At 43.0% G+C, this 288,358-nt stretch overlaps 1 protein-coding gene across 1 annotated transcript; it reads left to right on the top strand.

Moving 5' to 3' along the window:
• Positions 1 to 52,616: 52,616 nt before the first annotated feature.
• On the top strand, positions 52,617 to 281,576 carry LOC144821290 (dynein axonemal heavy chain 12-like). The gene is made up of 9 exons (XM_078678155.1): positions 52,617 to 52,740; positions 134,741 to 134,802; positions 137,233 to 137,364; positions 137,453 to 137,611; positions 183,072 to 183,317; positions 186,603 to 186,774; positions 203,772 to 204,315; positions 234,254 to 234,407; positions 278,430 to 281,576. The coding sequence occupies exons 1-9, from the start codon at positions 52,622 to 52,624 to the stop codon at positions 278,606 to 278,608; spliced, it is 1,767 nt and encodes a 588-aa protein (XP_078534281.1). The 5' UTR covers positions 52,617 to 52,621; the 3' UTR covers positions 278,609 to 281,576.
• Positions 281,577 to 288,358: the final 6,782 nt, after the last annotated feature.

Here is a 288,358-nt window from a genome sequence, read left to right as displayed (position 1 = left end):
ACAAAGAGAGACTTTACAAAAAACAGTCTTGAAAAAGATGGCAAGAAAATGAAATAAGCCATCGAAACGCGTCAACGCTATATAACCTGCACAATTGAGTAACCGTGCCAATTCTGAACAGTACAAAAAATATATGTGCCCAAGATTGGTAGTCTGAGATTTAGATACTTGATGTGCTTTATTGCCAATGACAAAACTGTATTGTCTTTAAGTGTCTCTCTGTTGTGTTTTAGTATAATCTGACCAGTCATGTGGTACTGTTAATTTGTTTTTTTTTTAAACTGCCATTTTTTATTGATACATTTTGTCGTGCTTGATTCTATACTGCAAAGGAAAAAGGTTTCCCCTTTTCCCCCCTTTTTTATTACTTGTGATATGGTATTGCCATATGTTTTAATATGTGATTTCTCTTTGTTTTTAACAGAACAATAAATTTGAAACTAGTTTTTTATATATTGACTTGTTGGTTTATCTTGTTTGATGTCGAATGTTCATAATTAACATGTGGGCTTAATTAATGAATTTTGCCAAGGGATAACTCTACTTCACTGTTGATAAGTACCCTATTCCCCTGGTTCTAAGGGGTCTCTCTCTTTCGAACTGAGTATTTAAGCACGGTTCTTTTGAGCCGGAGAGGTTTTTCGAAAAATAGCCCCAGTAATTGATACAATCTGAGTGAGCTACGTATTACCAACCACCAAACATCTGTCTTTGGGGTTAAGAAATGGATAAATTTATTACATTTGGGTATACTGAAGACCAGTTAAGTAAAATGTTGAATCATAATCCTCAAATTAGAAGTACTATAATTAATAGTAAAGATGGACATGAAGAACTACAAAAAAAATTTTATCTAAGAAAAAAACTAATAAGAACCGAACTGCACGCAGAGTTTCTTACAGGATATTTAAGAGCCGGGGTCATACCCCTAGGGCTACGAATCAGGAACGAACCAGGTCTTTTCACTGATAATGAAAAATTCTTAGAAGTGTGGACCCACATTGCCAATCGATGCAGCCGTGATTGGCTGATTCTCATTATAGAGACAGCCCCAGGCGTTATGATCCTTGAAAGAAAAGAACTAGAGGATTTAGAAACAGCTTTCAAACAAAACTCATTAATTGAGGATATAAAAAAGAAACTAGATGAACTAATGCAGGAAACAGAAAGCTACCAAGAATACTTAACAAACAAAAAATCAATTAAGCTTAGGAAAGATATAGAAAAGTTTAGTGCTGAATTGGTATATCCATTTTTAAACAAAGACTACTATACAAACAGGAATGATCAAAGATGGGAAAAGCCTCAGTATTCCAAACAAATCTATTCTCGAGGGGGCAACAAAAGAATCACATTCTCAGAGACATCTGGGTCGAGTGATGAAGATGACCATACTAATGATCATACAGGGAGAACGGTCTCCAATTACCAACAGGAGCCCAATTCCTCTTTTTTAGGACATCGCCCATTCAGGCCAAGAGGCTATCGGAACTTCCCCAGGGAAGAACCGATGAGGAACCATGCACCTCAAAATCAGAATACTCCCAATTTTCTGAAAACAAGAAATGCGAAATACTGGAGGTAAATCAGTTTCCCATCATAAATCTCTCAGATAGAGTGCTGTCTAAAGATGAAAAGGAGGTCCTAAAATTTGGTTTTAGTTTTGCCCCAACTGCTCCACCAAATAAATTTGAATTAGAGAAGGACATCAAATGTTTCTTTAGAAAAATTAGGCTAAACAGGTTCTTTGCAGACAAGGTATATGAACCTAGTTATAACAGAACAGGCCTTAAACCCAAATCTAATTTTACCCCCAATCTGAATCAAGTGGATAAAAATGTGGAACTATTTGAAAGAGTAGTAGAAATAGAGATCAAAAATAGTTATGACAACATTCAGTCACAGTCCAATAATCTATCCAAAACACATAGAATTGCTTTGAAAAACCTACAAGACTCCGAACATGTAACAATAAAACCTGCTGACAAGGGTGGTGGTGTTGTGGTCTTCAATACTGTTGATTATGACAACAAAATGAAGGCATTGCTAAATGTCAAAGAACACTATACCCCCGCATCATTTAGAGTGCTGGAGGGATTAAAACGTGAGGTAGCCACCTTCCTAAAAGAGGGCAAAGATAATGACTGGATTTGTGAAGACGAATATAAATTTCTTTTAAACAGCAACCCTATCACCCCGGCAATCTACGGGTTGCCTAAAATTCATAAAAACACGCTAGAGCCGCCCATGCGGCCAATAGTCAGCAGTTTGGGGTCCCTATTGGAGCCCTTGAGCAAGTATGCGGACTTCTTCCTACGGCCCTTAGTCCAGCAACAACGGTCCTACTTGAAAGACACAGCACATACCATTTCAATTTTGGAAGGAATGAGCTTTGATAAGGTGACCCAATTATTGGTCACCTTAGATATCGAAGCGTTGTATACCAACATCCCCCAAGACCACACCATTCAAGTGCTGTCATCTATCCTTGAGGGTGAGGATCTTGGTGGTGGAAATAAAGACTTCATTCTGGGCTGTGTAGAATTGGTATTAAAAAACAACCTTTTTCTCTTCAAAGATGAGTTATTCAAACAGGTCAAGGGGACCAGCATGGGGGCCACATGTGCCCCGAGTCTGGCATGCCTATATGTTGGACACTTTGAAAAACAACATATTTACAACGAAATGGCACCTTTTTTACGAGAATGTGTCCCACTGGCACCGGTTCATAGATGACATTATCTTTGTCTGGAACGGTGCCAGTGAGGATCTACTGACCTTTTTGGAGTGGCTTAACCTGGGTGACAGTAATTTAAAATTTACCGCACACTACAGTGCCCAAAGTGTGGAATTCCTAGACATAAAAATAAAAGAGGTAGAGGGGTTCTTGGAAGTTGAACTGTACACAAAGCCGACAGACAAAAACACCCTCTTGCAATATCAGAGTAACCATCCCAAATCCCAAAAGGACAATATTCCCTTTGGAGAATTTTTGAGGCTACGCCGTAATTGCACGAGCCTGACTGATTTTTACCACCATGCTGAAATTATGAGTCACAAATTAGGCGAAAGGGGTTACCCCAAGAAGCTAATAAAACAATCTATGAAGAGGGCCAGATTCTATAACAGAGACAACTTACTAGAGGTTGATAGGGTCAGGAAAAACAAGGCTGAAAACAGAATTGTGTTTGTAAGTCAATATTCTGGCCTGAGTAACAAAATAAAAAATATAGTTAATCGTAATTGGAAGATCATCAATACAGGCCTGCCCGCACCAATACCGAAACCATTGTTTTCGTTTAGGCGGAACAAAACAATCAAGAACGCCCTAGTGAAAACATATAAAAACACGCCCAATTCTGTACAAACCACCCTGGTTGATAACAACAAAGCAACAGGCAACCACAAATGTGGGTCGTGCTCAATATGCCCCAATTGCATGGTAACAAAAAAATTGATATTCAATGGAAAAACTTTGATCCCCAAAAGTCTGAACAATTGCAGAAGCAAAAATGTAGTATACCTGCTTGTCTGCCCTTGTGGTTTAGGCTATGTGGGGGAGACAGGCAGGGAGCTCCGGATAAGATTATTGGAGCATAGATCTTCAATAAAAAATAAAAAAGAAAATGCTCCCCTATCGTACCATTATCAGAAGGAAAACCATGGCTGCAACGAGTTCACATGGTTCATTTTAGAAAGAATAACTGTCAGTAGAAGAGGAGGGAATGTAGATGCCCTAAGAAAAACACGAGAACAATGGTACATGTGTTTTTTAGATACTGTAGACAAAGGGTTGAATTCAAAAGAAGATTGGATGAAAATAGTAGCCAATAACTAAGCAAATCCAAGAGGTCAACTTTTAAAGCAGTGGACGGTATATAAATCTATATCTGCGAGATACCGGCTATAGGGTACTACTGAAATGGTTACCTAGAACTGAGAATAAATATGCGGTCAGCTCTCACATGCGTAAAGAAATAAATATTTACCCGGCATGTAGCCTTAAAAAAATCGACCGTACATTTTAATAGTACATCGACGATAATATTGCAAGATTGTCATGGTTACAGAAATAATACAGCATGTCTCCTTAATGCAAAACATAAAGAGATGAGACGGTAATCTAAAACGAGGCTAATTCATGTAAACAATAGCGGGCATTGGAGAGGAGTGGCCCCGTGACTAACACGATAACGAGGCATGGAACGCAGATGATAGATAGGAAGCGGAAACGGAATGATGATAACACCCGCCCGCTAGCGAGGTAGACCAGCTGTAAAAAATTATACTAATTGAAGGGATATAAAAACAGAAGGGAAAAAGAGCGGGCAATTTGAAATCTCGCCGGACAGTTGGAGTAATCGGAGAAAAACGCTGGTCGGGGTGGAGAAGCTGTGGCGGTAACACGCGCAAGGTAAGAGGTGGGAGATCGATGTAGCCCCCGGGGTGCGACTAACAATATTATCCAACACAGAAGGTTTGCAAGTATGCAAACTAACTTTAGCCCCTATATATTCTTTAACCCCATAGATACGACAAAACAAGACTCGAGGCAGCACAGTATCCATCCCACTAAGACGCTGTAATCCAAGGAGGAAGGTGGGTGTTGCAATAGACGCTATAGAAAAAATACAAAATTTAGCTAGAAAGACCAGCCTTTGTAACTATACAATGCTTGTCATTTGCTTTCAGAAACAAGCAAAGACATAAAACAGCGGGGGCTTTAAACCAAGCAATCGTGACTAGCTCGTGATTTTAAGCAGATACACTATAAGGAAACATCAATAAAAAACAGGTAAACCCGGGCATGGAATCAGTAAGACATATTGTGCAAATTAAATATAATGTTAGAAAAGCTCATATGATACGAGTTATCAAGATGTAGATGCATGATAAAAATACAAATACTAAATCTAATTATAGATATCCCGTGTGTATCCTGGATGTAAAAGCTCACCACCTTGGGACAAGAAAAAACAATAAGAAACCCCACTGCAGGAACGAAGGTAATAAATAGGGCTAAAATTAGTAGCCGTAATAAACAGGCATCGGTCTGCTTAAAGAGCAAAGTGTAAAGATAATTTATTGTCTTTCAGAATAGCCCCGTATTTCACCATGCTGAGGCGGGATATCCAGAAAAGTCCTTTGTTAAATATGAAATAAAAGGTAACAACTGCTATGGTTATATCGCACCTTTTTGGTTACAAGTTGTTAGAAAAAGGGTGACTATGCTAAACTCCCGGTTGTCTACCAACAAGTGAAAGCCCATGGGTAATGACCAGGCCCGAGGGGAGGGAGCATACCTAAGATGAAAAGCATAAGCACACATGATAATATTGGACAAATGTAGGTGCTAAGACGACTGGACATGATAAGATTAATGTCGGCGCTATAGAATTGCATTTGTTTTCTAAGAATAACGATCACGACTGTGGAGTTATTACTACAGACCTCGAAATGGGCACAAATAAAATGTGTAACATTTGAAATGGATAAAATTCAGTGATGTTATGAGGTTGTCTTGTAACTAATGTCTAAATCAAAAACATAGAAAATAATTACTGACAGTGATATGTTTGCTCGCAGGACCTTTCAAAGTTTAAGGCAACCATCCAGTGCCGCTGACAAAGAGAGACTTTACAAAAAACAGTCTTGAAAAAGATGGCAAGAAAATGAAATAAGCCATCGAAACGCGTCGACGCTATATAACCTGCACAATTGAGTAACCGTGCCAATTCTGAACAGTACAAAAAATATATGTGCCCAAGATTGGTAGTCTGAGATTTAGATACTTGATGTGCTTTATTGCCAATGACAAAACTGTATTGTATTTATGTGTCTCTCTGTTGTGTTTTAGTATAATCTGACCAGTCATGTGGTACTGTTAATTTGTTTTTTTTTTAAACTGCCATTTTTTATTGATACATTTTGTCGTGCTTGATTCTATACTGCAAAGGAAAAAGGTTTCCCCTTTTCCCCCCTTTTTTTATTACTTGTGATATGGTATTGCCATATGTTTTAATATGTGATTTCTCTTTGTTTTTAACAGAACAATAAATTTGAAACTAGTTTTTTATATATTGACTTGTTGGTTTATCTTGTTTGATGTCGAATGTTCATAATTAACATGTGGGCTTAATTAATGAATTTTGCCAAGGGATAACTCTACTTCACTGTTGATAAGTACCCTATTCCCCTGGTTCTAAGGGGTCTCTCTCTTTCGAACTGAGTCATAGTATTTGCGCCATTGTCGTTCCAGATTTTTACATCTAGTTTTTTCCCGCTTTAAAGTCTCAGAAAACCAAGGAGCCGGTGGAAAACAATGAGTGCGCTTATTTTTGACCGGGGGGAGACAGGCATCAGCAGAAGAACTAAGCCAATGATGGATGGTTGCAGCATCCTTTAGAGAGGTGATAGTAGATACTGGTCTAGTATTGTCAAGGCAGGAGTTTAACTTATTAACATCCAAAATTTTCCAATTTTTTCTGTTTTTAGTCTCTGAAGTAGCAGAAAAGTTAGCTGAGGAATACCCCGATTTAATTTGAAATTCAACCAAATAGTGATCCGACCAGAGAACAGGGACCGCTGGTTTACATGATAGCACACTTAAATTAGAAAAAATTGGGTCCAACAAATTGCCAGCTGTGTGAGTAGGCCCAGAGTTCTGCAGAATGATGTTAAGTGCTGCTAAGTCTGAAATGAGAATCCCTGTTGTAGCTGATGAGGTGTCATTCAGATGAATATTAAGATCTCCTACAATCAGAAAATTAGGAGCCTGAAGTAACAGCTGGGCAATATGGTCAGAAAAAGAAGCAGCCCACAAGCTTACTGGTCCAGGAGGCCGATAAACAAGAGTCCCCGAGAGGGTAAAATTAGGAGAGAGCAATAGTTTAAAAAGGCCCGCCTCACAGCCAGGGAGGACAAGATCATCCCATTTACAGGTGTATATGTTCTTAAAAATAATTGCTATCCCTCCTCCTTCTTTACCAATACGGTTTCTACCCAAAAATGAGTAATTAAGGGGGAGAGCCATAGCAATGTCCGGACCAGAACTATCACTTAGCCAAGTCTCCGTAAGGAAGATAGCATCAGGCTGGGCTCCTTCGAGTAGGTCGAAGATATCTCTTTTATGTTTTTGAATTGACCTACAGTTAAGACTAAAAAATTTGAAAACAGGATCAATAAACCGAGATTGTACAGATCCTCCTATGGTAATTTTAGCTATCTGACCGGGGGGAGGAGATGGAAAGCCACACTCAGGACAGCAAAAAGGACTCTGATCACATATAATAGGGAGCTCTATGCCTGAGGCTCAGGTGGCCCTCCGAGCCCCTGGGACGCAGAGCCCCCAAGCCCTCCAAGGGAAGGCAGCCCTTCAAGGGAGGTCTTTCAGTAAGGTGCAAGGTGGGCAGATTGCCCTCCTTCATGCACAGCCATCTGTTCGCACCCAGCCTCTCGGCCATCTAGTCATGCCAATACGTTCCAATGGCACTACCAGATGGCCAGGCTGCCCTGGAAGTCTCGATGAGGGCTTGTCCCCTACTGCAGGCCCAACCAGGGCTTTAGGAGGGCTGGGAGCATGGGTGCCTTGGATCCCCTGTGTCACTTGGTGCGCATGGATTACCAGAAAGGTGGTAGACTTTTCCAGATTACTAGTGACAGGGTACAATGGATCTCCTGGTGCCCCGGCGGTTCTCGGCCAGTGACCAGATGGGCCAGCACAGGGCAACCGCCCTGTCCGCGGCTCCATCCTACAGCTTGTTGCATGGCAAAGTGCCCGGGACCGGGTCCATCAGGCCCGGGCAGGCCTCCCCTGCGTGTCCAGGCCCGAAAGCTCTGGCCGGGCCCAAGGACCACAGGGTGGGTGCTCCCGCCCTGGGCTCTGTCCCTCAGCCTGCAGCTCCACCATGGGCCCAGAACAGGGGTCCATTGGGCCTAGGCAGGCCTTCCACAGCTTGGCTGGGATGAGGAGCCCTGGCCGGGGCTCCGGATGCCCCTGGGGAGGCCCCCTTCACATCTAGGGCTCCGTACGCAGGCCTGCAATGTGGCAGAGCCCCTGGGACAGGGTCCCGTGGGCCTTGGTTGGTCCCCTTGCGCATCTGGTCCAGGAAGCTTTGGCCAGGTCCAGGGCAGATACTCCACACACTGAGTAGTGGCTGCGACCCCAGATGGGCCTGGGAAGTCCCAGGCGCCCTCCCCATCCTGGGCTCCTTCCTCAGGCCTGCCACGGGCCCAGGGTGGCCTCCCTTGTGTCTCCAGGCCCAGGAGCTCTGGCAGGGTCCAGGGGCCCAGATGTGGGTGTTCTACTCCCTGGGCATTTGCTCTGCCACAGGCCCAGGGTGGGGTCCTACAGGCTTGGGCAGGCCTGGAGTCACATTGCCAACAACAATGGAGAGTGCAGAACAGTTTTCAGGGCCTAACACTGCTGTTTTGAAGGTAGAATGTGATCCAGTCGAGAGCATTCTCCGCTATGCTGGCTTTGTAGAATATTTGTATTAGAGTGCCATGGTCAACTGTATCAAAGGCAGCTAAGAGGTCCAAAAGAAGTAGTACAGCAAACCTGTTCCAGTCAATTGTGTTTTAAAGTCATCCCAGATAGCAATGAGGGCAGATTATGTGCCTTTTCTTGGACGGAATCCTGTTTGGAAGTCTGAAAGTATTGACTTGTCTATCAGTTTTCCCAGTAAAGACCCATTTGTAATCGTTCTGTACTTGTCGGGGTTAAGCGGGTCCAGGGTTTTTTTGGAAAAGGGTTGGCTCTATTGTTTTTTCTTTGTTTTAAATAGGAGTTCAACTTGTCTGCTTTGGTCGTGTAATGATTTGCCAGTTTGTCTGTGAAATCTTAAGTAATTGGAGGAGCTCCTTCTAGGCAATTTGGTTTACCAAATTTGCTGAGAATTTTATTGAATTCTTTATTTGCACATTTAGCATTCGAATTCTGTCTGAATATTATTTTTTTAATTGCTGACTTGTATAATCTGTTACATTTCTCTAGGTGAAGTTTGTCTTGATCGATGTTTGTTTTGAGCCAGGTGTGTTGCAGCTTTCTAATTTGCTTTTTTTATCTCTTTTAGCTCTGTATTTCTCCAAGGTGCCTTGTTTCTTTTGTTCTGTTCTGTTGTTCTTAGTGATATTAGGATATCAAAAGCTTCTTGAAGCCACTCATATAGTTTTTTAACATAATTCATTGTGCCTAGATCTGTACTGGATGTTAACTGTGTTTCAAAAGCGCACATGCATGAAATTTTCATTTTGCGATTACCAAATAGCGAGTTTTTATGTATCGCAATTTGGGAATTGCAAAATGCAATGCAACAAAACAGAGAGCAAATAGTGATTCTTTAATTGCAATTCCTCTAAGAATCGCAAACTCAATTAGGGAATCGCTATTTGCAATTGCGACTCCGTTCTTTCCTATGGGCCTCAAGGCCCATAGGTGAGAATGATCTTGCATTACCTAATTTGCGATTACCTAATTGGTAATCACAAATTAGGTAATGCAAAGGCAAGGGTGACCAGGGCCCTAAGGCCCCCCTAAGGAGCCCCTAAAAAAAGGTGCTCATGTAAGGCACACATATGCCTGAGGGGCAAGTGTAGCCCACGTGGAACTTTGAAAAATGCTGTTTTGTGCATTTTTCAAAGTATTCACATGGATAACATCAACTTGAAGTTGGCGTTAATTAGCGTTTCCTAAATGCCCTTTTCACATTTAGGATAGGCTTCTTGCATGTGCATTAGGGAATCGCAAATTACGATTCCCTATCTGCATTTGCAATTTAGGGAATCTCAAAAAAATGCAATTACCTAAATTGCGCATAAAAAACGTTCATGCATTAGGACAGGCTATTTTGCGATCGCAAATGCCCTATTTTTGCAAATCGCTCTGTTTGCGATCACAAAATAGCTTGATGCATGTTCCCCTTAGTGTTCAAAATTGAGTTTGTTCCACGGTTGATAGGTGGATGCATTTAAGGTGATTTTAGGTGTGTTGTTTTATGTTGGAAAGCAAGCAAAGGCTGGTCTGACCATGTGACTGCAGTCTTTGTTTAAAAGGTAACTAGTTCTGAATTTACAAAAATGACATCTAGGATGTGTTCAGTGATGTGTGTGGATTTTTGGACAATCTGATGTAGGTTCCGTGTATCTAGGCCAGTAATTATGGTTTTTGGATAGGACATATTGAGTTTGTCAAACCAAATGTTTAAGTCACTAAGAATGCATAGGTTGGAGGGTAGTGTTATAAGTTTTGAAACTGCGTCTAGAAGTGTGTCTGGGAATGTTGCATGGCTAGGTGGCGGTCTGTAAATGAGTAGGAAGTTACAGTTGGAAGATGGTGTAAGGTTGCATCTGGTGAAGATGGCCTCATGAATACGAAATAATTTTCAGTGGGTATTTGTACCGAATAATCATCCCACTCCAACTTAATCAATCTGCAACCCCCCAGAGTCATTATTAAACAAGAGCTTTACAGTTCTTTTTTTTTTTTTTTGTCCTCATATATGCCACCAGATTTTATATGCTCTAGATGGGTCTCGCTGTCGCCTTCTGTACTGACATTCCTGAAACCGCCCCGGGGTCAGTATATAGCTAACAGGGATGTCCCAGAGGTGGGTTGTTTCCTTATCCAACTCCCCTGTCTTACGATGGAATACTTCAGGCTAGGGGAGGACAGGACCGACACAACCTCTGGCATAATCATCGGACTATTTACTTATTCAACCAGGCCTCCAGTTTTGACCAAACATTCTCAGAGCTTCCATCTCGACCAACCTGTCCATCTTACAAACTTCCATTATACTTTTTAAACAGTCTGCAAATCTGGGAGGGGCAGCTGACTTCCATTCTTTACATATCTCCCTCCTGGCAATAACCACCACGTAAAAAATAAACTGTGAAAGTAAGTTGTTGATATTATACTCACAGGGTAATCCAAAAAATACTAGCCTAGGAGTGCAGAGAATAGTTGTAGATAAAACCTCACCCACGAAGCCAACTATCGCTCTCCAGTATTCCTGAATCTCGGGGCATTCCAAAAATACATGCAATTCATCTGCTGCTGTAAGTTTACAACGGGGGCAGTAGTAGTTATTCTGCGTTATCTTTTGCAATTTAGCCGGGGTCCAATACACACGATAAGCCGTGAACAGATGGTTCCGCCTTAAATTAGCTGGTTTAATTAATCTCTGGGATAAAGAGAAGGAATCTGACCAGATTTTACTGAGCTCTTCGGGGTAATCAACTATTGTATTCCCCCAGAGGCTCGTTAGTTCAAGATCTAAATTATTCTTTTCATCTGTAGGCAGTTTATACCAGAATGATACTTCTCTGGTCCAGCCCCCCCCTGCGAATTGCATCCAAAAGTCCAGTATCTTTTTCCCGCTGTAATGTCTGACTTGACCACCATGCAGTTGGTAAAATTTAAATCTTGTCAGTAACCCGTTTGTGAGTAACGTCAGGGAGTTCCAGTCCATAAGACCTGAATCCACCCATTAATCTCCCCATTTCAGTACTCCAGCTATTCTCAGGGGCAGAGAAAGCTGGTCCTGGAGACATGCAGGGGTGCCCGGGGAATCCCAAATTGGAGTGTAAGTATGATAATAAGGAATTCCCCATACCTTCCGAATAAACCCCCAATTCTTAAGTGCAGTCTTCAGGATCTTAAGACGAACTTTCTTAAAGAATTTCTGGTCGCCAAACTTAAATAAAAAAAACTCTTGGCCATTTGGTAAGTCGTGTAATAAAGCCTGGAATAAACGGCCCTGTGAAGATGCGTCTAGTATGTTAGCAAGTAGCCTGAAGTTTTTAAAATGAAAGGCATGGCAGTAGAGTAATAAGTCAGGTAAAGCCAAACCCGCGATTTTTAAACCCCTCCTCAATTTTTTCCAAGCTATCCTCGGAGATTTACAGGCCCAGATAAAAGAGCCGATCTTACCCTGAAGGTTCGTGATTTCTTTCAGCGGGAAAGATAGAGGGATGGAATTATATAGGAAAGTCAGTTTGGGGAGTATAGACATTTTAATGAGATTAACTCGTCCATATATATTTAGTGGTAGACTACCCCATCTTGTTAATGTTTTAGTAATGTCTTTTACAACAGTCTGCCAACAGATTTTCGGTATATTCTTTAATTCTTGAGTTAAGTAAATTCCTAAATATCGCATTTTTTGTTTCACCCCCTGTATAGGAGTATTGTTATTCCACCCCATTATCTCTGTCTTCTCCTTGTTAATCTGGTAACCCGACAGCTTTCCAAATTCCTCTGCTAGATCAAATAGCCTAGGTATAGCTTCTATATGGTTAGAGGTGTATAAAAGGAGGTCGTCAGCATATAGGGCAGTTTTTAGCTCCAAGTTAGCTATCCTAAAAGGTTGAATAACATTATCATCTCTTATACCACAAACAAAAGGCTCCATATAAATGTCAAACAAAAGGGGAGACAGGGGGCAACCCTGCCGAGTACCTCAAGATATATCAAACCAGTCAAATAATGCCCCGTTAACCAAAACTCTTGCCATTGGGTTATGATACAATGATTTGGTACCCTCTATAAAAACTGGGGGGAACCCAAACGCGACCATTGTGGCCCAGAGATATTTCCAATTGACCTGATCGAAAGCCTTGGCCGCGTCTATCGTGACCAAGGCTAACGGGAGGCCTTTATCTTCAGCATAGTCTATAGCTCCTATCACCTGAAAGGTTAATTCATTTAATTGTCTCCCTGGGATGAAGCCCCTTTTATCAGGGTAGATTATAGATTTTATTATCTTTGCAAGTCTGGTCGCTAAAATCCCAGAATATAACTTCATATCTGTATTCAGAAGGGAGATTGGCCTGTAGGATTCTATTTTCTTAAGGTCTTTATTTGGTTTTGCAATAAGCGTTATTGTGGCTTCAGCCCATGTAGGGGGGATACTGTGACCCTGGGATAATAAGCCATTGAAAAGTGTAGTAAGGACGGGCAACAATTGTTCTGTATAGTCTAAATAGACCTCAGCCGGGAGCCCGTCTGAGCCTGCCGCTTTGCCCCGCTTCATTTTCTTTAATTGATTTAATACTTCTCCCTCCGTGATCTCACTTACTAAATACCTCTTATCTAGATCGGAAATTTGGGGTAGATTATTCTGGGACAGCCAGGTCTCTATCTCTTCTGACTTTGGGTCTTTGTCTTCAGTGTAGAGACTTTCCATAAACCTCCTGGCTTCTTCTCTGATATCTCCATCTTCCACTATCAAGTCCCCTGTCCCTCTCTGGGTTAAAATTTTAATGTTGTTCCTAGTTCTTTCCTCTCTAGATTTCCAAGCTAAAAGGGCCCCACATTTTTCACCATATTCAAAGTTTTTTAGTTTGCTGGACTCCCATTTTTCTTTTATAATTTTATCCTCACAAATTTTAAGTTGAAGTTGTAAATCTAAAATCTCCTTCTCTAATGCCTGGACCCTCTCGGAGTTTGCTAAGATGGCACTTTGTAGCTCAGAATCTTTGCTAGTTATTGCAGCTAAATCTTCTCTCCTTTTAGCTTTTATAGCTTTTCTTTTATGGGCCTTTTGGGAGCTCAAGACCCCTCTCAAGAAGGCCTTATAGGTTTCCCAAACAACCTGAGGGGTAGAGGAGCCTATATTGGTTACAAAAAATTCAATAGTTTTTTCTCTAACTTCTCTTTTCACCTGATCACTAAGTAGCACTGTCCTCTCCAAGGTCCATCTGGTGTTTAAGGGACTCAAGTTTAGTAAGAAAGCCAGTTCCAAAACTGCGTGGTCTGATATTCCAACAGGTATAAACGAAAGAGAAGTAATGTCTGAGAGAAGGTGCTGATCAACTAAAAAATGGTCAATCCTTGAATAGTGTTTGTACTTTTTGCTATAAAATGGGAATCCCCTAGTAGAGCTGTATTTCTTCCTCCATACATCTGAGAGACTGAAGTCTTTCATCATGCCGCCTAAGGTAGAGAGTGATTTGGTGGGAGCATGATATTTGGCTTTGGAGGTTCTGTCTAATATCTGATCGAAAACCAGGTTAAAATCACCTCCCAAGATTACTGGGCCCGTTGTCCCTAATAAAGCTGTCGCTAACTTGAGTAGCGGGCCAGGATTATCATCATTAGGGCCATAATATACTGCAAGCGTGTAGGGGATATTATGAATAGATATGGCTGCCATCAACCATCTTCCTGTCTGGTCTGTTTCATATTTTTTCAGACATATTCCGCTGTTTGCACGAATTATTATTGTGACCCCCCTGGTTGTTCCAATCTGCCTAGAGCATAAAATTTCCTGCACCCACCTCAATTTCCCAAACAGTGTGCTGCAAGCATTTGCCTCTAAATGAGTTTCCTGAAGCATTATAAGATGTGTTTCTGAGTTCCTTAAAAACTCACAGATACGGGACTGCTTCCTTTTTTCCCCCAACCCATTCACGTTCCAAGAGAGGGCTTTGAGCTTATGTAACTTACTCATGACCCGGCTATAATTTCCCATCCATCCAGAACCTTGTGTAAATGAACTTTTTCCATATATGAGGATTTTTTAACTTTTTCCCCCCCTCGCCCTCCACCCTGTCCTCCAACCCCCCCTCCCCCCAGAGGAACCCCCACCAACATACCAGACGATGACATCGCCTTTGGAGCTCCAGGAAGAATCCTCTGGCTGGATTCAAAACTAATCTTTGACAGCGAGTAAATTGCAGTGCCTTACTATACCCTTTCCCCTTTAATTTCACCCTTAATTCCTATCAATACATTGTGTCGCACCATATTTTAAATCAACTTCTATATATTATGCTCACCCTATTTCAGCCCCCCATTATTTCACCTTATAGCCCCTTTTTTTTTTTTTTTTTATATACACCCAGCTCAAATATAGGCACCTCAACTTTCTCTTTCTTCACTTAATTTTCTTGGTTTTCTCTCATCCAATCTAAAAGATTATCTACCTCTTCAGGCTGGGAAAAACTATATGTCTTGTTTTTCCACATGATTCTCAATAGAGCAGGGAACCTCATCTGCACGTGGGCTCCCAGTGATCTCAACTCTGGCATTCTAGTACCTAGCTCCCATTGTCGCTGTGCTGTTCTGGCTCCCAAGTCTGACCTGATGAGATAGGGGTTTGCCCGATAGTGAAGATCTGGTTTTAATAGGCATCTCCCCAAAATAAGCTCCTTGACACTGAAAGTTTGAAAATTTACCAGTATCTTTCTAGGGGCTTTCCTAAATGCTGTTTTGTGCATTTTTCAAAGTATTCACATGGTTAACATCAACTTGAAGTTGGTGTTAATTAGCGTTTCCTAAATGCCCTTTTCACATTTAGGATAGGCTTCTTGCATGTGCATTAGGGAATCGCAAATTGCGATTCCCTATCTGCATTTGCAATTTAGGGAATCTCCAAAAAATGCAATTACCTAAATTGCGCATAAAAAACGTTCATGCATTAGGACAGGCTATTTTGCGATCGCAAATGCCCTATTTTTGCGAATCGCACTGTTTGCGATCACAAAATAGCTTGATGCATGTTCCCATTAGTGTTCAAAATTGAGTTTGTTCCACGGTTGATAGGTGGATGCATTTAAGGTGATTTTAGGTGTGTTGTTTTATGTTGGAAAGCAAGCAAATGCTGGTCTGACCATGTGACTGCAGTCTTTGTTTAAAAGGTAACTAGTTCTGAATTAGCAAAAATGACATCTAGGATGTGTTCAGTGATGTGTGTGGAGAGGTGTGGCGCCGCTTCCAGGGCGACTGATGCTGGAATCTGGGGATCAGGGTTCGATCCCCGGCTCCGGCGGCAGGTTAGCCCAGCACCATGTGACTCTGGGCAATAGCTCGCTTAATCTTCCCGACGGCCCCCAGCGCCTAGAGACCCTTACGGGTGATTGTGCGCTTTACAAATGTGGATTATTATTATTATTATTATTGGACAATCTGATGTAGGTTCCGTGTATCTAGGCCAGTAATTATGGTTTTTGGATAGGATATATTGAGTTTGTCAAACCAAATGTTTAAGTCACTAAGAATGCATAGGTTGGAGGGTAGTGTTATAAGTTTTGAAACTGCGTCTAGAAGTGTGTCTGGGAATGTTGCATGGCTAGGTGGCAGTCTGTAAATGAGTAGGAGTAGGAAGTTACAGTTGGAAGATGGTGTAAGGTTGCATCTGGTGAAGATGGCCTCATGAATACGAAATAATTTTCAGTGGGTATTTGTACCGAATAATCATCCCACTCCAACTTAATCAATCTGCAACCCCCCAGAGTCATTATTAAACAAGAGCTTCACAGTTCTTAGAATAACAGTGATTGGTAACCAACTTCAGTTCTTAGTCATGAATAGGTGGCTGGTTGTACGAGTACTTTCTCAGGTCTTGTGCATTAATGTGAATAGATTTTGTCAATTTTGTTTGTATTTATGACTTAATTTTTGTACAATTTGTTATAGTTCATCATGTTATATGTTATGTATGTTGAGCACTGGTCGATTCAGCAAAGTTCCCTGTTATATGGTTGTGTATATATACAAAAATATAAAGTTGCCCCTCCATAACATGTTGTATGTTTTGCTACATACTAAAATGATTTTTTTTTAAATGTGAATAAATACACCGACCTAGCCATTTAATTTACTAGACCCTAGCTTGAAATAAATTTTTGTCTTAATCGACAACTAGATCGATTTCTAGCATACTCTTTTGTTAATTTGATCTTTATTTCGGCCCTTCATGGCCATAAAAGATTTGCATAGCAAACACATTTCATTTACAAAATGCATATCAAAAACCATTTTTGGAACAACTAACAATTGTTGCTGATAAAATCAAAACAGTTTAAAAGAGACAAAAATAAAAACGTGGTGGAATACCTGGCTAGAGATACGTTTGGACAAGAAACTGGAAAGTGAACCATAAAAATACATACTATCAAACCACTGAACAAATAAAACCAAATGGGCAAGTTGTATACAACATTGACCTTATAGCTTTAGGCCTTTTTTCCTGCGCACAAAGTGGATGGAAATCAAGAATCTACTGACACTAAATACTATTGTTCGGGTTGTGTCAGATTTGATCATTCTTAGTGCCGTCTTACATGACCTTATTCCCAAAAGATTGCATAAAGGTTTAATCCACTTTCTTCTTGCCAACGCATAGGCTGGGCAGAAGAGAAGGATATGCTGGTCATCTTCCTTGAGATTGCCCTCGCACATAGTACAGGTTTCGCTGGTCGTTGTATCATCAACATTACCCCTTCTAGGCCAGCGTGCCAGGGTTGAGTTGGTCAAAAGGTTACCATATCTTAGTTTCATGAATAGGGTTTTGGCTAGCGGGGGCTCAACTTCATCAAGGAAATTCTCAAAAAGAGGCTCATCCTTGAAGTTTAAAAGTTGTTTACTTAAGTCCCGCCACTATTTCCATCAGTTATTTGGTTGTTAATAAAACCCCAAAAAGCCGTTTTCACCATTTTTTTCTAATTGTACGGTAACCTTTCCGGATTCTCCCAAAATTGAGATAAACCTATTTTGTTACACCATAATCTAACATGTTTTAGCCATATATTAGTATTCAATACATCCAAACACATTACCTCTTTTAACCCATTCCTGTAGTCAAGCAGTTCTGGTGTTTGCCAGAGTCTCACCCAAAACATTAGGGGCCGAACAATAGTGTGGTGGTCGGTTCTTTTAACGTTTAGGTCCAACTGAAGTGGTACTAAAGGAGTGCCTTTTGGGGCCCTTACAAGGCTTCTCATGAATTTAATCTACAAACCTGTGAAAACATCCTTTGACATGGGCACCATAGAGAGCTGCCGATTGGACTTTAAATTTAAATAGCTCTAATGCTGGTGACACAGCTTTGCTAGTGCTTGCACCCTGCTTTCTTAGGATGGGTATAGTGTTTTGAGTAAATAATAACTAACTTTTCTCAATCTGGGGCCTCCACGTGAAATTGGAATCAAGGGAAACCCCCAAATACGAAAAGTTTTGGACCAATTCCAATTTTTGGCCGTTTAATGTTAGGCAACCTTTTTGTGGTTTGATAGGGTTTAAGGCTATGCATTTAGTTTTTTTACATTAATTTCCAGACCTTTCCTGTTGTAATAGTCACTAAATGAATGAAGTAGTTCCTAAAGACCTTTTTTAGTTTGAGAGATTAGTATGGTATCATCCGCGAATAGTAACGCGGGTACTCTTTCCCCATTTAGTTTTGGGGAGTCATTTTTACAACCCTCTAAGTGTGCAGGGAGATCATTCACAAAAAGTGAGAATAAAGTGTGGGCCAGGACACAGCCCTGGCGAACGCCACGCTCAATAGGTATATTCTGGGTTAGTTCCCCATTAGGGCCCCATCTCACTTTGGCAACATTCTTAACATGCAGCCCAACTATCTGAAACAACAGGCAGCTGGGTAACCCTGCCATATGGAGGGACCTCCATAGAAGATCTTGTGGCACTAAGTCAAATGCTGCTCTAAGGTCTACAAAAGCAACGTATAGATGACCCTTTTCAATGTGAACATATTTCCAGTAAAGACAGCAAAGTCTAAAGACTTGGTCGACGGTGCTCACTTTGTTCCTAAACCCAGCTTGAAGCTTCGTGAGGACCGAATTATCTTCCAACCACAAATTTACACGGGATAAAATATGCCTGGAATAGATTTTTTGGAGAATGTCCATTAGGCTAATTGGTCGGTAATTTGAGGGTTCGGACCGATCACCCTTTTTAAAAATTAAAACAATCTCAGCTCCCCGCCAACTTTCTGGGAAATCTACACTAGAAGCTAGTGTGTTGCACAAATAATTTATATAAGGTACCCATACCTTTAAATCATGCTTGTAGAGATCCCCGGGAATTTTAAATAAGCCGGGTGCTTTGCCATTTTTCACTGCATTTATGGCCGCTTCAGTCTCCTCTAATGTGAATTCTAGATTTACATTGGAAGGTATGAGCCATGGAACTTCTTCACTGGTATCGTTAGTGACTTCATCATATTTTTTATATAAAGTGGTGAAGTGGTTAACCCACACGAGCTCGTCAAGGTAAACATCCTTGACAACTCTCCCTTCGTGGTTCCCGTTAGCAACTAACCTCCAGAAGCCTACGTTGTCTTTTGCCTTTGCAGCTACCAGCATATCCGCCAACCTATCTTCCTCCCAAGCTTTCCTTGAGACAGCCTGCACCTGCTTATAAACTTTTCGTGCCAGCCTAATATCATCCGAAGATTTAGTTTTAATCGCTAGCAGGAGGCTTTCCTTAGACTGCCTACATGTCTTATCATACCATGGTCTTACTATGGGCCAGGTTTAGCAGTTTCTGATGTGTCTTTTTTGGCATTTTTGTCACTAGACTTTTCTGGGTTTTGAAAAACTCATTATGGAGTGCAATAAAGCATCCAGAATTGTCGACCTAAGGTGGGGAACCTATGAAAGCTGAGAATGACCTTGCAAATTGTGAATAGATTTCCGCAAGGATGTCTCCATGCTCCAGTATGTGAGACCACTTTAGGGTTCGTCTGTTGTTGCTAACCAAAATCTCGTCGCAGGAACCGCTATGGGCATCAGTTGTCTTAGTACTCCCGACCCCCTTAACCAAGCATACTTCTAGCAGTAAATCCAAAGGACGATGATCACTCTCTAGCCTGTCCTTTACCTCAAGGTCGATCATGTACTGCCAGATACTCAAGGAAACGATTACAAAGTCTAAATTGCTTTTGCAATTGTTCCTAAAGAATTTTGGCTTTTTGGAAGTGTCCGACGGGAGACGTCCATTACAAGCCCTGAGACCGTGTTCCGCGGACAGCTTCACTAATTGACTGCCAGAACTGAGCAATGTACAGGGTCATTATTATCCAACAAGGGAATATTATTTGCCTGGTCTTCTTCGTCAAAAACATCGCCCAGCCCTGGAATTGGTTCATAGTTGCAGTTTAGGTCACCAGCTATAATAACAGCTTCTTTATCGACTATTCTATTTAGGAAGGAGTCCAGTTTTACCAAAGTCAATGATTCTTTAGATACTGGAGCAGGTCTATTATAGACATTAATTAGATAAGAGTATTTTCCCTTCGCAAGTTGTAATTTTTAATGCCAGTATGTCCAACGAGCTTGTGTCTATAACTTCTACCTGGATCCTTAGAGTTACTTTGACCCAGGTGATTAAACTGCCTGATGGCCTTCCCCTTACAGAGGGGATGGCACCAATTCCAAAAGACTTGTAGCCTACCCTATGTGGCGTATCGAGTGCCCATGATTCTTGAAGAAGGCAAAAATCACCGACTCAATGTACTTTGCACAATCAGGGTCCCTCAGGTTTTTTGTTATGCCAGCTATGTTCCATGATATTAATTTCAAAACCTTATCATTGCTGCTGCTCGTGGGTAGTTGCTCTAGAGTTAGAGACCTGGTATTTAAACTAGTAACTCCCGTGGATAACTTTCCCAGAGAGTTCTGTCCTTCCAGTGGTTTGGTTCACTCTCCCTGTATGGTGACAATATTTGCACACACTGGGATTTGCATTGATGGATTCTGTGGGCCTTTCCCCTGGGGACAAGCGGCAACTACTGTTCCTTCGCTGCAAGTGATACTCGGGACTCCCAGGTCCACAGATTGAGCATGGTCACTAAGGCCGATTTCAATTTCTTCACCCACAATCACTTCTGTGAGTCCTTTCCTGTGGTCATGATTGAGGATAGGACTCAACATACATAGTCTCCCCTTGGTGCTGGTTATACAACCCACAGTTGGCTTCAGTCAGTCTACTGCGTCTAGGCAGCTAAATCTATTGAAAGTTGGTGCCCCTACCCATTGGTTTGAATTGCCCAGGCCCCTGTCACTGGGCCCACCCCATGCATAATAGTTGACCCTAGTCCAACTTCCGCCACCTTCAGGTCGCGTCCTGGGTGGATAGAAAAATGAGAGTGGTCTAGTTTCAATTACAGAGTTCCCTCCTGAAGAGTTCCATGAACATATATGGTACACAGTTCGTGGGTCTTCAAAGTTTACTATCACACAATCACCAGTGGTTGATTTTCTTGTGGAGCCTATCCATGGGACCCTTCGAACCATTACAATTTTACTCTTTAAGTGAGTAGGTAAGGGCCTGTTTTCATTTAGCCATTGTGATACTTTATTTTTAAGTGACCAAAAGGATTCTTGGTGTCGGTTGCCTAGCTCAGGGACCCCTGTCAGGACAATTGCGTAGGGACTAACATCTGGTGATAGATTGATATAACCTCCCCTTGATTTCCTCCCTGTTTGATACCCTTTCTGGTCCTGTTGGTTGGGCTTAATAACATTAGTGCCTTGTGCTGGGGTTTCTTTAGCTATTGCAACGGTACTTGCTAGGTTCACCATAGTTGCATTTTTAGTATTCTTACTCGTCCCCTGGGTCGATGGCTGAGATTTGTTCACATCTGGTGCCGGTGCTGTTAGGGCAGTACCCGAGGTTGGTTTAGGTGGTATTCCAACTATACTGAGACTTGCCAGTGTTATAATACTTTTTTCAACCTCAAGTAACTGATTTTCTATTCGTGTTAATATGGTTTCCAGTGGGGTTAGGAGCTTTATTAAAATTTCCCCCATGTTCTTTAGCAGGGTTGAAGTCCCATTGTCAGCCACCCCTAGCTACTATCTCCCACCTCATCTCTAATTGGAGAATCCTGTGATTCATCTGGTATGTCTAGATTAACAATACTTTGAACATCGTCCTGCCCACCCTGCACTACCTCTGGAACAAGCCCTATTTCCTCCCCCTCTTTATTCATTGTGTCCCTATTCTCCTGTACTTTTGTAATTTTTACTTTTTTTCTGGCGTGTGCAGAAACGGTCGGGTGTTTCCGTTTCGATATAGCACCCTCCCACCTCCCACGTAGTTGTCTTGTATTAGTCTCACCTTCCTGTGCCTCTGCCTCTATAGTTTCGTTTATAGTGTTGTCCACTACAACTGACCCTGTAAGGGCTATGGTGTCATTAAGCAATTGCGTTGGCACTTGTGTAAGAATAGGTGCCTGAAGATATGAGCTTGGGATGAGGTGAACGTCTGCTAGCGTCTCAATAAGAGTGAGACCTTCAGGGTGTTCTGGCGTTCTAGCAGATGCTATGTGGCCCAAGGACGATCTTTTGGCCATTACAGGGTCCTGTGACAATCTTCTGGCCACTGCTAAGTCCTGTGACACTCTTCGCTCCATTAAACTTATGCCCTGGTCTATTACCGAGTTAGCTCTAATAATAAAGTTGTCAAGGGTACCTATTAGCTGTCCTCCCCCCTTTGCAGCCCTGCTCCTACTTTCACGAGCGGCCATCCTGAAAGACACTTGATCTATAATGGTATACAGGCACTCGTAATCAATAATTTAATATAGAGTACATACAGTTTTTAGTCCCACGAGGATTTGAACACGGGGGTGGCCCGGTCCGGTCTTAGTCGGTCTGTATCGGGCTAGAACGGGCCCGCCCTTGGCCCGGGCTTCGCCCGGCGTGTGCCCGCGCGCGTCCCGCATGCGCGATTGGGGAGGAGTCTAAGTAGCGGACGGTGGGGGCGGGAAGAGGACCAGCTGCGGCTAATCACCAGCCGCTCTGCATGCTGGACCTCGCAGTCCCGCGCTTTGGTGAATGTGACTCCAACTCCAGCACTCACTGTCCCAGTTCAACAGGTGGACACTCCCAGTTCTCCATAACGCGACGCGAGGAGTGAGGTCTTTGGGCGAGGTTAGCAAGTGGTCTCCACAGTCATCTAGCTCTCCCTCTGGTAGTACGACAGCACCAGGTAGGCGGCGACTGGCAAGGACATTATCCAGGCGGACGGTGGGGGCGGGAAGAGGACTAGCTGCGGCTAATCACCAGCCGCTCTGCATGCTGGACCTCGCAGTCCTGCGCTTTGGTGAATGCGCCTCCAACTCCAGCACTCACTGTCCCAGTTCAACAGGTGGACACACCCAGTTCTCCATAACGCGAGCGGCTCCCGCGGAGCGGGGGCCGCGAGGAGTGAGGTCTTTGGGCGAGGTTAGCAAGCGGTCACCACAGTCATCTAGCTCTCCCTCTGATAGTACGACAGCACCAGGTAGGCGGCAACTGGCAAGGACCTTATCCAGGCGGACGGTGGGGGCGGGAAGAGGACCAGCTGCAGCTAATCACCAGCCGCTCTGCATGCTGGACCTCGCAGTCCCGCGCTTTGGTGAATGCGACTCCAAATCCAGCACTCACTGTCCCAGTTCAACAGGTGGACACTCCCAGTTCTCCACAACGCGAGCGGCTCCCGCGGAGCGGGGGCCGCGAGGAGTGAGGTCTTTGGGCGAGGTTAGCAAGCGGTCACCACAGTCATCTAGCTCTCCCTCTGGTAGTACGACAGCACCCATACTCTTTTAGAAACTTGCCATTACTTTGTTCAAACCATGTGGTGTCTGACGCTTCTAAACTGGATCACATGACTAGATGTAGCTCACAGTTAGTCATTGTGTATTGCTCACAGACAGTGAAACAAGGTATAATAGTAGCTGGCAAGATGGGCCATCTCTGACTTGATAAGGAGGGGGAGCTGTCACATACCACACTTGACATCGCAAAGAATTTTTGACACTAGTCTTTTGTGAACCCAGACAAGCTGGGGCCAGGATAAGGAGGCAGGAAATTCAAATACCTCTGGGGGTGAAATCCTCCAGAACTTTTTCTTCTTCAAAGTGGGCACAGAGTGTAAACAATGTATCCTCAGATCCAACTCTTCAGTACACCTCTGGACCTGTGCATACTACAGTAGGACTGCTGTGCTGCTTTACTGCCAGAAGGACTACTACATTGTTGTCCTGCTAGTCTGTTGCCCTGCTGCCCTACCTGCTGAGAAGGAAGACTGCACCTGCACCCTTTGTTCCAGGCTGAAGTGATTCCAAGGCTCAGCTGACTGACATAAGCTACAGATTCATAACAAGCTTCAGAGGCTTTGTGCAACTGGCCAGCTTATAAGCTGCCTGGACCTACCATAGCCCTGCTGGCTTCTGCTAGATTGAAGTCCTGACCCCCAAGCAGTGGCCTAACACAGGCCCCTGCAGCCCCCAAGGTGCAGGGGCCCCCAAGCTTCAAGGGGCCCCCTCGGCACAGACTTCTGGCCGGTGAACGCCTGATTTAGTCCGGAGGGAGCCCTTCCACATCCTTTGGAGGAGGGCCCCCTCAAGTTTCGGTACACCAGTGCCCCCAAGAGGGCATCAGTTGAGCTCTGCTCCTAAGAAAAAGAGAAATCCTGAAGCTTTGGGCTCTTCACAACCATGAACGGGTCAGTTTGTGCCCAGATCTTGCTGCCCATGCCACCAGTCAACGCAAAGCTCCTGCAAACCTGACTCTTCGTGCCACAGCGACCGCCAGCAATGCCTGGTAACGCGAGATCTGTAAATCGTACTACAGCATGGACAGCCAGCAGTGACCACCAGTGCGAAGCTCCAGTAACAACACTGGGCCTGCTCTACGTGCTACATCAACGACCATCAGTGACGCTCCCCCTCATGACCCCCTCTCCACTGTGACTGGAACTCTTTGCACTGGGCTTTGAAGGTAACTCTTTCAGTTGGACTGACAAACCTCATGCATGCATCTGGACCATGGTCCATCGTGGTTGGCCTGAACTTGTGACTTACACAGTCTTGCACTACCAGATACCAGCGAGTGACGCTTTGTGCTTTTAGGCGGTTTACTTACCTTAAATCTTTAAAATTGTATATGTCAAGTTCTACTGGTTGGATTTTTGTCGTTTTAAGGACAAATGTTTATTAAATGTTGCTCTATTTTTCTAAATTGGTGTGGGATTTTTCTATGTGTTGTGTTTTAACTTCATTACTGTTTGAAGTGTTGCAAAAGTAATTCACAAATTGCCTCAAAATTAAGCCTGACTGCTTTTGTGCCAAGCTAAACACGAGTTAATTTGGGGTTGCTTGTGATCTCACCCTAACATAAATTGTGGCTGCTGCTTAAATAGTGTTTCATCCCCGTCAACGAGTAACCCAATTTCCAACAAAAGACTTGCCTATCTTTTTAGGGCTCGGCCTACGTCACCACGAAGTGGGGCGGAGCTCCGAGCTCCTATTGTTAAAGAAAAAAAAAAAAGTTTCTTTAGGGCTCGGGAAAGAAACATTCCTTAGTGCGCGAGCTTTTTTTTATTATCTGAATGGTGATTGGTCGTCGCGGTGCTGTTTTTGTAGTAGTCTTGATGCCATAGGGCATATGTAATGTTAGGCGGCCATGTTGGCATATTCTGTGCGGTTACGCGCACGGCAGACTATTAATCTTAATTAGGAGCTGTCAGAGTGCCCGTGTAATGCAATCCAGATGGTCTGAGCGGTGAGCGCGTTCAATGTAAAATGACGAGAGGAGAGGCAGCAGGCGAGGCTCACAGAAGATGACTCATACATGCTCGTCCACACTGTAGTTCTTGTGTTTCCTGAATACTCTCATTTCCAAAGGGCGCCATTTCCTTCTTTTCCTCGCACGCTGCGCTGCACTATTTTTGTCTGTGGTTTAAAAAACGGGGTTTAAAGGCGTTTTATTATAAAACATTTGGATTCTGGTTCTGTAAGCTTTGTTTTCCGAATTTTAATAAGTGCTGACATGCAGACTGCTGGTTGAATAAATGATGAGGGTTAAAATTGACCTTCGTGACACGAGCTGTCGAGCCTGACTCGCAGAGTTAACATGCAGTCATCATTATTGTAAAGTTTGTGGAAAAAACGTGAATACGCAATAATCATGGAAAGCAGAGCCTTCCCGCGGTTACAATGGGAATTCACAAATGTCTTGTGTGTCTCACGTAATACCAATGGCTATTTCATTCGGAAAAATTAGACTCATTGATACATGCACCACCACCAGCAGTACTACCAGTACTACAGCCACGAGTACTACCACTACCACCACCACCAGTACTAACAGTACCACGACCACCAGTACTACCACTAACACCACCACCAGTACTACCAGTACCACCACCACCAGTACTACCACTACCAGTACTACCACTACCAGTACTACCATTACCATTACCACTACCACCACCACCAGTACCACCACCAGCAGTACTACCACCACCAGTACTACCAGTACCACCACCAGCACCAATACTACCACCACCACCAGTACTACCACTACCAGTATCACCAACACCACCAGTACTACCAGTACTACAGCCACCAGTACTACAACTACCACCACCACCAGTACTAACAGTACCACGACCACCAGTACTACCACTACCAGTACTACCAATACCAGTACCACTACCACCACCAGTACTACCACCACCAGTACCACCACCACCAGTACTACCACTACCAGTACTACGGGCAGCAGTACCACCACCACTAGCACTACCACTACCGGTACCACCACCAGTACTACCACTACCAGTACCACCACCACCAGTACTACCACTACCAGTACCACCACTACCAGTACTACCACCACCAGTACTACCACCACCAGTACTACCACTACCAGTACCACCACCTCCAGTACTACCACTACTACCACTACCAGTACCACCACCACCACCAGTACTACCAGTAACACCACCACCAGTACTACCACTACCAGTACCACCACCACCACCAGTACTTCCAGTACTACCACCATCAGTACTACCAGTTCTACCACCACCAGTACTACCACTACTACAGCCACCAGTACTACCACTACTACAGCCACCAGTACTACCACTACCACCACCACCAGTACTACCACTACCAGTACCACCACTACCACCAGTAATACCAGTACTACCACCATCAATACTACCAGTACTACCACCACCAGTACTACCACTACTACAGCCACCAGTACTACCACCACCACCAGTACTACCAGTACCACCAGTACTACCACTACCAGTACTACCACTACCAGTACTAGCAGTACCACAACCACCACCACTACTACCAGTACTACCACCATCAGTACTACCAGTACTAACACCACCAGAGTAGTGAGTAGTGAGTAGAGTAGTGAGTAGTGAGTAGAGTAGTGAGTAGAGTAGTGAGTAGTGAGTAGAGTAGTGAGTAGAGTAGTGAGTAGAGTAGTGAGTAGTGAGTGCAGAGTAGTGAGTAGAGTAGTGAGTAGTGAGTGCAGAGTAGTGACTAGTGAGTGCAGAGTGAGTGTGCAGAGTAGTGAGTGCAGAGTAAGTGTGCAGAGTAGTGAGTAGTGAGTGCAGAGTAGTGAGTGCAGAGTAGTGAGTAGTGAGTGCAGAGTAGTGAGTGCAGAGTAGTGAGTAGTGAGTGCAGAGTAGTGAGTAGAGTAGTGAGTAGTGAGTGCAGAGTAGTGAGTAGTGAGTAGAGTAGTGAGTAGAGTAGTGAGTAGAGTAGTGAGTGCAGATTAGTGAGTAGTGAGTACAGAGTAGTGAGTAATGAGTAGAGTAGTGAGTAGAGCAGTGAGTAGTGAGTGCAGAGTAGTGAGTAGTGAGTAGTGAGTGCAGAGTAGTGAGTAGAGTAGTGAGTAGTGAGTAGTGAGTAGTGAGTAGAGTAGTGAGTAGTGAGTAGTGAGTAGAGTTGTGAGTAGTGAGTAGAGTAGTGAGTAGAAAGTAGTGAGTAGAGTAGTGAGTAGTGAGTAGAGTAGTGAGTGGAGAGTAGTGAGTAGTGAGTAGAGTAGTGAGTAGTGAGCAGAGTAGTGAGTAGTGAGTGTAGAGTAGTGAGTAGTGAGTAGATAGTAGAGTAGTGAGTAGTGAGTAGAGTAGTGAGTAGTGAGTAGTGAGTAGTGAGTAGAGTAGTGAGTAGTGAGTAGAGTAGTGAGTAGAGTAGTGAGTAGAGTAGTGAGTAGTGAGTAGAGTAGTGAGTAGAGTAGTGCAGAGTAGTGAGTAGAGTAGTGAGTAGAGTAGTGAGTAGAGTAGAGTAGTGAGTAGAGTAGTGAGTAGTGAGTGCAGAGTAGTGAGTAGTGAGTAGAGTAGTGAGTAGAGTAGTGAGTGCAGATTAGTGAGTAGTGAGTGCAGAGTAGTGAGTAGAGTAGTGAGTAGAGTAGTGAGTAGAGTAGTGAGTGCAGAGTAGTGAGTAGTGAGTGCAGAGTAGTGAGTAGAGTAGTGAGTAGTGAGTAGTGAGTAGAGTAGTGAGTAGAGTAGTGAGTAGAGTAGTGAGTAGAGTAGTGAGTAGTGAGTAGAGTAGTGAGTAGAGTAGTGAGTAGTGAGTGCAGAGTAGTGAGTAGAGTAGTGAGTAGTGAGTGCAGAGTAGTGAGTAGTGAGTGCAGAGTGAGTGTGCAGAGTAGTGAGTAGTGAGTGGAGAGTGAGTGTGCAGAGTAGTGAGTAGTGAGTAGAGTAGTGAGTAGTGAGTAGAGTAGTGAGTAGTGAGTAGAGTAGTGAGTAGAGTAGTGAGTAGTGAGTAGAGTAGTGAGTAGAGTAGTGCAGAGTAGTGAGTAGAGTAGTGAGTAGAGTAGTGAGTAGAGTAGTGAGTAGAGTAGTGAGTAGTGAGTGCAGAGTAGTGAGTAGTGAGTAGAGTAGTGAGTAGAGTAGTGAGTAGAGTAGTGAGTGCAGATTAGTGAGTAGTGAGTGCAGAGTAGTGAGTAGTGAGTAGAGTAGTGAGTAGAGTAGTGAGTAGTGAGTGCAGAGTAGTGAGTAGTGAGTGCAGAGTAGTGAGTAGAGTAGTGAGTAGTGAGTAGTGAGTAGTGAGTAGAGTAGTGAGTAGAGTAGTGAGTGGAGTAGTGAGTAGAGTAGTGAGTAGTGAGTAGAGTAGTGAGTAGAGTAGTGAGTAGTGAGTGCAGAGTAGTGAGTAGAGTAGTGAGTAGTGAGTGCAGAGTAGTGAGTAGTGAGTGCAGAGTGAGTGTGCAGAGTAGTGAGTAGTGAGTAGAGTAGTGAGTAGAGTAGTGAGTAGAGTAGTGAGTAGAGTAGTGAGTAGTGAGTAGAGTAGTGAGTGCAGAGTAGTGAGTAGTGAGTAGAGTAGTGAGTGGTGAGTAGAGTAGTGAGTAGTGAGTAGAGTAGTGAGTAAAGTAGTGAGTAGTGAGTGCAGAGTAGTGAGTAGTGAGTAGAGTAGTGAGTAGAGTAGTGCGTAGTGAGTAGAGTAGTGAGGTGAGTAGTGAGTAGTGAGTGCAGAGTAGTGAGTAGTGAGTAGAGTAGTGAGTAGTGAGTAGAGTAGTGAGTAGAGTAGTGAGGTCAGTAGAGTAGAGTAGTGAGTAAAGTAGTGAGTGCAGAGTAGTGAGTAGAGAAGTGAGTAGTGAGTAGTGAGTAGAGTAGTGAGTAGTGAGTAGAGTAGTGAGTAGAAAGTAGTGAGTAGAGTAGTGAGTAGTGAGTAGAGTAGTGAGTGGAGAGTAGTGAGTAGTGAGTAGAGTAGTGAGTAGTGAGCAGAGTAGTGATTAGTGAGTGCAGAGTAGTGAGTAGTGAGTAGAGTAGTGAGTAGAGTAGTGAGTAGTGAGTAGAGTAGTGAGTAGTGAGTAGAGTAGTGAGTAGAGTAGTGAGTAGTGAGTAGAGTAGTGAGTAGTGAGTAGTGAGTAGAGTAGTGAGTAGTGAGTGCAGAGTAGTGAGTAGTGAGTAGAGTAGTGAGTAGAGTAGTGAGTGCAGAGTAGTGAGTAGAGTAGTGAGTAGAGTAGTGAGTAGAGTAGTGTAGTGAGTAGGACATCACAGGCAGCAGCTGTGCAAGCTTCTTACACTCACAAGGAGACCACAGGCAGCTGAGGTGCAATCTTCTCCCACTCACAAGAACGACATCACAGGCAGCAGCAGTGCAAGCTTCTTACACTCACAAGGAGACCACAGGCAGCAGAGGTGCAAGCTTCTCACACTCACAAGAAGGACATCACATGTAGTAACGGTGCAATATTCTCACACTCACAAGGAGATCACTGGCAGTACACACCACATGAACACACTCCATAACACATAGCAACAATACATTGGCATTTACAATGCCATTAGCTCAAACTCAAATAAATCCGAGCCCGATTGCATTTCTAATGCTTGTTTTATTATGGGTTCATGCATTGTGTGACATATTGTTTAAAGGTTCCAATCGGCAATTGTCTGCATGTCAGAAGTTACGATTTCTAATACGAGAGCTACCACCAAACAATGTATCAGCAGTATGAAAAAATCTAGGTTCTACAATTCACAAAAATGTCTCACTATCAGTTAAGTGAATTGGTGGACCGAATATTTGTTATTCGGTTGTTGACAGGTGAGAAGCCATCGAAATAGTTCCAGGGTATTTTACACTCTTTAGTCACCTCCTGACTCTGCCCCCCGCCCGCACCACTGAACCCGCCACCTACAGTGGGTCTCCATTGCACTTAAAATCACAGTTTTATCTGTTTTACACCGTGGCTAGAGCTTAATTACATGAGAAGGCCCTGTAAACACTTGTAAATTGACTGCATCATTTCTCGAGCAGCGGTCAGTCAGGTCTGCTGATAATCTCTGCTTGTGCTGGCCCTAATCCACCAGGTCGTGTTACCAAACATAGCTAACCGACATGCACCACTCGGGAAAAAGTCCAGGCCGTTTTATGACCCGGTATTTATAGCACGCCGTTGAAGGAAAAGCATGTTTCATGGACATGAGTCTCAGTCAAATTTGGGAAACGGATGCTTTTCACGCTAAGGAGAAATCGATCTGCTTCAAGGCCTAGCCTAGGTGAAACATTGGAGGAGGGGCATAAAGGTGGGAAGAAAAGCTTTTATTGCACCTGTGTGCGTACAGTTTCAGGTATGTGATGACGTTTAGTGTTACAACGCCTGGAACTTAGAGGTTTCTAGTCCCCACACGCACTACGGAACTACTCTCGTAAAGGTATGTGAGGACGTTTAGTGTTAAAACGCCTGGAACTTAGAGGTTTCTAGTCCCCACACGCACTACGGAACTACTCTCGTAAAGGTATGTGAGGACGTTTAGTGTTAAAACGCCTGGAACTTAGAGGTTTCTAGTCCCCACACGCACTACGGAACTACTCTCGTAATATCCCACGACAAAGAAACGACATACATTGCATGCCTTTTTTCTGTGTTTACATACAGTATGACACTGGCTGCCAGTAAAGTATTGCTATGTTAAGTAATGCTATGTTATTCTAGAAAAAAATTTCAGAACACCTAGTACCTCCAGTAAACAGGAATAATAGCATTGGTCTGGGTGTTGTATGTGCAGTACGAATGGAACTTCATAAAATATCTATTGTCTGTGTTCTTCTGGTTTTCATATTATTTCATTTATTTACAATGCTGAGCTGTCAATCATTTTTGATGAATGTTATAGTGACTTTGTTTTGACGGGGAGGGACACGGGCGCTATCTAGAATGGAATTTTCTGACCATGAAGAAAGTTTAAATTTTTATCGAAAAATAGAACACAATGCTAAGGCTCCGCGGGTTAAAAATAACTTTGCAGGACTCTGTAAACAAATACAATGACGAATAATTGTTTTATGTGGCTACATTCACTTTGGGACATTTAAATATAACCACTGACAAACCTGATAGTGCTGAATTTTGTTTTCCAAAAAGAAATCATGAAATGTGAGCATCTGAAAGTGGGCAGGGCAGGACCACGCACGTTTACCGTTGTAACTTTTTTAAATAAAAAACATTAACGTACATTTTAATGTACATTTGAATCAGGGAATTCAAATGTATAATGGATGAAACGTTAGTAATATATTTTGTGGTCGTTTGTTTTGTATTTTGTGTTTTGTTGTACTGGAAGCTCTTGCTGCAGTGCAGTGGTGTACGTAAGGAAGGTTAGTGGGGGCCTCGCACGCAGTTTAGAGCAATCATTAATAACCGTAAACTTCAACTATTTTAAGGGCTTAAGTGGGACATGTTCTGTCTGATAGGAGACCTGGCAATAATTAAAACCTGACTTTGAAACGGGTCGTGACCAGGCCCTATATTTGTGTCCTTAACGCAAAACATGTAGATTTTTTAGCAGTGACCTTTAAAAACCAATAATGCAACACTATTTGCAATGTCAGACTCAGTTTCCATTTCCCATTACTTCATCATACGTACGCTATGAAAATTAGTTTTTTCCAACTGTTGTTCCATGCAACAAATTGACTTGTGTAGTTTACACGGTGGTGAACTGAGTAGCATCCAGGTATCTGGGCAGCGGCTTTACATTAGCCCCCGCAGCACCCATGGAGCTGAGGGGGGGAGGGGCGAGCTCCAGTGGGTCCCCTGATGACACTGTGGAAGGGCAGGAGCCTCTGGTCTGAGAGCTCCTGACTGAATCCGGGGGTAGGGGGTGCCAGTGCCCACTCCATGTACTTTGCAGGACAGGGGATCCCTCACGTTTCGTTACCCCACTGTCTCTGGTTGAGTTCAGGGTGTGGGGTAGGTGTTAATGACGGTGCATTATTGACAGATCTGGAGCTGAGTTTGAAGACAGGGCGAGTTTCTTATAGTGTTTGTCACTGGGTCAGAAAGGTGTTCAGCATCCAATCCTTGGCCTTTCAGCATAGTGCACAGAGCGATGATCACTTATATGCGAAATGCGATGCTATGGGAAAATGTGTGAAAGAGCAACACAGCTGTCAAAATACTGACAGCACAGGAGGAAAAGAAAAGGTGCTTTAATGTGAATGGGTGCGTTGTGCATGTGTGGGGGAGTTGAAGTAGAGGAGATGAAAAGAAGTACGTGCAAAAGGACAGAGTGAAAAGACAAAAAAGAAGGAGGCAATGTGTAAATTATGCAGATAGATGGATTCCGAAACATTTGGGGAGAATAAGGCACAATTCGCTAACAGAGTGAGAGTCTGCAGAGGTAAGTGGTGTGAAGAGAAGAACTGCAGTGACTGAATATTGACACAGGATGCTGCACCGGCCAGCACTTGCCATCGGGGACTCCAGCCCCCATCATCTATTGCACCAGGAGGGGCCGACAAGCTGCCTGCTGGCGTGCTCTTAAGTGCATCAGTGAAATCGTTGATATTTCCAAGGCTAAAGGGGTGACCACTGCCACATATGGGGCCGGTCTTTGGGGTACTAACTCTAGCACTGCCCTGCAAGTTGAGGAAAACAGTTTTTAAAAATGGTTGCCATGTTTCCCTGCTTCTGCTTCAACTGCTCTTCCGGAGGTAGCCTGCAGTATCTAGAGGATATACTTTTGGTAAGACCTTTAATATTTTGGTTTTTGTAATGGGAAAAAGAGGAAACTAGCTTTACCAGATCAATCATTTTAGACTGTTTAACCCTGGATAACGTTTCACATATCCCCTGGTTAGCTTATATTAATTCCTTTTTTAGTACGCTGTTTAAATTGTCCATATGGTCAGATCCTGCACAGGTGATATTACTAACTAACATGACTATAAAAGAAACCTTTTACAGTATAGTTCTGACTGGCTAATGGTTGTTGACAGGATGAAATCGTCAGTTGCCCTCTATGCATCATTTGACTGAGGCAAGGGCGATAAAAGTTATTTATCCTGTGTGACCATTATACAGCATTGCTTTGTCTTGATAATATTGAGATGTGGTATTGTGCATCATTTAGTGGCCTTTCCAAGTATGAAGTCTTGTCCCTCAGATACGACCTCTTGCCCATTTGACATTTGAAGCATGCAAAGCATGTTGCACTTTCTGCTGTTTTGTACTTTTTATCTGAATTTTAGGTGTTTTTATCTTAAACCTATTTTTGCTGCACAGAATATTAGATCTAATAAGTTATATTAGATTGTACTAAATGAACCCTTGGTGCGTTATAATGTTGCCTTTTTAATTCAGAAAGCCATTAATGTGAGAAAAGGAGTTATGTATAAGTGGGTCTTCGATTGTAAATCGTGTAATGGGTTATGGAGATGATGGATTTTTATGTGGTTACCAAAATACTTTATATTGTATTTATCATATGTACTTTTATGGCTGTTCTAAATTAGCCGAATACAGTTTTATGAACCGAGCTGACATATTTTGATGACACCTTCTCCTCCCACAGACCTTGTCAATATTTAATTCACAGACTCATTTATGCAGGATTCAATCGTTCTTAATTGTAATTATACACAATACCATTGTTGTTACTCATATATTTGATAATGCTAACAAGCAATATGTCTGGCTTGTTTTATGCATGTGTCAGTTGTATGAGATGTCTGGAGGCAATAACAGAAAACTCAGTGAGGCTCCCAAAGGATGGTTAGTTCTCCCTCTGTGTCAAGCATGGGAGTCTAGTTGACATGTTTTAAGCCACACCATACCTTAAGGAGGCCAAAACTCTGTGAAAGGATCCCCACTTAGGCTTCTTTGGATGCATCCCTTTTACATATACCTACTTTTTTATACCACTAAAAGCACTGAGAATTTTTACCAGTCCTAACAATAAGTACATAATAGCCTAGCTCCAGGTTTCATTCCACAAGACATTTTAATTTCATCTTTAGAGCACTGTGTAGTAAAATGCCCTTTTCTGAAGGCTCAACCCAAACATTTTGCCTTCCCCCCATCTCTTTTTGCTGTATTCTTTTGTTGGATTTAGGACTCCGAGCACTTTATCACTTCTGACCAGCGCGAAAGTACTTGTGTTTTCTCCTCTACAGATGGTGTGATTGCTTAACACCTATTTGGCATGGTTAATTTACTTATAAGTCCCTTGTAACATGGTATACCATACACCCAGGGCCTGTACATTAAATTCTACTAGTGGGCTTGTAGCACTCATTGTGCCACCCGCACAAGTAGCCCAATAAACATGTCTCAGGCCTGCCACTGCAGAACCTATGTGTGCAGCTTTACTGCCTCCTCGATTTGGAATTTTAAACCATTAACAAATACCTTAAACTCCCATTTTATTATATATGTCACCCCCAAGGTAGGCACTAGGTACCCCATAGGGCAGGGTGCTGTGTATGTAAAATGTAGGATGTATTTTAAGTTTTGCATGTCCTGGTAGTGAAAGAGGCCTACACCTCTCATAGGGTAACATTGGAAATTCCTTAACACATTTTAAAGCTATAATTCTTGATTAGAAAGGAGTGGTTGTGTCATGTTTTATATCTCCGGAATGGTAATGATACTCTTTACTAGTAATGTTAGATTTTACAATACCATTTTAGACATACCACTTTTATAAAGTGGACCTTTTCTTTGTGCATGCAGCCTGTCTCCAATATACATCTGTGGTGGGTGACAGCTACACTTAGTGTATTTCCTCTAGACAGCCAAAACAACGGGAAGGTTAGGTGTGCCTGAGTTCACATTTGCATTCAGATGGCTCTTCCTGGGCAGGAAGGGAGGGAGGGGCTCCTACAAACCCACAGCTTCTTCCAACAAGACTTACAGAACTTGGTGAAGTCAGTTGTAAATGTTCTTCAGCTGAGAATTAAAGTAAGTCCAGTACCACAAGTGGCAAACAACTGGTACTGCAGCACCCTAAGTTAGAACATAATGTAGACAATGACTTAAAATAATACCCCATAAGAAATAGTGTTACATTAATTCATTTTGACATTGTAAATATATATATATATATATAAATGTAATGTTAACCCCTTTAAAGCGTTGTAAATAGACCTCCCCAGTGCTGCGCTGTCCATTGGAACTAGTGCTGAATGGACGTCCAACGGTCGTGCGCAGCACTGGGGAGGTAGTGGCCGTGACGACCGTTGGCCGACGGCAGCAATTAAGGGGTTAAAGAAATGGAAATAAAACATATTTTATTATAAACTATTTTAATAAGCTTTTTTTAATTTAAAAATAACTGTAACATTATTTTTTTAATAATTTAAATTAATTCTATGCTTAACTTTTAGTAATTTTAACTACATATTAAATAACCATAAACGTTTAACTATAAGTGTTCTTTAAATAAAACTGTAAAAATAATTGTAATATAATCTAAATATATTTGATTTAAACATTTAATTCAAAATTAAGTTAACCCCTTCAGTGCTGCGCGAATTTCGCTGCAGTGCTGAAGGGTTTAAAAGCGTATTGGCTCATGACGGAAATGTTCCGTCATCAGCACCGGAGCACCGACGCTGATGACGGAACTGTTCCGTCATGAGCATGGAAGGGGTTAACAGTGTTGCAGCATTTTATTTATATTGTTCTACATTTAAAATAAATATTTCCACTGTAGCAATATAATGTTTCACTCAGCGGAGAGTCGAGTACAATGTAAGTAAATAAAGGTCTAACATTTTCAGTATTCTATTTAACCCAAAGTTCCTAATTTATTTCAGGTCTCTTTTACATATCTTAATAAACTATATTATTCACACTTGGCAATACAATTAAACAACACACAAGAAAATATATAATACGTATATAGTAAATATGTCCATTCTAACATAAAAAAAATCATATCAAGAAAAGAATCACTTATTTACAAAATAAATTCGTAACGACAACTCCATAGCTTTGTCCACAATCCTGTAAAAGTAGTTACAACTGTGTCCATGAATACAATCAAGGTGATACAGCCAAGGAAATGAAACAATTTTTAGAAAGAATTTTGAAAGGGCCAAAAAACTGTCAGCTCTTGTATTTTGCGGTGTCTTCGATCACCACTTCTTCAGGGCTAAATTGTACCGTGTTGGGAGGTATCATATAAAGAACATAGGTCACTTCCTTTGCCGTATGTTAAACCCTCAAGAGTAGGTTACCATGTGAGCCACTATTAATGTAGCTCTTTAAGTGTTCAAAAAGATTAACCCCTATAATATCAAGTTACTCATTATTCTAGAATCCACTTGTTCCAAATCAATAGCAGATGACCTGCTTTCCTGCTGTGTATTAGCAGTTTCAATAAATGGATGGCTCCAAAAGTCTCAGTTCTATTTGCCGCACTCGCCTTGAAAAGGTTGGGGCATTCTATTTAATGAACCTGCTAATACACAGCAGATCGTATGATATTGATTAGGAAAATGCATATTCCAGGACAATTAGACATTTGAGAGTATAGAGATTAATATTCATTGTTAGACTGTCCTCCCTCAAGGAGAAATTAAATGTAATCAGCAGTACAGGAAATTGCCAGTGTTTAGTTCCCAGGGTCAGAAGCAAAGCAACCAGCCAAACCCAACTAATAGTAGAGCAATCCTGCAGTACCTTAAGTGCCAGAGAGCCCAACAAGGTGGGCAGAATCAATTGAACCCTCTCCTCCCACAAACATCTTCCGGAGAAGTGCTCTATCCAAAGGATTCTGTAGGCTCAAAGTGGCCTGAGAATTCAGGCGCGAAACACCCATTGGAATCATAGGGCTTCAGCCCCCCCGTCATGAGTGGCAGCCCGGGGTCAGACAGCTCCCGGGCACGCACACAGCCGCACCGAGCACTTCACAGGTCTTTAAAAGACCATGTGCATGTGGCTTTGTTGTTGTTTTACCCCTTCCAAGAGCCCCTGCCGCTCCACTCAGCCTATTGCTTAAAGTTTCATCCCCCCTCCGAAATTTTTCTTAGCCCCCCCCCCCCGAAATGTCGCTCTAGTTGCGCCTCTGCCTGAGATGTTATTAAAACTTCATTTCGTTGTTTTTAACCTCCAATTCCTTAGATGAAGTTCCTTAGATGGGACAGTTTTTGAAATTACTACCCTCTGCCATGTCTTGCAAGTCCTTCGCCGGGAAGACCACATGGTGTCACTAATGCTTCCAAGAAGCATATCGCCATATACTTGTTACAAACAAGCACAGACATTTGTGGTAGGAGACAAGTATTACCATTTGTGGATTTTCTTTTTGCTTTCTCTACTACACCAATGGTATTCAATAGTGGCTTGACACTACTGTGGTGAGACAAAATGCATTGTGACCACCCCTGTTTGATATACTGTGACCCATAAACCTAAAAGTATAGCTAGCAGCCCATTTAGGCCCTGATTAGGAGTCAGTCAGAGCTAAATTATTAAATGGAATTACACTCCTTTTGATTATTACCAGGCCAGGGTTCCGGCAAATGGTTTCGCAGGTATTCAAACTCTGGACTCAATTTTAGCAGATTGTAATTCCACCTGGAAAATGGCATTAGGCTTTGGCTGCAGCCAAGCCTCTTTCCACTTTTTTCCTTCCCTACCCGGCCCTACTTCCCATACCCCCTCATTCCCCCAACCCACACAGAGGCTGCAGGTTACGTGTACCACTTGCTCAGAGTAGGGGGTAAATATATGCATTAAACCCGATGAAACTGCCAATTCAGTGTGATTTAACAATTGGTAAATCTGGTCCCAGGCAGTTATTTCTTATTCCAAAGCGTTTAAGCCATAATTGCATAGAACTGGCAAGAGGTTGCCTCACGCTAACACACATTTTGTGTGCAGAGCTTGTACTCTGTCAGTATTGTGCAATTTGTAATCAGGGCAAAAGCTGGGAAAACAGACTGGGGTCTTACTGAACCTCAAGGCTGAAATCAATGGTAACCGCTCAGATTCAAAACTGCTTCAAAGACAGCCAGAAACTCGTGATGGGTAATTTATATTCTTAGAAACCACCACTTTGTTTCAGGGGCATATTTATGTAGACATCACGCAGCAAAGCAAGTCACCTTGCTGCGCTGCATGACAGGGAAAGGGCAAGAATGCGCCATATTTAACACAATACAGCGCCTTCCTGCCTTTTCCCAGCACTGATGCACAGTGTGCTGCCTAGCGCCAACACCGGCACTCTTGCACTTTGGTATAATGTGGAAAAGTAAATTTTGCCATGTTCTGTGTCCCTACGTGTTCCCCATCTTATGTTAAGTGTGCATGATTAATATGCATATGTATTCCCCATGTTTGATTAGAGACGCAATTACAGTTGTGTCCATCTCTAGTATGCCAGTTCCCAGTTCTCGTGAAAGCTACGAGTATTAGGCCTATGTAAAACTACGTTGCCACGTTTCTCAGTGTGCACGTTATTTCATTGTAAAGTCCCCGTTTCTAGGCCTCAAAAGGGCCCGGACACCAGATTCAGCTCCTGTCTCCTGAACCCTCGCTGAGGAGCAATACAGCCCCCACCTGTATCCTCGACCCTTCACTTACTTCCTGCCTCACAGTGCCCGGCTCGGCCTGGCTCTGCCTACGAGTCTGCCAAGAGTATGTTATGATTCTAGTTATCAGTCCAGCCCTCCTTCTCTGCATTCCTAAGCTACTGAATCGCATCAATCGTTTCCGTCATTGTCTAGCCTTTACGTCTCCATGTAAGAGAAATACTGTATTAATGGTCATTTAATATTCTTCATCACGCACTACACGTAGAATAATGCATGCACCAGTCTTAGAGTCTGTTAGCCTTTACCCCGATACCTTTTAGTTTATATCAACATGTCCTCTAAACATTAGATACTAGATAGTGTTTAGGTACATGTCGCCCTGACTCTCCAGACTTCAGTCTCTACTCCTAGCGCAGAGTTCATAGCCCCCAGCTTCTCCTAGTAACACGTCATTGTCAGTTTGCGCGCACCATTAGGTTAGAAGTCCCGGCTCCTTAGGTAGCCCCCTCCATGTTTCCGCCCCATTTATGACATATTCTGTTACGTTTACATCACATGTCTATGTATACGCCTCTTGTTACACCCACTTTCACCCTTATCTTTCGCGACTGCTATTGACCACACCCACTGCTCCGCCTATCATATGTATTGTAATGCAACTGTTTTAGTATATATGCTTGTGCATTGTTATTAAAAGTTATCCTTTCCCTTGATCCTGCCCCCGGCAGCGCTGCCATCCTGTTCCCGTGCAGGTTGTCCTGTTCCTGTCCTTTTATGCTGTATTAAACCTGCAAACTCCTACTACCTCGAATCTTGACTCTTATTTATTGAGCTATCTGTTATTGCTATGTCCAGTCAAACCTAGATCCGGTATTATTTATTTATATACCACATAATGGCGCCCGAACAGGGACTTGCCCTTTCCCCACGCGCCGGTGAAGCCACGCCGGCCCCCTGACCCTCTGCAGCCGTGACGGAACCATACCGTGCACGTGCAGATATTTCTGCTTCAAGTATCCCTCAGGCCCACGGAGGAGACGGAGGTGGCGGTCCAGCATCCAGACGAGGCGGTGGAGGAACGCGGCGAGTCCCGACCAGAGCCCAAGCCGAGAGTCCAAGGTCCGAGGTATCCGGAGGCCCACCCGTAACTGAAGTCCGAAGTTCGTCCGTCCGGCGTCGAAGCAGTCCAGTCCAGCCCGAGGCCTTCCGTTCTTGCTGCCCGGTGAGTACCGTTGCTGGGGTAGTATCTAGACAAGGTCAATTTAATTGACTCTGGTCCGTGGGGTTTGGTGGTACACAGATCCCAAAACGAAGTGTCCACTTCGGTGGATGCGGGTCCTGACGTGTCTCTTTATGAGACCGGTAAGTTTCGTACTGTTTTAGCAGTGCATCTAGTTTCTGTTCTAGTCAGTTCTGTTCTCGAGAAGATTCATGTATTCTGTTTTCCGTATTCCAGGTAGTATTCTGTTCGAACTGTTATTTCAAATGTCATTCATGTATTTTTAATGTCGTGGTACGAAAGTGGTGTAATTATCGTGTTCATTGTGTATTGTATTGTGTCTAGATTACAGTTCCGTCATGCCGTTGTTCTCGAAACTACGTCAGTTGAAAACTAGAAAAGGTCTGTTAGAAGCAGCAGTTCCTGTCCCGCCTAGGGACAGTCCAGGTCACTTTATGTATCAGAAGCATGGCATAAGTGCCATATTATATCTAGATTTATGGGTGGAGTACACCAAAGAGTTAGAAGAAAAGTATAGATGGCCTGTATCAGGTACGTGGGATGCCGAGTGCATCATGCGAGTAGAAGAAGTATTATGGAAAAAGAAAGCTAGACAGTCACAGAAAGATGCCATCGAGTTATGGCGCAAAGAATCTCATAAAAGAACCGAAAAAGAAATCAGAAAGTCAGAACTAAGTAGAGAATCCTTAGAACGAGCCCAAGAAAGGGAACTAATCGAGATAGGTGAACGAGTCAAAACCGAACAGTCAGACAGACAGAGGCATGCCCTCATTAAGGGTATGTATCCTCTTCTTGCCGAGGGCTTGCCAAAAGCAACCCCGGAGGCATCCAGTAATTTTCCGCCACCATTAGTCCCGACCAAGCTACGTCACAAACCGACCGCAGCTGATATTTTTATTTCGTCCTATTTGGACGACACAGTCCCAGAATATACAAATCCTGTTCCGCCAGCTCCTGTAAATAATGTAAATCCTGCTCCTCCAGTCACCGGAGTACCTGCCACGGTACCCCCGGTCCAGCCCACATTACAATTTCCCACCGCGCCAGCACGAAGAGTATCAGTCGACGATTCTAGTTTAGGGGCCGCAGGAGGAGGTCCTCCTGGTACCCCGCCACCACACCAACGAGTAACGTTAGTCGAGTTACATGAAAGTGCGTTACAGCGTACGCCCAAATATAAGTCCGTTGCAGATATCCGACGAGCTCTTACTGAATGCCGCTATGATCCAGTTGCAGGTGATGATAGCACAGTTATATATTCGATCCGTGTAAGACGGGTGACCGGGTATTTGGACACCCTACCGAATATGAAAGAAGATCTAGACAGAATATATCGTTTCATCCGTACAGGGGATGATCCAGAAAGTATTGGCGAAGCCATGTCTCAAAGGAAAGCTGAGATCCAGCTCATGTTATTAAAGTTTCTGATTAATTGTTTAATAAGAGAACAAGATTACCCGACCAAAGATCCGGCCGAAATGAGAATCCTGACAAGGTGGAGTGATAATATAGCCGAGGGTAAGCACAGAACCATCAGTAGTATAGAGAGTATGTACAAGAAAATTCGTAAAGAAATAATAAGGTTACACGAACAACGTAAAGCAGCACAAGTAAGCGCGAAAGAAAATGACTCTTCTACTGAAGAGGTAGAGGACGAGAATCCCGCCAGAATAGCGTATGTAGGAAAATCGAGATTTCCAGACCGCCATTTACGCCTAGAACACAAGAAAATCTTTCATCATCCAGCACCAGAACAAGGTTCTCTAGAACAAGTATTTCAAGCTACCGATCATATTCTGAAATCACGAATCGGTTACAGTGAGTTAAGTACTATGCATGAACAAGAACTAGCCCGATCAGCAGTCCGATGGATTACTGATTCTACCACTTTTCCAGATGAAATAGTGGCACAAATGTTTCTGAAACTGCCCCCAGCCGAGCAACGACTGGTGGGTATGTATATGATCCAGCACCTCATCACTCTGTATGAGGGTCAACATTCTGATCCAGGTCCGTTACACGATGTCCTGAACGAGTTACTCCAGTATAGATGGAAAGGTCTAGGTACCGATTTAATTAGTGTCATTCTAGAACAGCGTCATAAATATAGAACGTTCCTGAACCCGCATTTTGTTCATGTTTCACCTCCAGAAAGTAAACCGTTTTACATAGATAGACAGAATCCGTTACGAGAAGTACACCCAGTCAGGACAGCAGATGGTGAAATGCAAAGAGTATTTGTTTACACCCCGATTACAAAGATGGAACTCTTAGAGATGAAGAAATTAATTCCCTGCCATGACAAAGATCCAGCAGGGTTCCACCGAGAATTAAAAGACATGCTCCGTATGGGAGAATACACGTATCCAGATATTATTAAAATGTTAAAAGTCCTGTTGCCTGCGGGCATATACGAAAAACTCAAGGAAAAAGAATGGGAAGTGGGAGAGAAAAAGATCGATTGGGCAGTTCTAGAAGCTGAAGATAAGATACGAGTACCAGGTACCGGTCTTGGAGAGAAATGTAAAGAACTACCAGAATTGTTAATACAAGTTTTGCCAAGATTATTAGCCACTAAAAAGGAAGACTGGGATGCAATCTCAGCCTGTAAACAGAAACAAGACGAAGACACTAGTGATTTTTATTCTAGATTTGAGAAATGCTTTAGTATAAACAGTGGCCTCAAGACAAGTAGCGAGTCATACCCTCATCTTTTTGTTACTAAATTAGTTGAGAATTCAAGTCCACAAGTTAAGAATCGAGTTTTGAAAGTCGAAAGTACCTGGCAAGCTAATACCCCGTCCCAAATGTTACAGATGCTCCAGTATCACCAGAGAAGAGCAAGATCATGAAAGAAAACGTATGAAAGACACGAAAATGAAAGTACTAGTTGCACAATCTGTTCCTCAAGACAGTCAGAAGAGGGGTACGAATCAAGCAAGTCATCCTGCAGCTCCCGTTAAAGGGACATGCAATTATTGTAAACAGCCAGGTCATTTTATAAACGAGTGTGCAGTTCTGAAACACAATATAGCTACTGGTAAGACTAAAGAAAGACCACGTCCGCCTAGACAAGAACAAGTTTCACAGACTTCTCAGCCACAGAATGCACAACAGACAGTTCCAGTACCGCAGCCTATTGCTGCAACACAGCATGTTACACAGCAGATGTACCAGTATGCACAGTCTGAGTATCCAGAGTATCAGCCATATTCATGAAACAGCCTAGAGAGGGAGGTAGGCATGCCTCTCATCGAGATACCTGTAGATCAAGAGGGTCCCTATGTTCATAGTCAAGTATTAGGGAAAGACAGAAAGTTTCTGATTGATACAGGGGCAAGTAGGACCACCATTAGTCACGCCGAAGTTCCAGGGGCTCCGCTCTCAGGCTCTAGAAATGTTTCCCTTGGATTTTCAGGAAAGCCTATTGTAAACGAGATATCTAAGCCAGTTACTCTAGAAGTAGGTCCATTGTCCCGCACTACCGATCTGTTACTTACGAAGTCATGTCCAGAAAATCTGTTAGGCATTAAAACACTGAAAGAATTAGGTGCAGTTATTTGCTGCTCCCCAGAAGGAATACGACTGTTTCTACGTGACTTCAAGGGTCACTATGTATTACGAGATTTTGATCCGAGATTGTCCAATGTTCCACAGCATTTATGGGCGCAAGGTCCAACTGATGTAGGTTATATGCAAATCACACCCCATCGTGTGACTCTCAAACCAGGTGTAGTGTTACCACGAATCAGACAGTACAGATTGCCACCTGAGGCTGTAGCAGCCTTATCCAAAATTATTGACGAACTCATGGCTCAAGGAGTAGTTGTAGAAACTGACTCCAATGTATGTAATTCTCCGATCATTCCAGTCATGAAACGTACTGATCCAAATGCACCCCCAGTATATCGATTAGTGATTGACCTTCGAGAACTCAATAAATGTATTATTCCCCAGTACCCAGTTGTCCCAGATATCTCTTCCCTACTGACAGCCATTGACTCCGAAGCCTCATTTTTTACAGTCATAGACCTCAAGAACGCGTTTTTCAGTGTCCCCATTCATCCAGACAGCCAGTTTCTTTTTGGATTTTGTTTAAATGGAAGGAGCTACCAATTTACACGAGCTCCTCAAGGTTTCACAGAAAGTCCTAGTATTTACAGTCAAGCACTTAAGAGACAACTAGACAATATTCACATGCCAACTGATACTGCCCTGCTCCAGTATGTCGATGATCTACTGATCACAGCCCGTTCTGAACGTGCTTGCGAGCGAGCATCACTTACAGTCTTGTATTTCCTTGCCGAGATGGGGCACAAGGTGTCCCCTTCGAAGCTTCAATTCTGTGTCCAGCAAGTGATCTATTTAGGCCACTTACTGTCCAAGTGGGGTAGGCAGTTGACACCTGACCGTATCCAGTTAATAGCGAGTCTTCCTCAACCCAAGACCCAGAAGGAGGTACGTGCTTTCATCTGCCTCACTTCTTATTGCAGACAATGGATTCCTCAGTATGCATTTCTAGCCAAGCCACTGATACAGTTAACGACACAGGAGGCAGCCGTATCGACTGTCCTCCCTTGGACATCTGAACATACACTTGCTTTTCATGAGTTAAAGAAAGCTTTATGCCAAGCTCCAGTTCTAGCTACACCGAACTACAGTAAGCCTTTTACACTTTTCGTCACTGAACGTGAAGGTACAGCATTATCTGTTCTCACACAAGATCAAGCAGGACAATACAAGCCCTGTGCTTATTTTTCGAGCACACTAGATCCTGTAGCCCAGGCTCTGCCTGCGTGCCTCAAGTCAGTTGCAGCCACAGCACTAGCTATCAGACAAAGTGATTCCATAGTATTAGGACATTCCTTGACAGTACAAGTTCCACACTCCGTGGAAGTTCTTTTAAACCGAACACAGACTCAGCACTTGACAATTGCACGTTTAACAGGTTATGAACTGACACTGTTCCAGCCACACATAGAAATCAGACGCTGCAACGTTCTAAATCCTGCTACACTGTTACCGTCAGTTATTTCGAATCCTGCCACACACAACTGTGTGGAAGTAGTTAATATTATGACAAAGCCAAGACAAGATCTGACAGATATTCCATTACCAGATCCCGACCTGACACTTTATGTGGATGGTTCATGTATGAGAACAAGTACAGGAGAACTAGTAGCCGCGTATGCAGTGACTACTGACACTGAAGTTATAGAAACACACCGTATTGACACCCTGTCTGCTCAAGCAGCAGAGCTAGTTGCTCTGACACAAGCCTGCATACACGCCAAGAACCTGAAAGTTAATGTTTACACAGATTCACGTTACGCATTTGGAGTCGTACACGACTTTGGAGTGCTCTGGCAGGAGAGAGGTTTCATGACTTCTCATGGAACCAAGATTCAGCATGGTCTCCTTATTCAAGCTCTGTTAGATGCCATACACTTACCGACATCTATTGCTATCATGAAATGCAAAGCACATACGAAAGTTACAGACATTGTTTCTCAAGGTAATGATCTAGCAGATCGCACAGCCAAGCTTACAGCACAGACTCCAGACATTCCAGTTAATCCGATACAGACACATACTCTAGAACAGACTACTTGTATGACAGTTAAGGACCCCACTCAAGATGTCATAGATATCCAGTTACATGCTACTCCCGATGAAATCAAGAAATGGTCCGAACAAGGAGGGGTCCAGACAGATCAGGGATGGGTAACGAAGGGAAAAGCCACATGGTTTCTCCCCGACTCTATGGTTCAAGTCATTATCAATACCGCACATAGTCCAGCACATTTAGGAGAAAAAGCTATGTTAGACAGTATCCAGAACATTTGGTTCAACAAGCATTTACGAGCTGCAGCCAAGCAGAAGGTCCGTACCTGTATGATATGTTGCCAGTTTAATCCAGGTAAAAGTGTTCCGGTGGAACAAGGTGGATTCCAGCCCCCTGACCACCCTTTTGAAGTCCTCCAAATGGATTATATTCAGATGGAGCGATGTCGAGGTTTCAAGTATGTCCTTGTAGTTGTATGCGCTTTGTCCAGGTGGACAGAGGCATATCCAGTTCCAGATTACACAGCCACGACCACTGCCAAGCAGTTGGTTCGTGAATTCTTCCCCCGCTACGGACTCCCTAGGGTCGTATATTCTGACAACGGCCAGCCATTCTCATCTGAGCTCATGAAACATGTTTCCCTTTTGTTAGGATACCAGTGGAAGTTCCATTGTGTACGCCATCCTGAAGCAGCCGGTCTCGTAGAGAGACATAATCAGACCCTGAAAATCCGCATCGCCAAAATATGTAAAGAGAAAGGTGTGGACTGGCTAGTAGCTCTGCCAGTCGCTTTGTTTTATATGCGCATGGTCGCACATTCCAGATCAGGTCTGTCCCCGTACGAGGTCGTATTCGGCCGCCCCCCTAATATGTGGGGTACACCTAGACCTCGAAGTATTACCGATGTTTCAAGTAATATGCTGACAGATTACCTAGCTTCCTTGATGTCTGCCCTACACTCTTGTCGTTCACAGGTTGCCGCCGCATTTCCAGACAATACCGAGGTGGCACCGCATGAAATCGTTCCCGGATGCATGGTTCTTGTCCGGAATTTTGATCGTTCAAGTCCGCTGGAGCCTCGCTGGAAGGAGCCAAAACAGGTCCTCCTGGCCACCCGTACTGCCGTCAAGCTGGAAGGCAGGAAGGGCTGGGTCCACCTGTCTCATGTGAAATTTTTTTACGGACTAAAGACTGTTTCAAAGAACATTTCCGAGGATTTTAAGGATTGTCAAAGTACTATTCTCAAGGACTGTCCCGCAAAAGACAATGATACAGATTCCTCCCTGTTAGAGAAAACTCCGCAGCAGGAGTATAAGAAAAAATTAAGGTCTAGTAAAATAAGTCAGCCAGTTTGATTGTCTAAGTCCTCCCCTAGGTGAAACGGTTAGACCGGTTTCTGACATGTATAAAATAGACCCCCATAGTGAGAGAGTTAGTCAAAACTCAATCCGATGTATCGTTTTTCTAAGTTTCATATTGTTTCTCAGCCTTATGACTACCTGCACAAGTTATGCATTTTATTTGTATTTTCCAGTTTCTCATGTAAATAAGTCTTCTAATGTTACAGTAGAGCACACGTTTAGTGATCTGCCTCCTCATGAACTATCATATCGTCTTGCTATGCGTAATAATTCCTTTATCCGCATGTTACATTATTCACACCAGACCAGCAATGTCACTAATTGTTGGGTGTGTGGTCGACTCCCCCCTTTCCAGACACCGAAGGGAGTTCTGCCACTGTTTCCTTATCCATTCTCACATAATGGTTCGTGTGGAGCATGGTCCACGTTAACGTCATCCTCAACAGATATGTCTTTTCTTAACAGTACATGTTTCCCAGACAAGCAAGGTCTTCCCCACAGAACAGGGTTAGATCTAGAAAATGAAGTTTATAATTTGGGTAATTATTCTTCGAATTTCATGGTCCTGAATGTTCAGTCTGGTACTACTCCAGACTTACCTGCTATGTCAGTATTACCAGTCAAAGGTGAATTATGTGTCCGAAAGAATGGTTCCGTACATGTAGGTCATAGTGATTGTACTACTATTGTCAAGTATAGTGACAGTAGGAAATCTATTTTCAAAGCTTCACGTCATTCTTATTTTGTTTGTGGTCAGACCGCATATGTTCGTCTGCCCCTCGATTGGGAGGGAACCTGTTACATTGCCTTCCTACTGCCACCAGTTTTTCTAGCCCCACCTGACTATCATAGGAATTCCCACCTAGTACACACGAGACACAAAAGAGACCTCCCGATTGTCGATTATACTGAAACTGCTCTAGAACAATATATAGATATCAATAAAGGTGTCTTCCCCTATTTAGGTACTGTCGTGAATAGTAAACTGATACGTAGATTAACGAGAACCCTTGAAGCAGTAGTGATTGAGACTACCTCTGCTCTAAGTAACTTAACCGAAGAGCAATCCTTTATGAGAATTGTCGTGCTCCAGAATCGTCTCGTCCTTGACGTCATACTGGCCGATAGGGGCGGGGCATGTAGAGTCATCGGATCTAGTTGCTGCATTTTCATTCCTAATAACGCACCGTCTGTTTATTCAGCTATAACCAGACTCCATAAAATTGCCCATCTGTTACACCAAAATCCAGGCACCTGGACATGGTCCGGTTGGTTCTGGAGTATAATTTCTGCCTGGGGATGGAAAGTATTGTCATTTCTGGGTATTGCAGTAGCGATCATATTCAGTTGCTGCCTCTGTTTACAATGTGGCCCTGCGATTTGTGGCATTTGTGCTACCTCTTGTATTCCTAGTCCTAAGTCCCGTTCTAAATCCCGTTCCAAGAAAATTCGAGACGAGCAAATGATACTGTATGAAATGATAGATGGTATCATGAATATTGATGTTTCCTGATGGAAACGTAGTGACAAGGAGGGAATGTGGAAAAGTAAATTTTGCCATGTTCTGTGTCCCTACGTGTTCCCCATCTTATGTTATGTGTGCATGATTAATATGCATATGTATTCCCCATGTTTGATTAGAGACGCAATTACAGTTGTGTCCATCTCTAGTATGCCAGTTCCCAGTTCTCGTGAAAGCTACGAGTATTAGGCCTATGTAAAACTACGTTGCCACGTTTCTCAGTGTGCACGTTATTTCATTGTAAAGTCCCCGTTTCTAGGCCTCAAAAGGGCCCGGACACCAGATTCAGCTCCTGTCTCCTGAACCCTCGCTGAGGAGCAATACAGCCCCCACCTGTATCCTCGACCCTTCACTTACTTCCTGCCTCACAGTGCCCGGCTCGGCCTGGCTCTGCCTACGAGTCTGCCAAGAGTATGTTATGATTCTAGTTATCAGTCCAGCCCTCCTTCTCTGCATTCCTAAGCTACTGAATCGCATCAATAGTTTCCGTCATTGTCTAGCCTTTACGTCTCCATGTAAGAGAAATACTGTATTAATGGTCATTTAATATTCTTCATCACGCACTACACGTAGAATAATGCATGCACCAGTCTTAGAGTCTGTTAGCCTTTACCCCGATACCTTTTAGTTTATATCAACATGTCCTCTAAACATTAGATACTAGATAGTGTTTAGGTACATGTCGCCCTGACTCTCCAGACTTCAGTCTCTACTCCTAGCGCAGAGTTCATAGCCCCCAGCTTCTCCTAGTAACACGTCATTGTCAGTTTGCGCGCACCATTAGGTTAGAGGTCCCGGCTCCTTAGGTAGCCCCCTCCATGTTTCCGCCCCATTTATGACATATTCTGTTACGTTTACATCACATGTCTATGTATACGCCTCTTGTTACACCCACTTTCACCCTTATCTTTCGCGACTGCTATTGACCACACCCACTGCTCCGCCTATCATATGTATTGTAATGCAACTGTTTTAGTATATATGCTTGTGCATTGTTATTAAAAGTTATCCTTTCCCTTGATCCTGCCCCCGGCAGCGCTGCCATCCTGTTCCCGTGCAGGTTGTCCTGTTCCTGTCCTTTTATGCTGTATTAAACCTGCAAACTCCTACTACCTCGAATCTTGACTCTTATTTATTGAGCTATCTGTTATTGCTATGTCCAGTCAAACCTAGATCCGGTATTATTTATTTATATACCACAATAAGGTTGTCTGCGTTGTGAGCTGGATTGTTTTTGTGCAGGAAGGAACTCCTTCCTGCACAAAAACATTCCTCTGAAGCATTTACTACTTTCTATGTGTGCTGCATTCTGCAATTCTAGAAAGAGAAAAAGACTAGGAGAAATAAAGATATTCTTCCTCCTTATGCCTCCCCTGGGAAGGCACAGCATTTTGGCATATTCCCAGGTCTACCACTAATAATAAATCTGGGAATGCGCCAAATCCATGTTTTTTGCATGAGAACACCCACACTCTACCCAAGGAACGCCTTCCCAGGACAGAGTAACGTAACATAGCAATTTGCACTGTGTTGCATTACCCTGGATTTATCAAGACACTCCACATGGCTTGATAAATCAAATGTTATGGTTGCATTGTGTATACACCGCATTGCATGGTGCAAAAGTTATGCAACCTGTACATAAATATAGCCCTAAGTTACCACACTACTACAGCTGTCAATATATTTAACGCTATAGTATAAAATATTACATGGAACTATGGTAATAATTAGTAAAATGCACAGGCAATTATCAGGAATGTGAACATGAATTGAATTCCTAAAATTTTAATAAAGATGAAAGGGAGCCTATATTATATATTCTTCTGATCACTAAAAGTGCACCTTTGCCCCACACTCAACACCTCTCTTCTTGCTTGCTGAAATGAGGGAACCCTTCATTGAGGCAAATGCCTGGACATGGCACTCTCCAACCCCGGATAATATTGAGTGTGGAGTTCACAATTACTACAATAGTAATAACTGATAAAATAGCTTCCAGATTTAAATCATTGCATCTGAGCATATTGCATGTTTTCTGTGTCTGCTGTTATGGTATCAGAAAATCCTTGATGCTGTAGAAACAGCAGTGATCACAATTTGTGAGATTGCTTTCATTTCTAGGACAACGTATCCAGGGAATACGACTGTTACTTTGCTGTTACTTTTCCTCTGTGTGTTTTACATACCTCTCTCCATGTTTACAGGTATGTCAAGTGCTAGTGAACGTGAGGAGTGTGTAAGTTTCTGATTTGCATGAATGTATGAAATCACCGTACACACCACAACACATTTATAAATCATAAATATTGGTTTATGTGCAATTAGTGTAGGGCATTATCCTCACACTTAGGAAAACAGAGATCTGTTAACTATAAGTCCTGAGGAAAGCCACAAGACCCGTCTCGGGCTTAGGTGGCTGAAACATGTAGACCCCTCTTAATTGAAATGCATGGGACCATTCATTTATTCCCATTGGTATCTTTCTAGTTTTTAACCTTGCCCAAGTAACCCATAGCTCAAATTAATTGCACTCAGATATTTGAGGTAATTTTAGATATAACACAGATACCACTAGCTATACCCCTAGTAAGAGCTACCTCCTTCAGACGGTTGAGCCCACCCAGACACCCTAGATGCTCTAGGTGAGGACTTAATGATGAAGCATGACACTAGATAATTCTAGTGGGTGAAAGTCCTTTTAAAATCCTAAGGGTTTCCCAGTTAGGAAAGGAGAATAGAGGCTTCACTCCCCATTGATTATCCCATTACTTCGTGTGACCAGACGTGGGTTCCGTGACCTTGGTGTGACGCAGATGTGGGTCCTTGGACACTGTGGCACGGGATTCAATATCCAACTGATCAGGCATAACAAAGGCGAAACCGATCTTGGGTTGCTTGTGTTCTGGTTCAGGCAGGACCTGTGTTGGCAGTATGGACAGGACTGTTCCAATTCGAGCAGGGTCAAGATTAATTTGCATTTGGCTGTGTCCAAACTAAGGTGGCGTTGTGTGTAAATTAACAATGAACTGGGGTGTGACCCCAATTAAAGTGCCTGAGATTATTTCAAGCATTCCATCCATCACTTGCTTGTATACTTGTTTAGAATACTGCATTTATGTAAAATCTATGAAAAAAATGACAGATTTACCATCCATACTCCTGGTCGAATACATGTCCTATACGTGTGCACACCCTATTTCCTGCCATTGGAAACTACCCCATCACAACCATCTAACAACCACTGTGTGGCGGTATCACTACTGCAAATAGTGGCAGTTTACCTACAGTAGTAATTTACCACTGTGTCTGCCTGAGCTACCACTGTCATTAAAAGTCAGTACAGTGCTTTTATTGTGCTGGGACACCTCCCAGCATGTTAGCAGGGCTAACTGTGTGAGTCCTAGAACTGTATCCTAACTATGAGGGTTCATTTCCAATTCTACATTTGCGGTCAGAATTTCATCCAGCCGTGACAATAGTGAGCTTTCAACCAGTGTTTCTTCAGAACAGAAGCTACTTCTATGATAAAAGCATCCACTTTTGTGAAATACACATCCACCATCTTGGTGGAAACCCCATATATTTGGTACACTTTCTACTACACGTGTGGTACATGAATGAATTACAGCACATTGAAAGATGAAAATTCCATCACCCTAACTCTTATTTTCTCAAAAAATGCTGTTCCATTGATTAACTGGACCATATTGGCCATCTATGTATCATTTGCTTCTACTTTGATATTTTCAGGAATGCTTGTGAATCGGGGCGTTTTGACGAGCAAATCCCCTAAACGTTCACCAGTGGTGAAGACAACTATTGAAACTGTGCACGCACAACTTGTGCTTGCAACGCTACATTTTTGCAGTATATTGCAATAAAATATTTTAACAAAAAATGGGTGCATTTCACTTGCAAAATAACACTAAGATAATTCTGAATACATGTTCACTTTCACAACAAGTAGCATGAAATCTTATGCGGTAAGCTTGAAATTTGTATTATTCACAGATATGTGTCTAATCTGTTTCTGAAGAATGCCTTACTTTCATATAAATTGCAATTAAATTGCTTTTGTTTGCTGCTTTTTGTCTTTTTTAGTCATAGAAATTTATAATGGAAACTTCTACAAGTGACGACCTTGATGACGATATTGCTGCTCAGTATGTGATTCAACAAAGTCTGTTGGATATTCACAAGAGAGACTCTATCACTAATACACTGGAAGCTAATAGGTAATGCATCATTGTGAGAGGTTCTGAATGTAGGTTACAGGGTTGTAAAACAATATGGTTTTCATTGTACAGGGTCCAAAGTAGACTCGTGAGGTTGGTAATGCTCTAGTACTAAGGATGTGATTGGTCAATTCCCCTGGGTGTGACCATATAGAACAAGTCGGTGAATAAAATTTAATTTATACATCTTAACATGGTGCCTTAAGTTACATTTCTAATAAAATTCTATGGTTCAGTTTGGTGTGTGACGATGTGTTTCATTCATGCTAACCAGCTCCTGAGATGTCTCAACGCTGTGTGATAAAACACTTCAAAAGCTTAGCATTGCATACGTACTAGATGCATTCAAAATCAATCAGTCAAAGCTATCCACGTGACGTTTTAGGTGTTGTCTACAGACAACATATGAAAAAGCATGAGGATATTTTCAATTAGTGAAGATGCAGTCTTTCTCTCTGAAAAATATGATTTAAAACAATCAATTTTCACAGTGATATACGACAAAAACTGCATAATAATTACTCATTGGAACAGTACATAGTACATTGTTTATAGAAATGGACAAGTAGTAACGCACACTGTTGTCCGGGGCAACATACACATTTTGTCACCAAATCAACGATTAGTCAACCTGTAAACGTACCGTTATGCTAAGGTTCATGGCCCCCCCTCCCATATTTTAGAGGTGCTGACTTGCATCAGAAACAGCCCCAGAGTTCTAACCCACCCTGGCAGGCACTATATTCCTGCCCGCTGCTGCGAAAGGGGGGATAAGTCAATTTACAGCAAACAACACTTAAGTGGCCCCCAGATGCCCCGTGGTCTGGACGCCAAAGATTGAGGCATAGCAAATAGTTCACTATTCTTATTACAGTATACCAGACTATTGAGCCTGAAAAATATTATGTAAATGGATATGTAACTTATGGCCGTGTGGGCTTCCTAAATCCCAATATAAAACAAGGTGGGCTTTCTTTAGCAAAACTATTCATTGACCGACTTATTTCAGTTTCCCTAGCTGACACTTATGGTAAACACAGTGTCATTTGGTCCCACCAATCCCCAATTGTGATTCACGCCATGTGGATCTCAAGGGCTGCAGATGGGCATTCAGTGTGAGACAGGGTGGGAAAAAAAGTGTTTCCATATTTTCATGAGAGATGGCATTGGTAATTGGGTAAGAACTCACACAAGTTTGACTCTGTTGCATTTACAAATAGTGTCAAAGCGTCCCCCCACTTGTTGACTTCTAAAATTGGGGAGAGGAGTTGGCCTAGCGGCTAGGGCGGTCAACCTCGAATCTGGGGAACTGGATTTGAGTCTCGGCAATGACGCTGAACATCCTGTGATTTTGGGGAAATCAGTTAATCTCCCCATGACTAACAAAAATTAATGTGTCCTCATGTAATGCAAATGGTGCTATGAAAAGAGCTCTGATACCCGATTCGGGTGAAGTTCATGCTATATAAAACTCTGTTAAAAAAATTAAAAGATCCCCTACAGTAAGTGGCCATAAATTGTGGAGCAAATGTTGGGGTATGCACTACGCCCCTCACATTATTTTCAGTGATGCACAGGAAGAACTTTCTTCACACTGAAAAATGTTTCACTGTGAAGGAAAAGGGGACAACTGCACCAAAGCGCATTTACCCTAATCCTGTGCATGGAGATTAGCCCTGAGAGGCGTTGCATGGTGAATGCCCCGGTTACTTACCGGTAATCTTCATTACTCCGAGTCCATATCTTCCTCGCCACAGTAATTACAAATGAGCCTTCGGCTCCACACAGAACTCCAAGTCTTAAAAAAAACAGCGCTCTAGTCTCCCCTCCCTCCTCCAAGATGGCCCCCAGTGGCTCCAGCCAATCCCATAAAGGGATACATAGACAGCAACACGTCCTGAAAAAACCAAGCCGCAGACATGAAGCCACCATCAGGGCCGGGAGGGAAGGGAAACTATACTGTGGCGAGGAAGACATGGACTCGGAGTAATGAAGATTACCGGTAAGTAACCGGGGCATTACCTCCTCGTCCTGTCTTCTTCGCCACAGTAATTACAAATGAGCCGATACCAAAGCAATCAGCTTCATGTAAGGAAAACAGACCACACCAATAGTGCAGCGAAAGACACATTTAATATACAGAGGCAGAGCAACAAAAAGTACAACCTCTCAAGGAACCCCCGCAGAAAGAACAGAAGAGGCAAAGGAAACAGAACCTCCACCCCCAACCTGAAGGCGGTAATGGGACATGAAGGTATGAGGGGATGACCAAGTAGCAGCCCTGCAAACATCCTCCGTGGACACCCCTTTGAAGGAAGCCCAAGACACCGCCACAGAACGGGTGGAACGACCCTGAACAGGAAGCGAGGGAACCTCAGAAACCGAAGCATACGCCAACAAAATGGCCTCCTTAATCCAACGACTGATCGTGGAAAGGGAGGATTTCAGGCCCTGACGTGACAAACCATAATTCACAAACACGTTGTCCACTTTACAAAAAGAAGAAGTGCGAGACAAATAAATCAGTAAGGCACGACGAACATCCAAGAGGTGCAAAAGGGACTCCTCAGCCGAGGAAGGATCAGGGCAAAGAACAGGAAGGCCCACCTCAGCAGAACGGTGAAAATAAGAATCCACTTTAGGAATAAACGTAGGATGAGGGCGCAAGACCACACGGTCCGACAAAACCAACAAAAATGGGGCAGAACGAAGGAAAGCACCCAATTCACCCATACGCCTGGCAGAAGCAATCGCCACCAGAAACACCACTTTGAGTGTCAAAAACCTCAAGTCCACCGACTCCAAGGGCTCGAAAGGAGCCAACTGCAATGAACGCAAAACCAAAGGAAGGTCCCAAGGAGGAGGACACATGATAGGACGGGGGCGTTGGAAAGAAAGAGACTTAAAAAGTCGAGCAACCAACGGTGAAATAGAAACCAAAGGCAGGACATGAAATGCCCGAATGGCGGCCCATTGAGCCCGAAGAGTCGAAATGGCCAATCCCAACACAAATCCATCATTCAGAAAATCCAGAATGCGAGCAGGATCCAAAGAATCCAACGAAAGCCCACGACCAACACACCAAGAAGCAAAATTATCCCAGTGCTTGGCGTAGGATTTAAGCGTAGAAGGACGCCGGGACTGTTGAATGACCCCAGCCACAGTCACAGAACAACCCTCACGTATCAGAGAACCCCTCTCAAGAGCCAGGCCCGCAGACCCAAGGAACGGAACACAGGCAGAGGAAGAAGAGGACCCATCAGAGGATACGGGACGAATGGCAAGGCCCACCCCGGAGACACAGCCAATTCCAACAGCAGCGAAAACCAAGGGCGACGCTTCCAACAAGGAGCAATCAGAAGCACCAACGACCCCTCCCGCTTGATCTTCTGCAACACGGCCGGAATCAGGGGAACAGGGGGAAACGCATACAACAGACCCTCCGGCCAAAGGAACGAAAGGGCGTCCACCCTCCAGGCATCCCGGCAAGGCATAATCGTGCAAAACAACGGATCTGGACATTGTCCTGGGAGGCAAACAGGTCCACAATCGGACAGCCAAACATCATCTGCAACTTCTTGAACATCCCACGCTTGAGGGACAAGGATCCCATGGAAGGAAACACCCGGCTCAGACAATCCGCCACAGAGTTCTCCGCACCAGGCAGGTAAATGGCAGACAGGGATGCTAGATGCACCTCCGCCCAAGAACAAATCCGCCGGGCCAGGCAACTGAGAGAGCGAACCCTGCACCCCCCTTGATGGTTCACATACGACATCACCACCTGATTGTCCGTCCGGATCTGTACATGGTGACCCCGAACAAGATCCGAGAAATCCAACAGACCCAGAAGGACGGCCTTCAACTCCTTGTAGTTGGAGGAACATGACAATACAGACTGAGGCCAAACCCCCTGAGTCGTCGAATCCCCCAGAGTAGCACCCCACCCCAGCAGGCTGGCATCGGTAGTGACCACGTGGGTGGGAACAACCAGAAAGGGGCGGCCCTTGGAGAGATGATCCTCGACCAGCCACCAACTCAGGGCCACTCGAATCTCTTCCGACATAGGAACCAAAACACTCATATCGAGGGAACAGGGGTCCCAATGCGATAAAATGTGGGACACCACCGGGTACATGAGGAGGCGAGCCCACGGCACCGTCATCAAAGACGCCGACATCAGACCCTGGACCCTCAACCACAGGCTCACTGGATGAGAGAGGCCCAACAACAGGGAACGAACTGCAGACATCAGGGACAGAATCCGGGGAGGGGGCAGGAACACCATCCCCAAATGAGTCTTGAACAGAGCCCCAATGAAAGTCAATTCTTGCGCAGGAACCAGGGAGGACTTCGGTACATTCACAAGGAAACCGTGATGCTCCAGGACATGGCACACTCTCCGGACATGCAACTCCGCCTTAGAAAGAGAAGAAGCAGAAATCAAAATGTCGTCCAGATAAGGAAAAACACAAATGCCCTCCCCATGTAAATGTCCAATAAGAGGAGCCAGAACCTTAGTAAAAATTCTGGGCGAAGAGCAGAGGCCAAAAGGTAATACCTGGAACTGATAATGACGACCCAGGATGCAGAAACGGAGAAACCTCTGAGAATCCGGGTGAACGGGCACATGCAGATAAGCATCCTTCAAGTCTATGGAGGCCAGAAAATCCCCCCGAGATATCAGAGGAAGGATCACCGGAAGGGAGACCATCTTGAAGGACTGGTGAGGCACAAACGTATTCACCCATTGCAGATCCATCACAGGTCGCAGATCCCCCGTGCGTTTCGTCACCAGAAAAAGGATGGAATAGACCCCCAACCCCACCTGATCCGTGGGCACAGGAATCACGGCCCCCTTTTGAATAAGGGACTCCACACCCTCCAAAAGAGCCATGCGTTTTAAAGCGTCTCTGGGACAAGGAGTGGACCTGAAAGAGTCTGGGGGAGTCCGGGAAAACCCAAGACGAACACCTTCCGACACCACTTGCAGCACCCATTGATCTGACACAGTCTCGCGCCAAGAATCCATGAAGTAAGTGAGGCGACCCCCAACCAGCCCGACACCAGGAGCGATCCAGTCAGGACTTGGAAGCGGGAGTGGAGGAGGAAGAGGCACCGGAGAACCGGGATTTATCAAAGGAAGGAGCACCCCGGCCACGCCCCCTTCCACGAAAGGGCTGACCAGCACGACCCCTCCGAGAAGGACCAAAAGCCCTCTGGGAACCAAAGGAACGGAAGCGACCAGGCCGCTCAGGAGCAAGCAGCTTTCGGTCCTCCGCCGTCTTCTTCACCATCTCATCCAAAGGCGCACCAAAAAGCTTAACCCCCGAAAAAGGGATCTTCATCAGGAGACTCTTCTGCACAGCATCCGCCTTCCAGGAGCGAAGCCATAATTGACGCCTGGCAGCCACAGATGACCCAGCCACAGAAGCAGCCGCCCCCAAGGAATCAAAAGACACATCCGAAAGGAGGCGCACCTGCTGCTCCATCATCGCCAGGGTAGAGGAGACATCCTCACCCTGGTCCAACAATTCCGACAGAGATTGAAAATCTTTAAGCAAGGATTGGATCGTGTAAGAAGAGTAGGCAGCCGCCCGAATGGAAAAGTTGGCAGCCGCAAAAGTGCGCTTCACAGCCCCATCAACCTTCCGATCAACAGGGTCAGCAGGAGAGGAATCCTCAGAAACCACAGACCCATGGGACGACATACTGGCCATCAACGAATCCACCTTGACAGAAGAAGGAAACTTGACCATAAAGTCCTGCAGAGGATACCGCTTATTCAGGAAACGAGGAAATGAACCCTTGTCCACATCCTTCCATTCAGTTTCCAACACCTTCATCACAGAAGAATGAATCGGCAAAGAATCAGGCTCAGGACGCTGATATTGCGAAAACAAGTCATCCTCCACAGGAACCACCGATTCAGGGAAAACCAAGTTCCGGCATATGTGACAAAGGACCTCCTTAAGGTCGGCCCCCTGCACAAAACGACCCTTGACATTAACTTCCTCCTCAGCGTCAGAATCAACAGCAGGAGCGTCATCAACACGCGCCCTTTTATCAGGAGGAACAGGAGCCCTGTCATGCAACGCAGCAGCAACAGCAGAATCGATCATTTTTTTGTAATAAAGCCATCGAAGGAACAGACATCCCCGAACCAGAGGCTTCCAAAGAATCAGGAACAGACACATCGGGAGAACCGCCCTCCATCACACCAGTGAAGAGCAAATGAAACAGCATTCGACAAAAACACACCTGAAACCATTAAATAGTCAACAGGTTGCTAAGGAACCACAGTACACACCCCTTGACACGCCCCCACAGGAAGCACAAAAATCCGTGAGAAACGCGAGCCAACCCTAAAGAGGCCCCGCCAACCATGGAGTCCAGAGGAATAACCCACGAGGAACCCAGCCAAGACCCCACGTGAGAGCCAAACGAACACCCGACCGCGAAGAGCCGCAGCCGGCGGACTCACGGACGGGAAGGGCAGAGGCACCGCCAAAGCCGGCCATCGCGCACGCAACATGCGTGCAAAACAAAAACGCCGCACCGGCAAACAAGGCGCCAGAGCAAGCGCCCGTCACAAGTCACAACACCCGACCGCGCGGAGTCCCACAAGCAGGACGCGCGGTCGGGAATGGGAAACACGCACCACACTCGCCCCCCGCTCAGCAGGAAAACCTAGGCACGGCCCATGCAGCGGGAACACAAAACGAACCCGCATGAACAAGCACACAAGTCCGCTCAGCAGGACACGGTGCTGGGCAATAGAAAGGGGGAAATAAACAAATTAAACCAAACAACTAACTTCCCCCCCAACCAAATACCAAGGCAAAAAGGGGCTGCTAAAGCAAGACCCCAGCCACACTCACCTGACCAGCAGGGGATACAGCACTCGGAGAAGTGCAGAAAAAAAGAACAGGACGTGTTGCTGTCTATGTATCCCTTTATGGGATTGGCTGGAGCCACTGGGGGCCATCTTGGAGGAGGGAGGGGAGACTAGAGCGCTGTTTTTTTTTAAGACTTGGAGTTCTGTGTGGAGCCGAAGGCTCATTTGTAATTACTGTGGCGAGGAAGACAGGACGAGGAGGTAATGTTGCTTGAGTATGTCTGAGGGCTCTGTCAATGAGGGAAATTCAGACATCATAGTAAAGCATAAGCCATGTTTACAACTGCTTAGATTTCTGCATGGTAGACATAGCTCCTTATAGAAGGAAAATTAAAATACAAATCTTGATGAAATAATGTGTTGTGTTGCTAGGTAATGTATTTACATGTTCGTGCACTCTCGTGCAGTCTTGTCTTATGGAGTGTATTTTCACGAAGTGTATTCCATGTTCTAGTATGGGTAGAGCAACAGATCTGTGGAGAGTGGACACTGGGATGAGTGTCCGTTCGTGGCTCCTCAGGAATAAAGGATTACACTCTTATTACTGTCTTGCGACTTCATTTCATAATGTTAATGAAATGAGGATGGTAGGTAACTGAAAGCTAGGGTTTGTGAGGGAAGGTAAATGAAACATTACAAGACAACAGCAGTTAAATCAACAATGAACATTATCGGCCACGACGAGTTGATTGTAAAGACTGTGCAAGACACATCAAACTTTGGTACTGTATAGGCACTGAAATGTTTCCAGTGCAAGCAGTTTGTATTGAAGGATTATTTCCTAGGGCGGTGGGAGGAGCCAGATTATTGAGACTAGTGCACCGTTTTTACCATGCGATCAAAGTCTCAAGCAAATTCTAAATATTGGTTTACGCCTAGTTCTCAGAGAAAACTTTTTTCTACGTCTATGTCTTTGCATAGTTTTTCCAATCTGGCTTGCAATAGTTTATCATGTGTGATATTTGGCAATGAAAATGGATGTGCTGTTTTCTCGTGAGTGACCTTTAAAAATGTTTTATTATCAATTTAAAAATCAGTGGGCAGAGAATCGACATGCAAGTTCACGAACTATGGTGAGTAATTTTAACATTCATGAGCAATACAAAAAGTTGCCCCCGGGGAAGGGGGGCTTAGTGCTGGATACGAAAAACTAGGTTTGTAATCAATGAAGGCTACCAGAAATGCAGAATAAGATCTAGTACTAGAAGGCCAAGGGTCAGTTTGAATAGTGAAGTAAGATATGAGGCAGGTGAACGTTGGAAGATTGAACCACGTTTGGGTAACAAATCACGGTCTTGTTCAATAACTTTAAGGCATAATGGGAGACGATGTTGCAGTATCCTTTCTTACTCAGTAGTAAAACATTGATGAGAGTTTGGCAAAGTGAAAGGCGAGGTGCACTTTATAGATTTTGAGTATGTTGTAGCAAGCAAAATTGGTGGCTAAGGTAATGAGGTTGGAAAGTCTTATTTCTCCGTCCATCACCATCCCCTTTTGTACCGCTTTGTTCGCCATAAGTTGGCAGGGTATGCTCAGACGTGAGTCCCTTGCTTCACTTTGCCACTGGATGCAAGCTATCCAGGCTGATGAGGGCTGAAAGCCCGAAACCGGTCCTTGGATGCTTGTTTCCAGTCCAGGGAGGACCTGGCTTGGCAGTTCGGGCTGGACTGTTCCAATGGGGCACAGGGTCAACGCTGATTTGCATATGGCTGGGTTCAAACTGGAAAGGCATGGTGAGCAAAAAAACGATGGATTTAGGCCCAGATCTCTGTACTGGGGTGAATGTATGACATTGTTCTGCATTCTGTCCATCACCTGTTGTTTTTGCATTTGTCAATACAGAGAGTTATGCAAGTATTATAAATAAACCACAGCATAATTAGTAGTGGACTCGGATCACCACCTCATACATATTAAAACTGAACATATAGAATATGGCAGTACAGTGTGGCAGAGTGGCCAAATATTAAGGTGTGGTATATACAAAAAGTGTATACAAAAATCTCTGTAAAAAAATGTAGTCAGACTACCATCATAATGAGGAGTGGCGGAAAGTGCAAGGGCATGTAAAGTGTGGTACCTGACACGTGTGATATAAACAATTCTGTATGACAGGGAGTCTAAAGGTGGTATGTGGAATTGCCAATATTAAAATCGGGTACGATTACCTCTCCCAAAGGATTTCAGTTCAGTTCAATAAGCTTTATTCGGTTAAGAAATATCAACCATAAAAGCAGGTATATATACACAATTGATAAAATCGAATGAAAAAAACATAAAATGCAGTCGCAAAAATTATTGACATTAAAAACAATATATAAATTCGAGCACAAATTGATCTTAGAAAGTTAAGCACAAAAAAATATTGAAGGTTCAATCACATTGTAATATCATTAACCCCTTCCATGCTGCCGTCGGCCATTGGCCGACGGCAGCACTACCTCGCTGGTGCTGCTGTCGGCCAATGGCTGACGCGGCCGCGCCCGTTTTTTAAAACGCCTGCACTGCCGCAAAAAAGCGGAAGCAGTCAACGGGTTAAAACACCATACTTTTCCAGGCGTAAATTGATTTTAAAATGTATGTAGCAGTATAAAAACAGATCTCGGGCTCTCTTAATGCATACAATAGACTCATAGCAGCATTAATACCAACTACATTGTTTTTCTTAAACAGTGGTTTGAGGTACAAATCGCATAAAAGTAAAAAGTGCAATGTGCTCTGTTTAGTGTGCCCATTACAAGGGCACGGGGACGCTGATCTCTGTTTCATAATAGGGAATTGTACTAGGTGATGAACAAGGCCAAGTTTCATCCTTGTTAAAACAAAGCGGTGGGATGGTCTTGTGACTAGTTAAATAGCCTTGAAAACCATCAATCCCAATATGCTGATGGTAAAGCTGGTATATGGGTTGCATCTCTACAGTTCTCAGCCTATTTTCCCTCTTATGGTACAAGAACTTGTTCTTATTCGCCTGTTTAGCCAATCCCACTACAACATTTGGGTTTTCCAAAATTGGCATATTGAATATGTCTCTATATACCATATCTATATATTTGAGCCAAGGGATCTTAAGGCAATTGTTTAATCGGAGGCAATCCTTAATAATAGTTTTTGTTAAGATGGTAGCCTCCTTTGCCCATATTCACTTCCACAATAATAGGGGTCTAAGTGCAATCAGATCCGACAAATATTTGAGCCCTACCTCATAATGAATCAGTTTGGTCGATGCTGTGGCAGGCAAACATAAAAGTTTTATTAAAAAAGAATTCTCCTCTATTTGCATACCTTGGCTAGGCTGATGACCCCAGACTCCTGCACCATATAATGCGATTGATGTGCATCTATCTTTATAGATATCGATCATATCTTTGATGCGGCGAACCCCAACTTAGATGCAAACCTAAAAACCCCATACACGCTTTTTGTCATTTTGGCCCGGACATTTGACATTTCATTCCCCCATTTGCCATTGCCAGAGAAACATAACCCCAAATAACAGAAAGTATCAATGTTCTGGATTTTCTTTCTGTCTATATAAAATTATTTAATATCCCTTGATTTGGGGCCACAGGCCATTGTGTTGGTTTTAGCCTTGTTAATCACGAGCTTTCTTCCATTAACAAAATTTGCAAACCCATCAATTAATCGCTGGAGGCCTCTCGGGGTTTGGGATAAAAGAACCGCGTCGTCTGCGTACAGCAGAATTGTTACTTCCTGACCCGCGACTTGGGGGGCATCCGCCTGAATCGTTTTGAGGACTGTGTCGACTTCATTAATAAATAGAGTAAAAAGCAGGGGTGCTAGGACACAGCCCTGGTGGATGCCACGTTTCACTTTAAAATTAGTTGTACACTCCCCCTTTGGCCGAACCATACTCTGGTCATTAATTTCTCATACAGCCTTGCTAAAAAGTAAATGATGGGCTCTGGGGCTCCTAGATTAAGCAGAACTTGCCAGAGTATATTGTGGTCCACAAGATCGAATGCGCTGCTAAGATCAGCGAAACATAAAAAGAGCCGCCCTTGCTTAGCTTGAGTATATTTACCAATCAAAAGTTCAAAATGTATAGATTGTTCAATCATGCCCAACCCCTTTCTAAAACCATATTGTGCTTGCGTCAGTATCCCATTTTCTGCGACCCACTCTTCCAATCTTACTAAAAGGACCCTACTCATGACCTTAACAGAAGAATCCAAAAGGGAAATCGGCCTGTAATTCTTTGCTTCTGATTTATTCCCCTTTTTAAAAATGGGAATAATAATGGATTCACCCCAAGTAATATGGGCTCCTTTGGTTACGGCTGCATTAAAAACCCTGGTAAGGATTGGGCCCCACAGATCCAACACAGTTTTATATATATCTATGGGTACCCCATCCGAGCCCTGTGCTTTACCCCCTTTGCTACTTCTAATACCCAGATCTACCTCTTCTAGAGTAATGTTTAGTGGAAGTTTGGCCATTTGCTTGAATTTGAGGAGGTCACAGAATTAGTCACATGGATTAAATATGGAAGAGAAATGATCTACCCATTCCTCCCAGCTAACGTGACAGAGTTCCGGGTAGGAATAATTTTTTAGGAATGCTGAATTTACTGTTTCCCAAAACAATCTGTTATTAGAAGTATCAGCGGCAAGTACAAGGTTATCCCACGCCTCTTCCTGGAGTTCCCTCTTCCTCTATTTTAAATTTGCATTATATTCTAATCTTAATTTGTGAATTAGCACCTTGTCCCTAGGTCTTCTAGAAAGTGCTCGTTTCAGCTGGTTCAATGAATTAGTACAAAAATTATTGAACCAGCCCCTGTTCGGCAAACATTTCTTATGTGGAGGTGCGGTAAATATTTTATTAATAGTGTCATTGATTTTACAAAAATCACTTAATATCCTAACAGGTTCAACCTTATTTCCTAAACTATCGTTACTTTCATTGCCACATTCTAAAATAATATGTTCAAGTATTTTAGCTGAGTTTTCACCATTCCACCTCATTCTTGTCCCATTTGGTCTGCATGGGGTGATATTAATAATAACTGTTTGTTCCGTTGATGTTTTACTTCCCGACACAAATAATGGCATGACAATTCAGTTATGATCGCTCAATACCAACTCATCAATCCATAGGGTGGAACATAAGTGCACAATGTTAGCAGAGACTATTGCGTGGTAGATAATACTGGATGCATTTCTTCCTATAAAAGTTGTTATATCTTTCCCACGTCCGTCCTGCGAGCATAACACGACCTCAAGGTCAAATTTAGCCAGGGCGGTGTTTAGGGAATCTCCATAGCTATTATGCGGAAAATAGATGCAAATATCTCCGTCGCTACTACTGAACCCACAAACGTTGGTCTTGGCAAGGGTACAGGTTGGGGTGTTAAAATCTCCGACCCAAATGATAGCAAAAGATGTCAAAAAATTACTACAGTACTAAAGCGTGCAAATCAGCAGTGAGTATTTAAACAGAGACCAACGACTGGCGTGTGACTAAGCCTAGACAACTATATATATGGGATATATGTTTATATTATATTCAAATACTAGTGGTTGTCTCCGTAAAATGAGGTTGTGCAAATGATGCAAAGGAAAATGCTGAAATGGGAAAGCATTTTAAACAATCTAATTTATCTGACAACTGGAGAGATCAATTATATAACTGTAACAAGCAGCATGTTGTTATTTCTGGATGAATCCATTATGTACAGAATGTGCAAATTTAGCCAGAAGTAAAGTGTCATAGTGTAGCAGCAAAGATGTAAACCATATTGGAAATATGATACTGTCTAAAGTAACAAGGATAACACATCAGAAAATTACTATGTAAAAATGTGTATAAAATGCAAAAATCGAAAATACGAATAAAAGGAGGCCAAAATCCCCAGTGCAGAATTTCCAAAATACCAATTAAAACCTAAATCTCTAAAAGCCCATCACTACAGTTAAAACCAAACAATGGTGGCTAAAAACTGTCTAAGATCAGGGATAGAAAACACGGTCATAAATATGGAATAAGAGAAAATTCTCTGGAATAAATACATAAAAAGCTGTGCATGTACATAGTAAATCATCCAACAAGTATCTAGTCGCCACAATATATAAATGAATGAAATATTAAGCTGGCCACTAACAATAAATTAATTATAGATCATACAGGGCATAAACTGGAATCAATCAATCAATCAATCAGGGACATTTATAGAGCGCACTACTTACCCGGAGGGTCTCAAGGCGCTAGGGGGGGGGTGCTGCTACTGCTCGAACAGCCAGGTCTTGAGCTTCTTCCTGAAGGAGAGGTGGTCTTGGGTCAGGCGCAGGTCGGTCGGGAGGGCGTTCCAGGTCTTGGCGGCCAGGTGGGAGAAGGACCTTCCTCCTGTTGTCGTTCTTCGTATGCGGGGGACGGCGGCGAGGGCGTGACTGGCTGATCGGAGGTGGCGTTTGGGAGCGTAGAAGTTGATGCGGTTGTTGAGGTAGCTCGGGCCTTGATCGTGTAGGGCTTTGTGTGCGTGGGTGAGGAGACGGAAGGTGATTCTCTCGTTGACGGGGAGCCAGTGCAGGTCTCTCAGATGTCCGGAGATGTGGCTGCGTCGGGGGATGTCGAGGATGAGTCTGGCTGAGGCGTTCTGGATCCGCTGGAGTCTCTTCTGGAGCTTGGCGGTGGTTCCGGCGTAGAGGGCGTTGCCGTAGTCCAGTCGGCTGGTGACGAGGGCCTGGGTGACCGTCTTCCTGGTCTCGGTGGGGATCCACCGGAAGATCTTCCGTAGCATGCGCAGGATGTTGAAGCATGACGAGGAGACGGCGTTGACTTGTCTGGTCATGGAGAGGGAGGAGTCCAGGATGAAGCCCAGGTTGCGTGCGTGGTCTGTCGGTGTGGGTGCGGTGCCCAGGGCGGGGGGCCACCAGGAGTCGTCCCAGGCGGAGGGCGAGGAGCCCAGGATGAGGACTTCCGTCTTGTCTGAGTTCAGTTTCAGGCGGCTGGTCGTCATCCACTCGGCTACATCTTTCATCCCTTCGTGAAGTTTGGCTCTGGAAGCGGCGGGGTCGTTGGTCAGTGAGAGGATCAGCTGGGTGTCATCGGCATAGGAGATGATGTTCAGGTTGTGTTGGCGTGCGATGGGCGCGAGGGGGCTCATGTAGACGTTGAAGAGGGTGGGGCTCAGCGAGGATCCTTGAGGGACGCCGCAGATGACTTCGGTGGCCTCTGACTTGTACGGTGGTAGACGGACTCTCTGTGTTCTTCCGTCGAGGAAGGAGACGATCCATTCCAGTGCCTTCTCCTGAATTCCGACGTTGCTGAGGCGCTGCACTAGGGTGCGGTGGCAGACAGTGTCGAATGCCGCGGAGAGGTCTAGGAGGATGAGGGCCGCTGTTTCTCCGTTGTCCATCAGGGCTCGGATGTCATCGGTGGCAGCGATGAGGGCGGTCTCGGTGCTGTGGTTGGCTCGGAAGCCAGACTGTGAGGGGTCGAGGGATCCATTCGTCTCGAGGAAGGCGGCCAGCTGTTTGTTGACGGTCTTCTCGATGACTTTGGCTGGAAACGGGAGGAGCGAGATGGGGCGGTAGTTCTTGAGTTCGGTGGGGTCCGCTGTTGGTTTCTTTAGTAGAGCGCTGAGTTCGGTGTGCTTCCAGCTCTCCTGGAAGGTGGCGGTGTCGAAGGAGGTGTTGACGATGTCCCGCAGGTGGGGTGCGATGACAGCGTCGGCCTTGTTGAAGACGTGGTGAGGGCAGGGGTCGGTCGGAGATCCGGAGTGGATGGAGTTCATCATGCAGACGGTGTCATCGGTGCTGATCGGAGTCCAGGCGCGGAGGGTGGTGGTGGGCGGCGTTGCTGCGGTCGTTGTGTGCGATGGTTGAATGCTGAAGCTGTTGTGTATGTCCGCGATCTTGTTGTGGAAGTAGGAGGCGAGGGAGTTGCAGAGGTCTTGCGATGGGGTGATGTCGTTGTTTCCGGCGTTGGGGTTGGAGAGCTCTTTCACGATGTTGAAGAGTTCCTTGCAGTTGTGTGCGTTGTTGTCCAGTCGGTCCTTGAATGCAGTTTTCTTGGTGGCGCGGATCAGTTGGTGGTGCTTCCGGGTGGCAAGCTTGAGGGTGGTCATGTTGTCCGGTGTTGGTTCCCTTCTCCAGACTTTCTCGAGGGCTCTGCAGTTCTTCTTGGAGCTCATGAGTTCGTCGGTGAACCATGGGGATTTCTTGCTGCCGGGTCTGCTGGGCGGGGTCCTCAGAGGGGCGAGTTCGTCCGCGCAGTTGCTGATCCACTTCGTGAGGTTGTCGGCGGCCTGGCTGAGCTGGCGGGAGGGTGCTGACTCAGGGAAGCGGCGAGCTGGTCGGCTGTGATCTTGTTCCAGCTTCTTCGGGCAACCTGTTGCTGGTGGTGGTGGGTCGTCGTTCTTCTGAAGGTGAAGTGGACGCAGCTGTGGTCCGTCCAGTGGAGTCCTGAGGCGTGGCTGAAGGCGATGTCTTTGCTGGATGAGAAGACGGCGTCAAGAGTGTGTCCGGCGAGGTGGGTGGGGGTGGTCACCAGCTGCTTGAGTCCCAGGTTTGCGAGGTTTTCCAGCAGGGTGGTGGTGTTGCGGTCGTCGTTGTTCTCCAGGTGGAAGTTGAGGTCCCCGAGGAGGATGTAGTCGGCTGAGGGGAGGGCGAGCGGGCTGATGAAGTCGGCGATGTCCTCGCTGAATTGTGTGCGTGGTCCCGGGGGTCTGTAGATGAGGGTGCCTCTGAGGGTGGTCTTGGGGTTGACGTGGATCTGGAAGTGCAGGTGTTCGGCGGGTGCGATGGTGTCGTCGGTGTTGGTCGTGATGCGGATGGTGTTCCTGTGAATGATGGCGATGCCTCCTCCTGTCTGGTTGACGCGGTCTCTCCGGATGATCTTGTAGCCGTCCGGGATGGCGATGGCGGTGTCGGGCGCTGAGGAGGCGTTCATCCAGGTTTCCGTGAGGAAGGCGACGTCTGGGGCTGTGGTGTCGAGCAGGTTCCAGAGCTCGACGGCGTGTCTGTGGACGGAGCGGGTGTTGAGCAGGATGCACTTCAGGTGGGTGCTGCTGGAGTTCGGCTTGGTGGGTGCTGGTGCAGTGCAGGTCCGGGTGCAGGAGAACTTGCAGGACTGGCAGATGAAGGGTCCGTGGGTGCGTCTCAGGGTGGCTCGGTAGCATCCAGGGGTTCGGCCGGCGTTGAGTGCGTTGAGGGTGGCGGCGTCGTACGTCCGGCGGGTGGGCTGGGGTCTGCGAGGGCCAGGGGTCCTGGCGCTGGGCGCGGTCCAGGCGCGGACGGGCGCAGACGGGCTTACCTTTGGCGCACCTTCGGCGCTCAATCGGTGCTCCCGCTGTGCGCGTCCGCTGCGCGGTCGCTCTGGGGACGTCATAAGAAGGCAGCCGGTCGGGAGGGTCTGCGGGGAGGCGGGAGCGCGAGCCAATCGGCTGTCGGGGGGGCGGGGCCACGGGCTGGGGCGGCGGGAAAAGCTGGTGTGGGCTCGGCGGCCCTCGGGAGGCTGGTGCGGCGGGAAAAGCTGGTGTGGGCTCGGCGGCCCTCGGGAGGCTGGGGCGGCGGGAAAAGCTGGTGTGGGCTCGGCGGCCCTCGGGAGGCTGGGGCGGCGGGAAAAGCTGGTGTGGGCTCGGCGGCCCTCTAGAGGCTGGGGCTGCGGCAGCGGCAGCAGGCACAGGAGCGTGGGGGTGACCAGGCCGTAGGCGCTGTGGAATGAAGAATACAATTACAAAAAGTTGTGTAAATCTTCACCTGTATTGTAATTGTAATTGTAAAATGCATTTATATAGCGCATAAATCACCCGAAGGTCTCAGAGCGCTAGCAGATCCACAAGACAGAGACAGTGAGCAGGTGACTGAAAGAGACAGGTTTTAAGGTTCTTACGGAATCTCAGGTGGTTGGGTTCAGTCCTGATGTGAAGGGGCAGGGTGTTCCAGGCTTCTGGAGCTGTTTTACTGAAGGCCCTATCGCCGTTTCTGACAGTACGAACCTTGGGAACAGTTAGAAGTAGTTTGCTAGAGGATCTGAGTGTTCTGGCCGAGATATGATATTTAAGCTTTTTTTCCAGATATATCGGTCCTTGTCCGTGGATGGCTTTGTGGACTAGGCAGCATAATTTGAATTTTATATGTTTCTTTATAGGAAGCCAGTGTAGGGTCTTGAGGCAGGGCAGTGATGGGGTGCGGGGGGGGGGGGGGGGGGAGGTTGAGCACCAGCCTGGCTGCGGTGTTTTGTAGTACCTGGAGTCTCGCCAGAAGATTTTCATTAATAGAGGACAACAGGGCATTCCCGTAATCTATACGGCTGACGATGAGACCTTGGACTAAGGGCATGCGTGAGGGGAGGGGAATCCATTTGAAACATTTCTTCAGACTGCGCACTAGTCCAGAGCTGGTGTGCACTACTTTGTTGACATGTTCAGTCATGGACAGCCTGTTGTCAACTATTACCCCTAGGTTCCTATCTGAGGACTTGGGAGAGGGGCAGTGTCCTAGTGTTGGTGGCCACCATTCACTTGTCCAGAGCTTGTCGGCCTTTCCGAAAAGCACAATCTCAGTTTTGCTAGCATTTAGCATTAAAAAGTTGTTGGTCATCCAATCGTGAACTGCAACCATGCACTTTTGGAACCTCAGTTTGGTTTCGTCAGGATCCTGGCCGACAGTGATCAGTAACTGAGTATCGTTGGCGTAGGATACGGTTCCAAAACCGTGAGCTCTGATCACCTTAGCCAAGGGGGATACATATAGGTTAAAAAGCGTGGGGCTCAATATTGACCCCTGGGGTACACCTTTATCGTTTTCCTGGTAGCTAGAGGAGTATGTTCTTACTTGGACTTTTGAGCGCCTCTTGGTCAAATAACTTTTAATCCAAAGTAGCGCGGAACCCTCAACACAAATCTCTGCAAGACGCTCTAAAAGAATGTGATGTGAGATGGTGTCGAAGGCCGCGGACAGGTCAAGCAGGACCAGTATGGCAGTCTGTCCTGTATCGAGGGTCATTCTGACATTATCTACTATATCAAGCAAGGCAGTCTCGGTGCTGTGGAATGCCCTGAATCCCGATTGGGAGGAATCCAGGAGTTTGTTTGTCTCCAAATATGTTACAAGTTATTTATTTATCAAAGATTCCATGACCTTTCCAAATAGGGGCAGGAGAGAAATAGTCCGGCAATTAGAGAGTTGTTTAGAGTCGGCTGAGGGTTTCTTTAAAATTGGTCTGATTGTGGCCTCCTTCCAGTGCTGGGGGACAGAAGCATGAGATAAGGAGAGTCTTGGTTAAATCAGAGATCAGAGCGGGAGCAATTTTTGCTAGAATCTGAGAGGAGGCTGGATCCCCAGGGGATCATGACTTGATTTTGTGCAAGGTGGATTCTACTTCTATTTCTGAAAAAGGAAGGAATTCTTTGAGGACATTGTTTAAGTGTTCGGGATCTCTGTTGATTTTATTGAGCAGGGGTGTGGTCTGAATAGGGGGAGTTGGTTGGGGAAAGAGTATGTGGATATCATTGATTTTTTTCATGGAAGTAAGATGATACAGAGTTGACCCAATCTTGTGATACAGTGAGAGAGTGCTGACAGGCAGGGGGGTTTGTAAATTCTTTGACTATTTTATGTAGCTCTCTCTACGAGTTGGCTGCCTGAGTTATCCTGTTGCCTAGATATAATTTTTTTGCCGTAGCGATTTCTTTCATGTAGAGTCTATTTGTTGTTTTATATTGTTGTCTGTCAATTTGGGCTTTGGTTTGACGCCATTTCATTTCTGCTGTCCTGGCAGAAAGTTTTATCTTTTTCAGGTTCGGAGTGAACCATTGGGGACATTTTAGTGGGAGGTCTAGATTCTTTTAATGGTGCAATTATATCTAAGGTCGAGGAGATTGCAAGTTCAAGATCGACAGCTGCTTTGTTTAGATCGGTGGTCTTAGTGATGAGAGGGGAGGTGAAATGGGTGGTAAAGGAGTCCAGATTGATCTTGTTCCATGGTCTGCTCAATTTTGCTTGGTTACTAATTTGAGGCTTTATAGGGGTGCCTGCAATGTGGAATTTAATAACATAATGGTCAGACCAGAAGACTGGGAGTATTTGACTAATTTCTACCTTAGGGGAACTTGTGCATAATAGATCTAGTGAGTGACCAGCTATGTGGGTAGGGCCTGTGGGTAGTATGCTTAGCCCTAAGGAGTTAATACTGGTGACAAGGTCTGGTATGAGGGTCAAGGATTTGTTCCGCATGATAGTTGAAATCCCCTAGTAGGAGAAAGTTACCAGAGGCCAGGGCATGTGGTGCTATAGCTTCCATGAGTTTATTTACAAAATGGGTTTTTGCCCCAGGCGTCTACAGATAAGGGCAACCTTCCATGACTCCTTATTCCCAGCTGTTATGGTAGTGATGCACATTTCACCCCAATTTTCTAAGAGAGAGTCGATGATATGGAGCTTGCTAGATAATTTATAAATAATTGCGGTGCCCCCTCCTCTTTTACCGGATCGGTCAAGTCTGTGAATCTTATAGTCGTCAGGTAAGGCTATAAAGATGTTCGGGTTGGAAGACTCTTGAAGCCAGGTTTCTGTGACGAAAAGTAAGTCTGGATTTTCAGTGTCGAGTAACGACCAAATTTCTAGGGCGTGTTTGGAGAGGGACCAGGCATTGCAGTACAAGCAGACTAGGTTTGTCTGGGGGTGAGGGCCAGGCTCGCTTTTGTTATGTTTTATGCTACTGGGGGCTTTAACGCTGCCCCGAGTGCAGAAGTTAAGCTGTAGGGGTGTGGGATTTTCCTGTGTGGAGCGAGAGGCTACATTTACGGAGTGAAGCTCCTGGCATTTTTGTGTCTAGTGTCAGGATATATTGAGACTCTAACTGACGTAACCGTTTTTCTCTGTTACCCCCTCTGGGAAGTTTAGGAACCGCATCAATAACATAGTACGTGAGATCTTTAAGATTGTTATTGTGTACTAGGTTAAAATGGGTGGCCACAGGATAGTTGTGATCTGTATTAACAAAGGCGAGCAGATGTTGTAAGATGGGGTTAAACACCTGGAGCTTCGTACTGCCCACATACTTGAGGTGACAAGTGCATTCAAGTATGTAGACCGCACACTCAGTGCGGCAAGTGTAACGACCCTTAATCTGAATGGGTTTAGAATCAAAGGCATTGATATAATTAGTTTTATTTATACCGAACTTGCATTTGAGATGACATCAGTGTTATCATCAGTGATGTCACTGACCATGTCATGAATGATGCAATATGTGACATCATCAGCAGTGCATTGTGGGAGCGTGAGTTATAGTTAGCAGAACTAACTATAACGGAGGAATTTCTATGGTTTTGTACGAGTGAAATGGCCAGCTAACTATAACACCCCTGAAACCTACGTTTTTTTCTGTGAATTTCTAAGGTTTTTTAAATGCTATTTCTAACTATAACGTCTCTGAAACCTGTTTTTTCAATGAATTTCAAAGGTTTTTTAAATGCTAATACTGGATGCATTTCTTCCTATAAAAGTTGTTATATCTTCCCCACGTCCGTCCTGCGCGCATAACATGCCCCGAGTGCAGATGTTAAGCTTTAGGGGTGTGGGATTTTCCTGTGTGGAGCGAGAGGCTACATTTACGGAGTGCAGCTCCTGGCATTTTTGTGTCTAGTGTCAGGATATATTGAGGCTCTAACTGACGTAACCGTTTTTCTCTGTTTCTCCCTCTGGGAAGTTTAGGAACCGCATCAATAACATAGTACGTGAGATCTTTAAGATTGTTATTGTGTACTAGGTTAAAATGGGGGGGCCACAGGATAGTTGTGATCTGTATTAACAAAGGCGAGCAGATGTTGTAAGATGCAGTTAAACACCTGGAGCTTCGTACTGCCCACATACTTGAGGTGACAAGTGCATTCAAGTAGGGAGACCGCATACTTAGTGCGGCAAGTGTAACGACCCTTAATCTGAATGGGTTTAGAATCAAAGGCATTGATATAATTCGTTTTATTTATACCGAACTTGCAAGCCCTGCAGCTGTTGTATTTGTAGAAACCATTTTTAAGGGAAAGCCAGGTGGTGGGTGCCTTGATTACTTCTGGGCTAGTTCTCACCAGACTGTCATGCATAGAAGGAGCCCTTCTAAACGTGATCGAGGGGGAGTCAGGGAGTATCTGTGAAAGAGTCAGGTCTGTTTTGACAATATGCCAATTCTTGAGGATAATTTTCCTCACTTGATATTCCTGGTCACTATAAGTGATTATTAGTCTTATTGTGTTTGATTCTACTGGATTATTATCTGTAGTTTCTGACTCAGGAAGAGTGTTTATAGTCCCTGACCTCTCGTTGGAATTGGCCTTCGTGAGTCCTGCCATTAGATCACTGCTGTTATAGCCACGTTGTAAAAATCTTTCACAGAAAAAAACATAGGATTCAGGGGTGTTATGGTTAGCTGGCCATTTCACTCATACAAAACCATAGAAATTCCTCTGTTATAGTTAGTTCTGCTAACTTTAACTCGCGCGCCCGCAATGCACTGCTGATGATGTCACATATAGCATCATTCATGACATGGTCAGTGTCATCACTGATGAAATCACTGATGACATCTCAAATGACATCACTGATGACATCATCCAGTGAATGTGGTTTAGTTTGAAATTTAAATATGTATTATATATATATAAATACAAATCTGTATTGAATATTAAGTGGATATAAAACTGTCTGAATAGAGGATTTAGTAGCTGTCTGACTGTCAGTTTAAGTGAGTAATTAAAAGTGTCTCACTTAATACATGGATTAGTAACTAAACTATGTGAATGTGTGCATCACTGTCTCTGTTGTTGTATAGCATGCTGCATCAGTTGGTCACTAACTACATGAGTGTGTATATTAGTTATTGATTAGTTGGGTGAGTATTTGTATGGGACACTGAGTTTGTGTGTGGTTGGATGGGGTGTGGGTAACTATGCATAGATGTGTGAATGGTTGACTAGGTGTATAGGTTTAGGAGTGCATGTGGAAACAGTTGTTTGGGTGACTGAGTGTATTTATTTGTGCGTTGGTGAGTTGGTGTCTATAAATAGGTACCTGTGAGAGTAACTATATGAATGAGTGTAAAATTGTAATGGTGATTTTTTTTACATATTTACTATGAGTTACTATGTGTTTGAATAAATGAGGTGTTGTTGGATAATTGTGCAAGTGAGTAAATGTAAGTGTGATTAATTTTTTCCATGAGTGAGTAGGATGACTGCAAAACCGACTATGATGACTGCTGATGTGTCAATGTCTGTATATGTGTATAAGTACATTTTGATAGTGTTCTATTAATTGGTGACTGCATGTATAAATGATTCTGTTGTTGAATGGGTAGTTGTGTGTGTAGACTTAGGAATCAGTGAGTGGGTATGTAGTAACTGGTATTGGTGTGTCAATGGTTTCATAATGGTACTCTGTATTTTACAGTGAGTGATGAAAGGTTATACTAGTGTATGATGAGGTGTATCAGATTGTCACGTGGATGATGTCATCAGTGATGTCATTTGAGATGACATCAGTGATATCATCAGTGATGTCACTGACCATGTCATGATTGATGCAATATGTGACATCATCAGCAGTGCATTGTGGGAGCGTGAGTTATAGTTAGCAGAACTAACTATAACGGAGGAATTTCTATGGTTTTGTACGAGTGAAATGGCCAGCTAACTATAACACCCCTGAAACCTATGTTTTTTTTTGTGAATTTCTAAGGTTTTTTAAATGCTATTTCTAACTATAACGTCTCTGAAACCTGTTTTTTTCAATGAATTTCAAAGGTTTTTTAAATGCTAATTTTTAAGTGTGATAGTAGTTATACCTATTTTTTGTACTAATTTTCTACAGTTTTTAACTGTGAATTTATAAATATTTTATTCATTAAATAACATTATATATTTTTCTGAAAATTGCAAAAAAATAAAAAAAATAAAACTGAAATATTGATTATTTTTTTGTTTTCATTTTTTATTTTAATATATTTATATTATTTTCTTAAAAAAAAATCCCAATTTTTTTTCGCAGTTGGGCACTCAAATCTTACACATCACGGTGGGTGCGCGGATTCTAGCTGCCATTTTAGAAAAGTTGTGGAGGATCCGCGTACGGTATACGATGGCTGCGTGTTTTTCAGGTACATCATACACATTTCATATTATGTGATGTGCGCGATTGGTATGCGACCAGTCAGCGACTCCTGCTCCCACGTATGCGACCAGTCCGCGACTCCTGCTCCCACGCATTCAGGACACATGCGCATTACTGTACAAGACGCTTGCGTGGTGGCGGGTCCCGCATGACGTCATATACATGCTGGGGCACGCTGGGTGCGCGACTCCCGCAAAAAAAATTATGTTCCAAAATGATATGTATGTGTCTTTAATATACATATTAGGGCAAGAGATTATCTAAGATATTCATAAAAATAATATATTTGTACTTATAACTCAATTCAATAGATCTTTATTCGGATTCATATATTGTATCTATAAAAGCACAGGTCAAGAAAGGCAATTATACAAAATACTTTAAAATCTATGAAATACATAGAAATACCATGCACAAAAAAGAAAAAGAGAATGGCTTGTGGAATATGCACATAAATTAATTATTGCAAGTCACTTATAACCATGTTTTGTGAAAACAAGCTAAAATTCAACCATCATTCATCGCCCATGGTAATACGTGCACGAACAGCTGCTTTCAAAAAGGAACTTACTCGAATGACCAAAGCATCTTCTTCCAGTCTAAGAATTTTAGTATAAGCTATTTTATGGTCGGTGATGGCAGTACCCTTAAAAAACTTAATTAAAAACAGTGTTGTGTACATATGATAAAATTTACAAAAGAATAAAAAATTTGCCATGGTTTGTTTACTATGGTTATCACATGGGCACATCATTTGCTCGAGTTTAGTGCTATACCCTACCGGAAAACAAAGCATGTATTTGATAGTGTCTGCTCTTAGGCGAAACGATAATCCTCTTTCCCATCGGTCAATATTTTTCAGGAGCTAACCTGATGACAATTTAGGTGACATATTCTCTATTGACATTTACCTTGCTACTGACGGTTTAGACAACTCTTCATCATGTCTTAACGTATTATACTTTTCATGCAACATCCCCTGAAGAGATTTTTTTGTTACTCTACCCAAATCACTTGGGTTTAGAAAGAGGTGTTCCAGATTTACGCTAGACAGACTTTCTCGTACAGCCGAAAGCCATGGTATGTCCATCCCCTTATCACAGTTGAGGCAATCAAAAATTATACTTCTTGTTAGTATTGCTGCTGGGTTCTGCCATACTTTAAGCCAGAAAATAGCTGGCCGGGCTCTGATAAAATCTTCTATATAGGTCAAATTCAGCTCCCCATGACAGATGTACTTTGATGCAGTGATCGGGGTGCCTAGCAATTTCCTGCAAAATCCATTTTCCTTGGTTTGGATACCCTTGAGGCCTGAATATCCCCAAACCTCTGCTCCGTAATTTGCACCCGGGATACATTGTAATTTGAAAATTTTGGTAATAGATAATACTACCTCGACCTTTTTAGGTTGGGGTAATGACAATGCTGAATTGATAGCTTTAGCGAATTTGCCTCTGATGTGGGACACATGAGTTGTCCACAGACCGTTAGCTGCAAATACCATGCCCAAGTAAGGAAAAGTGCAAGTGCTTTGTAAACGTTCATTTCCTATGGCAAATCTATATCTATACTACTATTATAAAGGAAGAACTTTGAGGCTTTGAGGCGGGTAAACTCGGGAACCACAGCGCCAATCCACACACCCGATACATCGTTGTAATCCTCAGGGTGTGCAGATGGACATAGGCTATATAAATTAAAAATAAATATGTCATTTAAGAAATATAAGTTAAAAAAAAAGTAGTCCCTTCAAAGTAGCACCGGCCGCGACGTGCGTGCTTACATCAGGAGCGGCGTACACGAGCGCGAGGAGCGGCGGAGATCAGCGCGGGTGAGGAGCGGCGGAGATCAGCGCGGGGAGGAGCAGTGACGAGGAGCGGCGGAGATCAGCGCGGGGAGGAGCAGTGACGAGCGGAGGAGCAGTGGACATGAGCGGGGGACAGGCGGTGAGGATCGGCGGGCAGGCAGTGAGGAGCGACGGCGGGGAGGAGCGGTGAGCGGCGGATGATGTAGGGCGCCAAGTAAGCAGTGAGCAAAGCAAACGTGAGGGAGGAGCGGCGGCGGAGAGGAGCGGTGAGCGAGCCACAGGTACCAAACGGAAAAAGAAACGTGTGCAGGTTACAAAAGCGTACAAAGTGGAGCGGTCAGCTGAAAGCTAAAATCACAATCGGGAGAAGGTAGCAAACGGAGCATTACAGGAGGAAAAAGTGACGTGGGCAGGTACCAAACGGGGCATTACAGGAGGAAAAAGAAACGTGTGCAGGTTACAAAAGCGTACAAAGTGGAGCGGTCAGCTTAAAGCTAAAATGACAATCGGGAGAAGGTACCAAACGGGGCATTACAGGAGGAAAAAGTGACGTGGGCAGTGATGTGGGCAGGTTACAAAAGCGTACAAAGTAAACATAGAGGCATAATACTGCACAACGTCAGGGCGGGCGGGGGACCTGAGCCATGATTGCTCCTGGACAACATCGGGACGGGCTGCTAGTGATTTAATAAGGTGCTTCTTTGGACCACAAGCCACTTATAAGAAACTTATATTATTTTTAAATATATTTTTGCGAAGTCGGGTGCCTGCATCGTGAGCGCAGAGAACCAAGTCAGCAAAGCTGCTGTAGAGCCAGAGAAACCAGGTCAGCAGAGCCATTGTAGAACCAGAGAACCAGGTCAGCAGAGCTGCTCTAGAGCCTTAGAAGCAGGTCAGCAGAGCTGTCTAGAACCAGAGACCCAGGTCAGCAGAGCTGCTCTAGAGTGAGAGACCCAGGACAACAGAGCTGCTCTAGAGGCCGAGAACCAGGTCAGCAGAGCTGCTGTAGAGCTTGAGAACCAGGTCAGCAGAGCTGCTCTAGAGCCAGAGAACCAGGTCAACAGAGCTGCTTTAGAGGCAGAGAACCAGGTCAGCAGAGCTTCTTTAGAGCCAGAGAACCAGGTCAGCAGAGCTGCTTTAGAGCCAGAGAACCAGGTCAGCAGAGCTGCTTTAGAGCCAGAGAACAAGGTCAGCAGAGCTGCTCGAAAGCCAGAGAACCAGGTCAGCAGTGCTGCTCTACAGGGAGAGAACCAGGTCAGCAGAACTGCTTTACAGCCACAGAACCAGGTCAGCAGAGCTGCTCTAGAGCCAGAGAACCAGGTCAGCAGAGCTGCTCTAGAGCCAGAGAACCAGGTCAGCAGAGCTGCTTTAGAGACAAAGAACCAGGTCAGTAGAGCTGCTTTAGAGGCAGAGAACCAGGTCAGCAGAACAGCTTTAGAGCCAGAGAACCAGGTCAGCAGAGCTGATTTAGAGCCAGAGAACAAGGGCAGCAGAGCTGTTTAGAGCCAGAGAACAAGGGCAGCAGAGCTGTTTAGAGCCAGAGAACCAGGTCAGCAGAGCTGCTCGAGAGCCAGAGAACCAGGTCAGCAGAGCTGCTCAAGAGCCAGAGAACCAGGTCAGCAGAGCTGCCCGAGAGCCAGAGAACCAGGTCAGCAGAGCTGCTCAATAGCCAGAGAACCAGATCAGCAGAGCTGCTCTAGCGCCAGAGAATCAGGTCAGCAGAGCTGCTTTAGAGCCATAGCACTAGGTCAGCAGAGCTGCTCTAGAGGCAGAGAACCAGGTCAGAGGAGTTGATTTAGAGGGAGAGAACCAGGTCAGCAGAGCCGCTTTAGAGCCAGAGAACCAGGTCAGCAGAGCTGCTTTAGAGCCAGAGAACCAGGTCAGAAGAGCTGCTTTAGATCAAGAGAACCAGGTCAGCAGAGCTGCTCTAGAGCCAGAGAACCAAGACAGCAGAGCTGCTCTAGAGCTGGAGAACCAGGTCAGCAGAGCTGCTTTAGAGCCATAGAACTAGGTCATCAGAGCTGCTCTAGAGGCAGAGAACCAGGTCAGCAGAACTGATTTAGAGGAAGAAAACCAGGTCAGCAGAGCGGCTCTAGAGCCAGAGAACCAAGTCAGCAGAGCTGCTTTCGAGCCATTGAACCAGGTCAGCAAAGCTGCTTTAGAGACAGAGAACCAGGTCAGTAGAGCTTCTCTAGAGCATAAGAACCAGGTCAGCCGTGCCGCTGTAGAGCCAGAGAATCCAGGTCAGTAGAGTTGCTTTAGAGGGAGAGAACTAGGCCAGCAGAGCTGCTCTAGAGGGAGTGCACCAGGTCAGCAAAACTGCTCTAGAGCCAGAGAACCTGTCAGCAGAACTGCTTTAGAGCCATAGAACCGGGTCAACAGAGCTGCTTTAGAGCCATAGAGCCAAGTCAGCAGAGCTGTTGTAGAGCCAGAGAACCAGATCAGCAGAGCTGCTCTGTAGCCTAAGAACTAGGTCAGCAGAGGTGCTCTAGAGCCAGAGAACCAGGTCAGAGGAGCTGATTTAGAGGGAGAGAACCAGGTCAGCAGAGCTGCTTTAGATCCAGAGAACCGGGTCAGCAGAGCGGCTCTAGAGCCAGAGAACCAGGTCAGCAGAGCTGCTTTAGAGCCATAGCACTAGGTCAGCAGAGCTGCTCTAGAGGCAGAGAACCAGGTCAGAAGAGCTGATTTAGAGGGAGAGAACCAGGTCAGCAGAGCTGCTTTAGAGCCAGAGAACCAGGTCAGCAGAGCTGCTTTAGATCCAGAGAACCAGGTCAGCAGAGCGGCTCTAGAGCCAGAGAACAAAGTCAGCAGAGCTGCTTTAGAGCCAGAGAACCAGGTCAGTAGAGCTTCTCTAGAGCATAAGAACCAGGTCAGCAGAGCTGATCTAGAGCCAGAGAACCAGGTCAGCAGTGCTGCTGTAGAGCCAGAGAAACCAGGTCAGTAGAGTTGCTTTAGAGGGAGAGAACCAGGCCAGCAAAACTGTTCTAGAGCCAGAGAACTTGTCAGCAGAACTGCTTTAGAGCCATAGAACAGGGTCAGCAGAGCTGCTTTAGAGCCAGAGAACCAGGTCAGTAGAGCTGTTGTAGAGCCAGAGAACCAGATCAGCAGAGCTGCTCTGTAGCCTAAGAACTAGGTCAGCAGAGGTGCTCTAGAGCCAGAGAACCAGGTCAGAGGAGCTGATTTAGAGGGAGAGAACCAGATCAGCAGAGCTGCTTTAGATCCAGAGAACCAGGTCAGCAGAGCGGCTCTAGAGCCAGGGAACCAAGTCAGCAGAGCTGCTTACTAGCCATTGAACCAGGTCAGCAAAGCTGCTTTAGAGCGAGAGAACAAGGTCAGTAGAGCTGCTCTAGAGCATAAGAACCAGGTCAGCAGAGCTGCTCTAGAGCAAGAGAACCAGGTCAGCAGAGCTGCTGTAGAGCCAGAGAAACCAGGCCAGTAGAGCTGCTTTAGAGAGAGAGACCTAGGTCAGCAGAACTGCTTAAGAGCCAGAGAACCAGGTCAGCAGAGCTGCTTAAGAGCCAGAGAACCAGGTCAGCAGAGCTGCTTTAGAGCCAGAGAACCAGGTCAGCAGAGCTGCTCTAGCTGACACTGATTGACTGACACTGACTGACACTGATTGACTGACAATGACTGACGGACACTGATTGCTACCGACACTGACTGACTGACACTGACTGACATTGATTGACTGACACTGACTGACACTGATTGACTGACACTGATTGACTGACACTGACTAACACTGATTGACTGACACTGACTGGAACTGATTGACTGACTGACACTGACTGACACTGACTGACTGACACTGGCTGATTGACACTGACTGACACTGAATGACTACTCTCTACTACTCACTCTCTACTACTCTCTCTCTCTCTCTATACTATCTACTACTCACTCTACTACTCTCTACTACCCACTCTCAAGTACTCTACTACTCTCTACTACTCACTCTCTACTATTCTCTACTACTCACTCTCTACTACTCATTCTCTACTACTTTCTTCTACTCTCTCTCTACTTCTCACTCTCTACTACTCACTTGCTACTACTCTCTACTTCTCACTCTCTACTACTCACTCTCTACTAATCTCTACTACTCTCTACTACTACTCTCTACTACTCACTCTCTACTCTACTACTACTCTCTACTACTCACTCTCTACTCACTCTCTACTACTCACTCTACTACTCTCTACTACTCTCTACCACTCACTCTCTACTACTCTACTACTAACTCTCTACTACTCTCTACTACTCTCTCTACTACTCACTCTCTACTACTCACTCTACTACTCTCTACTACACACTCTCTACTACACACTCTCTATTACTCTCTCTCTACTATTCACTCTCTACTATTCACTCTCTACTATTCACTCTCTACTATTCTCTCTCTACTACTCACTCTCTACTACTCGCTCTCTACTACCTGCTCTCTACTACTCGCTCTCTACTACTCTCTGCTACTCACTCTGCTACTCACTCTCTACTACTCTCTACTACTTACTCAACTACTCACTCTATACTACTCTCTCCTACTCACTCTCTACTACTCCACTACTCTCTACTACTCACTCTCTACTACTCACTCTCTACTAATCTACTACTCTCTACTACTCTCTCTCTACTAATCACTCACTACTACTATCTACTATTATTCCCTCCCTACTACTCACTCTCTACAACACACTCTCTACTACTCTCTACTACTCTCTTCTACTCACTCTCTACTACTCACTCTACTACTCACTCTCTACTACTCTCTACTACTCACTCTCTACTACTCTCTCTCTACTACTCTCTACTACTCACTCTACTACTCACTCTCTACTACTCTCTACTATTCTCTCTGCTACTCACTCTCTACTACTCACTCACTACTACTCTCTACTACTCTCTACTGCTCACTCTCTACTACTCTCTACCGCTCACTCTACTACTCACTCTCTACTACGTTCTACTACTCACTCTCTACTACTCATTCTCTAATACTCTCTACTACTCATTCTCTAATACTCACTCCCTACTACTCACTCCCTACTACTCACTCTCTACTACTCACTCTACTACTCACTCTCTGCTACTCTCTCTACTACTCTCCACTACACACTTTCTATTCTCTATTACTCACTCTCTACTATCTACCTCTCTCTACCCCTCTCTCTACTACTCTCTACCTCTCTACCACTACCTCTCTACCTCTACCTCTCTACCTCTACACCTCTACCTCTACACCTCTACCTATCTGCACCTCTCTCTACACTCACACATATGCACATATATATATGCATATATATTCATATGCATTTATATATATGTATGTGTATATATATATATATATATATATATATACACATACATATATAAACACATATATAAATGCATATCTATATAAATACAAATATAAATGCATGCATACATATACATATACATATATGAATACATATGCATGTTATGTACATAAAGTTTGAAAAACACTAATACGAGCAAAGCTAAAAAGCCACCTAATTACAAATAGAATTGTTTAAACTTAAACGAGGGCGAGACCTATTGCATTTTCAATGCTTGTTTACTTTGGTTCATCAAAAAGGCATTTAGATGTGTCACACATTTGCCATACATTCTGAATGTTAGCACTCTAGTTGCTCATTAGATCACTGTAGTAAAGCTACTGCTCACCAGGGAAGTCTCCTGCTGGTATTCAAAGTGATTGTTTCAGTCTGCATGTCAGAATTTTTTAATGAAATAGAGGAGGATTTGAGAAGTCAAAATGTGCCCTAATTCTTCTTTCTGCAGCACTAATCATAATTTCTTTGGCAAAATGAACCCCCTCATTTTGTTCCTTTGCAAATTAAATGTTTTAAGTGTTACCACTTTATTCCAATCAAGATGGCTTCAGGTGTGCCATACTTTTGTCATAAGTAAGACTGTGAGCACTCTAGTTGTTCTATAGAACACTCTGGGGCATTCTGTCATTGGTCTATACTGGGCTACATCTGGGTGATATGTGTGCTTCATTTGGCTCTTTTGTCTCTGGTGGCCATCTTGGGAGACTTATTTGTTATGAAGTTTCCTAATTTTCTCATTTCCTACAGTCTCCTCAGTAGGAAATACTTTCAGTTATTTACGTTGATTCCATCAAGAAGGCATTCAGATGTGTCACACATTTGCCATAAATTCAGAATGTTAGCACTCTAGTTGCTTATTAGATCACTGTAGTAAATCTACTGCTCACCAGGGAAGTCTGCTGCTGGTCTTGAAAGTGCATGTTTCAGTCTGCATGTCAGAATTTGTTTATGAAATAGATGAGTATTTGAGAAGTCACTCAAAATGTGCCCTAATTTTTCTTTCTGCAGCACTAATCATACTTTCTATGGCAAAATGACCCCCCTTATTTTGTTCATTTTTAAATTAAATGTTTTAGGAGTTAAACTTTAGTCCAATCAAGATGGCATCAGGTGTGCCATACGTTTGTCATAAGTATGGCTGTTAGCGCTCGAGTTGCTCTTGAGAACACTCTGGGAAGCTCAGTAGAACACAAGGGAATCAACTGTCAGTCTCTGCCCTTGTTGGATGTTCATGTTTTACTGAGAATGTCACATAACTGAGAAAGATAATGTGAATTTACAGAAAATATGCTCTCAGTTTAGCTTATAGATCACCATCTAAACCTCTGTGGAAAAAGCATGAGAAAATAGTTTTCTCTCAAACATGATTCATGAATTCCCAGCAGAAGGCTTTTTCACATGGTAAAATCACCTTAGAACACACTACAATTCCTAAAATGAGAATGGTACCATCAACAAATGATTTATAATGTAACTAAAGTCTTAAAACCTTTGAGTAACTGCAATGCTTTTTAATGAGGTGCTATCATGTATATTGGTCCCAAGATGGCTGCCAACACTTCTTGGAGGAAGTGCTGACAGCCAATCAGATCTCACGATGAGATGTGTGGTTAGGGTCCGCCCAGATATATATGTATTTTTTTCCTTTAATATCTAAAAAACTACTGAACAGATGTACACCATTTAACAAAAAGGCACGACTCTGAACCAAGGTCTACCTTTCTGCCAAATTTAGTGTAATTTCATTCAGAAGTTCGGGCTTTAGCTGCGATTAAATCTTCCTATGGAAAATTGCATGAGGAAAACACATTTTGGGGCCCCCCTTTTTACAGGTCCCCCGCTTGACGAATCACCCTGAGACTTTCCGTATAGGAGTGGACCGGAGCACGCCACCAGTTTTGAAAATTTCACAAACATTCCACAACCGGCGCCAAAGTTATTCCAAATAGAATGTTGCGGTTTTCCTATGGAAACTATAACTACCTACTGGCAACCGCCAGTAGGTAATCTATCTATCTATCTATCTATCTATCTATCTATCTATCTATCTATCTATCTATCTATCTATCTATCTATCTATCTATCTATCTATCTATCTATCTATCTACTCCTGTGATCGGCGTGTTTCCGCTCGACTGCCATACCGCTGGTGGTGCCGTGTATGCAGCGCGTCGCCGCATGCTTCAAAAATCCAAACACAGCATTTCCTGTTCTGTATCAAGAAACCTCAGCACTCCGGTTTCAGTTGAAAAACCGCGTTTATTAGAGCAGCAGATTCACAAACACCAACGTGTTTCGGTGCCTTACAGCACCTTTGTCATGGCCATACATATACATACATACACACACACACACACACATTACCTACTGGCGGTCGCCAGTAGGTATATATAGTTAGGATTTTTTCCATATGGGATTTTTGAAAATTCTATGTCTAATAACTTTGGCGTTTGTGGACGGAATTGGCTGAAATTTTCAGGAAAATGGAAAATTTTGTTTCTGAGCAGCCCCTGAAAATTTGGGGGGGGTTTGTCAAGGGGGGGCCGAGAAAAAAGGGGGGTCCCAAAACGTGTTTTTCCAATGTTAATTTCCATAGGGCGGTTGGCCTCACTTTTAGCCCGAACGGCTGAATGGATTTGCACGAAACTTGGCAAAATTGTAGGGACTGTTAGCCCGATGTGCCTTTGCTAGGTCTCAATATATGTGCTCCAGTGGATTTTGAGAAATTAACGTTCAAAAAAAGATATATATCTGTAAGCGCGCTCTGGGCAGCGCTCCGGTTCGCGTACTTTACGCGTAACGGAACTTCGCGAAGCGAAGCTGATTGGCTCTCCGGTGTCTGTCAACATTCTAAACAGTCCGGAGCGGCCGCCATCTTGTCTCTCGGTAGGATCGAGAGACAAGAGGGGCCAAAACAAAGGGGGAAATGACCATAAGGGGGCATAGTAGATCCTCCCTGACCCCCTAGGTTTGATGTGGAGGCTTTAAAAGGGCCCCGCAGGGCGAAACAAAAAAAAAATTGTTTTTTTTTTTGCGTGGGGAGCGCCCGGATTGCGAACCGGGAAGCGTTCTGGGGAGCGTACTATAAGGAAAAAAGAATGATAGACTTTACAAATACTGTATGTTAATTGATTGTTGGTTTTGTTGATTATTTTTTAATTTCTTTATTTTTTAAGCAATTATTTATTATTGTGATTGTGTTTCAAAATTTAATAACATTTCTAACATTTCACTGTCTGAAATGTCGTCATTTTCATTGAACATAGTTTGTAATCTCTGAGGGTGTAAAATGTCCTCATTTTGAAGGAGATGTACAAATGAAAAGGATCTCGCACAGCTAGTTCGATCAAGGAAGTAGTCTGTTGTAAGGAATTGTAGTGTGCAATAAGGGAAACACTGTCTGGCCAAGCAGTGTAGCAACGTGAACACTAGAGAGTAGCTCTCCCGCCTAGGGAGAGAACGCCCCTATGCACAACTGTGAGAGGACCAATGGGTCTGATTCAATACATCCAGTTTTTCAACAAAACGGTGTCCAAATCGGAGATATTTTCACATTTCCAATTTTATTGGATAAAGCTTTAAAGGATGCAATCGTGTATATGCTGTATATCAAGCATGGTGATCCGAAGCCATATATATAATTCAAGGTGTGTTCATTATCACACAACCCAATGCATTTCGGGCGGAGCCCGTCGTCAGGGGGTTACTCTACAACAAAAACAAAATAACCAGCTGTAGTCATATGGTAGAGAAATAATAACGGTCAAAAACAGGAAACGCGGTGCATGCAGCGTGGTGAATAACGGAAATGAGTGATCATGCGAGAAAAAATTAGGAAGTCACAATATTCAAAGAAATAAACCCAAGTGTCTCCGCGTGGTGAAATAATGTAAACCGCAAAGATTAGTGCCTAAAACAGAAAAAGCCTTTACCCAGTGTCCATCCGGTTATACAAACGAAGTTACACGGTGTCTAACCTCCAGCGGGTTTCCCCACGTGAACGTGCATCTAAAAGATCATAACTCAATTAAAGTGCCCAAAGGCGTGCGTCCCGGGACCGGGTACTTACTTATGTGATAATGTCCAGCAGACTCGCTGGGAGTACAAGTAATGTGTGCTGGAAAGTGAGAAAGGACTAAACGGCCCGAAGGGTCAGAGTGAAAGAAAAACGTGAGCGCCATGATGTAGAGGATAAAGTAACAGACAGGAAACATAAACACATAAGGAGGATCATCAAATATCAAAATAATATTAAGGTAAACCATTATGAAGACAAGAGCATAAGTTCATAAATAACACAAAAATTCAATGCGGTCATTGAGCCCCAAGGGCGCCATCGTGGACAGATAACGAATCCAAAAGTTCTCTCTTTTGAGTAGCAAGTTCTTGTTATTCACGGTGATAGGTACTTGTTCCAGAATCTGATATTTCAGTTGGGCCACTGAGTGTCTATTTTCCAGAAAGTGGGTGGCAACCGTAGATTTTAGATTCCCAGTGCGGATGTTGCTCTTATGTTCTAAGATCCTGATGCGGATCTTGCGTTCAGTGTGTCCCACATAGCATTTGCCACACGGGCATTTCAATACATATATGACATTTTTGCTATTGCATGTAGCATTGACTCTTAATTTTATGGGGTTTCCTTTCATGGGATGGTTGATCTGGTTACCTGTGATACAGTTATTGCAATTACTGCAATTGTGACATGGTTTGAGACCGGTGTATATAACATTCGATTTGGGTCCACTGGTGTTATTCAAAGCCTCTTTAATGTTCTTGCCCCTGGTAAATGCAAAGATGGGTGTTTCATTGAATATGCCTTTGAAATCAGCTTCCATGGTCAAAATGGGCCAATGTTTCCGGATGATTTTTTGGAATTGTGCCGATGCTTTAGAATACTTGGAAACAACCACTAGTCGATCAGATGGTGTCTTTTGTCTAGGGAGGAGCAAGGATGCTCTGGTGCATTTCTCACTTCTTTCCATAGCTAAGTCCAATATTGGTGTGGGGTAACCACGAGCTTTCAACCGTTCCAAGACTGTTTGGATTTGAACTTTGCTCTCAGCGGGTTTAGACACAATTCTTTTGACCCGTAGGATCTGGGCATAAGGTAAGTTGTTTTTTAATCCCATGCGGTGGAAGCTTTGATAGTGGAGGGTTGAATTTCTGTCGGTTGGTTTCCTGAAGATGGACGTGGACCAATCTCCCGGTTCTCTTGAAATTTTCACGTCCAAATAATGGGCGCAGGATGTGCTGTAATCCCATGTGAATTGTATCCGTGGTGTGACCTGATTCCAGGTGTTGAGAAAGGTGACTAAGGTTTCAGCGGTGCCTGCCCATAAAAGAAAAATGTCATCAATGTATCTTAAGTATAACCGGCCGTTTTCCTGCCAGTTTGTGGTGCTTAAGATGTGGGTTTCTTCAAATACTCGCATGAAAATGTTAGCGTAGCAAGGAGCCGCCGAATTTCCCATGGCCGTACCTGTGAGCTGTAAATACCATTGGTCAAAGATAGTAAAATAACTGTGGTATAGTGTGAACAGAGTGAGTTCCATCAGGAATACTTTCAGATCATGATCAATATTCGATTGAGCCAGTGTTTCTTCGATGGCTTCTATCCCTCCATCATGAGGGATCGAAGTGTATAAGGAACTGACGTCCACAGTACACATGATGAGGTTAGCATCTTTGAGATGAGTCATAACAGGTTCCAATTTTAGTAGGAAATCAGTGGTATCTTTGACATATGAGTTAGATGTGGTAACAAATGGTTGGAAATATTTGTCAAGAAATTTCCCTACGTTCTCATGGATGCTAGTTCTAGTCGACACAATGGGTCGAAAAGGAGGATTGGTAGGGTGTTTATGGAGTTTAGGCAACATGTACAATGTCGGAGGTTTGGGATAGGTAGGTGTAAGATACCTCTTCGTTCTCTCATTGATGGTCCCATTATCGAAGGCTTTATTGATGATGGTAATCAAGTCTTTGGTGTATTCCGGGGTAGGGTCACCCGGGAGTATCCCATAAGTGTTGGTGTCTCCAATATGTTCAATGACTTTTTGTTCATAGAAGGAGGTGTCCATAATGACCAGGGCACCCCCTTTGTCAGCGTTATGACAAATGATGTTGGGGTTGTCCGCAATTTTTTGCAGGATGTTTCTCTCCTTGCGAGTCAAGTTACTCCGTGTTGCAGGTTGTAAGAAAGGTAACTTCAATATATCTTGCTTCACCAGGTTCTCGAAGGTATCGATGATTTTATGGCTTTGTGGGGCCAAGAATGTGCTGTGAGGTCGTAGGCCTCTGAGCATATCTTCCTCCTGGATGGTATTCGGACAGATGTTTTGAAAATAATGTTTCAGACGAATGTTACGGATTAATTTAAATGTGCTCACTTCGAGCTCCAGTGTGTTGGTGCCCGTGGTGGGAACAAAGGACTGACCTTTCTGAAGAGTATTGATTTCTTCCTTTGACAAGATTGTAGAGGATATATTGATGACCAGGTTCTCATCAGTGGTCAACGTCTTCCTTTCGGTTTCTTGTTTTTTGCAGGTGGAGTTTTTTCTCGTTCCTCGACGGGTTTTTCCCTTCCGGGATCTTTTTGTAGGCTGGTACCTGGCTCTAAAAAAGGAACCGCAGGGTCATTAGAGGTGCTTGGAGTCTGGACATCAGTGTCTGGTCTGGCCGGTGTAGGCCTTGTTCTTTGATCTTCTTCAGAAGATGAGGTTTCGTTGGCGGAGTAAGGATTATAAGGTTTGTTGGTGCGGCGGCGGGCGTATACCTCGGCCCAGGTGTAAACCTCGCCGAGTTTATAATCGATTGTGTCTCGCTTAAACTTTCTCAATTTTCTCTCCTGTGTTTCCCGTACATGTTTGTCTAATTGTATGTCTATGTCATCTAGCATTTTGTCAAGTTCTTCTTTGGTCAGGGCATCGTTGAGTTCCTTTCTCACGCTAGTGATTTCTTGGGTGAGTTCTTCTAAGGTTTTTGCCAATTCTTCCACTATCAATAAAATCAGATCGAGGGAACATTTGTTCAAGATAGAATACCAACGTTCTACAAACTTGGTGTTGTTTTTGCATAGGAGTGGTTTTAGAGGGACCCGTAGGCCACGGGGGATTCGTTGGACACGATGGTACCGGACGAGGGTACTCGCATGAAGTTTTTGGTTTGATTGTTTTTTGAGTAAGTAGAGTAACTGACGCAGGTTGCTCTCTACACTGCGGGTGTTACCCGTGGAGATGATGTCGTCCTGTATCATGCCATAGATCTTATCCGCGTCATCTGGAGTGTAAGCAAAGGTGCTTGCTTTTTGGTCGGTCATGCCCGAGACCGATTCAAAGTTCATCTTGGGAGCGTGCCGAGGTCCGAGGACAGATAGGAGGAAATGTACAAATGAAAAGGATCTCGCACAGCTAGTTCGATCAAGGAAGTAGTCTGTTGTAAGGAATTGTAGTGTGCAATAAGGGAAACACTGTCTGGCCAAGCAGTGTAGCAACGTGAACACTAGAGAGTAGCTCTCCCGCCTAGGGAGAGAACGCCCCTATGCACAACTGTGAGAGGACCAATGGGTCTGATTCAATACATCCAGTTTTTCAACAAAACGGTGTCCAAATCGGAGATATTTTCACATTTCCAATTTTATTGGATAAAGCTTTAAAGGATGCAATCGTGTATATGCTGTATATCAAGCATGGTGATCCGAAGCCATATATATAATTCAAGGTGTGTTCATTATCACACAACCCAATGCATTTCGGGCGGAGCCCGTCGTCAGGGGGTTACTCTACAACAAAAACAAAATAACCAGCTGTAGTCATATGGTAGAGAAATAATAACGGTCAAAAACAGGAAACGCGGTGCATGCAGCGTGGTGAATAACGGAAATGAGTGATCATGCGAGAAAAAATTAGGAAGTCACAATATTCAAAGAAATAAACCCAAGTGTCTCCGCGTGGTGAAATAATGTAAACCGCAAAGATTAGTGCCTAAAACAGAAAAAGCCTTTACCCAGTGTCCATCCGGTTATACAAACGAAGTTACACGGTGTCTAACCTCCAGCGGGTTTCCCCACGTGAACGTGCATCTAAAAGATCATAACTCAATTAAAGTGCCCAAAGGCGTGCGTCCCGGGACCGGGTACTTACTTATGTGATAATGTCCAGCAGACTCGTAAGAGTTCCGTGAAGGTGATAGCGCGGTGTACTACGCTGGGAGTACAAGTAATGTGTGCTGGAAAGTGAGAAAGGACTAAACGGCCCGAAGGGTCAGAGTGAAAGAAAAACGTGAGCGCCATGATGTAGAGGATAAAGTAACAGACAGGAAACATAAACACATAAGGAGGATCATCAAATATCAAAATAATATTAAGGTAAACCATTATGAAGACAAGAGCATAAGTTCATAAATAACACAAAAATTCAATGCGGTCATTGAGCCCCAAGGGCGCCATCGTGGACAGATAACGAATCCAAAAGTTCTCTCTTTTGAGTAGCAAGTTCTTGTTATTCACGGTGATAGGTACTTGTTCCAGAATCTGATATTTCAGTTGGGCCACTGAGTGTCTATTTTCCAGAAAGTGGGTGGCAACCGTAGATTTTAGATTCCCAGTGCGGATGTTGCTCTTATGTTCTAAGATCCTGATGCGGATCTTGCGTTCAGTGTGTCCCACATAGCATTTGCCACACGGGCATTTCAATACATATATGACATTTTTGCTATTGCATGTAGCATTGACTCTTAATTTTATGGGGTTTCCTTTCATGGGATGGTTGATCTGGTTACCTGTGATACAGTTATTGCAATTACTGCAATTGTGACATGGTTTGAGACCGGTGTATATAACATTCGATTTGGGTCCACTGGTGTTATTCAAAGCCTCTTTAATGTTCTTGCCCCTGGTAAATGCAAAGATGGGTGTTTCATTGAATATGCCTTTGAAATCAGCTTCCATGGTCAAAATGGGCCAATGTTTCCGGATGATTTTTTGGAATTGTGCCGATGCTTTAGAATACTTGGAAACAACCACTAGTCGATCAGATGGTGTCTTTTGTCTAGGGAGGAGCAAGGATGCTCTGGTGCATTTCTCACTTCTTTCCATAGCTAAGTCCAATATTGGTGTGGGGTAACCACGAGCTTTCAACCGTTCCAAGACTGTTTGGATTTGAACTTTGCTCTCAGCGGGTTTAGACACAATTCTTTTGACCCGTAGGATCTGGGCATAAGGTAAGTTGTTTTTTAATCCCATGCGGTGGAAGCTTTGATAGTGGAGGGTTGAATTTCTGTCGGTTGGTTTCCTGAAGATGGACGTGGACCAATCTCCCGGTTCTCTTGAAATTTTCACGTCCAAATAATGGGCGCAGGATGTGCTGTAATCCCATGTGAATTGTATCCGTGGTGTGACCTGATTCCAGGTGTTGAGAAAGGTGACTAAGGTTTCAGCGGTGCCTGCCCATAAAAGAAAAATGTCATCAATGTATCTTAAGTATAACCGGCCGTTTTCCTGCCAGTTTGTGGTGCTTAAGATGTGGGTTTCTTCAAATACTCGCATGAAAATGTCATGACTCATCTCAAAGATGCTAACCTCATCATGTGTACTGTGGACGTCAGTTCCTTATACACTTCGATCCCTCATGATGGAGGGATAGAAGCCATCGAAGAAACACTGGCTCAATCGAATATTGATCATGATCTGAAAGTATTCCTGATGGAACTCACTCTGTTCACACTATACCACAGTTATTTTACTATCTTTGACCAATGGTATTTACAGCTCACAGGTACGGCCATGGGAAATTCGGCGGCTCCTTGCTACGCTAACATTTTCATGCGAGTATTTGAAGAAACCCACATCTTAAGCACCACAAACTGGCAGGAAAACGGCCGGTTATACTTAAGATACATTGATGACATTTTTCTTTTATGGGCAGGCACCGCTGAAACCTTAGTCACCTTTCTCAACACCTGGAATCAGGTCACACCACGGATACAATTCACATGGGATTACAGCACATCCTGCGCCCATTATTTGGACGTGAAAATTTCAAGAGAACCGGGAGATTGGTCCACGTCCATCTTCAGGAAACCAACCGACAGAAATTCAACCCTCCACTATCAAAGCTTCCACCGCATGGGATTAAAAAACAACTTACCTTATGCCCAGATCCTACGGGTCAAAAGAATTGTGTCTAAACCCGCTGAGAGCAAAGTTCAAATCCAAACAGTCTTGGAACGGTTGAAAGCTCGTGGTTACCCCACACCAATATTGGACTTAGCTATGGAAAGAAGTGAGAAATGCACCAGAGCATCCTTGCTCCTCCCTAGACAAAAGACACCATCTGATCGACTAGTGGTTGTTTCCAAGTATTCTAAAGCATCGGCACAATTCCAAAAAATCATCCGGAAACATTGGCCCATTTTGACCATGGAAGCTGATTTCAAAGGCATATTCAATGAAACACCCATCTTTGCATTTACCAGGGGCAAGAACATTAAAGAGGCTTTGAATAACACCAGTGGACCCAAATCGAATGTTATATACACCGGTCTCAAACCATGTCACAATTGCAGTAATTGCAATAACTGTATCACAGGTAACCAGATCAACCATCCCATGAAAGGAAACCCCATAAAATTAAGAGTCAATGCTACATGCAATAGCAAAAATGTCATATATGTATTGAAATGCCCGTGTGGCAAATGCTATGTGGGACACACTGAACGCAAGATCCGCATCAGGATCTTAGAACATAAGAGCAACATCCGCACTGGGAATCTAAAATCTACGGTTGCCACCCACTTTCTGGAAAATAGACACTCAGTGGCCCAACTGAAATATCAGATTCTGGAACAAGTACCTATCACCGTGAATAACAAGAACTTGCTACTCAAAAGAGAGAACTTTTGGATTCGTTATCTGTCCACGATGGCGCCCTTGGGGCTCAATGACCGCATTGAATTTTTGTGTTATTTATGAACTTATGCTCTTGTCTTCATAATGGTTTACCTTAATATTATTTTGATATTTGATGATCCTCCTTATGTGTTTATGTTTCCTGTCTGTTACTTTATCCTCTACATCATGGCGCTCACGTTTTTCTTTCACTCTGACCCTTCGGGCCGTTTAGTCCTTTCTCACTTTCCAGCACACATTACTTGTACTCCCAGCGTAGTACACCGCGCTATCACCTTCACGGAACTCTTACGAGTCTGCTGGACATTATCACATAAGTAAGTACCCGGTCCCGGGACGCACGCCTTTGGGCACTTTAATTGAGTTATGATCTTTTAGATGCACGTTCACGTGGGGAAACCCGCTGGAGGTTAGACACCGTGTAACTTCGTTTGTACAACCGGATGGACACTGGGTAAAGGCTTTTTCTGTTTTAGGCACTAATCTTTGCGGTTTACATTATTTCACCACGCGGAGACACTTGGGTTTATTTCTTTGAATATTGTGACTTCCTAATTTTTTCTCGCATGATCACTCATTTCCGTTATTCACCACGCTGCATGCACCGCGTTTCCTGTTTTTGACCGTTATTATTTCTCTACCATATGACTACAGCTGGTTATTTTGTTTTTGTTGTAGAGTAACCCCCTGACGACGGGCTCCGCCCGAAATGCATTGGGTTGTGTGATAATGAACACACCTTGAATTATATATATGGCTTCGGATCACCATGCTTGATATACAGCATATACACGATTGCATCCTTTAAAGCTTTATCCAATAAAATTGGAAATGTGAAAATATCTCCGATTTGGACACCGTTTTGTTGAAAAACTGGATGTATTGAATCAGACCCATTGGTCCTCTCACAGTTGTGCATAGGGGCGTTCTCTCCCTAGGCGGGAGAGCTACTCTCTAGTGCTCACTTTGAAGGAGGTCATCTACTGCTTGCACACATTGCAGTAGTTCTTGGTCCCAATCAATCAATCAATCAATGACATTTATAGAGCGCGCTACATACCCGTAGGGTCTCAAGGCGCAAGTTTCATCCATAAATTCTATATAATTTGGATCAATTAATTCTTGGCTGCTCTCTTGCAGGACAATTTGAAATGAAACTTTCTGTTCGCCTTCCATGTTGCCTGAAATTTGGATAAAAAAAATATATATTAGTAGAGATAGGGCACTGTTGGGATTAATTTTAGATAGGCAGTTTTTATCAGTGAATTTATCTTTGGGCAGTGTATAGTATCAGAGTGGAAGTAGGAATATAAAAAAGTGTATGTGATTTAACGTAAGTAATTTCATAATTATACAAGAGAAACCTAACTCCATCCATAACTAAAACAGAGAAGTCTATCTAAATCTATAACTACTACAGAGGGATAGTATATAACTATCAGAAAAAGTTTACCATATTAACTTTTGGTGCACAATATACTTCAGTTTTTAAAATAACAACTTACCTTTACAAAGAAGTTGAAGTGATTAGTGAAAATCCAATTGAAATGTACACCAGGAAGTAGTAGTCAAAATGGCTGTGTTTCCTTCTCTTCCTTTATATATATTCAGGTATATAACCAATCAAATGTCAGGTAATAAAAGTAGAAAATGAAAGTAACATTTTCATTGGTTGTCAATTCCAACACTTCAGATGTGTTTTGAGAAGTAATTTACCTCACGGTGTTTAGAGAGGTCTACAGGCTAAATGGCTAAATGGAATTTCAATCAAATTTGTGAAAATGATAGGGATTGGTATGTAGTATGAGCTAATCTATATTTGGTGAGAGTGTCTCCAGTCGTTTTTCTGTAAATTACTTTCCCACCTTTTTTGATGGTGCGCTTCCCGGGGAGCGCCCCGGTACGCGAACTGGCGAGCGCCCCGGTACGCGAACCTGAAGCGTTACGGGAGTCCACCATTTTGTGTTTCGGTCGACTTAAGATACAAGATGGAGGGCAAATAAGGTTCAGAATGGGTAGAAGGGGGCACGGTAGACTTATCTTGACCCCTTAGGTTTTCTGAGGGTGGCTGAGGAGGCTTATATGTGCGAAAAAAAACATTTGTTTTAAAAAAATTCGCGAGGTTAGCTTCCGGTTCGCGTACCGGGTAGCGCCCCGGGGAGCGTACTTTGTTGAAAATTAGTGAAAAAAGTTAGAGAAAAATAATAATTGTGAGTGATCAGATGTAGGGTAGCTCTGAGAAGAGCTTTTGGGTTTATGGTACATTTAGGTACTTATAAGTAGGTACCAATGCACAGTCTTAAATTCAGAATGAAAATTCTGTTGCCCTCATCTGAGAAGTGAACTCCATCTCCTCTGTAGATATCTTGCATGTAGTAACGCAAGTTATTGTTGTACATGGAGCCCATTCCATGGTCTCTCATGTAAGCTGAAACAGATTTGTTTACATGCTTCCTCGACTTCTCAATTTGTGGACAAAATTGGTTTGACCACCTCCATTTCTGTCTTTGGCATATATTTGAATATACCAAGGCAGTTTGAGGAAAAAGTGCCATCAATTGCTCAAAGGTGTCCTTTAAAAGCATTTCCAGACCTACCCCAGTCAAAGTGCCCAAATCATTACCTCCACAGTGCACAATTAACAGGTCAGGTTTTGGCAAATGCATAAAGGTTTTCACCAATGGTATCAATTGGTGACATTTTAATCCTCTGTGGCCAAACCACTTAATTTCCACATCTTGTAAATTGAGGTTAGGTAAATTTCTGTTCTCAGCATACCTCTGAGCCCAATAGATGTAACTATGTCCAACAATCCAGACAGAAAACATGGTGAGAGAAAGTTCTGCTGCAGTCAGATGAAGTGTGGCAATGAAATGGCAGTTTAAAAAATAAGAGTTTAAAATGAAAAAAACTGTGGAGTTTCTGTGTTAATGAAGCAGTAACAGTGATTGGTGGATTTTGATTGCTGAAAACAGAAAGTTAGGGTGCATGGATGAGTTCTTTGAAAGATGTATTTTGAGTGGTCAAGAAAAAATCATTAAATGAAAGAATGCACTGGATATGCAGGTGCACTGAGAGTTCAGAGTTCAATTGAAACATTGTTGTGTGAACTTGCAAACACCAGAGGTCTTCCAAGAGGTGGTTGCTATGCAAAAAAGGCAGAGAGGGCAGAGGGGGGAAGGGTTTTGATTTGAAAAAAGTGAGGGAAGAGTTTTGATTGGGTGACATGAGAGATATGTGTGAAGAATTACAGCATTTCTGTGCTTTTGATAGCTGCAGACTCTGGAGTGCATACCTTTTGCTCTGCTGAAGACAAATTGGTGTGTTTCTGAGACTGTTTTGAAACTCATAAAGTATTTGCTAAGGTGAGAAAAGATTTCTTTAATTTAGATAGAGAATAGTGTGCTTTAAGGAGAAAATTATGAAGAAAGTTGTGTTTTTCAAATGTTGCTTTGTCTCAAGTGTTTTACAAATAGATTGTGTTTCTTTGAGAAATTGTAATTGGAGAAAATGTGAAGTATTAGTACTGACAGGGTTTTTTTGTGCATAGGAGCTGTGGAGTGTTTTCAAATTATGACTTGAAAATCGTTTTTGAGGAAAAGGAATGGTTTTAAAATTTATGACAAGGACATAATGGTGTATGCTTCTTTATAAGGCAATTGAGTGTCTCTGATGTTATTTTTCCCATTTTAATGTAAGACCTTTCCCTGTGGAGCAAATTGCTTGTAAATATGCTCCCACCTGTGCATGGCAAATTTAGATTTTGAATGTTTGCGTTACATAGCCATGTTAAAAGTGACCCAAACATGCTGCAAAGGCAATCAAAAAACGCTTTCATGTGTCTTAAGGACATTTTAAGTCATTTCCCCATGTGGAGTGTTTTCAAATTATGACTTAAAAATCGTTTTTGGGGAAAAGGAATGGTTTTAAAATTTATGACAAGGACATAATGGTGTATGCTTCTTTATAAGGCATTTCAGTGTCTCTGATGTTATTTTTCCCATATTAAATTAAAAGACCTTTCCCCGTGGAGCAAATTCCTTGTAAATATGCTCCCACCTGTGCATGGTAAATTTAGATTTTGACTGTTTGAGTTACATAGCCATGTTAAAAGTGACCCAAAAAAGTTGCAAAGGCTTTAAAAAAACACTTTCATGTGTCTTAAGGACATTTTAAGTCATTTCCCCGTGGGCAGTGTTTTCAAATTATGACTTGAAAATCGTTTTTGAGGTAAAGGAATGTTTTTAAAATTTATGTGCGCCATATGCCCCCAAATTTCTTTTTCAGGGGTGCAGCAGGGTGTTCTTGAGACACCCCTGCACCCTTGGAAAAATTCCTAATTTGCGATGAGCTAATTGCTAATCGCAAATTGCACCTTCATTCCTATGGGCCTCCTGGCCCATGGAAATGAATGGGTAATTTGCAATTAGCAATTAGCAATTTGCTCATCGCAAATTAGGAATGGTAAAGAATCGCTATTTATTCCTTAAAATTCGCTATTTAGGAAATGCAAAATAGTTTGATGATACATATGGCGGTTCATCTCTAACAAGATAAGAAGCTTAGGGATAGATTTATGATGACTGGCGCAATGAAGTGGACATCACTTACTTCATTGGTAGGCCTTTACATGTATTATCTCCTCTGTATTCTTCATCAAGCGTAACTTTGATCTGCAATCCTGAGTAGGCCTCACCTTAAACAAACCTCTGGATAGGCCACACCTTATCGTCATCCTGAATTAATCATTTAAAATGCTAGGGACAGATTTATGATAGGTGTATGCCTCTTTTGCGCCACTGTGCGTCACTTTTGTGATGCAGCGGCGGTGCAAAAGATTTGCTATGAGGCGACAAAATTACAAATTGATGCATTTAGGCAGATGTGTCATGCTGTAAAAGAACCGTGCCACATGAAACCGATGCAGCAGTGATGCAAAAGATGCACCATGTTGCAAGACAGGCCTCACTTGGGGCCATATGTATCAAGCTAATTAGCATTCGCAAAGGCCGAAATTCTGCGAATTTCGGCCTTTGCGAATGCTAATTAGACAAATGGTATGTATCAAACAAGTTTGATGCAAAATAAGGAATAGCAAAATTTGCTATTCCTTATTTTGCGATTGCACTGAAGGATTTGCAAATTTTGCGATTCCTTAAATGCAATGTATCAAACAAAAAATATGCAAAAAATGCCATTAAGGATTTGCAAATTACCACCAACTTCTAGTTGGTGGTAATTTGCGAATTCTTTTCAAAAAGCTTTTTTTTCAAAAAACAAAAGGTGCCATATGACGCCCATACATGCCCTTAGGGCATGTATGTGCGCCATATGCCCCCAAATTTCTTTTTCAGGGGTGCAGCAGGGTGTTCTTGAAACACCCCTGCACCCTTGGAAAAATTCCTAATTTGCGATGAGCTAATTGCTAATCGCAAATTACACCTTCATTCCTATGGGCCTCCTGGCCCATGGAAATGAATAGGTAATTTGCAATTAGCAATTTGCTCATCTCAAATTAGGAATGGTAAAGAATCGCTATTTATTCCTTAAAATTCGCTATTTAGGAAATGCAAAATAGTTTGATGATACATATGGCGGTTCATCTCTAACAAGATAAGAAGCTTAGGGATAGATTTATGATGACTGGCGCAATGAGGTGGACATCACTTACTTCATTGGTAGGCCTTTACATGTATTATCTCCTCTGTATTCTTCAACAAGCGTAACTTTGATCTGCAACCCTGAGTAGGCCTCACCTTAAACAAACCTCTGGATAGGCCACACCTTATCGTCATCCTGAATTAATCATTTAAAATGCTAGGGACAGATTTATGATAGGTGTATGCCTCTTTTGCGCCACTGTGCGTCACTTTTCTGATGCAGCGGCGGTGCAAAAGATTTGCTATGAGGCGACAAAATTACAAATTGATGCATTTAGGCAGATGTGTCATGCTGTAAAAAAACCGTGCCACATGAAACCGATGCAGCAGTGATGCAAAAGATGCACCATGTTGCAAGACAGGCCTCACTTGGGGCCATATGTATCAAGCTAATTAGCATTCGCAAAGGCCGAAATTCTGCGAATTTCGGCCTTTGCGAAAGCTAATTAGACAAATGGTATGTATCAAACAAGTTTGATGCAAAATAAGGAATAGCAAAATTTGCTATTCCTTATTTTGCGATTGCACTTAAGGATTTGCAAATTTTGTGATTCCTTAAATGCAATGTATCAAACAAAAAATATGCAAAAAATGCCATTAAGGATTTGCAAATTACCACCAACTTCTAGTTAGTTGGTGGTAATTTGCTAATTCTTTTCAAAAAGCTTTTTTTCCAAAAAACAAAAGGTGCCATATGACGCCCATACATGCCCTTAGGGCATGTATGTGCGCCATATGCCCCCAAATTTCTTTTTCAGGGGTGCAGCAGGGTGTTCTTGAGACACCCCTGCACCCTTGGAAAAATTCCTAATTTGCGATGAGCTAATTGCTAATCGCAAATTGCACCTTCATTCCTATGGGCCTCCTGGCCCATGGAAATGAATGGGTAATTTGCAATTAGCAATTTGCTCATCGCAAATTAGGAATGGTAAAGAATCGCTATTTATTCCTTAAAATTCGCTATTTAGGAAATGCAAAATAGTTTGATGATACATATGGCGGTTCATCTCTAACAAGATAAGAAGCTTAGGGATAGATTTATGATGACTGGCGCATCACCAGGGATGTGCCAGTCATCCTGCGCCGCTGTTCCGCCACCCATGGTGTGCTGCATTTACAATGCGGCGCACCATGGGGCAAAAACGGCACAGATGCGTGAAGCATCTGTGCCGTAAAGGTGGCGCATTGCTGGAGTTGTATCGCAAGTGCGATGCAGCTCCAGCAAGGCTCAGGGGTGCCCCAGCTCCACAATGCTGCGTCAAGACCTATGCCTGCTTCAAGCAGGCGCAGGGTTTTGACGCAGCTTTGTCCTATCTGATTGTAAATGCGGCACACCATGGGTGGCAGAGCAGCGGTGCACGTTAACTGGTGCATCCCTGGGGATGTGCCAGTTAACATAAATCTGCCCCTTTACATTTAAGTATGTGCAGGGGACACAGAGTCGGTGAGGCTTATCCAAGGTTAAGAAGAGATGAGTCCTGTTCACTGAAAAATTGGACATAGGCTTCACCTCCTCAGCATCGCTGGACATGGCTAAATAATAGCTGCAAAATGTTACTCTTGTTAAACAATTTTACTATTATAATCTCTGAGATTTGTCTCTTACTCTGCAACATCTCATTGTTGTTATCTTTCTTTAAAGATAAAGACAACATCAACATGAGCGACAATCAGCAATCAGTTGATTTCGACCTCATCATTGAACTCGTAATTGAAACATCAGTGGATGTTGATCCCTTGGATGATTTAAATCCTGAGGATGAAGAAGAACGTGATGAGGATGCAGATTTGTCAGAATTGTATGACATAGGATGGGAAGCTGACGTGCTTGAGCCTATGGAACTATAAACATTTATTTTAAAAATTTATAATAAATAAAAAGTAAAAATGTAAACCGTTTAATTTAAAAATAAAGACACCTTCAAAAACAGGTTATGTGTAGTGTCTTCAATAAAATATTAAAATATGCTCATAAAATTAGATCAGATTCACATATAAAACAGCACAGGTAAAATGAATATAAATTCCATTTCTTTTCTGCTATTTCTGTATTCTAAATTTGCCAAGCACTAAAAAATCTTCTATGTAAAAATGTCAAGTAGTGTTTTAAGTTTTTGATTACTGTTATTGATTTACTGTTGGGTAATAGTGTTTAATAACATGTTTTATTATATTTTACCACAGATTCAACTGCAGATCATTTCAAGATTTCAGCATGCCAACCAAAGAAAGACTGAGAAAGGCTGCAAAACGTCAAAGACAGCAGGTCAATGAAAAAAAGCAGCAGTCCTCTAACAAAAAGATTTGTCAAGTCACCAAGAAAGCACCGGGTAAGAGTACAAAAACATTCATAAGAAATATCTGTAGTAAAAAAAATATTACTACAGAAAATGTTTCAGTCCAGAAAAAGAGAAGCAATTCAAACGGAAAGGAAAGGCCAATGAAAAATGTTACTGCTAGAGCAAGAGATAACTCTGTGCATGATAGTAGAAGGAAACAACAGTTTAGGGACATTCGTAAACGAATGTTCCGCAACAGGATAATTGGCAATTTGTTAAAAAATATTAAGAAAGGTCAACAGAAAGTGGTTTTTTATAAGAGAAGAAAAATAGTTGAGAAAGTTATTGATCAGGCATTTGAAATTAAACGTAAGTTATTTATTTTGATAATCAATAGAATTAGGAAGCTAAACAAGGCAATTTATGATTTCAAAAGAAATAGTAGATGGAAGAGAATAGTTAATCGTAGTAATTTTTGTGAAGTTTTTTCTGGAGAATGGATGCATAGTTCAAGCTGTGAGGCATTTTTTAATGAGGAGAGTTATTTCCAGGATAATGATTTGGTGCATGCAGTTGACACCAGTGGTCGAGCTTATGAAGTGAAAGATGGTTGTCCAGTTGAAAAAGAAAAACTTGTGACAACAGAGATAGAAGAGGTGTTAGGTAATGAGGTTTTAGGAAGACGTCCTAAGGGTCCTGTGTACACCTGGAAGTGTAGTAGTATTTGCAGTGTGCGACAGGATTCCATCAATTTGCTTTGTGATTTTGTACGGTCATTTAATAAGAAAAGTTTGAAGCAGAAAATGAAGTTGTTGCAAGAATTAGATCCTTGCAGAGTGAGAGAAGTGACAGGTTTGCATGGTCATTCACTGGCTTGTCTTTCGAGGAGAGTATGCCAGAGTGTTTTTCATCATTTCAGGATGCTAGCAGTGCATCATACAAAAGTGAGGAAATTAGTTAGAATGTTGTATTATGCTAAGAGTCCAGCAATTATGCTTAAACAATGATGCGCTGCTCTTTTGCATGGTTCTGAAATAGATGTGAAGAATATATGTGAAGAAATTGAGTTTTGTTACTTTGGAAGTAAAGAGGAGAATGTTGAAATTGACCAAGAAGAAGCGGGTAATGTGGAAGATAGTGTACAGGTTTCCAGTACAGATAATTTCCAGAGGGAAGTTGCGACGTTTGAGGTGAAATCAAGTGAGAGGCCAAATTTCACTTGTGTGTGTTGTCGACGCACTTATTATAAGAATCAGACTAAGTTAGTGGATTTATATGCAAAAAGTGAAAGGGAAAATAATAGTGAATGGAAGGATTTCACAACATACTTGATGGTAGAAAATTGTTTTGATTTGGGATTGGATCAACGTGTGTGTACTTATTGTTGTAACAAATTAAATCAAAACCAGATGCCTGCTAGAGCAGTTCATAATAATCTGGAATTGGTTGAGATACCTTCTGAATTGAAGGATTTAAATACTTATGAATCTATTTTGATTCAAAGTATCCATCCCTTTCAGGCTATTGTAAGAATGGAGCCAAAGACAGGGAAATTGCCTCCATCAGATTTACAGAGAGGATTAAAGGGAAGAGTTGTTTATTTGCCTCTAGATTTGAAGAAAAACATTAACACAATTGGAGTAGAAAAAGTGGAAGAGGAACCTCTGGTTATCTTAGTTAATGGGGTTCCGACAAAGAATAAGAAAATATGGCAAGATTTAGTGGATGTTAGGAAAGTTAAAAAGGCAACATTGTATTTGAAAAAAAATAATAAATACTATAAGAATGTATATGTTGCAGAAGAGGAAGTAAGTGAGGAAGAGGATAGCGATTTGTGTGCTGGTCAAATTGAGAAAGTAGAACCCTGTACTAGTGAAGAAATATATGAACATTATAGTGTTCATCCTTTGCATTCCAAGGAAGTCATGGGGAATGCTATTGAGTTGTTTCAAATGAAACAAGCCAAAGGGAGTCCCATTAGTGTTTGGGAGGAAAGTTTGGAAGCTCGGTGTTTCCCACAGCTTTTTCCAACAGGTCAGGGAGGAAGATATGATGAGCGACCTCATCAAATTCCTGCTTCTGAATACCGGACTTTGCGATTGTATGCAGGAGATGCTAGGTTTCGACAATGCATTCCCTATTTGTTTCATCTCCTGAATTGAAGTTCCTGTCGAGCAGCCTAGCATCAAATTTATATTTTGCAACAAAGATTGTATTTAACAAATCCGAATAACAATTATGAGTATAAAGTAACAATTCCTCTTCCAATAAGCATTCAAACACCAGAATCAAAAAGTGCTTTGATCCATATTTAAAAAGGAAATTTCAAAGTTCAATCCTTAGTTTTTCTGATTCACAAGTTCTTTATTCACTCGAAGTATTCTCAAAGTTCATTCCAAGTTTTCAAAGTTCATTCCAAGTTTCTCAAATCAAATCACAATTCAAGTTTCACAAATTCAATTAGACATCCGCAGCAGCCAACACGTGTTTCGTTGGGCATTTATCCGTGCCAACCAACTTCCTCAGGGCTGCAGGCCAAAGTAATACAAAATAAACTCATGTAAGAAATATATAATATAGTAATATAAGTAATCCAATTATTTAGGAAAGCTTAAGTTAAATTCCAAAAGGAATCACCACCTAGGTGAAAAGATAAAACAAAGTACCCTCATTACAGTGACAAGCCATAACTATACACGCATTATGTGGATCCCGGTGTAAAGTCATAAGTCACAGAAAAACATTCTGCCATTGCGCCAAATTCGTATCACATAAATGTATTACCTCAATCAAAAAAGACTGTCCATTAGTATCAAGTTATTTCCGGCACATATTTGGCACTGCAATCATCAGTTTCTGGAATGATATAGGGAGGCTCTAAGCTATGTCACCACAGTTAGCACGTTACAGACTAAATAATTATCTAGGACCAATAGCTATCTATATCACATAACATTAGTCCATAAACATCAGTATAAACGTAACTCAATAACATGAATAGGAGATAGTAACATAAATGCACTTCTCCAATTCAGCTCCCACCAATATCTCATGTAGCAATATACGTAGCTCAAAAGACGGTAAATAATATGATGTACCTCTCTCTTTTCACTCCCATCAATATCTCATGTAGCGGCAGAATATTAATTTACAAGTCGATCTGTTAGAAAGAATCGTTAAATTAAATAATATTTGTCTCATTGTTTTGCGACAGACAAAAATAGTAATACTACTACACCACACTCCCCTTACCTAAGTTTCAATTGGTAAGCGTCCAATGCTCTCTTTCCGTGGTGAGAATTACCGTAGTATTCAAATTGCAGGGTCTATAAGAGAAGAGCCACTTTTTAAGGGGTCTTCTGACATTAAATCAATCTATATAGAAACTTTAGCAACAGGAATCATTCTTACCTATATCCCTCTTCAAAGTTGAGGTAAATATCTCCTCGTATATCGGCTATCGGCGTGTTCAGTGGCCGCCATCTTCCTTAAGTAGTACCTCGCACGGTACTTCAGCTCCTGTTAGGTGTAACGTTTTCTGCCGCCATCTTTGAACATGTTAAACCTAAAGTTGTCCGTTGTTGATGTACACAGCGGACACCACCTATCTAAGTGCCTCAACCTTCGGTATTTTAGAACTAGCGGTGACGTGATATTTCACCGCCATCATAAAGCGGTTAATAAATCCATATAAACGGAGCACGTCTCAATTCTCCTTATCAGTTTATAATAACCAGAGCAATTTCGCTTTATTAACAAAGGATTTAGTATTAAAAAAAACTCTATATTGGAAACTATCTTTATTTTTTTATAAAGAGTACTAATAGTATTATTGTTAAACCTGAAGATGTTCATTATCAATGTGCACCATAGGCACATGCACTCTAAATACTAAGGTATTTAAGCTACCAGCGGTGATGGGTTTTACACCGCCATCTTGAGATGGCTAGAGATTCATTAAGAGAGGTACAGGTCTCAATTCTCTGTATTGTAACCGAAGCAGTTACAGCAGTATTAACAGAGAGTTTATTATTAAAAAAACTTACTATCAATGAGAAATATTATGAAAAAGTAATGTTAATATTAGCATCCAAAATTTAAAGGATTGTAGTTACAAACGGTATAAGTACGAGAACGCACCAGTGCAATTTTTACATATTTTACTCCAATCCTGATAAGTACAGGAATTATATAATCACAAGAATTAACATTAGCTTGATTTAATATGTGGTGACAATGCGTTGAGCATCCCGCGTCATTCCTTAATATAACATCAATAAAAAACATATATTAACAAATATAAGGGGTCATGGCATTTGCATTCGAAATACCCAAGTATCATTTTGCAGTAACACTTCCAATATTTGACACAATTTATTGTAGGAAAAGAGCCAGATCTCTCACATTTAAGTTCAAGATTGCTATTACACGCTAAAATATGATTATTCTCCTAGGAAATATTGAAGTTCTGTATCTATATTAAGTCCTTCTTCTACAGCCCGAAGAACCATAATCCAGCGTGCCTCTCTGCGTCTTAATTTCAATGTTCTATCTCCTCCACGTCTATCAAGAACCACCTGTTCAATACCATGAAAAGAGAATTTGTGATTCTCAGTATCATTGCTGTTTTGGATGGAGTGCGAGGCTATGGGGTATCTTGTGTCCCCATTCTTAAGTGCCCGATAGTGTTCCACCATCCTGTCTTTAAGTCTCCTCACAGTACTCCCTACATTAATCTTACCACAAAGGCAGGCAATAACATAAATCACAAAAGTAGAATCACAATTGATAAAGGTATCTATGTGGTGTGTACCTGTATCGTTATATTCAAATGTCAAAACTTTTCTCTTTGCCCACCAGCATGAACTACAATTACCACAGTAGTAGAAACCTTTAGGACGAGCACGTAACCAGTCGCTATGTCCCAAATGTGGAATTGGTTTAGGGTAACTCGGGCTGACAATATTAGCAATCGACATTCCCTTTCTAAAGGTAATACTCGGTTTATCTGTTAAATAAGGTTTAAGATCTTTGTCAGAGTAAAGCATGTGCCAGTATTTCTTCATAATACTGAAGATCTTATTGCTACCCACACCGTAATTCGTGATCATTCTAATAGTCTTATTTTCATTAATAGTATCACTCTTAATTATGGGTTTAAGTGTCACAGATCGTTTCAGTTTGTGTACTCTATTTGCAGCCTCATTGATGACAGTGTTCGAATAGCCTCTATTCTTGAACCTCATCTTCATGTCCTTAATATTTTCATCAAAATCAGCATCTTTAGAGCAGTTTCGTCTTGCTCTAATCATTTCCCCATAGGGGATTGAGTTGATCTGGCTCTTGGGGTGGCAGCTATCCGCTCTTAAAAGTGAGTTACAACTGGTTTCTTTACGAAACATACGGCTATTTAGTTTCTTACCCTCCACAAATAACTCAATATCGAGAAAGGTCAATTTAACTTTATCATAATGTGTCGTGAATGACATATTAAGATCATTAGTGTTAAGAAATTCAAAAAACATCTCCAGTTCATCTGTAGTGCCTCTCCAAAATAGCAAACAGTCGTCAATGAACCTTCCCCAATAGTATATATGATCTATCCATTGACTGCCCCTTGGGCCCCAAATCCACTCCGCCTCCAACCTCCCCATAAAGAGGTTCGCGAAGGACGGAGCAAATTTAGAACCCATCGCAGTCCCAGTCTTTTGCTTATACCAGGAAGATTCAAACAGAAAGTAATTGTTTACCAAAACCATTCTTGTCATTTCTAATAACATAGAAGTATGGTCCAAATATTCCGCTGGTCTTTTGTTCAAGAAACTCTCAATTGCTAGTATACCTTTCTCGTGATCTATATTTGAATATAGGGATACTACATCCAGAGTAGCAAGGATCATATCATCATCCCACACTACATCATTCATAATATTGAGGACATGTTTCGTGTCCTCGATATGTGATGGTAAGTTGTGTACAAAGGGTCTTAAATATGAGTCCACAAATTGAGATAATTTCTCCGTGGGCCCACCAATACCCGAAATTATCGGTCTGCCCGGTGGTTTCTGTCTGTCTTTGTGTACTTTAGGTAAACAGTACATACAAGGGGCCTTAGGTGATTGTATCTTAAGGAACTGAAATTCATCATGATTCAAAAGACCTTTATCATACCAGTCCTTCAGTTTTGTGTTAATTGTACCTTTAATCCTTTCCAATGGGTTCACAACTACCTTCTCATAGTATTTGTCGTTTCCCAGTTGAGACAAGACTTCATTATTGTAATCAATACGATTCAAAACAACAATGTTGCCACCCTTATCAGCACTGCGTATTATCAGGTCAGGGTGATCAGTCAGTTGTCGTAGTGCCTCCCTTTCATCTATTTTCAGATTGTCTCGAAACGGTTTCCTATTTCGGTGTCTTTCTTTTTTAATCAGGTTGTCTATTTCCAAAGTCACAGATTTATAGAAGGCATCAATAACATTGCCAGTAGACAGTTGGGGTGTCCATTTAGATTTATCTTTTAACCCACTTGCAGATACTAAACCAGGATTGATCTCCAGATCTCTAAAAAGAGAATTCATAGTCACAGGGTCACCTTCTGATTCAGTTAAAGATAACAATAGTTTTGTATCATAAAGATCTTGGATAGTAATTGTGATTCTACTTTTGTGATTTATGTTATTGCCTGCCTTTGTGGTAAGATTTATGTAGGGAGTACTGTGAGGAGACTTAAAGACAGGATGGTGGAACACTATCGGGCACTTAAGAATGGGGACACAAGATACCCCATAGCCTCGCACTCCATCCAAAACAGCAATGATACTGAGAATCACAAATTCTCTTTTCATGGTATTGAACAGGTGGTTCTTGATAGACGTGGAGGAGATAGAACATTGAAATTAAGACGCAGAGAGGCACGCTGGATTATGGTTCTTCGGGCTGTAGAAGAAGGACTTAATATAGATACAGAACTTCAATATTTCCTAGGAGAATAATCATATTTTAGCGTGTAATAGCAATCTTGAACTTAAATGTGAGAGATCTGGCTCTTTTCCTACAATAAATTGTGTCAAATATTGGAAGTGTTACTGCAAAATGATACTTGGGTATTTCGAATGCAAATGCCATGACCCCTTATATTTGTTAATATATGTTTTTTATTGATGTTATATTAAGGAATGACGCGGGATGCTCAACGCATTGTCACCACATATTAAATCAAGCTAATGTTAATTCTTGTGATTATATAATTCCTGTACTTATCAGGATTGGAGTAAAATATGTAAAAATTGCACTGGTGCTTTCTCGTACTTATACCGTTTGTAACTACAATCCTTTAAATTTTGGATGCTAATATTAACATTACTTTTTCATAATATTTCTCATTGATAGTAAGTTTTTTTAATAATAAACTCTCTGTTAATACTGCTGTAACTGCTTCGGTTACAATACAGAGAATTGAGACCTGTACCTCTCTTAATGAATCTCTAGCCATCTCAAGATGGCGGTGTAAAACCCATCACCGCTGGTAGCTTAAATACCTTAGTATTTAGAGTGCATGTGCCTACGGTGCACATTGATAATGAACATCTTCAGGTTTAACAATAATACTATTAGTACTCTTTATAAAAAATAAAGATAGTTTCCAATATAGAGTTTTTTTAATACTAAATCCTTTGTTAATAAAGCGAAATTGCTCTGGTTATTATAAACTGATAAGGAGAATTGAGACGTGCTCCGTTTATATGGATTTATTAACCGCTTTATGATGGCGGTGAAATATCACGTCACCGCTACTTCTAAAATACCGAAGGGTGAGGCACTTAGATAGGTGGTGTCCGCTGTGTACATCGACAACAGACAACTTTAGGTTTAACATGTTCAAAGATGGCGGCAGAAAACGTTACACCTAACAGGAGCTGAAGTACCGTACGAGGTACTACTTAAGGAAGATGGCGGCCACTGAACACGCCGATAGCCGATATACGAGGAGATATTTACCTCAACTTTGAAGAGGGATATAGGTAAGAATGATTCCTGTTGCTAAAGTTTCTATATAGATTGATTTAATGTCAGAAGACCCCTTAAAAGTGGCTCTTCTCTTATAGACCCTGCAATTTGAATACTACGGTAATTCTCACCACGGAAAGAGAGCATTGGACGCTTACCAATTGAAACTTAGGTAAGGGGAGTGTGGTGTAGTAGTATTACTATTTTTGTCTGTCGCAAAACAATGAGACAAATATTATTTAATTTAACGATTCTTTCTAACAGATCGACTTGTAAATTAATATTCTGCCGCTACATGAGATATTGATGGGAGTTAAAAGAGAGAGGTACATCATATTATTTACCGTCTTTTGAGCTTCATATATTGCTACATGAGATATTGGTGGGAGCTGAATTGGAGAAGTGCATTTATGTTACTATCTCCTATTCATGTTATTGAGTTACGTTTATACTGATGTTTATGGACTAATGTTATGTGATATAGATAGCTATTGGTCCTAGATAATTATTTAGTCTGTAACGTGCTAACTGTGGTGACATAGCTTAGAGCCTCCCTATATCATTGCAGAAACTGATGATTGCAGTGCCAAATATGTGCCGGAAATAACTTGATACTAATGGACAGTCTTTTTTGATTGAGGTAATACATTTATGTGATACGAATTTGGCGCAATGGCAGAATGTTTTTCTGTGACTTATGACTTTACACCGGGATCCACATAATGCGTGTATAGTTATGGCTTGTCACTGTAATGAGGGTACTTTGTTTTATCTTTTCACCTAGGTGGTGATTCCTTTTGGAATTTAACTAAAGCTTTCCTAAATAATTGGATTACTTATATTACTATATTATATATTTCTTACATGAGTTTATTTTGTATTACTTTGGCCTGCAGCCCTGAGGAAGTTGGTTGGCACGGATAAATGCCCAACGAAACACGTGTTGGCTGCTGCGGATGTCTAATTGAATTTGTGAAACTTGAATTGTGATTTGATTTGAGAAACTTGGAATGAACTTTGAAAACTTGGAATGAACTTTGAGAATACTTCGAGTGAATAAAGAACTTGTGAATCAGAAAAACTAAGGATTGAACTTTGAAATTTCCTTTTTAAATATGGATCAACGCACTTTTTGATTCTGGTGTTTGAATGCTTATTGGAAGAGGAATTGTTACTTTATACTCATAATTGTTATTCGGATTTGTTAAATACAATCTTTGTTGCTTTGAAAAAAATATAAATTTGATGCTAGGCTGCTCGACAGGAACTTCAATTCAGTTTTTCATCTTGGAGTCATCCAAGATTAATCAAGGAAGTTGGGTAACCTTCCTTTCCAGTCTTGTAGCAGTCTCTTTAATAATAATTTTGAAACTACAATAGAGCCATACTTATAGCTGAGCGCCCTCTGTCCATGTTACCTTCCTTCCTTTTTGTTTCATCTCCTGTTTGAAAGCGATCTGTCTGGATTGTCATATGCAGTGAACCACATCTTGAAAAGTGGTATACACATGCAAAACATCTCGGCAAGTGACTTTATGGATAAAGTCAATGTCCAAGACAGTATTTTGGATTCTCGCCTGATTAATCTCATGGCGTGTCAGCGTGGTACTAATGAGTACTGGTACCGTCGTCATGGTGATTTAAAATGTATGCTGAGGAACTTAGGAACTCCCACATGGTTCCTCACTCTGAGCTGTGCCGAGTATGGCTGGGAAGACTTACTTGAATTTCTACAAGAGGCAAATGGAAACATCGAAAACATCGAATTCAAGACACCCGGAGAACTGTGCTCTTTGGATCCAGTCAATGTATGCAGGTACTTCAATCATAGATTTGAAGCTATGATGTCTTTCATCATGAATAAGAAGAATCCACCTCTTGGAGAGGTGTTGGATTTCTTCTGGAGAAAGGAGTACCAAGCAAGAGGTGCTCCTCATATACATATGTTGCTGTGGATCAAGGATGCACCTAAATTTGGAACGGATCCAGAAGACTCAGTGATGAGTTTCATACAACAGTATTCTACGTGTGCTGTTCCAAACGCAAAGGAGAAGAAAAGCCTAAGAGAAAAAGTTCTACGTTTCCAAAGCCATCGATGTGGAAAGTACTGTCGTCGTAAATTCCGAAACAAGGACAAGTTCTACACCAAATGTCGTTTCGGCTTTCCACGACCGGTGATTTCTAAAGGAAGAGTAAACAGTTTGATGTCTTCGCTGCGACATAATGTGATGAAGAAATCACCTAAAAACACATACAATTTGAAGAGGAACGAAGAGTCTAAGTACATCAACGACTACAACCCGGTGATTTTGTCCATGTGGAATGCTAACATGGATATACAGTTTGTGGCTGATAACTGTATGGCTGTGGCTCGGTATGTGACATCTTACATCACCAAAAAAAGAGAAGACAGAATTGAAGGATATGTGGGAGGACATTTCCCATGAAAAGAGCCTCAGCAAGAAGTTGTACAGTTTCAGTCTGAAGATGTTGTCGCATCGAGAAATCGGAGCTTACGAATGTTCTGACCGGTTGTCTTCAGCAAGTCTCTATGCCAAGTCCAGGAGTATCGTTTGGGCGAGTCTTGGTCTTGCTGCAACGCGTAATCGAGTTCTGAAACCTGTGCGGGAAATTGAGTATTTGGCGGAAAAGGAGCCAAACAGTACCGACATTTTGAAGACCAACATGTTGGATACATATTATCCAAATCGAAGCAGTCACCTCGAGAATGTTTGTCTGTATGAGGTTCTTCAAAATTACATATTCAAGAGGAACATCAAAGAAGATACTGAGAAAGGAGTGTATGCTGTAATAGGAAGTGAGGGATGTCTGGTCAAGCAAAGAAAATGCCACTTGGTAAACCATCGAAAATTGAGTGGAGAATCTCCTGAAAAAAAGGAGTTTTTCTATTTAGCACTTTTGCAACTTTTCAAGCCTTGGCATGCAGAAGAGGAACTGCTTGGAGATTTCTCTGTTACGAAGACTCTTTCAATGCTGCCAAGGAGACCATAGAATGTCCTGCTTTTCCCAAATATGTAGAAATGTTGAATGCGGAAATTGAGCAGGAAGCAACGATTGCAGCCGAGATTGCCAGAGACAGTTCTCAGGACAGTCAGAGTTCTGCTTCATTGAGTCAGGATCCACTAGGAGGACCTGTTATCGAAAATGAAGCTGCCACTGCTATGAATGAAGTGGAAAGAGCCATGGCACATGCTCAGGAGGATGCGGTTAACTTAGAAGAGTTGGAAAGACAACTCAACGTTGAGCAGAGGAAAATATATGACGAAGTTACCATGCAAATTGATCATGGATTAAGTCATGACAAGAAAGAGTGCTCATGTACGTCGTTGAAGCCTGTCCGACTGTACGTGAGTGGAGAAGCGGGAACTGGAAAAAGTTTCCTTATTAAAGCAATTTCATGTTATTTGCAGGAAAGGACAGAGTCATCGCTGTCTTGTGTTGTCACCGCTCCAACTGGACTGGCAGCACATAACATTAAAGGGATTACTTTACATCGTTTACTGATGCTGTCAGTGGAGCATGACAACAAATTACAATATCACAAGCTATCTGGAGATGCTTGTTGTGAAGTTTCAAGAATCTTGAGGAAAATGAAACTTCTTATCATTGACGAAGTAAGCATGGTTTCCAATGTCATGCTTGCCTTTGTGCATTTGAGAATGCAAGAAGTTCTCAAAACAGAGTATGATGTGTTATTTGGTGGCAAACACATCATTGTTTTCGGAGATCTTCTGCAGCTGACACCAGTGAAAGGGCAACCTGTGTTCAAAATGCTCACGCATGAAGATACCAGGAAGTGCCTAGGGAGCATTGGCAACGTCAATATATGGTTAAACTTCAATTATGCTGAACTGCATGAAAATATGCGTCAGGCGAAGGATGAAGTTTACAAGACTATTCTACAAGATGTTAGAATTGGAAAAGTGACCGAGCATGGGAAAGAAGCTTTACATGCACGATTACTGTCAAATTTATATCCAGAACAAGATGTTGTGCCTGAGAATATTTTTCAGAAAATTACTGAGAAGAAATCTGGAATATGTTTGATGCCAACTCTTGCAGAATGTGCCAAATTCAACAACAAAATGTTGCATTTAGAAAAGCAAGAGATTGTGAAACTGGAAGCTATTGACAGAGTAGAGCATATGGGATCAACAATTATTTTGTCTGAGAATTTGAAAACAAAATTGGATTCATTAGAGAAGACTATATCTAAAACTGCAGGTTTTGAAAAGACTCTGAATGTGTGCTTGAACTGCCGTATAATTTTAAGAAGGAATTTACATGTTGAAAGAGGTCTGGTAAATGGATCAATGGGTAATGTTGTTGATTTTGTAAAATACAGAAATAGAGATGGAATTGAATTTTTAAAAATTAAATTTGATGGCATTGAGGAAGTACAGCTAATTGGTCTTTGTTCTGCTAGATTTTTGCTTGTAAAAGACTTATATGTTCGCCGTAAGCAGTTTCCTGTTTGCTTGGCATATGCGGTGACAATCCATAAATCGCAAGGTTTAAGTGTAGACAGTGCATTGGTGAATATTGGCAGTTCTGTGTTCAAGGAGGGTATGGCATATGTGGCATTGTCACGAGTTAGAACTTTATCGGGATTGTACTTGATTGAGTGTGATGTCACAAACATTTGTGCGGATCTAGATTGTGTTAAGGAATACAATAGGTTGAGAAGAGAGTATGCGCCACATTTGCCTCAATATCCTTTGTTTGAGAAACGTGTGGTAGGCCGGAAACGAAGAAATGTGACCAATACTGGGGAGGTTGTAGCAAAAAGACGAAAAGTCGATGAACCTGAAATTATAAGCAGAAACAAAAAGGATTCTGTTGAAGATGTTGTTGGTTTTCAATTTGAAAACAGTTCTGGTGTCAACTGCTATGCTAATGTAGTGGTTAATGTTTTGTTTTCTCTAGAAAATGTAAAAGAAGAGATTGTGGTCAATTCTGATCAAAGATTTTGCAGTTTGTTCAATTCTGTGTTAGAGAAATGTAGCACTGATAGAACAAAAATAGAAAGTGTGTCTGAAATTCGAAATCTGTTAGACAGATGTTCAGGCCAAACACAATTCTCTCAAAATATTCAGCAAGATTGTCAGGAGTTTTTAATGTATATGCTTGATGTATTGCATGCTGTAGGTGTAGATGTAGATCACCTGTTTGGGCTTTCTTATCAATGGCAGCATGACTGCGAGAACTGTAGGGTATCAAGTACTACTAGTGTAGACTCAGAAAGATTTATATATTTAACTTTGCCAGACAGTAAATCAGTCTCTTTTAATAAACTAGTAAAAGCAGCTGATCACAACATGTAGTGTAGCCAATGTAAATCTGAAATGATGTCCACATTATTTATACGAACATATGGCCAGTATGTTATTTTAATGTTCCAACGATGTAGGCCTGATGGAACAAAATTGACAACTTTAATTAAAAATTTTGTGGCTTCACAGTTGTCAATATCAGGAAGGACTTTTGTAACTGCAGCAATTATATATCATGACGGTCCTTCAATAACATCAGGACATTACACAGCTTATTTAAAGTCTAGAAATGGCTGGTCATTCTGCAATGATTCTGTTTTAATTTTCAAAAAAAAATTGCCGTATGACCTTAAAAACTCTTACCTGGTGTTTTTAAAACCAAAATTTTAGGGAAAGAATCTCGGGATGTGCTCTGAGGAATTTCAAGAAGTTCTAATGGCTCCTACACGATTTGGCCTTGAGGATAAGTGTAGTACAGAGACATAACTTCTTACCATAACACTGGACGACATGGAGAAATAACTGCACTTTGAATGAATTCAGAAAAACTGTTTCTTTTTATAAGCAAATTGAAGCAGCCAATCAAAACATGGAGTAGAGGGAATGTAAGTCTGCAATGCTGTCTACTGTTTTACATTGCTTTGTGATTAAAAGTGATGTAGAGAATTAAATAATTGTAGTAGTCATAGAGATAGTGTAAGTCTGCTTCATAGTAAGCAGTATCAGTGTCATAGGAAATGTAGAACATGACTGAGCAAGAAGGGGAAGATATTACTAGTCCAGGATTGTGAAAATGATCTTCAACATTTTAATTGTGAAAGTTGCGGAAATACAACATGACGGGATTGGCTTACAAGAATTCTAAGAGTTATAAATGGCTCAGACATGATTTGGCCTTGTGGAAACGTGTGGTAGAGAGCAAGAAGTCATTTATTGTATGTAACATGTTTTTCAAAACGATGGAGGTTTTCTTTCAGAAAGTGGCGGTCTGAAAGTAATAACAGCACAACAGAGTGTAAGCTGTTCATAGGACATCCTTCGACGTCATGGAAATTAAGTTAACTTTAAGGAGTTCTGAATTCTGATTTGTTATGTTGTATGGGTTTTTTAAACACAATCATTTTGATTGTGTTTTTTTTTCCCCGCTGTTATATGATGAATACCTTCAAGTCACTGTTTTTAGTGAAATTTTATACATTCTGAGAACAGCAAAAATAAACCATTTAACATGTATAATTAATTCTGTACTGTTTGCATTTATGATGTACATTTAGAACTGTGTAGGAGGCATGGAGAAGGAGAGGCTTCTGTAAGTGTCAAAGTTGTTGCATACAGTGCTTATATTCTACGTAGTCTTTCATATGATAGACTACATTTCCACAATGAGATACCTAAGCAAAGGAAACACAGGTGATATGATTGTGGAATGAGCAAAATAAATTGCACGTTTTTCAATTATATTACCTGTGTTTCCTAACATTACACATCACATTGTGTAGATGAGGTTTAGGCCTGTTCCTGGAGACAGAGGAGGTCTGACATTTGTTCAAGAGTGCAGTGGACATGACTCACTTCGTTGGTAGGCCTCCACATGTATTATCTCCTCTGTATTCTTCAACAAACCTAAATTCCATCTGCAACCCTGAGTAGGACTTACCTGAAACAAATCTGTGCATAGGTTACACCTTATTGGCATCTTGAAACAATCATTTAAAATGTTAGGGTCAGATTTATGGTGGCCGTGCGCCTCTTTTGCTCCATTGTGGGTCACTTTTGTGTAAAAGATGCACCATGTTGCAAGATAGGTTTCAGTTCATCTCCAGCAAGATACCATCAGTTTAAAATGTATATAATTAGCACTGTGTAGGGGGCATGCAGAAGCTGAAGCTTTTGTAAGTGTCAAAGTTGTTGCATGCAGTGCTGCAGTTCTGGGTACTGTTTAATATGCTGCACTACATCTGCACTATGAGATACCTAAGCCTAGGCAACACAGATGATGTGATTGTGAAATGAGGAAAAGAAACTCCACATTTTTCAATTACATCACCTGTGTTTCCTAAGTTTACGAATGACATTGTGCAGATGAAGTTTAGGTCTGTCCACGGACACCGAAGAGGTCTGGCCTTTGTTCAAGAGTGAAGTGGACATGACTTACTTCATTGGTAGGCCTTCACATGTATTATGTCCTCTGTTCTCTTCAACAACTCGAAATTTCATTTGGAACCCTGAGTAGGCCTCACCTCAAACAAACCTCTGGATAGGACACATCTTATTGGCATCCTGAAACAATCATTTAAAATGTTAGTGTCTTGCGACACTTTTGTGAGACAACAGCAGTGCAAAAGATGCACCATGTTTTAAGATAGGCCTCACTTCATCTGCATCAAGATACTGTTAGTTTAAAATGTATATCTTTAGGACTGTGTAGAGGGCCTGGAGAAGCAGAAGCTTCTGTAAGTGTCAAAGTTGTTGAAAAACTGTTTGTCCTTCAATCTTTTCCCTTGTCTTTTCTAATTTTTAAATACATGTTTTAATATTTTTCAAATGTTTGTTCTCTCTTTCACAGATTGAAAGTATAAAAACAAAAAGTGAGTACGTTAACGACAATTATAAGGTAAATGTTTTGTACTCTTTTCGTTACATTTCTATCACATTCACCTACTAGTAGTTCGACAGCTTCATTTCTTTAACCCTCAGTTTCCTGCCTTTGCTACTTCCCTCATTCCTTTCTCTATTACCTACTTACTCTACTCCTTCCACTCCTTTTCTCAGTCCCTCTCTTCTCATAGTTCCTCACTCTTGTTCACTCACTCCGTCTCTATTACTCTTAGTGTCTTTGACTGATCACTCTTTCACTACTTGTTCATTATGCTTCTTCTGTGTAGTTGAAGCACACTAAGGGGCATATTATGAACACAGCCAATAAAATTATTGCTGTTTTTATTGGCAGAAAACTGTTGCAAAAGTGGTTTTAGCGGCAGTTTTCCGCCGCAAAAGCGGCTTTAGCGACACATTTCTGCCGATAAAAGCTGCAAAACTTTTATTGCCTATGTTGATGATATGACTCTATGTTATTTACATTTCTTTGCTGTTTCAATTAATCTTTTTCTGTTATTTTTTCTTTTCTGTTTTCTGTTTTTTCTCTCTGTTATTCCACATGTTTTAATCTGATTTTGAACATTCACTCACATTCTCCAAGAAACTCTTCTTTGTTATTGTTCTACTCTCTTTTTTTCTTTCACTTCCTTATCTATTTTGTTTTTCACAATTATACCCTCTTCTATCTTTTCTTCGGTAAATAGATCTATTAAACAGTATCTCTGGTTTACTCCCTATAGCTGTCTTTCTTTTAACATTACTCTCTGTTTACTTCCCTTATACTTACTCTTCTTTTTTTTTTTTTTTTTTTTGGTTCGCTCCCGGTTCGCGAACCGGGAAGCGAACGGGGAAGCGAACTAAAAGAAATAGAGCTTGCCAGAGTGCTAAACATTCTAGCAATTTTTTTTTGAAAGGGGAGGTAGTTCTGAAAAGAACTTTTTTTAATGTTTTTGTTGTTTTATATATTTATTTTTTTTTGAAAATTTTTTGGTTTTTTGTATTTTTTGAACAGTTTTATGTTTTTTTTTTGTTTTTGATGGAGGGGAAACAACAAAAAACAGGCATTGAAAAGGGCTCAACAGGAGCAAAAAAAAAATTACTGTCTGGGGCGGTTAGGGCAATTGTGATTTACATAAGCTAGGTTGATTAACGTAATGCTCATGTTACCACATGACAGCAATGCACCGCAATACATACAAGTACATTTCATATGAGCAAAGTTCTCCTGTATGTTTGGCACGGTTTCCCGTGCCTCTGCTCCTGTCAACGATATCAGTGATGTTGACCTGGCCACAGGAGTTGTTGTTGGGTTATCTTGCATGTCACATATCTCCGCCTGGCTGTAGTTCAATGGATGCCACCTGTTCATGTGACGATGCATTGTATAGTTACCGTAACTATACTTTTTATCAGTGCCTCTAGATAACCGGTCTTTACAAATGAGGCAGGTGACATACCTAGCATTTACTTTCTTTTGCCCTCGAGGGAGTGAAAAAAACTGCCAAATAAAGCTGGCTTTCCGACGGGAAACCCGGGGCACCTCTTGTAAGAACTGTGGTCCTTCTGTCTCCTCTTCCTCTAGTTCATCCTCTTCCTCCTCTGTGTTGCTGATGAACTGAGGAGGTGGTCCTCTCTTCCCATGAGGAGGTGGAGGTGGTGGTGGGGGTGCACCAGCTGAAGCAACTAATGAAGCCATTCCTCAACTATCAAAAATGGTCTTCCTCTCACAAAGATGAAAGTCAGAGTGAGGAAAGAAGGAGGGGTTTTCATCATTTGGGAAAAACAATAGTTCTAAACCAATGAAAAGTGTTATTTTTAGGTCACCTGACCTAGCCTTACATCATTATGAAACCAAAAGTGAAATGAACCAATGAAAAGTTTTATTAACAAGTCACATGACCTCTTACGCTTAAGTTACGCGCTGCGGAACGCGCCCCGGATCGCTTCCGGGTCGCTGCGCTTCGCGCCTCGGTTCGCGCTCCGGAGCGCTTCCGGGTGCACTAACGCGGCGCGTCATAAGACGCATTACGCGGCAACGCGATACGTCGCGCTTTCGCGCCGCGCCGCGGATTGCTTCCGGGGAGCTGCGCTTCGCGTCTCAGTTCGCGTACCGGAGCACTTCCGGGTGCGCTAACGCGGCGCGTCATAAGACGCATTAAGCGACAACGTGATACGTCGCGCTTCCGCGACGCGTCACGATGTTGATTTCTAACGCGGCAGTTGCGCTAACGGAACGTTTACCGGTTTGCGGACTGGGTCGCGGCATCAAGATGAGCTAACGGGAAGCTTCCCGGTTCGCGAACCGTGGGAGCGAACAAAAAAAAAGTATTAAAAAAAAAAATTATTAATAAACATATAAAATATATTTTTGGATTTAAAGAAGAATACATTTTACAGCTACAGATATTAGCTTTTAAAAAACCAATGAAATTCACTGAAAAAACCATAGGTTATAGACCATATATAGTTAGGAATTAGCATTTACAAAACCTTGAAAATTCACTGAAAAAACCATAGGTTATAGACCATATATAGTTAGGAATTAGCATTTAAAAAACCTTATTTTACTCACACAAAACCATTGAAATTCCATATATAGTTAGATGTACTAACTATATATCGCGCACCCGCAATCCACTGCTGATGATGTCACATATTACATCATTCATGACATGGTCAGTGACATCACTGATGACATCACTGATGACATCTCAAATGACATCACTGATGACATCACTGATGACATCTCAAATGACATCACTGATGACATCACTGATGACATCTCATTTGACATTACTGATCACATCACTGATGACATCATTCATGTGATAATACGATGAACCTCTTCAGACTCTAATATAACCTTAGATACACTCAGTGTAAACAGACACTCATAGACTGTCACTCATCCATGGAGTTACTCAGACACTTAGTCAGTCATGCAAAGAATCAATCACACCTCCATTTCCTCAACTATACAGTTATACACACCTTACTTATTCAAACATATACTAAAACATATTTACTCACTTATACAATCCTGGATACAAGTTCACAATGATCCATACAGCCACTCACACATTCACTGGCTCTTATGCACAGTTATTTATATATGTCAACTCTCACATGTACTGTATTTTACATATGTACTTACTTTAACATGTAGCACTGATATATCCATTCACTCACCAATACACTCATGCACACAGTCAACTGCCCATACAGCTGTTTCCACATGCACTTTTGAACCCATACATCTAGTCAATCAACTGCTCACACATCTATGCAGAGAGTCATACACCTCCCAGCCACCCACACACACACTCAGTCTCCCATACAAATGCTTGGGCAACCAATCAATAACCCATACAGTTAATCATATAGCTACTGATCAACACATGCAGCAGTTTACAGAACAACAGACATAATGATGCACAAATTAAGACAGTTTAGTCACTAACCCATGCACTCAGTGAGACACATTTAATCAGTCACTCATACAGTCAGTCATGCCCCTACTAAATCCTTCATCAAGACACTTATACATCCACTCATTCTTCAATATGTAAGACATATTTTAACTTTACAGAATTATACAGTCACTGGATGTAGTCATCAGTGATGTCATCAGTGATGTCATTTGAGATGTCATCAGTGATGTCATCAGTGATGTCATTTGAGATGTCATCAGTGATGTCATCAGTGATGTCACTGACCATGTCATGAATGATGTAATATGTGACATCATCAGCAGTGGATTGCGGGTGCGCGATATATAGTTAGTACAACTAACTATATATGGAATTTCAATGGTTTTGTGTGAGTAAAATAAGGTTTTTAAATGCTAATTCCTAACTATATATGGTCTATAACCTATGGTTTTTTCAGTGAATTTTTAAGGTTTTGTAAATGCTAATTCCTAACTATATATGGTCTATAACCTATGGTTTTTTCAGTGAATATATATATACACATATATATGTTTGTATGTATATTACCTACTGGCGGTCGCCAGTAGGTATATATAGTTAGGATTTTTTCTCTATGGGTTTTTTGAAAATTCTATGTCTAATAACTTTGGCGTTTGTGGACGGAATTGGCTGAAATTTTCAGGAAAATGGCACATTTTGTTTCTGAGCAGCCCTTGAAAATTTGGGGGGGGTTCGTCCAGTGGGGGCCGAGAAAAAAGGGGGGTCCCAAAACGTGTTTTTAACATTGAGTTTTCCATAGGGCGGTTGGCCTCACTTTTAGCCCGAACGGCTGAATGGATTTGCACGAAACTTGGCAAAATTGTAGGGACTGGTAGCCCGATGTGCCTTTTGTAGGTCTCAATATATGTGCTCCAGTGGATTTTGAGAAATTAACGTTTAAAAAAAGATATATATCTGTAACAGCGGACCAGTTAGCGCACTGGTTCGCGGACTTTTCGCGCAACGGAGCTTTGTGAAGCGAAGCTGATTGGTTCTCTGGCGTCTGTCAACATTCCAAAAAGTCCGTAGCGGCCGCCATCTTGTCTCTCGGTAGGATCGAGAGACAAGAGGAGGCCAAAGCGAAGGGGCAAATGACCATAAGGGGGAATAGTAGATCCTCGCTGACCCCCTAGGTTTGATGTGGAGGTTTTAAAAGGGCCCCACGGGGCAAAAAAAAAAAATTATAATAATAATCTTACGGCTGAATGGATTTGCACGAAACTTGGCAAAATTGTAGGGACTGGTAGCCCGATGTGCCTTTGCTAGGTCTCAATATATGTGCTTCAGTGGATTTTGAGAAATTAACGTTCAAAAAAAGATATATATCTGTAACAGCGGACCGCTTCGCGTACTTTTCGCGTTACGGAGCTTTGCGAAGCGAAGCTGATTGGCTCTCCGGTGTCTGTAAACATTCCAAACAGTCCGTAGCGGCCGCCATCTTGTCTCTCGGTAGGATCGAGAGACAAGAGGAGGCCAAAGCGAAGGGGCAAATGACCATAAGGGGGCATAGTAGATCCTCGCTGATCCCCTAGGTTTGATGTGGAGGTTTTAAAAGGGCCCCGCGGGGCAAAAAAAATAAATAATAATAATAATCGAACGGCTGAATGGATTTGCACGAAACTTGGTAAAATATTAGGGACTGGTAGCCCGATGTGCCTTTGCTAGGTCTCAATATATGTGCTTCAGTGCATTTTGAGAAATTAACGTTCAAAAACAAGATATATATCTGTAACAGCGCTCCGCTTCGCGGAGATAAAATTATATCTGTATTACGTAGCTGTTGCTAACACCAGTTAGCGACGGCTAGTAGGAGATAGCGACCATCTTGGGCCCCACTTTGCATGTGAGTGATATTTATCACTAATGACATGCAAAGTGGGCATGCCAAGATGTTAGCGACTGGAAACAGTCGCTAACATCGCTATCTCCTATTATCAACTTTTGGAAATATTCGAGATAAGCGCGAATATCTCCAAAAAGTAACAGCTGCCCTGAGCAGTTCTTAGCCATGTTATCCAATGGGAGGTGGATAACATGGCTAAGAGCATTAGCTCGGTAATGCATGAATATCGCGGAGTTTTCAGCGATATTAATGCATTGCGCTCGTTTTTTATCGTATTTGCGATAAACCTTGATAATAGCAAGGTTTATCTGCGATAATTTCTGACGGTAAAAAAATCTTTGCAATGCATCGTTAGGGATAAATATCGCTTAACTTTGGTAATATGCCCCAACGTCTGTTAACGTTCGATTCGAAGGAAATCAGGAATTGTTGAAAAACATTGTGTGCGCCATCTTGTCTTTTTTCAAATGCCACACTTTTGTCGTGCACGGCAGCCATTTTAGATGCCTTGACCAGATCCACTCTGTGCACGCTGTCGATCCTTAGCATGGCTCCCCACCCTCGCAAGCATCTCCCCCAGGCAGTGGTCACCCCCGCTCTCTGTTTTATGCATGGGTAATAAACCTCCCCCCATCTGCGCTGTTCTTCCCTGAGAATCACACCCTGTGCCCGCCCGACACCTCCCTTTCGCCCTATTCACTACCGCACCCTCTGACACTCCTTTTCCTCTGTGTCCGATTGTCCAGGCCGGTCCTAGGCTATCAGCTAGCCCTGCAGATGTAGTTTATAGCCACAGCTGTAAAGAATCACCCGTCTTCAAAGGAGTTATAGTAGATCAAGGCCCACACTCGATGAGATCCGTCACAGCAGAAGCGTTGCTATTATCTGAAAACCATCCTGTATTGTGATTGGGGAGGGGACCGAGCGTGAAGCGGAAGATTCCAGGGATGACTCTTTGTACATCAAAGTTTTTACAAATATGTGTCACATTAAAAATATATAGCACTCCGACAAAGTAGTAAGATTATAAAACTTTAATAATTTATAAATATATACAAGAAAACAAAAATAGTAATAACATATAAACATTTTTAGAGAAAAACAACGAAGTAGCGGTCGGCTGTGCGAATAGTCCCAACGCAGCACAACGTCCAGATTTCCGGCGTGGGGCGTCGCGGGGGGTGGGTGATCAGTAGCAAACTGTTGTGCGAATAGTTCCAAGGCAGCAGAACGCGCCGAAATCTAGATGACACAAAAGTGATGTCTAGTAAGTTGCCACCCAGCAAATAACGGCGTGGGGCGTCGCGGGGGGTGGGTCATCAGTAGCAAACTGTTGTGCGAATAGTTCCAAGGCAGCAGAACGATGGCACCAAGGTGATGTCCAGTAAGTTGCCGCACTGGTTTTGGTATCCTACAATGCTGCTCCGAATAACGGCGTGGAGCGCCCCGGGGGAGGCGGCGTGAACGGGCCTCTCCAGGTGGAGTCTCGTCTGTTGTAGTGGGGCGCCCCTTTACCGTTTCAGTTGCCATTCCGTCCGCTTTTGGTCCACTGTGTCAAAATCCGCCATTCAGCTGAGTTGCGCCCACTCTTGCGGTGCAGCGATAGGCGGCTGTCACAGGACTCTCAAAATGGCGGCAGGCTGTTTCCTTTTTGGGCCTGGTCCACTGAAATGGCCCTGGGACACCTTGGAAATCGGACGCTTGTCTGCTAGGTCTTGGACCCCATTCTCGAAAGCGTCCCCTCCGCCTTGAGAATTCATCAAAAGTTTTGGGGGCCCCGACTCCTGCAGGCTTCTGGTGGGGAGCGGCTGCCATGATTGCTCGCGGAATGACCACGACGGAGCTACGAGATGGTGGTGCTCTCATGGTGACGCCAGCTTCAGTCTGAAACATCCAGAAACAAGGTGGGGCTTTCATCGTTTGGGGGAAAAAAAAAGTTTTCATCCAATGAAAAGTGTTGTTTTTAGGTCATATGATCAAGCCTTCCATCATTAGGAAACCAAAAGTAAAATGAACCAATGAAAAGTTTTATAAACAAGTCACATGACCTGTTATGCGGCATAGGGTATAAAATGCGGAGAAAATACGTTGGCACGTGAGGCGGCGTCAGTAGCGGACCGATGTGCGAATAGGCCGAAGGCAACACAACGCGCCAAGATCCGGATGGCATCGAGGTGGTGTCATAGTTGAGAGTTCTGAGCAGCGGTTGTAACACTGTCTGAAGCTTATTTGCAGCTGCTGCAGCTTCACTACGCGCCAAAGATCCGGATGGCACCGAGGTGGTGTGTAGGAAGTTGCCGCACTGGTGTGGCCATCCTACAATGCTGAAAGTCGGCGTGGGGCGCCCCGTTGGCCTGTGAGTTTGCGTCAGTAGCGGACCGATGTGCGAATAGGCCGAAGGCAGCACAACACGCCAAGATCCGGATGGCACCGAGGTGGTGTCTAGTAAGTTGTCGCACTTCTGTGGCCATCCTACAATGTTGAAAGTCGGCGTGGGGCGCCCCGTTGGCCTGTGAGATGGTGTCAGTAGCGGACTGATGTGTGAATGGGGCCAAAGGCAGCGCAACAATATTTTCTACTATATTTCCGGTGTAGAAGAGACCACAAGGCGCTGAGATGCCAAGATCCGGATGGCACCGAGGTGGTGTGTAGCAAGTTGCCGCACTGGTGTGGCCATCCTACAATGCTGAAAGTCGGCGTGGGGCGCCCCGTTGGCCTGTGAGATGGCGTCAGTAGCGGACCGATGTGCGAATAGGCCGAAGGCAGCACAACAATATTTTCTGACTGACACCACAAGGCGCTGAGATGCCAAGATCCGGATGGCACCGAGGTGATGTCTAAGTTGCGGACTGATGTGCGAATGGGGCCAAAGGCAGCGTAACAATATTTTTTGTATGGAAGATACCACTAGGCGTTGAGATGCCAAGATTCGGATGGCACTGAGGTGATGTCTAGCAAGTTGGTGTGGTCATCCTACAATGCTGAAACTCGGCGTGGGTCACCCCATTAGCCTGTGAGATGGCGTCAGTAGCGGACCGATGTGCGAATAGGCCGAAGGCAGCACAACGCGCCAAGATCCGGATGTCACCGTGGTGGTTTCATAGTTGAGAGGCACTTCATCTGCAGTGGGGCGCCGAGATCCGGATGGCACCGAGGTGATGTCTAGCAAGTTGCTGTACTGGTGTGGTCATCCTACAATGCTGAAACTCGGCGTGGGTCGCCCCATTAGCCTGTGAGATGGCGTCAGTAGCGGACCGATGTGCGAATAGGCCGAAGGCAGCACAACGCGCCAAGATCCGGATGTCACCGTGGTGGTTTCATAGTTGAGAGGCACTTCATCTGCAGTGGGGCGCCGAGATCCGGATGGCACCGAGGTGATGTCTAGCAAGTTGCTGTACTGGTGTGGTCATCCTACAATGCTGAAACTCGGCGTGGGTCGCCCCATTAGCCTGTGAGATGGCGTCAGTAGCGGACCGATGTGCGAATAGGCCGAAGGCAGCACAACGCGCCAAGATCCGGATGTCACCGTGGTGGTTTCATAGTTGAGAGGCACTTCATCTGCAGTGGGGCGCCGAGATCCGGATGGCACCGAGGTGATGTCTAGCAAGTTGCTGTACTTGTGTGGTCATCCTACAATGCTGAAACTCGGCGTGGGTCGCCCCATTAGCCTGTGAGATAGCTGTGCTTTGGATTTGGGCCTGGCTCGTCTGCTGTAGTGGGGCGCCCCTTTACCGTTTCAGTTGCCATTCAGCTGAGTTTCGGCTGCTCTTGATGCTACAGCGACAGGCGGCTGCAACAGGACTCTCAAAATGGCGGCCTGTTCTTTGGATTTGGGCCTGGTCCACTAAAATGGCCCTGGGACACCTTAGAACTCGGACGCTCGATTTTTTTTTCCTTTCCTGTACATGCAAAAAAAGGTAAATGCCCGGTACGTTACACGCTTCATCTGCCACGATGAACTCTCCAGAGGAACCGAAAAAAAATATAGTTGTGGTAACTATACCATGCATCGTCATATGGAGAGGTGGCACCAATTAATTATAGTGCTGCATAAAAGAGAGATTTGGAGGAGAACCCCTGACCTGCTAGTACATTCATCAAAGAAGTGGCACTGAGAGCTTCAGAGGCAAGGGAAACGGTCCCAAATATTTAGAAGAACTTTGGAAAGATTAAAATGACATGTTTAGATTGTGGCAAATTAATTTCATGTGGACAGATGAGTGTTACTCTAATAAATACAGCATATGAACATCATCATAGTCGATGGTTGGTAGAGACATTTTGACTATATCCTGGACCTGCCCGTCCTCGCCCAAAATGGCGCCAGAATAAATGGGACTCGTAACTCCTTGTTGTGTACTGGTTGCAGAACCTTGAAATCACGAGATACGTATGCAGTTTTGAAGCAAATGGCGGGCGGGGACGAGAATTGATTGAATATTTCGACATCCCTATTGATATTAAGTTCTGATGTGTTATTGATTACTGTACTGTTGAAAGTTCGAATTAACGTCACCCATGGTACTTGCCCGCAAATGTATATCTAGATAATTTTATTGTAACTGGCCCTGTCGTATTTTAATTATAAAATGTACGTCCACCGATTCCGTAACTGTTAGACACCTTAGTTCTTGCAACGTAATGGCCCGCCCGTTACGTTCCTCTACAGTGTAAATGTCTATTCATCATATACGATTACAGTTTGCTCCGTGGCCGGCCCACGTGGTTATAGGCTCGTATTTGTATAATGAAATTTTCACAATAAAGGTTTTTAAAAGAAAACATGGTAGTACTATATACATTGGTAAAGTTTTTAATAATAGTCACTGTTTTAGAATCATTAAAAGGCAAGTGAAATAAAGCAGACCAATTACATGAAGGGTAAAAGGTATAATACGAAGGAACGCAGTAAAGATAAATGGTCAAGGGCTGTTGTGTTTTCTATTCCTGCAACATAAAGTGATCGATAAGAATCTCATATTCAGGCGTATCGGCGACTAAGACAGCAGGTCGACCCTCTTTTGCTCAACGGCTCCGTCATGGGACGAAGAAACGCTCTTTTTCTCGAAAAAAGAATATATTTTACTTGCAGGACAGTTGTAAAATTTCCGGGAAAGTACATTAGCCTGGAACATTATAACATATATTTAAGAAAAAATAATGTTCGGAAGTAATGAAAAGCGTAATTTTTAGGTCATATGACCAAGCCTTTCATCATTACAATAAGAAAAGTAAAATGAACCAATGAAAAGTTTTATTAACAAGTCACATGACTTGTTATGCTTACGTTACGCGCTGCGCGCCCCGGATGACTTCCGGATGCGCTAACGCGGCGCGTCATATGACGCATTACGCGACAACGCAGGTACAGAATATAGTCAAAATGTCTCCACCAACCAGCGGTCGGAACACAACCCCTTTCAGCAGGCTAAATAGTTCTGTTAAATGACAACAGAAGGGACAGGCAACAAGAACCATCAGTCAAAGAGGGGAGGGCTAGTTCTTCTCTACCGGGTTACATTGGGGCGCTACCGGAACTGATCGAATTGGTAGTCTACAGTGTTTCTGGATGTTTCAGACTGAAGCTGGGGTTAGCATGAGAGCAGCACCATTTCGTAGCTCCGTCGTGGTCATTCCGCAACCAATCATGGCAGCCGTTCTTTATCGTTATTTTGGGCGGGGTGGGTGGCGGAGCCGAGCTGTTTTGCAGCCATCATTGTGTGGAGTTCAGTTCATCTCACTAGTTTTGTATTTGTCATGAGGGGTTGTTCCTAATGTTTCTATTTTAGCGAGGTCAAAAAGAGATCCCATTAGTGGCCTACTGATTTTGCTCGATTCCTTTTCTTTTTTTTTACACGATTTTTCGTTATCTGCAAAGACTAAACAGAGTATTGCGACTCTGTGTTTGTTTGTAAATAGAGAATGAACCAAAGAGAACTAATTCTAAAACAGTAAATACTTGGATAACAATGAATCAAATGGAGAGAGAAGCAGGCACGACGGATTACAATGGGGGCAAAGACCTGCGTTAACTACCTTTCACTATCTGCAAAGAGAGAGTACTCCTAATAGAAATGAGGGGGGGGGGCACCATTCAAAGCAGATCAGTGTGCATAAACACGAAAATGTTTTCACTTACCACGTACTTGACATTCGACAGCTTATGATATTTGCTATTAAAAAACCATTGAAATTCACTGAAAAAACCATAGGTTATAGACCATATATAGTTAGGAATTAGCATTTACAAAACCTTGAAAATTCACTGAAAAAACCATAGGTTATAGACCATATATAGTTAGGAATTAGCATTTAAAAAACCTTATTTTACTCACACAAAACCATTGAAATTCCATATATAGTTAGTTGCACTAACTATATATCGCGCACCTGCAATCCACTGCTGATGATGTCACATATTACATCATTCATGACATGGTCAGTGACATCACTGATGACATCACTGATGACATCTCAAATGACATCACTGATGACATCACTGATGACAACATCCAGTGACTGTATGTTTCTGTAAAGTTAAAATGTGTCTTACATATTGAAGAATGAGTGGAAGTATAAGTGTCTGGACAAAGGATTTAGTAGGTGCATGACTGAATGCATGAGTGAGTGATTAAATGTGTCTCACTGAGTGCATGGGTTAGTGACTAAAGTGTCTTAATTTGTGCATCATTATGTCTGTTGTTCTGTAAACTGCTGCATGTTTTGATCAGTAGCTATATGATTAACTATATGGGTTACTGATTGATTGTCCAAGTATTTGTATGGGAGACTGAGTGTGTGTGTGGCTGGCTGGGAGGTGTGTGACTCTGTGCAGATCAATGTGTACTTGTATCAATGATTGTATAACAAGGTAAGTATGTGTTAGTATATGTTTGAAAATGTAAGGTGCTCTATGTTTAACTGTATAGACAAGAAAATGGAAGTGTCATTGATTCTTTACAGGACTGACTAGGTGTGTGAGTAACTCCATGGATGAGTGGCAGACTGTGAGTGTCTGTATAGGTGTATGAGTGCATATGATAGTGTTGTAAAGATGAGTGATTGTATGTATGAATGATAGTATGGGTGAATGAGTGAAGGTGTGTGTAGACGTAGGAATCAGTGAGTGCGTATGTAGTAACTAGTATTGGTGTGTCAATGGTTTCAAAAATTATATTCTGTATTTAACACTGGGTGAAACAGAGGTTATATTAAAATGTGAGGAGATGCATTGTATTGTCACATGAATGATATCATCAGTGATGTGGTCATTGATGTCAAATGAGATGTCATCAGTGATGTCATCAGTGATGTCATTTGAGATGTCATCAGTGATGTCATCAGTGATGTCACTGACCATGTCATGAATGATGTAATATGTGACATCATCAGCAGTGGATTGCAGGTGCGCGATATATAGTTAGTGCAACTAACTATATATGGAATTTCAATGGTTTTGTGTGAGTAAAATAAGGTTTTTTAAATGCTAATTCCTAACTATATATGGTCTATAACCTATGGTTTTTTCAGTGAATATATATATAAATAGATTCCATCAGAAATCACACCACATATTCCACAGTGTGAAATCGAGCCCACCAGTCAGTCAGTACAACATCATGTTTTAATTGCAGAGAATCATAGATGCATTACGCATTTCGACCCACCATCGGTCTTAATCATATGCAAATGTGAAGTAGTCAAATGTTCACCCTTTTAAACTTGAGACGCATAAACACTATATAGAGACTTCACTCACAATGGTGTCATATAAGTTTATGTTATTTTGTCATATAAATCCCTGGAATAGTGATCTGTGCAGGTTTCTTTTAAATTCAACAATTATCTTGTCACAATACATAGCAGGGATGTTTTCATGCTTTCATTTTAAACCAGTTGTTGTCACTCCATATTGTATATCAATTACCACGGACCACACTATCCATAATGTACTGCTTCTGTACGACTAATTGATCCATCAGTTCTCTGGTTTTTAACCTCCCACAAAGCCTCGTACCTTTAATCCAGTATTAGCCCACAAAGCCTCATCAGGTAAGTACAGGAAGAAGCAAGAGGAGTGCACAAAGAGGCAAGAGAGGTGCAGAAAGAGGCAAGAAAGAGGCAAGAGAGGTGCTGAAGGAGGCGAGAGAAATGCAGAAAGAGCAAGAATGGTGCATAAAGAAGCAAGAGAGGTGCAGAAAGAAGAGAAAGCGGTGTAGAAATAAGTAAATGCGGTGCAGAAAGAGGAAAGAGAGGTGCAGAAAGAAGCAAGAGAGATGCAAAAAGAAGCAAAAGAGGTAGAGAAAGAGGCAAGAGAAGTGCATAAAAAAGCAAGATAAGTGCAGAAACATGGTGACACTTATAACAGTGACATAGGAAAGGTCACTGTTTTATATTTGGCTAGGCCCAACATTCTGAGCAGTTGGAGAATAGTGAAGCTGCCAGAGAAAAGTGAGATTTAAGACATGTTGGCAGAGGGATTAGGTATTAGGCTTCTTCGTATGAGTCTCTGGAAAGGTACACTTGAAGTAGGCCGTATAAATTTAGATGTCTGCCTGCAATGAGAAGTGCACTCTGTCAAGTTTAAAGGTCTGCATGCTCTCGTGACTCGGGTATGTGTCTACTTGTACATGTATTTTGACACATGCTGTGCATTTGAAGATGCTAGCTGAAAAATCTGGTAGCTTCTCATACAGGTACACAAATCTTCTCAGTTGCATTCCATCATTCGGTCGCAGAGGAAGACATGTCTTACCTATGTAGGTGTCACAGAAACCCTCAAATAGACTGTTGAATACCCACATGCCCTGTATTATGAGCAGAAAGGAATACATGGACCTTCTTCTACACAAACCTAGAGAACATTCAGTCTCAAACACAGGTATTCTACTATTTCTAGGTTTCTTTTTATTTATCATGTCACTAGGAAAAGGCACAGACACACGCATTGAAGCCTTTGGAAACATGGTGAGACTTACAACAGTGACATGGGATGGGTTGCTGTGTTATATTTAGCTACGCCCAACATTCTGAGCAGTCAGTGAATAGTGAAGCTGTCAGAGAAAAGGCTCTACTATTACACTCATCCAATCACTCGGGCACAACTCTTGCACTCAGTAATTCACTTAGGTACTACCCATGCACTCCTCCCATAACTTACACACTATCATTGCACTCATCCATTAACTCAGTCACTATGCATACACTTCTGCATTCTCTCAGGTACTAGTCACCCAGGCACTTCCCTTGCACTCACCCAATCACTCAGGTACTACCCAAACACTCCTCTAATTATTCAGGTGGTACCCATGTTCTTATCCAATCACTCAGGCACTACCCTGGTACTCAACCATTCACTGAGACACTCATCCAATCATCCAGGCACTACGCATGTACTCATGCAGTCACACATGCACTAATCGTGCAGTCATCCAATCACCCAGGCACTACTATTACAGTCAAACATTAAAATATATTAAAAAAATCTTTGTGTATATATATATATATATATATATATATATATATTTTTTTTTAAAACAGGTTTCAGGGAAGTTATGGTTAGCAATTAGCATTTAAATAACCTTAGAAATTCACTGAAAAAAACTACAGGTGTCAGGGACGTTATAGTTAGAAACTAGCATTTAAAAAAATAGGTATTCACTGAAAACATCACAGGTTACAGGAATGTTATAGTTAGGCTGACATTTCACTCATACAAAACCATAGAAATTAAGCTGTTCTAGTTAGCTGAGCTAACTGACTCACACCCCGCAATGCACTGCTGATGACATCACATATTACATCATGTATGAAATGGTCAGTGATATCACTTATGCTGTCACTGATTACATCATCCACATAATATCTGCAGCACCTACTCACACCCCAATATAACCTTTCATGCACCCACTCCAAATTTTAGATTACCAATCTTGAGACCATTGATACACCAATACCAGTACGTACATACCCACTTACTGATTCATAGGTCTATATACACATCCTCTCACTCACCCATAGAGGCATTCATACAGCCAGTCCCTCACTGATATATACACTCATACACCCATATAGCCACTCATACACCATCAGTCACCCATGGAACTGCTCAGACCTACTCACTCACACAAATAATAAATCACACAGCCACTTACTCGCCTATACGGAAACACATACACACTCACTACACATACAGATATTAACAAATACTTACTCTCCTATACAGTGACTGACACAAGCAGACACTCACCCATGCAGCCACTCTCACAATCAGGCACTCACACATACACTCACTTATATACTCCAACACTCACATATACTACCTTTCACATATGCAGGTACTTACTCATACACCACTGAGACATCCATTCACTCACTGACACAGCCATACGCACACTCACTCAACCATACAGTCTATCACACAACCCATACACCTAGGGATTCACCTACTCATACATCCATGCAGGGAGTCACACACAGCCTCACCCACTCACACAGACACTCAGGCACCCATACAGGTAATCAAACAACTAAATAATAACTCATATAGACACCCATGCCCCTACTCACCATCCCATGCAGCCACTTGCACACAAACTGACAGACTGATACACATATTCACACAGATTAGTCACTCACCCATACATTCACTACAACCTGTTTAATCACTCACTTATAAAGTCAGTTTCGCATCCACTAAAAAATCCATACAGAGACTCATACACCCAATCATTTTCCAAATACAACTTAGCATATATATTTATAACATTCTTAAACTTTTTAGAAACACTCAGTCACTGGATGATGTCATGAGTGATATCATGAGTGATGTCATGAGTGATGTCATCAATGATGCCATCAGGGATGTCACTGACCATGTCATGAGTGATGTAATATGTGAGATCATAAGCAGTGCATTGTGGGGTGCGAGTTATAGTTAGCTCAGCTAACTATAACGGCTGAATTTTTCTGGTTTTGTACAAGTGAAAGGTCACACTAACTATAACGTTTCTGTAACCTGTGTTTTTTTCAATAAATACATATATTTATTTATATAGATATGCCATAAAGTGCATATGTACTGCTGCTGAGATATACTATGTACATCTATGAATCACAGATCTGGAGGGAGGTCACATAGTGTTTTATAGGCTATGGCCTTGAGACCTCCTGATGTGTTTATAGACATACATTATAGATCATAAACATGTGGTCCATATTTCAAATATGAAATCCCACAACATCCATTTCTTACAGTTGTAAATGTATATGAATCCCCCCACATTTTGTGGATGGGAATGGAGGTGAGAGCTTCTCCAAAGTTGAAAATATGTTCTCTATGAAAAAAAAAGAAAATACTAAATGTGACAACGCACATTTGTGCCTGACTTCTAGATGCATATTTTCTACGTTAGGAAATAATTAATATCAGAAATCTTGGAAATGTTTGGTTTTGATAGTTTTGCAAGCATACTTCTCAGAATATTTGTAAACCCCCCAAAAATCTGAAATCTATTTCAAATGAAGGAGGAAGAGATAACCTTGAAAGATATGCACCTTTTGCTATTCTTTTTTCCTATGCTTTGAAATCTTCAGTGCCTCATTTACTAAAATGGCTGCATTTCCTTCCTCTGTATTAATAACTGGCTCTTTGATGCAATGCATTATGCTAAAATGAATATCTTTTTATTTTAACTGTATGTCACAAATACAAAATTATTTAATTGTTTTCCTCTCTTTCAGCTTTGTTTCATTACCTCCTGACCACAGTGATCATGGGAAGATAGTTACAGCAATACACGCAGTTAAGTATCAGAAGATGCTCAATCATCAGACACTAAGGACCTGTTTCTGAGTGGCGTTGGAATTTTGAGTGTGTTTGTATTTCATGCATCCGATAATTATAGGATGTGTTAAATACCTCAACCTTCGGTAGATTTCTGGAGGTCAAACCAGCTGAAATGTAGCAGCGGAAAAACATAGGGCATTTACCTGGTGCAGATTTTGGTTAGTTAAACACCAAAATCCACATGGTATCCCCAAAAATTGATAATAGTTGCTATTTATTGCACCCAATAATTTACGATACCCTGGGGTATCGTTATTTTTGATCTGTGATAGATATCACATTCTTTCCCAACTCATTCATTATCAGGCTCTATGTTGGTGCTTTACAGACTTCGTTTTTGACTGTGTATAATTTAATTCAAGCGGTGCAAGCACTTAACACTAATAATCCTTACCCTCAGAGTTGTTCAAATAATGATAGCGGCAGTTAGTATAGTACATACTGCAGGCTGAATTGTCTCTGGGTGCTTGAATAATTAGTGTTGTTGGCCACCTCAATCAATTTTACTATATAGACCTCAAACAGATAAAAGGCTGCTTAGTTTCTGTAGAGATTCCACATGAGAACTGCAGGTCTCTGGGCTCATTCAGCCTGTTTATAGGAGAGCGGAAGAGAGAAATATAAAAGAATGCCAGTCAACAATAGGTTTACCAGTGACATACTTCTTTGGGCTTTCAGTCACCCTGCTTCACCGTTTCTCTCGTTATTGAGTCGTTCACATTTTTCATCTAGCCACTACAGCACACAACAATTGTCAATTGTCAGCCCCATAATTATTAAAGTGTTATATTGGTCTAAATGTAATGTAATAATATTTTAATAGATAATTAATTAATTAAAACAGTTTGTTAAAATAAAATACACTTGTTTTTTTAGATAATTTTGTAAATAGTACATTAAGTTTAATTATTTTAGTAATTATTTAAATCATTTAATTTAATTTAACATTATTTGCTACGGCATCTAATTTTAAATCCCTACTTTTATTATTTTCTATGGAAGTGTGTTGCAGTATCAGTAGTGGCCATATGTGGTATTTGTAAAGGCTATTTCAGGGTGGAGTACACCTGCAAGTTTACACTTTTGAGTGAATTTACACGCAGAGTTTGTGACTAGCCCAAAGTAGTAAAGCTACCAAAATGTGTAAGAGTACATTTACTAGTAGTAAAACCAATGACACCCAACTGTACATGGAAATCTCTTCCCCTGAGGATATCAGGCCCCTCAACACAGCTCTACATAAAACCCAAAACTGGCTGACCGTCAACCACCTCAGACTAAACAATCTCAAAACAGAGTTCCTCCAAATCACCCCACCCAAGCGGTCCCCATTATTGAAGAATATTTGAAACTACTAACTGCTTTTAACTGCGTACCACATATCATAGATTCCATAACATCACTGAGAATAACGCTAGATAAGAATCTCAATATGCAGCAGCACATCAGCACTGCCACAAGAGGAGCAAACTTCCAAGTAAGCATGTTAAGGAAAATGAAACCATTCCTCTCCCCTGATGCCTTCAAGTCTGCTGCTGAAGCTCTAGTAATCTCCAGGTTGAATTATGGAAGTGCAACTCTCTGTGGATTACTTAAATACAGGTTGCCCCCCCCCCGGCCTCTCTTAACTCTGCTGCAAGGCTCATCACAGGATCCAAAAGAAACAATCACATCTCACCAGCCTTGAAACCCCTAGACTGGCTCCCATATAAGGCTAGGATTCAGATAAAAATTGCCTGAATAACCCACAAAGCCCTACACTTCAACACCCCACTGTACCATGCACAGAAAGTTGAGTTATCTGGCAGCTGCATGTCCTCTAGAAGCACCAGCACCTTATTGCTGAAAACCACAGAAATGTCATTAAAAGAAAACATACAACTGTGCCTTCTAGGGCTTTTCCATGAGAAGTTGGAGCTCCCTACCCCTGCAACCAGACTGAATCCCTCAATTCTATCTTTCAAAAAAGAAGTTATGTTTCACTGATGAATACTTTCCTGAACTAGAATCCACAAACTCTACCCTCTGGGCCATGTTATGGAACTTTCTCTTCACTTATGTTTACCACTTCCTATGTATGCTCCTGTTTTGTTATATATCTGATTTGCCCTTCAGTGGGGCTCTCTCCATTCTCCTTAACTGTGTTTTTTATTGTTGGTTTGCTTGTTTTTTCTCCCTGACCATGTGTAAAGTGCTCGGACACACTTGTGGGTCATGTTCGCGCTCTATAAAAGTTTATAAGTAAATAATGAAATACACATGCATGTTTACCTTTGTTAATAGGCCCCACTGTTTAAATATTTGTTTGCAGCTGAAGTAATGCATTGTATGTACAATTAAACGATGTACAGTAAGCCTGACTTTACCCTAATTTAACTTCTTACAGGTGATGAGAAGACATTACAAACTTTGAGCTCCCACTTTCATGCCTTCAAAGAGGCAGATGGAAGAGGATGGATTCCTTTGCATGAAGCTGCAATACAGTCAAATAAGGATATTCTTGCACTAACTCTTAAAGGTTAATTACTCTTTTTAATTCACTTCAATATAACCTAAGACTTTTATTAACCAGTAAACTAATTTCAGTTTTTCACACTCAATTTCAGCTTCATGTTCTAGTGTGTGGGAGAAAACCACTCTAAAGGGGGAGACACCCCTTTTTCTGGCTATAGACTTTTGCCAACTAGAAAATGTTAACTTTCTTCTTAACAATGGCTGTAACCCCAATGCTAAGAATGAAGATGGAGACTCTCCATTAATTGCAGGTAAATCAGTACATTTATAATTTGTTTATGTCAATATTTATAGATGTCCTTATAATATGTGATAGCTATGATTCTGAGATAAACCTTGGGTTATAAATCTTTGCAAATTATTAGGGAAAGATATAGAATTTGCTAAACTACAACTTTCATTATCTTTATTTTTGCCATCAAGATATTGTCTAGGATTGTAAATTGACATTTAAAAGAAAACAAGTAGTCTTTTAACATCTTTCTGTGCCTCCAAGCTGAGTTATATTGTGGCAGGCATGAAGGGATATAACTTAACATCCCAAGCATTTACTATAAATTATTATCTTAAAGGTAAAGAACATGCAAAAATGACAGATGGTCACTTACCACAGGGGTACACACTAGAGTAAAATTATATTTGTAATTTATTTTGCAATTTTTTGGGGAAACATTGTTGTCTGTGCTAAGGAATTCCCTAGACATGAGGTCAATTCTGAGATGTTGCCACTACTGAAAAACCTTCTGGGTTCACATCCTCTGAAGAAAAGTAAATCACTTGCTTGACCCCAGTGTTGCCTCTGATAGGTGTTCTGTGAATATGTGGCTTAGGTTAGTAATAAATGTATTCTGCCTCTTCACATGATTTTGCGTGGCAGCAGCAGGCAAAAATACACCAAGAGAACAAATGCAATAGAAACAACTTCAATAGAACAGCTCTTTACAGTTGGCTTAATGGATAGATTCTAATTATCAACCTATACTCAAGGTATGCAACCAAAGCGACCTTGAATAGACCAAAACAGCAATAAATTAAATAATTGGAGCATGATTAGCAGTAGAAATCTATTACTACAAGCTCAAAGGAGAAGTACAAATCACCAGTGCATGCTTAGTGATGACTTTAAGCATGCAACATGTGTAAGCCCTGGGAATTTCTAGATAATTCCATGCTGTCATCATATAGGCATGCTTTTTCTTGAATCATTTTTTATGATCAATGTCAACCTACTGTTCATGCTCATAGTCTCCTATCAATAATGGGTACTATTGAAAACACTCAACAGCTGGACTTAACCCACTTATCCACCAAAGAAATCCCTGAAGGTTGATAAAGATGAAACACATACAGAGAGTCTAAATACCAACCAATAGGGATATTAAGCACTGCACACAAGCAGCCCCAGAGCATTTCCAGATAACTGATTAAAGGATGACATAGCAAAATATAAGAGGAAAAGAAGATTGCCTTATATACAGAATGATTGAGTGCCATTAAAATTGAAGTGCTTTTTGCTCCTGTCCCTTGCTGTGTCTGTGCCCGATCACCGCCGCACTGCTGTTTCCCCCTGTGTGGGTCACGGACCTCTGCCTAGAGGATTTTGGCCCCGGATCTGTGCCACGGACTCACTCGTCATAGCAACACCCTGGTGGGACTCGCTGTCCCAGGGTGCACCGCTTTGCATTGACTTGCTACAGCTCCTGCTAGGGGAGCTGTGGCCAACGCGCTTTAATGCGCCACCTTGCCCCACGCAACATGGGACGCGCACGAGTGACGTCTTGGCGAAGCCCAGGCCAAGGGCGGGCCCGTCAGGGGCCGTAAGAGGCCAGGCAGGCCCAACCCACTTACACTTTTTTTCCTCTGCATACTCAACTGGTGAGACTTTGACATGCTTCATTTTCTTAAGTATATTAATTTTGTGACTTAAAGCTTGCTAGACATAGTAGATTTGTATCCTTTCATTTGTATATAATTAGAGGTTTTATATTATGACAAAAAGAAAGTCACTCACAGGGAAGGGGGTGGTGGGTACCCTGGATGTTTTTTTGTCCCAGGCTGAGTCAGCACTAATGCACAAAATAGCGCTAACAGAACGAAGGTTGTCTATTGAACCGATGGTAGCAGGATTACATCCTCCTTTGTATGCTCAGGAAGTTAATTTACCTTTTGCAAGTGATCCTATGACATCTACATCTATACCCCCGTCACTGGTAATTCTTCCACATGGGTCCCAGGAAACAATTAAGGAGGTGGCGCGGCCTAAAATTATTACTAGGGCCCAAAAAGATAAAAATACCCAACCATCTCTGATGAAACCTCATGGGAAGAAAAGGAAGACCATGGCCAATATTAGGCATAATAGTAATAAACAATCTATCCTCTTGGAACCCGCGATAAATACTAGGCCACAAACATTGCCTCCTGAGCTCACACCCCCTGTAGAGGTAGTTACTATCGGCCCTACAGGTGCATGTACGAGAGAATTTGGAGGAAACCCTTACAGTTGTTGTGAGCCCCTTAAAAGCCACCCTTAGTAAAATTGAGGACAGATTAGCGAGTCTGGAAAGTCTTATAAAACTCCCTACTGAAACATCACAAGGTCCCAGTCAATACGTCTCTAGGGTGCCACCCAGTCTCCTTGATGCCTCTGTGCGTAAATCTCCCCGTACCGGAGCACTAAATCAGACCTCCTTACCCCCAGGGGCCCCTACTTGTCCCAGTCCGCAACCTAACCTAGATTGTATTGTTTCTGAAGGTGTTTTTCCCCAAACTCTGGCAGGTCACTCGGTCCCTACTCAGCCGAGTCCTGCCAATCTAACATCCATCTGCAATCAACAACCGTCACATAGTGTGACTATGGGACCGCCGTCTTGCACGGACTTAGGACCCCAGAGGGTAGCAGGGGGGAGCTATGGGCCCAAAGGTACTTCACCTTCCACCGGAAGCTACACCACTCACAATAGTTTGGTGAATGTCCCTCCACTCCCACAAGGGGAATTTGAACACTGGTCTACCTTACGCAAAAAATCTTTGCACTACCTAAGTGGGAAAACAGGCTTGACAACCGAACTCTTTTGTGAATTTAACTTATCCAGTTAGAACCCAGGGGGTCAGTATTGTCCAGTTGGGCTTCTTCTACCATCCCCTAAGACCTTTCCAACGCCGTACAGAGGGCTTCTGTGGAGGTTCACTAACTCTTAGTTACCCAATTCCAGTGAGTAACTTTTATGCACCTCTCTATAACTTGGATGACTTGGAGGTAGACTGACTGGTGATTCTCAGGCAATCTGCTAAAACAGCAGAGGGGGGGCCTGGCAACCCTGTGGCTTGTCCTGAAGTTCAGTGCAGTAAGTCACCTAGCCCTAACATTGCCACCAACTCACTTCCCACCATCACCGCGAATAACCATATGGAGTTTACTCGCAGTAATCCCACGTAGATGTTTTGAGAAGTAACGTTAGCGCGCTCCACACCACTGAAGGGTCCTCTCACAGTGCAAGCCACCACCCTTCCACTCTCCCAGTGAGCCTTATTTCTAACAAAGTGGTGATAGAAACTGGTATCATTTCCTGGAACATTGCGGGCTGCGGGCTAAGATTTTAAATCCACTGTGGTGTGGGTTTATAAATAGCACTGATATCTTGTGCTTGCAAGAAACAAGGCGTTGGAGCCAGTCCACATCATTTGCCACATGACTTTCAACACCCCTGCAGTGAAGGGTCGGGGAGGTAGGCCTAAGGGAGGGTTGTGCCTGTATATTTCTAACATGCTATTGGTGGATAAGATTGTTTTTTGTGCTGGGGATTGCTACTACCAGATTATATAATTGTACATAAAGCACTCAAAGAGAGTGCTTTTGGAAACTTTTATAATAATGTTCCTGTGGGAGAGTTGGGGAGTGAGCTTTTAAGGATTGATGAGGCCTTGGATGTTATTTGCAACTCGAGCTCTATGGACACTGTGATTATTCTGTTGAGGGATTTTAATGTGCTTTGTGTAAATCAGCTAATTTGAAAATATGTGGTACCCACACTGCAGAGGGGGTCCTCAACTGTCATTCCTCACACACAAAGGCTGGGTATCTTTTTAATGAATTAATGTCCCAATACGATCTGGGATTTGTGAATAAACTTGTTGCTACCCCAGTGATTATATCCCCGACCTTTACAAGTAGAGGGATTCCTTCCATTATCGACTTCATGCTGGTTTCACATATCCTTGCCCTGAGCCTGCTCTCCTTCATGATAGGGAGCATTTCATTGAGCGATCACTACCAGCTTTGTCTCAAGTTACATTTATCTTCCCAAAGCTCTGTGGGGAAGAACCAAGCAAACCGGGTGATGGGTACCTTATAGCTGAAAAAAACTAATCGGTATGCTCTTCATTGGTCTAAAGTCGACCCAGAGGCATTGACTAAACAACTCATCCTATCCTGAAAAACTGCCTTTGACATCTGTCTGATTGAGCTTTCCACTGCAGATGACATAGTGCACTCCTTCCTTGAGATATCCAAAGAGGTTAGGAGCCTACTGAGTCTTCAATGCCGTAATGGGCTGAAAACCCCTGGTTGGTTTAATAGAGCTGGCACTAAGGCTTACTCGGATCTGAAGGTAGAGCTCCATAGACAACCTAGATCGCGTGAGGGGGTAAGGAGGGCTAAAGCATTGAATAAGAGGGCTATTGTTGAAAGAAAGAGGTCACTGAGGGAGGAAGTCTGGGAGTTGCTTCATGCAGCTGCCCAAAAGAAGGACTTGGTGGCCTTATGGAAAATTTTACCCGCCCATGTGTGGGGTGGAGGCCCTTCCATCGAGATTGCGATCCCAGAAAAAGACTGGGTAAGTCACATTTCTGCATTATATAATGGCCCAGCCTCCGATGAGCAACTATCCCAGGGAGCGCATTCTTTACAACATGGTAACCTTCATGTATAGCTAGACTAAATGGTCTTGGCCCTTGCTCGTAGCAAGGGGGGTAAGGCTCCGGGCCCGACGGGGTGCCAGTTGACTTATTTAAGTCAAACGTCCTGCTATGGGGCCCACTACTAACTCAGCTGGTTAACGCCAGTGATCGTACTACCTTCCCAAAGACCTGGATGGAGTCTATTATTGTCCCAATATTCAAGAAGGGAAATTGTCAAGATCCTGGCTGTTATAGACCAATTTCCCTTCTTGATTCCATTCGAGTCGTCTTGCAGTGATTACAGGACTGGGCAGCAGAAAATCACGTTCTGGCTGACCTTCAGTATGGGTTCTGGGAGGGGTTGGGCACTGTAGAACGGAGTTTAAATCTGGCCATTATCCTAGGGAAATACACAAGAGCCAAAAAGGGGAGACTTTACTTAGTCTTTGTTGAATTAACTGCAGCGTTTGACTCTGTAATCCATGTTATGGGAGATCCTTGCTGACTTAGGGGTGAACCCAAATATCATTGTCTTCGTGCAGCATTTTTATGAGGGAGCTTCAGCCAGCATTAGATATGGGGTGGACGGTCAGTGCACAGAAGGATTTCCTGTTAGAAGAAGGGTCAGGCAGGGTTGTGTCCTGGCCCCCTTCCTTTTTAACCTATATATTAATGGGCTGGTCGAGGCACTTCTGGACAGTTTTAACACTTTTATGCTCGATTTGGGCTTAAGTATTAAGTTTTCCAAGACATTTATAATGAGCTGTGGCACAGGGACCCATAGGGATACGGGTAGGGTCATCTGCCTGGATGGTAGGAAGCTAGCATCAACAAGTACTTTCTCGTATCTCTGTGTCCTTTTTAATCAGAATGATACATGGTCCCGTTCAATTGAGCTGAAAAAACTGGGCTTTAGTAGATCAGCTAGTGCCTGGCGAACTTCTGCATATATATATGGCTGAGTGCATTTCAGTGGCAATATATGGGGCAGGGGCATCGCTAATTCTTTCCCTTTACAACTTGTGGATAATGCCTTCCTCTGGTACATTCTCTCCTTCCCTCATTTGTGTGTCGTGAGGAGTTGGGCCTCCCATATCTAGTGGATCTTATCAAACTGGAGCCAATAGTCCTCTGGCAGAGGATATGGGTTAGTGATCAGACCCAGTTAAATAGAGATATCCGGCATGATGGTACCAGGTTGGACGGGGCGTTGAAGATTCCCTGGCTTAGGTTTGTCTACAGGTTCATGAACGATCTTGGATACCCAGATTTTTATTCAAACCCCAGCTCTATGGCTTGAATCTCGAGAAAAACCCAGAAGAAAGAGGGCCTTGAAATGTTGGGTTCTTTGAAAGCAGCAGATGAAGCCTCCAAACCTACTATTATACAACATCAGCTAAGGATTACGTCTCTGTGTATGGAACCTTATTTATATTTAGTCTCAAGTGGCTATGACAGAATGCTCGTGATAAGATTTAGACTGGGCACGGTACATAGATTAGTGACTACTCCTAAAATGAATGACTGGTCAAGATTGTTATCCTCGTGTTTGTATGATTCCCATTCAGAGCAGTCCACTATCCACCTAGTTTTCTTTTGTAAGTTGTTCTCGGAACTAAGCAAAATTTGGCTAGTACTTATTTTAAGACAGCAGGGCCTCAGGCAATGCCGTACAACGCTTGTTCGTTTACAACTTTTAGAGAATGAGCACGTGGCATGGAGGGTATCCAAATTCTTGAAAAAGGTCCTGTGGCAGAGGAAAAGTATGTCATTTGACCCTTTGGAGGCTCCTTCCTAGGTGGTGCAGTGGGATCTGAAATGCTCTTGGATTTTAAATGATGTACATTTTTTACGTGTGTTTGGTATCTTACCTTTTATTTTTAACTTGTACATTTTTACTATTAACTTTTTATTCTAATATTTATTGAGTGTGATATGTTCTTTTATTACTGCAATTATCATGGTCGAATAAAGCTAAATATTGATAGATTGATTGATTGAATGTGTGATGAATATGTGATGTTCAAGTTTACTTTTTAAATGAAAAATTGGATTACAAGCATTGCGAAGGAAGTACACCGTTGGATGCAGAATGATAAACCAAACAGCCAATAACATAAGGTGAGAGAAATACTCCTCTGGGGTGGAGCCAAAAGCCTGTGGATTGTATAATTTAAAATAATGTTAACAAACAGTCTGGCGGATACTTAACGTTTTCAGTAGCCAGGTCTAAAATTGATATTATAAGGAATTCACTAGAAGTACTGCACCCCAAAGCCTACTGCATATATGACTAAAACATTTCCAAACTTCAGTAGTCATGTTTTGCATTGACCACACCTTGCAGCACCCCTTACACCACTAACATCGTAGTCAACCGAAACATAGCACCCTGATGCCTAGCTACCATGCTTCACATTCATCTCGCGCACATAGATTCCACCCATACTATCTCAAACATCTGGCAAGTAAGTTATTGACAATCACCCTTTTCATTGGTTATAGATGGTTTTGATTTTGACGTTTCAATACATACATTCCACAAATGTCTTGAATGTCTGTGCAAAAAAGAGGGTCAAATACTCCAATTGACTTTTGCAAAGGACTTTCACACATAAAAGTGAGAATTTTGCCAGAGGCTCAGTGTAAATAAATATACTTTTTAAAATTGGAAAAATACTAATCTTACACTCCTACGTCAGTATCATTTACATTTGCAAAACCCTACTTCAGAGGCTGAATGTTTCAGAAGTCTCTCTGCTGAAGTGCCTTTGTAAACATTTTTCATTGAATTGTATAAAAAACACATTATATAGTGCAGGCTAGCCGTACTCTTGAGCAGTGCCTTGAATATACATTATACAATGGTATACCAGTGTAATCAGCTTTTACAAGTAATGGCATTGTTGATGTGGAATTATTACCCATCTTATTACTGTACTCCAAATGTTCCATCCATTGTCCCCATGTTTTATTGTACTTCACAGGGAAACCCTCGCCTGGTGTTCTCATGCTGGGAACAGCAGTCCATTCGGCTGTACCCATTCAAACACAGGTGTTGTCCTTTCTATCTTCGAGTTATTTGAATGTCTTTGTGACTACACGTTTTTGGGTCCTCTATATATAGTGAAGTCTGCTTATATACCAGTAGGATATATCTTCCAGCCATTGATTTCCACAATTATTAGCAACATATTTCTAGTAGTCTGATGCAAATGTTTTAATGCAAATGTGTGCTGCATCCCTGAAGTGGCGAGTTTAATTGCACCCAAGAATCAGTGCAGACACCAGGACTCCTGGAGCTTTCTAGCTATGAAACTTTAGAGGTGCCTTGATTTGCCAAAAAGGACAGCGGGGCTTCCCCCTGCATGCCTGCCAGGTAATGACTGTGGACATTGTTCTATGTTGCTCTCCTGTCTTGAGGTTAAATAGAGGGAGAAAACGAAGGAGGTGGCCTGGAAGAAGGCATAAAATATGACCCCTGTCTATGACAAAAACAATGAGTTTGTTTTTATATGAACAGTGGAGTCAAAGTGCTAGTGTTAGCCCATGAAACATGTGGCATGGACATTGCTACATATTGAGTACTATGGAATGGAGAGTGTGTACAAACTGGTGGTTTGGCAAGCAATAGCATGGGGTGAGGTCATGGACGCATGACTAGCAAGAATGCAGAAGCCGTTAGGAGGTAAAGCTACATGGGTGTTAAAAGTAAAGTAGGCGTGTGTTGAAAGGGCCATAGATGTAGGGCCAGTTAGCTGAACTACAAGACCCCTGTGCAAGTTAGACTCCGTAGACCCTTAAAGAGAATTCACCATAGAAGGCATTTGATTTAATTTCTATTGAGCATGAGCAATGTAGTTGTAGTTGTTTAATGAGGCTGTGCAGAACCCTGGACAGCTCATTGAGTATGTGTACTATACAGATACAAATATAGTTGATGAGTTTCCTGACTAGTCCATAAAAGAGGAAGGGAGTCCCATTACAATACATCATTTAATACGCATGCTGAGTTGCTCCAGTCTTTCAGAGTCCTTTTACATTTGCTTGCTGGAGTCCTTCTATAGAGTTCCTTGGAATATTTTTATTAAAGCTGTTTAAAGGTACTGTTACCAAGCTGCTAGTCCACCATTTACTGCAAGGCAACATGATTCATGACAAGCACTGGAAGATAAGGGATTGTGAGTAGCTGTGGTGTTTTGTCTGGAAGTGGTAGACCTGGGGAAGGTCTTAAAACAGAAGTGGGCAAGGCTTGAAAAAAGTGTTTGTCATTCCTAATCATAAACTATTTAGAAAAATGTTGGGTGAACCTACTAGAAACGATTGAATCAAAAAACCTAAGACAGTTTTGGAAGCTGGTAAAAGCAGGGTCCGTTCACTCTTCAGGAGCACTGAATTGTGTAGTTAGCGAGGCAGCCTGGGTAAAGTATCTGAAGAAACTGTATGGAATTCGAGGTGACCCTGTTGCTGAAGAACCCCAGACCTGGCAAACGCCAACAGAAGAATTTAGATCAGATTTCACTGAACAGAATGTAGAAAATATAATACTGAAACTGAATCTAACACGAGCAGCAGGGCCAGACAATCTCCCGGCAATAATTCTGAAGTCAGAAATAAAGTGGTGGGCGAAATTCTTTTCCCATTTGTTCCAAATAATATTAGCAAAAGGGAGAAGGCCAATGAACTGGAAGGGTGCTGTAATCAGGCCGATCCATAAAAAGGGGAGCATGGAGGCGCCACAAAATTATAGGCTGATTAATCTCCTAGATATAGGAGAAAAAGTTTTTTCAAAGATAGTCCTGAATAGGTTAAATGATTGGGTAGAGGAGTTCTCAATAGTTCCCACTGAACAGGGGGGTTTTAGAGAAGGGCACTCTACGATCGATCACTGTTTTGCCCTATAGGCAATAGCACCGAAGTCTACGGAAGACAATGGTAAGCTTTGCTGCTGCTTCGTATACTTTCGTGCAGCATTTGACTCAGTAGATCGGAATTGCCTTTGGGAAACTCTTGTAAATAATAATATACCTAAAGATCTGCTGGCCATAATAAAAGAACTGCATTGAGACAATTGGGCACAAGTAATTAAGGATACCGAGGGGTCATTGACGCCAAAAATACCTATTGAAAACGGCCTGAGACAAGGCTGCATCTTGGCCCCCAAGGTATTCTCTATATTTCTAGCTGATTTACCGGCCTGCTTAGAAGTTGAAAGAAGCGCAAGCACAAGAATGGATGGTAAAAAAGTGCCCTGCCTATTGTACGCTGATGATTTGGTGATATTAGACCAGACTGAATTGGGCCTCCAAAGAAAGTTGAATTCTTTTAGACAATACTGTGTAAGGAAATTTTTAACAGTAAACCTGGAAAAGATGAAAATTCTATGTTTTGGAAAAAAAGACATTAAGTTTAATTGGTTTTTAGGTGACCTGAAATTGGAATCTGTCAATGAATATCGCTACCTAGGGATGTGGTTTGATAAATCCCTAAAGTGGAATATGCATCTTGAGGCCCAGAAAGTGAAAGCCCTCACATCAATCGCTGGACTGAAGATCATTAACCGGGACTATAGTGACATGTCTCACCGACCCCTATTAAAGGCATTCAGTGCAATTATACCCCCACAGGTACTCTGTGGTACATAAGTCCTTTATTTGGGCAGTAAAGGTGTCTGGGACCTGGAGGAAGGAAAGTGTCTGAAAACCTTGTTGTCCCTGCCACGATCATCAATGATCCAAGCAATAAGATCTGAGCTAGGAATAACAGCTTGGAGGGTTCAATCCCAAATAGCTTTGCTTAGATTGTGGAAACGGCTGGACAAAGAGAAAGGCCAGAAAGTATCTCTATGATGCAGAAGTGAGATCCAATTCAGTAATCTAAGGTGGGCAAAAGCGAATAGGAAGAAAATTGAGTAGGCATGTGAGTGTATAAAGGTTGAGATCTGCCAAGAATCCCTACGAGTAGAATGCACTAAAAGTGACTTGAAGTATCATGGGAAAGAAGTGTCAAGTAGAACAGATATGGAATACCTAGCCAAGAAAAAATCTGTACAGTTCATGATGGAATCCTGGTCTAATGAAAATTGGTTCCCCTACCTGGATATTGTACAGAACCATTGGTATAGGCAGGAGATTCTAAGATTGCAAATTGGTATGAACCCGTGGTTGGTAAACGAAGAATTAAAAACAAAAATGTTGGACCACAAAGGGTGTTGTAAGTGCAGGCTAGGTACAAAAGGTGATATGATGCACATCCTGTTAGACTGCACATTAATTCTAAAGCAGCGCAAACTATGTCTTCGCCCAATATTTTTAAAATATGATACACGGATGCGAACTCAGGCGATCAACTTACTTACAGAAATGCCCACTATTGAAGTTGCAATCACACTAAGGAACTATATAAAGGTAATACAAAGATTTTTTAAAACATTCAAGCGATAATTTTCTAGAAATGTTTGATAAATAGGTGAATTATAGAGTTTTTATGAGAGACAACGTTTGTTTTAAGTGTATATATTCTTTTAAAGGACTGGCCCGCCCAAAGAAACTCTGCTGCTATTGTTACCCATTTGAAGCAATATTTTTAACCTGTGAATTTTATATAAATGGCTTTGTAGAATGTTTTTAATTGCAAATATTTTGATCACTGTTTACAGACTATGGTCTAAATAAACATAATCTTGACTGACTGACTACTTAGATGACTGAATCTTTTCAGTGGTTCCTCCATTTTTAACTGGAGTTACGGTCATTTTTGGATTCTGGACTTTGGAAAGCTGATACATACCTCATAGGTCTCTGAACCCCAAACTGAGCAGCATCTCATGCTCCTGTCATTAACTGACTCAACTCTGGCAGTGCCTTGGTAGCTGCTGAAAGCCGTCTTTGATTCAACAAGACTGATCCCATCCAGAAATAAATGGAACCATAAGTCACCTATCCTGAAATACCCACATTGGCTAGACTTGGCAGCAATATTAAAATTTTAAATATAAAAACTAAATATCCTCCTTATTTGTCAAATCAGGTGGCAACAGAGGCAGAGGGTAAAGACGTTATTCATGCAATTGTAGTGTAGTTCCTATTATCCCAATAGGCTCTGCGCATTGGAATAATATCTTCAATAGTATAGACCTAGGGCAGAGGTTAACTAGGTCTTCTACCGACGATATTAGACTTAAAGTTTTGTGTTTGCCAGCTAGCTCAGAGTTCACTAGAAACTTTCTCGAATAGGCAAGGAGGATTTTAACCTCCCTGGATAGACAAGAAGGGATTTAGTTTCTGACAACCATAGAACATGACAACTTTGCTCTCCCCTAATCAAGAGTGTATCTCTAGAGTCGTGTGAAAACAATAGACAACTTATTTTACTCAGTCAGTTCAGTGCATTCTTAGTTTCACCAGATTGTAGAGAAAAGGAAGAGAAGGGCGTGTTCAATAAAAGATGCTATTTATTGATCAGTCTCCTTTCTCATACAAGAGAAATGAATCGCTACTATTGTAATACTTATAGTTAAGTAAAGTGCATACAGTAAAGACAGAATTATAAAATAATACTGTAAAAGCATTGATATGGTTTCTAAGCCATATGATACTTTAAAATGGATAAAATAGATACATACATATATACATTTGACTAATCATACTCAACTGGTGCTTCTAACCACGCCTACCCCAGTGTACCTGACCTAAGCCTAATACGCGGGCGGGAGTAGATAAGTAGCAGTTTAAGTTAAGTTTGTTTGCCAAGGGACTGATTCGAGAATTCTCTGCAAGGGGTTATTCAGTTCTGTACCTGAGATCTAGAATGATGGAGGGCTGGTATCTCTTATCCCAGGTCTTGATATTCCAGCTGCCTGCGAGGGCTGCTTGGAAGCGCCGGAGCTGGATTTCTCAGCAGGAGAAAGGCAGCGTCTCGTTCTCAGCGCGTCAGGAAGGCGGGGCAGCGCCTGTGGGCTTCGCTCTCTGCTGGGCTCCTCGGCACGTCTCTCTGCTCCGATCTCGTCACCACTGCATGTGTTTGCTTAAGGCAATGTCGGTAATATTTATACCTGAAAGGTGCCGAGATTGACGTAAGGATGGACATATATACGTCAATAAGGATGTCATATGAACGGGCTCGTTCGCACATTCTTTTGCTGAAGTTCTCCGTGAAATCAAAACAATGGCTATGGGAATTTCCCAGGTCGCTGTAGGTTTGATTTGTTTTGAGAACTTCGTATGCCTTATCAGGGGCTGGAGGAATATCGCTTGTCTAATTAGATGGCATGCGTTATGACCTAATCAGATAACGCGCTTCTTTGCCGTGGTGTGGCTTAATCAGATAACGGTTTTTGCACCGTTAGATGGCTGCTAGTTAATTATTAACCAGACCAGGGTCAGGAATAGGGGAATCGATACAGTACCTATAGGAATACATCACACCCACTCCACGTAGACTATGTCCATATTTACAAATCTAGGCATAGTGAAACCAGTAGCGTTTGTGTATATCGTACCACCCCAAAACACATTCATATGTATTCTGAAAATTTTGAAACATAATCACATGTACTATCACGTGTACTATATGCACAAGCAGTCTAATAATGCTAAACATATAACGCATATTTCTAAATTCAGCATGAATAAATGCGAAAACCACACATGAAATGGCTCTTAATACAGAAAAAAAAGTGCGAGACCATTTCATCACAATCATAAAGTTATGTATAATAGTGCTAGAGGATAGCGAATGTCTCGTGACTACCTAAAATAGAAATTTAGTTCTCTAAGAATAATGTCTACTTTAAGCAGAAGATAAGTGTCCCAAAAATCGTAAATATTTTTGAATTGGGAAAAAAGGTTCTTGCAGTCAGAAAAACTGATGAGAAAATTTTTTCATATCGCTTTTTAAATGTTGAAGGCCAAATTCAGGATGTAGGGAACTCCGAGTGCTAGTTTGCTCAAAGTTATTCCTGCTGCTCTGGTGAAAACATCATATCATTTAGACTGTTGAAAAAACTGTCAACAGCTTCTTGCGTAAGTTCCACTAATTTGGAAAAGGTTGTTACCATGCATTCATGAGCCTGAGCATGATTGCCTCCAATGATGTTTTGATCAGCATAGCTGACTGAAGGTCGTACCTGATCGATGTTGCTTTCATCTTGTGCTTCACTACCCCTCAATCGTAGTGGTGAAGTCTCCACGAATGCCGTCATCAGGATTGGTAGCCGCTGGGGACAGCACAATGCATGAGCCGTTACCGGACCCAACAAGGTATCTGCGTCCATTGGCATATTCGATTGTAGTGCCAGACAGGTGTCCAACACGCATTCTTCGCCGCATAGCAAGCATCTTAATACAGGCATAACAAAACTTTGCCACATTGGTCTAAATGAAAGAGACCAAGTCATGTTCAGGTCTCTAAGCCGGGATAGTCCAAGGATTTTAGTTACCCGGTCCCGGTAGCCAATGGCTAGGATAATTTCTTCGCTTGTCGCAGGTGTTTTGTCTGTGACATGGTTTGCCATAGCGAAATAACAGGATCAAAAATAGAATACCCGCTACTAGTCCCAAAAGGAGTGGAAGTCCGCCAAAAATGGAATGGACAAAGTCTGGAAAAATACCCAGGATGGCTTTGAATGGAGTTAAAGCACCCGAAAACACTGCTTTAATGTATGGGGGAATTAGTTGATAATAATGAATGAATCTCTTCTGTTGTCCTTGCAACTTGGAGATCATACGTTTCTTTTGATGACGTGAGCCTGGTCGGCGTCTGTAGGAGCACAGTCTTCATTCTGCTTAAAGTATCTATTGGAATAGAAGCAATTTTCAAATCGGGCCATAACCTTGCCTCCCTGTCTGGAGAATCGTTCGGGAACAATACTCGTTCACAGCACATGACCTTCCTAGTCACGGTTATGAGATAAGGTTTTCCGGGCAGCAAACTACAACATCTGCGATTCACTATTAGAATGTAACTCCCGTTCGAGAGTCTCCTAAAGAATGGTTCTATTTGTGTTGCAGGTGTGCCTAGCTGGTAACATGAAAGGTTATTTGAAGTCCCTTCACAGGCTCCATGCAAGCTAATACCCTGACACAGAAGTGTACCACTTAGTGATCTTGCACAATTATTGCCACTGAGAAACACTTTCTGGCCTTTATTACTGACACATTCGTGTGTATAGGGCAAGTTCCATATTGACTTAATGTACCCTTTACCCAACCTTTCATACTGGCCTGCCTGTATATATTTTTGGCAGAATTGAAACTGGAAAGTAGTTATCGGAATATTTATTATTCCATGTATTATCCATTCAATGACAGGTCGTTCTGACATTGTCAATGGTAATCTCTCAAGTTTTTCAATGCTCAGAATTGTATAGTCAGCACCCTTCTGTGCCAAACTGATTTGTTTATCAGTAAGGTTAAAGATATTAAATAATGACGTTGTGTTGATTAAACGCCAAGGCACATAGCCAGAACGCAAATTTTGTAACGTCCAGCCAAGCTGTACAATAGAACGCAATTGGGACTGACCGTGTTGTAACATCAGTAAGTCTTGCGATATTATATCGATTGCTGAAGACACAATGCTGTCCAGAGAATATCAGAGAATATATTCTGGAGGACAGAGTCATTAACCCATTGTCCACCACAGAAAGTGATTTTTCCAAATTAATACGGTCAATTTCCCGTATTTTTTCTGCTGTCTCAATTTGAGTTACTTTCCACACTTCGTTATAAGCTGCATATATAGAGGCCGCTATGAAACGTTTTTGACGCTGTTTGCGTGGTCCCAATATGAAATCACGCAAGTCAGCACCTTCTGTAAGTAAAGTCAGGTGTTGCTTAATTTCAGCCAGTGTGGACGTTTGTAGCCATTGAAGGCAGAGCTTGCCCACGCTGTAGGTGGTTACTATCCCTGGATGTTGTCTTTGGGAATATCTAGGGTCTGGCCTAGTCAATGTGAACCCCTGTTTTTTGTTCAGGAATCTGTCTTGACAGTTATTTGTATCTGTGGGCCAGATCAACCATTTTTTCCATTCAGGATGTGTTCTGTTTTGGTTTAATATATGGTTTACGTCTATCTCATCATCTATAGAGCTATTACTGTTCATTGTTGGCTTTGGAATAGACGGTTTGTTCAAATCTTTGATTTTGGCTACGCCAAGACAGGTAGTTTGTTGAATAGTATCATTCAAGAATATAATTTGTTCTGGGATCATGCAGGCTCTAAACAATGATTCTATACCTTGTACTTGCCAATCTCTTGTACCCCAAACAGTTTTTGCTTCAATATTATTGTTCCAGAAATCAAACCCAAATGTATTCATTTGTTCAAAGAATGAATCGGAATATATCAATTTGGTGTTTGTAAGCATGGTCTTCATACCTGTCTTATTTGACAATTTGAAATAAAATGTTTCTGCATTACTTGTGTTAAACCCTGAAAAGTATGAATATTTATCATAAAATGTTTTTGAGCTGTCTTTTGGAGGAGTAGCACAATGTTCCCATTGGTTATAATTTAAAACATTTCTAGGTTGAGCAGATTTATGTAGATAATGGTTACCATAGTGGTTGTAGCAGAACATCTGATCATAATTAGACGAACCCTGCAAATAATCATGTTCTGTAAATTTAGCAGACATCACAAGATCAGACATCATATCATTAATACTTTCAAAGTCCCAATCATCAGCAAAGGAGCTCGGTTTTACAAAGTCACTCAATGAGATCTTGAATTGGTGTGGATACTTCAGGATTTCAACCGGACCATAGATTTCATAATCAGTTTTGTCCCATGCTACACCGCCTGGTATAGGATTGGCTGTGAAGTTCACTGAAGAAAGTTCTCTTTTCTCGATGTGTGAAGATGTGTGTGGTTTAAGGACCAAGTTGATTTTCTGGCTTGCTGTGTCCATTTTAGCATATTTTCCTTCAATGAAATGTCCCAAGCATAGTACCATGATGAGCCAAAGAATGAGGATAAATGCACCGAAGGCCACCCAAAACTCAATCCATGGAGAAATCAGATAGGTTTCTTTCAGCTGTTGAAAAAGTTCCTTAGCTTTGTCTTTAAAAGTTTTTGTTGATGGCTGTTTCTTTGCTTCACTCAGGTCTTCAGATGAATCATCGAAGTTGATGAAGTAGCCGGATGCTGTTCTGTCAATTGTTCCAATTGTTTTTGGATTTTGCTTTGTTTCATTAGCAAAGTCTGCAGTTACATCATCATAGGTTGTTGTTTCTTGATGAAAAGTTTTAAATTGGGTTTTAAGAGGTTCAAGTTCCATTGCTTTGTTGCATAGTCCTTGTTGATTCACTGTAGTTTTTCCAAATGTGATCAGTCTTCCAGTTTGAGCCTCTGTATTCGTAGCAAACATTGGTGTTCTGCTACTTCTTGGGAGTCCACTTGGCCTACTGTTTGTTATCGGCCACATGATTGTGGTTTAACCAGGTCGATGGATACAACTCGGTTCTCCTTTTTACCAGCAAGGGGCGGTAGTACTACTGATCTTGTCCCGTTGACAGACAAGACAGGAACTGCTTTTCTGTAAGAAGGCCCAAATTCCTTCTTTACCGCGATCTTCTCTCTGACTAGATCCCCGACTTTTGGAATCCAGACAGGCCTTGCTGGGACAGGTGGTTTCTCTTCAGTGGTTGTTGGCTGTTGTTTCAACTTTATGTTGCTCAGGTCTTTTCTTGTTTCATTTAACTCCTGTAAAATAGCCAAACGATCTTTGATATCAAAGCTTTTGTCTTTAACCACTGAAGTCTGACTATCAAGATCTTGGATCATCATTCTAGTCCCGAACAATAGTTCGTACGGACTGAACCCTTTCAGAGAATTCCTTGGCAGGTTATTTAGACTACGTTGGACACTTATTAAATGTTTGACCCACCCAGCACCCGAACCTAATACCTTTGCTGTTATAGATTGCTTTATGTCACGGTTTTTTCTTTCTACGATTCCGTTTCCCTTGGGATGAAATGGACAAGAGTAGCGCAATGCAATGCCCATGCTGGTCATGGCCTCCTTATAAGCCCGGGAGCTAAAAGCAGGACCCTGGTCAGAATGTAGCATGCCAATTGCGTATGTGCCGATAAAGACTCGCTAATCTTTTATAACAGTTCGGGCGTCAGCCGATCGCTGGGGCCACATCCATATGAATCTCGTGCATGAATCCACTGCGACCAAGATATATTTATAGTTACCATCCCTTTGTAAGGGACCACAGTGGTCCAGGTAAACACAGGCTAATGGTTTATCTGAGATTAGAAGGGGCGTCTGTGCTGGTCGTTTCACTGTTGATACTTTCATTCTTTGACATGTTTCACATTCTAGAACATAGTTCCTTGTTTGTCTTCTCATTTGTGGCCACCAGTATCTCTGTTTTAATAATGATACTGTGGCTGAAACGCCAGCATGTACAGAAGCAAGCCCTTCGTGTGCCGCTATGATGAGTCCTAACCTATGTTCCATGTTTGGAATTGCCCTATCCCCCACTCCAGGGATTCGAGCAAACGGAACATTATTTGCATCAGTTATGAATGAGTACTTTACTGGAAAGCCTTTCGGGAGTGTTTCTATCGCATCTTTTACTGTAGCGCTGACAGCCTGTAATATTTCGCTGTCTATTTTTGTTTTTGACCGGGTGATAACAGCTATGGAAGCCGTTTGCACTGCTGCCTTCGCTGCTTCGTCAGCCAATGAATTCCCTGCAACGTGAACGCCATCACGTTGATGACTCAGTGTATGTATCACGTGAGTCTTTTGTAGTTCCTTTTGCAAAAGAACTACTTGTTCCCAAAGCATTTTATGTTTGATTGTGCCACCTTTTGCATATTTAAAACCATTCTGAACCCAGATCTGCAAGTATTCATTGTAAGATTGGACGCAGTAATACGAATCGCACACAATAAGTGTGGGGAATTCTCGATCGGTATTTTCAAGCGCCATCTTGAATGCCAGTAGTTCTGCTCTTTGAGCTGTACAGTCTCCTAGAGATTGCGTTTTAGTGACCACAGGTTTAAATTTTCCTTCGTTCCAGCGACCTTTAACAATCGCGCACGCAGCACTGTAAGCTTGCTTACCCCCCACTGCGGGTTGTGCTGATCCGTCTGTATATATTATACAGCCGTAGTGTTCTAGAGGCAGAATTTCGGTCGGCGGAGGACATTAGAATTCATATTGGAGAAATTCTTGTGTTTTTAAATTGGGATCAAATTCGTATACCACGTCTGTTGCAGCGAGAGAGTTAGCCCACTGTATCCACCTCGGATGGAGTGCTTTAGCATTCGGAATGCTCGCCTTTGTTACCGCCTCTAGGGCTGGTATAGGTGTCACGATTATTATTCGTTTACTCTGTGCTAAGGCCCGCTCCTTTGCTACAGCAGTCTGTACCGCGGTCAGAATTTTTTCCGTTGGGCTAAATTTCATTTCAGCTTTTGTGTACAAATGTGATTTGTATGCTATTGGTACCTTCTCTCCCTCATTAGAGGTCAGGTATGTGAATCCGCATCTTCCTGGGATGACTCGAATCACAAGGTTGCGTGTGTTGTCACGTGTTTGTAGTTTTGTTTTAACTAACATATCTGTTTGTAAGGATCTCAAAATTTCTGTGTGTTTTTGAGTCCAATTGATTCTTTTAAAATCTGGTTTTATTAGATCATAGAGAGGTTTAATTCTCTCTGCATAATTTGTAATGTATGTTCTTCCGAAATTTAGGAAGCCTAGAATTGATTGTAAGTTTTTCAGTGTTCTAGGTGCTTGGATTACAGCACATTTCTCTAGGAAATTGTCAGCCAAGCTTTTGCCTTCACTTGATAGTTCATATCCTAAAAACAGGACTGTTAGATGGGCAATTCTTGACTTTTTAAAGTTGAATTTGTAACCCTCTGCTGCGAACCCAAGTATTATGGTGTCCACTCTCTTCAAGTGAGTATCCAAGTCATCATCTGTTAGATAGATGTCGTCGACATAAGATAATGCCTCGTCATCATATGTTTGTAGTAATTCAGTTACTCTCGCTGAGAATAATCCTGGGCTGTTCTTGAACCCCTGGGGCAAACAACAGAAATTTTTTTGCGTGCCATTTATTGAGAACGCCGTCAAATATCTGCTCTCTGGTGCTATATTTTGACAAAAGAATCCATTAGAAATGTCTAAGGTTGTTTTGTATTTTTTGCGCACTATGTTATTCATTAGTGCAGCACTATGCGAGTTTTGTACCGCAAATGTTTTGCAACATGAGTTAAGGTGTCTGTAGTCCAAAACAAGACGATATGAATTGTCTGGCTTGGAGACAGGAAACAAAGGGTTGTTCATTTGTGAGGTGCAAGTTTCAATCACCCCCTGGTATTCAAGTTGATCTAGGATCTCTTTTACCTGTTTTTTAGCTTCTTGCTTAATCGGGTACTGCCTCTGTGCAGTAGGTTGTGATTTTAACTGGATTTTGTGAGGAGAAGAGTCCTCATCCCATCCCACATGATTTTTATATAAGGCAGGGGCTTGAGCTACTGCCCACTTTCTTGCAAGTGTATATTTTTTATGAATTGGAATATGGTTTGAGAAGGCAGGCATAATTATTTCTTCGCCATGTGGGCACTCCCTGACAAACTCTGGAGGCCAGTCTTGTTCAGCTAGAAGGATGTCATAGCCCTTGGAGAGATTATCCCAAAATAGACCCCTTATTTTTCTAGTCTTATCCCCTTCTATACGCAATGTTATTTCATATATTTTATGAGGTTTGCTAACTCTGGTATCTGCAGTTTCCACCTGAATGTATTCATTCGTGTCCACTGTCTCCAGATGATTCATAAGGACTTTGCGAGCTATGCTCACTTCTGCTGCGCTGTCTAGCATTGTCTGAGCCCATTCTCCGTTTTTCAGCTGTGTCCTCAGTATTCTCGGCATTGTTAATTACTTTAATACTGGCTACCTTCTTTTTTGGAAATTGTAATTTTTTATTCTGATGAGCAGGTTCTTTGTCTTTGGACTTGACGTGCTCTTCCCTGTGTTCTGATCGTCCTCTTCTTTCCGATTTCTGCGAGGAAGTCTGAAAAGATTGAGAGGTACGTGTATCAATATCTTGATATCTATCAGGTTTTTTTATATTATCCCTATTTCTAAGGTTGTATTTTTTCACAGAGGGCTCCCTTTGGGGAGACTTGCATCCTTGATCAGGAGATCTTTCTCTCCGCCGAGGAGACCTTCCTCTGGACTGGAATCTTTTTTCTTTAGGATTGGATTGTTTATTTCCATCCCAGCTCTTTTTTTGAGTGTTTAAATTATTTTTTATAAATACCTTTTCAGGACTTTCAACTAGTTGAGGTTTCACTGGTATTCCACCCAAACTATCTCTTCCTAGTTCTTCATAGGATTTTTCTATGATTCTGGCAATTTCAGATGGTTGGTCTGCTATATTTGTCTCTTTTAACCTCTGGCGAATCGCCACATTTGCTGCTTCTCCCTTTATGTTGGCTAATAATATTGCAGAGACCTGCTTGAAATCTTTCAGTAGTTTCATACCGAGAGTTAAAGCGGGTTCTGGACCGTATTCATCTTGAATCTGTTTTAGCACATCTGGTATTACCGACATGGATGGTACACCATGTGTTTTTGTGTAAATGGAGGCAAAGACTGTTCCCCAAGTGTCACAGTCCTCCACATGTGGTGCGATTCCCATTGGGAGACAGATAGTCAGAATCCTATGTTTCTCAACAGGGGGGGTATCTGGAAACACCGCCTCTATTTGAGTGATTTTTTGTGCTAGCCAGAAAGGAATTTGTTCCCGTTTTGCGGGTACTTTACCTAGACAGGACTGTATGTTCTGAGGTGTAATTTTATTTGTGTTCCCCTGATGATTGGTCAGCTGTGGAATTTTAATTGCTGGTTGGATTGTTGAAGTCCGCATTACATATTGGACTAATTGTCTATGTATTTTTATCAATTGTTTTAGCTGTGCTAAAAGCTCTGGTGCAGGCATTTCTTCAATGTCTGGATGTGGTGTATATCCGGCTAGGACCGGCCACGTTGCTCCTGGTCTACCTAGTGGACCGAGCCTGGTGATGTGATTATTATGTTTTAGGGCGCCATGAAACAAGAGCAGGTGCTCTTGGAATTTGAGTGGTATTTCCACTTCCTCGAAAGGAGTGTACTCACTAGGAGGTTCCTCTATTTTGTAATAGTGGAAGTCCTTTGTTACAGCGTTTGCTGCTGGAAAGTTTATCCATGAATAGAATACCTCTGTCTGCCGATATTCGTGTGCCTCAATTACGAATATGACTGTACCACCTCTTGGTGTCAGTCCATTTTCTATACGTTTTAGGGTTATAGATTTCTTTATGTTGACCGGGATGAGTATTGCATCTGGGTCATTTTCCAGCAGAGTATTGTCTGCTACTAGGAGTTCAGCTGCTAGTCTAACTGTCTCCCTTTCTTCTTCACTTTCTGTCATTTTACTGACAGGAAGGTTATTCTGTTTGTTTGCAGATCAGGTTTCTATGGAAACAAAGATTAGATGCACAATATTTTGGAACAGTGTATCCTTCAACGTTGAATTAACCAAGAACCATACATAGGAGTCTCCTCCTGCGAGGTTTGGCGGATATGACCTTTCACCCACTCCAGACGTCTTTGGAGTATTATGGGAAAAAAGGGGTTCTGTGTGAAAAAGCACGACTGAGTTACTCTAATGTCTTGCGTTAGTTTTATCGCCTATCCAAACGGTTGGGCGCCATGTAGTGTAGTTCCTATTATCCCAATAGGCTCTGCGCATTGGAATAATATCTTCAATAGTATAGACCTAGGGCAGAGGTTAACTAGGTCTTCTACCGACGATATTAGACTTAAAGTTTTGTGTTTGCCAGCTAGCTCAGAGTTCACTAGAAACTTTCTCGAATAGGCAAGGAGGATTTTAACCTCCCTGGATAGACAAGAAGGGATTTAGTTTCTGACAACCATAGAACATGACAACTTTGCTCTCCCCTAATCAAGAGTGTATCTCTAGAGTCGTGTGAAAACAATAGACAACTTATTTTACTCAGTCAGTTCAGTGCATTCTTAGTTTCACCAGATTGTAGAGAAAAGGAAGAGAAGGGCGTGTTCAATAAAAGATGTTATTTATTGATCAGTCTCCTTTCTCATACAAGAGAAATGAATCGCTACTATTGTAATACTTATAGTTAAGTAAAGTGCATACAGTAAAGACAGAATTATAAAATAATACTGTAAAAGCATTGATATGGTTTCTAAGCCATATGATACTTTAAAATGGATAAAATAGATACATACATATATACATTTGACTAATCATACTCAACTGGTGCTTCTAACCACGCCTACCCCAGTGTACCTGACCTAAGCCTAATACGTGGGCGGGAGTAGATAAGTAGCAGTTTAAGTTAAGTTTGTTTGCCAAGGGACTGATTCGAGAATTCTCTGCAAGGGGTTATTCAGTTCTGTACCTGAGATCTAGAATGATAGAGGGCTGGTATCTCTTATCCCAGGTCTTGATATTCCAGCTGCCTGCGAAGGCTGCTTGGAAGCGCCGGAGCTGGATTTTTCAGCAGGAGAAAGGCAGCGTCTCGTTCTCAGCGCGTCAGGAAGGCGGGGCAGCGCCTGTGGGCTTCGCTCTCTGCTGAGCTCCTCGGCACGTCTCGCTGCTCCGATCTCGTCACCACCGCATGTGTTTGCTTAAGGCAATGTCGGTAATATTTATACCTGAAAGGTGCCGAGATTGACGTAAGGATGGACATATATACGTCAATAAGGATGTCATATGAACGGGCTCGTTTGCACATTCTATTGCTGAAGTTCTCAGTGAAATCAAAACAATGGCTATGGGAATTTCCCAGGTCGATGTAGGTTTGATTTGTTTTGAGAACTCCGTATGCCTTATCAGGGGCTGGAGGAATATCGCTTGTCTAATTAGATGGCATGCGTTATGACCTAATCAGATAACGCGCTTCTGTGCCGTGGTGTGGCTTAATCAGATAACGGTTTTTGCACCGTTAGATGGCTGCTAGTTAATTATTAACCAGACCAGGGTCAGGAATAGGGGAATCGATACAGTACCTATAGGAATACATCACACAATTCTAATGCACCGCAAACCGGGATTGCCACCACATTATTTAACTGTTTTTCCTCACAACTGAGAACTTAATGTATTCTCTTCTTCTTCAGAAAACTGATCAATATACATATTTTTGTCCCCACCATCTAAAGGCAATGTCTCACTGCAGGTCTCACTCACATCTCTTGTGTGAACTATGTTGATCTGCCAGCTATATTCTACTAACAATGTTTATGTTCACCAGTGTGGCTAACCTGTCTATCTTTGTAACTACTTGACTGTTCTACTTGTTCTTAGTAGTTTTGCAGTTTTGTAGCTCTCATTAGTGATATTTGGTGAGTGCTTTAAAAAAGGAAATAAATATAAATACTTTGAATATGTTAAAAGAATATTTTTAACATCAACTAACCACTTCTAAGTAGTGCCTCAGAGACCACTAGCCGTTAGTTTATAATGTGTAAATAAATGTGAGTCATGCTAAATATATAGAGTTAGCATATCTCTACAGTAACAAGATTTTTAAAAAAAACATTGTTATTGTGTAGGTTAGACTGACATTTCCCAGCAGTGTAACTTGTTTTTTGTTTAATAGTCATACTTTAATACATTGACACGGAATGGTCTACAGGAATCATCTACCGAGAATTGTCCTATTTATGACCAAACTCTTATTGATGAGCATTGATTTTTGATACATATGCCAAAAAGATAGCCCAATCGAGTGAACTTGAAACATTATCATGTTGATTTGAATGTAAGTTTCCTCGAGTAGAATTTATGGACACCATGCATTTTTTCAATTGAGAGACATAGTGTTTTCAAGTTGTTTTCTTAGCAATGGTAGTGATCAATTATTGTGAGTCCGCCATGAATACCTGTTTGTAATATGAAAATGTATCGCCCAAATAGTAGTGTGCCAGTAGGCGTGTTTGCAGAGTGGTGGAGAAAAGGGGCGTGGCCTGCGACCACTTCTCAATAATCTCACTGTGTGGGGCTTACTGGAGGTAACAGGTAGGCTAGTTGGCCCCTAAGCACCCCCAGCAACAAAGGGGACTTCATACCCCAACCAAGAGCGTGCAAGGAGGCACATTTGCAGAGTGGTGGACAAAGAGGACGTGGCCTGGTATCAGAACTCAGCAATCCTGCTGTGTGGGACTTACTGGAGGTAATGGGAGGGGTAGTTGGCCCCCAAGGACGTCCTTGGGGGCCAACTACCCCTCCTGGTACCTCCAATAAGTCCCATACAGTGGGATTGCTAAGAGGTCTTTGGAGGCCATGCCCCCCTTTCTCCACCACTCTCCAAACGCGCCTCCTGGTGCACTACTGGTTGGGGGATTAAGTCCACTTTACTCCTATTGGGGGCCAAGAAGCTCTTCCGGTACCTCCTGTAAGTCCTACGCAGCAGAATTTCTGAGTGCTGGTTGGAGGCAAAGCCCCCTTTCTCTACCCTCTGCAAACGTGACTGCTAGTTAAAAAAAACATAAAAATTCACTGAAAAAAACATAGGTTTCAGGGACGTTATAGTTAGAAATTAGCATTTAAAAACCCTTAGAAATTCACCGAAAAAACCAACGGTTACAGGAATGTTATAGTTAGGCTGACATTTCACTTGTACGAAACGTGTGAAATTCAGCTGTTATAGTTAGCTGAGCTAACTATAACTCATGCCCCCACAATGCACTGCTGATGACGTCACATATTACATCAGGCTGCTACGAAGCACGAGTCGAAGGACGCACACTGTGGAGCAGATCAAACTGCAATAAGTCGTGATTTTGGCAGGCTGGGAGGTGTGCTAGGAATCAACCGGTCACCGGTCTAACAAAAAGGTATTATTCCCTGCGCGAGTTTCTAACATTGCAAATAAATCAGCAACAGCAATGTCTGTTGATGCGCTGCAAGAGAGAGAGGCAGCTGCCGATGCTTTTTTTGAAAACTTACCAAATACGGAGAATATGAGCCGACAGTGTTCGGCTACCAATGCCAAGGGAAAATAGGATGTTAGATATAAATTATGAACATTGGGGAAAAAAATTAAAAGCAAACAGGCAAAGTGGTGGGAAAGAAAATCCCTCCAAAAATACCTGGAGGCAGGACACATACCAAGAGGTTTAAGGATCATGCTGGCCCCAAGTTTTGAAAACCCCAACCCTTCCATGCTGAATGGGCTGGAAGTAATTTAGATGCATTCAGGCGGTTAGTGCAAACTTTAGTTAAATATGCTGTGATTTACTGGGTGGAACTGCAAAAAGAAATTGACCAAATTTATAATTAATTGTAAGGCTCAGACCAAAGCGATATGATAGCTAAATATCAAGAGGAAATAAATGAAAGATTAAAGAAACAGGAAAGACATAATTAAATCAAGGAAAGCACACAAATTCCAAAGAGAGAGAATTGACCATAAACCAGGCCAAATATTTACATGTGCTAAAAAATTGGATTCCCTAAAAAGATAACGACAAATGGATAAGAACATTGCAAGACAAGGTGACAAAATCTGTGCTCAAGCTTCCAACACAGCCTCTGCCTCTGATTTAAGTTCGGCTGTTGAAAGTGAAACGGACTCAGAGGATAGTAGGGCCACGAGAAATCAATCTGGAGGCCTGATCAAATTAAGGAAGAGCTGGATTTTTTATGCTGCAATAGGCGTCAAACATTATGGCCGCGAGGTCCGAATTTACAAGCAAACAGACGCAACCAGAGAAGGTGTGAGAGGAGGAAAATCCATGGACAACAAACTGAAAAAAACACAAAGAGCCAAATGCAAACGCAAATAGAAGAGAATAAGAATACGCAACTATGGAACAACGGGCGGGAGGACCATGCTGGACATGAGCCGGGCGTAGTCGCCGCATTGAAGTGCAGCTACATATATTAGTAGTGGTGTGAAAAAAGATATACTGGTTCTAAAGCACCCGTGTTTCCATTATATATCAGGGGTTACCATATCACGTTAATCTACTGACTCTGTCATGATCATCGGTAAACCCCTAATCCAGATTTTCTCCTTGAAATACAAATTAAGATCGTTGTTTCTGCTTGATACGAGTAACCCTGGGCTTAATACTATGCTACGCTAACGGAGCATGCAAAGTTTGTACTAATTTGCACGTAGTAGAGTACCAAAACTGTGCTGAATCACGTGGCGTAGCAGCTAAATCAACAATATCCTCAGATGCTTTGAAAAAGCAATTTTACATGCTTAAAAACATATAACCAATTCACAAAAGTGAACTTTCACTAAGAAAACATTTGGCAATGAGAGAGCTGATGATTTTGGGCCCCCCCTAACCTAGGGGGATTACCAAGCAGATGCTTTGAACACAACGAGCATAAACAAAAAGCACATTTTGTTGAACTTCAGTGGTGGTCCCATCATTTTAGGACCACCCCAAGCACAGTTATTGGCAAAAAAACAATCCCAACCAAAGGCCCTGCAAAGCATTATGGGACGAGATTAGCAGTGGGCAGTGAATATTATAGTATCCAATATCAAAATAATTCTACAAAGAGCTGCAGTTCACCTACTTGTTACTAGATGTCCCTCACGAGTCAAATGCAAAGCATTGAAAATATTCTTACATCAAGCTGCAGTTCCACAAGTCGTTACTAGATGTCCCTCACGAGTCAAATGCAAAACCATTGAAACCCTTTCATCAAGCATTTGCATTTGACTCGTGAGAGACATCTAGTAACCACCAGTTGAACTGCAGCTCTTTGTAGAATTTTTTTGATACTGGATACTATATAATATTTACTGCCCACTACTAATCTCATCCCATAATGCTTTGCTGGGCCTTTGGTTGGGAATGATTTTTTTGGCAATAACTGTATTTGGGGTGGTCCTAAGGGGATGGGACCACCACCAAATCGTTCAATAAGATGTTCTTTTTTGTTTTCAAGGCATCTGTTTGGTACTCCCCCTAGGTTAGGGAGGATCCCAAAATCATCACATCTCCCACTGCTTGCTAATTTCTCTATGAAAGTACTATATGCACTTTAGTATATAAAGATAGAATTGCTTATTTTATCATAATTGGCATTACAGGATGCCATTTGCAATTATTTTGCATTTATTTCACAGTGCAGACAAGTACACAGTGTTATCTGCTTTACTACGTGAAGTTCAAAGGGGCAGATTTATGACAGTGCGTCACTTTATTTGACGGAACGGCGGCACAAACAATGCGCCCTATTTACAACGTGACACATCTAGGAGATGCGTCACGTTGTAAAGCCCTGCGCCATAGGAGGCGTTCCTGCGCAGGAGGGGGCGTTCCTGCGCAGGAACGCCTCCTAAAAGTGGCTGAGTGAAATCTATAAGATTTCACTCAGTCACTTTCAGGACAATGCTGCGCCAATGATGCAGCATTGTGGAGATGGGGCACCCCCGAGCCTTGCTGGAGCTGCATCGCGCTTGCGACGCAGCTCCAGCAATGCGCCACCTTTACGGCACAGATGCGTCACGCATCTGTGCCGTTTTTGCCCCATGGTGCGCCGCATTGTAAATTGTAAATGCGGCGCACCATGGGTGGCGGAGCAGCGGCGCAGGATGACTGGCGCATCCCTGGGGATGCACCAGTCATCATAAATCTGCCCCAAAGTATACTACGTGAAGCTACGTGTGGTGGTGCTACGCAAACTACGCCCAGCCTTAGAAACGAGATTGGTTTATAAGCCAAATACCATTTGGTTCATTTCATCTGGTTGATTTATATTGAGGAATGCCCTGAAGAAGTCCTGCATTACAGGACGAAATGCGATGGCTATTTGCATTATAAAGAAAGAAATAATAAAGAAGAAATTGTTCTAAGTTGCGCATGATTCAGCTATAACTATTTGTATAGACTTGTGTATTCTGAAGTGGTGCTGCTCTGATCCAGTTCTTTTGTACAACTGCCCATGGGGTAAAAAAAGGGGGGTACCTTTGGACAGGGGGCACTTTTAGAAGTTTGCACACAAGATAGTTTGCGATTCTGATTTCATTGGCAAGAATAACTTTTGTGATTGGTGCCACAAGTGTTCTTTGTTGTTCCACTGTCCAAGTTGTGTGTTTCAGGATAGAATAAGAACACTGTGGTCAATTTATCAGATGTGGTTTTAAGTAAGGCTGAAATGCAATTTCAATCATTAGGGCTATCATACTGCCCGGAAAGTGCCTTCAATTACAGTCAGATGCAAATTGATGTGTATAAATATATATGGAAAATAAAATTTATGAAATATCATATACAAAAGCTGCAAATCATATCAACAACAACATCAAGACCAACTGTAGTGTCCAATGATAATATCAACAGTATACAAATAATAGATATCCAGTTGATACCTGATTTACAAGAGCTACAGTACGAAGGCTCTGGTGCTGACAATACATCATCTACTCAACAATTAATTCAGGAACAGTCGATTGAGATCTTTGGCTTGGCGAAGACTCCCTTCAAACCTAAATCAACATTCATGCCTAGGATGCCACGGGATGCCATTGATATCTTGAGTGTCAAAATAATAGAGGAAATCAACAAACACAATTATAAATCAAATAAATCACAAAGAAAATACACAGAACATGAAAGAAAGTACGAGACTCTCATTCAAAAATTACAAAACAAGAAACAAATTATAATTAGGGCTCCCGGTTTTATGGTATTTATTTTTTTAACATTTACGTCTGTATTTATCCATATTTATTTTTGGGCTATTTTATCTGTATTTATCCATATTTATTTTGTGTTTTGTGTATAAATGAAGTTGTAAAACTGTACATTTCCATATTTATTTAACTGCTACACATGCAATCGAGCTATGTAAGCTGCCAAATATTATGTAACAATACATCCACTAAATACTAGCATTATACCAAAAATGTACGTTGATATATGCATGTTTTTTTATTTCCCATGCAGACCATTTTCTCAGCTATTGGGCTACAGTTAATGAAAGAGAGTCCCTTAAAAGATGCACAATTTTCTGTATTCATCCGCTTTCAAAATAAATGCAGACAGAAAACACATTGGGGGTCATTAGGATGGCAAAGTCCGCCGCCACCCTATCGGGAAACTGAACCGCCCGCCATAAGGGCGGGGGTCCCGTGGGGGAAATTAGGAGGCGCCCGCCACAGTGGTGGGCCCATCCTGCATTCATGCCATTTTGGCAGGCGGTGCACTCAGCACCGCCCGCCACAATGCCAGGAAGGCAGGTTGTGCACTTCCATGCACAACATGGCAGGCACCACACGGTGCCTGCCATGTTGTGCATGGAACTGCTGGGGAGTACCACAGGTACCCCCCATGTGCACCCACCATCCCCCAGAGTCCCTGGGGGCCTGCAGTGGGCCCACAATGTCAAACACCGCATGCCTTTCCGTGGCAGAAATGCATGTCCCCGCCTGCATAGTAATATGGATGGCGGTGTCTAACAGACACTGCTACCTTATTAAGCCCTTTTCTGTCCGGTCAACTCATTGACCGGGCGGAAAAGCGGCAGACGGTCTTTCCGTCCGCCACGGTCCCCCCGCCATAGTAATATGGCGGCGGGGAATTGGGTGGCGGGCGGGGTCGGATCACGGGCGGATCGCCTCCGCCATACGGGCGGTGGCGATCCGCCCGTGATCCTAATGGGCCCCATTGTTTTCTGACTGTATTTATCTGTAAAAATCCATAAAAACTGAAAACAGGGAGCTTTAATTATAATCCCCTTATTTTCAAAGACAGTGGTCCTTAGACAGAAAGGAGATTTTCAAAGAATAAATATAGACTAAATAGAACTATATTATTCCAAGTAATGTCCAGCCGGACAATTTATTATCTTGATGAAAATTATCACGAGGAAATAAAACACAGAGTGTGATAAAAGTGGGACACCAGCCGATGTCCGACTAACACACTGGGGGAACACAAACAGAAGGGGAAAATAGTAGGCAAAATCGGGTCATCTGAATATCATAAAACAGATAATCCACAATATACACATATGCATGAACAATTTTTGTCAGCTATGCATTTAGTGCATTTAGGTCGACGACGTTTCGAACCATACAAAATATCAGTTCATCCTCAGGACAGAGAATAATTTCCTAAGGAAATAACACTCGGAGTTATACCCACTGCGTGGGAATAAATATGCCATACAATAACAAGGAAAATAAGAGGGAAAGAGGGAAGACATAAAAAGATAAAACATGTCAGTTAATCAGACCCTTATCAAAACTGCGTATACAGTGCAAGACTCATACCATGCCAAGGTGTCGGCGGCGATGGAGTGTGATGCATACTAGATACATGCAGTGAGCTAGGAGTTGTAGGAGCGAAGTGGGTACATTTAGGGTGGCGCAACATCCCAAAAATGGCTCAGACTGGCGGGTTAAAAAGGTGGTGAAGCGGACGCTGTGGTGCGAGCATACAGATTTTGTGGTCTGTGTCAAAAAAACTTGCTAGGACCCCCATTGTGGACCTGTAATTCGTATCGTCAGGTAAGCCTATGCAGAAGCGCGGCATGTCCAAGGCTCCTGACACGATCTTTTCGTACCCGCCCGCATTAATGATTCATGTTTACTTCCCCTTCCCACAGATCATCAAACAAGGGCATTGTTCCCGCCGGTAAGCTCACTCAGTAGAGCACTAAACTTTTCACTGTGCACCTGACTATTGACACCGCAGCTTACCCTCTCCCCTTTCCCCACAGACCACCTCAAAAATGTCCGTGGCCACACTTATTGGTAAGTTTTTTCCCACAATTACGACACTTACTTAAGGGCTACTAGACCGGTTTTAATGGTCTTTTTCCTCCCTCCTCAGACTATTGCTTGATATTGCATTCCGCGCTGAACTCCTCTCAGCTCCATTCCACCGGGAAGCCCCTTTGCCACCGTCCCTCTAGTCCAATCTCGCACAGTCTCTCACTCCTGCACTCCTCCACCGTGGCTAGTTTTTTTGACACAGACCACAAAATCTGTATGCTCGCACCACAGCGTCTGCTTCACCACCTTTTTAACCCGCCAGTCTGAGCCATTTTCGGGATGTTGCGCCACCCTAAATGTACCCACTTCGCTCCTACAACTCCTAGCTCACTGCATGTATCTAGTATGCATCACACTCCGTCGCCGCCGACACCTTGGCATGGTATGAGTCTTGCACTGTATACGCAGTTTTGATAAGGGTCTGATTAACTGACATGTTTTATCTTTTTATGTCTTCCCTCTTTCCCTCTTATTTTCCTTGCTATTGTATGGCATATTTATTCCCACGCAGTGGGTACAACTCTGAGTGTTATTTCTTTAGGCAATTATTCTCTGTCCTGAGGATGAACCGATATTTTGTATGGTTCGAAACGTCGTCGACCTAAATGCACTAAATGCATAGCTGACAAAAATTGTTCATGCATATGTGTATATTGTGGATTATCTGTTTTATGATTTATGATATTCAGATGACCCGATTTTGCCTACTATTTTCCCCTTCTGTTTGTGTCCCCCCAGTGTGTTAGTCGGACATCGGCTGGTGTCCCACTTTTATCACACTCTGTGTTTTATTTCCTCGTGATAATTTTCATCAAGATAATAAATTGTCCGGCTGGACATTACTTGGAATAATATAGTTCTATTTAGTCTATATTTATTCTTTGAAAATCTCCTTTCTGTCTAAGGACCACTGTCTTTGAAAATAAGTACCTACCCAAGGTCCTTAGCATATTGCGCCCTGGGTTCCCTTGTCTTGTTTAAATATTAATTATAATCCCCAACGCTGATAAAGGTGGCAATGTTATTCTTTGGCCTAGATCTGAATATCTAACAGAGGCCCACAAACATCTAAATGATGAATTATGCTATAAAAGAAGCAACACACTACATATAAGGGAGGTAGCCAATACATTTCATAAAGATCTTACAACATCGGAAAATGAAAGACTATTACAAACAAAGGAATTCTGTTTTTTTGCGGAATGACCACCCTACAATGCCGGTCCTGTATTTTATTCCCAAAATACAGAAAAACACTAACCCGACACCAGGCAGACTGATAATATCAGCAAGGAACAGTACTTTTGAAAAAACCTCGCAATTTGTTGATTTTTTTTACAACAATATGTGCGTAACCTACCATTATTTATTAAAGATACTGGTGACTTTCTAAGAAGAATTTACTATATGCCTTGGAACAAAAAATATCTGTTCATGACACTGGACATATCATCATTATACACCAGCATCTGACACCATGATGGACTGGGAGCGGTCAAACATTATTTTAGGAGCAGACCACTAAAACTGAACTGTACAAACGTAGTGCAAAGCTATTATGTATGATAAGGTGGTGCTGGGAAAACAATTATTTCCATTTCAATAATGAGATTTTCCAACAACTAAGTGGAGTTGCCATGGGTGTCTGTTTTTCACCTAGTTATGCATGTCTTCAAATAGGATGGTGGAGGAGCAGGCACTCATGGGGGAGCATGGCGGTGACTGGGAAGGCCAAATTGCTGGCTATGCGATATAGATGACTTATTTGTCATATGGAATGGGTCACTTTTGTGTGACTTGAGTTTGCGGAAAAAATCATGTCAATTTATTAAATTTAGAATTTACAGCCAGTATGTATAAACAGGGAATTGACTTATCGGATGTACAGCTCTATGTAGCCAAGAATAAAACTGAGACCAAGCTATATAGAAAATCTACAGCTGGCAACTCAATATTGCATGGAAAAGGTTTTCATCCCAGACATCTTAAGGACAGTGGGCCATATGTATCAACATCCTGATTTGCGATTTTCAAATAGAGATTTTTTAGAAATTGCTATTTGAGAATTGCAAATAGGGATGAATGTAAAAAATCACAATTATTTTGCGATTTCTTAATATTCCTTAATTGCGATTAGCAAATTGCGAATTGCAATTAGGGAATACTTTCCCATTCATTTCTATGGGCCAGGAGGCCCATAGGAATGAATGGGAAGTTATTCTCAATTTTCGATTCGCAATTTGAGAATCGCAAATTGAAAATAATTTCAAGGGTGCAGGGGTGTCAAAAGGACACCCTGATGCACCTCTGAAATAAGCATGGGTGCACATGTGGCGCACTTACATGCCCACATTTAAGTTGGTGGTAATTTGCGATTCCTTAAGGCCAAATTGCACTTTTTTGGTGCTTCTTACATTGCATTTAAGGAATCGCAAAATTTGCGATTCCTTAAATGCAATCGCAAAATAAGGAATCACAAATTTTGCAATTCCTTATTTTACCTTAATACATACCATTTGGCAAAATTACATTTGCAAAGGCCAAAATTCTGCGAATTTCGGCGTTTGCGAATGCAATTTAGCTTGATACATATGGCCCAGTATCCCTTATGGGGAAATGTTAAAACTGCAAAGATATTGTAGCCAACAACACAATCTAATCAAGTGCCAACAGGAGGCTAAACAGAGATTTCTGTCCCATGGGTATGTAACAAAAACCCTTGATCAAGCCATCTCAAGGGTGAATCGTGATAGCAGGACATCTATTCTCCTTAGGGGCAGTATGACAACCAAGAATGAAGAATGCATTACCAGTAATAATGAATCAGATGTGAAATTAATATTGTCTTTTAACATGGAAGAATAACAAATCAGATATATTCTTAAAAGGCAGTGGCCCATTATTTTCACAATGGCATGAGGTAACAGAACACAGGTTTGCGTAGAACACCAATTTATTTAAATATTCAGTTCCTCCCCAGTAGGCGTGTTTGCGGGGCATGCTGATAAAGATAGTCCCAAAAAAATATTACCCCTCATTCAGGTCCGGGAATATTTAAATAAATTGGTGTTCTAGGCCAACCTGTGTTCTGCTACCTCATGCCAGTGATCAAGAGCTTGCGCTTGAAACGCGTATGGCAATTTGGAAATGGGAGGTGTTAGCTGACTGCACTAACACCTGCGAGCTTGCTGTGTGTCCACAGGGGTGAGGCTCCCCTCTTGGGCAACCTTGGTGTTTTTGTGTATAGCGGCTCGCTCGGCCGCGGGGAGCCTCGGCGCTGGAAACTACTGTCACTTCCAGGACCTGTTGAGCCTCACTCTTGGAGATATTGCTGATGTGGAACAGCAGACTGTAAATGTGTGTGTATATATATATATATATATATATATATATATATATATATATATATATATATATATATATATATATATATATATATATATATATATATATATATTTCACACACAAAGGTTACCCTCAAGGAATAGCCACGCAGGTAAGTATTACTCCCGTTTCTTTCTTTATTAATGGAGGCTGCAGTTAGATGAAGGCGGAGAACTTATCGTCATTCGTCTTTCCGCCAGATGCGTTTCGGGTCTGTAACCCTTAATCATTGGAGTGATGCTCAAACAATAAGACAACATTGTATGATGAATTTAAACTCTTCCAGACTGCCCCAGTGGGCGTGGTTGCTCCCGCAGCCTTCTGGTTGAGCACACCGCTTCCGTTGAAGCCCCTGAAGCGAAGCATATGGAGCTTCGAAACGCGTCGGGCAGATCCATTACGGAGCGACATCTACAAGCGGATCCCCGTCCTCACCTATACATAAATCAAGCTGCTGCTCGTGTGCTACTCAAAGGTGGACAACATTGGAGCGACAATTTATACGCGGCCGTCCAGCCGCGGAGTATGCACCACCCCATCATCCTTGGGGGTCACGGAAGTGAAACAGCAGCCATACACAAGATCGAGGACGGGCCCACTTGCGGGGTCCATACAGGACTTGATTATGTGCTTTCCGCACCACACTTCTCATAATACACAGTCTCATTTGAGCCTCCCATTGGTGGGTGTGTCATATGGAAAATGGAGAAGTGGGTTATCGGTTGCGCACACCGCTTCCGTTAAAGCCCCTGAAGAGAAGCATATGGTGCTTCGAAACGCGTCGGGCAGATCCATTACGGAGCGGCATCTACAAGCGAATCCCCGTCCTCACCTATACATAAATCAAGCTGCTGCTCGTGTGCTACTCAAAGGTGGACATCCTTGGAGCGACAATTTATACGCGGCCGTCCAGCCGCGGAGTATGCACCACCCCGTCATCCTTGGGGGTCACGGAAGTGAAACAGCAGCCGTACACAGGATCGAGGACGGGCCCACTTGCGGGGTCCATACAGGACTTGATTATGTGCTTTCCGCACCACACTTCTCATAATACACAGTCTCATTTGAGCCTCCCATTGGTGGGTGTGTCATATGGAAAATGGAGAAGTGGGTTAGCAGTTGCGCACACCGCTTCCATTAAAGCCTCTGAAGAGAAGCAAATGGAGCTTCGAAACGCGTCGAGCAGATCCATTACGGAGCGGCATCTACAAGCGGATCCCCATCCTCACCTATACATAAATCAAGCTGCTGCTCGTGTGCTACTCAAAGGTGGACAACCTGGGAGCGACAATTTATACGCGGCCGTCAGGCCGCGGAGTATGCACCACCCGTCATCCTTGGGGGTCACGGAAGTGAAACAGCAGCCGTAAAAGGGATCGAAGACGGGCCCACTTGCGGGGTCCATACAGGACTTGATTATATGCTTTCCGCACCACACTTCCCATAATACACAGTCTCATTTGAGCCTCCCATTGGTGGGTGTGTCATATGGAAAATGGAGAAGTGGGTTATCGGTTGCGCACACCGCTTCCGTTAAAGCCCCTGAAGAGAAGCATATGGTGCTTCGAAACGCGTCGGGCAGATCCATTACGGAGCGGCATCTACAAGCGAATCCCCGTCCTCACCTATACATAAATCAAGCTGCTGCTCGTGTGCTACTCAAAGGTGGACATCCTTGGAGCGACAATTTATACGCGGCCGTCCAGCCGCGGAGTATGCACCACCCCGTCATCCTTGGGGGTCACGGAAGTGAAACAGCAGCCGTACACAGGATCGAGGACGGGCCCACTTGCGGGGTCCATACAGGACTTGATTATGTGCTTTCCGCACCACACTTCTCATAATACACAGTCTCATTTGAGCCTCCCATTGGTGGGTGTGTCATATGGAAAATGGAGAAGTGGGTTAGCAGTTGCGCACACCGCTTCCATTAAAGCCTCTGAAGAGAAGCAAATGGAGCTTCGAAACGCGTCGGGCAGATCCATTACGGAGCGGCATCTAAAAGCGGATCCCCATCCTCACCTATACATAAATCAAGCTGCTGCTCGTGTGCTACTCAAAGGTGGACAACCTGGGAGCGACAATTTATACGCGGCCGTCAGGCCGCGGAGTATGCACCACCCGTCATCCTTGGGGGTCACGGAAGTGAAACAGCAGCCGTAAAAGGGATCGAAGACGGGCCCACTTGCGGGGTCCATACAGGACTTGATTATATGCTTTCCGCACCACACTTCCCATAATACACAGTCGCATTTGAGCCTCCCATTGGTGGGTGTGTCATATGGAAAATGGGGAAGTGGGTTAGCGGTTGCGCACACCGCTTCCGTTAAAGTCCCTTAAGAGAAGCATATTGAGCTTCGAAACACGTCGGGCAGATCCATTACGGAGCGGCATCTACAAGCGGATCCCCGTCCTCACCTATACATAAATCAAGCTGCTGCTCGTGTGCTACTTAAAGGTAGACAACCTTGGAGCGACAATTTATACGCGGCCGTCCAGCCGCGGAGTATGCACCACCCCATCATCCTTGGGGGTCACGGAAGTGAAACAGCAGCCGTACACTGGATCGAGGACGGGCCCACTTGCGGGGTCCATACAGGACTTGATTATGTGCTTTCCGCACCACACTTCCCATAATACACAGTCTCATTTGAGCCTCCCATTGGTGGGTGTGTCATATGGAAAATGGAGAAGTGGGTTAGCGGTTGCGCACACCGCTTCCATTAAAGCCCCTGAAGAGAAGCATATGGAGCTTCGAAACGCGTCGGGCATATCCATTACGGAGTGGCATCTACAAGCAGATCCCCGTCATCACCTATACATAAATCAAGCTGCTGCTCGTGTGCTACTCAAAGGTGGGCAACCTTGGAGAGACAATTTGTACGCGCCCGTCCAGCCGCGGAGTATGCACCACCCCGTCATCCTTGGGGGTCACGGAAGTGAAACAGCAGCCGTACACGGGATCGAGGACGGGCCCACTTGCGGGGTCCATACAGGAATTGATTGGTGCAGAGCAGGAATATTGACGGAGAAATATCGTCTGACATAAATATCCCCGCAGAAATATCGATTTGAAGAAATATCGACAACAAAAATATAGTTTGACCAGAATATCGACTGACCGGTAAGTAATATCGATATCAATAATATAGTTGTAATAAATATCGTTTACAAAAATATAGTTTACAAAAATATCGATTTTTTAATAATGTTATGTACTTTAGTGTTTTTAATGAGAATTGTTTGTCATTTTATTATATGTTGTAGAATTTTATTAGTTATTAATGTATATTATGTTGAATTTTGTGTTATTAGTTCCGTAGCGGGTTGTGGGTTTATAGGGGAATAGGGTGGTAAGTAATTTAAGTATATAAAATTAATTGATTAATTAATGTGTAAATTTATTAATAATTGTTTAATAATTATGTGTTAATTAATTTCAATTAATCAATTATTAATTAATTATGCTGATTAATTAATTATGATAATTAATAATGTTAATTGTTTAATTAATTTTAGGTGTGTGTATTGGAGTTTATATGTGTAAATGGTGTGAAGTAATTAAATTGTTATTGATTAATTATTAAATACTTTATAAATTAATTACCATTAATTAATTAGTAATTAATAATTGTATATTGTAAATGTGTAATTAATTTTAGGTTTGTGTTGTGGTGTTTATAAGTGTATATGGTGTGAAAGCTGTCAATTAAATAATTAATTAATTAATTAAAAAAACACTTTAATTTTCATTAATAATTAGTAAATATTAAATGTAATTGTGTAATTATATTTAGGTGTGTGTGGTGGATATTATAGTGTTAAATAATGTGTAATTAAATATTTTTTATTATCTTTGTTAATAATAATATATATAAATGTATATATTAATTATGTTTATATTGGAAATAAAATTTAATAAAAAATGTGATAGTTTTTTTTTTATTGTTTTGGGTTCCAGCGCTTTCCCTACTGTTGTACCCTGTGGAGTGGGAATAGTCATTTTCATCCTTACGCTATCCAACGCTTTCCCTACTGTTGCACTCTCTGGAGTGGGAATAGTAATTTTAACCCCTACGCTATCCAACGCTTTCCCTACTGTTCCACTCACTGGAGTGGGAATAGTAATTTTTATCCCTACGCTATCCAACGCTTTCCCTACTGTTGCACCCTTTGGAGTGGGAATAGTAATTTTTACCCCTACGCTATCCAACGCTTTCTCTACTGTTGCACCCTTTGAAGTGGGAATAGTAAGTTTTACCCCTACGCTATCCAACGCTTTCCCTACTGTTGGACCCTTTGGAGTGGGAATAGTAATTTTTACCCCTACGCTATCCAACGCTTTCCCTACTGTTGCACTCACTGGAGTTGGAATAGTAATTTTTACCCCTAAGCTATCCAACGCTTTCCCTACTGTTGCACACTCTGGAGTGGGAATAGTAATTTTTACCCCTACGCTATCCAACGCTTTCCCTACTGTTGCACCCTTTGGAGTGATAATAGTAATTTTTACCCCTATGCTATCCAATGCTTTCCCTACTGTTGCACCCTCTGGAGTGGGAATAGTAATTTTTAGCCCTACGCTATCCAACGCTTTCCCTACTGTTGCACCCTCTGGAGTGGGAATAGTCATTTTTAACCCTACGCTTTCCAGCGCTTTCCCTACTGTTGCACCCTTTGGAGTGGGAATAGTAATTTTCACCCCTACGCTATCCAACGCTTTCCCTCCTGTTGCACTCACTGGAGTTGGAAGAGTAATTTTTACCCCTACGCTATCCAACGCTTTCCCTACTGTTGCACACTCTGGAGTGGGAATAGTAATTTTTACCCCTACGCTATCCAACACTTTCCCTACTGTTGCACCCTCTGGTGTGGGTATAGTAATTTTTACCCCTACGCTATCCAGCGCATTCCCTACTGTTGCACCCTTTGGAGTGGGAACAGTAATTTTTAGCCCTACGCTATCCAATGCTTTCCCTACTGTTGCATCCTCTGGAGTGGGAATAGTAATTTTTACCCCTACGCTATCCAGCGCTTTCCCTACTGTTGCACCCTTTGGAGTGGGAATAGTAATTTTTACCCCAATGCTATCCAACGCTTTCCCTACTGCTGCACCCTCTGTAGTGGGAACAGTAATTTTTACCCCTACGCTATCCAGCGCTTTCCCTACTGTTGCAACCGTTGGAGTGGGAATTGTAATTTTTACCCCTACGCTATCTAACGCTTTCCCTACTGTTGCACCCTCTGGTGTGGGAATAGTAATTTTTACCCCTACGCTATCCAGCGCTTTCCCTACTGCTGCACCCTCTGGAGTGGGAATAGTAATTTTTAGCCCTACGCTATCCAACGCTTTCCCTACTGTTGCAACCTCTGGAGTGGGAATAGTAATTTTTACTCCTACGCTATCCAGCGCTTTCCCTACTGGTGCACCCTTTGGAGTGGGAATAGTAATTTTTACCCCAACGCTATCCAACGCTTTCCCTACTGTTGCACCCTCTGGAGTGAGAATAGTAATTTTTACCCCTACGCTATCCAGCGCTTTCCCTACTGTTGCAACTTTTGGAGTGGGAATAGTAATTTTGACCCCTTCGCTATCAAATGTTTTAACTACTAATGTTGTAATTTTTTTATTAAATGTATGTATTATTATTTTTAAATACTTTTATGTGTTAATTAAATATAGAAAATTTTACTTTATTCAAAATTTTTTATATATGTTTTTATTTTATATTTATATAATTATTAAAGTTTATTAATTAAATAAAGATAATAATAAAATGTATTTAAGAAAATATATGTATATGTACACATTTATTAAGTTTATATTGATTAAATTAAGTTTATTTGTTATAAATAGTTAAAATAGAAATGTAATGTAATTTATTTTGTTAATAATATTAATATTATTTAATTATTTAATTTAAGTTATAGTATTTTTTAAAGTCGATATTTTTTACATCTATATTTTTTACATCTATATTTTTGAGTCGATATTATTGTACTTACCTGTTTAAGTATAGGGAGTCGATATTTTTGTAATCAATATTTTTACATCTATATTTTTGTAAACTATATTTTTGTAATCGATATTTAAACATGGAACCAAATTGATTATGTGCTTTCCGCACCACAATTCCCATAATACACAGTCTCATTTGAGCCTCCCATTGGTGGGTGTGTCATATGGAAAATGGAGAAGTGGGTTAGCGGTTGCGCACACCACTTATGTTAAAGCCCCTGAAGAGAAGCATATGGCGCTTCGAAACGCATCGGGCAGATCCATTACGGAGCGGCATCTACAAGCGGATCCCTGTCCTCACCAATACATAAATCAATCTGCTGCTCGTGTGCTACTCAAAGGTGGACAACCTTGGAGCGACAATTTATACGCGGCCGTCCAGCCGCGGAGTATGCACCACCCCGTCATCCTTGGGGGTCACGGAAGTGAAACAGCAGCCGTACACGGGATCGAGGATGGGCCCACTTGCGGGGTCCATACAGGACTTCATTATGTGCTTTCCGCACCACACTTCCCATAATACACAGTCTCATTTGAGCCCCGTATTGGTGGGTGTGTCATATGGAAAATGGAGAAGTGGGTTAGCGGTTGCGCACAACGCTTCCGTTAAAGCCCCTGAAGAGAAGCATATGGAGCTTCGAAACGCTTCAGGCAGATCCATTACGGAGCGGCATCTACAAGCGGATCCCCGTCCTCACCTATACATAAATCAAGCTGCTGCTCGTGTGCTACTCAAAGGTGGACAACCTTGGAGCGACAATATATACGCGGCCGTCCAGCCGCGGAGTATGCACCACCCTGTCATCCTTGGGGGTCACGGAAGTGAAACAGCAGCCGTACACGGGATCGAGGACGGGCGGACTGCGACGGACTGCATATCACTCCACTGTGAGGTTTATTGAACTTTTTACTGGCTCGCATAAAGACTAAACTCACTTGAGGAATACTTTGTAAACTACCATTACCAGAAGGCTGCGGGAGCAACCACGCCCACTTGGCGGTCTGGCGGAGTTTAAATTCATCATACGATGTTGTCTTATTGTTTGAGCATCACGCCAATGATTAAGGGTTACAGACCCGAAACGCGTCTGGCGGAAAGACGAATGATGATCAGTTCTCCGCCTTCATCTAACTGCAGCCTCCATTAATAAAGAAAGAAACGGGAGTAATACTTACCTGCGTGGCTCTTCCTTGAGGGTAACCTTTGTGTGTGATTATATATATTTATGGCCGTGTGGCAGGCAATCGTATCAACAATTGCAATCATGTGCAGCTGAGGGCAAAGGACGCGATGAATGGAAGTAACATTATCGGCTCACAGGAGCCTGCTGGGACTCAAATGCCTGATATACTGGACGGTTAATTCCGGTTTAAACAAGCAGCACGGATTTTGTTTACACATTTTAAGTTTACAGACTTTACAGGATTATGAGTTTGGTCGCTGATTTTATTTGTCTATAATATTCCCACTGTGACGTAACCCTTTGCATAAGTGTTATTCAATCTGTCTGCTCCATTATGACAGTTTACCAGTCATGTGCACATATTTCGTGATTTTTATTATTACGTTATGATGGACCTGGTATATGTCAGACCTTTAGCTGTATTGCACAGTTACACACACATGCATTTGTTGGGCTATGGGATCAATGGTTATACCAGAAATGTGTTTTCTATTTCCATTGCTAGGTCCAGTGGGATGGGATATATAACGTTCCTAAATAATGGCGCCAAACTAGATTGAGAAAGGCCTCTGTGTAGGCTGAAACGTTTCTTGTACCTGGGATTGGGGGCGACATGATCGAATAAAGTGATGCCGTTTCCTGAAGCCACCTGTGCCTGTGCCTTCTTCCTGTGGAGTTTTACTTTGTGGGAGCTGGATGTTCTGCGCATATATATATATATATATATATATTATTGACATTTGGGGTACAAAGAGTTACTTATGTTGACGACACCAAGTTGGTTGTTTCCATCAATCCGCACGATAGCTCTGTACCAGGTCTAGCCTCATGTCTTGGAGAGGTATTCAAATGAATGGACAACTCATATTTAAAACTCAATGGGACAAAGACTGAGTTATTGCTCCTGGGCAACTCAGCCCCCCTGAATATAGATCATCTCTGGCCCAGGTGTCTGGGTCCAGCTCCTATACCCAAAGAACATATTAAGAGCCTGGGTGTGTGGTTGGGCCGCAACCTAGACCTTAAAGAACAGGCCCGAAAGGTCACAGCCAGTTGCTATGGAATGCTGAGGTTGATCAGAAAGATCTTCCCCCTGCTACCTTTTGTCGCCAAAAGGCTGTTGTTCAAGCACTAATTCTGTTGCGGCTTGACTTTTCCAATGCCCTATACATTGGAGCTCCACCCCCCACGAGCAGAAGACTGCAGACTGTACAGAACTGCACAGCCCGCCTGCTGCTGAACATTCCCAAGCGTATGTCGGCCACACCTGCTCTCGCCACCCTCCGATGGCCCCCTATTAAAGAATGTGTTTAGTTTAAGGCCTTCTGCATCACTCATAAAGCACTTTCTGGTACAAACTCTCTTATGATGCGTTTCTTCATCCAGCTCTACCGCCCAAACAGAGCCCTAACATCTAAAAATAAGCAACTGGTCACAGTCCCGTAAATTAGAATAGTTCGAAGTGGGGGCCGCCTCTTCTTTTATAACATGGCAAAACTATGGAACCTTCTTCCTTTATACATATGTTAAGAGTCTGATTATCTGATCTTTCGAAAGAAAGTGAAAACTTATCTCTTCCCTTGAATTTTGCTAAGTGCTAAGCTAATCTGCCGCTAGCCCTGGGATGGCTATGGGTAACCACACACGTTTGAATGCTACTTTCATTTCATTCACTCAAAACCGGATTATTATGGGGAAACAAACATTGTATTCCTCAGAAATTCATTCTTGCCTTGCGCGTTTCGGAGTTATGAACTCCGTAGTCACAGGCATTGCATTGTATCGGCACAGATTTCACAGAAAAGCCACTTACTACAGCCTGTTTGTTTTTATAACGCTCTTTAATTGGTAACAGGTAAGTTCAATATGTACTGCACGCTGGGAGTTGTAGTGTATATATATACACATTTACATTTCTAATACTGCCAGTTAGACTAAGGTTATATTGTGAAACAGAGGTGCTTTTACATTAACAACTAAAAGTGAGGTCAAATAAATTAGGTTTTCAACAAAAGCCAAAATAAAAATGTACATTTGGAATTGAAGTATTAACATACCTACTATTCTGTGTATTTTTTTTAAATAAATTGATGTTTGATATGGACTTTACTACAGAAATGGATGGAAAAAAATTTGAATATGGTTGTGGTAGTTTATTAGGGCCAGAGTTTGTCTTGGGTGGTAATTGAAATTCCTCCAGGTGGAAGAGAAAGTGCATAATGTTGTGTAGAAGGGCTTTCCTGTGGGAGAGACTCTGCTGGTATATTAGCTATGCCATACAATGTCTGTGGTGGAGGTAATTATGCTGGTGATTTCTGCTCTCCAACATATGATTTAGCACCTTATCGAAAAATTGGATGATTTTCCATTGCTACCCAACTCTGAATCAGGCCTCTGAAGGTTTGTGAGTGAAATACCACACACTGAAGATACCACGCGCTGTATTACAGAAGGTGCCCTAGGGGGACAACAGCTGTTTGTGTCTGCTTTGCGTGCCCCCGGGGCACTTTGGTATTACATAAGGGGCAGCAGAAACTTGTGTGGCCCCTTCTGTAATACTGATTGCACTGGCGCACTTAAAACACCAGTGCTACCTTCAGAGGGCTTTCCCTCATTTGCATGGGGGCGTGACCCATTCAAGTGAGGGAATACTTTTGCCTCTGCACCATCATCAACCATATTACAGACATGGGCCCAGAGGCAAAGCAGCGGTCAGGAGGTGCACCTAAAAGGTGGCCCACTGTCAGTGTGCCCCCTATGAGCAGCCCTCTGGCAAGGGTGAAGGGGGTCCCATGGACCCCCCTGACATCCCCTTGCAGGCGGGTGCAGTCACTGACTACACTTGCATGCAAGGGGATCTCTAATCCCCTTTAAAAGTGCAGGCAGGTTGCCCCCTGCACTCCAAAAGATTCGGAGCGGCTTCTTTAAAGCTGCTCCGTATTTCACGTGAATGAGCTGCCCCAGGGCACCTTGAGTTTACGGCTTTTCTTGGGTGCAGTGAAATCTATGTATTAGGGCGCACTTTCCCTGCTTTCGCCGGCACACCTGTTTTAAGGTGCACCAGGCGCCAACAGCGAATGTGCGCCCTATACATCATATATACATAATAGGGTCCCACATTTCTTAACTGCATTGAGACTGATCATGAGCACCCAAATCCCCTGTTTCACAGAATGCCACCACGCTCAGCTTCAGTATGAATAGGTGCATGTACAAGGGGCACATAACAAGGCCCATAGTATTCTTTATCTTTTTTTCATAGTGGCTTTTTTATGGTTTACATAAGCAAGTAAAATGTAAGATGCCCATTGAATACAAATAGCAAAGAATTTATTACGCAACTTTCAATCTGAATTACTTGTAATAAGCAGTTGTGAAAAAACTTAAAATAATGTCAGTTTCAATTTTCACCTTCCAGCCATCCACCATGGATCATATGACATTGCCTCTTCACTAATAAGCTGCAGTGCAGATGTAAACTTGCGATGTGTCAATGAGAGGACAGCCCTACATGAAGCCGCGCGGCTGGGACACAAGGATATCGTACAGCTCCTGATTCTATCTGGAGCTGATCCCGACCCACGCAGTTCCTATGGGCTGACACCGCTGGCACTGGCATCTCAAAATGGATATCGAGATATCATAGAACTCTTAATACAAAAGGGTAAGAAGCTGAATAGCAGTTTTGTTTTATTTAATGCTAGGTCCAATGTAGTGATTGGTGGAGACCAGATATCTTCCAAAAACTGGAAACCCTTGTCGGAATTTTAAGAATAATGACCTCGCTTCTGGCGAATCTCTCTTGTCCAGCAAATGTTCAAAGTTAGTCCAGTGTACATTTAAAGTCAAGAAATGTTGCTGTCAAGCTTCCTGAGCTAGACTCCACAAGCCACCTTTCACCCATATGTGGCCAACACCTTAATTTCAGTTTTTCCAGAGTTGCCTTGGTGATAGATTCAGGATTGTCCCAAGCCTTTCTGATGTTCAGCTTGTAAAACCAGGACTTGACATAATTAAACCAAGGTAATTTACATCTTAGATCCAATCTTTACAGTTCAGAGAATGCATTCTTACATGGATATAAGACCTTGCTAGATGAAAGTCTTATCCAGTAAATTAGGGGTTTAAGATGAACAACATATGCTATATTCTTTAGGGGCAAACCCAAACGCATGCCATTGAATGGAGCCTACGAGGCCTTCTTAATCATCAGACATATCGGAAGCCGTGAAAGGCAGGGCAGATACATAAGAGAAGGGGAGCAGCTCTAACCCAGCTCCTCATTAGGTTGGAACTTGTGGACCTGGTCACGACAAGTGGAAGCAGTCAATCATGACAGCTTCCTTTTGTTTCTTATAAAATAGCTGGGTGAGGGCTGATCTAATAGCAGGTGCCACGAGTCATGAGATGCCGAGCCCGGAGCATGGAATCATGAAGTTGGGAGCCATGAAGCCAAGAGCCATGCAGATGAGTATTGATAGCCATGCCAGAATAAAGGTTTATGGGTCTGTCTGTGAGTGTATGCTTGTGTGTCAGGAGCCCTGTGCAGTGATTAGCAATGGTAGCCCTTGATATATTAAGGCACCCTGGGCCGACTTGTGGCCCTCCCTGCTGTCAATCAGTGGCATATTTGTAGGCATTGTTGATGACATGCTATTAATCCCTTCCTAATAGTTCCTGCCGTTTTTGGGGGTTCTTAATGGTGTGAGGTCTATCACTGCATGGTAATGGCTCATTAGTGACACATATGTGGCATTCTTGATGGATTGATGGAATATGCGTTACAGAAAAAGGGGAAAGCCATGACAACACATGTAGTGAGCAGGCACGGCCCGTGTAGGGCGTTACACCGGGCGGTGATGTCAGGCGGGGGAGGGGCAGGGTGGGGGGTTGTAAAATGCGGCATATGGATGATTTCAGGTAAGTCCCGAAAAAAAAACCGAATTTTGCTGCATGCTGCATCATTTTTGGCGATGCAGCGCACCGAACGAAATTCATTTTATTAATTTTTTCCGGTACTTACCTGTAATCGTCCATATCCGGCATTTTACAACACCCCCACCCTGCCCCTCCCCCGCCTGACATCACCGCCCGGTGTAATGCCCTACACGGGCCGTGCCTGGTAGTGAGAGCTGCCACACACAAGTGCACAGAAATATCTGTCTTTCTGTCTGCTGCACCAACCCTAGCTTCACAAATGCATGTCATCTTACATTTCATGTGCTGTCCCCTCTCAAAGGGACCACTACCACTTATTGTCTTGAGGCATGTCAGCCACTATATCATGTGTCCCGCCTGTATGGATCAGAGAAGACACAAGAGAATATTCAAGCTGTGCTTCCAATCAGCTCACTCAGAAAGAGGGCCCTAACTGGCAGTAAAGTTCTACTTTTTATCATTCTTAATTATGTGATGTTTTTGCTGCTGTTGTGGAGCTCATTTTACGGTACACATTGCTTGCTAGTACATCTGACAACTGCACAGACTTTTGTTTAGTTTTCTTTTATTCTGCAGCTGAATGAGTTTGTCGATTAAATCCTACTTCTCTCAATGATGAGATTATAATGTTAATAATTAGTGTTTAAGAGGGCATTATCTTTGTGATAACTGCCCTTCACCTCCATAATGCACTCTCACTTTGACTTGGGGTGCATAAATTGGGTGGCAGGCAAATCCCACAAGGTATCGGCTTCAGAACAACCACTACTATCATATTAAAACCAGTGCTTAATTTGAGCCAGTGGTTTTAGGTTCTCAGCACTTGCCCTTAATTAGCAACATGACCGCTTTTCATGAATACCAGTTAAGGACATATTAATTTACTGGAGATTAAGTGATTTGCCCAGAATCAGAGCCAACTCCAAGACTCGAACTTGGGGGCATATTATCAAGGGGGGCGATAGGCAATTTTCGCCGCTTTGGCAGCCGTTTTCGTCTGCTAAGCGGCGATAATACTATCGCCCTATTAGCAAGCTGTGGCTAACAGCAGTTAGCGACAGCTTGTAGGCGATAGTGAGCGGTTTGGGGCCCGCTTTGCAGGTCATCGATATTTATCACTAATGACATGCAAAGTGGGCGTAACCAACCTGTTAGCGACTGAAAGCAGTCGCTAACATCGCTATCGCCTATTACCAACATAGGCGTATCGATGGAAATATTCGTGCTAAGAGCAAATATCTCCAAAAACTAACACCTGCCCAGACCAGTTTTTAGCCCTTATATCCAATGGGAGGTGGATATAATGGCTAAGACCCTGTTAGCGATAATGCGTGAATATCGCTGTATTCTTAGCGATATTCACGGATTTTGGCGCTATCGCCGGGAATGTTATCGCTTTTGAGATAAACGTTGCTAATAGCACGTTATCTCAGCGATAAAATCCCGTAATGCGCGGCGATAAAAAAATTGCCGCTAACCCTACTTAGCGATAAATATCGCTATTTCTTGATAATATCCCCTTGGTTCCCCAGCTCCAAAGTCTGGAGCTCTGGTCATAATGCCACACCCTCTCCCCAATTTCATGATTAGCAGTTGGCTCTGTTTTAGGTGGTGCTAACAGGAGAAATGGGCTGGTGCAAGCAGCTTCGTGATGAGAGCCCCTTCACTTATGTTTTTGACAAAACAGGAGAAATGGGCTGGTGCAAGCTGCTTACTGACGAGAGCCCTACCAATTTTTTTTACAAATTAACCACTGAATAAAATATATAATGATATTGCGAAGGTGACAGTGTTGTCCAAATACATCTCCATCATTGATATATTTCTAGCCCTGAATTAGTTAATAAAGTGAAGAAATGTGATTTATTGTCAACTTGACTTTGCTCAAATGCTGGCCAACCACTTTTTTGTTAAAGTGTACAATTTAATTCTCATGCTTTAAGTAATACTATTATGAGGTTTATTTTCATTAAATGTCCAGCTTGATTACATTTGCTATATTTCCCAACAGGTGCTAATGTTCTTTCTCAGGCTTCTGACTGTGCTTCCATAATATTCGAAGCTGCTGCTGGAGGAAACCCAGATGCAATATCTCTGCTCCTGGATTATGGGGCTGATGCCAATGTACCGAAACAGTCTGGTCACTTGCCTATCCACAGGGCTGCTTACAGAGGACACTTTTTGTGAGTCAAACAATAATGTTTTCCAATAGCCTTTCAATGTTCTCACTCTTACTATGAACTAAATGTTATTTAGTAAGAACACATAATTGCCACCGCCATTCCCCACGCCCTGACGGGGACACGCCCACCTCCGTGGCCACGCCCCCCGCTAGGTCTTAAAAGGCGCGCTGATTGCTAGCGCGCTGACAGACTCTAAACAACTCCTGAGGCACAGCCGGGAGCAGCGTGACAAATTGTATTCTCTGTGTGTTTTAAAACTTGGAAATTTTGCATTTTTAAATCCAACCCTCACTTACTTGGTCTCTTTACTGCTGCTTGCAGGCACTCATTTTTGACCAAAACGAGCGTTTGCAAGGGCGAAATCGCCGAGCTTGCCACCGCCATTCCCCATGCCCTGACGGGGACACGCCCACCTCCGTGGCCACGCCCCCCTCCATCGCCCTCCCACGACAAAAATGTGCAGTAACCGGAAGCGCAGCGGGCGCGACAATTGCGCGCCAAAGGCGCGCATAAGGCAAGCTCGTCTGCGCTCGTCCGCGATCTGGACGTGACCGGGGCCGGTCCCCCTGCCCGATCCTCCAGCCACAATACCACGTCTTATACTCGGACAGATTTGCTGTCCATAAGACCCCCCCTTTGCACGACACATCCGTGCTCTCTTTCAGACGCTCAGTGCCGGAACTATGTATGCTCGCTCTGTCACTTCACCTTCCCATCCTCAGGCCTAACAACCCATCCAATTCTTGTCCCAACATCGGCCACTACTTCGGGTGCTCACCCCCCCTGACCCTTAGATCTGCACTTATCAACTGCAGATCACTGACCAAACATGCCATCGACATCTGGCAGTCCCTCCGAGACAACAACTGGGATTTGCTTTTCCTAACGGAAACATGGCTGAATGACACCACGAACCCCGCCATCTCCCTTGCCCTACCGGAGGGCTACAGTATTAGCTGCGCTAATAGACCTAATGGTAAATCGGGAGGCGGTGTTGCCCTAATCCATAAATCCATATGGATGGCTACCTTTCCCCCATTCAACCACATTGACTGTATAGAAGGCTTGCCTTTTAGCATCCAAACTTCCCCATCCTCCTCCTGTTTGGGAATACTCATCTATCGTCCCCCTCACTCCAATCTATCGCACCTACCGGCCTTGACGGACTATATTATTCAGCTTAGTACTCGCTATGCCAACATTACCGCTTTAGGAGATTTTAATCTCCATGTTAACAATGAATCCTGTCCGCATAGCAGCCACTCCATTTCCACGCTAGCGGCCTTCAACTTAGTCCAAATCATAACCCTACCCACGCATAAAGCGGGTCACACACTGGATCTAATCTGTTCCAATCTCCCCTCCATCCGGGCGGACCCTCCCATTCCGGTCACTTGGTCGGACCACTTCTTTATCTCCTTTGAGATCGACTCTCCCCGTCCCACCAGACCCTCTATCACTCCTAAATCCTCAGGCAGAAACTGGAGTCGCGTCACCCTGGATGCGCTCCAGAAACACCTCAACAACTCACAACCCTGTCCGTCACCTGACCCTGACCTAGCTATCAACTATCTGGACACATGGATTGGACAGGCCTTAGATGCCTTGGCCCCCTTTAAACCGATTAAATCCTACAGGACGGCACCATCAGCCCCCTGGTACTCCGACGAACTTCGGCAGAAAAAGGCTTTCTGTAAATCTCTTGAACGCCATTGGAGACAGAATTACTCTCCAGACAGCAAAACCCTCTACAAAACTGCCCTTAAACAATATCGGAGAATGATAGAGGAGCATAAACGGGATTTTCTAGCCTCCCGAATCAAACTCGCCAGCAACGGCGCCAGAGAGATCTTCAACATTGTTAGATCTTTCACAGATCCTACTGCACTGACCCGATCTCAGCCCACCTCACAGGCGCTTTGCAATAAACTTTCTCAATTTTTTGAGGACAAGATTGAGATCATTTATTCATCTTTTACCCCCTCCATCAGTGAAGGAGATGACGAGCGTTCCACTTCTCTTATACAGCCGCCGCCCCTCATGTCTGAATTTGCAGTGATATCGGAAGCTGAATCTATGACAGAATTACTTAAATGTAAATCAGGTTCGCCAAACGACCCTTGGCCAGCCAAGGAATACAAAAAAGTGATTCACCTACTCAACCCCTACCTAAATCACATCTGGAATGACTCCCTCCGAACAGGAAACTTCCCTACCAAATGGAAACATGCCTCCTTAGTCCCCATTCTGAAGAAGCACAACTTGGACCCCGACCTTCCCAGCAACTACAGGCCCATCTCCCTCCTGCCCGCCCCAGCTAAGATCTTGGAAAGGCTGGTCCACTCCCAACTGGCGAACTTCATCGAGTCCAAAGGGCTTCTCCACGACTCCCAGCATGGCTTTAGGTCGGGCCACAGCACGGAGTCGGCCCTTATTGAAATGGCCGACTCTGTGAGGTGGACGCTCGACCGAGGGTTGAGGGCGGTGTTAGTGCTGCTGGATCTTTCAGCAGCATTCGACACCGTTTCTCATAAGATCCTGCTGGGAAGGCTGGAGGACTTAGGGCTGGGCGGCTCTGTGCTGAAATGGCTATCATCCTATCTGTCCGGCCGTACACAACAAGTTTTCACCCCTCCCTTCACTTCCTCAGCCAGACCACTCAAATGGGGAGTCCCACAGGGCTCCTCTCTAAGCCCGCTTTTGTTTAATGTTTATTTCACCCCCCTGGCCAAGCTGATTGCTCAGACAGGAATTAAATCCACATCCTACGCTGATGACATTCAGCTACTTTTCACGTTCGATACCCACTCCGCCTCTGCTTTCGAACCGCTGAAATTCTGCCTCAGAGCTATCTCTCATTGGATGGATGCCAACTCTCTCCGTCTTAACGCAGGTAAAACGGAGATCCTGTTTTTTAACTCACCTTCTCCCCTGGACTCCAACCTTTGGTGGCCAGAGGACCTGTGCCAAGCCCCCATGCCTAAAGATTCGGGGAGAAATCTGGGAGTTCGCTGGGACAACCATCTCAGTTTCAGCACCCAGGTACAAACAGTCGCAGCCTCCTGCTTCGCTAAAATTAGAACAATCAAACGGCTCATTAATTACCTGCCGGTGGACTGCCGTAAGACTGTAATCCAGGCACTAATCATATCCCATCTTGATTATGCCAATGCCCTTTACCTTGGCATCACGGTCGGCCTGTGTCACAAATTACAGACAGTCCAAAACGCCGCCGCACGGCTGGTGGAGAGAATCCCTGCTAGACATCACATCTCTCCTCACCTCCGCAAATTGCACTGGCTGCCCATCGCAAAGAGATGCGTTTTCAAAGCAATGACGCTGGCCTTCCGTGCATCCAAAGGCAGCGGTTCAGCCCATCTGAAAAACACCTTACGTCCATACGTTAAAACCAGGGCTCTACGCTCCAACTCCCTACTTTTCCTAGAAACTCCCCGATTTAAGCGATCCCGTGCAGGCGGAAAAACCTTTGAGGTCCGTGCCACCCAACACTGGAACAAGCTCCCCTTGGCTCTACGCAACTGCCAAGCAGAACCTGCTTTTCGCAAATCCCTGAAAACCCATCTCTTTTCCTCCTAGACTGCTACCCCGACCCTGTTCAGCCGGCTGTCAGAGTTTTCAGCGCCGGGATGCCCCGTTGGGGCCGCTGCGTGCTTTATAAAATACACAAAATAAATAAATAAATAAAATAAATATATATTCTTGCACTATCACACATATAATGGTAATTAAATGCCCCTTTTGCAATCCATCAAAACTGGATGTGGAAGCGAAAACTAAATATGAAATGACTTATGCCAACAGTATTGGAGATAACAACTATTGATGTTCGTAGACATGATTATAGAAAAGGACAATTGTGGTATGGTTATGCCCCCAAAATATTTTTTACACCTGAACTGTCTGATACTTTACAAATAAGTTTCAGCAGGGCAATTTGCATTGCAAAGTCAGTTTTCAGTTGTAAAAATGTGGTGGCGAGCTGCGAAATGGCAGACAGCACATTGAAACAAGACTTCATATTGAAGGCTAACGAGAATGTTGAGGGTAATGGGGTTACGTTTACTCTTTTAAATGACCAAAACAGTTACAAAACGTATAACAAAGACTTAGGAAGGGATTTAATGTATGAGGTCACATCTACAATGCATGTCTAGTTCATCTTTGAGAATATAAATATATATATCTTACCAGATCATGCTGTCACGTAAACACAGACACTCATGGGGATCAGTTCTTCTTTATGTATTTTTATTTAATCTGTCAAGAATGGCATAACGCTTTCGGCAGACACAGCTGCCTTGTATACATATGTATCTAATGCTTCTGCCGGTTGCCAGTAGGTAGTTATAGGTAGGACCAAAGTTTCCCTAAGGAAAGCATGTCTTGTTTTGCGAATAACTTGGCGCTGCTTGACAAATTTTTGCTCCACAAAATTTTAACAAAACTTGTATTGAACGTTTCGCAAATCCTACTAAAATTTGATTGGCTGCCAACACTTCAACCAGGAAGTGTTTGCAGCCATCTTCAGAATACCCCGACCCCCCCAGATATGGTGGGGGGGGTTCCTCAGGGACCCCGCCAAAGGTAAAAAGCTTTTTTTAAACAATTTGCCCCAACTTGTTGGTGGATCCGCAATTCTGCTGCAAATGTTTTTATTAAAAAAGCAAGTGCGGACCACAACGCTTAATTTTGAATAACCTCTGGTTCGGCCGGGTCCTGGGGGCTTATAATAAATAAATCACTGATTTACCAATACATCTTGGTATATATATTTAACACTCATAAACTTTTTAAAAACACTCGGTCACTGGATGATGTCATGAATGATGTCATTTGAGATGTCAGCAGTGATTTCATCAGTGATGTCACTGACCATGTCATGAGTGATGTCATATGTGAGGTCATAAGCAGTGAATTGCAGGGGCGTGAGTTGTAGTTAGCTCAGCTAAATATAACTGCTGAATTTTTCTTGTTTTGTACGAGTGAAACCTGAGCCTACTATAGCGTCTCTGTAACCTAAGTTATGTATATATACATATATATGTATATATTACCTATTGGAGATTGCCAGTAGGTAGTTATAGTTAGGATGTAGTTTCCATCGGAAGAGTGTTTTTTCATTTGCCAATAACTGTTGTTTTGTTCGATGAACCCTCGTGAAATTTTCAAAACTAGTTTATCGCCACTCACTTCAGCTGCTGTCTTGAAAGTTTTGGGGTGATCCGTTAAGCGGGGGCCGGGAAAATAGAGGGCCCAAAATATATTTTCCCCATGTTAATTTGCATAGCAACTTTAGACATGGCTACAGTCTGAACTGCTGAACGGAATTACGCTAAATTTGCAGAGAGGTAGCTGTTGGTCCAGAAAGTGACCTTTTTGTAAATTGGTGCAAATCCATTCAGTAGTTGCAGAGTTATTTTAAGATTTTTTCAATTGTATATTGTGAGACAGGGAGGGTCCGCTACCCCTCCCAGTATTGTGCTGAGATCTGATCGGCTACCAACACTTCAAACCAGGAAGTGTTGGCAGCCATCTTGGGACTCAGCTTGAACCGAGTCCCAGAAAAAATGGAGACACCCAGCATACATGGCTGGACCCTGGGGTACGGGGTCTCTGGTGCCAAAATAAGTCTGTGCAAGCTAAAAATGGGGACATCTAGCATACATGGCCAGGGCACAGGGTACAGGCTCCTGGTGCTGAAATCAGCCCATGGAGGGAGGCCATGCGGACCCCTCCCTTCAAAAAAACAATCTAAAAAAGGCCACCCCCCATGGGATGGAGTCCCTGGGGCTTAAAGCAGCCTGGGAGGAGGGGCGTGTGACCCCCTCCACTATTACATGTAGGCCACAGGGGATGAGGTCCCTATGGCTATCATTGGCTGTGGGAATGAGGGCCACATGGCCCACCTCCACTAATAAAAGTTTTAAAAAGTTGGCCAGTAAGTCACCACCACTCTGCATACACACTTCCTGATGCACTACTAGTTAGGGTATGAAGTCCCCTTGACTTCTGAAGGTCCTAGGGGGCAAATACCCCTCCTGTTACATCCAGTAAGTCCCACACAGCGGGTTTGCCGAGAGGTCATTGGAGGTATCACTCCCTTTCTCTTCCATTCTGCAAACACGCTGCCTCGTGCACTACTGGTTGGGGTATGAAGTCTCCTTGGATGCTGAGGGTCCTTGGGGGCCAGGAATCCCTCTTGTTACCTCCGTTACCCACACTGCAGGATTGATGAGAGCTAGGCGGAAGCCCTATCCCCTTTCTCCACCACTCTGCAAATGCACCTACTGGCGTATTACTGGTTGGGGGATGAAGTCCTCTTGGATGCTGAGGGACCTTGGTGGCCAAGAAGCCCTCCTGGTACCTCCAGTAAGTCCCATACAGCAGAATTCCTGAGAGCTGGTTGGAGGCCCCACCCCCTATCTCCTCCACTCTGCAAACTCGAGTACTAGTTAAAGGAACATAGAAATTGACTTGAAAAAACAAAGGTTACAGTGACGTTATAGTTAGGCTCAGATTTCACTCATACAAAACCATAGAAATTCAGCAGTTATAGTTACCTGAGCTACTATTACTTATGCCCCGGAAATGCACTTCTTATGACCTCACATATTGCATTACACATGACATGGTCAGTGACATCACTGATGACATCTCAAATGACATCACTGATGACATAATCCGCAGAACCACTCACCCATCCACTCACACCCCATACAACCTCCCAATACGTAAACTTAGATACTCAGCCAACCAGTTTCATACCCATACAAGTACTCCTACATCCACTTACTCATCCATAGAGCAACTGATATACCCACTCGCTCACTTATTCAGACACTCAAATATTCACTCACTCATGGAGTGACTCATACAAATAGTCACTCAACCATGCAGCCACTCACACAGCCAAACACTCACTCATACAGCTACAACACGCCCACTTATTCACCTATACAGCCTCTCACACACCCACTCACCCAAACAGCCTTTCAACAGCCACTCACTTACATATACAACCAATCACAACCAATCACACACTCACTCACACAGTCACCTACTATCCATAAACACATCATACAAGTACTCCTACATTTGCTCACTCACCCATACTGCCATTCACACAGACACATACTCCCCAATACAGTCACTCGAACACCAACTCACTTAACCAAACTCCCCCTCAAAGAGCCACTCACTCCCCTTTGCAGCACACTTACACACCCGGTCACTCACTCCCATTCAGACACCCACTCACTAGCCCATATAGCCACTGACACCCCCACCCACTCAACCATACAGCCACTCACACAGCCGCTCACTCACCCAAACAGCTATTCACACACCCACTTATACAATAATACAGCCACTCACACACCCATGTAGCCACTCAGACACCCACTCACACACGCATACACACAGCCTCTCACATATTATATGTTAAAAGTATTATCACTCATTAGTAGTTCTAGTATACTAATTAAACTTGTGTAGTAGCTTAGTATATATGTTTAACACTGATTAATTCTTAGAATACACACTCACTGGATGATGTCATCAGTGTTGTCATTTGAGATCTCATTAATCAATTTCATCTTTATTTCGGTTGTAAAACCATAAAAGATATGCACATATTCTTCCTTAGCAGTGGAACCCATGATATAGTTAACACAAGTAAAAGTAGATATTTAATACACCAAGGGCCAGATGAAGGAAGGCCGATTTCTGCCGTTACCGACCGGTATTTGGGTTCTGAAATGTAGGGGACGATTTATTTACAGAATCGGTATATTTACCGATTCCGTAAATTTACAGAGTCTGCAAAATACCGAATCGGTAAATATACCGATTCTGTAAATCAATATGTAGGTGGCACTGTAATCAGTGCCACAGGTCCTTACCGATTCGTTATTTACCATGGAATACAATTCCATGGTAAATAACGAATTCCAGTGTACATGCACATCTTAGGGCATGTCTGTGTGCCACATGGCACACAAGCCAGAAACAGGGGTGCAACAGGGTGTCAAAGTGACAACCTGTCCCCCTTGTGAAATCGGTATTTTTACCGATTCAGTAATTACCGAATCGGTATCTGCCAATGATTCCTATGGGCTTCAAGGCCCATAGGAATCAATGACAAATACCGATTCTGTAATTACCGAATAATTACCTACATCTCATTTACCGAATCATGAATACCGAATCGGTAAAATTCGGTATTTGTGAATCGTTAAATGAGATTTACCTACATCTAGGCCCAGGTTCTAATAATCGAGTATCACGTAATGAGATTTGTAAACACAGAGGAGATCGCTAAGATGCAACATTTCCAAGTGTGTAAAATCAAGTAAAAAGGATAAAACAGGAATAAAGTGCGAGTGCGATAATGACTAACTATAACCACAGTTTAAAAAGATCTAGATAAAAACTTTAAGAAGGCAGTTAAAATTAGGATCCTGGGAGTTAAAACACCCTTGAGTCATGTTCAAACATCATAAGTTAGTTACGCCATGTTCAAACATCATAAGTTAGTTACTTATGATGTTTGAATATGGCGGGAGTACTCTCCGGGACCTGATTTAGAACTTTTCATCGACTGACCTTGGACCTGTAATTTCAGTCCTTCGAAGAAATCTTTTACTGTGTATTTGGGTCGGTGGGGACAGTCAGCCTCAGTCTAATCTTTGTTGCTGCGTTGGAATGAGATCTTGCTTCTAAGGCAGTTAGATTGTGCACTAGTTGGTTGGAAGTTAATGTTAGTTCAATTGCATCCAATGAGCTGTGAGCCACAATGCACCTCTTGGCACAGAAGATGTCCTCCCTTATTATGGATCTGCACCCCCTGGTGTGTCTCAGCCAATGTATGGCTTTATTTTTTAGGCCATATCCGCTCTCGTATCTAAGGCAGATGGGACCAGCTTGAGGAACATTAGTCAGAAAAATTGGAATTGGTGGGAGAATACCTTGTTTATGGTTGAGTACCTGTGTTACCGGTGGTGACTCAGGGGCTTTATGGTATGTGAATGCCCTGCTGGGAGTATGGGAAGCTAATTTTGAAAATGTACTAAGTGCTACCTTGTCCAGTGTTGCAACCACTTTTCCCTTGCCTTGCACTTCAGATAGTCTATATTGCCTATGTAGGGCACTAATGGTTTCCCCATTTTGGTTCTCAATTAAAGCATTCTGCCTCTCAACAGGACCAGCCTGAGTGGAAAGAGCACTTAGTAGGACTGCTGGCATTGGATATAATTCATTGTTGTTATCTATTCTTTGATAAAGTTTGAGGCCTAGGAGCTTAGGACCTCTATACTATTTTTTAATTATGCTATTTCGACCACGAGGTCAGAGATCAAAGGTGTACTACCACTACTCACACCTCCCACTTCCTGCACAATGTCTGGGCTTGTGATTGTGGGCAAGATGGGTGCGTGAGTGGGGACAACATGATGCACATCTATATATGAATCCTCAGCAGGCGCAGCAAAACGATTGCACAGTGGGAACTCTTCCAATACGCTATTGGCTGTTGGGCAGGAAGGACCATCCATATCCAGCACACTGGGTGTAACCATGTTATGCTCATCTGCAACTGCAGCCGCAGACGATTTAGATTTCTTAGAAGCAAGTTTAAATACATTTGGGATGTTTCCATAACCAGCAGTGGCAAGAAGGGATTTAGCATGGGGAATTCCAGCTGGCAGCGGACTAGGAGCAGGGGCGGGTGGTGACAGCAATTCCTCACAATAAGTGATGATATTCTCTATACGATCTAGTATTTTCTCACCAATCCACCCTTCTCTCTCATCACTTTTTGCAGTTGCCAAGGTCTGTTTTTTTAATCACTTTTTCCTAGCACCTCCCTACCCAGGTTCAATCCCTTTCTGCTTCCCCATTGCTACAACTGATGAACAAATGTACATATTTATAACAGGGTAATTGAGTCAACAACGTAACACAGCACTATATAATATCCCCAGAGACTGTAGGCACAAAGCACAAGGTCCAGAGAATGTCAATGGAGATGTAGCTAAGCTTTCTCAAAAGTTCCTCTTTGTTTTTTTGCAGAAATATGCAACTGTTAAGCAGTATTAAGAATAATGGTGTAAACAGTACCTTCAGAGGAATGGATTAAGACTTGACACCTCCAAAGGCACAATATCAGGGGGGGCCCAGCCTCCTACGAGCGATGACGGGCAAGGACGGGCCCGCCGCGGGGGAGAGGCTGCGCTATGTAGCATGATGGAAGCACCTCCCCCTCACCTGCGGAAGCTGGACGGCTGTGACCCTTGGTGCACCCTGGGACTCGTAGTCCCACCAGGGTGGATGGCAACCCCAAGGCGTCTCGGGGAAACGAACCGGTGTGTGGAGGTGAAGACTCTGGGCTTAAACTCCCACCAGAGTATGAAGCTGGGTGACAGGAGCAAGCAGCAAACAGCAAGAATGCCCACTTCAGTTTCTGTGTGTCATCAGTGATTTCACTGACCGTGTCATGAGTGATGTAGTATGTGAGGTCATAAGCAGTGAATTGCGGGGCGTAAGTTATAGTTAGCTCATGTAACTATAACAGCTGAATTTCTGTGGTTTTGTACAGGTAAAATATGAGCCTAACTATAATGTCCCTGTAACTGTTGGTTTTTCTAATAGGTAGTTATAGTTAGGACCATGTTTCCATAGGATAAGCGTTTTTTGACTTCCCGATATCTTTGGCTCTATTACACGACTCTTCACAAAATGTTCCAAAAAAAGGTGCTGTGGTAAATGTTGTTGCACATGGAACATTTTTGGGCAATTCATGAAGCAGGAGCTGAGAAAAATGGGGTCAAAATGGTGCGTTTGCAATGTTAATTCCAAAAGGACCGCTCAACACGCATACATCCTAAACCACTGAATGGACTTAAACCAAATTTGGCAAAATGCTAGATTTTGTTAAGCAGCTCACACTTTCAGTTATTTGGAGTGAATCTGTTCAGAAGTTGCTGGGAAATATAAGCAAATGTTATGTTATGTTATGTTATGGTTATTTATTAGGCGCACAGCTGCTCCAGCGAAGGAGCGTCCTGGCACCAGACAAGGTAACAACATAACAAGGCTAAAGAAGGTGATAGACTAGCGGTACAGAGATTAAGGAAATAAAAAAGTCTTAACAGCCTTACGAAATGAGGAAAGATCGTCAAGAACACGGATCTTTAAGGGGAGGGAGTTCCACAACGCCGCAGCCCGAACTCGGAATGAGCGGCCACCAGCACGGCTAAGCTTAAACCGGGGGACTACTGCGAGTGCAAGATCCGACGAACGTAGAGAGCGAGCCGGCACATAAGGAGATAAGAGGTTCAGAAGGATCTGCGCCGAGGAGCCCTTAAGTATCCTATAGGACAAACAAAGCACTTTAAATTGAATCCTCTGCTTAATCGGCAGCCAATGGAGAGAGCGCAGAGTGTTGGCAGCAGAGCAAAACCTGGGTAAACCCACCACCGCTCTAGCGGCGGCGTTCTGCACACGTTGCAGGCGAGTGACTTCGGCCTGATTTATCCCTACCAAGAGGGAGCTGGCATAGTCAAGCCGAGAGATCACTGTCGCCTGCACCACAAGCTGCCTAGTCGAGGCGTCAACATTTTTTAGCACAGGTCTTAGGCCACGCAGGATTCCAAAACAGCAGGCAGCAGTTCTCTTAGTGTGGCAGACAAAGCTGAGGGCCGGATCTAACCACACCCTGAGATTTTTTATCTCCCAAACCGGAGTCGGGGTGGGACCAAGCTCAGAGGGCCACCACATATCGCCCCATAGCTCCGCTTGCTTGCCGACAATCATGATTTCCTTTTTTTTTGCGTTCAGCTGGAGACAGTTGGAGTTCATCCAGCTGGCGACCGCCCGGAGTCCACTCTGGAATCTTGGGGCATCTAAACAAGAATCCCCGCTGAGCGTGACCACCAGCTGAGTGTCGTCAGCGTATGACACCATGGTCATGCCCCACTGCTTGACGACATCAGCCAGCGGCCTCACGTATAGATTGAATAATGTGGGACTCAGCGAAGATCCCTGAGGGACCCCAAGATCCAGAGGGTAGAATTTTGACTGGTGGGGCGGGACGGCCACGCAAAAAGATCGTTCGGCAAGAAAAGAGCGGAACCACTGAAGAGCGGAACCGACGACGCCAGCTTCCTCCAGGCGTTGCAGAAGAATCCTGTGCAAGACGGTGTCAAAGGCGGCGCTAAGATCTAATAAAACGAGCGCCGCCGTTTGACCCGAATCAAGCACAGTGCGCAGGTGTTCCACCATAAAGAGGAGAGCCGTCTCCGTGCTGTGCCCAGCACGGAAACCGTTCTGCGTGGCATCCAGAATGTTGGCCCGCATAAGATGGTCTGTGAGAGCAATATTGACATGCGCCTCCGCAACTTTTGCCGGCCACGGAAGAAGCGATATTGGTCGATAGTTCTCGGGTTTATGAGCGTCAAGAGACGGCTTCTTCAGGATGGGCATAACCACTGCCTGCTTCCACTTGGCAGGAACCACCCCAGATGCAAGCGAGATGTTAATCAAGGAACAGATCGGCAAAAGATCGAAAAATGCCGGATCTCTAAGCAAGGCCGGTCTCAAAGGATCTACCGGAGACCCAGACTTAACTTGCTGAGCAAGTTTCTTGAAGCTTTCAGGTGGAAGGCTGGGAAGAGAATGTAAAACATCCTGCACTGGGGGGCTGGAAGGCCCTCCGCCATGTGGCCTTGCCAAGGGAAAGGCTTGATAGATGGCTTCAACTTTTCCTAGAAAAAAGGCCGCCAGAGTTTCACAGTGTGATGTAGAAGATGTTACATTCACAGAGGCCTTTTTTGCCATCAGATCTTTAAGAGCCTTGAAGATGGTTTTGGATGGATTCATGCTGTTGCGGAACTCAAGAGCATAAAATGCCGCACGGGCTCTACAAACAGCACGGTGATAAGATTTAATGGTGACCAGATACAGGGCTTTTTTGCTGGTGTCATAGGTTTTTCGCCATTCTCTCTCAGCACATCTACACATGCTTTTCAGCGCACGCAAAGATCCATCATACCAGGGGCTGGGGTCCCTAGATCTGCATTTGCTCAGGGTCACCGGAATGAGGGAATCAAGAGCCCGGGTTACCCATTCGCAAAAGCGGTCATAACCTGTTTCCACAGTATCTACCGGGCCCAACGGGTCCTCAGACAAAAGGCAATGAAAAACCTCCAATTTTAATTTATTCCAGTGACGTTTGGGTACAACTCGGACTGTAGGTTTGTGAGGGTGCTCGTGCATTGGGCACTGGATCGTCACTAAAAAATGATCCATCCAGGCCAAGGGAGATGGAATTAAAACCCTTGCCTCTGCAAGATTCGTGAGGAAAGGATCCAAAATGTGACCACCTACATGTGAGGGGGACGTAATCAGTTGAAACAGTTGAAAGGCCTCCAAATCAGCCAAAATGCTGCTCACAGCAGGTGCGGTCGGATTGTCAAAATGGAGATTCAGATCCCCCAGAATAGAGAAATTAGCACATCCTACAGCCAGTGTGCTAATGGCATCAGGAAGAGCCTCCCTGAATGCCACATCGCTGCCTGGAGGGCGATAAATCAGCACGCCCGAAAAAGAGAAGTGGGGGGTGATGGAAATCTTAAACGAGGCACTTTCACAACCTGCGATTTTTAGACCTCTCCAATCGCAGGGGTAGCACGATCTTACAGCAATCGCTATTCCCCCACCTCGAGTGGCGCGATTAAGCGTATAAACCGAGTACTCGGGAGGGAAGGCCAAATTAAGAATCGCTGTGTCATCCTCCTGGAGCCAGGTCTCAGTTAAACAGAAGATATCCGGTGGATTGGCCTCAATAAGGTCATGAATATCTTGATAATGTTTCACCAGCGACCTAATGTTCAGGTTCCAGACACTTAGCTCACGCCGGGGACAACTACTTCCAGAAAGAGAGTCCTCACCCATGCAGCGTGGAAGAGTAGAGGCACCGACCGACCAGCTGCCACCGGCACACTGGAAAGGGCCACACAAGGGACTCACCCGAGCCGCATCGCATCTCAACAGACGCTGTCTGATGGATACAAGAGCGTCCCTAGTGTAACTAAACATCGCCCCCACCACAAAAGCAATGGGCAGAGTCCAGCCCTGTCCAACTCGTCCGAACGCGGACGGGCGCAGACGGGCAGGACTCTGGCACGACTCAGGCTACACGAAGGCGCACCCGCTGCGCGATCCCGCTGCGCTAGGCGGGGAGCATTAAGTAGGTGTCCCACTAGCTCCTGCGCACTAGAGCGCACGCAGGTGATGGCGCCTGGTCAGCCAGCCACTCCACTCCAAGATGGCGGCTGTAAAATAACCCCAACCCCGGGAACCGGACCCGCTCAAAGCAGCGGTGGGTCACCAATTAGAATGCAAGTCATGGGGCAGAGAATCGTAAGTTTAAAAACAGGGGATAATCACAAAAGGTAAAGCAAATATATTAAGGGCAGTTTAAAAACAGCAGTTCTGCTGAAAAAGCGTGGGGCACTAAGCAACCGGTCGATACCTTGTCAGGAATAAACCCAGGAGCAGCTCGCCTTAAGTAGGTGTCCCACTAGCTCCTGCGCACTAGAGCGCACGCAGGTGATGGCGCCTGGTCAGCCAGCCACTCCACTCCAAGATGGCGGCTGTAAAATAACCCCAACCCCGGGAACCGGACCCGCTCAAAGCAGCGGTGGGTCAGCAATTAGAATGCAAGTCATGGGGCAGAGAATCGTCAGTTTAAAAACAAGGGATAATCACAAAAGGTAAAGCAAATAGATTAAGGGCAGTTTAAAAACAGCAGTTCTGCTGAAAAAGCCCGGGCGCTAAGCAACCGGTCGATACCTTGTCAGGAATAAACCAAGGAGCAGCTCGCCTTAAGTAGGTGTCCCACTAGCTCCTGCGCACTAGAGCGCACGCAGTTGATGGCGCCTGGTCAGCCAGCCACTCCACTCCAAGATGGCGGCTGTAAAATAACCCCAACCCCGGGAACCGGACCCGCTCAAAGCAGCGGTGGGTCACCAATTAGAATGCAAGTCATGGGGCAGAGAATCGTAAGTTTAAAAACAGGGGATAATCACAAAAGGTAAAGCAAATAGATTAAGGGCAGTTTAAAAACAGCAGTTCTGCTGAAAAAGCGCGGGGCGCTAAGCAACCAGTCGATACCTTGTCAGGAATAAACCCAGGAGCAGCTCGCCTTAAGTAGGTGTCTCACTAGCTCCTGCGCACTAGAGCGCACGCAGGTGATGGCGCCTGGTCAGCCAGCCACTCCACTCCAAGATGGCGGCTGTAAAGTAACCCCAACCCCGGGAACCGGACCCGCTCAAAGCAGCGGTGGGTCACCAATTAGAATGCAAGTCATGGGGCAGAGAATCGTAAGTTTAAAAACAGGGGATATCACAAAAGGTAAAGCAAATAGATTAAGGGCAGTTTAAAAACAGCAGTTCTGCTGAAAAAGCGTGGGGCGCTAAGCAACCGGTCGATACCTTGTCAGGTAAATAAAGTTAGTGATATCTGTGGCTGCGACGATTTCACGGAAAGATAACAAGGTCGTGCAGGTAAATGCTGAGATCTGATTTGCTGCCTACAATCTAATCAGGAAGTGTTGGTAGCCATCTTGGGACTCAGGTTCGAAAGAGTCCAACAAAAACGTACAAAAATAAATAAAAGGGCGCAGGGTAGGAATACCCTGACCCCATAAAGTTGGTCCTGGGGTCCCACAGTGACCCAACAGCCAAAAAAGCATTTTAAAAAGAAAAGAAATACCAAGAAATTATAAATATTTTTGAATTCACTGGAAAAATAAAACATATATATATATATATATATATATATATATATATATATATATATATATATATATATATATATATATATATATATATATATATATATATTCATGTGTCATTTACGTTGTGCATACCTAGATACAAAACAACTCAATTCTATAAATTCTATATGAGAGGGAGTCATGCATTCATGGTGCCAAAGAGAAACAGGTAGTGTTGGGCACAGGTAGGGATCGAGAAGAAAGAAAGTGTATCTGTAAGATGAAGACAAAGGTACAGGGGAGGGAGCAACAATTGTAATAAAGGGATATCTGGCCAGAACAAGCATAAGCTGTCAAGCAATATAGCTATAGCTACAGCTTAATTGTAGGCTGTCCGATGAGGTGCAGAGCTTAGACTGTGGCTACTAATGGTGGCTGCCCTTGACATATTCAAGCATTATGAATAGAATTGTGATGGCCCCTGCAAAATCATGTTAATCAGTGGCATTTTATATACATGTATTAAGTGACATAGTGATGCACATAGTAACTTGGAATGCCAATGGGCTAAGCAATCTTATCAAGAGAAGAAAAACATTCGGTCACATTTTGAAACTAAACTTGGATGTAACACTTCTGCAATAAAATAATTTGCAGGACAGTGAAGATGAAATGTTAAAACAAATTTCGTATGCAGAGTTAGTGAATTGGGATGAGATGAGCCATTAGACCAACCCCACCTCCATATTTGTCCTCTCCCACATTGCAACCTATATCCCTTCTAGGGACTGATCATTTCCAGTATAGTGACTGACAAGGAGGTCTACCAGTTCGTGCCATTCTTGGTCACCTAGGGACTGCCGTAGATGCAATTTGGTGCGTTATCGTTGAGTCAGGATACTCTGTGACCTGCTGAACGATATTGCACCTGCCTGTCCAGCTCCAAATCTTTATATGCAAGCCTTGTGAAATACTTTGGAATTTGCTAACCTTCGCTTACAACCCGTTGGAAATGCTGTATTTGTAGACCACTACAGTAGTTTACCACTGTGCTTAGGGAATCCTAACAAATACAGCAAGCCTAATGAGTGCTGGATAGCTTTTGAATTAAAGGATGATTTTTAGCAAATTGTTGTGGAGGTCAATTTTGTATACAGCACAAACCCTGTGACAAACATTGTTTTCCTTTGTCTTCTCTCAGAGCGCTGAAGACACTGATCCCAGTGACTGATTTTGATGCCATTAAGAGAAGTGGGATTAGCCCAGTTCACTCGGCTGCGGCAGGAGGACATCCTCAGTGTCTCGAGCTCCTCCTTAAATCCAACTTTGATGTCAATTTCATGCTGCACCCTCGAGTTCGCAAAGGATATGATGATCAGAGAAGGTCGGCTTTGTATTTTGCTGTTGCAAATGGAGACACTTACTCGGCTAAACTGCTTCTGGATGCTGGAGCTCTGCCCAACCAGGATCCTGTCAACTGCCTTCAAGTGGCCTTGAGAATGGACAATTATGAGTTAGTAAATATGCTGCTTCTCCATGGGGCCAATGTGAACTACTTCTGCCGCGTTAACACCTTGCACTTTCCCTCAGCCCTGCAGTACACCCTCAAGGATGAAGTTATGTTAAGGATGCTGCTCAACTATGGGTATGACGTGAAGCTGTGCTTTGATTGTTGTTATGGAAACAAGGAGCACACCCCGGAAGGATACGAAGGCTGGAGTTCTCCTGTTATTAAAGACACCATGGTACTTTGCAAGCTATTCATGTGTGGTGATGGCATGTGTTCTAGTCCATTGCATAGCTTTTAAATGACAAGTAGGCTAGAGTGTATCTCTCTTTTTTTGTGACTCACACATATGTGAGTTTGGGCATTCTGCATTAGTGAGTGATGGGAAAGTATAACAATACTAAAATAGAAATTAGAATATCTACGGCCCACATTATCCATGGATAAAAGTAGGAAATCTACTCTTCATAGGTTTTCTTCCTGTGATTTCGATGGCTATCTGACTTTTAGGGATAGACACAATATCCCAAGCGTGTGCATGAAAATGTATTCCATGTATGCTCCTACTGTCTCACATGTATCCCTTCATATTGTTCACAGTTTGGAAATCTGAAGGCAGAAATATGCATTTGTACTTTTTTCGCAGTAGGGTAAAAACATGTAGCAAGTTGGGTGAACAAAAACATTGGGCTGTGAATGCCCACAATTATATGACTTTGGGAAGAAATCACCATACTTCTCGATCTTCCCAATTAGTAAGTAGAATTCACATTCAGAAATTTCTGCTCATCCTGATTTTGGATCTTAAATTCCAATTTCACATACAAATCACCTGAGTGATACATATATGCATGAAACATTTTGTGAATGAAGTCCAAGGTTTTAAATGTAGTAGAATGCAGTTGGCTTTTGATTACTCTATTATTTTATATTAAGAAAGACAGAAACTGAAGAAGATCTGGGCTGCTTATTGTAAATTCTACCCCTTGCTCATTTTTTGTGACACTTTACTTTGGTGTATGTAAATGTTTCGGCATAAACAATGACTATAGGCAGGTTGCATTTCAAAGGGAACTCAGGACGATGTGAATGATAAATATAAAAATCGATATGAGTCGCAGATCTCAACAGTGTTATTAAATCTGTATTTATTTGCAAAGAATTACTGTCAATTAGCAAATAAAAATGTCTGAGTAATAGCAGGTTTCCATAAAGACCCGCCGCTCAAGGTAAACAAAGCTGTTAAGTACAGTATTCTAGATATTCAATCTAGACCAAATACAACATCCAACTAAGGCCCCGATTTTAAATAATTAAGTATGGGGCAAAATTACTCCTCTTTCACAAACCCAAAACTATGGGGGTGATTTCCCCTGCCATATTACGATAGCGGGGGGGATCGTTCTGGTACCGTGGCAGTCGTAAAGACCGCCTGCAACTGTTTCATATTGCCTGGCAGACTGGCCTGCATGTTTTAAATTGTGGCAGTGCCTATCAGGCACCGTCTGCCAAATTACAATGCTGGCTCAGCCAGCCTTTCCATGGCGGTGAAACCACCATGAAAAGGCTGGCGGGGATTGGCTTCAGGGGCCCGTTGAGGTCCCCCCTTGTGTTGGGGGTGTGCAATTGGGGTGTACCCATGGTACTCCCATACATTTCCCTGCACTAAGTGGCAGGCACCGCGTGTTGCCTGCCACGTCGTGCAGGGAAATGCACAAAATGGCTGTTTAGCATTGCAGTGGCTGCTGGATGGTGGTGGCTGCATCGTAAACCATTGTGCGAAACCACCGCCTTACACATGGGCAGTCCCAGTTACCGCTGTGATGGCAGGCAGACTCTAGTCCGCACGCCATCGTAATGACCTCCTATGTTTCTTCTATGTGGAGGGATAATAATTTTGAGTTCTGCAGAGATCTCCCTATTTCCCGTGCAATAAATATTGTGATTTTCCCCAGATTCATGTTGGCAGGTCAAACATGCAGAAGTATACTGGGGGGAAATAGAGGGGAAATGACCGGTAATTCACAAGAGTGGAGTAACGGTTTAGAATATTGTGGTCAAAATTTCTACCTGCAACAATATTGAATCCATAGTATCAACTACCACTATATCATCATGCTAAAGAGATGTGGTGTTCAGTCTTTTGTTCCCTCTATGTACGTGCTTTCATGAAATGGTGGTAGTCAATATAGTGAATGCAATATTTATACATGTCGATATCTCAATTGCTATATTGTAACAGATATCCTTGTGGAAGTGAGCTGAATCTAGAGCAGTAAGCACAGAATTCTGCATGTTCTGTAAAAGCTTAGAATAGGAGGTATTTACCAGATCCAAAAAGTGACAGTATTTACTGGGTCCCTACTACCATCCTGGGCATTCATAATTGCAGCCCACAGTCCTAATTACGAGTTACAGCGGACGGTGCAAATGATGTTCACTGTGGGACCGCAAAACCTTTGGTAAGACCGTCTGCCAGATCAGACGTTTTTTCCTGGTCAGGCAGGTGATTCCAGCTTTTTTTTCTCTGCTACACGACTATTCCTCTGTTTCTGGATATAAATTGAACATCGACAAAACAGAAGTTCTCCCTCTCAATAAATTTTGTCTCCCACATATGTTTCATGGTTCTGGTTTCCAATGGACCTCTAGCCATATCAAATGTCTTGGTGTTCTTTATGCCAACTCCACTAGAAAGACTGTTAGAACCAATCATTCCGACATTCTTAAAAAACTCTCTTCACTTATTAATCGCTGGTCTCCTCTTTTTCTCTCTTGGTGGGGTCGTCTCTCTACTATTAAAATGATGCTCCTTCCCATTGTGAATTTCTATCGCTCTATGCTTCCCATTCCCCTTCCTCATTTCTTCTTTAAGTCCATCAACAGTCTCTTCTCTAAATTTCTATGGAATAATCGTAAAGCCAGAGTTGCTTTATCCCGTCTTCAACAACCTAAACATCTCGGTGGTGTCAACTTTCCAAACATTTCACGCTTTCATTCTGCATTTTCCCTTAAGCAAATCTGGTCTTCTTTACTTGACTCTCCTTCGCCGCATATCACATCCTGGAGCTCTTTAGAATCAGCACAAATCTCCCCCTTCTCTCTTCTCTCCGCTTCTAACCTTACACAGCCACCTTCAAAATTCTCTTCACCTATTTTCAAACATTCAAAAGCCCTTGTAGTTACTCTTTTCCGCTCCTTTTCCTCATCCTCTACTCTTCACTTAAATACCCCATTGTGGTACAATAAATCTCTTAAATTTCGTAACCGTGCCCTTTTTTGGAAGGAATGGATTGATAAAGGAATCCTTACTTATCGTCATCTTCTTCTTAACAATTCTCTAGTGACTTTTCAGATACTTTGTGATTCTTTTGGTATCTCCAATAAATTCTCTTCACAGTTTCTCACACTTATTCCTTCTCTACACTCCACTATCATACAAGATGCACCCACTTCTTGCACTCCTCCTCTCTTATCCTCCCCTCCTAATTTTCACATTCCCCTCAAAGCCTCATCCATTTATAAATTACTTTCTCCCTCACCTTTAGTGAGATCCAAAACAAAACTTGAACTTTCTTGGGAATTAGACCTTGGCCAAACCTTCCTCGAGTCCACCTGGGATTCTATTTGGTCTAAACTCCATTCAACTTCCCGCTCCGCTAGTACCACGCAGACCCTATACTATTTTTACAATAGATTGTTTTACACTCCTTGTGATCTTTTTAAATTTAAACTAATAAATTCCAAAAAATGTTGGTCCTGTTCCTGTATTACAAGTGATTTTAAACATATGTTCTTTTTATGCCCTAAAGTACAACTGTTATGGTCACGTATTTGGTCTTCCCTGAACAAAATTTTATCTAATAATATACCCTTTGATATTTCTCTGATTTTTTTGGGTGGTTTAGCTCCAGTCTGGGATGTCCCACCTTTTACTTGCAAATTCATAGACTTATGTATTGCTATTGCTTTTCAAATCATTACTACCAATTGGAAAGATACCAAGAATGTCGAATACGCTGCATGGTGGAATTTAATTTGTCATCACCATAGATTAGATCGTACATATGCCTCTTCTACCTCCCTTCTGATTAAACCAGATTTATTATGGTCCCCTTTAACAGAATACCTATCCAGATGTGCCATTTAGCTTTATATTCATTTGTCTGCTATAAGATGTTTTTTTTTTTTTTTTTATATACTATTAATATAATTATATTATGTAATAGCTTTATTATTGCTCTACTATTGATGTTTCTTTCCCCTCCCTTTCCTCCTTCCCCTCTCTCTCTTTTCCTTCTTCTTCTTTCTTTTCCCTCCCCAAAATTTTAAAAGTTATAAAAGCATTTTCCCTTGGTATATTCTTTACCTCTTTGAGGTTTTTATTTATACACACAAGGCTTAATTTTATTTCTTTTTATACTGTATTTTATCTTTTTGCAGTTGTACTGATGTTTTACATTGTCTTTATTTATTCAATAAAGCTTTTCAAACTTAAAAAAAAAAAAGAGCCTACCAGCCAGACAGCCTCTCTCAGAGAGCCGACTGTACCTTCCTCCATGGTGTGACATAGATACCACACCGTGCAGGAATGGGGGGGGGGGGCAAATCCTGTAGTGCCAACAGGCCCGAATTGGCAGGGGGCCTTTGTTGCCTTTCTGCCACCCTTTTCATGATGGGTTCTCACTGTGAAAAGGGTGATAAAATGGCAACTCGGAACAAGGTGGCGGAGCGCCATGTTAGCCTCCTTGGCAACGCCACACTCTGCTACTTCAGAAACGCTGGGCTGCACCATATATACAACAATATGATGCTGCACTATGTTTTCCCATGTGCTGGCGCTAAATTGAGCAGCATAGCGCCAACGCAGGAACACTTGCACCGTAGTGAAAGGGTGTCTGCATTGAGGGGAAGATTGTTTATGTGCAGGAAGGGCTCCTTTAAATGGTGATTTGTAACTTTTATGTGTAGGAAGAGACACTTTCCTGCACATAAACAATCAATTGTGTTTTCCTGTTTCTATGTGTGCTGCACAATGCAGCACAAATAGAAACAGCAAAAAATGAGGAGAAATAAAGCATTTCTCCTCATTTCACCTGTTTAAGATCAGGTTTTCCCTTGTCTTAATTTTGGCGCTGCCTGCCATTGGTATTCAGACAAAATATTGAGTTACAAATGTCGAAGTACAAATATCGAGTTTTAAATATCATGACACAGAAATATCGACAGCAAGAATATTGTGGTCAAGAATGTCGATTTTAAGGTAAAGAATATCGTTTCTAAAAAGATAGAAGCCATTAATATCGTTTACAAAAATATAGTTGTTTAAAATATTGATTGTTTATTTAGTGTTGTGTATTTTAGTATATATTTTAAATGTTTGTGATGTATTTTTTTGTATAAGTACTGTTTATGTTTTGTACGTGTTACATTTTTTGTAGTTATCAATTTTATTTTAATTACATTTCGTTTTTTCAGTTCTGTAGTGGGTTGTGGGTTTATAGGGGAATAGGGTGGTAAGTAATTTAATTATAAGAAATGAATGATTAGTTTGTATTTATTAATCTTTATTTAATTGAGATTTTATAGTGTTAATTGTAGGAAGTACTTTATTATTAATTAATTATTAATTGGTTAATTAATATTAATTAAATAAAAGATGATTATTATGGTAATTGTGTAAATTTCATATGTGCGGGCTGTGGAGTTTATAGGGGTAAAGGGTGGGAAGTAATTTCTTTAAAATTATTTAATAATTAGTTGTTAATTGATATTAATTAATTAAATAATTAATTGAAAACGATATATTAATAATTAGTTGTTAATTGATATGAATTAATTAACTGAAAATTATGGAACTTGTGTAATTAATTTTATGTGTGGGTTGTAGGGTTTATAGGGGTAAAGGGTTGGAAGTATTCTAAGTTTAATTAATTAATATTTAGTTGTTAATTAATCTTAATTAATGAATTGAAAATTAAATATGTACATTTTGTAATTAATTTTAGGTGTGGGTTGTGGGATTTATAGGGATAAATGGTGGAAAGTAGTTTTTGTTTGAGTAATTAATAATTAATGAATTGATAATTAATTAGGGTAATTGTTTATTTTTTGTGCGTGGGTTTTGGTTTTATAGGGGTAAAAGGTGGGGAGTAAATCAATTTTAGTTACTTTATAATTAGTTGTCAATGCTATTAGTTTTTAAATTAAAAATACATTTTAATTGTGTAATTAATTTGTTGATAGTTAAATTTTAGCTGTGGGTTGTGGGGATTATAGGGGTAAAGTTTGGGAAGTTAATTAATTTGTATGTGTTTGTATGTGTTAATTAGTTTTTTAATTAATATTTCTTTAATTGATAAATAATTATGTTAACTATGGAAGTACATTTTTTTAAATGTAGATGTGGGTTGTGAATTGTGTGGTGTTATGGGGCAGAAAATAAAAAAGACATTGATGTAATGATTTTTTTTTTCTAAATATGTTCTAATTAAAAATATTTATTTGTTCGAAAATAATGTTTTCTCTTATTAAATATAATATGTGTATGTATTTAACATTATAATATGTTTTTATTAAAAAAAATATTAAATTGTTTGTTGAATTTTTGTTGTTGTTGATATTTTGTTAGTTTTTAATTTTGAACGGACTGGAGTGTTAATTGTTACACATCCGCAATCCAACACTTTCCCTACTGTTGCACTGCCTGGAGTGGGAATAGTACATTTTATCCCTCCACTATCCAACACTTTCCCTACTGTTGCAGTCCATGGAGTGAGAATAGTAATTGTTACCCCTCCGCTATCCAACACTTTCCCTACTGTTGCACCCATTGGAGTGGGAATAGTAATTTTTACCCCTCCGATATCCAACACTTTCCCTACTCTTACACTTATTGGAATGCGAAAAGTAATTTTGTCCCCTCTGCTTTCCAACACTTTCCCTATTGTTGCACTCACTGTAGGGGGAATAGTAATTTTTACCACTTTGCTATCCAACACTTTCCCTACTGTTGCACTGACTGGAGTGGGAATAGTACATTTTAAACCTTCCCTATCCAACACTTTCCCTACTGTTGCACTCACTGGTGTGAGAATAGTAATTTAAACACTTCCGCTCTCCAACACTTTCCCTACTGTTGCACTCGCTGGGGAGGAATAGTAATTTTTACCCCTCCGCTATCCAAAACTTTCCCTACTGTTGCACTGACTGGCATGGGAATCGTAATTTTTACCCCTCCACTATCTAACAATTTCCCTACTGTTGCACTTATTGGAGTGGGAATAGTCATTTTTACCCCTCCTGCTTTCCATCATTTTCCCTTCTCTTACAATTATTGGAGTGGGAATAGTAATTCTTTCCCCTCCGATATCCAACACTTTCCCTACTGTTGTACTCACCAGAGTGGGAATAGTAATTTTTACCCCTCCGCTATCTAACACTTACCCTTCTGTTGCACTGACTGGAACAGGAAATGTATGTTTAAAGATTTTGGTATAATGTTTTAATTTATAATATAATTTTTTTATTAGATTTTATGTTATTGGTATATATATATTTTTGTAAATTGTTATTTAATTTTAAAATTATAAAAAAATTATAATTAATAGTTTATTAATTTTTTAAGGTAAATATTATATATATATATTCATTATTATATATGTGTTTAACTTTTTTTAATTAATTTGTTATATTTGTTAAAATGTATATTACATCTATTTTTTTAAGTTTATTTAATATATTCAATATTTATTATTTAATTTTATATATATCCATATCTACAGTGATGTATTGATGAGCTGCCCCGTGCCCATTCCTTGTGAGGCCGCTCTGCAGGATCTTGGGCTCCAGTAACGTGGGAACATTTTGTGCATAGTAACGGAGGAGCCTGATCCACTCGCGCACCTAACCCTGGGGCCGATTAGTATGGCGGACGGATTGCCCCCAGCGGGCTGGCGGTAGCCTCTGCCGGCCCGGCGGGGGCAATCCACCGGCCATCCTCACTCAAATGACCCCCCGCCACATTAGGATGGGTGGGGGGTCCGCGGCAGACGGGAAGACCGTCCGCCGCATTTCCGCCGGTCGCCTTTGCGACCGGCGGAAAAAGTGCGTACAGATGGTGACGGTGTCTGCGAGCACCGCCAACCATATTACGATGCCTATGGTCCTATGCCTTTACGGTATACGGTAGGGCATACGGTCTTTGCTTTGGGGGCCCGGTGAGGACCACCAGGATGAAGGGGGGTGGGGGTTCACATGGCGGTACCTATGGTGCCCCCCTGCGTTTCAAAGTACAACATGGCAGGCACCACGCGGTGCCTGTCATGTTGTGCTTTGAAACGCACAACATGCATTTTTAGCATTGTGGCGGGCGGTGCTTTTAGCACCGCCCGCCGCAATGTTAAAAATGCGGGATGCACCCGCCACTGTGGCGGGTGCATCCTAATTCGACGCGCTGGACCTCCGCCCTTATGGCAGACGGTCCATTTCCCACGACAGGATGGCGGACGGACAAAGTCCGTCCACCATCCTAATCGGCCCCCTATTTAGGTGAAGTCAATGTTGCAAAAAGGACGGCGCGAGGAAGAGATTCAGACAGGATTATTTCCTGCCATGATGTGTTTGATTTTCAAGTCCGTATTTTTATCAGCATTCAAACACTGTTTCTACTCACCTGACTGACTCCAGTATTTCCCGTATCAAGATCAGTGCTTGTGTACCACCAAGGTAAAGACTATCGGAGGATACACCTATATTTTTTACATCAATATTTTTTTCTCAAAATTTTTGTAGTTACCATTATAAATATAGGGTGTCAATATTTTTTACATTGATATTTATAAGTCAATATTGTGGTATGGGGATATTTTAGGTGTCACTATTCTATTCTGTCAGTGAACCCTCCTATTTATGCCACCTTTGTAAATAGAGGGCATCATCAAAATCAATGGGTGTTGTGATGGAACAACCACCGCAACACCCATTGCCCTCCCCTTTCACGCTAAGTACAGAGTGAAAGGGTGCCTTATTTACAAGGCAGGGTTTAAGCCACGTTAAGTGGCTTAAAGCTGCTTTGTAAATAAGACAAAGCCCATATCGCCACCATAACGTAACTAAAAATGATGTTGTGGTGGCGATATGGGCTTGTAAATATACCCCGTATCCTCAATTAGTCATGTGGTGCTCCGCAGTTCTCAAAATGCAGCCATTTTCAAAGATTATCTCTAAGTTAAAAAAATAACTTATACCACCCACCATGTGGTCATCTTTGTGAGAAACTCTGGAATAGAGCAGGGTCTCAAACAAAAAAAATCATGCTTTTGTTCCAAAGCATGTTGTATGAATTCATAGTAATCACTGCAAGAGGGGAACAGATTTCCTGAGGAGTATCTCGTGGAAGGAGAAGACCACTGCTCTGTCCTCTCGAATCTTCTCTGACTCCACTTCCTGACCTATCAACATTTTATGGAGAACAGAGGAAATAGCACCTGGGCAGGTCAATGTTGATGGTATGGACAGCAGAGTATCTAGCACCTGACAGCTTTTTGTATGTCTATCCTATTCAGGCATCAACTCCTCCCAGCTCTCCTCAACTCTACAGTCGTGAACAGAGCTGACAGTCCTGGGGCCCCAGCTAGTCCAGAGGGATCTTGAGACATGCACAGCTCTCACTCAGCCATCTGAGCGTGAACAACCTCCCTATAGAGGCTGCTATCTTCCTGACCTATTGTTTGACCTACTTCAGACTCTCAGGCACTGCAAATCATTCTTGAGAAGGAAGCAGGGCTTCAGCTCCAACAAAGGCTGGCTATTGCAAAGCCGAACAAGCTCTGACTCTCAATCTTTATTTTTAAAGATGTTCCTTCAAGGAGTGGAAAAACAATACATCCCTGTGAAGAGGAAAGTGATGCCTCTGTTTCATTAATTAAATTATTGTGAACTATGTGTTTCTGCTCGATCCTGTGGGCCAGATTTACTAACATTTTACGTCATGGGACTGATTATGATCCCGTTCGGAAAGCGAATCCGACTCAGAACTGTGTTTTCAGACTGAATCATACCCAGTTCTGAATGACCATTAGGGCTGTCCGAAACAGTTCCAAAAGGCATTGGTACAGGTTGAGCCTTTCGGAGCCGATTTGTACAGCTCTATGGACATGGTTTCTGAGCGAGCGATTACGGACCGATTCGGACAGCTGTTCTAAATCGGTTTGCCTGAGATGAAACAGCTGTTGGAATCTGCCTTTAGGGGTTCGTAGCAGGCCATCCTTCACCCAGGTGCCCAAGGAACCCCCTTTCCTACCATGGACAGTGTGGCAGTCACCAAGGGGTGCCTGTCACAGGGTGCACAATTTTCCCCACCACCCCTTTCTTCAAAGGGAGCCTGTGTTTTCGTTCAGAACACAGGCTCCCATTGAATTCAATGGGAATCCGACCGAATCATATCCGGAAGCATCCGGATGCATCTAAATCGCTCAGTCAGACTCCCCCAATCTGAGTTGTCCGGCAAGCTTTCTGGAACCGATTTGGTCAGAATGCTTGAATGACTTGATCGTAATCTGTCCCACAGTTGCACCACTTTTGCAGCACATCCATGACCCAAAATGCTAGTAAATATTTACAAAGTCACGTAAGAGGAGATTTGTGGCACCTTGTGTAGCTTTGTAAGAAAATGTAACACAATGCAGCAGCTTGCATTGCATTACATTTGATTCTGGGATGCTTTCCATGGGTGGAACATGGATGTTTCCATGCATCCACTCATGGATTTAATGCAATCCTGAATTTACAAAGGTTTGTACACCTGAGATTGCGTGAAATCGCTACGCTTCCCAGAGGGTGGCGTAACAGGAGAAAAATAATTTTTTCTCCTCATTATTTCATCTTTCTACAGCACACATAAAAAAAGGAAAATGCTACAAGAAATTTTTATGTGCAGGAAGGTAAACCGTCCTGCACAAAAACAATTCTCCTTGTAAAGCAGACACCCTTGGACTAGTTTCCTGAAAAAATATCTAATCTACATACATCCTGGGACATTAATATCTTGTCAAACATATTGAACCCGAGAATATCGGTATCTTATACCATTATACACTAACATCTAACACAAAAATATAACTTTTTTAATATCAACATAGTTAAACATAGTAAACATTAAGGGGACAATTATGATGGGCGCACAGTAAATGGGACCGACCTACCTCTGGTTGGCGGTCCCGCCCGCCTCATTGGGATGCGACCGAACATTGTTCGGCCGCGTTCCGAAATTCCCTATGAGAGCATGCATTACGGCCGTAAACTGGCCTTAATACATGCTCCCATAGGTATATGGGAGGGGTATTGTTTATCCCTGCACCTCGTGGCAGGCACCTCAAGGTCAGTCCCCTCGGACCCCAACCAGAAGCAGCACACACAAGGGGGCTAGGGCCCCCAAACACGCTTTAAAACATGGTTTCCAAGTCGGACAGGCCGACATGGAAACCATGCCAGAAACCATGCATCATAATACCAAGGGCGGAAAGGCCCTTTAGGATTACAAGCCGGTTTCGACTGGCTGATGGCCTCCTTGAGCCCATCGAAGCCAGCCAAAATGACCGGCCAGTTTCAATTCTGACCAGTTGAAACATAATTAGCCAGGCGGAATTGAAACTGACAATGGGGGTCGGAAAACGTCCGACCGACATTGTAATAGGCCCCTAAATATATTAACATTAAGCAGAAATATAATGTAAATTATACATGTTTAAATAATTTCAAATTATATATAAAATGCTAACTTACGGACCGATTTTGATGTCGGACGGACCTTAGTCCATCCGACATCGATCTTGAAGTGGGACCGACCGACTTCCTGTTGACAGTCCCAAACCAGCATGTAAGATGCAACCGAACACGGTTCGGACTCAGTCCTATTCTTTACAATGGGAGCATGCATTCCGAATAGAATGCATGCTCTCATTGTTAAGAGCAGAGGTACAGTTCATCCCTGCACCCAGTGGCAGGTACCTCAAGGTTCCTGCCTCTGGGTGCAGGGAGCAACCGGGGCAGCATAAGTGCACCCTAGGCCACCATCTAGAGGCCTTGCACCCATGGGGCCCTGCTGAGGGCCCCCAAGGACAGATTCCCACAGCCTTTGTTTGTTGGAAATGCTGCCACAGAAAGGCTGTGATTCGAGCCTGTCATAAGCCATTCGGAAATGGTGTTTGGATTAATTTCCGACCGATTCCATCAAAATGGGTCAGTTGGAAATTAATCCAAACAGGAGATTATGATGCTGTTGGTTCGACTTTGACCTCCTACGGCATCATAATCCGCCTTTTATTGTTAAAAATATTCAAATATATATGTGTGTGTTTATTTAAACATATATAATTTCAAACTATTATTAAAATAATAATTCGAATTTATATTACAAATTATTAATTTTTTGTGAACTTTAAAAATATAACAAATATATACCTATATAAACACAATAAATGTATACCTGTTAAATATAAACTGGAAAAAAGTCTAAACAACTTACTAATTTAATTGCACATAAAAAGTAAACAATACAAAAAAATTACATTTTACTAAAAATATATTACATATTATCAACAATAAATACAAAATAATATAATATTAAACACACTGAAACATCATAATAATATGCATTTAAATAATATAAACAAAACTATAACATTGTAGGAATATTACTTATACTATTCCCACTCCAACCGATGCAAAGTAGGGAAAGCATTGGACTCTGAAAGGGTAAAATGTACTATTCCTACTCCAGTTTGTACAACAGTCAGGAAAGCATTGAACTCAGGAGGGGTACACATTACTATTCCCACTCCTGTCTGTGCAACAATAGGGAAAGCATTGGATTGCAGAGAGGTAAAATGTACTATTCCCACTCCAGTCTGTGCAACAGTGGACAGAGAGTACTTCACATAAAACTAATAAAATACTCTGAGGTGGTGAGACACTCTCATCCTGAAATCACATTGTCTGACCGCCTTTTTTAACTTAACACATCTTTAATTCATATTGAACAATAGTGATGCATTTCTCGATATATTTTACTGTTATGGCTGGCGGCCAGTCTAGCACCAGATGAACAAAGCGCTCCACTGTTGTGGGACCTTCTGGGTGTTAGGGAGATCTTACATCATAAACATTATAACACTTTTATATATTTTCTTTCTCTCCTTTTCTCCCCTCCCTCTATTTCTATCTAATTTTTTCGTGCACCTCACCTCCACAGACACAAGGGGGGCCTGCAACGGGGCCCTAAACATAATCTCTGACAGCCTTTAAAACGTGCCATCCAAATATGGCTGGCGGTGCCATATTAGAGCCCCTGCTCCGCCCGCAGGCAATCGTGACGATTGTCTGCCGGCTGTAAAGCGGATGACGGACTTTCAGTTCGTCGTGATACCCCGCCATCATAATATGGTGGAGGTAATTCTCCGTACGATGGCGTAACAATCGCCACCCCCGGTCCGGCGGTGGTGATCGTTATGCCATTGTAATATAATAAGCCCCTTAGTTTTTTGTTGTTGTTATTTTAGGAAGGGGTCTGTGTGGCCCCACTTCCCTTGACCCTTTTGGGCCACATGCCCTGGGGCACACCCATTCTTAATTTTTTTATTGCAATAAAACAGGGAGAGGGGCCGTGCGCCCCCCTACCAAGCTGATATATGCTTCAGGGTCCCAATCCCAGGGACTGGACCTTTGTGTATATTTTTAAAGGGGAGTGGGGCCATGTGGCCACCTCCAGAGGCTGATTTTGACCCCAGGACCCCATCACTAGGGACCCAGCCATTTTTTTATTTTTATATTTTAAAGGGAGCGGGGAAGCGGCCCACATTAGTCCCCAGGACCCCAACCCATGGGGCATGGCCATCTCCTTTCGGGCTGCGGGGGGATCCTGAAGGCCCCACGGTCCCGTCCGGCTCCCGCCTCCTGCACCTGGCCCATCCAGGTACTTAAAGGAAAACAAAGCACTTTTTAAAAGTTTTTCTCTCAGATTCACGGATTCATAGCGAATCCCGCTGAATTGTTTTTTACCTTTTTTTAAAATTTTCCTTTTGACTCAGTTCAACCGTGTCACAAGATGGCTGCCAACACTTCGCAGCCAATCAGATTGCAGGCATGAGATCGGGAGGGTTCACGGATCCTCCCCTCCCCCTGTTGTATATCTGAGAAATGTTTACTTTTCTCAGGAACTACTGAACTGATTTATACCATTTAACAGAAAGACTGTTTTCTCAAACTAGAGCTACCTTTTTGCAGAATTTGGTGTAATTCCATTCAGCAGTTCGGGCTGTAGCTGTGTGTAAAGTTTCCTATTGAAATTACCATAGAATAAACGTGTTTTAGGATGCCCCCTTTTTCTCGCCCCCCCCTTGATGAATCACCCTGAAACTTTCAACACAGCAGCTGACCTGACCGCTCCACTAGTTTTGAAAATTTCACAAAGATTCATCAAACGATGCCAAATAGATTGGCAAAACAAAAAACGCTATTCCTATGGAAACTAGGTCCTGACTTTAAAAACCTACTGCCGCCGAACGGATATTTATATATATACATACATATATACATATATATATATATATATATATATCTACACAAATTCCTCCGATGAGCGCAAGGAAGAGGCCACACAGGGAATCCGAGTTGAAGCTTTTTAATATACAGCGTTAAGCATAATGCATTTCGGCCATCAGGCCTTCTTCAGATGCGCTGTTAACCACAATTGGTGCCACATTCCCGCCTTTATATAGTCCTGCAGTCCTCCCATAGGTAGGAGCAAACCCAGCCCCCAATCATGTGATCGCCCACCAGCTGCAGCATTGTAGACACTACAGCTCCCAGAATACACCAATTCTGGGCAAGTGTTGCTTGGGGAAACCTCGATGGCAAAGAGTCCATTTGGGCTGGTGTTGTGCCAGACAAGGCATGATGTAACTGGTTAGTTGAAAGTCTCAAAGCCTCCTTGGGTCCCCGCATATGATCCAACCTCATTTACAGGAGTCTACCGGGCCATGAGTTTCATTACAATGAATGAGACAACTCCTCATGAAGTCGCGGGCTGCTCCTGGCAGCGGCCCTTCTTTACCTGCAGTTAAAGGTGGGCTGGTACATTTCCAAAACCTTGGAAAATGAAGAAAACTGCAGAAGCAGGAGCCAGTGTTGCAACCAGCCAACGTATGGAACGGGGCCTCTTTAACGTGTCTCTGTCCGACGCGATAACATCCACAGAAACCCCTCCGATGAGCGCAAGGAAGAGGCCACACAGGAAATCCAGGTCGAAGCTTTTTAATAGACGGCATTAAGTTTAAATGCATTTCGGCCATCGGGCCTTCTTGAGATGCCGCTGTTAACCACAATTGGAGCCACATCCCCGCCTTTAAATAGTCCTGCAGTCCTCCAATAGGTAGGAGTAAACCCAGCTCCCAATCATGTGATCACCCACCAGCTGCAGCATTGTAGACACTACAGCTCCCAGAATACACCATTACTGGGCAGGTATATATGTGTGTGTGTGTAGTTATATTTTGGTCTGCTTTTTCATGGAAAGACCGCTTTTTGATGTACTAATAACATTGGCCCAGTTTCACGAATCTTCATAAAACTTTTCAAAAACACCTCAGCTCCTTCGTGGAAAATTTTGGGGTGATCCGTCAAACAGGGGCAGAGAAAAGAGGGAAAAAAGGAGGGTCCCAAAATGCAAAATCCCCCTGCATTTTCCATAGTTTCCTAAGGGGAGGTCCAACAAAAACTGTTGAGCAAAATTACACCAAATTTGGTAGGAAGCTAGATCTTGATCTACAGAGTATGTTTTTTGTGATGTGGTGTAAATCCCTTAAGTAGTTTTTGAGAAATTAAGGTCGAAAAATAGTTGTATATCTGGACGGTTGGGTCCACGAGTGTCTTTATAGATTTTCTCTGGAGCTGCAATTTAAAACTAAAGCCTTTAAATGGCCCACGTGCTTTTTTCCCATGGACTATCTAACTCCCTTGGAAGTGAAAGCTCTGATTGACTGCTAGCAACATAAGAAAAACTTAGTAGGCAGCCATTGCAGGACTCAGGGACTTAGTCCCTTGTCCTTAAATTAAAAACAAAAATAGTATAAGGGGGCAGGGTAGTGATACCCTGAGCCCCTAGGCCACATGAGGGTGACACAGAGGGACGCCCGGACTAAATAAGAAAATATCAGCAAAAAATACCGCAATCCTGCATGATCGTAAAAATAAATGGCAGCATGGCCACATTTCCTGTGTTCACGCTGAAGGGAACCCAGCCTCGGGGCGTTGTTTTCATAAAGGGAATGGGCTGTGTACCCCCCCCCCCCACCCCCCTGGGGAGCCCTTCTTTTCATTTTTAGAAATGGCCCTGAGTGATGGGGAATGGAGCCGCACGCCCCTCTTCCCCTTTTAAAATATATGTATGGCCCTGGGTGATGGGGTCTCCAGGACCTAACAAGGCTCGACGAGTGGGGCTGCTCGGCTCCTCTCTCCTTTAATTAAAAAGCAAACAGCTCTGGGGGATGGGGTCGCCAGGTCCTTAAAAGGCCCAGAGAGGGTGGCTGTGTGCCCCCCTCCCCTTTTAAGATATATGTACCTCCCTGAGGGATGGGGTCCTCAGGGCCTAAGGAGACTCGGTGGGCCATGTGGCTCCCCTCTCCTTCATTTTTATAAATGGCCCCGGGGGATGGTGTTCCCATGGTCTAACAAGGCACAAGGAAGGGGCGGCGCAACTCCCTTCCCCTTTCGTTAATAAAAACAAATGACCCTCTGGGATGGGGTCGGGCTTTGCAATGCTCGGGGAGGTGGGCCATGAGGCCCCCTGCTCTTTTATAATATATGTACTGTCCTTGGGGATGGGGTCCCCATGGCCTAAAGAGGCTGGGGGTCGGGAGCTGCACGCCCCCCCTCCCCTTACTAGATAAATGGAGGGCCCTGGGGGAGGGTGTACCCAAAACCTAAAGAGCATTGGGTCGGTAGGCCATGCATCCCCCTCCCCTTTCATAAAACATGTCCCTGGAGGCTGGGGTCCCCAGGGTCAAGCCCTATGGCATCCCCAGCATGGCTGAAGGTTGTGTGCAGTCTGGCATTGACTGCCTTTGGAGGGGGGTTGCCGGCGGGCCAGGCCACAGGCCAGGTCTTGTGGCCGATCCCTCACTGCGCACAACCAAAGGCCATGTGCAGTGTCGGGCTGGCTGCATGTGGGGGATTGACTCCAAGTAAAATTTGCTATCTATTTTTCTACTGAACACTATTGTGAATACCTATTTATTTATTTGTTTTTTATAAGTACTTCTACCACCACTGGGCCATATCCAAGAATAAATTCTAACAGCCCACAAAACACCATGCTGCGACCAATTAATCTGGAGGGTAGGTTTCAATGGACAAAAGCACTGAACTGAGGTACTGGGTTTTTAAGAACCGGCACAGAACCGGTAACCCAGCGGTGTCAGGGTACACCCAGAGACCTCGGTTCTTCCTGATTCAGACCACAGAAACTCAGAGTCTTCTAGGTGAAGTCAAGGATCGATTTTATTGGCTGCAACCAAAGTAACAAGTGTCCTAGAAGTACAACACACAGGAAGTATATTCTCAGGAGACTGCTCGAATTTACAAAGTCAGGCTTCTCTCTTTATACAGAATATTCAGCTTCAGGCAAACATTCTTCGAATTTGCAGTATATCATTTACAGTTCTTTGTTACAAAGGAAAAAGCAGAGTCATGATGACATGTACATATTTCACTTCGTGCTGCCCACAACAAATCACCCGGCAAGGCCCAACATTTCATCAGATATCGGTGGACCCCCAATAAAACAGGCACCTCCCCACCATAAAGTAAGTGAAGCAAAAAGAGTAGAGACAGATGTGAGCAAGATACGGCAGGTGTGCGCGCTGAAATGGTTTTATGGCTTGTTGTGCCTTGATGCTATCTTGTTCGGCCACTGGGAGGGGAACTGACCTAACGAGTTCGGCCTGGGGCAATGGTTCCAACTTGCACAGGTCATAGGAAAGTCGATTAAGGAGTATGTGTCCTTGTGGAATTGAATTCAGCTGGATTAAGGCCTGTGTAAATGGCAACACATAAATGGAGGCCAAGGGTTCAGAACGAAAATGACGATTTCGAGGTGAAATCGTCACTCGAATATGCTGAAAATATTTGTACATGGTGTGCTCGTCATACTCGGTCTTTTGATACCAAATTTGTCATGTTCTGACGAAGTTTAATTCTCGAGTCCAGAATAATTACACGAGTCCAGAAGTTTCAGAACCACAAACCCTCCTTTTGCCCTTACATAGGCAATTAATCTGTCCTCATGCTAATCTGAGTCCAGATCTATATTCCTAAAGTCATTGAGATGTTGCTGTAACATCATTCTAGTACTTAGTTCGTCTCTTGATACAGGTTTCCTTACACATGATGTGACACAAAGGCCACATATTGCAGGAGCACACTGCACGCATAGACAGAACAGGAAAAGAATGGCTAAGACCATTCCAATGACCATCAGAATTTTTCATCCCCAGGCGGATATCAGTTCCCAGAACCATCCCATTAACGACCAATCTCCTTTATCCACATGAATAGATTCGGAATACTTATGTAGTTTGGAGATGGCCTGGTACACTGTTGGAGCGTTATCTGGGATGAAAACGCAGCAACTCGATTGGATCAATCTGCATACCCCACCTCGGTCTGCAAGTATTTCATCTAACGCGACCCTGTTCTGAAGGGTCATAAGTCGATCCGACTGGAGCTCAGCAGTCAAGTTACTAAGGGCAGCAGCAGTTTCAATCACGGTGGACTCAACTACCCTTGTCAATTGCCTTATGTTCCTGCTGTTAGCCATGGATCCCCAGAACGGCAGAAAACCCCTTGCAAAGTCCCCAAATTCTTGACCTGCAGTGTCTTCTGTACTCAAGACACCTCTAACTATCCTTGTCCTGTGGTAATCTGCCGCTGCTGTGTAGGTGGGGGGCAACAGAAATGAAACAAAACATAAGCCCGAAAAGTCAGGGGGCAACCATGTATAGGCTCTATCATGGCAGATGAAATAAGTACCCTTAGCTGCTAAGAACGCGGGGGAAGTCTGGGCTGTGAAAACATATGTTTTAGTGCAGATACTCTTCCCTAACTGAGCCCTGGGATTCGTGCCATTACCTTGCAGACACAGATGACCCTGATGGGGTACAATCCAAATCGGGGAAGATCTCTTAGCTTGCTGCTTCTCACTCAGAGTAGCTCCATATCCAGTCATGTTCCATCCTATGTATACTAGTGTCTCATCTCTCGGGATAGTCTCATAAGAAATACCTTCCTTAATCATGTCTACTATACCCTTGACTAGAGCACTTTTTCTAGGATTGTCGGTCACAGAACGTAGGGGGTAGATTTCGTGTGCATATATGAACATTGTCCTATATGCCCATACAGAACCATTGTGACTGAATGGCAGGACCAGATAAGGGATACCTTTATCCGTTGTGTGAGGCATAAGACCGCACACCCAACAGTTAGTTGTGTTCATTACAAGTTGGTGTTGGTGCAAGAGCTGAACAAAGGAGTTATTAATGAACTCCAGTCTCCTATTGGATTCATGGTCAGGAAGAGGGTGGAAAGAATGAGAGGAAACAGTAGGAGGAGGTATGGGTGATGCAGTGGGTGCGAAGGTTACATGAAAAGAGAATAAAACATAACTTATTAAAAATATCATTACACTGAATAGCATAAAAATACACAATATTATAAAACTTTTCTTTGTCATCACTTTGCACAATTTGCGTTTAAAGTTTGTTGGTTTGGCAGATTTCTCCATCTCGGAAAACTCCATCCTCTCTAAAGTGCTGCCCGCGGTGGGAGGTTGACTCTGCTAAGGGATGCTACTGTCAGTCTAGGGCAACTCCCTTGGACCAACCAGAACTACCGACCTAACGTCGTCAGCTGCACCCCAAAGACTTTAAGCAACCGCGGCCCTAGCAGCGGAACCCGGATGGCGGTTCGAAAAACAAAAAAAAGCAAGTTTTCTTCAGATGGGAGAGCTGCACTTTCAAAAAAATAGTGTCTGGAAGAAAAAAAGAATTTTATTAGTCCGAATTGCAAAAGAAATAGCTTTTATTAGTTCGTTTTTCTTGGTCTCAAATTATACCGTTGTCTTCCAGGTACTGTTTGATCCTGGAACAAAAGTTCAGGCTCTGTAGTGTTCAATAGCTTGGATGGTGGCACAGCCTCGTGCGAAATGTTCTCATTTTCTCGTTCAGAGTCAGTTCTTTTTACCCGTGCATCACTGAAAGGTATGACATGTGGCACGGTATCAGGTTCTGGGTCAGCGACACCCTTCTGGACCCACTGGTCATAAGGCAGAGGAAAAGGGATTTTCTTACAATGGATCCCGTGCACCCAGTTGGCCTTCCCCTCCACCCGAACGGCTGATCTTGTGGAAAGAAGGATGAGATGCGGTCCGGTCCACCTGGGCTGGTCGTTTTTAGTTCTCTGAAAATTCTTGACCAAGACCCAGGATCCAGGGTCTATCTGATGTCCCGGAGTCTCAGAGACCGGAGGCAGGGTGTCGTGAACCTGTTGATGCAAAACACGCAATTTAGCCGTCAATTCATACAGATAATCAAGCAAAACAGGGTGTTCAAGCTCGCTGAATTTTGTGGGTCTAGACACTCCCCATATGTTGGCTGGCCGGCCAAAAACGATCTCATACGGGCTAAGTTTCACTTGTGAATGCAAAGGTATTCTGGTGGACAGGAGTGCTAAGGGTAGAGCGTCAGGCCATTTAAGACCTGTGCTCGCTTGGATTTTGGCCAGTTTAAGTTTTAAAGTGCCGTTGTAGCATTCTACTAATCCAGCTGATTGGGGGTGATTTGCAGCGTGGAACTTCTGCCGGATACCTAGCCCTTCACACACTCTCTTCATCACACGACCCACAAATTCACTTCCATTATCAGACCAGACCATTCTAGGCATTCCAAACCTGGGGAAGTACTCTTTCACAAGGGCTTTTGCTGTGGACAAGGCAGTGTTGTCTTTTAGGGGATAGGCTTCTACCCAACTTGAGAAGGCACAAACAACAACGAGTACGTATTTTAAATTGTTGCACCTCTCCATGTGAATGAAATCTAGCTGCAAAACCTCGAACGGATACGTAGGAGGTGCAAAATGACCAGCTGGAGTTGGGGTTCCCTTACCAGGATTGTGTTTCAGACACACCATGCAATTCTTGACAACATTCACTGCACACTTGGGAATCCCTGAATTTTGCCATACTGGAGCCAACAACTCGCAAATTCCTTTTACGCTGATATGAGCCATTCCATGAGCCATTGTAACCACTGCAAGCACATATGCATCAGGTAACAGCCATCTCTGATGCTCTGATAATTCAATCCAGCAACCATTTGCATCCATTCTACCCGTACTTTCTCTCCACGTGCTCAACTCTTTCCCTGTGGCCTCAGCTTGGATGGACTTCACACTCTCTATTGTGTCTTCACACATTCCAATATCACCAGTCCATCTCGCAGGGCCTGCAACGTACATTCGGCTCATTACATTCTTTGCCGTTTCTTTCGCGATTTCATCAGCAAATGCATTTCCACGACCAACATCATCAGTAACCTTCTTGTGAGCACTACATTTCACAATAGCCATTTGCAGAGGCATGGTCAGTGATTCAAGAAGCTCATTCACCAACTGACCATGCTGAATCTTAGCTCCATGCGAAGTCAGGAACCCACGTTCTCTCCACAATCGTCCAAAACTGTGAGTCACTCCAAATGCATACTGACTATCAGTGTAGATAGTCACTTTCATTCCTTCAGACAACACGCATGCTCTCGTGAGTGCAATTAATTCCGCTGCTTGAGCTGAATTATGTGGCACACGTGCAGCTTCAACAATTGTATGCAAAGTCGTGACAGCATATGCTGCAGTCGTGTCACCACTCGGGAGCTTGAAGCATGAACCATCCACCCACAACGTACCATCAATTCAGCAAGAGGAGTATCGGATAGATCTACTCTCCCTTTCGTCTCTTCCTCTGTTCTAAGAAAACAATCGTGCTGTTCTAAAACACCTGATTTCTCTACAATTGGCAACAATGTGGCTAGGTTTAAAGTACTGCACCTTTTTATGTGCACATGACTCGCTAGTAATGTTAATTCGTAACTGGACAATCGAGCACTAGTTAAGTGCTGTGTCTTGGTTCTATTTAACAACGTGTCTACTGCATGTGGGACCATCATGACTAGTGTATTATTCATTACTAGACCAGCAGACTGTCGAATAGAAACAGCTGCTGCTGCTGTGGCTCTTAAACAACTTGGCAATGCTTTAGCTACCAGATCCAAAGTCGACGAAAAATAGGCACATGGACGCTGCCTACCTCCAAATAACTGAGTCAACACTGACAATGCACAGCCCTCTTTCTCGTGGACATACAATGTGAAAGGCTTACTGTAGTTGGGAGTACCTAACACAGGAGCCGACCATAATGCTGTGCGCAATTCGAGAAAACTTTTCTGACACTCTTCAGACCAAGGAATGGGATTGGGTGTATTTTTACACATTAATTGACGTGTATTTAACAAGGACCCCCTGATTATATGGATCTTATAGTTCCTAGGTCAGGGAAATTAATACATTTGAAAGGCAACAACCTAGGCAACTAATTTCTAGAACACATTAATGGTGAATTAAATAAACAATTGGCTGAGGCTGACTGTAAGAATTGAGTATTTTTATTTAGCAGTTACACAGTTAATAAATCATTACTATAACACAGTCGTAAAAGTTAAAATTTCATACAGGATTATAAAACAAGAACAAATAAGGACATAAGTTAAAAATATATTTATCAGTGGTAAATCAGTGGCGAAAAAATGAGTCTCTACGCGCGTTTCGGCGGCCAGCGCCTTCTTCATGGAGTAGCCACACAATTTTATAAAGATCAACTTATTGGACACTGGTCAAGACGGTTTTCTACTTCTTATGTAACTCTTTTTGGATCCAGTGTTACAGGAGCTGATTGCCAAGGACACAAGTAGTTAATTCCCGCTGAGCCCTGCCGATCATCGTGAGGCAGGGAGATCTTTTAATATCACCTCCCCACCCAGCTAGAATCCTGGAACATCTTGTTAACACCATCCACGCTTTTTGAAATAGAAGACCTTGCAATAACCGAATATCACTCCTTAACTTATATGTGGCCCATGATCACATCATAGATCACCAAGTGGGCTCATGAAAATGAAATCAACAGTTACAGAAACTATAGATATCTAGAAGTCATCTGAGGCGGATTCCGACCTAGTGAATCTTATCCAGCATTTCTTCACTCAAAGGGCTCAGCCAGCGGGAATTAACTACTTGTGTCCTTGGCAATCAGCTCCTGTAACACTGGATCCAAAAAGAGTTACATAAGAAGTAGAAAACCGTCTTGACCAGTGTCCAATAAGTTGATCTTTATAAAATTGTGTGGCTACTCCATGAAGAAGGCGCTGGCCGCCGAAACGCGCGTAGAGACTAATTTTTTCGCCACTGATTTACCACTGATAAATATATTTTTAACTTATGTCCTTATTTGTTCTTGTTTTATAATCCTGTATGAAATTTTAACTTTTACGACTGTGTTATAGTAATGATTTATTAACTGTGTAACTGCTAAATAAAAATACTCCATTTTTTACACGTTAATGCCACCAAGGGTTTGGCTAATAACGAAAAATTTGGAATCCACTGTCTACAGTACGATGTAATGCCCAGGAAAGCACGCACTTCTCTCTGTGTTCTTGGCACACTCAATTTCGCTATTGCCTGAATTCTTTCTGGGGTCAGTTTCCTTCCCTCCTTCGATAAGAGGTGACCTAAGTAGGTCACTTCTTGTCAGCAATATTGCAGTTTGGAAAGTGACACCTTGTGGTGAAGATCACACAGATGACGCAATAATGACAGCGTGGCCTTTTTACAAATTTCCTCAGTGTCTGCAGCAATGAGCAAATCATCCACATACTGTACAAGAGCAGCACCTTTAGGTAAAACAATCGTATCAAGCTGTGTTTTTAGAGCTTGACTGTATATTGATGGACTTTCACAGTAGCCCTGAGGAGCGCGTTCAAAGCGGAAGCTGCGACCTCCTAAACTGAAGGAAAAAATATCCCTGCTTTCCTCAGCAATCGGGATGCTGAAGAAAGCATTCTTCAGGTCAATCACCGAAAACCAAGTGGCAGAAGCTGGAATCATAGTTAATAATGTGGTAATGTCGGGGACAACTGGGAATTGTGGCACAACTATTTTATTCACCTCTCTCAGATCAATCACGAATCTGTACACAGGTGGCTGAGAGGGATCAGTTCGTTTTAAAACAGGCAGAACAGGACTATTGCAAACGTTGCCTCGTGTTTCTTCAATCACATCCTTTTCAATCAATTCGTAAACTATCGCTAGCAAAGCTTTTTCACCCTCACTAGATATCCTATATTGGGGAATTTGTGGCATTTGAACATTGGCTTTCAATGTTACAACATATGGTGGAATTTCTAAAAGGCCCACATCATTAGGACCAGCAGTCCAAAGAATATCTGGAAGAAACGACAATTCTGCTGGAAGTTTATCCCTCGACAAATACATTGGAGAAACCACTTTCCTACCTAAAGTAAGTTGTACTCCTGAAGGAGAACAGTACAAAGTCGCATACAATCTTTTTAACAAATCCAATCCTAGCAAGTTTTCGCCACAACCTGTTGTCAGAATGAGGGGTGCTTCGAATTCGCAAGGACCAACAAAAAGAGACAAAGGGTCAGAAATCAGATTTCTAACTGGGGCGCCAGAGAAACCTACAGAAACGTTCATTTCGCCAGACAAAGGTGCGCCAGGGAGTTTGGAGTGCATAATAGAACTCTTTGTAGCACCAGTATCCAACAGAAAAGGCTCTGACACACCTGATGTAATCACCTCAACGTAAGGCCCACTCTGATCTACTGGAACTGAAACGACTCCCTCTCTTTGTCTATGGCTGTCCTAGCAATCATTACCCTCCAAATACTCATCTTCTGTATAGTAATCATCAACATAGTATTGAGCTGTCCTGTCAGATGCGTTGTTCTGCTGATCGAACCTATTCATAGAATTTTGGAGGTGGAAAGGGACGTGCGTTCTGGGGGACGTTTCCACGTCCTCTACCTCTAGGCGCTTGCTGAACATCACGACCTCTTGCACTAGAAGCACCATTTGCACGTTGCAACAAAATAGGACAACTATACTTGAAATTACCCTCTTCCTTGCAATACGAACACTGGTTGGGGCCTACAGGGACACGTGGCTGAGTGTACTCGGCTCTTTGCGAGTTCCTCTGATACTGTTGAGGCTGATGAAAATTATTCTGGTAGTGATTCTGGCCACTATTATTTTGATTACCACCACCACGTGGCGGATATGCTTGTTGTAACAAAACCTTCGTTTTCAACTCCTTAGTTTTCTTTTCTGCTCTATCTTTCTCGTCTTTGTCTCTATTCTCGTAATATTGTGCAGTAGCCAATATCTGGGCTGAAGATGACACAGCCCAAGAACTCTCTGAATCTTTTAACTTTTTACACAATTCTGGAAGCAGATTGTGCAGGAATTTATCGACGAACAATCTCTGACCACCTTCTGTGGTCATATCTTGACCGCTGTGGTCGACAAATGTTTCTTCAAACCTGGTGAAGAAATCTGAGACAGTTTCTTCTTTCTTTTGCTTGCATGCAGACAACTTATCCCAATTTACACGTATTGCAGGCATTATCGTTTTCATGTAATCAACTATTTTACCAGGGAGTTCTGCTATCAAAGGCTCAGGCTTAGCACCACCTACTTGTCGGGCATCTGCAGCAGCAATATTAGCCCATGAGTCACCTAACTCTTGATCATGATCTGTATGATGAATTTTACCCCATAAAGGCTGGGGAACAACATTCCCAAATAACATATCGATATCTGCTAAATTCATTATACATGATCCAGCAGTTTGTGACAACTCTTTGTAATACCCTGCAGGATTTTTACGCGGATCAGGTAATGTCTGTTTGAGGGCTAAAACTTCAGCTTGCTTCCATGGGACATGTACCCATACACGCTGAAAGTGTGGCAGAATAGGGGGGTCAACAGATGTGTCGCCCTCTCTCCATTGTGGGGGAACTTCTCTCATGGGGTATTGTCGCACTAGGCTCAGATTGTGACCCAGAACTGCTCCCCTTACTCTGATATGATAACAATATTTCCACCGCTTTCTCCACATCGGGACCTACAATCATGCCCTCTCCAAACTTGAACCGTACACGACACAACTCTTGCGGGTTGCATTCCAGATCATTGTCTTCCAAATCCTCACAAAGGAAAACACACATCTGTTCAAAAACATATCTCTGCGTCAGTGCTTCCCATTGATGGAAGACTTCCATGACAGACTCTACATCATACTTTACAGTGTCCATAACCCATTTCCGTGCTAAACGATTCAATGAGTCTCTCTCTTGATAGTCAGGCAGTCGACTTCGCAACAGTCTTCGTCCCATGTTAGGGGTCGTAGTAGGCGACCCAAAAAGAGGTGAGAAAAGGTTAGTAACAGTGCTGGCCATTTTCTGCTGAATGGAAGGTGAAACTGAAGGAAGAACTGATGGAAAAACGGGGTGAGACAAGGCAGGGGCAGAGAGAATAGCAGAGGAGGCATCAGGAGAAATAGAAGGAGCACTAGGCAAAATCGTAGAGGGAGTATTAGGAGAAGTAGAAAGTACACTAGGCAAAATCGTAGAAAGCACAGGTGAAGCAGATGTGGTCGGTGGGCCTGGAGGAGGCTGCACCATAGAAACAGGAGTCAGCTGAAGAACAGCTGGTGGGTGCTGCGGAGGAACAGGAGGCACAGGTTGCACAACTAAAGATTGCGGGGTTGCAGTGGCATTTTGCGCATAGGGGGGTGGCGAACTTAATAAATGTGACATTAATGGATCTTTTTCACGCTCTTTTGCTGCCTCTTGCTGAAGAAACGGCAAAACTGGATAGCATTTATCTATTGCCATTTTACGTTGCCTGTGCAACTGCTCACTCATCTGCTCTTCTTCATTGTCTTTAAACTGCATAGCAGCTTGCATTACTGAAATTCCCCCTTCTTTCCTATTTTTCTTAGCTAATTTGATTTCTTTTTGTTTGGCCTCCTTACGCCATAGGCGAAAAGAGTCAAACATCGCCGGCCGGGCTTTCTTTTTGAAAAGTTTAACTTCAAGGTTATCTAAGATTTCGGTATCAAAGCTACTATATTGGGGCCATTTTAAAACACCATCTTTTCTCGTGTATTTGATCCACACTTCATTGTATGTGATGGGGCCTACCCCATGTTTCACATATAACTCGTAAGTTGGAGTTCCAACCGGAGGAACCGGACATGAGTCCTCCAATCGGGAGTCCCTATTATTACAACCAAGACAAAACAAATTTCCAAGTCTAAGACCAGGCATCTTCGCTCTCTAGTCTAGCTCCAAACTTCAAAGGATTATCGATTACGATATTTCTCGTGAATACACGAGTCCTTCGGCTTTGGCGCTTGCAAGCTCCAAATCAAAGCCAACTAAGGACTGGGAGACGCTCCACTTATACTTAACTGAAATATCGATGACGTCACCAGAAGACTCGTCTTAGTGTTTCGCTCTACCAAACTTCAAGGGTCCAAATCAGGGCGATAGCCAGGGCAGCAGTCCTCTGTAGCCGTTGGGAAGCGGGGAACCTCGCAGCAAAGACCTTCGGACCACGTCGACATGCAGGGGTCGATGAGGTGGTTGGCCGTCCTCCGGAATTTTCACACGAAGCTCCTCACGAACCTCAGGCTGACTGGTACCACTGATATCGCCCCAAACGTTGGGCGCCAGCTGAGGTACTGGGTTTTTAAGAACCGGCACAGAACCGGTAACCCAGCGGTGTCAGGGTACACCCAGAGACCTCGGGTTCTTCCTGATTCAGACCACAGAAACTCAGAGTCTTCTAGGTGAAGTCAAGGATCGATTTTATTGGCTGCAACCAAAGTAACAAGTGTCCTAGAAGTACAACACACGGGAAGTATATTCTCAGGAGACTGCTCGAATTTACAAAGTCAGGATTCTCTCTTTATACTGAATATTCAGCTTCAGGCAAACATTCTTCGAATTTGCAGTATATCATTTACAGTTCTTTGTTACAAAGGAAAAAGCAGAGTCATGATGACATGTACATATTTCACTTCGTGCTGCCCACAACAAATCACCCGGCAAGGCCCAACATTTCATCAGATATCGGTGGACCCCCAATAAAACAGGCACCTCCCCACCATAAAGTAAGTGAAGCAAAAAGAGTAGAGACAGATGTGAGCAAGATACGGCAGGTGTGCGCGCTGAAATGGTTTTATGGCTTGTTGTGCCTTGATGCTATCTTGTTCGGCCACTGGGAGGGGAACTGACCTAACGAGTTCGGCCTGGGGCAATGGTTCCAACTTGCACAGGTCATAGGAAAGTGGATTAAGGAGTATGTGTCCTTGTGGAATTGAATTCAGCTGGATTAAGGCCTATGTAAAGGGCAACACATAAATGGAGGCCAAGGGTTCAGAACGAAAATGACGATTTCGAGGTGAAATCGTCACTCGAATATGCTGAAAATATTTGTACATGGTGTGCTCGTCATTCTCGGTCTTTTGATACCAAATTCGTCATGTTCCGACGAAGTTTAATTCTCGAGTCCAGAATAATTACACGAGTCCAGAAGTTTCAGAACCACAGAACCCACTCAGTCCACAAAAACACGAGGCAACCACTCGATTTTTATAAGGATGTCTCTGGCAATTGTCTTCTCTTACAGAACCCAAGCAGATAACCACTAAAAAAATACAGAGGCAATCTTATTTGTGTGGACCCACAACTGAATCTGTAGCGTGCTTTTAATGTAACTAGTGCCCCCTCATTTTTTCAGTATACATTTCTAAACAAATTAGCAATAGAGCTGGTTATAACTGTGTAATTCTGTGTAATCACACAGAAGTACCTAAGATTTCATGGAAATTATGCGGTAGGAGTGATTCTGCGCCTAGTGCTGTTTGCTAGAGCATAAATTCCCCCTTCCGTCCAAAATGGATGTGAGGATAAAGTTTGCACTAAGAAATAGTGCTAAATGCAACAGGACCCAAATAGTGAGCGCGGGCAGCCACTCATGCTTGTTAAATGTGCTCTTGCAGTAGGATTTCCCCCCCAAATTACTCTTTATAGCGCAAGGAGCTTTTTCTACCTGTTTATGGGCGCAGCACAAGCTCCCATTGAGAAATGGGAGCATGCAACCATATCATGTGCAGTTGCATTGAAATTGTGGTGTCGGGACCGCCGACTGGAGGTTGGTCGGTCCCGACACCGGGATGGTGTCGGTTGACGCGAACTTTGACTGACATCGTAATCAAGTCCAAAATGTTGGTAAATCTGCCACTATATAAATAAATATATAAATATATCCACCTTTCCCCAATTATACATTCTTTTACATATAATGGCTGTGTTTTGACTCAGTAATTTCTTTGAATGTATACTCCTTGTGGTAATGTGACTGTCATACTTAATCTGCAACTGGTCTCTGTCTCTGGTTTCTTAAAGGGGATGACACCAGCACAGGCAAAAAAAGCAAGCATTGGCACTGTCCAGTGATCTGGCTTGCATTTTGAGTCTTGGCTAAAACATTAAAACATTGAAGGGAAGCTTTATACAGTGGAAAAACAAAACAAAAATGATTACATCCTGTCAACAATACACCTATGTGATAAGGAATAAATTGTCTGATGATTCAGTGTAGTTTTGAGATATAAAATATATTCCTCATGGATTGCAGTGCCAGCAATCCATAGGAGATGGGAGAATACACGAAACAGCCAACAGCATGAGATGAGAGAGTAATAGTGCTCAAAGTGGAGTCAAAGCCCACTCTGTATATTGCAAAGAATTGGTAACAATACGTCAAACTGACAACTGCTCTATCAAGCTAGACCTAAACAGCTGGTGATTAACTATACATAAGGCGTGCTTCATTCATGATTTGTGTTCTGAGCATCATGTGCAGAAAGAACTGCATTATGAACGGTACCCATTTAACACTCTCCTTGGTTTCTTCCTCAGTTCTGCGAAGTGATAACACTTACCTGGCTGCGACATCTTTCTGGAAATGTGGTGCGGGCGCTACTTGATTATGTTGACCATGTAGAACTCTGCTCAAAATTAAAAGGTGTTCTTGTAGAACAGATGCTTTGGCCTGAAATCAACACCATTTTGAGTAAGTATCAGAAACACAAAACATTGTTTGTTCCCTTAATGGAACGCTGTACTACTATGAGACTACACTGAAGCGAGCGGAGTGACAAAAGAATAATTGCCAGTATAGCCCTTGGCAGTGGGCTTTAATGCATCATAAATTCTAAGTGCATTCAATACATTGCTTAAAGGTAGCACTGATCCTCTGCTCCCTCACTGGAATGCTGAGAGTGAGGCAATCAATCATATTCTACTGAGTGCAATCAAAAACTAGTAGTACAGGCCCTCAGTGGCAGCCCTCACATCAGACAACTCATTTTTAGAGGGACGTGATAGAGGGGTTGTTGAAAGACCAATCACACCTATCATCTAATACCATTACTGACTTTGGATTCATTCAATAACAAATGAAATGGTCAGTTACTCTCCTTATAGCCCTCACATATAGCACAAACTCAGGTAGAGCTTACCTGACGAAAGGTATAGCCATCTGCTTTGGGTTCTCTTCTCATGCTATATTAAATCTTGGCCTTTACCTGCACTCCAATACCATCTCTAAAAGGCAGCATTGCTTATCTGTTTCTTTTAGGAATCTCATTGAATTGGATACTGTACAATAATGCCCACAACTACAACTCGACCATTGCACTATTGCTTATGGATGTCTTTTATCTTAAACAACCAAGGCAATTAAGTATGTGTACTTTTCATTGCTGAGAACTTCTGATGTGATTTGATGGCATTGGAGGTTATTAAAGACTTACATTTCACCGAGTGTCTTGTCGCTTTATGTTACCTGGCACCTTTGACTATGAAGTAAGGCAAAACAACTTTCATAAGCTATTTTTGTTATTTTTTTATTTCATCAAGAATGTACAGAACTGATACCTTTATACACACTAAACTTTTTGGCTGGTGTTTGGCCTTTCTGAGAAAGGTTCTCCATCAAATCAAACCACAACAGCAAAACTAAAAAGAAACATTAATATTACTTTGAGTGGTGTGTCCTGATCGTTAATGGTGCTGCGAGAGAATGGTATTGATTGTGGTAGATCGAAATAATTTGACGCATACGTCAGAGTTTGAACTAATACAGTTTATTGATTATGTATCTATGTGACTTCAGGTATGTAGGCATTATAAAGGGCAAGCCTAGCTTCAAAGCACCAGAGTGTTATACGATCATTGAGGTTCATATGAGGGGATCCATCAGGCTGTACGTAGAAAGTAATAGACAAAGGAACAAAGGGAGTACATGTAAATGAATAATTAGAGGTACAGAGCAGCATTAAGAGTCACAGGTTGGGAGGGAATGGGAGAGCACTTAGAGCATGTTTGTGAGCTAAGGATGTGATACAAGGACAATGTAATGTTTGAAAGAATGGGACTTGAGCTCCATCCAGAAGTAAAAAAGGGAATCAGGGCTTGGAGCAGCTGAATGGGGCTGGACATTTAGATTCTGACTCAATTGTTTTATCATGTGTAGTGACAGGGCTTGGGAGCTATACATCTCATGACAGCTTAGCTTTCATATAAATAGAGGCATAAGCATGCTGTGCATGCATATCTGGGGAGAAAGCTGTATGCAGCTATGCAGACCATTAATCCCAAAATCTTAGAAGGACATACACTGACAGTGTGTCTTTTAAAGATGAGTGACCAGGTCTCAATTTGGAAAGAAAATAAAGGGAAGTTCCATTATTTGGCCTCCAGTGAAAAACAATAAACCTCAGTACAACTTGTTTCCAGTTGGACCCTAGACGCAATCAGCATTTTTGTTCCAAAGGAAAAGAGCTATTTGGTGAATGGTGACTTTGAACTGCAGAGAAGATCCAATCTGTTCAATACTTTAAATATTAACCCTAACATATTGAATCTGATTGTCATCAGCACCAGAGATCTATAAAGCCAACCAAGAATGTCAGAGTCTCTTATGTAGAACAAAAACTAATGTTCAGCTTTTCTATAGCTTGGGGTGCCACATCAATTATGCAAAAATGGAATTAGGGATCTCTGGGTAGTTCCTAGGTTTTATGTGGAGAACTCCCCTTCATATGGAGCACCCTACAGCACCACCAACACTCTAAATCTGCTTACTACAAGTGGGGGTGAACAGTTTTAGAATGTGGGTTGTGTTGTAGAGTACTCCATCCAGAGCTCTAATACTGTGCATGGAGTGGTAAAAGGCTTTTGCATTCTTCAGCTTTGGGTGGATGGCACTGGCTAATTGTATGATTAAAGACTTTGCTGTGAAAATGGCAAAAGACTTTGTAATTCTTCTAGCTCGGCATGGAGAGCACTATGCTAATCCTATGGTTAAAACTTATTTTTGAAGGAAAAGACATTTGAGGTGGGCTGTTTGGGCCGTTTGGGAATCGCAAAATGCAATTTCTACCCAGTAGAAAGTGCATTTTGAGATACCGAAATAGTAAATAGCAAATTGGGATTTCCTATTTGTGATTTCCTAAGCACATGTAGAAAGCATTTCCTAAATGCGAAATGGGAATTTAGGAAATCAATTACCATTGAATCCAAATTTATGGTAATCATGTGCAATTAAAAAAAACCACTACAAAATGCTTTTTTTAAGGTGCTATAAGCACACACATGCCCACTACTTTTTCTGGGTGGATCAAGGGTGGCCTTAGGCTGATAGTCACCCTTGCTGTAGCATATCTTAATTTGCGATTTCCTATTAGGAAATCGCAAATTACGAAATGCAAAACCATTCGAACCTATGGACCTTTAGCTTTGATATTTCCTAAATAGCGATTTCCTAATAGCGATTCCTAGTAAGAATCGCTATTAGGAAATCACAATTTTTGTATTTTGCATTTGCTAAATAGCGGTTTCATAGGATTCGCTACTTAGGAAATGCTAAATTTGAATTTCATACGAACTGGCCCATGTGATATTCTAATCACAGCTTTGTAGGATGTGTATGACTTTAAATTTTGTCTCTCTTCCCTGCCAAGTGGATACTCATCTTAACCTATAATAGCAATCCCTTAGAAGGGATAGGTTGGAAAAATAAAATGAAGAAAGATGCTATATGTCAGTCAGTCAGTCAGTCAAATCACTTTATTCGATACTTACATTTTAAGATCATATAAGTGCAAAATGCACAATATACAGTATACAATTAATAAATAAAACTTTCATAATAAGAATGATGGCAGTAATTTGTTAAAATACATTAAGTTTAAGAACAAGATTACAATTGCATGATTCATAGTTCATAAGACGAAGTGATCCAGACGCCTAGTTTTCCATGAAAGAAGTAAATATGAGGCCACAGTAAAACATAATAGTTCATTAGGTAATGAGTGTAGGAAATACAAAGCTGGGCGAGATTGAGTAAAATGAGGTTTACCCCTAAGCGGCCAGATAAGTCTTTTGCGGTGCACCTTATAAAATTTACAAAAAAATAAATATGTACATTTGATTGGGAGGAGGAGCCATCGCATGGACAGGGTGGAAGGTCAACTATAGAGTAGATGCCAGCTGGCTAGGAAAACATAGAAGGAAATAGGTTCAAACGAAACCGTACCAGGATAAATCGATGGCCTGAGTTTGTCACAAAAAATAAATATCCCGGGGCACCTTCCTGCTCAATATGAATCTCTTAATATAATTTTACAGATGCTTTCAAGCAGTTTAAGTGCCCTTTGGTTAAAAAATTATGTTTTGATTCATATTTTTGATACTGTAATACAGGTTGAAGGGGATGTAAATAGTCGACCTAAACCGAGGGAGGTGAGGCTGTTTTTAAGGTATGATAACCATAGGTTCCTTAGCGTGTGTTCCAGGGTGAGACAGTCTTTTATTAGTCTCTGTGTAAGGTGTACTGAAGCTCTTCTCCAAATGGAGTTCCACAGCAATATGGGTGCCAACCTAATTATGTGTCCCAATATAAGGGACAACCAGCTCGGCATGGCAAAAAAAATTGGAACAGCTAACTGGAAGGCCAATGAGTCTTTTCCATTTTCAATAGTCTGGAGAGAGTGGGCGTTAGCATATCCCCATATTCTTGCCCCGTAGGTTGCAACTGATATGGATTTGGCAGAGTAGACCTTTTTGATCATCTCAAGGGGCTTTTCACCCAGTTTCAAGCGCCAGGATGCCCTTTGGGCGACAGGACTGCGCTCTATAAGTACACAAAATAAATAAACAAAATAAATTCATTGAAAAGGAGGCTATTATACTATTTTGCAGTGCTAGGCCCCTAGTTGTGATCATATTAGACCAAGATAGTTGTCTCTCAAAGGTTATTCCGAGATACGAGAAGGTATTTGTGTGGGCTAATTCACAGCCTTCTATGTAAAAGTGTGGGGCCCTCCTCTCTCTACGTACAGTTATTAAGACAAGAGACTTCGCCTCATTTGTTTTTAAGACTAAACTACTCATGTAATTTATGTAAGTACCCAATAGTTGTTGTAGGCCTCGGACAGTGCAGGTAATCAGAACAGCGTTGTCAGCTAACAGCAGAATTTGGGTGCGCATGTTGTTAATCGATGGGACGTCCGGTGAGAAACTCAGCAGGGGTGTTTCTTCCCCATTCGTATAGATGGAAAAGAGGAATTGGGCAAGAAGACACCCTTGGCTCACTCCCCTCAAGATTGGGAACAACCTAGAGCACTCACGCTGGGTTACATAGGGCACAGTTGTCGATGCTGAGGAGTAGATCTGTCTAATAAAGGTGGTTATCGCATCATCAATACCCATTTCTGCCATTATTTCCCAAAGGTGGTAATGGGCTACGCAGTCGAATGCTGCTGAGAGGTCCATGAATGCCAGGTATCGTTTTTCCTGCTTTACGTTAGTGTACTTAATAGGGTCAGGTTGAGGCTTTATTATTATTAATATTATTATAGATATGTAGAGCGCATGGCTGCTCTAAGGCTTCCCAGCGCTAAGAGACAGCAAGTTAGGTGGGACTGGGCAGATCTTAGAGATAATGTTTGAACAGCCATGTTTTAGTTGATTTGCGGAACTGCATTTCTTTGTCTATTATTCAAAGAACTTAAACTTGAACTCGATGAACTTGATCTCAAGTGCCTATTTGCAGTTTAAGGAGATAATAGACTCTTTATTTTCCCAGGGCCTCTGTTGTGTAGAGCTTTGTGCGTCATGACTAACACCCAAATTTGACTCTGGCTTCCACGGGGAGCCAGTGTAGTTCTTTAAGTGTATTTTCACCAACTCTCGAGTGGTAAAATTGCACAGTAGCCTAGCTGTCACATTCTGGGCCACCTGCAGTCTGTGGTTCACATATTTCAGTGCCCCCAGGAATAGTGCATTACCATAATCCAGCCGCGACATAACCAGAGTGGACTACCATCTTCCTGTGCTGCATAGGGATTCGATCTAGGATCTTTCAGAGACTTCTTAGGAGTCCATAGCAGGTTGCTGCAACTTTCTTAACTTGTGTTTCCATAGAGAGACCTTTGTCTAGCTAGACACCCAGATTTCTGATAGTTTCTTTAGGTACAGGGGGCTGCCTATTAAATCTGGCCAGCTTATGGGATTCCTGTGGATTTGCTTGTTCCCAAGGACCATTAGCTCAGTTTTGTCTCCATTTAGCTTTAAGCAGCTTTTTGTCATCCACTCCTTGACTTTTTCCACACAAGGTGCTAGCCTGTCGGGGTCCCTACTGTTTTTTTGGTACCAGGGAGATCACCAATTGAGTGTCGTCCGCATAGGACGTCATGAAGATGTCAATTTCTTGGACAATCTCTGCTAGTGGCTCCATGTACACATTAAATAGTGTCAAGCTCAGCAAGGAGCCCTGTGGTACCCCACAGCTCAGAAGGTTGTGTTCTCTAAGACTTGGAATGTTTGTCCCTCCAGGAATGATGGTAACCATTTGAGCGCAGTTCCCTGTACCCCGATGTCCGAGAGTCTCCTTCGTGAAATGTGGTGGTCTACCGTATCGAAGGCAGCACTCAGGTCCAAGAGGAGTAAGGCAGCTGAATTCCCCTAATCTAATGATGCCCTAAGTTCCTCTACTACCACCACCAGGGCAGATTCCACAGTGTGTTGTACTCGGAATCCCATCTGGGTTGGGTGGAGGCATTGATTTCTTTCCAGAAACTCCGCCAATGATCTATTAACATGATTTTCCACCAGCTTACCCGCAAAAGGCAGCAGGGAAATGGGGCAGTAATTAAATAGTTGTGATGAGTCTGCGTTGGCTTTTTTTAACAGTGGTTTGATAATGGCATGTTTCCATGCCGCTGGGAGAATGCCTGTCTCCAGAGACTGATTCAAGACATTAATCAGGGATGGTAGGATAGCAGATGTGGCTTTCTTGAGGATTCACTTTATCCATTAGGGATTCTGCTTCCTTTGCTTCCATTAGCGGGAGAGTGGTGAAAGTTTTTGGCAGTTAATAACTTTTTAGCCTCTGATAGTATCCTGTCAAAGGCTGTTCTTGTGGGTATTGGGTTAAGGATTGCTGCTAGACAGATCATAATGTAATCAAGACTATTACCGACTACCCCTGTGATAAGTTTCTCTTTAGCTATCATTTCCCATTTTAGAATTATCCCATTTTTCCTTGCTATCACTGGGTTAATATGTCTTGACTGCTCCGGTATAATTCCTCCCCATACCAGGTTAGCAATTATAGCGTGGTGGTCACTGAATCCTGCTTAAGACTCTTAAAGAGAGTTTTAACATCTCTGTCCAATATATCAACGATCTCTTTCATGATCGCATTGAAGTTGTTAATATAATAATTGATTAAAAGGATGGTGTCACCACTTGGTTCTTTTAAATAGAGAAAATGGTAGTAGGGAGAAACATTAGAAAATGATAAGACTGCTAATTAGAAGGTGTTTTTTAACAAAGTTAAAATACCTCACTTGGCGCGTCCAGAGACAGAAGGGCAGGCTGGAGTATAAAAGGAGCGATAGCCATCAAGATAGATTGGTCCCATTTCCCATGTTACCTGGAGGCAAACCAGGTCATGTTTACTGATGATTGCTAACCAATCTAAGTTAGACACTTTGGACCTTAGTCCGGCAATATTCCAAGAGGCTAGTTTAACATAGTCGCTTGGAATGGGTGTGTGGTTGGAAGTTGTCAAAGGAGATTTAGGAGAATCCGGCCCCAGGTCCCTAGGACTTTGAGGTAGATTAGTAATGGTGCTGCCCCCCACCACCCCCCCGTCAGTCACACCCGTCCAAGTCTGATAGGGTGCTAAACCGGTTGTTACTGGGGAGGTGAATAAAGGGGCAGCCAGGGGCAAAGTGAGGGGTATCCTGATAGTTTTTACTATGTGAGGTTAAATAAGATTGAGCCCTATTAAAGGGTCTATCAGGTCTGTCGAAGAAGCCAAGTGGAAATGCAAGGAACTGGGTTTGCTGAGTAGCTGTATCAGGTAAGCGCCGAAACAGATGCTGAACCAGATGATGCAAGTTAAAATTAACAACCACATAGCTCCCCTGAAAGGTTTTCTTAGCGTTCCCTATCCATGCCACCTGTCTTGCCATTCGAATACATGATAATAACTCCCTTCGACCCCCCCCATGTTTACTGATCCAGTGACAAGCCTTGGTAATAAGCTGATCTCGGGTTTCTGTCTGAGTAACTGCTAGCTTAGGGACGTTCGCCAGGACTATGACATAGGGGCAGGCATCGAGGGGAAGGTCCAATCTTAAATCATAAGGTATGTTCGTTCCATTCGTTGCTTCAATGTCAGAGTCTCTGGGGCGTAACACTGTCGATGGAAAAGATGATAAAGATGGGCTAGGTGCCCCCTGTGGTCGCAAAGGATGTTAGGAGGAGTGATGAGGGGGTTGAGTGACTTGCATATTTAAAGGTTGAGGATCATTTTGAACTTCACCAGCCCTCAGGCCTGCTGATTGTGGTCCTCTTGAGCTAAGGGCCTCACTATCATATCTCACACTATCCCGTGTGGTTGAGGAATGCTGAGGTATTACAGTAGACTCAGAGGGCAGGGATGTCACTATAGCCCCAGCCTGATTGTGACCGTTGGTGCTTGTTATAGTTAGATTTAAGGACTCCAAGATTGCCTCAATTTTACTTAGCCTGTCTGAAAGGTGCTGAAATAGGCGGATGAGACACTGCTCCATTTTTCATAGCAGTGCATCCATTGAAGTATGGAGGCTGTTGCAACCTCTTGTAAGATAGTGTAAGTTGGCTTTATAGCTAATCTTCCACCCCCTTTTTTCCTTTTTGTGGGTGGCTTGACATAGGCAGGAGGAGAGTGAACTCCAACATTAGCCCGAAAGTTTTGACATTTGGAGCGAGTTACAGTTTGCTTAGGTGATAGAGAGGTGCGCGACACGCTTTTGGCGTTAGGGAGGCGGAAACAGGAATCAGTAGCTGACTGCTGGAGGAGATGGGAGTAGTAGTCCACTCCCTAGCAGTGCTCCGAGTTGCAGGCTCTCCTCTGGACCTCTCTGGGCACAGCAGGTGATATGTGGCTCTCCCCACGAGCCCCCTCAGCACAACAGCAAGCAGCAAACAGCAGGTATCTTGACCGATGAGTATGGGGCCACTAGTGCGTGACACACTTTTGCCTTCAGGGAGGCGGAAACAGGAATTGGTAGCTGACTGCTGGGGGAGATGTCAGTAGTAGTCCACTTCCTAGCAGTGCTCCGAGGTTACAGGCTGTCTACTGGACTTCTCTAGGCACAGCAGGTGATACGCGGCTCTCCCCGTGAGCCCCCTAAGCACAACAGCAAGCAGCAAACAGCAGGAATCTGGACCTATGAATACTATATGTGTTTTGAGAAATGATAGGTCATGTGATATTAAACAATCAACTATATAAAGCTCTTTAGTCAATTTAGATGGAAATTGAGATGAAATATCTTTTTTGCCATCAGTTACTTAATGTTTGAGGAGAGTGAGCCCCTACATGCATGGAACCGTTAAAGTTTGCCTGTCACACCACAGAAAGTATTGGGACTTGTAATTACTTTCTGCTACAAATTGGGTTTCTGGTTGGCAGAGGTATGCACCGTATCCAAGCAGGAACCACAATCCTAGTCAGTGTAAGTCAGATAACACACCATAAATTAAGTACCTGCGCTCACCCTCTAATAGGTTGGCACAGAGCAGGTAGGCCTAATTTAGGAGCCAATGTGTAAAGTAGTTTTAAACATTTCAAACAGTAACACAGTGAAAACACCACAACAAGACTCCACAGTTTTGGAAACATAAGGTATGATTTTATAAATAAAACAAAATCAAAATTACCAAAATTCAATAAGTAGAAGATTTGAGATATACATTTCTGAAGAATAAATGCAGAAATAACGCTTAAAAGCATTAAGTGCTTAAAGAGTTTAATGGTTGCTCTGGACTGGGACAAAGCCAAAACCACGATGAAGTGCAGGGGCAGACACAAGACCCACGCAGGGATCGCTGAGCCAAAGTACCTTAATCTTGGTCGCAAATAATGAGATGTGGGGTGCAGCTGAGAGATGTGTCAGTGTAGATCCCACAGTCAAGGAGATGTGCTGAGTTTACTCCACGAAACAATGGCACTGTTCTGGTTCGGAGAGTGAAGCAACAATTCTGAGATGCGTTGGTTTTGGAGTATCGTTGTGCTGGGTTTCTCCATGCAGTCGAGGGGGTGCGTCATTTGTGTCGGTTTTTTGGCAGTGATGCAGTGGTGCCAATGACAATGCAGCAGTTCCAAATGCAATGCGCCATGTCTGTTCCCGCAGCAGTGGTGATAAGTCAATTCTGATTTTGTGTCAGTTCCGCTGGAGCAACCACTGGGGGTTCACTCCCAATGAAGCAGGAGCAGAGTGAAAGCCTTAATGTCCCTGAGCCTTTGAATAACAGGAGGTTAGTAAGCTAGACCTTGGAGTCAATCTGGGTCAAGTGATGAAGAAGCATTTAGGGGGAGCAGCAGGCAGCAGGGCATCTCAGCAAGGCAGCAGCCTTCCAGATCAGCTGTCCAGCAATGTGGCAGTTCTTAGCACAGCAGTTCTTCTTCCAGGCAAGTTGGTTTCAGGTCCAGAAGTGTACTGAGTTGGTACGGTCAGAGGCCCGGTACTTCTACCCAGTTGTGCCTTTGAAGTGGGGTTAACTTTAAAGATGGGCTTTGAAGTGCACAAAGGTATCCCCTCCCAGCTCTGGCTCTAGACTCAATCCAGAGGGATATGCAGCCCTTTGTGTGGGGACAGGATACAACCCATTCAGGTGTGTCAGCTTCCCCCGCCTAGGTTCTTCAAAAGCCCTGAATATGTTCGCTAAGGCAAACTATGCCAATTGTGATTTCAAGAATTATTAAATTGCACACATCAAGGTAAAGCTATAACAGATTAATATTCGGGGTCTCTTACTTCAAAATGTTGTCGAAGAGCTACAAAATAGAGTATGCATTTGGCAACACATTTAAAAGTACATCCTGTCCAGGATGGCCGATCAGGATACAGATGGCCACTCAGTCACACGTAAGTTCCCTTTGTGCGTGGCTATCTAGAGGGAATGCACAAAGCCTAGCTGTCACCTACCCCAGAGGTGTATTGGAGACTGGCTGCATGCGCACAGAGAGGATTTATCATTACCATTCCAGTGACATGAAACATGACAGATGTACTCCCTCTAAATCAAGAATTACAGCTTATAAAGTTTAATAAGTAATTCCCTATGTTAACCTAGGAGATGGGTAGGCCTCACATTGGAGAAAAGGGAACGTGGGTGTTTTTCACTACCAGGACATGCAGAACTTAAACATGCATGTCCTACCTTTTGATTACACAGCACCCTGCCCTATGGGCTTCCTAGGGCCTACATTAGGGGTGACTTATAGGCATGTTTAAAGTGCTATTTGTGTGAGTAGCACAATCAGTGCTGCAAGCCCACAAGTGTCAATGACAAAATGTTCCTGGAGGAGTTATTTGCACATTAGTATTGGTAAACACATCGGACTTTCCATGATCGAAATACGGACATAAATGATTGACGACCTACTGTTATACACAAATATTTTAGTCAATTATATGCAAGCAAACAAAAACAATTAAGATTGCCCAATAAATCAACACTGTTGCCTCCAAAAAAGATCCTACCTACACCAAAATTAAATTAAATTCAGGGACCTTCGAGAGGTGTAAACTCCTCTTCACTGTGTGGGTTCTCCAATCCACAGTCAAAATTCCAAGGGCCTTATTTATGAAGTCCTTGCGCCACTGGTGCGTCACTTTTTCCCATTTTAAAAGTGACGCACCGGTGGCGCAAGGCCTTCATAAATAAGGCCCCAAGTTCCTTATTTACAAAATCTTGAGAACTCTGCACCAGCGTGATGCCATAAGTCATGTAAATGAGTAGGAATCGTCAACGTTTCGGTCTCATAAAAATATTTTATTGAAATATACCAGTCACCAGCCCAAAAATCTATATGATAACCTCCCCTATGGGCAATTTTTAAGAATCAGGCGGAACTGTGCCAAAACAAAAGATTATTTTGCAGAAGCCAAAATTCTAACAAGTGTTCATCTGGTACTTGACGTCTAGATGCAAATCTCAAAGGGCAGAGTTTGTGATCTCCGAGGAGGGATCCAGTCTTATTTTTTCTTTATATCTTCTGATGCACTTAAAGCTGCAAGCTTGTTTGTTGTGGTCTCATGACCTTCCCAAGAAGGATGCAGTCAATCCTGTTACCAACCTATGGCTAAGGAATTTTTACATTCTCTTTCTCGTTGTGAATCCTATTAGTGCTTTCTGCTTTATCATCAATTTAAAGATGTTGAATAAGTATGGAAGTTGAGTTACCTTTTGGATTATAATTTGCATGTGTTAACCCTGTCAGCATTAGGGTGGTATTGCCCCCACCATTTTGATTCCACCTTCATTTTTACTGACTTCTTTTGTGCTAGTCTTAGGACTCAAGGCACTTTACCACCGGTAACCATTGCTAAACATTTTATGAGTGTAATTTCCAAATAAGAACAGGTAGCCAGTTTATGTTTGGTGTCTCTCGAATTCAATTTTAAAATCCTAATTTATGGTTCAGTCAGGATTTATATTACAATTTCAAAATTGCCACTTTTTGAAAGTTGCAATTTTCCCACCAGATGTACAAAAAATTGCTATTTTGCATTTCCTAAATAGCGATTCCGTAGAAATTGCTATTTAGGAAATGCAAAATGGTATGTACAAAATGGACGATTTCTTAATAGCAATTCTGCAGAGTAGGAATTGCTATTAGGAAATCGCAAATTGGAACTGCTATTGCATTCCAACCTACGGGCCAAATAGGAAATGGTTTGCATTTCCCACCAGATGTAAAAAATTGCTATTTTGCATTTCCTAAATAGCTATTCCGTAGAAATTGCTGTTTAGGAAATGCAAAATGGTATGTACAAAATGTACGATTTCCTAATAGCAATCCTGCAGAGTAGGAATTGCTATTAGGAAATCGCAAATTGGCTGCTGTTGCATTCCAACCTACGGGCCAATAGGAAATCGCAATTTAGGAAATCCAAATCCAAGGGTGATTCTGGGCTTAAGGCCACCTGGAGGCATCCCAAAATTCGTAGTGCATATGTAAGTGCACATATGCCCTAGGGGCATGTCACATTACAAATTGTTTTTTTAATGCATTTTTTAATTTTGCACATCAATACCAGTGACATTGAGTCGATGGTAATAGCATTTCCTAATTGCCCAATTCCCAATTAGGAATTTGCAAATAGTTAATCCCTATTTACGTATCCTAACACACTGTCAAATTTAAATTCAAATTCAAAAGTAACTTTATTCGATTTCAATTAAAAAATCACAAAAGCACAGGTAAAAGTACAGTTAAAAGGAGATATACGTAATCATCATGAACATTAAAATTCATTTGGAACAAGGCAGTATCAACGTACAATGTTATGAAAAGTTTGTTCAATTCATTGATTGTCTATATCTAATAACGCTTTTTAAAAACATTGACACTAGGTAGATAGTTGTTACATCCTCTAACATTTGCAATCTAAGGAGAGCTGGTCTACACTGTCTCAAACCCCACCTTTTCAGCAAGAAAATTAGATATTTTTTCCTAGGCAAAGAAAAAAACCTACAGAACAGTGTACAATGTAGGGTTGATTGTGTGGATATATCGTCGCAGGGGCACAAGATCAGATCTTTTGACCAGTTATTAATCTCTGGAAAAGTGAGTAATCTAAAAAAAGTCCCCCCCCTGAAGCGTGTCAATAACATGTGAGAGTAACTACTTTCGATCGAGATCAAGTATTGCTGGATACACTGTCCCTGTAGGATCAATTGATTCTCCATGACAGAGATCTTATTACCCTCTAGCCGCCATCGTCTGTCCTCTAAAAAAGGGAGACATGTATCTTTCAGCTCTTTTCTAGATATTGTCGCTAAAGTAGTGGGGGAGTCAAAATATTCGGGGTGTCCGATATCTCCCAAGAAACTCTTTACGTATATAAACCAGTCAATTTTAAGAGCCCCCTGGAGTTTCAAACAAACCCTGGATTATATCTCTATTGAGTCCGGTCTCCTCAGAAGTCCACACCTTGTGCCATAAAAGGATAGGACTAACTTTGATAAGATCTGAAAGGTAAAATAGACCTAATTCTTTATGGCAAACATATGTAGAAGTCGATCTAGGGACTGCTAATAGGTACCGGAGGAATGCGTTCTCACAAAGTTGGATTTCGCGAGTATCCGCTATCCCCCAGATTCCTGCTCCATATGTTAAAGTGAAGACACATTTCGTCTTGTATATGTCCACCAGAATGTGCACAGGTCGGCCCCCTAATTTGTTAGCGAAGTTACGCAGTGCTCCAATAGCACGGGAGAAAGCCAATTTCCTTGTATGAGCTGCTGTCGACCAGGTCCTCTTCTTATCAAAATTGATGCCCAGATAAGAAAATGTGTTGGTTGACTCTATCTTTGTGTTTGATAAAAAGATATTACATTGGGGGTTTCTCTTGGTGGTGCAACACATACTAAAAGTCTTGCTGATGTTAATTTTTAATCCTCTCACTGTCACAATTTGCCATTTCTACCGCATAGAAATCGTGAATTGGGATTTTACTTTTTTACATATGAAAAGGCTGTTTTGCATTTCTTAAAGGGCCAAAACTGTGATTCTGCCCATTGGGAAATGCAAAAAGCTTTCATACTTCTGGCCCTTATTGCCTATAGCCTGCACCTGGGTCACATGACTTGGTGTAGATGACAGTTGAGCTTTGTTTATTCCTCCTACAACCACATACAATAGTAACTTAGGTGTGGCTTGATGGGCCACCACTGGCAGGATGGGAGGAAGGAGGTGGGCACTTCCTCACTTACACCTGAATCGTTGGTGTCCTGCCTCCACACAAAGGACTGCATACCCCCTGTAGTTAATCTGGAGCCAGGACACAGAAGTTAGAATGCCTGGAGACTTTAAAGGAAAACCTCTAGAAGCTTTCCCCCACCTACAAGGCACAACTGGGTATAAATACTGGACCTCAGACACCAACTCTTCTGTACACTTCTGGACCTGTGGATACTCTGCCAGGAAGATAGACTGCTGTGCTGCTGAATAACTGCCACTCTGCTGAATATTATTCTGCTGGACTGCTGCTTTGCTGGGCTGTCCTGCTGCCTTCCTGACTGGGTGAGAAGCACTGGACCTGCACCTCTTGACCCCAGAACTCCAGAATGACTCCAAGGGCTAGTTGGTTGGCCTCCTGAATTGAGCCTTGGGAACAGAAAGCTCCAACAACTTTGCACCTGCAACTGGACTCTGCGATCTGTGTGTCTACCCTGTCAAGTGGGCAAGTGGTGACACCCCAAGCCTGGAACCTTGGAAGTAGACCTAAGGTACTCTGCCATCCTCTCTGGACCCAGCAAAACCAATGCATCTCCTCTGCTGCATGGTGCAACCCCAAGTGGATCCGACACATCACCACTACTGCATTGATCGAACCCAACACAAAACCTGCATCCAACACAGCCCATCTCTCCAGGGGAACTGCTGCTATGTGACGCAACAACGGTGTAGGCCCTCACATCCCACATCGATGGCAGCCTCGACGATGCCGCCAGACTTCGCATCACAGCCTTGCTGCTCCTCAGAACCTACTCATTGCTCCAACTGTGCAATGCATCGCCAACTCTTGACTTCGCATTGCAAGCCCTCGTCAATGGGATCTTTGATGATGATGCAATAGAACCTCACATCGCCGCATGTCGAAACCAAGACATCGCTTTGGCTGCATGATGCATCTTCAACGCGGATCCTCAAAGCACTCCACAATCAAGGATTGGAACCACTTTGTTCAACAGGACTAACTGGGTCTATGTAGCTGGTCTGCGCTCCATCTCGTTCGTGCTGAACTCGAGACTTTGTCCTGGGCTGGCGCGACCAGATAGTCACAGTTGGCACTTAATGCCTTTTTGTGCTATTTTTACTAAAATCTTTAAAATTCAACATTCTTGGTTCTACTGATTGGGTTTGTGTTTTTTTGGTGGTGTTTTATTTATTGGAAATTGCCCATTTTTTCATTTCTGTCGTGGGCTCTTTTTGTGGGGTGCTTTAACTGTGTTCCTGTTTTAAGTATTGCACAAAATACTTTAAACATTGCCTCTGAGTTAAGCTTGACTGCTCTTTGCCAAGCTACCCAAGTGTTGAACACAGGTTAATGTAGGGTTTGCTTGTGACTTCACCCTGAGATGAATGGTGGTTGCTGCTTGAGAAGGGTTCCCCCTCAACCAGCTATCCAATTTCTTACAGCATGATACTGCAAGAAGTGTTTCACTTCTCCAGATCAGGAGAACATCTACACCTAAATACTAGTTTCCCAGTCTCATCAGAAGTTCCTACACTTTTCAGTGCCCAATTGCAGTTTAAAGCTCTATAGTATGGATTGAAATCCTCACCATGACCATTCATGAAAGTTCTTGCTCTACTGGTGGAAATAATGCATGCCAGAGCAATCAGCTTTTAACCCCAGACTGGCTAGTACATGATGCTAAACCTCGTCAGACAAGTGTGTATACTCATAAACCATGTAAACTCCTCCTAATATTTACCTCGAAGATGAATCTGAAGGACTGTGGCTTCATCTACTGTTAATGCAGAAAGTTCCATAGGACTCTTTTTGACAAGAGTATTTTTTAAATGTAAACAGCACACCTATGCCAGAAAAAAAGACACAACAATCACATACAAATGAATCAAAAGGCAAAAAAGGCACATACCGAGTTACAACATAAAACAGAATGGAGAGAAAAACATTAAACCAGAACTTCTCCTGCCTTGCTCCCAGACTATGAAACCAGCTATCTGAGAACATCAGATTCAACCAAGACCTCTTTCAAGAAAAACCTGCAAACCTTACTATTCAAGATTGTTCCTTAGACAAACTTCTAATCATCTCTTTGTTCTTTAGTCCTACTGCTAAAGCTTTATAGACACATGGTGTGCCCTTTGTTATATCCATCTATCCCCTCCATCCGAATCCCATTGCAGTGAGCTGCCCAATTTTTTCCTTGATAAAGTGAACAATATGTATGCTACTTTGGCAGAAAAAGCAGATCATTGCAAGACCCTCTCTTTGCCTTCTCGTCCAGTAATACTATATCTGATTTCCCGTCTGTTAGGAAGGAAGATGTGGAAAGTCATGAGAAGACAGTTAAAGCAGGTTCCCAGTTGGACCCTGCCCCACTTTTTGCAGTTACGCAAGGGAAAATGTAGTTTACCCCGTCTTGCAAGACATAGTCAACTTATTGCTTCAGAGCGGTATTATGCAGCCTTTCTGGAAACATGGTGTAGTGAGGCTATTATTAAAGAAGTCATCATTGAACCCTGGATTAACTGATAGCTATAGGCTAATATCCATGCTGCAGGGTATAAGTAAAGTGTTACAAAATTTGTCAACCAATAGCTCTCATCCTTTTTGGAAAAGCACAATACGTTTCACTTTACCCAAACAGGCTTCAGCCAGGATGAGGCACAGAAACAGCACTTCTAGTTGTTATGGAAGAACTGAGAAAAATACTAGATCTAGGTGGGTCGGTGGCAGTGAGGTTATTAGAGCGTGATGTGGCTTTTGATACTGTATCACATCCTAGTTGAGTACATAGGTTAGAACAGGCAGGAGTGGTTAACCTAACTTTGAAATGGTTTGCCTCTTTTCTAGGTGGCAGGAGTTTCCTTTTTGCTCAAAATCCCTACTCTAAAGTCTGGAATACCTCAGGAATCTTCATTGAGCCCTACTTTATTTCATCTGAATGACTGTCCCTTGGCTGAAATTGTACAATCGCTTGGTCTCTCGATAAAGCCATATGCAGATGACACACAGATTGCCATCTGTCTTACCCCTGAAACAGATGCAGACTATGGTCGGCATAATTCTTGCTTGAATGATGTAGCAGAATGGATGTCAGCCAGTTATCTGAAGCTTAATAGGGTTAAAATGGAGGTGCTAGTGGTTGGCATTGATTTAAATCGTTGGGCCGCGCTGCACTGTCCAGAACTATTAGGCAGTTATTCCATCCCCAAAAAAGCAGTATAACGTCTTGGGGTATTGAATTGACAATAAGCTTACCTTGGAGGAAGCTAGGTGCCATCTGCTTTGGTATCCTGAGAACACTTAGAAAAACGTTAGAGTGTTTGCCCTTGTCCTCACAGACACTAGTGTTATAAGCATTAGTTGAGTCACATAGACTACAGACACTCTTTTTACGGTGGAAGTTCCGAGTGTGTTGTGAGAAGACTTCAAGTGCTATAAAATGCTGTGGTCCATGTTTTGCCGAAATGACGTAAGTATAAATCTGTTCAGCAGCACTCGCCTCTTTGCACTGGCTTCCTGTTCTGAAGAGGATATAGTTCAAGGCCCTGCCAGAGGGGGAAAAAGCTGTGCCTGCAATTACTGGGCTCCCCTGGGGACTACTACTCCTGCCAACCCCTATGCCTGAGTAACATGCTTAAAAGATCAATGCAGGCCCACTGCACTTGTAGCTGCCAACACTCCTGTTTGTTTTGCCTCCCAGAGGGGGGAAAGGCTGTGCCTGCAATTACTGGGCTCCTGCGGGGACTACTACTCCCCCCAATCTCTGAGCCTGAGTAACGCGCTTAAAAGCGTGACACCGGCCCATGGTACGTGCACAAGGAAGTGCTTGGGCAAAGTAGCTACGCGCTTTATAAATCCGCTTCCAAGCCCGGGCTAAAGGCGGGCCCGTCCACACTCATCATCAGCCAAAAGAGGCTGAGCTGGGCAACCCCTCTACCATTTTAGATACTGATCCCAGCATATTTCCAGTTGTGGAATGGTTAAGAGAAAAGTAAAGGCTCCTAAACCGGGAGGGGAAATCATCAACACGCTGGACCCTTTTCTGTTAACAGCAGCGGACGTGCTCACTAAGGAGAATGAGCTTACGGAGCGTCACCTCTCATTGGAAGAGGTAAGATCTATTACTGAATTCTCTGACTCCACTGGAGTGGCCACCATAGAAGAGCTGTCTAGTCATAATACAGCGCTTAGCATGTTGCCCTTGACTAAGAATTCTAAGACCACTGGGGCAGATATTAGTCCCATAGAGGAACAACCCATCAAGAGAAAAAGGGGGAGGGCCATGAAAGTTGTTACATCTAAGTCATTCAATACAAATAAAGTCCCTAACCTTACTCTCTCAGATACATCTCAGAGTGCATACTCTGATATTGCACCTAGCTCACACCCTCTAAATCTTAGGAGACAACCTATGCCAAAAATTAGAACAGACTTTTAGTTCACATCTGGAGCCGCTTTTGAGTAGACTATCCAAAATAGAGGCAAAATTAACTCTCTTACTTAATACAGAACTGGCTTGTGACCAAACAGAGAGGGGAAGGGCACACAAGGGCAATCTACTACAACCTCAGTTGCACACTGGGCATCCAACTCATTTTCCTGTTCCTGCATCATACTCACAGGTTGAAGCTTAATCATCACAAATACTCCCAAAGAGAGACTGGGTGTTCCTTAAGACAATCAAAGGCAACTTGTGGATGCGGCTACCAAAGAAAATTTAATAATGAGCCATCACGCCCCACAGACTACTTCTACATTACCAGCATAAGGGCTATCAAATGGTCGCGAAATAGGGAGAGAAAGTTTTGTTAGTAACATTGTGGGTAGTAATGGGGGTGAAGCCAGTGCTACTGACTATGGTTGTGGTCACACAAATTCAGCGAGGGAAACTAGTTGGTAGATTAGAATTCCCACCAGCAGCATGCCCTTTTGAATTATTCTAGTTAATATCCCCGAATTGAGACCAGATCAGCAAGAATCTATGGAACAATTGATGGACAAGACCTTAAACTGCTTGTCAACATTTCATATGTGTAGATCCAAGCTATACAGTCATATTATTATGGCCAGATGAGTGAGCTGGATAGGCTATGGCCAAAAATCCATAGGGGAGACTGTATAGTTGTAAATTTCAATAGCCAATGTTTGGTCGAGCATTTATTGAGCACACTGCCTAACACCTCCCAGCTTGAAACACAGATTTTTGCACTGCCATTTGGCTTCTTTTACAAATCACAAAGGTTGGCTTCTTTTACAAATCACAAAGGTAGGCTGTAAGTACTCAGTTCAGGGTCGACTCACCTCATCATTCCAATCCCCACTGTGATGCATGGAATTCATCTCTGCCTACTAGAAATTGATTTGCAGCTCTGAGTGATCTTGAAGTATGCGGCTGACTACCCGTATCATCTGAACCTCCTAATGAGCTCCAGGATTCCCATAATGTATCCCCTAGCTAGGAGAAAACTGTCATGTTGATAGTACCTTCAGAAACCCTAAAAATAATTTCATGGAACATTGCGGGTTACAACCGGGAAAAGAACCAAACTCAGATTGGCTATCTTTTGTAACAAATTTTGACATCCTATGTCTCCAAGAAACATGGGAAATATATCAGATCAGCTAAGATGGGTACTGCACCTTCCAGAGAGATGTGGTGACCTCTAGAGTTGGTCGCCCAAGTGGAGGCATGGTCACCTTAATATCGCCAACACTGCTAGGATTAAGATAATTACTTTTTTAAATGTTCCACCTAGTTACCATATTCTTCTGAGCGAATGTCGCAATGGGAGGATTGGATCCTTATTAACTTTTATAACAAGAACTTTGAAGGTAGCACTGCATCAGTTTTAGAACCAATCGAGAAGGATATTGGCCATCTTATAAAATCTCATCATAAACTTCTTGACATAATATGGATGGGTGATTTTAGCGCCCATAGTTGTACTATGGCCTCGGGGATCCTGTCCCCCATGTCGGCACAAAGAATAATGTAATGTACTTAATAAACAACTAATAACTAACATTCTCGAGATAATAAATTCAGTTGACACTAAAACGGCCCAATTAGATCATAAGTTTTCTTCATGGACCATCTATTACATTTAGATCTCTGAAGTTATAAGAGGAAGGTTTTCCCACATCAATACCGAATTCCTTGCTTTTAGGGACCATGTAACTATCACATATCAAACTGGGTGGGGGCATAGTAGAAATTTCACTAGAAATCAATTGCTAAAGCCATTATTTGCAAGGAAAAATGGGGTTGTTTTGAAATGGGGAAAGGTCGACACTCCGATGCTTATGTGTACTACTCTCACTAAGATGCACCATGAAATTTCAATTTTCTTAGATCCAAATCCATCTCTAAGGAAATCCCATTAGCCTTTGAACAGATCTCAGTAGAAATTCATAGTAATCTCCTCCGACCGAGCGTTCAACAGGTGCCTAAAGAGGTATGCTGGTTTGATGATGCCTGTACTAAGGCACTAAAGAACCTTCACTCTTGCTTTGAGATTGAAACCAAGGGACTTGGCTTTGGTAAAAATGTCAAACCTCTCTTGTAAAGAAGCTGGAGTTAATAGGATGAGGGCCCTGAAGGAAGAAGCCTGGGACAGGCTACAACAAGCAGCAATATCAAAGAATAGTAGGGACTTTTGGAGATCAATCAATGCCTTATTCCTTAAGGATAAATTAGAGCTTACTCTGGATCTGCACGTTAGCGAGGAGGCATGGGTGGCATATTACAAATATGTTTTTGGGAAACCAGGGGAAGAATCCTATGTGTCACCTGGTTTCTCAGTGTCCACTCCTGAGGACATATTATCCTTTAGTTTGGCTGAAATGAGACCGGCCCTGAACCAGTGCAGCACTTTGAGGGCTTCTGGCCCTGATGGGGTCCCTATTGATTTCTTTCTAACCAACCATGCGTTATGCACACTATTTCTTAATGTCTTGTCCCAAGACAGGTGTCTCCCTTCTTTGAAAAAGACAGTTAGCATTCTAATTTATAAAAAGGGGGAAAAGGCTATCCTAAAAAAACCATAGACCTATATCACTCTTGGATGGTACAACAAAATTAATGGGTCATTTACTCCTGAACACACTAGAGGCATGGTCTCAAGAAAGGAATATACTATCTTGTGATCAGTATGGTCTTAGAAAGGGAAAGGGGACAATTTACCATTGCCTCAGCCTAAATTCGTTAATTGCCAAGTATAGCTTTTATGGCATTTATGGATCCATCAGCCACCTTCAATTGCATGGCCCACGATGAATTATGGTCAATAATGGAAGGTATGGGTATAGAGAAATCTATAATCAATTATATTTGTGAGTTGTACTCTTCTACTACTGCGTGTGTCATTAAGGCAGACAGTGCGAATGTACAAAACACTTTGGAATCACCTGTGGCATGAGACAGGTTCTACCTCAGATGTCCGTCTTATTAACTTTTCTCCAGTGCTGTAACTCCTATATGCAGATGACGAGGTGCTATTGGCATGGACTGGCAATGCACTGCAGTGTCTCATAGAAATGTAGACTAAATTTATGAAGAATCTAGAACTCAGGGTAAATTAAGCTAAGTCTTATGTGCTTATGGCAGGAGCAAGACTTAAAAAACACCCAAGATTACCTATAGAAGGGAGATAACCTCTAGGTAGTGGATGCCTTTTCCTATATGAGATAACTATCTGACTCAAAAAATACACTGCAAAATATGATGGTGAACAGAGGACTTCTAATGGAGAGAAGTATAGAGGCTTAGTTCAGATTCATAAAAAAGCTTGGATCTAAACCCATAGATACAAGTAAAAAGATTTATGAGGCAAAACCGATATCGGTTGCCACATATGGGGGAGGCGTGTGGGGAGTAACTAATATTTCTGACTGGCAACAAATTGAGAACAGCTTCCTCAAAAGATGAGTAGGTGTCCCCCAATCGTGCTCCACCTTTAATTGTCATTCTGAACTGGATGTACTTCTATTTCAGATAAGATTAGTTCTGCTCCAACTCTTCTATGGAATTCATTTTGGAGAAAAGAATCACTAAAGTTAAGTCAAGAAATCCTGCAGGACTGCCTAAACCTAGATGGTATAAGTAAGCTAAAGTGGTTTCAATATATAAATAGTAGCCTATACTTCATTGGCTTAGGCAAATTATTTGGTAATCCATCCACATGTACAGCTGTTTCTAAGGCTGAACTGAAGTAGTTAATAACAGAACAAGCATTTGCAATGCAGTCGGTCTCGCATTTACGTGAGTTTGAGCTATTGACATAGTAAATGTCAGTGTCTTTTTTTTAACATAAAGACACTGCATTGTCATATACAATGCCAATAGCTTAAACTCGCGTAAATGCAAGAACTGTTGCATTGCAATCGCTTGTTTAAAAATGCTTCCCACCAATACAATGGGCACCGGGGATGAAGTGCCAATAAAAATCCAGGCTCACTTAAAAATGCTGATAGGGAGGAAACAAAACAGGCCCGAGAAACTGGTTAAGCGAAATGTTCACTTTACCACCTCCTGGTTATTTCACACGGCCTGTGGGTGCACGCGCAGAGTGACGCACCGCTTCAATATGTCTCGGTTAATATATGATTTTTGAGAGAGTGTGAGGTTTAGATACATGTGGATGCACAATATCAAACAAAGAAAGGTTGGAAACGCACGTCTGGAATAGCTCTTAAGTGTACTTTGTCCTACCCGTGAAAACCAGGCATATTGGAGCCCTGGGTATTTAACATCAGCAATGTCCAGAGTGCAGGGTTTTTTCGCGCCTAATTTACGATGAGTTCATTACCGCTTGTTAGCTAGTACCCTTATTTACTGAACACCTTTTACATAAATACCGCAAGCAAGGAACGCACAAGTACTATTCTCCTCAGACATGTACAATGAATAACATTTGTAAAAAAATGAATAGAGGTTAGATTACTTTAAAAAATAAGATGTAGTGCGCCAACTGGTGCACTATCAACCACAAGTATATTTCTTGTAGGAAACAGGACTTTATTGGTGTTTATTCAAAACCTATCAGGGGACAGGTATTTTCTTCATTAATAACTTTGCTTTTATAACAGTTTAAGCGGCTACACCATCCCCAAATACAGATCTCCCAACGAAATAAAGTTTTTCTCGTTTTAAGAAATAATCCCTAACATTTGTGAACAGTATTAGTAGAATTTCGATGATGAGTTAATTCCAAATTTAGTCAAATTCAGGAATAACATGATCATTATCACAGTGGTGTGATTGTGAAGCATTACATATTTATTTGCGCTACAAGTGGTTGTTCAAATAGCAATTAACGGGGACGACACCTCATTGCAGGATCAAAAATCAAAATTGTAAATGTGGTTCTGGTACTGTTTGAAATGTCCCTTGTTGCAGGGTTATCCCCAAACATTTTGCTTTTCCCACCTTTTTTTTCCTGACCTGTTTGTGTTGGTTTTAGCACTCTGGGCACTTTACGACTACTAATCAGTGCTAAAGTGCATGTGATCTCTGTGTAAATTGTGATAATGATTAGTGTTTCCATGTTTAGACATTTGATTTACCTGTTAGCCCCTAGTAAAGTGCACTGCATGTGCCAGGGCCGGTAAATCAAATACTACTCGGGGGCCTGCAGCACTGGTTGTGCCACCCCATGAGTAGCCCTAAAAACGGTAACTCAGACCTGCCTTTGCAGAGTCTGCACGCAGTTTGTAACTGCCATGTCGACTTGGCCAGTGCACATACTTGCCAGGCGCTAACCTTCCCTTTTCTTACATGTCAAGCACCCCTCGGGTAGGCCCAAGGTACCCCTGTGGGCAGGGTGTGTGAAAGGTAGGACATGCCCTGGTGTGTGTGGCATGTCCTAATAGTGAATTACAGCCAATTCATTTTTTCACTATTGCAAGGCTACCAGTTCCCCATAGGAGAGAAAGGAAGGTTTGTTTATAACATCTTATAAACATAACTGGCCCAGGAAATTCGGGAAGAAAATAAAATTTAGGATGCCTGAACTCAGAATCTAAAGATGCATCTTTTAGCGAAGGCGATTTTTACATTCTGCGTTTGAAAATACCACTTTTAGAAAGTGGGTATTTTCTTGCTCAGTCATCCGGTGTGCCTCTGCTGGAATGTGGATTGCCTATCTGGGTTTTTGATGACAGAAGGCTGGGGGGCCGGAGGGGCTCCAGATAGTCTAGGTAGGTCAGGAAAGGGCTGAATAGACCTGGGCTGCGATGGGGGAGGGGGGAGAAGATTTCCTTGCACCTCAAAGGGCCTGGTCTGCCTCTGACAATGCAGTCTCCACCTCCTGCAGAAAATCACACCAGAGAAGGCAGAAATGGATCTGGCCAGGCACAGACACCCTCTGCCTGAAAGATCAAATGAATTTTAGATATAAATACTGGGTCCCAGACCCCTGACCTTTAGAACTCATCTAGATCAACAAGAGTGCCAAGAAGAAAAGCTGGAGAAGCTGCAAAAAGGAACAACTGCTTTGCTGAGTGCTTTGCTGGGCTGACCTGCAGTGGCTGCTTCTGTCTTGGGCAGTGAAAGGCCTGGACTGGACTTTCTGCAACCTAATTTGTGAGTCTCTCCAAGGGCTTGAGGGAGAGCTTGCCCCCTGTTCACGAAGTCTCAGGAACAACAAAGACTTCAAGCTCTTCTGCCCACAGCACTGGGGACTGTGTCTTGTGTTGCAAACAGAGGAAAAGCAACTCTACAATGTCTACGACACCGTTGCCGACTCCGTGTCCTGAAGGCACCGCAGAGGGCACCGCCACAACTCCGCACCGCAGCCTTGGTCTCACCGATGACGCCTGTTGACACCGCCACCGAGCTGCTGTTTGCACCGCGACCTGTGGGCACTGCACTCCCCACCGATTTGCTTCACGGCGAAGCTTTGGCAAGGCAGGGAGCATCGCCGCAATGCCACACCGTGACCTTGGTCACACCGATGGCACCTGTTGACGCCGCCACCGAGCTGCTGCTTGCACCGCGACCTGTGGGCACCGCACTCTACACCGCCTTGCTTCACAAGGACGCCTTGGTCTACCGGACGTCGGTGCTCCACGCCGAAATCAACGCCGCTGCTTGCGCCGTGGTTCGGGGGCACCGCTCGTAAGTAACACGACGCACCACCATCATCCCACACCGCAGCCTTGGCCTACCGACGCTGGCACCATCAGCTCCCACTTGTCAGCCGACGACAGCGCTTCCACAACAATGATACCGCTGCATGCAACGTGACCTCCTAGCACCGTGACGAGCACCACCTCCATCTTGCACCGTGACCCTGATTTCACCGACGCCACCATCTGACACTGCGACTGAGCCGCTGCTCGCACTGTGACCTGGGGGCACCGCACGTCGCACCGCTACACTTCGCACTGCAGCACTCGATGCCTGCTGGCGCCAGCGCTTCTGATTCCACCAGAGAGGAGCTCAACCTGCAACGCGAGTGACTTCAAGGGCCTCAACGCCCAGCATTTCTCACAGGTACTGTTTGCGGGTCTTCCCGACACCATAGCTAGCCCGCGACCCCGTGACCAGCCAGATCTATTGAATTTGTTGTTCACGACGTCATGATAGCCCCGGACGGAGCTATTGACATCAAGGTACTGTGTTTGAAACTTATTTTAATAACTGCAGATTTCTAAGTATAGTATTGTGGATTTTTATCGTAATTGGTCTTGTCTTAAAGTATATCAAAATATTGGCTATTTTTCTAAACTGGTGTGGTGTCCTTTTGTAGTGCGTACACTGCATTACTGTTGGTTATGTGCAAATGCTTTACACACTGCCTCTAAGATAAGCCTGGCTGCTCTGCGTTGGTGGATTTGGTGTTAGAATTGGATTTCTGCAACTCCGAACGTAAGGGAGAGAAGAGGAAGGATTGGAGAGCCAGTTTTCCTCGATTTGATCGGACTCGAAAAGAGAAAGGAACTGGAAGTAATAATGACGTGGAACCAATGCAGTTTAGAGCAGTTAGAGGTCATTTGAGTAAAGAAGACAAGGAACAGAGACGTCAGATGAAGCTATGTTTATATTGTGGTGGCTCTAGTCATTTCGTGAAGGAATGCACTAAGCGACCCAAAACACCGTTTAAGGGAAACGAGGCGAGCCATCAGTAGGCGGGGTCGCTCTGGTGATGAAGGAGGATAAGTCGGCTCCAGAACCTCATCTGATTTTGAATACTCTACAGACCATGACTCCACATGTAATCCTTCATATGACGTTAAAGTTCAGGGAACTTCAGTTTTCTGGAGTGGCCATTATGCTGGACTCGGGAGCCACTGGCAATTTTTGGGACATCAAATATGCTCGTCGAATGGGAATCCGAGCTATTCGAAAAGAAAGACAAGAACCTGTACGTGCCGTGGACGGAACAAATTTGACCTCAGGCCCCATCACCAGTCATACAGAAGAATTATTGTTGATTCAATCTGATGGTCACTGGGAGATTTTGCAATTTAACCTAATTGACGCACCTCAGTTTCAATTGATTTTAGGGTTACCGTGGTTAACCACCCACAATCCGACCATCGATTGGGAGAATCGAACTGTCAGTATGCAATCTAAATTTTGCTTGGAACACTGCTACGGTTCACAAGAAGCTTTGGATGAACCTTCTCAAGCATCCCTGCTTTCGTTTGGAGGCCAGTCTATTGGAGTTATTACTTCAGGAGAAATCCCTACGGAGTATCGAGATTTAGAGGCCGTTTTCAGTGAGCAAGAAGCTGAAGTGTTACCGCCTCATCGCTCATACAATTGTACTATTGACTTAGAGCCTGGGGCTGTCCTTCCTTGTAGTCGGATTTATGCCCTGACGGAAGCAGAGAATGAGCACCTTAAAGTGTATTTGGACCGTTACCTTGCTAATGGTTTTATCAGACCATCTCAGTCGCTGGTATCCTCTCCTTTATTTTTTATTCCTAAGAAGCAGGAGGGAAGTTTAAGAACGTGCATCGATTACCGCGCTTTGAACCAGGTAACTATTAAGAACAGATATCCTTTAACGTTGATTTCCGTCTTGTTGGATCAAATTAAAGAAGCCCAGGTGTTTACTAAGCTTGACCTGCGGGGTGCTTATCAACACCTTATTCGTATGAAGGAAGGGCATGAATGGAAGACTGCCTTCCGCACCAAGTTCGGCCTTTTTGAATATTGTGTGATGCCCTTTGGGTTGTGTAATGCGCATGCAGTGTTTTAACATTTCATAAATGACATCATGGGCGATTTGATAAATAACATTGCCATAATTTACTTGGATGACATTTTGATTTACTCCAGGAAGTCGCAGGACCATCCCAAGCATGTAAGATTGGTGCTGGAGCGACTCAGGGCCCATCATTTGTTCGTGAAATTGGAAAAATGTGTTTTTCATGTGAATCAAGTGGAATTCTTAGGATTTGTCATTTCCTCACAAGGAATCACAATGGATCCTGGAAAAGTGCAAGCAGTGGAAAATTGGCCAGCTCCACATAACATCAAGGAGATTCAGAGATTTCTGGGCTTCGCCAATTTTTACAGACGTTTCATCCAGGGATTTTCACAGCTAATCGCTCCCATTACGCGTCTGTTGAAGAAAGGAGTCAAGTTTGAGTGGACCTTAGAGGCAGAGAAGGCATTTCTTGATCTGAAGAAGAAATTTGTGTCTGTTCCCATTCTGCTACATGCTGACCCGGCAGAACCCTTCTTTGTGGAAGCAGATGCTTCAGATCAAGCCATTGGAGGAGTCCTTTCTCAACGGCATCTGAAAACAGGGAACTTCATCCGGTGGCTTACCGTTCCAGGAAATTAAATCCGGCTGAATTAAACTACACCATTACTGAAAAAGAATTATTGGCAGTGAAGGACGCCTTCGAAGATTGGAGACATTATTTGCTGGGGGCCAAACACACCGTGACGGTATTCTCAGATCATAAAAATCTTCAGTTTCTAAAGACAGCTAAGACTTTAACACCACGGCAGTTACGTTGGTCTTTATACTTTGCGGATTTTGATTTTGTAATCACTTATCGTCCTGGTACTAGGAATGGGAAGGCGGATGCCTTGTCCCGTTTGAATACGGAAGAATGTGAACATCCGGTGGAACCCCAACCAATCATTCCTGAAGCCAAGATTATTTGTACTCTTTCCTTTGACAACTTTCAGGAAGAGGTCCGGAAAAGTTTGACTCAAGAAGAAATTCAGAAGTGGGTCTTGCTTGGAAGAGGAAGACGTTGTCATCAGCAATTACCTTATTTTAAGGAAACTTTATATCTTCCCACGTCAACTCTCCAGCAGAGGCGCTACAAAGTTGTCATGCCCATCCTTTAGCTGGACATAAAGGAATTTCCAAGACTCTGGATTTGGTGCAGCGTTATTTCTGGTGGCCTGGGTTGTCCGCTCATGTCAAACAATACGTGCAGTCTTGTGAGTTATGTGCACAAAGCAAACCTAGTCGGCAGGCTCCACAGGGGTTTTTGCAACCACTCCCCACTCCTACCCATCCTTGGCACACCATTTCCATGGACCTCATTGTAGATTTGCCTGTGAGTAAGGGATTTGATACCATTTTGGTGATTGTGGATACTTTCACGAAGATGAGTCACTTTATTCCACTGTCTGGCACCCCTACTGCTCCAGAGTTAGCCCGAGTTTTCAGTGAAAGCATTGTCAGGATGCATGGAGTTCCTAAAATTGTGGTGTCAGATCGTGGCCCTCAGTTTATTTCCCATTTTTGGCAGGCCTACCTTAAAGGTTTGGGAATTGAGAGTAGATTGTCTACCAGTTATCATCCTGAATCCGACGGTCAGACGGAGAGAATCAATCAGGAGTTAGAGCAATATCTCCGTCTGTTCCTCATGGATCGGGGTGGTGAGTGGTCAGATTGGTTGTGGATGGCTGAATTTGCTTGTAACAATGCGAAGAGTGCCTCTACTGGTTACTCTCCGTTTTACTTGAATTTTGGCCATCACCCTAACCCCTTTGTAACTCAAGAAGATTTGGAGGTACCTGCAGTCAAGAATTTGATTACTGACATCAACACCCTTCATAAGTCTGCAGAACAAAATTTAATTAAAGCTAAGACCTCATATAAGAAATGTGCAGACAGGCATAGACAGGCCGCTCCACAATATCGGGAGGGAGATCAGGTGTGGCTTTCTACTAAGAATCTTCATTTAAAGGGGAATAGGAAGTTCCAACCAAGGTTTGTGGGTCCTTATCCTGTGGAGAAGATTTTGGGTCCAGTGACTGTAAAATTAAAACTACCAGCTAAGATAGGTATTCATCCCGTCTTTCATGTGTCCTTGTTGAAAAAGACCAAGCCACAAATGCGGTTGAGTAAACCTCCAGAACCCTTAAAGATTCAAGGCCATTCTGAGTATGAAGTCAAGAACATTTTAGATTCCAAATTTAAGAAAGGGAGACTTCATTACTTAGTGGATTGGAAGGGGTATGGTCCAGAAGAAAGGTCTTGGGAACCCGTATCTCACATTCATGCCCCACAACTGATTAAGAGATTTCATGCATGAAAACCACTCAAGCCAGGACCGATAAATCGGTCGTTAAGAGGGGGTACTGTCAGGAACCTTCGAATTGCGGCAACCTGTGCTCCCATGTGGCAGGTAAAGACTCGTGCAATCGTAAAACCCAATCGGGTAAATGTGTGGTATCCTTGCCATTTTTAAAAAGACTTCCTTGACCTCTGTAAAAAGCACCTTTAGGACATAAGTAGTTAGCTTTTCTAATTTAAGTACATAGTTATCCTCCTAAGATGGCTGACACATTGGGCATTCTTCATACACTGTAGAAAATGCATGGTCTAGTGAATGTAGAGAGAACAAGAGTTGGTAACTGCGCACTTCAACGGAGTTCGTTATTGAAGCAGCAGTCGGGTTTCTGTGCTCCGCGTCTATTTTCCTGACGGGAGCTTAAGGAGCCCGGTTGTGTAATTATCTTAGTATCTCTGAGAGGTTTCTTTCGCCCAGGCCCTTGGTTGGAGAAAACCATTACTCATTTATTCCGAACTTTCCTAGTAAGATGTTCTAGGAGTTTTGCGAAGCATAGCAGCATTGGAGGCAGTCGTGCTAATAGAGTTGCAACGGATGACGACGTCCTCTGGTCAGAGAAACAGAACTTGTGTAAGGCAGCAGTCGAAGGATTTACGACGCCCCCTGGTCAGAGAAACAGAACGGTGCAAGGCAGTAGCCGAAGGAGTTCAGACAGTAAGACTGCAGCGTTTCATGATAAGCAGCGTAACTGGCCATACCCTACCTTCTTGCGCTTGCCCTATCTTTCCCTTCCCCTCTGTACCTTACCCTGTACCTTTTTGCGCGCCTCTGAAGGATACTACTGGCCAAGTGACTGCATTCTGAGACTAAGAGAACTCAAATGATGTTCCAGAGTGAAACCCATTCATGACAGGAGTGAGAGGTCTTTCAGGTATTTAGAGAGATCGAATAACAGTTAGAGGAAGTTACAGGAAGTTAGCAAAATAAGTAATGTTAGTCTTCCTTACCCTGCAGAAAGAAAAGTCCTCTGCTGAACACTCACACAAACATGAAGAGTAGCAATTACCTTGAAGACCACTGGTAGGATAAGTTTTGATTATTCTTATAGAGTGACTTAAGAAAAGGTGGTTGTTGTTTATTCTTTTCCCCCTCTGTGTATTAGGCACTCCCATTGGACAGACGGCAGACACTATTTAAGAGTCCAGCAGTCAGTGCAGGTGGCAGCAGTTTTCAAGGTGTCTCTTCTTTCTTACACTTCCCCTTTTCCCTTCGACTGGTGTTCACTGCTCTTAGTAGCGGAGGCACTGGTGGGAGGGCGATTGGGACTTGCATCAATACTGCATCTGCGAAGTGTTTGGAGCCTTCTGACAATAGCACCAGTTTACCTGTGATAGCAGATGCAAAAAACATATCAACTATCGCTAATGAGATGCAGAGTAGGCGTTCCCGTGCCAAAAGCCGCGACACCACTAATCCGCAACATTCTCAATGACCAGCCAGATCAGCGATACGAACACAAAACATTAGATAAGGCGCGTTAGCAGCAGGAAATTAACCCCTGCTCTGACCTGGTGTAAAGTCGGACCACAGCCTGCACCACAAAAGGGAGCCCAGGCCAGAGCCACACCTGAAGGGCAACAGATACCATGGATCCACTGAGCATGCAGCTGGGAGCCCCAACAGGACCACAACACCCACTGCCACCACCCGAGGACCCTACACCCTGGACATTCCCCCCCCCCCCGGCCAAAGAGATGCCACATCAACTACACAGAATCATGTGCCAAATAATATGCCTGATGGCGCACAATCACATCTGGTGACATGCATGTGTCATCACAAAAATGAGCATCACATATTCACCTTCAAATTAACAAATTACAATTTATTCAAATGAACACAGAACAGAAATGAAGACACATGGCGGCTCCCCTCAGGACAATCCGTAGGTCGCTGCCTGCAAGACAAAAATCATGATGAGAAGGTGTGTCTTGCACACATCAAAGGTCAGAGAGAGAGCGAAGGAGAAAGAGAGATACAGAGAGAGAGAAAGAGAGAGAGAGAGAAAGATGGACAGAGAGGGGGAGAGAGAGAGATAGACAGAGAGAGGGGGAGAGAGAGACAGACGGACAGAGAGGGGGAGTGAGAGAAAGACAGACAGAGAGGGGAAGAGAGAGATGGATAGAGAGGGGGAGGGAGAGAGAGATAGAGAGACAGAGGGGGGAGAGAGAGAGATAGATGAACAGAGACCGGGAGAGAGACACAGATAACAGAAGAGATGGACAGGGAGAGAGAGTGCTGAATCTGCGCACCCAGGCCACACTGCTCACCTCCTGCCACCGGTGTGTCTCCAACTACGTGCCGGTATGTAGTGCAGTTCACCAGGTCTCACATCTGAAACAGATCCATCATATGAAATAGAGTCCAGATACATGAATGGCAAAGTACATACAATTGCACACAATATCATTGCCTGTCCGCCCTAGCGCACCCAGGCAGATGCACCCCAGTCCTTCCCGCTGCCCAGCGGTGTATGCCCGCCCCTGCGCACCCAGGCAGATGCACCCCAGCCCCTCCCGCGGCCCAGCGGTGTATGCCCGCCCCTGCGCACCCAGGCCTCACTGCTCACCTTCCCCCACCGGCGTGTAGAAATGAGGGCCCACCGCGTGCCGCTGCATGCCACAAGCCTGGGGCCCGCTGACATGGCATCATTCAGCCTCGCTCTGCAGGCCACCACGTCTCTCTTTTGATTTCGCCATGGCAGAGGACATACCAGTGCACCCAGCATCATCGCAGGCTACACACCCGCTCAGCCTCTTAGGTGCCACTAACTCTGTGATCCAGGAGGGGACGCCAAGTGGCAGTAGGCCCCCACTGTCCTCTGGCTCAGGCCTACACTGCGGTCCAGCAGGGCACAAAAAACCTTAGCAGTCCGGGACGCGACATCATCGGAGGCCACACACCCAATCAGCACTTAAGGTGCCCCTACCTCAGTGCACTGAAAGTCACTGTTCCCTGGCGGTGTGCCAGTGCCGGCCACAGTGTATCCGGTGACATCAAGTCTGTGCCCCGCAAGCCATGGACACTCTATGATTGGGTATCATGGTGTGGACGCCATCATGTCACCTCCGGGCCGGCGGAATGTGATGTTGCAGGCCACTGGGCTCCCATGCCTACATGCACACCACAAGGATACACCCCAAGAGAGGTTGGAAATGGCATCGAGCACGTGTGCCTGGCCATTGTTTTGGGCAGGGTCACATGTCCTGTGATGGGTGTGCTGGATGGCTGTGGTGTGGGTGAATACCAGCCATGAGGGAGTGGCTGTGACATGCTGACAACTAGACCTGTGATCAGCAGATCACCACAGGGAAGACCTGGGACATGTAGCGTTGCCGTACCCCCTGTGAGCATAAGTGGAGTGGGCTGGCCTGGTGTATGCCAGTCCTGCGTAGGAGTGTGAACAATGACCCTGGAGCTCTGGGTGTTGTTCTGTACGGGCTGGACAAGGAAGTTACAAATGCGTGTGTCCATGTTGTTGTGTAAGCACCACCTGGACCAGCATTCGACAATGTTTCACCCTGTGACCCAAGTCCAACGACATGAGCCACATGGACGTAAGAGGAATTAGCTGACTATACATTCATCCATACTTCCACACTTAAAAGACCATAGACACAACACATCTGTGTGATTCGGAATGTTTAATGTACATTCAGTGGAGTGCTGCATCTGGAGCAGTACAGGGCCGTACCAACCCCACTTTACAATATTGGCCCGTGGAGGGTCAGTCAGAGTCCTTCAGGGAATGACAAGTCCAAAGGAAGAGGAACTGTTCAGTCTGCATTCTGATTGTTGTGTCATTGGCGATCAAACAGTATATGGCAGTCCATGTCGAGGTTCAAGGTGAGTGTCCTAGGGTGCATCGGGGGACAGTGGAAGGTGATGAGGCAGAGGGCAGAACCAATCAGAAACAGGCCATATGACGGAGTTGAATGCTACTGCGTCCTTCTTATCACAAAGGCGGTTTCATCCACATCTTCGTCCTCTGCTATTCCATGTGCCTCACGTGTGGGTGGTGCTGGCCTTTCACCAGCACTGTGTGGCAGTGACACCTCAGCGGCCAGAGGTGGAATGTCTGCTGCACTGTGTGACACTGACACTTCAGGGGGCGGAAATGTGGATGGAGTGGTAGCAGCAGCATGCATCAGTGCCAGGCCTTGTGGCAGCAATGCCATGAGGATGGTTTTGAAGTCATTGAGGAACCCAGCTACCACTCGCTGGTGTGCAGCCATGGCAGCTACTCTTTTCGCATTCGCCCGCTCCATGGTCTCCATTAACCTCCACATGTTTCTCAACTCCCGTGTGACATCGTTAGAGCCACTCGCATGGAAGCCGTCGCCAAATGGATGAAAAACAGCTGCCTAAAAATAAACCCAAACAAAATGGAAGTACTCATCGTGGGCCCAAACCCAGATGCCTGGAACGACACCTGGTGGCCCCCCGCCCTCGGAAGCCCATCCAGCCCCACGGACCATGCACACAACCTGGGAATCATCCTAGACACAGAGCTCAAAATGAACTGCCAGATCAACTCCGTGTCGTCCTCCTGCTTCCACACCATCTGCCTCCTATGTAAGACCTTCTTGAACACAGAAAGACCGTCACTCATGCCCTGGTCACCAGCAAGCTCAACTACGGCAATGCACTCTATGCTGGAATAAACAAAAACCTCACCTGCAAGCTACAGAACATCCAAAGCACCGCCGCAAGACTGGTCCTCCACCTGCCAAGCCACTGCCACATCTCCCAGCACCTGCGCACACTCCACTCTCTCCCCATCAAAGCTAGAGTCACCTTCAAGATGCTAACCCACGCTCGCAAGGCCCTCCACAACACCGGACCAGCATACCTGAACAGCCGACTCAAATTCCACGCACCCCAAAGGACCCTACAATCAGCCGCGCTATCCTACGTGTGGTCCCCCGCATCAGAAAGACTAGATCGGGAGGCCGCTCCTTCTCCTTCCGCATGGCCAGTGCCTGGAACGACCTTCCGCTCCACCTCAGACAGATTACATCGCTCCCCATCTTCGCAAGAAACCTAAAAACCTGGCTCTTCGACAGACCCCTCCATGATGAACTGGAACCTGATAACCACCCTCAGCGCCTTGGGACCCTTGCGGGGGAGTAGTCGTGCTTAACAAACACCTGATTTGATTTGATTTTGATTTGACTCTGACTGGACAGTTGTTCTATTCTCTAAGTCAGGGCTCCAGCAATGATAGCCATGGTCAGTTGGAGAGCATGGAGCAGACTGTGGGTGTCCATTAGGGACCGTGAGTGGTCCCTGATGGGACTTAGACACCCACATATGGCATCTAGTTTGTCTGCCAAGCGGTCGAAGCCCACCTGCACCTGTTCAGTCAGCTGCTCCTGGCACTCCAACACAGGGCGTTGGAAGGCTTTGTGTTCTTCATGGGGGTCCTGGGAGGCAGCCGTGGTGGTGGTAGCTGCCTGCTGTGTGGTCTGTGCAGGGGGTGGTGGTATCCTCGTTGCAGCTGGGCTGCCCTGCTCCTGGAAGTGGGCTGCGGAGGCTGTCAATGAACTTTTGGAGGACGTCTTAGTCAAAGCTGTGGTGGTCCTCTTCGTCATCAGAGAAGAGAGGGTCGGGCTGCTCTGCAGGAGGTGTTGATTCCTCCTCTGCAATGTGAAGGGGAGATGCAGTTTAACAATGTGTTCACATGTATGTTGTCGCATTGTACATATTTACATACAGACTGCATGACTGTGTACATCGTGGCTGTTTGGGAGGAGCTGCCTATTTGATGGGGGACAGTGGACATTTTGACAACAGACGTGTGTGTGTTTGCACATGTACATTATCAACTCACATTTCCCTGCAATGCCAATTGAGATTGGCCAGTGCATACACCCAATCGGCACCAGTTGTGTCCTGTGTTCTGTTGTGGACGTGTTGCGGTTTTTGCCACATTCTTGTCAGTGTTGATGTGCTCTGCATGTTGTGTGTGTGTGTGCTGCATTTTGGGGTAGTGGGCCCTGCTACTCTGATTTTGCTGCCCCTTATCCCTTTCCTGCGATGTGCCTTTGATTTCTGTGCTTATATAGTGCTGAGATGTTGCATACTTGGGTACATTGGTCTATTGGTGGGAGTTAGGGTCTGAGGCATGATTTGTCCGCAGATGTGCTCAGCTCAATTGTGCATGTGTGCCATTGTGCCCATCACCCCGTCCCCCCAGTGCCAGGTCGTTACCCACCCTGCTGCTGTTGTGTCCGATCATGTTGAGAAGGGTCCGGTCCCCCAACTCCAGCCACTATCTCCCCACTGATGACTGTGGGCATCATTTCCTCCATATCGTCCAGCTCCTCCTGTGGCGCAGGACTCCCTCCTCCAGTCTGCATTGCTGCCTTCTGGTTGTTGGCGAGTTTCAGCTTGGTTTTGCGCTTGACGTCATTCTGGCATCTCTTGACCTCTTGCAATTGTCCTCTTCAGCACTCCCACTGCATTCACCTTGTCCACGATGGACTGCCATAATCCATTTTTGGTTGCCAATGACACAGTGGAGGTGATGAACAGTTGTTGTTCTACCACCTCCGTTATCAGGATCCTGTTTTCCTGTGGACTGAACCGCTTCTTCCTACTCTTCTTCTCCTTGGCCTTCCCTGACCCTGTGGTCCCAGGCAGGTCCTCCGGGGGGCTTGCGGGGTTCTGGTTCTCCTCCGTACTTGCTCCGGCAGTTAACACAGCATTATTTTCCCGTGATAGGCTGCGATGTTTGTAGTTCCGTTAAGTTACTTTTGCGATGGTTATCACACGTTCTTGAGAATATGCCCCTTACTGTACCACGTCTAGGGTCATATAATACAATTAAGAACTTCGAATAAGCAAAATTGATTCTACATATTTATCCTTCATTACAAACACACAACACAGACACTTATTGCTGAGGTTTCGCTTGAAGTATATTCCTTTTATGTTAGGCTTTCCTTGCAATTCTTATTCTGTGGATGCCCTTTTAGTTTTGCCCAAGTTATGCACGGTCCCGTCAAGGGGAACTTCAGCTCCTATTCTTCTATAGTCTGTATAACGAGGAAAGGAAAAGATATATCCTCCCGCTTATGCGTAGTCTTTATTTCAGACAATGTCGCCCAGCTCTCTATTCTTACAGTTGCTATCTGATCCTTTTACATGCTATTGCTTGGCTTTGTTTTTGTGGTGTGCCATACAAAAGAGAAAACAACTTCCGCATTATGAATATATTGAAGTTAACATATGAATTCTCTACATACTCATTTTCTCTCTTTTTAATTGTACCAAGTCATATCTTTTTAATTGGAAACTTTTAATGAACGGTACATATATTTGTACTTTTAAAGGCTTTATGATTAATAACATTTTACGTGTATTGTAAGTAGAATACTTTTTATGTCGTTTTTTGTAATGGCAAAATAAAGTGATGATGATGAGTTCTGCACAGCAAGGGCCTGTGGCTATTACAACATCTGGTTCATCCTTAAATCCCTAACAGGACATTGCGTACTACTGCTCTATGCCTCCTGACAATTCCCGAGGTCAATAAATCAAGAAGTGGTGGTAGGTCTTTTGCTTACCTGGTTCCCAAACTATGAAACTCACTGGCTATTAAGTTACAGAAGACGTTAATGAAACTTTACTGGTCATCTAATTCACTGTCATGATATGGCGACTAGAATAGTTTGCTAGCGTTGTGAGGCCCATTGGGTAGCCATGTGCTTTAGAGATAAAAAATAATAATAATAATGTTTCTGCTAATGCTCCATATAGAGCACTCTGCTACCCTTGCAACGAGGTTGGTGCTATGCAAAATACCATCCATGAACCAAATGATTATATGCTCCTGTAGAGATTTTCAAATGAAAATACTAATTTCCTTTAAAAGAGGCTAATCAAGTATTCTACGAAGGTCAGACAGATGCTAAAACTCCCCAAACGGCTGCACAGTATGTATGCATTATTTTTCACTACTTGCTGAAATTACATTTAGTAAAATTAAATAAATCTCTGGGCAGTAGAAAAAAACACAGTAAGGATTAATAAAATGCGATGTGCAGCCCATACTTACAGGACCACTTTTGACAGATTATGTAGGTGATATTCTGCAGCATTAGTAACTAGTGATCTGATTGTCAAATGAAGAGGTGCATGAGATAGAACATCCAAAGTTCTAACTGATTGCGATGGTATGGTAGTTTCACCAGACTCAGCAGACCAAAACTGGAGAACAAAAGCTCTAACTTATTGGCAATAGAACACTTGGTTCATTGACATCCAGGGGCCTATTACCAAAGCGGTGGCACTGCGCAGCGAAGCAAGCAAAGTTGCTGTGCTGCGTTGCACCACCTGGAGAAAGCATGACTGTGCCATGCGTTAAAAACATGGCGCAGATCTGCTCACACTTTGGGCTGCATACTACCGATTTAGGCACTGTTTCACCATAGGGCAAGTGTGTCTACATTGTGGTAAAGATAATTTTTGTGGAGGAAGGAGTATCTTCTTGCACAAAGCTATCCTTTGAGGCTATTTCGTCTCTGCGCATGAAAATATGAAATAAGGTGGAGAAACGCCGATATTTCTCCTCATTACACCACCCTCAGGCAGGTGCACCATTGTGGTGAAAATCATGTCTACATCTCTATGTAAACGAGTTATGTAAAAATCAATGTGTGGACGCCCATGCACCGCCCATGCACCACCCATACAACCCCTACCTAACACAAAATGACAACATTTGCCTGGCTTTGTAAATGCCCAAAAAGTTTTGAGTCTGACTGCGTCAAAAAAGTCACTACCCTGATACAAAATATATGTAAATAGCGCGCCAAAGCCTAATTTCTTTTAGGCAAGCAATAACTGCAGAGGCATTGAAGGACTCAGGAAACAGTTTTACTAAAATGTGGGTATAATTTGTGCATATTTGATACCGAAGACCATGAGCCATAATCACATATGCCAGGGGAATCTTATCCATATTAAATATTAAGGGTGAGAGGGCAGAGAGCTGGGGAGACTCTACATCCGTGGTACTCATAGTACAGCCCGGGGGTCTTCATTGTCGGCCGCGGGCCTTGCCTTGCAGTTTCTAAGTTTCAAGTAAGGCCGGCAGTAAACACAAAAGATGACCGCAGGAGCATACGTTGTGAATACGCATTAACCCTTTGCATGCTGATGACGGAACCGCTCCGTCATCAGCTGCGGTGGCGCTGTGCTGATGACGGAGCGGCTCCGTCATGGCCCTGCCGTTGCGCCTGTGTGGTGCGGATTCCGCGCCTGCGCTGGGCGTTCTATTGAGCGGGCGGGGCCATGACGGAACTGCTCCGTCATCAGCACAGCTCTACCGTGGCTGGCGACAGAACGGTTCCGTCACCAGCATGCGGCCACCGTGCGGCCGCCCTGCCCCTTAGCACTGCGGCAGAATAGCCGCCGCAGTGAAGGGGTTAAATAGGTATTCCCTACGTATGCTCCTGCAGCCATCTTCTGTGTTTCCTGCCTGCCTCTGTGAAGTAATGGCACTATTAGAAAGCTTCCCAAAAAGCCCTTTAAAAGTCACCTGTAAGCGCTTTCCCAGCGGACTTTTATAGGGCCTTTTGGGAAGCTTCCTGTTTGAACATAGAGAAACAGACACCCAGACAGAGACACAGAGACACACAGACAGAGACGCACAGACGCACGGACAGAGACACTGAGACACAGAGACAGAGACACACAGACACACAGACAGAGACAGAGAGAGAGAGACACACACAGACAAACAGACAGAGACACACATACACACAGACAGAGACACAGAGACACATAGAAAGAGACACACAGACCGGGACACAGAGACACACAGACAGAGACACACAGACAGAGACACACAGACAAAGAGACATACAGAGACAGAGACATACAGAGACACAGACAGAGACACACAGGCAGAGACACAGAGACAGGGACACACATACAGAGACACAAAGACACAGAGACACACAGACAGAGACACACAAACAGAGACAAATAGACAGAGACACACAGACACACAGAGACACACAGACAGAGACAAAGTGACACACAGACAGAGACTCAGAGACACACAGTCAGAGATGCTCAGACAGACTGAGAGAGACACACAGACAGCGACAAAGAGACACCGAGACATTCAGACACACAGACAAAGACACACAGACAGAGACACACCGCCCGACAGAGACACACAGACAGAGACACAGAGAAACACAGAGACAGACAGACAGACAGACAGACAGACAGAGACAGGCAGACACAGACAGGCAGACAGAGACACACAGACTGAGACACATAGACACACAGAGACACACAGATAGAGACACAGAGACAGACAGACAGAGACACACAGTGACACATAGACAGAGATACAGAGACAAACAGACACACAGAGAGAGACACACAGACAGAGACAAATAGACACAGAGACATACAGACACACAGACAGAGACACACAGATAGACAGAGACACACAGGCACACAGAGACATGGAGACACACAGACAGAGACACACAGACAGAGACAAACAGACAGAGACACACAGGCAGAGACACAGAAACACACAGACAGACAGAGACACACAGGCACACACAGACAGAGACACAGAGAAACACACAGGCACACAGACAGTGACAGACAGACAGACAGAGACACACAGACAGAGACACACAGACAGAGACACACAGACACACAGAAAGAGAGACACACACAGACAGAGCCACAGAGAAACACAGAGACACACAGAGACACACAGCCAGACAGTAACACACAAACAGAGACATAGAGAAACACGGAGACACACAGACAGACAGATTCAGACAGACAGACATACACACACAGACTGAGACACACAGACAGAGATTCACAGATAGAGACACAGATACAGACAGACCAAGACACACAGTGGCACACAGACAGAGAGACACAGACAGAGGCACACATACACAGAGAGAGAGAGACAAAGAGACACAGAGACATTCAGACAGACAGAGACACACAGACAGAGACACGCAGACAGGGACACACAGACAGAGACACACAGACAGACAGACAGATACACTCAGACACACAGAGACACACAGATAGAGACACACAGACAGAGACACACAGACAGAGACACAGAGACAGACAGAGACACGCAGACACACAGAAAGAGACACACAGACAGAGACACAGAGAAACACAGAGACAAACAGACAAAGACACACAGACAGACAGAGACAGACAGACAGAGATATGCAGACAAAGGCACACAGACACACAGACAGAGACACAGAGACACACAGAAAGATACAAAGAGACACACAGACAGAGAAACACAGACAGACACACAGACGGAGACACACAGACAGAGACACACAGACAGACAGAGACAGACACAGACACAGACAGAGACACACAGACACACAGACAGACAGACACACAGGCAGACAGACACACAGACAGAGAGACAGACGATCAGACAGACGGTCAGACAGACGGTCAGACAGACAGACAGACATGTGTATACCGGGTCTGATGGCTCAGTTGAGTAGTGCTTCCGCTGCAGGGGCCTGTTTTCAACCTCTTGGTCACAGGTTTTTTTTGCTCTAGCCCCATCCCCCCCCACTGACTCCACCCCCACCGGTGTGGCCCTTTGCCACAAACCACACTGTAAATTTGGCCTCCGAGAGAAAGTTTGTGAGTACCCATGCTCTACATGAAACATTAGGAGTAGCTGGTTTAATGGACCCATTTGGCCCCATTGTACACAATTTGAAAAAAGGGAATAGATTCAATCTATAGCTTTGCCATTCACAACTGACTCTAGCCCCTTACACAGCAGCTAGGGTCTTCGGTATCAAAAGGAGAAGATAATTCAAATAGTTTAAACCTAGCTGAGTGGCCCAGCCACATAGCAATAACAATTGCATTTACTTTCCGATGTCAAGTAATGCTGATTTAGTCCGTTTCAGTGAAGGAAAGTCTGGATAAAAACTAGAGAATATTTAGTTCTAAATAATTCTGTGATTGTTCAGCTACTATTGTTCCTGTGATCTTGGCAAAAAAGCAGCAGTGGCTGGCATGGATTGAAGGTGGAGGGGAGTGGGGAGGACAAGATGGTGTAAAAATAAAAAGCGTTCCATATCGCCGCATCTCTTCTCCGTCTCTCCTCTGTGTTGGGCTGGAACAAGAAGCACCCAGGGTCCCCTAAGCCAATCACAGTGCTGCTGTACAGCATTGTAAGTGGTCTGAGCGCCTTGGTTCGGCGCTCAGGCAGGGGCTGGGAGCCTGGGGATGTTCACCCAGGCTGTTATGCAGACTGGGTGAAGAACATGCCGAGATGGCCGGCCAAACATTCTATTACACTTTCAGAGTGCCCACCACTACTCCCCCTGCTTTGAGAGCAGAGCAGCCCCGGCCCGCCCCGCAAAGCTGCCGCAGCAGGAAAGAATAAAAGCATAATAACATCAAGTTATTCTCATTTTCTTTTTTACTTTATGTACACTACTGCAAAGCAGTGGGGCAACACTCCTCTTCCTTAGCCGAGGAGCCGCCACTGCAAAAAAGGAAGGGATGGGTATAGGCTTTTAATTTACTAATATTTTAGGATGAAGTGTTGTTTTTTCGCTTTAGGGCACAGTATGGTGCTTTTCTGTTTAAAAAAAAGAAGCGGAAAAAACACTTATTGGGGGAAAGGATTAATGCTTTTCATTAAAATACCAATATTTTTCTCAACTAATGTATCTGGGAAAACATCATCTGTAGGGACCAAAGGTTCAACATTTTGTGGATACCAAATCAAAATTCCTTAGCGCCTGCTGAAAAAATAGGGCATTTTAGTTTCAATTAAACTTCTTGGAATTTACAAGGCTAAATCATGTTGCCTTTCTGCATCCTGTGAGAGTCAAGCAGTTGCAGTCTTGATTAGTTTGTCCAATTAACAGGCCAGCTGCTTGCATGACACTGGCAAGAGGCACAGAAACAAGGAAATATGGATCTTTGTTTGCTGTGTCAAGAAGAATGCTCCTAATTCCCTTGTGTGGCACATTCTAGTCGCTTGGTCACCAGAATGGATATGAGCTAACTGAGGTGTGAGCCCAAGATGATTGTCAAGGAGCTGCAATGAAGGGTTCGGACTGGTTCCGTTGGAGACCCTGGAAGAGATAGTGCCTACTAATGCCATGGTTTGGTTGGAGGCTGCAGGATGTTTGAAAACCCATAGCCTGTGGTATTAAAATAAAATGCCAATACCTTCAAGCTACAGACGATTGTCTGCAAATAGAAATGCAACCAGGTATTAGTGGACCCTCAGAGAGAGGTTCTGCTAAAGACAGACAATCTTGCAGCTGAATTAGTTTTAATCCAATAGGGGGGTATGATATCCGAGTTGCTAGCAGCGATGGACCAGGATGTTGTTTCTTTGCCTAGACACGAATATCCATTTTTGACAGACAAAATATTCTAGGGGAGAAGAACATTCATGTCCACTCTCTCAGAAGGGTGCTTTGTATGTCCTACACCCCTTGAGTTATCTATCAGGTTTTACTTTCTTAATCTGAAATGGAGGTGTTTCATGACTCCAAAAATGTATGTTTGTTTGTATGTTTACTTCAGGAAGAGGAAAGAGGTGATGAATGTAACATTGAAGCACTCTGATAGCCTTGGTCGCTTTTCTCCCATCGTCACCATATGATGAGTGCTCTGTAATAAATGTCTGCTGCCTATATCTGCTTAAGTGGGTCAGAGTACCAGTTAACAGAATGCAACAGGTGAAAATCACTGCTCTGTGAGTGAATAGCTTGACTTGAAAATACACTATCTTCCTTAGATAATTTAAAAAGCTCTTCTTCATAATTTTTAGAGTTGGCTACATAAAATGGTGTTTTTGCAAGTAGGTGAATATGATATTACATTTGATAGTGAAAGGTCATATTATTATACGCAGAGATATTCTGTTTTGTACCCATGATGAGTTGCAAGAGGGCATCTCTTTTTCCTTTCTAAATAGAAAATATTGAATGGAATATTGATGACAAAAACACAGGTCTTCTCATTACTGTATATCAATGCAATCTTGGATGCATGTGGATATCAAAATATGTTTCCAATAAGAATGCAATCAAAGGAGTCTAATTCTGTTAGCAAATTGTGTTATATCTCTAGTTAATGCCGTTATATTGAGCTGGGGGAAATAGCTAACATGTTCTGTTTATTTGCAGTGAATCCTCGTGCCTTGCAACATCTTTGCCGTTTGAAGATCCGGGACTGCATGGGGCGATTGCGGCTACGATGCCATGTCTTTATGACATTCCTCCCACTACCGGAGCGTCTGAAGCAATATCTACTGTACAAAGAGTATGACCTCTATGGACAGGGAATCCTAGATGGATCCAGATAATCAGAGTTCATTGTTAAAACGCATAGTGACCCTAGGAGAGATTAAAGACTCTGCAGTGAAGGGGTCAAGAGGATTCTTTCAGACTTTTAAGCATAAGCATGCTGTACTACAGTTAACAAATTATCAGTGAACATGCACCTAAAAAGCTTCTATGACCAAAGTGCATAAACAGAAAAAGAATATGCAGGGTGCTTTAGGAGAGAGTTACTGCCTGGCACATGGAAGCCTAGTTTCAAAAGAGTTTTTCCAGAAGTCAATCACAAACTTTAACAAAAACCAATGTGTCCAAGAAGCAAACCTGTAAAGATACTTTCTAATATTCTCAATTTTATTAATGTTCATAGAGATGTTGGAGCAGAATGTCTAAATCAAGGGATCTGGCAAATGGAATAATTTCAGAAAGTCTAGTGCTGTCTATATTTGTTCAAGGTCAAAACAATTCTGAAGTGTTGTAGGTAGATGGGTACGGGAAACCTCTCCTGTAATTTATTACTTAAACTATTTGATATAAATGCACCCACACTTGAGTGCTTCACATATAACTCATGCATTACCTCCCAGTCCCTCCAGTCGTGGTCCCATTCCTTACAAAGTGGAGATAACCATCTCCACAACAGAAAAAAGAACGGGAGAATGCTGAGTCACCTAACCCCATCCCCTCCCACTGGGACATAAACTGTAACAACCCAGCATTTCACCTGTTCTTTTTTTCTGTCTTCTGACAGAATGGGATGTGGATCTTGCTGGTTACACTTACCTCTTGCATGCCGGATGTCTTCGTCGGGCTGCTGGGCTGTCCTCGACGTCCTGCTGCGCAGTCTCCTGGCCTGCCAGGCTTGCCGGAAGTCTCATTGTTTGGTGGTCGCTACTTTGTGGGCGGGGCTCTGGTCCTCCCGTTCTGTTCCGGGTTGGAGGGCGTGTCCTCCTGTTGCTGGGCCAGTCGGGAAGACGCGCTGCTGATGCTGCTGTGGGATGACTCAGACCTGTCTTGGTGGTATCCCTGGGGTTCCTGGCTGGCAGGTGGGGTTCTGCATTTCTCCCCTTTTCCTCCCTAGAGCTGTGGGGCCACATGGGAGTGCCGGATGCTGCAGACTTTTCCTCTTTGCCCGTCACTGGTCTGGTGGAGGGCTCCTGGGCTGGCTGGTGGGGGCAGTCGGTGTGGGGTGGTGTCTACCTGCCCCTGTGGTGAGTACTGCATCTTAGTTTATTTTCCGGTCCTGGTTCTGCCTGCGGCTGTGTCTCCCTTTTGTTGATGTGTTCTGGTCTGCTCTCTGGTTGGGCTTGGTTGTTGCCTTCCCTGGGTGGCTGGCTCTTCCTTCACCCTTACCTCAGACTCAGGCCTTTACACTATAATGTAGTAGTAACGGCATAAAAGCAACAGAACTTTAAGCGTAGAAACCAGAAAATTACCCAGCAATGGAGGAGGAGTAGCATAATAATAAGTTTGCATCATAAATGGCTGGATGTAAGGATTTTGAGGAGGTGGTGCCCATAGATCAGGAAGAATTGCTAAAGATGAGTTTTTAGGTTCTACCTGAAGGCTGGGAGAGAGCAGCTGAGTTCTAGTACTGAGAAGAAGTGAGTTCCAGGTACTAAGAATGAAAATATTAAAGGAAAATGGAAGGTTTAATTCAAGTTTTCTAAAAAAAAAAACCGGCCTGATAAATAAAAAAAATAAAACAATATTAGGAATTTGAGATTGATCAGCTGGTGATTAACCACTCAAGATTTATTTCAAAATAATTTTTTCAATTGAAAAATCATATTAAAGCCAAACAACTGAGTCAAACCTTCCCATTTTGCTGGAAAACCTTCATACAAAAGGAAATATATGTAGGGTTATCTTTAGTAAAATAAGTGAAAATATTTCTATGACTTTCACTTAAATTGTTGATAAAAAAAAGAAATCAGTAAAAAGGCAATTATTACTGACATATTCTTCTGTAATTGTTAAAAAAAGAACTTGATAAAACTCCCCAAATGTCATGCAACTTGGAGAGATTTCCCCACATAAGTCCTAAAATTTAACACACCTCTTCTAATAACTTGCTAAACGAATGATACTCAAGAAGGGTGAAAAAGGATATGGATGGGAACATGTAAAGTGAAAGTGCCAATACTGGTTAGGATCTATGACATGACAAGGAAGAAAAACATATACTACTGAATCATTACTGGAATGCCCCAATGAGTTAATACTGGAAGCCGGGAACGCAGGCCTAAACATTGCCGATAATTTGTACTGCAAAACAAAACACAAAAAATGCAGTAAAAATGCATTCATCAAACAAATACACAAATGATGACACATTTTATTTAATTTCGCAAACACAAATAAATAAAACAAAATCTAAATTTAAATTTTAATAGAAAGGTTGGAGCGTTTCTAAATTCAATAGCGGACACTCATCATTCATACTGTTTGATGCATTTGCACTGCTCCCACAAATCAATCTGAAGATACTAATTTAATTTTTGGCCTCACGTTTCAAATTCCTTCACATATACAGTATGTTTTAAAATGTTTAATTGTACATTTAGCTTCTTTATTTATATACATATTATTAATCTGTTGATATTATTTAATTTTCTAAGTAGTCGTGGAACCCCGGAGGAGTCTTTGCAGACCCCTAGGATTCCCCGGACCACAAGTAGGGAACCACTGGTCTAGATACTCAAAAGTGTGGACAAATGATATATATCAAGAATAGTAAGACATGAACAGCAAAGGAATTTAAACATCTGTTGTGTAAAGATACTGAGACTCAATGAGATAGTTAATTGTGTGATTTTTTTTAATATACCATAGGGCAATGGTTCCCAAACTGTAGACCTCGGACACCCAGGGGACCGTGGCAAATTCCCAAGGGGTCATCAGTCAGCAGTTTTAAATGCACTTCAAAGTTCCTTGTATAATCAGCAGTTTTCGGGCAACAATAAAAGTGCCAACATTACTCCGGTGATTAATGTACCTGCTTTAGAGAGAATGTAGTTTGGTCCAGTGGTAGCTTTGACTCATCTAAGGGAGTGCACATGGTTAATATGCCTGCTGCAAATAATGTGTACCATGCATTTAAAAAACAGTATTTTATGTGCATAGCTCAGTGGTTTACTGCTTTTGTAAATGAGATTATTGCGTTACTGTGCACGTTATAAGTTACAATTGTAATCTAGTACAGTGAGCTATGAACTGCCATCAAAGAGCTGCATGCAAACTGCATGGTACAAGTTAGTAAGTTATATTGTTTGCCCAGTCTTTCATTATGCTGATGCTGGTAAAAAGATTTGTCTGGGTAGAAATACATTCTTATTATTAAAGTCAATGCTAACCACTTTGTTATGTTCTGAATCCTGAGTTTGAGCTTCTCCAGACCAAGCACTCTTAAAAAATGCCTACCACTATGAATGACATGTGACTCCTACACCTTGTAGTCACTTTTGCCTTGTGTAGCATTCTCTATATACTGATTTACACAAGTATGATTCATTGTCTCTGTATGTGTGTGATGTAAAGTGCTCTGACACCCTATACTGGTATCAGAGGTGCTATAAAACAAATGGAATATGTGTGACAGAGGGGGTTTGGAGAGATGAGAGGCATTGTTGAGGGCTATAGTGAGGGGATCATTGAAGAGTGTCGTATCCTGGTGCATGGTACAAATGTATTGTAGAATGTACCATTTCTTTCCCAAATTTACTTGGCGAGAGAGTCTCCCAAAGCCCCCTTTGTAGTGGTCAGCTCACTCTCTGCACTTGGTGTGCACCGTACGGGACTGGTCTGACAACATTTGCCAGGACTGCCTAGGGCTTCCAGTCCAACCCTGGCAGGAGCAGAGGCCTCGTACTGCAAAATAAAACCAAACATTGAAAAGTTAGTCACTGAGATGCAGCACCAAGCTTCCCATTAAACTTTATAGATCTTTGTACATTTTTTCACTATAAAATACTAGGATGTTTAGTAATTTGAGTATTCATCTCACTGGTATTGTTTTGGAGATGATGTGGTCCTATAATTATTCAGCAATTGCTTGCACTCAATTCATCACATAGGCAACGTGAAACTCCCTCTTTATCTGCTACAATACAATAAAAGTTACAAGTGCAGGTGAGTTTTAGTAACTAGAAATAATACCTAATTTGAATGTGCAGAGTTATACTTTGATTATTTTGTTTTATTCCGCTTCCTATATGACTAATTAATTACTTTTTGCTTTCTGTAATGAATACATTTTAGAACAAACCCATGCTGCCTTAACCTGGAATCCTTGTCTCACCCTGAGTTCTTTATTAGCCTTGGACTAAGTCTTACAAAGACTCACCAAGTCTTATGAATACTGACAGTCCCAATCTTATGCATCAACTCTCTTAATTAATTAATTACAGAGTTGACACAAGTGTTTCACAAATATTTGATACAGGTGTCTGTAAGATACGCTAGTCACGGTAATAACTAAGATTTAAAAAAAAAAGTCTGAGTGTTTTTTTTGTATAAATGCCCTTCATTGGCTTTGTGTATTCGTACAAGTGAAAGATTTACCAATCAGTATATATCAAGATAAATCTATTTTTGCAGGTATTACTGTTATAAGAGCATATTGAAAAACACATACATGTGAACTAAATCAAAATAAGTTTGGACAGGCAGGTCTTGTGTGATTATTTATAATAGCAGGAAAAAAGTTGAAATTCAGTTAATATTTTTGGTATTGTAGTGCTTGCCCTCCCCTCTTAGATGTTCGTCATATCCCTGATGTGCTTCCCAGATATTCAATCAATCAATTAATCAATGGTTTATAGAGCGCGCTACTCACCCGTGAGGGTCCCAAGGTGCTGGGGGGGGCAGCTCCAGGTCAATCGAAGAGCCAGGGGTGAGGTCCTCCCTGAACATATGGAGGGTTGGGGAGAGTCTGATGTTGACCGGGAGCTCATTCCAGGTTTTGCCTGTGACGTAGGAGAAAGGTCTCCTGACGGTTTGTTTTCTGCGGATGCGGGGGACCACTGCCAGGGTGAAGTCAGCGGAGCGGTGGTTCCTCTTGGGTACGTGGAAACATACTTGGTCGCTGAGGTATTTGAATCCAATGTTGAGGGATTTGAAGGCGTGGGTGAGGAGTTTAAACGTGACCCTCTTCTCGACAGGGAGCCAGTGGAGGCTTTGACGTTTTGGGTCATATGTTCGTGGCTCGGTGTCCCTAGAACAAGCCTGGCTGCGGCATTCTGTATGGTTTGGAGTTTGTGTAGAAGAGTTTTGTTGATTCCGGCGTAAAGTGCGTTGTCGTAGTCTAGTCTGCTGGTTATGAGTGCGTGGGTGACTGTCTTTCTGCAGGCGGGGGATCCATTTGAAGGTCTTACGGAGGATACGGAGGCATTTGAAACTGGTGGATGTGACAGCATTGATCTGGTGGTTCATGGAGAGGGAGGGGTCTAGGATTATGCTGAGGTTCTGAGCATGGTCTGTCGGGGTGGGTGGGCTCCCGAGGGCGGAGGGCCACCAGGTGTTGTCCCAGGCAGAGGTGCAGGGTCTGAAGATGAGGACCTCGGTCTTCTCAGAGTTGAGCTTTAGGCAGCTGTCCTTCATCCAGGCTGCTACATTTCTCATTCCTTCCTGGAAGCAGAGTTTGGTATTTTCTGGGTTCTTGGTGAGGGAGAGGATGAGCTGGGTGTCGTTGGCGTAGGATACAATGCTAAGCCTGTGCTGTCTGACGATGGCGGCAATGGGGGCCATGTAGATGTTCAAGAGCGTCGGGCTTAGTGAAAATCCTTGGGGTACTCTGCAGATAATGTCAGTTTGATCGGAGAGGAAGGGGGTAGTCTAATCCTCTGGGTTCTGCCGGAGAGGAAGGATTGGATCCAGTTGAGGGCGGATGTCATGATTCTACTGCCCTTCCTTCTGCCCTTATCTAGTTATTCAGCACTGCATTTAAGCATTTGGCCCTCTAGTTCGTACATTATCTAATGAAACCCTAAATGCTTGCGACCTTACTAACGCAGTTCACAGTTATGTACATTCCTTATACATAACTGCTTTATTTCATCTAAAAAAAACGCCCCTTTCCCGTGCACCTGCACCTCATGTTGAAATAAAGTGTAGTGTATTTGTTAGAACATTCTTTACTGTGAAATTGCACTTTGCACATCTTGGTAAGGCATTGCTGTTTTTGTCACAATATTGTCGTTTTGGCTCATGTTTATGATTATTTATTTAAGCATTTAGTGGAGTTATCCGTGTCATTACAAGTTTCTTCAACTCTGCAGAGAAAAGAGCATCTGCTTTCATTGCCGTCTTGCAGCTGAAAGCTGAAGGCAGCTAAACGTGCGTGCGCACGTTTCTCATGGGTGCGGCCGGTATTTAAACCGCACCCAGGCTTCTAGAACTCGCTTTGCCTACAGACTCGTCAGAGAGCAACAGCGCGAGTTCCTGTTCTAAGATATCCTGCCCTCCAGGGTCAGCGCATCACCGGGGAACGTCGCTGGAAGCAAGTACTCATCACGACCTGAAAAAGGAAAAAAAAGACGATTGAGCTAAGTGGACTTTATTTTACAGAAAACTTCAAGGCGCCCAACGAAAGAAAGAGACTTTAATAATTTGACACTTTTTCTTGAGAAGAAATAGAACTTTGATTTGTTCCTCTGTTAGGTTACTTATAGGAAGGTTTAGAATAGATAGAAGTTATATCTGTTTAAAACTACGAATAGGAAAACAACTAATTCACAAGAAGTTTATTGTGAGTTGGTTTGGCGCAGGCTGTTTCTTTTCTCTGAATATTTAGGTGCACAGAAAACCGTAGAACCCACCGGTAATCAATATTAGAAGATAATGTTCATGTAAGTCTAGGTTGCAGGGTAGGGGAGGGAGTTTAAAGAGAAAAGAGAACTTTTAGTGAAAGAAATATTTTAATTAATATTATTTATTTACAGAATTCAATCACCTATAATCCAACACCATTTAACAAGGCAACTCAAGACTCCATTCCCGACAAGACAAGAAATACTGGACGAAGGACAGAACCAGACTGATCGCAGGTAGGATTCAGTAGTTTTCTAGCTCTTTTAGGAAGAAAGAGGATAGAGCAGTCTGAGTAAGAGTTCTATAGGCTAGAGTTTGTTTAGTAAAACTGCACTCTTGTTGTTTCGCAGGTCGACAGCAAAAAACGTCCAGTACCGGCCCTCCTCCCGAGATTCTAGTTTTTACTTAGCTGTTAAATATAGTCAGCAAGTTTTAGTTAGAATTCTGGGAAGTTGGTCCCTTGCGTCTCTGCGAAATTCCCTACGTTGTCAACTAGAACCATATCCACTCAAGGTAAGAGACAACGTATTTTTGGTCTTGACAGAAGGCAAAGCCCAAGAAAAACTTTTCGCCCAGACGCAATGGACCAAGTAACCTTGCAGGATTTAGCAGCTGTTTTAAAAGACATTAGAGATGAAAATGCCTCTTTAAGAGACGACATGACTGCGTTACAAGCAGCTCTCCGGCAGAATCCAGTCACTTTGCAGGGCTCATCCTCTGAGTCTGGAGTGCAAACCCAGATTCAAGTGGTTACCCAAATACCTACTCCTTTAGCGACACCTGAACGTTTTTATGGAGACTGTAATAAGTTCTCCATATTTTTGCAACAATGTCATTTGCATTTTTTAGCTAAAAAGACAGCCTTTCCTGACGATTCATCAAAGGTAGCCTTTATGTTATCATATTTTGGAGGAGATGCTGCTCTTTGGTCAATTCCTTTGGTTGAAGAGGATGATCCGATTTTGTATAATTTCAGGAGTTTCGAACGAGCTTTAAAAAAGATTTTTGCTAAACATGTTTTTGTGCAGTCTGCTGACAACGAATTACTAAATTTAAAACAAGGGCCTTCAGATTTACTTCATTACATTTCCCAATTCAATCGACTAGTACTTGAGGCAAAGTGGCCGTATGATAAAAGAATTTCTATTTTCTATAGAGGTCTTCGGGAAGATTTGAAGTACATGGTGACCCAGATTTTAGAACCCCCGAATGACTTCATTGATCTTGTGGTAAAATTGAATCACCGTCTTAGTGAAAGAAAAGGCGAAAAGGGTAGGAGTGATCATAAGATCTTGTTTGTAAAAGATAGGAATACGACAGTTAAGGAAGTTACCCCTAAGCTTGATCCTGTAGAACCAATGCAAATAGGAACTGTTCGAGGTCCACTCTCAAAAGATGAGAAAGAAAAGAGGCGAAAGCTAAATCAATGTTTATATTGTGGTAAGACGGGACATTTTGTAAGAGACTGTCCAACTAGACCAAATAAATGTAAGCCTAAATCTACAGATTTAGCTTTAACTCAGGAGTCGTCGGAAAACTAGAAAACTCGATGAAAGAAGAGGTCGGTTCATCGAGTGTAATTTCCAGTTTGGCCTCTACTGTTCCTCCTATGGGATGCAAGCATTTTAGTATTTTAGTTGAGTTAAGAAGTTTATCCCCTTCCTCTCAGATCAAAAAGGTGGAAGCAGTCATAGACTCAGGAGCAACGGGAAACTTTATCGACACACAGTTTTTCTCCCAGTTAGGCTTTAAATCCATCCTAAAAGATCATCCTGAGATTGTAAGAGCAGTAGATGGTAAGGAACTAACTTCTGGACCGATAAACCGACAATCTGAAATTCTTGATATGGACTGTTCACCAATTCACAGTGAAAAGATCCAATTTGACATTATTGACGCCCCTCAATTCAAGGTGATTTTAGGAATTCCTTGGTTAGTCAAACATAACCCAAGAATCGATTGGGTATCTCAGATAATAACCTTTCATTCGCCTCTTTGTGTCGATGAATGCTTTCTTCTAGAACGATCCGAAGATGTAATCCAAGGTTTTAATTTCCCTTCTAATTCATCCAGAGTTCTGGCAATTGAAGGGGTACCATCTGTTTACTCCGATCTTCAAGATGTGTTTGATAAAAAAAGGGCAAACACTCTTCCTCCACACAGGGATTTTGATTGTAGAATCGATCTCGTCCCTGGAGCAACGTTGCCTTGTAGCAGGATTTATGCGTTAACTGAGAAAGAGAATGTTCATCTTAGAGAGTATTTAGATGAGTATCTAGCAAATTATTTTATCCGTCATTCCAAGTCTCCTGTCTCTTCAGCTCTTTTTTTCATTCCAAAAAAAGGAGGTGAATTGCGCGCATGTATTGACTATAGAGCTTTGAATAATGTAACTATAAAAAACCGATATCCTCCGCCTCTAATTCCCACCTTGTTAGACCAGATCAAAAAGGCAACCATTTATACAAAATTGGACTTGCGTGGAGCTTATCATTTGGTACGAGTTCGAAAGGGCGACGAATGGAAGACAGCATTCCGTACAAAATTCGGACTTTTTGAATATCAAGTTATGCCCTTTGGACTTTGCAATGCCCCTGCTGCTTTCCAATTTTTTATAAATGAAGTTCTGCATGAGTTCATTGATGTATGCTGTGTTGTCTATATAGATGACATACTTATCTTTTCTAATTCGGAAGAGGAACATGTGCAGCAGGTCCGTGATATTCTTCAAAAATTGCTTTTGAATTCTCTGTTTGTCAAATTGGAAAAGAGTTTATTTCACGCTACTAAAGTTGAGTTCTTAGGATATGTTATCAGTCCCAAAGGAATTGAAATGGATCCAAAGAAGGTAGAAGCAGTAGAATCTTGGCCCAGTCCTTCTTCTGTAAAACAGGTTCAAACCTTTTTGGGATTCGCGAATTTCTACCGCCGATTCATTCATGACTTTTCTAAAACCATTAACCCAA

This window comes from Lissotriton helveticus, chromosome 2_2 (assembly GCF_964261635.1).
Source record: "Lissotriton helveticus chromosome 2_2, aLisHel1.1, whole genome shotgun sequence".
In the NCBI taxonomy this organism is placed as follows: domain Eukaryota; kingdom Metazoa; phylum Chordata; class Amphibia; order Caudata; family Salamandridae; genus Lissotriton; species Lissotriton helveticus.
The sequence above is the reverse complement of the archived record's forward strand: the minus strand, read 5'-3'. Positions and strand labels throughout refer to the sequence as shown.

Coding starts and splice junctions, on each gene's coding strand:
- LOC144821290 (XM_078678155.1), top strand. CDS start 52,622: ATGGAAACTTCTACAAGTGACGACCTTGATGACGATATTGCTGCTCAG. Junction 52,741..134,740: donor AATACACTGGAAGCTAATAG/GTAATGCATCAT, acceptor CCTCTCTTTCAG/CTTTGTTTCATTACCTCCTG. Junction 204,316..234,253: donor CTGTTATTAAAGACACCATG/GTACTTTGCAAG, acceptor TTTCTTCCTCAG/TTCTGCGAAGTGATAACACT.